A 249,012-nucleotide genomic window follows, 5' to 3' on the forward strand; every position below is an offset into this window, starting at 1 on the left:
GATGCGGGACTCGATCCCAGGACCCTGAGATCATGACCTGAGCTGAAGGCAGCGGCTTAACCCACTGAGCCACCCAGGCGCCCCTCGTTTTTGAGTCTTAAAGGGGCTTAGGGACTCCCGTGGGACCCTCCATTCAACATGTGCTCCCATCCCGGAAGGTGAGAACTTGCTGGTGGTTGCCATGGTGGCAGTCCCAGCAGGATCAGCTCCCGATTTCCGCCCCCCGCCACCCCCTTTGTCTTTGACTTTCCCTCTTAGGGTCTTGGCCCCTTGTGGCTGGCCCTCCCCTGAGAAGCTCCTATTGGAGGGTCCCCACATGAATGTCCCCCAAGGAGATGCTTACTTGGCTCTTTCCTTTGAGGCATTAGCCCCTGACACACGTCCTCAGCCTGCCTCCTGGCCCTCACAGGGGGACACTCTGGCCCACCTGACACCCGGGTGCCCTCAGGCAAAGCCAGGACAGCTCTGTTCTTGTACAGTGGGAAGGCCTTTGGGGGGCGGGTGTGGTGGGGTCCAGCGGCGAGGCTCCCTTCCCTGCTCCCCGCCTCCCTGACCCCTGTGTCTCTGCTCCCCTCTGCAGTGAGAGTGAGTCATGGAGCTGCGTGTGGGGAACAAGTACCGCCTTGGAAGGAAGATCGGGAGTGGGTCCTTCGGAGACATCTACCTGGGTAAGTGTCCCTGACTCCAGCCTGGTGTCTCTGGGGCCCCTGGGACAGTGCCAGAGACAAGTAGGAAGAAACCTGTCGGGACTTCAGGCTGTCCAGCCAGAACTTGGCTCCGGCCTCCAGTGGCACATTTTTGGTCATTTTGTCCCCAGGGCCATGCCAGGTAGGGAGAGAAGCAGCAGGTTGGGGGTGAGGCTGACCAGGGGAGTGGGGTCACACAGTCAGGGTGGGGCGGGGTTCCCGCTTGCTGCAGGCTGGACGCAGGAGGGTATTTTTAGCTCTGGTTTCCAGCTGCAGATGACCTGGGTCTCCAGCTGGGCGTGGGAAGGCCCAGGCTGGGGTAGCACCCCTGTTTCTTGCCTCCTGGGGGAAGGATGCTGGTAGACAGAAGAGGCCTGGGCTATCGCTCAGCTCCCAGCTGGGCCCCCTCCTTCTGCTCTGGCCCCTGGAATTCAGCCCAGGCTGGCTTCGGAATGACAGTGACGCAGGCTCTCCCAGTAACCTCTGGGTAGGGGTGGGGGTAGGGGTCTGGTCAGAGTTTTCAGGATCATTCTCTCCGGATGGGCTTCCTGTTGAAAGTCTGAGTTTGCGCTCCTGTTGTCATTTTTTTTTTTTTTTTTTTTTTTTTTTAAAGATTTTATTTATTTATTTGTAAGAGAGAGAGAGTGAGAGCGAGCACAGGCAGACAGAGTGGAAGGCAGAGTCAGAGGGAGAAGCAGGCTCCCTGCGGAGCAAGGAGCCCGATGTGGGACTCGATCCCAGGACGCTGGGATCATGACCTGAGCCGAAGGCAGCTGCTTAACCAACTGAGCCACCCAGGCGTCCCTCCTGTTGTCATTTTAAACAAACCGCTGACATCTCAACCCCGTTCCTCAGCCTGGCAGAGGAGAGGCGCCTGCCTTCACATGCTACCTTCTCAGCTGCTCGAGCGCATGCGTGGTCGGGAGCCACGGCCCTTCCCCTGCAGTTGCTGGTCTGGAGGGGAGAGCCTGTGGCGGTAGTTGCGAGTGGGAATTGATAGCGCAGGGTGTCGAGCCCCTAGGGTTTGGCCTCATTCCTGTCTCTTGGCCGCTCTTTCCCTCCTTGGAAAAGCAAAGTAAATCATTTCTGTCCTGGGCAGAGAAAAACAACAAGGCCTTGTGCTGTGCTTGCTGGTTCTGAACCCGGGAGGCAGGGGGCGTTCTCTTACCCAGCGGTCTGGGTCTCTGCTCTCTTGGGGTATGAACTCTGCTTCTCTGTGAGCTGCCCTCTGCCCCATCAGAGAGGACAGGGAGGGGACACTGTCTGAGCACGTAGTTGGTGCTGGGCAGGCTCCTCTTTGTGGTTGCCCCACACAGCAGCAGGTCGAGCTGGAGCCCTTCTGTTCTGCAACCAGCCAGAAGCAGGTGCGGCGCAGTCCGGCTGGCCTCCCGCTGCTTCTCTTGCCCGCTAGAAAAGGCAGCCCTTGCACCCGTGTGAGTGCCAGAGTGTGACAGAACATGGGAGGGAGACATCAGACAGACCCGAGTTCCAGACCTGGCTTTGTGCAGCCGTTGGGAACGTCAGGTAGCTGCTCTGTGCCTCAGTGTCCCCATATGGAAAGTTCATGGGATAATGAGGCCTGACTGACCAAGGGCAAAAAGAGGGAGCAGTGGCTTTTGGCACAGATGCACATCTGCTCCCAGGAAACATCTAGTCCAGGGCCTTCTTCCTGTAGAAGGGAACAGAAGCCCTGAGAGGGGAGGGGCAGGCCAAGGTCATTTGGAAAGCTAGTCCCTGGTCCCTGTGGAGAAACCTCCCTGGGGGCAGGACTTCCTGTTTATCTAGTTCATTTTGAAAACCCGGTCTAGCTTTACTCCTCTTTGTATAGGCTCCGGAGTAAATTCTACCAGGGCTTGGGGGCTGGCTTTTCTTGCATAGCTGTATGCCCTTGAATGGATGGTGACCTCCGCTGGTTTTGGCTTCCCCATCGGTAGAATGGGGTCAGGAGGCCTGCGAGGTGGTGAGCGGTGATGAGACCCCAGTGTGCACACCTGCGCATGCTCGGCCCAGCTGTGGCGCTCTTCTGTTGTGTCCTCCGCCAGCCCGAGGTCTTTTTTGGAGATTTGCTACTGTCAGAGGATTTGGGTCCACTTGGGCCTGAGTGGGGGTGGGGCAACAGTTCTGCCTGGAGAGCAGTTCACCTGTCCAGCCTCTGCTGGGTGCTCAGGCCCAGGGGACCCTGGCCTGATGCTGTGTCCTGCCTCCTCCTTCCTGGGCTCCTGTCGCGTTGCTGCGGGGACAGTGGTGATTGTAGGGCCTCCCCGGCTGGCCTCGCTGGCTCCCTTTGTTCAAAGCCCTGGCCACATTCTTGTCACTGGTGCCAGTGCCAGGGCCCGACTCCAGATGGCCTCTGCAGGTGGGGCTGGGCGCGGCCTCCAGGCCCTGCTTTCCAGGATCAGCCACAGGCAAGTACTGGGTGGATGTGGCTGCAAGGCCCGTGGCCTCTCATGACGGTCTCGGGGCAGCTGCACAGGGTCCAGAAGTAGCCGAGACTGTGTCCCCTCTGCCACCACTGGCTGTGCGCCCTCAAGAGCTCCCTGTGCTTTACTCGTGGTCTCTGTTTCTCAGCTCTAATCGGCGGGGCATCGGTCTCCCCGGGGTCCTGTCTTGTTTGTCCGTGTTGGTATCTGAATGAGCCCTGGTGTGCGCTTGGTCACCCCCTCTACCTACCCAGGGCTTCCCCAGGCCCCCGATCCTAGGGCTGGCCAGCTCCAGGCCCTTCTCTGTGTCCGCGTGTGTTTTCCAGACTGGCCCATCCTCCCATGGGGCCACTGTCCCTAATTGCTGGGTCACCTCTGTTGTCTCCCTCCCCCTGTTCCGGCATTTCCCGCTTAGAGTTCTCCTTTGCTGCCTCCATAGAGGATGAGTTGAGAGCTCGTCTGGGCAGGGCTGCCTCCGCTGGTCTGGGCCTCAGTGTGTCTGTTGATGGAATGAATGAGATGCTAGACAGTTGGGAGAGAGAAAAAAGCAGGGACTTTGGGGACTCACATTCAAAGCCCAGCTCTGCCCCAACAAGTCCTGTGACCTTGGGCCAGTTACTTAACCTTTCTGAGCCTCAGCAGTGGGAATTCAGGGAGACCAGAGAGAAGGCTGGTCGTCTCCAGACCGATCGGAAGCAGCTTGAGGGGCCCCTGCCGTGGTGGGAACCTGGGGGGTGCCATCCACTGTGGGTGTTTTCCAACACTCTCTAGGGACCCAGAAGCTTCACCTGAGAGCGAGCTCCCTGTCCTGGGGAAGTTAGTGTGGTGTTTGATCTCTTGGCCTTAAGTGTTTCAGTTTCTGTATGTGTCAGCTAGAGATACAAACAGTAATCCTTGCAGGATGGCGGGGGAGTTGGGGCAGGGTGGGGGGGGGGGTAAAAGGGCTCCTCCCACCTGCCCCTCCCCATCTCGGGGAAGGGTGTTCTCCGCAGCACCTCTCTTCCCTGCATCTGTCTGCTGAACCATAGTCCTGGGGGCCCTACGTTCAGAGTGTCTTGGTCTCTGCCCCCTGCTGGGTCTGGGGTCACCATCAGCTCTCATCTAGGTTTCCCTTGCCCCTCATGTTCTCTCCAGTCCTTTCTAACATGCCCGTGGGTCTGAACAGGGGTGGGGGTGGGGGGCGGGTTCGTCCCCCAGTCTGGGGACGTTTCTGATCGTTGGAACTGAGGGAAGAGGGGGTGCTGCTGGCAGCTGGTGTTAGGGACGCTGCAAGCCATCCTACAACGCACAGCACAGGTCCCACGACAAAGAATTGCGGGGCCCTAGATGTCAGTAGGGCGGAGGCTGTGAATCCCTCTAAAAAGGCATCCTTGCCTGGCCCGTGAAGTCTCAGGCTCAAGGCCAAGATCTTCACTTGGCATTTGAGACCCTTCTGATCACCTCTTCCACAGTCTCCCACAGTTGCCTCAAGCTCAGGCTGCAGCAAACCACTCAACTCACTATACCCCACTCCCAGCGGACCTTTGCATGTGCTGTGACCTCTGTCTGGCACAGTCCCGCTCACGCCTCCTAGAGCCTGTGCCACCTTTCTCCTCCCACTGGCCTGTCCGTGGTTAGGACACTGGGCTCATGTCTGAAACCCAGGGGCCTGTACTTACCAAGCCCAACTTCTGCTGAACACTTACTAGGGGCCAGGCACTCTTTTTTTTTTTTTTAAGATTTTATTTATTTATTTGTGAGAGAGAGAGAGAGCGTGCGCATGCGCACAAGTGGGCAGAGTGGCAGGCAGAGGCAGAGAGAGAAGCAGGCTCCCTGCCGAGCAAGGAGCCCGAGGCGGGAGGACCCTGGGATCATGACCTGAGCCAAAGGCAGTGGCTTAAGGGACTGAGTCCCCAAAGCGCCCTTGGGCCAGGCACTCTTGGCAGCCTGTTGATACCTCAGAACAGCCTCCCATGCCATGCCCTCCCTGCCTTTCAGAAACGTGCAGGGCCCTCCCCGGTGATGCATGCTGATGTGCCAGAAGCAGTTTACCATTTGCAAAGTACCTTTTCTCCACTTGCTCCCTGGATTTGGTGATCTGTTTTCTTACTAATTTTATTTTATGGGGTTCACAAATCAAAACACACAAAACCAAAAACCGAAACGCAAAAACACGCCGAGTGAAAGAAGCCAGTCACGAGGGATCACATATTGTATGCTTCCATTTAAAAGAAACGTCCAGAACAGGCAAACCCACAGATACAGAAAGTAGATGAGTGGTGGCCTGGAGCTGGGGTTTGGGGGAGATGCGGAGCGAAAACTGAAGGGGTCTGGGCTTTGGAGATGGTGAAAATGTTCTGAAGTTGCTTGAGGTGTGAATTGCACAGCCTTGCGAGTACACTAAAAACCACTGAATTGTACACTTTAAAGAAATAATCGTGTAGTACGTGAATTGTATCCCAACAGAGGTGTCGGGAAAGATGGCAGCCCATAATCTAGAATCCAGTAAAATGTTGTCCCCTCCTGGGCTAGGGGTCAGCGTAGCCCTGCCCGGCCCTCACTGGTTTCTCCTGCTTCTTTCCAGTGTTTTCTTATGTAGATACAACCAAACACAGATCAGTATGATTTCCCCCATCTTTTCATGTTTTTAAACTGGAGAGAGCATAGAATGCACACTGTTCTGTGCTTTGCTTTCTCACTTCCTGTATCTTTGAGATCTTTCCACTTCTGCACAGAGAGAGCTTCCTCATTCTTTTTCCATTGTATTCCGTGTTATTGATGGGCCATTCTTCATTTAACTAGGCCCTGGAATGATGGCCATCTGGGCTGTGTCCAAGTTCTGCTGTTGCAAACACCCCACAGCGGACCGCCTCATCCAGGCCCTTTCTGTACTCACTAGGGTGTTGAGTGCACCCCTAAACTGGGAGCCGGCTTATTCAGTTAACACATGGGCTCCTCGAGCCATGGTCCCCACCGCCCCACAGCCCTGTGTGGGACAGCGCAGGCGTCTCACCGCCAGACCTCCGCCAGGCACTGGTGGGGGAGCTCTTTGGGGACCATTTGCGTTACTCTCACAAGGAGGTTGAGCATCTCGCCATTTTTATATTAATGATTTCTTTCTCTTGAAGCATCTCTGTAGGTCCTTTACCCTGTTTGCTTTGAGCCTTTGGTCTTTTTCCTACTGGGGCATAGGAGCTGGTTAACATGTTAGTGCCATCATCCCCTTGCCACTGGTAAGTTACAGGGATATTTCATAGGACTTTGTGGCTGGTGTTTTGTTTGTTTTTTTTTTTTTAAGATTTTACTTATTTATTTGATAGACAGAGATCACAAGTCGGCAGAGAGGCAGGCAGAGAGAGAGGAAGGGAAACAGGCTCCCTGCTGAGCAGAGAGCCCGACTCGGGACTCGATCCCAGGACCCTGAGATCATGACCTGAGCCTGACCCAAGCCGAAGGCAGAGGCTTAACCCACTGAGCCACCCAGGGGCCCCTGTTGCTGTAGTTTTTGCCACAGAGAAGGGATTCCCATTTTAGATGGGATGGAGCCATTTTTATTTTATTTTTTTTCTTTTTCCTAAATGGCCTTTGGGTTTTAAATCAGGGATAAAAAGCTTTGCCTGCCCCAGAGTTGTAAGGCAATTCTCCCTTCTCTTCTTCTCAGATCTCATTGTTTTCTTTTTATTAAATGTGAGTAGATACAAAAGAAGGCATAGAGCCAGTACGCATGCTGTCAGGCCCCTTCCTCCCCTTCCCCTCAGAGGAGGACGTGCCTGTCACCGTGTAGGCCCCCCGCCGCCCCATGCTGTCCCCTCCTCTCCTTTCCCCTCAAAGGGAACCACCTTCTCCCTGTTGAAATTGTTCCCTTGTGTTAAAGAGTTTTGTTACGTTTGTATCCCTAGACCTAACCCCGTTCAGCATCGTATCTTTTCAACTGTGCCTGCCTTCTCCTGTCTCTTCCTCTCCTTCAACGGAGGTAAAATTTGCATAACACAATTAACCGTTTTTAAAATACACAATTCAGTGGTATTTAATACATTCCCAGTGTTGTGCAACCACCGTTCCTATCTAGTTCCCGCAAACATTTTCTTTTTCTTTTTTTGAAAGATTTTATTTATTCATCTGAGAGAGAATGAGGGAGCGCATGAGAGGGGGGAGGGTCAGAAGGAGAAGCAGACTCTGCTGAGCAGAGATGTGGGACTCGATCCCGGGACTCCAGGATCATGACCTGAGCCAGAGGCAGTCACTTAACCAACTGAGCCACCCAGGCACTCTCCCCACAAACATTTTCATCACCCCAAAAGAAAACCCCATACCCGTTAGGTAGACACACCCTCTTTCCTCCTCCCCACCCCTGGCAATCACCAGTCAACTTCTGGGCTCTGCCGATTTACCTATTCTAGACAGTTCCTATAATAAATCCTACATCTCTGTTTTGGTGTCTGGCTTGTTCACATAGCACGTTTGCAGGGTTCATCGACGCTGTAGCACGTATCAGTCCTTCATTCCTTCCTGTGGCTGAATAACATCCCGCTGCGTGGAGAGGAGCATTCAGTTTGTCCACACTGCCCGTTGCTGGGCACTGGCTTGTCTTCACCTTGGGTTCTCGTGAATGGTGTGGCTCCTTGCTCTCTCGGACAGCATGTTAAGATGCTGGGAGCCAAGATGCCTGGGTGGCTCAGTTGGTTAAGCGTCTGCTCTCTGCTTGAGTCAGGATCCTGGGGTCCTGGGATTGAGCCTGCCGAAGCAGGCTCCTTGTTAGCGGAGAGCCTGCTTCTCCCTCTGCCTGCTGCTTCCCCGCTTGTGAGTGCGCTTTCTCTCTCTCTGACAAATAAATAAATCAAATCTTAAAAAAAAAATTGCTGGGAGCTGCCCACCAGCTGCCCGGAGCCAGTATCCGTTCCTTTGCCCTGCCCTGTGGTCTTCTCTCCGACTGCTTGGCAACTTAGCTGTTCTGATGTCAGACTTCAGGAGTCATGACATTTTTGTCTTCCTGGAGCTCCCGTGTTTCTGAAGGACAGATGCTCGGGAGTGGGCTTGTTTGGGAGAGGGTTTGTGTGTATTCAACTCTACTGGGTAAATGCCAGCTTGGTTTTCAAAGTGACTGTGCAGGGGTGCCTGGCGGCTCAGTGCCTGGCAGCGTGTGACTCTTGATCTCGGGGTTGTGAGTTCGAGCCCCATGTTGGGTGTAGAGCTTACTTAACAACAGCAAAAAGGCAAAGTGGCTATGCTCACTTATACCCCACCTTTTTCTTTTTTCCACACAAACTTTGGCTTCACTTGGGATTTCTGGTGTGTGTGGGGTGAACTATAGTATCTTTTCTCAGATGGCCAGCCAGTGGTTCTGGGGCTGCTTATGGCAGAGCCTCATCTTGTCCCCTGACTTGAGACGCAGGCTTTCTCCTGTCCTGCAGTCTTCTGGGCTGGTGTCCTCCCCTGGCTCTTCTGCTCTGTGTGTGTGTGTGCTAAGGCTCCACAGTTTCAGTCACCCCTGCTGCAGTGACACTTGGCCTCTCTGTCCCTCAGTTTGGCCCCTGGCCTCTAACTCAGCCCACTCAGTATTAGAGCTGGGGAAACTGAGGCAAGGCACAGTTTGGGTTTGGGTCTTTCTTGGAACTTCTTGAGACAGAAGCTTGCCCCACTCCCTTCTCTCCTCCTTAGCCCTGACATCCCACTGACCTCACTCCTCTCCAGCTCAGGGGCTCCCACTCTCCAGGGTAAAATTCCTCTCCCGTGATCTGTGAGCCGTCTGCAGCCCATCTCGCCTCCCTTCACATCTGACATTCTGGCTGCACCAGCCTGTGGCTCTGTGACGTGTCCGCAGTTCCTCCTGGCCTTCCCCTTGCACATGTGCTCTTCCCACCCTGCCCTCCCGCCCCAACTGGCCCAGGGGTCCGCTCTGTGCCCACAGTCCCTCCACTTCCCTTGGATGCAGTGCAGGGCCCTCTGCCGCTCTTCTGTCGTCCCCCAAGGGGTGCTGAGCTGCTCAGGCACAGACGTCTGACTTGGCCCTGACGTGAGGCCAGCTGCCTGGCCGAGCGTGACCCAGGTCCCCTGTGCCCTCCCCCGCCCCTGGCAGGTGCCAATATTGCCTCTGGTGAAGAAGTTGCCATCAAGCTCGAGTGTGTGAAAACGAAGCACCCGCAGCTGCACATCGAGAGCAAGTTCTACAAGATGATGCAGGGAGGAGGTGAGGGCTGGGCGGGACCTGGGGGCGGGGCCTGAGGCGCTCTGGGGGCGTGCATATATGCGCATGTGTGCAGGGGGCGGTCCCACGCTGACAGCCACTATTCTGGCCCTCAGTGGGAATCCCGTCCATCAAGTGGTGTGGAGCGGAGGGGGACTACAATGTGATGGTCATGGAGCTGCTAGGGCCCAGCCTCGAGGACCTCTTCAACTTCTGCTCCCGCAAGTTCAGCCTCAAGACGGTGCTGCTCCTGGCGGACCAGATGGTGAGTCCCCCCCCCCCCCCCCCCATCAGTCCTCCGCAGCCAGGGACTGTGGGCCCTGCTGGGCTTGTGGCTTCCCTTCCAGCTTCTGTTTCCCCACCGGGCACAGGGTACTAGCCCTGCCTTCTGCCTCTGAAGGATGCCACAGCAGGAGGTAGTGACAGGGATATAGGACAGCCTTGCTGCCTGGACCAGGACCAGGGGACATTGACCATTGACTGTAGAATGGTGGTGTGGGGGGCGTGAAATGCAGATCTGTAGGCCTCCTGGGTTGGGGTCCTGGAGTAGACCTAGTACTCTGCCCTGGGATGATTTTTTTTTTTTTAATTTTTAAAGATTTTATTTATTTATTTGGTAGAGATCACAAGTGGGCAGAGAGGCAGGCAGAGAGAGGGGGAAACAGGTTCCCTGCTGAGCAGAGAGCCCGATGAGGGCCCCATCCCAGGACCCTGAGATCATGACCTGAGCCGAAGGCAGAGGCTCAACCCACTGAGCCACCCAGGCGTCCCTGGGATGATTCTAAAGCTAGTGATCACACAGACCTGGCTTGCACCCCGGTGTGCTGACTCTGGGTGATCACTAAGCCTCTGTGTCTCCCCTTTGCTGGGCTGTTGCGGGATCAAGGGGGACACCACACAGTGCCTGGACCAGAGCAGATGCATGCCTACTGATAAGCAGCTCTTCGATCCTAGCATCCTTTATAAACTCAGGATAGGAAACCTTTTTAAAAAGAAAAAAGCATAGGATTTGGGACCCGGAATGATACACGGACGGGGCTCCCGTTAGGCAGGGTCTGGGTCTGCGGCCTGCGCACCAAAAGTCTGTAGACCCTGCAGTTTCAGGCTACATGTGTGTGTGTGGGGGGGGAGGAGCGTTGTCAGATTCCCCCAGGATTGGACACAGTAGGTAATACTCAGCCAAGCCAGATGTTTGTTCTCAGAAGCCTGAGACCGACCCAGAGAAGGAATGGACTTGCCAGAGAACGTACCATGTACTTATATGTTAATTTTAGTTTCTGACATAGTGGTGAAAGACAGGGTCTGTGTGTCTGCTTGACTTTGGTGACCTTGGCAAGCTAGGGCACAGAGCCTGTCTTTTGTCCTCCATCTCTGTCACCCCAGCTGATTTGAGGCTTCACTGGTACTCCTCCCTCTCCTCACTTCCCCCACAATCTGATTGCTAGAACAACCTTCGACATGCCCCTCTACCTTCGGCTCCTCTAGTCCGATGCGGACGTACAGCTGGGCAGCAGAGGCTTCCTTGTGGGCCCAGATGCCTTTCCAGGCTTTGTTTCTAGATCTTACCATTAGCTTTCCTACCTTGCTCTCTCCCCACTCCGTCTCACAGTAACCTTGGTGAACTCCTCTTTCACAATTCCTGTCTGTGTCACTTCCTCCAGGAAGCTCTCTCTGACCTCCCCCTTGAAGTCATCCCACACAGCTGCAGAGACAGATCTTTCTCTCCTACCCAAGGCAGGGATCACGGATGTGTGTCTTCTGTCCTCACCGCCCCAGCCCTCAGGCCCCACTGCAGGGTCTGGCCCTGACTGCTCGGTAGAAGCACACACCCAGACAGCTCGCTGAATGCCTCGCTGTCCCCTCCCCCAGATCAGCCGCATCGAGTACATCCACTCCAAGAACTTCATACACCGGGACGTCAAACCTGACAACTTCCTCATGGGCTTGGGGAAGAAGGGCAACCTGGTGTACATCATCGACTTCGGCCTGGCCAAGAAGTACCGGGACGCCCGCACGCACCAGCACATCCCCTACCGGGAAAACAAGAACTTGACCGGCACTGCCCGCTACGCCTCCATCAACACCCACCTGGGCATTGGTGAGTGCGGGGCCCTGCCTCTCTGCGGCTGGAGGTATTCCCCCCATTGTTGCCACAAAGTCAGGTTTTCCCCTTCAGGACAGCTGTAGCATGGCCACAACCTTAAGATGCCTGATTTCAGCCCTATAGCAACCCAGGCAGGTGTCCGCTTTCCATTGTGGGGGGACACGGGTTCACGGGTGCTTGAGGTACTGGAGTCACATTTGACCCTGGCCTTGTCTGAGGCTGCACTTGTGCCCTGTCCCCAGAGGGGGCTGGCAAGGAGGCCCCGGGCTGCCTGCTCTCTAGCTGCTGAATGCGGAGGCGCCTGAGCTGGAGAAACTAGGCCCTGATTGAGTAGGAGAAGCTGGGCCCCACATCTTTTTCTGTAGAAGGGTGACTGTAACCTGTGTCTCTGCCAGAGTCACAGCTAGCTGGTGGGCCAGGCGGTGGGGTGAGGAGGTGTGGGCGATGCCCCTCAGTTGAGGAGCATGTCCTGGAGGAGGGGGGCCTGGTCCCTGTTGGCTAGGAGCCCCCGCAAACCCCCCCCTCACCCTGTCCTTGATTCCGTGCAGAGCAAAGCCGTCGAGATGACCTGGAGAGTCTGGGCTACGTGCTCATGTACTTCAACCTGGGCTCCCTGCCCTGGCAGGGCCTCAAAGCGGCCACTAAGCGCCAAAAGTACGAGCGCATCAGTGAGAAGAAGATGTCGACACCCATCGAGGTCCTCTGCAAAGGCTACCCCTGTGAGTAGCCCCGTGGGGATGGCGGCTGGCCGGGGAACCCTTCAAGGCCTCCCTGAGGGGAAGACAGGGCCACCCAGCCCTCACTGGACCCCCGCTGCCCCAGCTTCAGAGCATTGGTCACAGGCTGGCTGTCACTGCTCGGGCCCCTGCTCCCGCCTCATCTCATGAAGGCTTTGAGTAAGAAAAGCTCGTTCTTCCTCGCCCTGTGAGGCCCCTTCACCACCCATGCAGAGGCCCCTTCTGACACGTGGGCGCACCACACGTGTGGGGGTTCCCCGCATCAAGCAGTTCTCTGGGACACTGTTGGGTGCCCTCTAGCTTGACTCCATTTGACACGGTCTGCCTAGAGACAGTGGGAGATCCCACAGTTCGGGGCTCCGTCCCACGAGAGCCTCCCCCCTGCCCCCCGCCCCAGCCCCAGAGGTCGGTCACAAGTCCAGCTTTCTACCTGCTGGTGGTCTGACCGGCCGGCTGCGAGTCTGAGGTTCCCACGTTCCCCCCTCCCCCAGCACGGGTGAATTTGCTAGAGCAGCTGCAGGACTCAGGGAAACTCCTCTGTGTGGCAGCTTATGAAAGGCCACGATAAAGAATGTAGATGAACGGCCAGATGAAAAGATAACAGAGCGTGAGGGCTGCAAAGGGCCTGAGCACAGAGACTTCTGTCCCCATGGAGTTGGGGCATGTCACCCTCCTGTATGGGGATGTGTTCACCAACCTGGAAGCTGTCCAAACCCCATGCTGTTGGGATGTTTATGGAGGCTTCCTCGTGTAGACAGAAGTGAGTACTAACTCTGTTTCCAGGCCCTCTCCCTTCTAAAGAAGTGTTTGGGGATGGACGCTGGAAATTCTAAGCTTCTAAACGTGGTCTTCGGCTTGGTCTTTCTGGTGACCGGCTCCCACCCATCCAGGAGCCATTTAGGAGGCCACCCAGAGTCACCTCATTGGAACAAAAGATGCGCCCAGTGCTGTTAGCATTTAAGGGTTTGTGAGGGTTTGAGGAACTCCCCGTGCCAGGGACGGGCCAGAGGCCAGTGTGCATTTTCTGTTCATCCCGGGGGCTGCCCCGGCCCTGCTTTTCGGAGGAGGAGGTGGAGGTTTGCCTCCTGTGGCTTCAGTCATGTTGGGAGCTCCCCCTGGGCCCTTGACTGTCCTTTGGATTTTAGGACAGCTCTTGACCTGCCATCTGCATGCTGCTCCCCAGAGTGACTGGCAAGAGCAGGTAGAGCCGTGGCCTGTGGCCCTGGGATGCCCTTGCTGCGAGGGGGCGCGCGCTCCTAACTCCCGGCCCTCCACGTCGAGTCTTCAAGGCTCTGCTCCCTGGCATGCAAGGGTTTTAGCGCCGTAAGGAGGACCATCGTTCTGCTCTGTCGTCCTCTTGTCCCCTCTGAGACTGAGAGCCTTTGGAGGGACCTCGGGTGGGTAGGACAATGCGGGCTGTGGGGGTGGGGGCCCCGGGAGCCTGGGCCTCATGGCGGTCTTTTCTGCGCCCCCTGCCAGCCGAGTTCTCCACATACCTCAACTTCTGCCGCTCCCTGCGGTTCGACGACAAGCCCGACTACTCGTACCTGCGCCAGCTCTTCCGCAACCTCTTCCACCGGCAGGGCTTCTCCTACGACTACGTCTTCGACTGGAACATGCTCAAATTCGTGAGTCACCTGGAGGCCAAGGCGGGCTTGGGGGACTGGACAGGGAAGGCCCCGACTCCTAAGGCCAAAGTGACCCTGTGGCGGGTGGGGCTCCCGACAAGTGGGGGCTCTGAGCCGGACAGTGCACGTGACCTCGCTGGGCTCCCGGAGTCCCCGTGGTCTTCCCACTCTAGCCTCATCTGTGCTGAGCGCGTGTGCCGCCGCGGGCAGTGGGGCCCAGGCAGGGCACCGCCTCCCTCCAGGCCCAAGAGGACCTGGCCGGGCCTTGAGTCCCTCCTAGGTGCCCTCGGGAGGGCGTGGATGGCGCTGGCGGGCCCTCCGGCTGTCCTGATTGTCGCCTACACCACCCTGCTCTTGCTGTCCTGCACGCCCCAGGCAGCTGCCTTCACCGTGGCCCCTCTGGCCAGCCTGGACCCATTCATTGTGGTTTCTTTCTTCCTGGTCATGGGACCCTGGGTCTTGCTAGGCGGTTGCTCTGTCTCCCTTTTTTAAGGGTTTTGGGGGTCGGGGGCGGTGGGGAGAAGCGTCAGCCCGTCAGCAGTGCCCAGAGCTCCGGAATCTGTGAAATCGTGTGTCTTGTTTCACGTTTCTTCTGGAAAAGGGGGCTTCCTCGAGCCAGGCTCAGCCCCGTGACAACGAAGCCATTGCGCTGCCCTGTCCCTGTCCCTGTCCCTGTGCCGGGCCCACGTACTCACCCTCATACTGGTAAGGACCCTCAGAGGCCCGGCCTTTCCAAGATTTACCGCGTGGCTGGGCAAGCACAAGAGGCTGAGCCTCTGCTGTGCTCTCTGTCCCTTCCAGGTGCCCGGCGTCCCTGGGCACCCAGGGCCCTCCAGATAGGCCCGTGGAGGAGGTGGAGGAGCTGCCCCCCCAAAACTACTGGCCTGTGGTCTGGACTCCGGGGCCCCAGTTCTGACGTCACCAGATGTGTCTGAGCCCATCGGGGCCAGGCCTGAGGAGGTGTCCCTTGGCATGGTGGGGTGCAGTGGAGAGGGAGTGGTGAAGGCCCTGCCGTGAGATTCTTGGGGATCAATCAGCTGCCTCATGAACGGAGCCTGAAGAAGGGATGATGTTCACTGCCCTGGAGGGCCTGGTGGGAATGGGCACCAAGAATGGCCTCAGCAAGACCCCGATGGTGGCCTCTGTATTGAACCTGAACTCGTTAAGCGCCCCCACCTGTACTGCACCTCATGCTGTTGTGCTTCTCCTTTCGTGGCGGACACCAGATGCCCAGGACCTGAGGGTGGCTTCTGGATGCAGGGCTCAGCACCTGGGCTCGCGGCCCTCTTCTCTTTGGGGCTTGGGTGGGGACTTGGTACTGTACCCTAAGGAGTCTGACAGAGATCGGGCGGAGAGCTACGGTCCCACAGGCCAGGGGACTCGGGTGGGGGTGGGCGATGGGCAGTGGGGCACCTTCTGGCCCAGACCTCCTAGCTGGGAGTGTGGCCGAGGGCCAGGGGCCGGCTCTTCTCGCCCAAAGGGTGTTCATTGCTCAAGGCATCTGGACGCTGGGCACTGCCCCCATCTGTGTGGAAAGTCATCCCTGGGTCGGCTTCAGGGATGGGCTTGGCCCTTCCTCGCAGTATAGCTCCGAGAACGGGTTTTACGTTGTCTTGAGGCTTGCGCCATGCAATATGGTAGCTGGTGGCTACGTGTGGCTAATTTTTAATTAACTAAAATTAACCAAAACTGAAAACGTAGCTCCTCAGTCAAATTTGCTGCGTTTCAAGTTGTCTGGAGCCGCAGGTGGCTGGTGAGTGGCTATCAGATCCAACAAGGCAGACGTGAACATTTCCGTCATCACAGAAAGTTCTGTGGGGCAGTGCTGCTCTAGATGGCTCCTTACAGAACCTCTCATGGGACCATCCAACTGACAAGATCTCCTCTCAAGCCCGGCCAGGAGCACCCTCCCTGCCCACTGCTGGCACTTCGACCCCTCCCCGGGGTCCCCTTCGAGGCAGGCTCTGGAGTCAGGAGCCGAACAGAGGTGCCCACAGCCTATTCTGCACCAGTCTCTGACTTGGGGGGCCTGGATTTGATCGCTGGGCACCTTTGAGCCCATCACCCCATGGTGAACTCCACTTGATCTCCAGGGGCCCGTTGGCAGAAGCATCTGCAGACACGCAGTGGGGACCTTCCATGCCATCATCCCAAGGCCAGGCCCCGGTGCACTTACCAGCACCTACCTACAGACCAGACACCATGCTGGGCACCCAGGCCTACGGACTCCTGGGGGAAGGATCCCACCCCTGACTGCGAGCGGCTCTCCCTGAAGTAGCCACCCCATTCAGCATCACGGCCCTGGGACCTCTGGCCCCCTGGAGCCTGGGCCGTTGCAGTCAGCACACGGAGGCACTGTTTTCCGAGGTCCAACCAGCAAGCCCAGAGGATACTCAGTGTAGCCAAGGACAGGGGTCTGCACTACAGGGCTGGGTGATTGTGTGACTTTGATGTTGACTTTCTGTGTTTCCTGTGGGCAAATAAAAGCCAAGAAACCTCTCCGGTGTGCATTTCTTGAGGCGTCACTGGTTGGATGGAAACGTGGAAAGTAGCTCCTCCTGCTCCGGGGCTGGCCTTGACCTGAGCCTGCTGGGGTCAGGGTGTAGCCCTCTGCGCAGTCACTCACCCCTGGCCTGTACCCCTCTGAGTGGACCCCTTGTCTTCACTAGCCTCAGTTGGCCCAGGCCAGGGGTGGGCTTGTCCCCCACCAGGCCCACAGGTTTCCTGAATGGGGCTGCAGCTCTTACACAGGCCTGCTCTGTTTCTGGGGCTCGGGTGCTCTCTGCCTGTCGCTCTCTCTGTCACTGACGGGGGAGCCCGGGGTCCGGGGTGGGGCTGGGTGGAGACCGGAGTCAGGAGCTAGAGCCTCGGGAGTTCCAGGCCTGCCCTGTCAGGCTTGTGGGTGGAAGGACTGGGGATGTATGTCCCTCCTAAGCATTCTGGGGGTGCAGAGTAGGATCGGGGGGACAGAGGCCTGGATTTAAATCCTGGCTCTGCCCTGAGCTGTGTGAGCCCACACAGGTCACGAGGGCTCCTTGGGCCTCGACGCCTCACTAGGGTTCAGGGATCATTCTGCTCCCCAGCCCCTATCTCTTGGAGTTGCTTAAAGGCAAGGGCCGCCCCCAGCCCTCGTTTCCAAGGACAGCAGGGCCTTCCCGGCCAGGTGCCCGGGAGAGACGGGGTTGCAGGAGCCTGCGCCCCGTGGCCCATGACCAGCGCCCCCCCACTCAGCCTGCAGCTCTCTCCTCCACAGATGCGGCCCCCCTCATGCCAGCCCCCTGCCCTTCCCTGTGGACGACCCCAGGACCAACTAGGTAATGCGGCCAGACGCCGCTCCCATGCCGTGCTGCTCTCTCTGAGGCTGTCTCCTTTCCTCCTGCACTGGGGTGGCAGCGGCCGGAGGGCAGGTCCTGAGGGCTTCTGGAACCCTTGCGCCCCATCCTGCCTGTTGGGCCTCTTTTTCCTCCCGTGGGGGCGCCTAGCCCATTCTTTCTCGAGCTCCCCCTGAGCTCCTGTCTTGTCCCAGGGCCAGCGGCATCCGTGAGAGTCCCGGGGCCTCCCGGACCCCGCCTGCCGGAAGTCATTGCCGGCTCCAGGGATGGGGCAGGAACAGCCTTTGAAGGGATCCCCTGGCTGGTTCCCTGGTTCAGACGCTGGCCCTGCTTTTAGCTAGCCTTGTTCCTCTTTCTCTGGGTCTCTGAACACCTGCCCTGCTTGTTTGGAAACTTGGAGGGGCTGAGGGCTTTGGAACACAGCAGGGACCTGGGTTGGGAGGGCCAAGGAGTGCGCTTCGTCCTCTGGGGCATTAGCCCTCCCAGCTCCGCCTCCGCTCCTTGAGACCAGGGCAGAGTGCCCTCGGCCCGTCCCTCGGACCCAGCTTCCTCCTTCCTCCGGGTGTTTGTGCGGCCTTGTTTCTCTGTACTGTGTGTTTGGGAGTCGTTTTCAGGTCTCCCGCCTGGTGGGGAGGAGGTTGGACCAGAGCGTTTCCGAGCTGCCTCTTCCCCAGGGGCTCACCCGGCCTCTTTGCCGTACTCAGCCCCGTGGGAGGGCTGGACCTCACAGGCCTGACTGGGTCTCCTCTCTTCCCCGCAGGGCGCAGCCCGGAACCCCGAGGACGTGGACCGGGAGCGGCGAGAGCACGAGCGCGAGGAGAGGATGGGACAGCTCCGTGGCTCGGCGACCCGGGCCCTACCCCCTGGCCCGCCCACGGGGGCTGCCGCCAACCGGCTCCGCAGTGCCGCAGAGCCTGTGGCTTCCACCCCGGCCTCCCGCATCCAGCAAGCTGGTGAGCGGCGTGGGGGGCCCCTTGCACTGTGGGCTGGGCCCAAGGGGGGCCCGGGTAATGGGGGCCTGGACACTGATGGGGGGCCTCCCCCTGCCTCTCCCCCTCTAGGCAATACTTCTCCCAGAGCGATCTCACGGGTCGACAGAGAGAGGAAGGTGAGCATGAGGCTACACAGGGGGGCGCCTGCCAACGTCTCCTCCTCCGACCTCACTGGGCGGCAAGAGGTCTCCCGGATTTCAGCCTCACAGGTGAGCTGCCCTGGCTGCCGGCCTCCTCTGCCTCGCCACTGGGCCTGAGGGCCATGGCCTGGGGGAGTCTGGGCTCCAGCTTCCATTCTTGCCTCTCCAATGACTTGGAGCAGCCCCTTTTGTTGAGCAAGGGACCTGGCTTCATTTAATTTCCTGAGGTTGGCTTAGCCCCAGGGAGCAGAGTCGGAGCAGGCTCAGAGCAAGTGGTGGAGCTGGGATCCTGGCTTCATGGCCCGGGCCCCGCCCCTGTGGGCCACAGGGAGCTCATGGAGGAGGTGTCGTGGTCCCAGCCCTCAGGAAGTCCCCCTCAGGTCCCTCTCAGCACAGGGTGGAGGGATGGGCAGATTCTGCTGGTGGCCTCACTTGGGACCATGTTTGGACTCCGAAAGTTGGGAAGGGGGAGTCTGTAGTTGCCCAGGGATCTCCTGCAGAGGCGGCAGGAGACCTACCTTGGTCCTTTTGCTGTGGTGGGTGAGCCCCAGGACAGGCATGAGCTGGGAGTGTGGTGGCCCCAACTTGATGTCCATGTGACCCGGAGCAGCTGCTTTGTCTCTGAAGCAGCTCTGTCCTAGGGTCATTGAGGTCACACTCCCCTTCCCTTGGTTCCAGGGGCGGTGGGGGTGGGCAGGGAGCTCCGCAGTGGGGAGAGACTTGCCAGACCGCTGTCAGCAGCAGCCTATTCCCCCCCGACCACCCCATCTCTTGTGTTTCTCCTCCCAAAGACAAGCGTGCCATTTGACCATCTCGGAAAGTGAGGAAGAGCCACCATTGGACCAGTATTTGCTTAGGTGAGTCAGTATCTGCAGCAGAAGGAGCCCAGCCAGCTCTAGAAGCACCCATGGCCTCAGGGGGGGGAGTGGCAGGGCCCTCTCCCACCCGCACCCCAATCAACAGCTCTTGAATTGGCTCAGCCCAGCCCACACCAGCTAATTTCAGCTGGAAAAAGCCTCCCTCGGCCCTCAGGCCAGTCCTCCTTTCGCTGTCCTTCTGTTGGCTGTCCCTGCCCCCCTTCCAGTAGTCCCGCAGAGGAGTTAATCCTTAGGCTGATGCTCTCCCCCAGGCCTTTAGTCCTGCCTTAGCCCCCGGGCTGTTAAACAAGTCACTCCCATAAAGCACGTAGAACAGGGTTATGTACTTGGGGGTTTATCTGATGTAAAACAAGGCCCTTGGTGGCTTCCCAGAGCCCTTTGGCCAGTGTGAATCTCCGTGGGTCGCCTGAGGCCACGTGGGGGCCTGAGGAGCTGAAAGCAGGTCTCTGGAGCCTGGCTTGGGGAAGCGCAGGGCGCAGAGGGGAGGTTCTGGGAGGGGAGGGCTGTAGGGGGAAACGGCTGAGCTCCCTGGGGAATAGGTATGTGGCAGGGGGCTTCGCCAGCGTGGCCTCACACCAGGACTCCCTGAGCGTGAGGTGCTTTGCAGAAATTCATTCCAGGGCTAGAGCTGGGACGTGAAACAGGACTTGCCTTCGCTGGCTCTCAGGTCCGAGAACCAGTCCTTCCGTGCAGGGTGGGGCGGGTGTGTGGCTGCTCACCGAGAGGACAGAGGAGGGAGAGCGAGCTTGTTCTTCCCGTGAAAATGGAGCACCCACTGTGTCCCTGGAGAGCCTCGGGACAGGAGCATGGGGACTGCAGGTTATCTGGCGGATGGTGGCCAGAGGCAGACGTGCACCTGATCTGTCTTCTCTCCCCCTTCCAGTGTCTTCACTGTATTTTCTTTTAAAAACAACAACAACAAAAAGATGGGGGAAAAAACCACTCAAAAGAACAAAAAGAAAAAAACCCAGCATAAAACCGACGATGGATTTTCTGTTCTTTTTCTTTTTTTCTTTTTCTTTTTTTCCTTTTTTCTTTTTTCCTTTTTTTTTTTTTTTTTTTTGCCATTGGCAAGAAGATGGGATGCCTTCAGCACAGAGGATTCTTGTCCCTACGCATTTCCCATTGTCCACAACCTTCAGGCAGCCAAATGCCCCCCAGACATGGGGCTCCACACGCCAGGTGCCACGGCCGCGCCCCAGCCAGCACAGACACCGGCCGAGAGGGGCTGACTCCATGTTGGAGATGCCACTGGTCCTCGTGTGCCATCAAGAGGTGGCCTGAGGAGCCGGGGGAGGGGGGGAAACGGTGTGGTTGGTCGGGTCGGGGTAGATCCCACTGGGTGCTCTTGAGCCTTGGGACCCCAGGAGACAGGCACAGCTCCTACTGCCTTGAAATGACTGTGGCCGAATTTCTGGGTTGGGCTTTTTCCAGTGTCCCCTGAACGTCTGGGTCTCTTTGCTTCTCCAAGAAGACTTTGAGGAATGGGTGGCGAGGTGGTGGGGACTGGGATTCCTTGTGTGTGTGTGTCTGTCTGTCTGTGTAGCTCCCTGGACAGCAGGTGCCCTGCCCCACCTGCCTGGCGGACTTTCGGTTCTCACCCTCCTAACAAGGACACAGGGGTAGGCGGTGACTTTCCGTGGCCCCCAAGAAGGGCACAGAGGGTCCTTGTCACTACCGATCCCTGAGTCTGTCAGCAGCTTGTGGCAGCCCCATTCCCTTTCCGTGGTCTTAGGGCAGATCTGTGACTACTTCCAGAAAGCATCTGGCTCCTGGGTTATGAATGAATTCTCCGGGCAGGCCACACTCACCTGGCGCCCCACCCTTCCTCCCGTGTTCTGCCTCTCTCTCCAGGAGGAGCCTGGGGTCAGGGCTGGGCACCGGATTCATCCACCCCTCCTAGTTAACGCCCCCTTTTACTTTATTTTTGTTTGTTTTCTCCGTGTGTGTATTTCCTAATTTATTTACCTCTTTTGCCCCTTTTTTTTCTTCTCCTTTTTTTTTTTTTTTTTTTAAGAGCAAAGCTTTTTATTACTTTGTAATTTAAAAAACTGAAAAAAAAATACTGAAGAACTTTGGGGGGAATTTTGTACTTTTTTCCTGTGTAAATATTGGACTTTTTTGAGCTTTATTGTGGTTGTTAATTTGAAGTAATAAAGTAGAAAAGGATAAAGTGAAACGGACAGCCCTTGGTCCACATTTTTGCTCTGGGGGTTTCTCCCCAAGCAGGCCTGGGAGCAGGTGTGGCCGTTGGGGATGACTAGGCCAGTGATGGGTACCTCCCTGGGGTTACTTTACACCAGTGTTTCAAAAACTGTAGCCATGCTAGCTGAGGCCTCATTCAAGTGCAGACTGGTGTGGAGACTGAGTCTGCATCCTCCCAAGGTCCAGGGGATCCCACATGCCCAGGACCACACTACATAGGAAGGTTCAAAGCGCTCTTCACAACACGATCTTATACACACGAGAATTCTGAGTTCGGTCCTATTAATCTCCCTGCCTTCAGAGGGGGAAACAAGGCACAAGTAAAATGACTTGCCCGAGGTCCCACAGCCAGCTCTTTGGCAGCAGAACCAGGATTCGAACCCCGCCGTTGACCAGGGAGCCCTGTGAGAGAGGGTCCTGGCGTACGGTTCCGCGCTCACAGTTCCTCCTGCCAGGCCTTGAAAAAAGCGGCCCTCAGCCTTTGTCTCGGCAGCGTAAGGAAGAATTGATCAGTTTACCTTTATCCAACGCAGTTTACTTTCCAACCTCTCATTAACCCAAGAGCCACTGTTTGCCACCATCAACCCGTATGAGGAGCAAAGCCACTTGACTCATCTGTCAACCTGGAGAGAGGGCGAGGTCCCTGAGAGGTTCTCCAGGGGGCATATTGGAAGTCCTGGGCATAGCTCAAACCCCCAGAATGCACGTCTGTTCCCTGCTGGTATATGAAGACCCAGCGACCCCCATGGCCTGGCTCAGGCCTGGGGGAGGGTCTCCTGCTGGCCCTCCACATAAGTCCGTATTCACAACCATCAAGGAACACCAGAAGGCCCAGAAGTCTGGGCAATACACCAGAGCCGACCACAGGAGAGCCTGTCTGGGAGAGTTAGTGTCCCCCCAGCTCTCCCTGCCCTCCCCTCAGCACCTTTAGGCAACGTAGCTGACATCAGTGAGTGTGGCCTTACCGCCGACGGGCCCCTAGGGAAAATACAAGGAGAGCGAATCTTTGAAAATCTTTATATATAATCTTTTGCAGCAAAGACCTTAATACCTAGTAACACTAATGTGTTGTTTGCTGTATTAAAATTCCAATTTTAGTAATACTACTAAATGTATACCTATGGAGTAGATTTGTGTTTTTACCATTTGGGGGGATTTTACTGTCTTTAGAATGTACCTGACTTAGGGGGTGCTGTCAGAGGCCAGTGCCCAGAAGTACCTTGAAATTGTTCTTTTCTCTGTGTGGTTATTGTATTGATTTTGATAATGAGTTAGTGCTCTCTCCTCCTCCCCAGCCCCTTGTTTTCATTTTATTTTTTGGAGATATCACGTATATGACACTCAAGCTATATGAAAAGTTATAATCAGAGAATCACTCCTGTTCCTGGCCCCTCCCCTGCCTGCACCCCCCCCCCCCCCACACACACACATACCTACCATCTTCACTGGTTTCTGGTTCATTCTTCCTGTTTCTTATCTGGCAAACTAATGTATATGGGAGTGGGTGGTGGCTGACAGTCTCTGAGGAAATGACATTTAGCCGAGGCCAGAAGTGACCAAGATGTGTCAACCATGCAAACAGTTTATTTTTATTAAGTATGCCAAATAATCGCCCAGAAATTTTGCCCAGACTGGATGGGGCAAACATGCCACTTGGTGAATCATTTTCATTCATGCAACAAACAGTGACTGGGCTCGTGCCGGTGCCTGGGATGCCAGGTGCTGGGTCAAGGCCGTGGGAGGGGGTGCAGGGAGGTCAGGGCTGGAGTCCGGAGGGCCAGCTTGGCTCCTCTGTGACCTTGGGCATTGTCTGGGTCCTGGTTTTCTCTGTAAAATGGGGGTGATAATAACTGCTTCCCAAGGTGGTGGAATTATAAGACCACAGAGCAATGTAAGGGTTGAGGTCACTGAGGGCTTTCCATGCCACACCTTGCTCCCCCAACCCTCTGCTCAGAGCGATCCTATGAGGTTGGTATATTATGATGGCTGTTTTCTAGATGAGGACATTGAGGTACAGAGAAAACCTGCCTGGCTTCATGGCCAATGCCTTTAACCTTCGCTTAGCCAGGCACTTCATAGATGGTCAGTAACGGTAACTATACGTTTCAAACAAGAGGAGTGATCTTGGCTTCCAGAGGCTCATAGCCTAGTCTGGGGAAAGAGACAGACTAGCAAATCATTCATCCCAATCCAGAATCCGGTGTAAGATGTTCAGTGTGAACTAGAAACAACGCAGAGGGTGGGAATGTATTTGGTGTCACCAAGGAAGGTGTCTGAAATATTTGACCTGAGCCTTGAAATGTGAGTAGCACTTTGCCAGGGGACAGGCTGGGGGAAAGTCATTCCTAGCTGAGGAAATAGTATGTGCAAAGGCCCACAGGTATGTACTAGCTTGATACTCTTAGAAAATTCCACCAGGACCACCGACAAGGCTAGAAAGCAGGGGGCAGGGAGGCGCATTCCGAATTCCAAAGCAAGGAAAAGCGGCCAGAGTGGGAGGGGCAGTGCTTGGGGCGGAGCATCAGGCCGGAGGGCGTGGCCAGCGGACTCGAAAGGGCAAGTGGCAGGGATGAGGCTGCCAAGAAAAGAGGTTCTGGCTGACTATTTTACCCTAGCTTCTTTTTAAAAATGCAGGAACGCCTGGGTGGCTCCGTCGGTTATGCCCTGCGTTCGGCTCAGGTCATGATCCCAGGATCTTGGGATCGAGTCCCACATGGGGCTTCTTGCTCAGCGGGGAGCCTGCTTCTCTCTCAGCTTTTGCCTGCCATTCTGCCCGCTTGTGCGCTCTCTTTCTCTCTCTCTGACAAATAAATAAGTACAATCTTTTAAAAAATTGTAATTTAGGAAAATGCACATATATTAAGTGTACAGCTCGGTTGCTCATCACCACCTGATGAAGAGGTAGGGACTGAAGATACTCCAGCAAGCTCCCTCAAGCCCTTTCCCATCCAGTATCCCCCCTCCAGCCCCCCACCCATACATACACTGGACACCACTCTTCTAGATTCTCTCAGCAGGTGACCTTCTGACTCTGGGAGACAAGAGTCAGAGCAGCGGCGGGAGGAGGCAGTGCGCCCGGGAGCCTGACAGGAAGAGGAAGGCCTGGGCCCTCTCTACTAGGGTGGGCAGGTGGGAGGCAGTGGTTTTGAGGGTCCAAGAGGTGTGCAAATATTTGGAGGCTAAAGAAGCCTTGAGGAGGGGGCCCGGTGACTGGTGACTGGCCGCGGGTGGTTGGGAGGAGCAGAAAGGGGAGGAGACACCGGGAGAACCTGGTCTGGGACAAAAGGAGGGGCAGGGCTTCCAGCTCACTCCCCCCTGCAAAGGGTACAAGCCCCTTGTGTCCCCGAGCAACTGGCTCCTGGCTGGTGGCATCCTGGCCCCATTCCTACCTGCTGTCAGCGGGGGGGCCCCCCAACCCAGGGCCCTCCAGTGGGAATGGACCAGGGACCCCTGCAGCCTGCTCCATGGGGGGCCATCCCAGCAGAGCTTCAGTGAAAGGAAAAACCTTCTACTCCACCATCCCCTTTCCCTCTGCCGCTCCCCCATCCATGCTCTGGTTGGGAAACAGCTCAGGGCATAGTTAGAGCTCAGAACTCCAAGCCCTGCGTCACATCCTCCTTCCCAAAGTCTGCCACACGGGGCGCCCACAGAACCACGTCCCGTCAGTCCAAGGGCTAAACGTGTTCCAAGCTCCGGCCTCCCACAGCGATGGGGGCACCTATGACTCCGGCTCAAGCCACACTTCCCTGGGTCCTGTTGACCATGGGGGGAGAAGGCATCTGGTGTGCTGGGTCCACGTTGCCGTGGTGACAGCAGTCCCCTCTCCTCCTCCTCCCTGCCACCTCTTTTACCCTAGCCTCCTACCAATAGCATCTTTCCGCCTCCCGACTGTGTGAGGTCATGTTCCACAGCCTGCTGAGGGCCAGGAAGCTGCCAGCAGGGCTTGTCTTCCCCGAAGCTGGGCTGCCCCATCTACCCCCACCACCGTAAGAGGCTGGGGGTTGGCGGGGGCGGGGCAGCCCAGACAGCTGCAGGGGTGAGCAGTGCCCAGGGACCAGCCCTGGGGCTCAGGGAGGCTGCCCAGGGACCCCTGCAGGCCCCTGGGAGAATGGCATTGAAGGTAATTACACAACCGGAGACTTTTCATCCCAGCATCTTCAAAGCCCCTATGATTAAGGTGTGGCCCCTTTGAAGTTGTCCCATCCGGGGTTTTCCACTCACTGTAGCTCCCACCTGGCCCAGCCAGGCCTCTTGCTTCCTCCTCTCCTCCCTCTCATTAAAGCCTCTCTGAGAAAACCCTGAACCCCACTTCCCTAGATCCCTGCCTGCGCCCTACACCACCACCCTGTGCGATGGACCTCCCTTTCCCCACAGCAGCACTCCGGGTTAGCTGGCTGCAACCTGGGATTTTGTAGGGAATCTGAAACACGTTCCTAGGAACTCCAAGGAAACTGGCAGTAAAGCCTTCGCTTTGGCCTGTTTTCACTTGCTTGTTTGTTCGTTTGGGCTAGATAAATTAGAACTGGGACTTGGCCTCCCCTACATTAGAGGGACAGGTGTGTGTGTGTGCGTATGTGCGCGTGACTGAGAGACAGAAAAAGAAGCTTCTCTCCTGAGACTCCAACTCAGGCTTTTTTCAAAGAAACCTGGAAATCATCCCCAGCCACATCCCCAGTTCATACACATACCTCCCAGGTGGCATCTCCAAAAAATGGCCTTGTTCTGCTGATGGCCATAGATGCCGCACCGCCCGTTCCCCCCCTTCCAACCAAGGTCACCATTACAAGCAAGGCTCTGTGAAGTCAGAAGTATTTTCTTTTGCTGCCTGATTTTCCTAGTCCCTGTGGGTGCTGGTATGGATCCTGGGTTCCCATCACAGACATCTCATCTGCCAAATGACAGTCACCGCTGGTTGCTGAGATAATAAAGAGCTTAGTACTTTGTCTGCACGAAGTAAATGCTCAGTAAACAGTAGTTGTGCTCCAGGTGATTACGAGCGAGGACACAGTGCCAGCCCCTGTGTGTTGGTTTCTGGGAATGCAAAGATGATTAAGACCTAGTCCTTTTTTGTCCTCCATTTATGGAAGCAGTATTCTGACTTCCAGAAATTTTCTATGCATTTTAAATGATACACATTCATGCATGCATAACTCCCCCCCCCCCAGGGAAATACACAGACACATAAATATTTGCATAAACGAGACATCCAGTACTTAGATATTCACCCCCACCCCCACCCCTCTTAATGACAGGTCCACGGGAACTGATGTTTTATCAGGGACCCGAAAGGAGGGGCGGAATGGAAACGGGGTGGGGGTGGAGGGACGAGCATGTTCCCCGCGATGTGAATGGTGTCACCAACGCCCTGACGCCGGTCGAAAGGTGGCTGGCTGCTGGAAATGGAATCGCTGACGGTGTTTGAAACAGGTTTGCTTAATCAAAATCCGACCATTTGAGCCCACTTATGTTTTCAGCTCCAAACAAGAATCTCACAAAGGGCCTTCTTATGGTTGTGTTTGAAAATAACCCACACCGAGGGCTCTCAACGTGCCTGGCCCTGTGCTTACAGCCTTCCATGTGTTAAGCTCATTTCATCCTCACATCAGCCCGGAAAGGAAGGTACCATTATCACTCCCATTTTACAGATGAAGAAGCCGAAGCTCGAAGAAACTAAGTGATTTGCCCAAAGCCTCACAGCCTGTCCGTGGTGGAGTGAGAAATTTGAACCTAGTGCTTTGGCCACGGCCCCGGCTAAAGGTCTCAGAAGAGCCACCGGCTCCTGATGGTTCTGCCCCAGTTCCCTTCCTGTCTGCTGTTGAAGTCACACTTCAGCCCCTGTCCTTCCTGGGTGGCTTTGGAACAGCCACTTCCACGTTCTGAGCTGCTGAACATCTGAGGGTTCTTCCTTCCTTCCTGGCACTCTCTCCTGGTTCTTCTGGACATTGCATTTTCCTTAAAAGGCTCACCCCAATTTCCTGTCCATATTTTTGGTTCGGAAGGGGCTGACTCCACCCCCTAGTTCCAGCGGAGGGCCCTGATCTAGGCCTGGCCAATTGGAGCACTGCATTTCCTGGCCACAATGATTGGCTCAGAGATGGGAACGTGACCCAGATGGGCCAATCAGAGGCAGTCCAGAAACAAAACTTTGAGAATTCTTGAGAAAGAGGTACTCTGCCGTTGTCGCTAGGAGGAAAGACCACCTGAGAATGAGGTCAAGCACAGGCGCGCGTGCGCGGACACACACACATACACACACACACACGCACACACGCACACCCGCACGCCAGAGATCCAGTGTCCCAATGACCGTGTGGGAGGCCTCAAATCCAGCTCTGCTGTTCACTATTACTTGAGCCCGTAAATTCATGTTCTTTGTTTAGCTTGAATTGGGCTTCAATCTGTTTACAACCAAAAGGGTCTCATTCAGGTAAAAAGTTAGCTGGGTCTTCAGCGGTCATGTTCCATAGACGGGACGCAGTCATCAGCCCTGTGTACTGTACTGTGCTGACATTTTCGTGTATATTTCTCAGGCCTGTCCTGCGGGTGTGTTGTTCTTAATTTTCCACCTACTTACTGAGACAAAGACGCATGCCTAAGGTACAGTGCTAGGAAGTAATGGAGCTGGGTCTGTGCTCTGCCTGCCCCACCATGCTGTCTCTCCAGGGTTCCAAGCCAGGTCTCCCATGACATCCTTGGGGACAAGTAGGAGACACAGAGGCTGCAGGTAAATGGATCCGGAGTGCTCTGAGCTCTGGGCCACTCAACAGCTTGCACTGCTGAGGTCTTGGCTATTCCCTTCGCTCTCCCCTACCAAGTGCTAGGAGTGGATTTTGGATGCAGGAATAACCCAACCTAGTGTCTACCTTTAAGAGGTTTTCAGTCTGATGGGGGAGACAGATGCATTCAAATGAATTTATGATGCAGTGAGAAGAAGATAAAAGGGAACAATAAATAATTTCTTTAACCTTTTTTCTTCTTCTGAAAATATGACGTGCTTTTTGCTGACAAATTTGGGAAATACAGAGAAGCAAGGTGGTGGGGAAGGGGGAAGGTAACGAAACCAAGATGCATAATCCTGCCACTTAGAAGTGTTGTTGACACTGTTGACATTTTGTCATACTTCCTTCCAATCTTTCTTCTAACTTTTTTTTTTTTTAACAGAGCTCAGACCAGGTTGTCATGCAAATTTATTACTTCCTTTTTACTCAGTATTGTTCCTGCTCATTTCCCCATTTGTTATCAGAAATGTATAAAGAGGCTATTTTAATAGCTATACAAGAGACTATTGTAGGGGCGCCTGGGTGGCTCAGTGGGTTAAGCCTCTGCCTTCAGCTCAGGTGATGATTTTTGGGGTCCTGGGATGGGGCCCCCGTTGGGCTCCCAGCTCAGCAGGGAACCTGCTTCCCTCCACCCCCTGCCTCTGCCTCCCTACTTGTGACTTCTCTCTGTCAAATAAATAAATAAATAAAATCTTTTTTTAAAAAAAAATAGGCTATTGTATGGCTATACCAGAGTTTACTTAACTCTTCTCCAGTGACTTTCAGATTATTTCCAACTTTTTGTTGAGGAGAAACTAATTCAAACATCATGGGGGAAATGGGAGAGGTGGGGATCAAGAAGATGGATGGCCTCTGATTTGGTCTTTGAGGAAAGAGTAGCTATTTGCTGGAGGTGAAGAAAGGCATTTCGCCTTCTGGAGCCACTGGTGGGCTGAGGAACAGTTATAATTATCCAGAGGTAAGGGGACCTGAATAGGGCAGTGGACCCAAGTGGGGACGGACTAATATGAACAGCATCTTTGAGCCTTGATGGGTGGGGAATGGAATGCAGCAGAGAGAGGACAAAGAGGATCCACGTCGATCGGCAAGCGCGGGGGGGTGGGGGGGGGGGGGGGGGGTGGTGAGGAAAGGCAGGGAGCAAACAACCAAGTCTCCTAGTGCCCCCTGCTGACCTGCCCTGTCACTCAGGCCAGGTGACTTTCTGTCTTGAAGCCCTTTTTGGCAATCCAAGCCTAAAAATACCCACCGCTGTCTCTGCCCCCGCCAGACTAGGGCCTCTGTAAGTTGAGATCTAAGAGTTAGTACCCTTGATGAGCAGGGGCTGAAAACGCGAACTTGGGTGTGGTTTGGCTTGAACACTCAGTAGATGTTGGATTGTGTCTATTTTGTAAACTTTCCATGCTAGGCATAAAAAATAGTGAAGCTGGGACAAGGACTTTGCCCAGAGAGCTGGAAAGTTGTAAACAGATGATCCTAATGCAACTGGCAGACTTGTTCTGTGTGTTGGGACTGCCCTGAGGATTTCTTGTCTGAGGCTGGGAAAGAAGTTTTCCACAGGACTCTTTCTAGAAGATATTCATAATGTGACAAATACTCCGAGCGTGTTCTCTGTGCCAGCCCCCGTATTAAGTACTGGACGTACGTCAGGAAACAGAATAAACATCTTTGTCCTCATAGGTCTTGTGTTCTACTGATGGAAGACGGAAAAACAGGCAAACTATGTATTATAGTAGAGCTTAAGTGATACAGGGGAAAAATAGAGCACGGGAAGAGGGGACTCGGGAGTGCATGTGAGGGGCTTGGCAATTTTACTAAGGGTGGCCAGGGAAGGCCTCACTGAGTGAGAATATTTGAACAAATCCTTGAAGAACATGAGGGAGGGACCATTGAGTTATCCAAGGGAACAATGATCCTAGCAAATGGGACAGCCAGTGCAAAGGATTTGAGGCAGAGGGTGCTTGGCTTGTTCTAGGAACAGCAAGAGGTCAGGGTAGAGGGAAAGGAGAGGTGGGGATGAGGTCAGACATCCTGGGTGTGTAGAATGCCAAATCAAGCAAGACTTGGGTTTTTGTTTTTGTTGCTTTTTATTTTATTTTTAAAAAGATTTTATTTATTTATTTGACAGAGAGAGATCACAAGTAGGCAGAGAGGCAGGCAGAGAGAGGAGGAAGCAGGCTCCCCGCTGAGCAGAGAGCCCAATGCGGGACTCAGTTCCAGGACCCTGAGATCATGACCTGAGCAGTAGGCAGAGCCTTAACCCACTGAGCCACCCAGGCACCCTAAAGATTTTATTTTTATTTATTTTTCAGAGAAAGAGAGAGAGAGAGAGAGAGCACGTGTGCGCATAAAAGCTGGAGGAGGGGTAGGCAGAGGGAGAAGCAGACTCCCAGCTGAGCGAGGAGCCCAGTGTGTGACTCCATCCTAGAACCCTGGGATCATGATCTGAGCCGAAGGCAGATGCTTAACCCACTGAGCCACCTAGGTGCCCCAATAAATAAAATGTTTTCTTTAAAAAATTTTAAAATAAAATAAAAGACTTTCTGTGGCTCCAATCCTGACATAGCCCAGGGCAAGTTTGGAAAAAGGAAATGGGTTAGGCCAACAGTTGTGATACTTTTGGTCAGTTTGGGATGCTATAACAGATTATCATAGACCGGCTGGTTTATCAACAACAGAAATTTATTTCTCACAATTCTGGAGGTTGTAAGTCTGAGATCAGGTTGCCCGACAGCATGATTGGGATCTACAAGAAGCCTCTCCTGAGTTACAGATTGCCAACCACTTCTATTCTCACGTGGCAGAAAGGCTAGGCAGCTTTCTGGGATCCTTTTTATAAGAGAGCTAATCCCATTCATGAGGGCTGCACCCTCATGACCGGATGACATCCCAAAGTCCCCACCTCCAATACCATCACCTTGGGCTAGGATTTCAACAAATGCATTTGAGGAGGACGCATTCAGTGTACAAAAAGAATACTGCAGTGATCCTTGGCAGAAGCTGGATGAGGGTGTTAGCAGTGGAGATGGGGTGGAAAAGATTAGAGTCTAGGTACATTTTGCAGGTAGAGCCAGGGATTTTCTGCTTCCGTGGGTAAGGAGGTGGCGGGATGAGGGATTCGGGGATGACTCCAGGAGTTCTGACCTGGACACTGGAAAGACCAGAGTTGCCAACCGCTGTTGGGGGAGGCTGTGAAGGTGTAGTTTTGTATGTGTTTGGATGGCACATTGACTTTGGATGCCTACTGGACCTCAAGTATTTGGTGACAATTCAGGGGAGGAGTCTGGGCAGGAGATATAAATAAATTTGGGGATCTGGAACACACCAATGCCGGAACTTGATCGGATTCTTTTAACCTGGGTAAGGTGTGGACCTGGCAAACAGCAGTGGAGTAGGCAGCTTGAATGACATCCGAAAACTTTTTGCTCATTAGGCTGCCTAAAGAAAGGCGGGGCAAGAATGAAGCGCCCCTAAGTGGAATGGGAAGGAAGTCTCCTCTGCCCTGCAATTTTACCTCGCGTGATTGCATACAGCACTTCGGTACACATTAATTTCCCAACTCCACATGCATCCTTCACTCGATAAGTAGCCATGATGTATTGTTCCATCTTCAAAACAGGCCCAAATGGAGGAAATTAGGATTAAGAAAAGTGAAGTGCCAGAGATCTAGCGAGTGTCGGGGACAGACGTTGGAGCCCAGGACTCGATCCGTGCATCCCCAGAAGCTCCGTGGTGGGTAGGGTTGGGGAGTCGAATTGAGGCGAGAGCGACGACGACTCCCGGCGGGTTTGATAGCGAGCGCGGGAGAACCGAGGTGGCTCCCACCACCTCGCGGCGGGCTGCGGATTTCGGGTGCGGCCCCTTTAAGGCCAGGCGGGTGATCTCAGCCGCGCGCTCGCCGCCCCGCCCTCCCCGGAGGCGTGCTCAGTGCGCAGGCGCGCCGCGGCGGCACTCCGCTGGGCCCGGGACCCGCCGGCGGCGGCGAAACACCGGGGCTGCGGCGCCGCCCGCCCGCCCCGCCCGCAGAGTCCGGCCGCCGCGCGCTGTCCGCACACGCCACCGCCGCCGCCGCCGCCGCCGCTATGGGCTCTTGAGGTACCCGGCCCGGCCGGCCTCGCGCTGGAGGCCCTGAGGGGGGCAGCTGCGGGTTTCCGGGGGCGGGGGGCTGCTCCGTTTTGGGGAGGCCCCCGCGGGGGTGGGGTTGCCCCACGGGTCGCGTTGGCCGCAGGTCCCCGGGCGGGGAAGGCACGAAGGTGGCGGGCCTGGTGGAGGAGGGAGGGGGCGTCCGCCTCCCAGCCGGTCCCGCCCTGTGCCCCTTCTTTGCCCTGCGGGGTCGCGGGGCTGCCCGTGGGTGTGCCTTGGCCCCCTCCTGGCCAACGTGGCAGGCCCTCGCTTAGAGTGTAATTGGACCTGCCTGTGGGGGTGGCCGGGGGAGAGGGAAGGCGGGTGGACAGGCCCTTTGCAAGGGGGGTTGTGTGAGCCCGGTGGGTGTGCTGGCGCCTGGCACCACCGAGTGGGGGAGGCATCCGTGCCCTGTGCCGGTGGCTGGGATCTGGGAGGATGGTTGGCCTGGCCAGGCCTTTGGGGATGCAAGCGTGCAGAGTGCACAGGCCTTGCATACAAGTCAGCCGCTTGGAGGGGCACGGAGACTAAAGTGGGGCTCCAAAGGACATTTGTTTGGAAAGGGACCACAGAGGATGGTTTAGGATTTGTGTATCCATCCTGGGAGTTGTACATTTTCTCTCTGGGCACATTGCTTGGTTCTGGTGCTAGCTGACTCCCCGCCATGGCAAGGCAGGCTTGGGGAGTGGGCCGGGGTGTCTGTTCCCAAATCATAGCCTCTCTGGGTCACGCAAGGCCAGGTATCATATACACATACGCTTGGGTGTGCCCGCACGCCCAGGGGCACCATGGTGCAAAGCAAGTGTTTGCACGCCTGCTACCTGTGTTTGAGGTGAAGGCCATGTATTATTTATCTGGCTGCTGGGTGCTTTATGTAAGGAAAGCCTCAGCAATCTGTGCCCTGGAGGCCTGTGTGCTGCGCAGTCAGCCCAGCAAACAAGCTCTCGGAGCTCACCTGCGCCTGCAGAGGAGCCCCGGGTCTCAGAGGCGTGACTTCCTTCCCAGATTGTGTCTGCAGCATCCCTGTTCCTTTTCAGCAAGCTTGGGCCCCCTCGGCTCCGCACTGTGGGACATTCCATCAGAGGGTGTTGTGTGTATCCGTGCTGTGACCATGGGGTGGGAGGGCCCCAGCAGCCCGACCTGTGTGCTTGTTTTGTCACTTGGACACAAACTCACAGGGCCCCTGGCTTCCGGGAATTCTCAGGTCTGGGATGGTGGGGGGATCACACGCAGAAACTAGTAATCACAATGATGTGAAAAATATAAAGCAGTAGAGGGAGCGCAGTGTGGGTTCACTGCTGGGAGAGGGGGGGACCACAGCCAGCAGCGGAGACTCTGACACGTGGGGACAGCTGAGCTGAAGCTTGAAGGATGACGAGCATTTGTCTTTGGTGCTTACCACACGTGTTTTCGCAGTTAATTTTCTCAGTGGCTATGTGAGTACAGAGCTGTTGTCATCCCTGTGTGCAGTTGAGGAAACTGAGACCAGAGGGAGTACATGACTCACTTGTCTGTGGCACATGGCGGGCCGGGATAGAGTCTTCCCCGAGCAGGGACCTCTCTTGCTGCCAGATCTTGCTGCCTTGTAACTGAACAATCCACATGCCAGGTGCCATGCTAGGGGCACAGGTGTCTGAAGATGAATGGGAACTGGTACCTGGTCTAGGGCCTCCCAGTCTGCGGGGGAGTAGGGTATGGATGGCTGAGAACAGTGACCAGGACAGGAGGGCCCAATAGCCGGTGTGGTTAGAGAAGGCACTGTGAATTCCCACCTTTCCAACCCTTTGCCACATTCCCCTCCCCACCACCACCACCGTAGGCAACCTGGGCTGCCTTTCTGTAGCCCTTGGAATTCAGGATGTGTTCTCAGTTGATCCTCCATGGGGGTGGGGTAAGGAGCCCCTTCAGAGCTCTCCAGATGGGCGGGAAGGAGACGCAAGGCAGGATGGGTGCGAGTGGTCTTACCTCACTCCTGTTGGCCCAGTTCTGTGGAGCTTGGGCTTCCGTGGGGAGGCTCTTTGCTCCCCCTCTGCTTTTGAGGTTTCCCTCCTGGTTTCTGGCGAGCCAGCCCAGCGCTCTCCCTGAGAGGGGCTGAGCGCTATTTCCAGTCCCTGCTGTGCTCATTTCGCCCCATAGATTCCCCAGAGTGGAAACAGCCTCAGTAGGGCAGAGAGCGCAGCCCTTCATTGTTTTGAAACCCAGTAACAGCCAATGCCCTTCTCACTCTGCAGGGCCGTTAGCCTGGGGAATTGGTGTGCAAGTTGTGGAAGGCCAGCAGCTGGGCCCTGGGAGAGCTCTGTGTGACTTGCTGAAGTCCTACTGTGTGCCAGGCTCCATGCTAGGCCTCGGGACCGGGTCCTGAGCGGTGGGTGGTGCTGCCTTCTAAAAGGCCGTGGTTGGCTGGGGGAGTCCAGTGTGTACCGACTATGGGCAAGACAGTACTCTACTTGTGGTTGGAACAGAGGCCCTACAGGGGTGCAGAGGACAATAGGAACAACAGCTTGTTTATTAAGCACTTACTGTGTGCCAGGCACAGCTCACAGTGCTCTGATGAATGACTGTGTTTCATCCCGCACCACCTGGTGAGGTGGGAATCCTTACCTTCCTGCTTTGCAGTCAGCCTAGCAGGTTCAAGTGGAGGCAGTTGGTGGAGTTGAGCTCTGAATCAGAGGTTCTGACCCCAGAGCCCGTGACCCCCCCTCCCCACTCATCCCAGGTGGGCCTTAAGTCTTCCTAGGAGCGAGTGCCCTATGCTGGGAAGGATGAGAAACCCTGGGCAGGGCTGGGGAGGCCTGGGATACCTCTCCTTCCAGACCTGGCTGCAGTGGGCCCCGGGCGTGAAGATCTTTGAAGGCCTCGCTAAGGACTTTGAACTTGACCCCAGCGTGGTCAACAGGGAGCCCCTGAAGGTTTCAAAATGGAATTGAGGTCGTCAGCCGTGTCACAGGCATATGGGACAGCATTACCATCTCCTCTCCTTTGCGTATTGGTGCAGAGGCCTCTCTCCTCCCTCTCCTTTTTGCTCTCCAAGACGCTTTTCCCACAGCCATATTTTTAGGCCCTGTTGCCTTTCCCTTTTCTTCTTCCAGCAGCTTCTGGTTTTGACCACCCCGTGTGACCCAGTACCCGCCTCTGGAGCCCACCGTGGTTGTCACGGGTTCTGCCCTTGAACTGGCTTCTGGGGCTGGCTGTGAAGTTGGCTCCACTGAATGGGACCCCCCTCTTCCTGGCCCTCCTGCGTCCTGTGGGACCTCACCGACTTCCAGTGGATCGTAGCACTACGATCACTACGTAGCACTATGGCACTACGATCCAGTGCCGTGGCTCGTAGATTGGGCATGAGCGTGGGCTGCCTTTCCCTGTTGAGAGCTGTGGTGGCTCTGCGTCCCCCACAGGCCCCCACACTCAGCAGCGCTGTAAATACAAGCAGAGGGGAGTAGGGACAGAGCGGGAGCTGGAGCCTGGGAATCAGGTTTAACCACAGATCCCACATATGAGTTCCCTGGGGAGCTGCCTGCTTTGCCGGTGTCCGCGGGTGTCCTTTTGCGCAGCTGCTCCAGGCGCTGGGCCCCAGGGCGGAAAGACGAGGGGTCCTTGCTTGTGACATCCAGATCAGGTGTGGGAGCTCTGGGTGCAGGACAGGAGGGGAGTCGGAAGATTGCTGAATCGGGAGAGGAAATGAGAATTCAGGAAGGGGACAAAGGGTCACTGGCAGCACGAGAAAGAAACGCGCCTTCGCGCCCTGGGGAGAGCGGAAGATAAGGGGTCAGTCAACCAAGGATAAGGGGTCCACCCGTCCTGGTGGCCTGGAGAGAGAGAGAATCGGGAAATGTTTAAATCCTCACTCTCTTTTTAGCCCTGTGACCTTGGGCAAGTTGCTTGCTGGGTTCTAGTTTCCATTCTTTAAAAAGAGGGGGGAAATGATGCAATTTCCTACATCTGTAAAATGGGAATAATAATAGTGTGGCCATCACTCAGCCATCCTGACCTCACATCCTTGTGGAGCTCAGCACAGCAGTCGGCCACGCTGGGAGAACGCTGCCTTTTACTGGTCCACTGCAGGCCTTTCAGTGTATTTAAGACAGAAGTGTGCCTGCGGTGCGCGGCTGGCTCAGTTGGTAGAGCATATATATGCTTCTTGATCTTGGGGTCTTGAGTTCAAACCCTACATTTGGTGTGGAGTCTACTTAAGGAAAAAATCTATCTGAAAAAAAAAAAAGAAGAGATGTCAGCCTTGTCTGTATGTTGGACAGTGCGGGGAGCAGCCCTTGCAGAGCTGAGTCCTGCTGGGGAGAGAGACCACAGACGCAGGAGCAATGACACTTGTCGTGGGCCCCCTGAGGGAATATCAGGACATTCCTGCCCAGATAGGCAGTTTTCTGAGGAGACAACATTGAAGCTGTTACCATGTAGAAGGAGAGGAAGCAGGTTCCAGGCAGAGGGAACAGCATGTGCAAAGCCAATGTCCTGGTTCTTGTCTATAAAATTATGTGGCATCTAGTCTTCACCCTGTGGACTCTTGGTGAATGTTAATCGAATATGATCTTCTCAGCCTCAAAGAGGACACAGGAAGGGGAAGAAGTAGAGTGGGAGGGAGCTGTTGAGAGAACTGGACGGTCTCACACTTTGGGGTTTTCTTACGTTCCTGCCCCTTCTTCTCTAAGCTCTTTCCCAGTGGGATCCAGCGCAGGGCCCTGAGGGCATTGTGGCTTAGACACCAGCGTTCTCTGCAGGGACTCATTCTTTGCCTCGGACCCTGTGGGGAGGGGCGGGGGAGCACCAGAGCAGTGGGGGCGGGAGGTGGGGTGCGGGAATCAGGCTGCACACCCAGGCAGCCTTTGTTCACATTTCTGCTGCTGCCCTTGGAGCAGACATGCTGTGCTGGGACAGAACTTGGAAGGATGACATGTGGCCTCTGGTTGGTGGTTTCCAGTCTTGGGTTACCGGTGGCTCCCTGTCTGGCACAACACCTTGCGCAGCGTAGGTGCTGAAATAGTTTTCGATGACACAAATGAACGGCTAGGTGAATGTCATTGCCACTCGGGATAAAGCTGGAGTTATTCTTGAGAAGTGACGGATAGTACGGACAGGATTAATCAGAACAGGACAGTGGAGGAGAGCTGAGCTTCCACCAGGAGGCCATGGGGCATCTAGGACAGCCTGGGGTCTGGGAGGTCTTGGGCCTGTTCTGAGAGGCAGGAAGCCCCACAGTCACTCCTTTTCCTTCCCTGCTGGGACGGAAGCCAGAGGGGGAAGATCCCACCCAGAAAACCTTTGTGCCTGACCCACGTCACTTCCAACTCTGCTGTGTTTTAGAAAGTCACATACGAGTAATTGAGTGTTTAATGGAAAGTTTGCAGGGTTGATGGGTCTTTGAAAAACAATAGGCTTTTCTACTTTGGAAAATAGGACACGTTGATTGTAGTGAACTTGGAACATAGAAGGTTGGTGGGTAAGACTAAAAATCACCCCCAATTTCATAACCAAGAAATAATGTGGTTGACGTGGGCGTATTTTCTTTCTAGGTACGATCCTGCAGTATCTCATTGTTCACGTAACACCAGGTCATAAGCATTTCCCGTGACATTATTAAGTTAGCCACGAAAGAGTCACACAAGTTAAAAACCAGGACCCCTGGTGTCGTATTTCCACTCTCTGTGGGAAAGATGACGTCCCCAACCATTTTGCTAGATGGCATCATGGCCTTGAGCAGCCGCAGAGAACTGTGTGCAAGTCGAAGAACCAGGGTGATAACCTTGGGCAAGGGGTTTGCCACTGCTGGGGCTACCTGTAGCACCTCTGCTCACCCCCCTGGGTGCTGCAAGGCTCAAGTGAGGCCCCTGGTTCTAGAGCCTTGAGCTCCCCAAGTCGGGGGGCCTAGTGTAGAGTCAGGGCAGGTCACATAAAGATGGATGAAGGGGTATGTGTGTGTGTGTGTATGTGTGTGTGTGTGTCTTTTCTTTTCCAACCTGAAGTTTGTTTGGCGATCCTCCTGAAGACCCAGGTCTCCTGGCCGGGGACCCGTGATCTGTGGACTCTTGTGCCTGCGACGGTGGGTGGTCCCAGGATAGCTGTCCCTGCCACCCCCACTCAACAGAGCGCTGGGGTGAGACCCCCAGAAGGTGCTGCATCTGTCACGCTGCAGGATTTTCACACCAGACAGCGGACCCACTCTGGAGGACGTTGTGGGGTTGCCTACCTTTATTTTTCTCCTGCGCAACTGTGGATAGCCTGTCCCCAGGGGGGCCCGGTCCTGCTGGCAGGTGGCCGAGAACCTCCGCTCTGCTGGGTGGTGCTGTGCCCCAAAGCCCTCTGGGTCACCATTCACAGGAAGGCTCTGAGGTAGAAGGAGCTCACCCCATGGCTGCTGCTGTGGTGGCCGCTGCAGAGCCTCCTTGCCTTTGCCTGTGGTGCCTCTGTTTTCTCATTCCATCTAGAACACGCAGAATCTGGGATTCCATTGATGATCATTTTGGGTGCCTGCAAGGCACAACCGATGAGTGCTGGTGAAGGGATATGTGGGATATGTGTGAGGATATTAGCGTCAGCTGAGATTAATATATTAATTAATACCAGTATTACTGATTCTCACCAGAATTTGTGTAGGGCTTTACAGTTTGCAAATTACATTTCACTTAAACTGCTTCATTTAATCCTCCCAGTAGCCCTGGAACCTTGGGATTATCTTGCCTGTACTGTCGCTGGATAGACTGAGGCTCAGAACGGTGAACTGGCCCGAGAGCCTATGGAAGGAAGCTCGTGGGTTTTTTATTTTGAATCCTGCACCTTTGCTGCTCTGAGCGGCCCCCCACCCTCGCAGCCTGCAGTCCCACCTCCCCGCACCCAGCAGGCGGAATTGCTGCCGGACTTGGACAGCCGTGCTTGTAGAGGGTCAGGTGGAAGCTGCCGGGGTGGGGTGGGGGGCTCCCTGAGGGAGGCGCGGGCTGAGCCGGGGGCTCTGATGGTCAGTGGAGGTTGGCAAGTAGAGCGGTAAGGAGAATGCTTCCCAAGCAGTGGGCCTGCCTTGAGCGCACACGCAGGTCGGTGCTTCAAGGCAGGGAGGCATTTGTGGATGTTAAACAAATAATACACGTGAGAATTTAGTCTCACCAAAACAAAGAAAAGTTTTTTTTTTAAGATTTTATTTATTTATTTTTTAGAGAGAGAGCAAGCAAGCAGGGGGAGGGACAGAGGCAGAGGGAGAGAAGCACACTCCCGCTGAGCAGGGAGCCCAACTTGGGGCTCCATCCCAAGACCCTGGTATTGTGACCTGAGCCAAAAGCAGGCACCGAACCGACTGAGCCACCGAGGCGGCCGGCCCTGTGCTTTTGTCAGAAAAATTTGAATATCGATAACCTCAATGCATTCAAGTGTGATTTGGTTGGTAGGAGTTCCTAGCCCTCCAGTCCACTGGCGCAAAACCTGGGCTGGCAATAGGAAGGTTGGTGAAGGTTCTTCCTCTCAAAAGCTGTCTTTGGTTGGCCGAGAGGCATGTCCTCTTTGGGGGCCGAAGACCATTGCATTCCCAGTTCTCTGTTGTTGAGCTGGGTCTGTGGAGGTGGGAGGAAGCCCTGCCCCGCCCGCTGTGTTTATGCAGCTGTCCTTGCAGAGAGGACACTAGGCATCCAGAGGCCTGGCTCCATCCTCCGCCGGCTGCCCACTTGAAGAGCGAGATGTGGGTGGCCACCGCGGTCAGGCGCGTACGTTATGTAATGGGTCCGCAGTAGACGTGGCCATGAATGTCCTAGAGCATGAGTGCGTCTTGTGTGGCTCTGGTGTCCCAGCAGCCTGTGCAGGGAAAACAGCAGGAGGTGCCTCTCACTCGTTTGGGATGGCCAAGCTGGAAACGCTGGATCCTCTGGGGCTCTGCTCTCCTGCGCTTCCCCACCCCCCACCGCATCAGGCCTGCCTCTGGTGTGTGTGTACTTTGTAGCCTGCCCCTCCCCTGGACCCTGGCTCCCATGCCCAGGGAGACCAATTATGGCTGGGTGTTGTGGTGACTCTGGTCACAGTCCATCCTTCCACGTGTCCTGGGACCAAGGGCATCAGGGCCTGTCTGCTCTGGGAAGGGCTGAGGGGCTGAGCAGGTCTGGCCCTTCGCTCAGGGATGAGGAAGTCCATTCTGGGTGAGAGGGGGCTGACACAGGTCCCGAACCAACTCCGGACCCCGTGCTCTCTGCTGAACGGGCTTTGCTCTACCGTTTCTTCATCTGGGCACTCTTAAAAACTACATGTTGTCAGTATTCCTAATAATTAAGCTTATTTCTTGGATGAGGATTTTTTTTTTAAGATTCTATTTATTTGAGAGAGAGCCCGTGTCCCGAGAGAGAACACGAGCACGGGGGAGGACAGAGAAGGAGAAGCAGACCTCCCCACTGAGCAGGGAGCCTGATGTGGGGCTCGAACCCAGGACTCCGGGATCGTGACCCAAGCCGAAGGCATAGGCTCAATGGACTGAGCCGCCCAGGTGCCCCTTGGATGAGGATTTAAATGTGTCCTGTCTGTCTGGCAACATTTTCCAAAATTAGAGACGCTTGTCCACTTTGACCCAATGGTTGGACTTCTAGGATTTCATCCTACAGATGTTTTAATCTGTGTGTAAAATAATTTATTTGAAGGTTAGTCATTGCTGCCTTATTTGTGCTAGGAAAAAGGTTGGGAAGAATGTCATGTCCATCTGCTGGGACCCAGGAACAAGTTATGCTCCGTGTGGACCATAGAGTACTGCGCAGCTCTGGGAAATAAGGGAGAAGCTCCGTGCCCAGATACGGAGCAGTCGCCCAGATGGATTGCTGTGAGAGAGGGGGGTGCGGGGGGCGCCTGGGTGGCTCCGCCGGGTGAGTGTATGCCATCAGCTTAGGTCCTCTTCCCTGTGTTCTGGGATAAGTCCCATGTCAGGCTCCCTGCTCAGCAAGGACTCTGCTTCTCCCTCTGCCTGCTGCTCCGCCCTCTGGCTTGTGTTCTCTCATGCGATCTCTCTCTCAAGATGAATAAATAAAATCTTAAAAAAAAAAAAAAAGAAGAAGAAGAAGAAGAAGCAGGTGCAGGATAGTGTGTCTCGTGTGCCTCCGTGGGTGTAAAAGGAAAGTGCGTGTGCTCACGTGTGCACACAGGGTCTTGGGGGCCTGTGGGAAGTCAGCTGTTGTGGTGCCTCTGGGATGGGGCTGGTGCTGGGAGGCTCTTTACTAGAGACACTTTGAACCGTCTGAGTGCCAAATCGTGGGGCTATCTGATCTTTTCAAAATAGAAATAAAGAGGTGCCTTGGTGGCTCAGTAGATTAAGCAACTGCCTTCAGCTCAGGTCATGATCGTGGAGTCCTGGGATCGAGTCCTGCATTGAGCTCACTGCTCAGAAGGGAGTCTGCTTCTCCCTCTGACCCACTCCCCTCTCATGCTCTCTCTCTCAAATAAATAAATAAAATCTTTAAAAAATAAATACATAAATACATAAACAAAATTAAGTAAAAAAGAACCATAAGAATGTATCCTTTTATCTCACCCAGTGCAAGAAGGTCAAGTCTCCGGCCATTCCCTCAAGGACCTGCCAGCATCACTCAAGCCCCTGCCACCATCTAATCAAAAATGTGTGCTTGGGGGCACCTGGCTGACTCAGTGCAGAAAGCATGTGACTGACTCCTGGTCTCAGGGTCCTGAGTCCGAGCTCCACGCTGAATGTAGTATTTACCTAAAAAACAGACAAAATGCATGCTGGGGTCTCACAGAGGGGACCAAGTGTGAAAGTTTGGGTGTTTCTTGGTAAAAAGACCTGCTCTATCTGTCCCACTGGCCGCAGGCAGCCTTGTCATGTTTGAGTGTTTTCTTCCCCATCATCCTATAAGCTCTAATGGGATCAGCGTCTTTTCAGAGAGATACCCTTGGGACTTAGCATACAGAGGGTGCTCAAGGGTAAACATTTATACTTTTTTTTTTAAATTTTATTTATTTATTTGACAGACAGAGATTACAAGTAGGGAGAGAGGCAGTCAGAGGAGGAGGAAGCAGGCTCCCTGCTGAGCAGAGAGCCCGATGCGGGGCTCGATCCCAGGACCCTGGGATCATGACCTGAGCCGGAGGCAGAGGCTTCAACCCACTGAGCACCCAGGCACCCCTACTTTTTAAAGTTTTTAAGGTTAGCTTACGTAGGGTAAAGTACACTGGTCTTAGCCCTACAGCACAGTGGGTTTTGACATCTGCCAGTACCCATAAAAATTATGTCCGGGTCAAGCTGCAGAACACGCCCAGCGCCCAGAAGGCTCCCGTGGCCCCCCACGGTAACTGGTAACCACTGCTCACTCCTCATCCCTGCTGACTCGTCCCGCCTTTTGCCAAGTACACAGGGGTGCTGTGAAGGTTCTTATTCTTGTCTGTGGGACTTGTGGACTCTGGGGGCTCCCGATGCCTAGGGAGGAAGGCTGGCTCGCCCCACTTGGTGCGTGTTTTCGTGAGTGACATTCCGGTTGGAATTTCTGTCGCAGGCACCCGGGCCGGAGCCGGGTTCCTTGCTCGAGGGGTCCCAGGGGTTGGAGCAGGTTCAGGGGTCTTGCTTAGACAGCCTTCCCCCACTCCTGGGGCAGTAGGACTGTTGAGGTTCAGAGTTCTGAGTCCTAAGGGAACCCTTTTATGCAGTGCTGAATAGGGTTTAGGTGGCTGGAAAGGTCACATTTAGGGGGACACAGAAACTGCCTGAAGAGGCAGAGCATTGGCCCATCTGTTTGCACTTTGGGAGAAAACTGGGGTGAGCAAGATTTGGCCTGTATGCATTAAGGCAAAACAGAACTTAATTACAAGGCTGATTAAGTCAGCCTTTGCTGAAGAATTTTGGATGACTTGGTTGTTCCTTTAGATTTCTGCTCCCCCCCACCCAAGTGAAGGAGAGCTACACGATTGGGAGATTCTTCCTTTTGTGGTTGGGAGGTTCGTGGGAACTTGGTCCCGGGAGAAGGAGGAGAGACAAGAGAGGCGCTGGAGTGGCCTGGCCTGTGGGTGTTGACTGAGGCGGGGGGGCGCTACCCCTCGTGAGGGCACGTGATCATCCTCCCAGAGGCTGCCCAGAGAGAACTGCCCGGCCTCCGGCATTCTGTTCCTTTAATCCCCTCTGGAGAAGGGCCAGGCTGTGGGCTGCTGACCTGCTCGGATGCGGGTCAGCCTCCCCAAGAAGGCAGCACCCCCCAGCCCCCCACCGCCCCGGAAAGTTCACAGAACCTGACAGCCCCTGGGGAGGGAGGAGGCTATTGTCACAGGTGCCAGAGTGGGGCCAGAGTGGGCTGTTCAGACGAGCAATTCCTAAGTCAGATTCGACCTAGGGAGCTATGTTAAGATGGAAAGTTTTTCATATATATTTTTCTTTCTTTCTTCTTTTTTTTTTTTTTAATGGTTTTATTTATTTATTAGAGAGATCAAGTGAACATGAGCAGGGTGAGGGGCAGAGGGAGAAGCAGACTCCCCCTGAGCAGGGAACTCAGCGCGGGGCTCGATCCCAGGACCCTGGGATCATGACCTGAGCCAAAGGCAGACGCTTAACCAACAAAGCCACCCACGTGCCCCTTCCATATATATATTTTTTAAATAACATCTGTTCAACAAAAATCCCTCCCAGGCTGCGTTAATATTCTGGAGACGTGCGTGTGAACAGGTTGCCAGCTTCGCTCGGCCTGTGGGAGTGTGGCAGCCGCCCGAGTGAGCGCTTCATGGCCGCAGCTCAAAGGGGCTTGGATCTGAAACTAATGAATGAAAATATGACCTCAGAAGGTTTAAAAAAGAGCAGACGAGCAGAGATAGGCCAGGCCTGGGGCTCAGACTGCCGGGCCTGTGAACCGCCAGCCTGACCGAGGCTCCGAGGTGGGAGAGGAGTTGGGCCAGATCGGCGCACACGGGTCGTGCCTGGCCCCCCACCCTGTTGGCCCCTTGCAGCTCCGTCCCAGGCTCAAGTGACTGCGGCCCCATTTCACAGCTGGGGAAGCCGGAGCGAGGAGCACTTACGTAACTTGGCCGTGGACGCAGAGCTGGTCAGTGGCGGGACCAGGACTTGAGTCTAGGCGGTCCACCTGCAGAGCCCACAGGGAGCGAGGGTGGTGTCCGGAGCCAGTTACAGGAGCTGTGGACCAGCCGCGGGAGCCCCCAAGCCTCTGTTTCCTCATCTGGAAACTGCGGGCGTTGCTTTCCTATGGATTCTGCAACAAAATTGCTGGCAATGTAGTGACTTAGTGACACAGATTTACCATCCTACAGTTTTGAAGTTTTGAGGTCACAAGGTCAGAATGTATTTCATTGAGCCAAAATCAGGATGTTGGCAGGGCTGCGCTCCTTCCGGAGGATGTTTCCTTGTCTCTTCAAGCTTCCAGAGGCCACTTGCATTCTTTGGCTCAGGGCCCCCTCCTTCATCCTCAGAGCCAGCGGCCTGGCACCCTCCAGCCTCTCCTGCCTGCTCCCGTTGTCACACTGTCCCCTTCACACCCACAGTCCCCTGCCCCCTCTCATTCGGGCCCCTTTGATTACATCCGGCCTACCCAGATCATCTGGGACCCTCGATGGCCTTAATGTAGTCACACCTGCAAAGCCCCTTTTGCCACGTCAGGCAGAATAGTCCAGCGTTCAGGGTTTGGGATGTGACGTCTTTGTGTGTGGGGGGATGCATTACTCAGTCTTAGACACAGGAACTTATGGAGGGGTAACAGCATGGTATCCCCCCAACATGGAATGAAACGGACTCTGAGATGTGAGGTTCTCTGAAACCCCTAATTCCAAGGAGGGGCCTGAGCCTGCACACAGCTTTGCAGCTCTTCTGGAAGACGTGAGTGTCTTCAGGCGGGAGTTAGCCAGATGCTGTCCTGTTTGGGGAAGGATGGGGGTAGGCACGATCTTAGGCAAAGTGACCATTCACGGCACTCTGGGTGCTTTTCTAGGGCTTGGCTTAATTCGTTAGGCCTTGCCGGGCCTGCCTGGATGTTCCTCAAGACCCCCCACTTCTCTGTGCTCTGGTTCTGTGCCCTCAGGCACCCTCTGGCCATGGGTTCTCCCGGTTTCCTAAGCCTGGCTTTCTAACCCGCAAGAGGAGTTCTGTCCGGCCTTGTGCCTTGGTGATCCAGCGGGGCTCTGTGTTCTGGTGCTCCCTGTGGGACCGTACCCAGGGGACCGTATCCTGGCCTGGATGCTCCAGCCGCAACAGGACACACCTCACAGGGCGGGCAGGAGGGCCTTGTCCCTCTGAAGAGCCGCAGGTGGTTTGTCAGTCAGGCTGCCCGCCGCACCCGCATCTTCTGCAGGGTCCGGAGTCATTAATTCTGCTCTGCATTCCTGGCCGGGTGTCTGCCCATGTACTGTCTCCATGCCTCTGCTCAGGTTTTTCCCTCTGTCCCCTAAGCAGTCAGTCAGTAAATACTTTTCCCACATGGCGACTGATCCCTGCGCTCGCAGAACCCAGCTTGCGGGGCTTTAAGGGACCAGATGAAGTCACAGAGGGGTGAATGTCTGGCAGACCAGGGGAGACATGCAGAGAGCAAACTGTGAGAGGTCACAGAAGGCCATATCTGTCGAGGCTGATGGGGGTCAAAAATCCTTGGGTGGGAGCAAGAGAACCTTCCACTCGCTGGGGCTGGCACGGTGGCGATGGAGGGCATCACAGACCGTCAGAGTTGGAAGATCTCAGGTCAGGAGGAGGGACATGGTCACATCTGAAAATAAGGTGAGAAGTAGACGCCACCAGATTCCTGCATCTTCAAGCATCAGCCTCCCTGCAGCGCTGGGGGGCAGCCCAGGCCCCCACCTTTCTGGAATCCGGAACGCTCGAAATCCCAAAGGTTCTTCCAAGCCTGCAGCAAACTAATTTCGTGGCAAAAATCTGACCTGAATTGATGTGAGACTAATTATATTCTTTAAAAATATCTCATGTTTCTCTGCGGAAATACTGTGTATTTGACTTTCGGGTGCTGCCTGCACCGCTCTGGGGGACTCACTCTGCATACCTCCTCCAGCTCTGGAATCCTTTCTAACTCGGAAAAACTCTGAAGTCCTAAGCTCACCGGCCCAAGGTGGGCTTGGCGTACCTGGGAAACAAGTTCAGAGACGCTCAGGCCCCGGCCCAGTCACAGCTGGGTGGCAGCACCAGGATTCCAGCTGTTTTCCTGACTTGGAGCCTGGGACAAAGTGTGGCCTGTGGCCTGGCTTCTTCGCAGCCTGCAGGTTGTCCCGAAAGTGAGGACACAGGTGTGGGGCCACCTGGCGGGCAGGTGGCCGCTGGGAGAGAGGCGGGATCGGGTCTTGACTGTGCTTTGTGTCTGCCTCAGCCTCAGGCCTGACACCAGGGGCTGCGGAAGGACAGAGGGACAGGAGCCTCGGGGGGAACAGGGAGCCCTGTCAGCGACTGGCTGCATCCCTATCAGTAAGAAAACTTTTGGGGTCTGTTCCCCCATACTTGCATATTGTTACATGTAGCTCATAAAGCGTACACCAAGCTGTGATGATGCTAAAGATGTAATATTTAAATTTTTTATTTTATTTTATTTTCTTGGTGGTGCAAAAACCTTCTGGCTTCATAGGCGTGATTTATTTTTGGAAAGCATGCTTTCGTGGTCTGTGAGCGAGCAGTTAGAAGCTCTGGCTCTGTGTTCAGTCTGCTTGGCTGTCTGGTTTTAATGGCTGCCCTCTCCTAAAAAGATCCCCGAGACATGTAGCTGTACACGGAGGAAACGCATCACTGGCTTGCTTTCTAAATCAGGTTACTCATTTCTCCATCCTGTCCACTGCGTATGCAGGGAATTTGTTGAAATTTGGCTAGTACATTTCCATCCTTCCTGATGCCAATCAGATGTTTTTGTCGACTAAATGGAAGGTACTTTTTATTTTAAAGTTCTTAACACATGAATCCAAAACCCACTCAGATGCTTTGGAAATTTTTGAGCAGATTAGAAAATTCTGTTACGTAGGTTTTTAGGAGTTCAGACACGAGAGTTTTTGTGAGTTACAGACTTAACATTGTTTTTGGTAACAAGATCCTATGACAGTAGAAACATTTCCAACATTTCCAAATATACTTTTCCAGAAGGCTCTGCCGGCCTCGGTGTCTTCTGAAAGAGCAGTTATTTTCTCATTTGTTGTGATAACATGCCTTTCCCATGAAGGGACATACTAAACATGCTTAAAGATGTTTCAAAAGCTTAACTGGGAAGCATATCCCTGACAGCCAGTATTGAAGAAAAACATGGACAAATGTGGAACTTTTTTTTGAAAGAAAGATGTGTTGAACTAAGTTGTTACATTTGACAGGTCTTTCTGATTGCTTTTCTACAAGATAACCGGTAAATCTCTGAAACAGACGGTTTCCTGAGTCACTGGCCATCTCATTACAAATTTGGTGGAAAATTCTGTTCTACTGTCTAAAGCTTTTTACTCTGGAAAATTTCAGACACGTAGAAGTAGAGCAAATAATAGAACAGGTTTCTGCCCATAGTCCCTCACCTTCCAACAGCAAGGAAATGTCCTACAGTCTTGCTGCCTCTATCCCTCTCCCCCTTTTAAAGGACAAATCCCAGAAGTCATGTTATTTTTTACCCTTAAATAATTCAGTATGCATCTCCATCTGATAAGGACTTCAGACAACTTGTTTTGGGGCACCTGTGTGATTCAGTCAGTTCAACGTCTGACTTCGGCTCAGGTCATGATCTTCAGGGTCTTGGTGGGATCAAGCCCTGCGGTGGCACCATGCTCAGCAGGGAGTCTGCGTGTCCCTCTCCTTCTGCCCTCCCCCACCCTCACTCGTGCTCGCTCTTAAATAAATAAAATCTTTAAAAAAAAAAAAATAAAAGAACTTGGGGCGCGACTGGGTGGCTCAGTGGGGTAAAGCTTCTGCCTTCGACTCAGGTTGTGATCCCAGGATCCTGGGATTGAGCCCTGTATCCGGCTCTCTGCTCAGTAGGGAGCCTGCTTCCCGCCCCCCCCCCCCCCCCCCCTATGATCTCTGTCTCCCTAACAATGAAATAAAAACTAAAAAATAAAAATAAAAAAACAAACTTGTTTTATTTTGAAATAATTGTAGGTTCACAGGAAGTTGCAAAAATAGCGCTCCAAGTCCCATGTGCCCTGCTCTCAATGGTGACGTTCCAATTGCTCTAGGACCATGATCAAAACCAGAAGTGGACATGAGTGCAGTACTACTAACCAGACTACAGACCTTGCTCAGTTTTCACTGTTCTTGTGGCGGGGGGAGGGGCTCTGTACAGTTTTTCACCCACAGACTTGTAGCCACTGTCTTCAAGATACATGGGCTCCCTTCACTGGAGGGAAGTCCCTGTGCGGCCCTCTCTCTGTGCACACACCTTCCTTGCTGTGCTCTGCCAGTCTCCAGTCTGTTCCGCATCTTTATAGATTTGCCGTTCTGAGGATGTTCTAGATCAACAGACTCAGTGTGTGACCTTTTGCGATTGGCTGTTCTGTTTAGAATGCCCTTGAGCTCCATCCAGATTTCTGCCTGTATCAGTAGTTTTGTTGCTTTTTTCTTGCTGAGTAGTAATCCATGATCTGGACATAGTGGAGTTTGATCTTTGGCCTGTTGAAGGATGTGTCAATCATTTTGGGTTTGGCAGTTAAAATACAGCTGCTGTGAACATAAGCACATAGGGTTCTGTGTGAGCATGCGCTTTCCTTTCTGTAGCATAAACATCTAAGTGACTACTGGGTTGTATGGCAAATGGCGTGCTAGTTTTGTAAGAAACGACCAAACTGTTTTCCAGAGTAGCTCTACTGTTTCCTGTTCCTACCAGGAATGTACATAAGAGCCAGTTTCCCTGCACCCTTGCCATCTTTGGATGTCTTTGTTCTGTACTGATATGTGTACAGTGATGTCTTTGTGGTTTTAGTTTGCATTTCCCTAATGACTAACGGTGTTGAACAGCTGTTCCTGTGTTTATTGTCCATGTATCCTTCTTGAGTGGAATGTCTGTTCATGTCTTTTGCCCATTTTTTTTTTTAAGATTTTATTTATTCATTTGACACAGAGAGAGACAGTGAGAGAGGAAACAAACACAGGGAGTGGGGGAGGGAGAAGCAGCCTCCCTCCTGAGCAGGGAGCCCGATGTGGGGCTTGATCCCAGGACCCTGGGACCACGACCTGAGCCACCCAGTTGCCCCTTTTGCCCATTTTCTAATTGTATTATTTTTTCTACTGCTGAGTTTGAGAATTCTAAGTTTATTGTCTTGCATTTTGCCTTTAAATCTGTGATCCATTTAAAATTAATTTTTGTATATGGTGTAAAGGTTTAGGTTAACCATGCATTCTCTCTCTGGATGTCTAGCTGTTCCAGTGCTGTTTATTGAAGACACGATTCTCCCTCCATTGATAAGGACTTTTTGTACCGCCATGCCGGGATCACGCCTAATGAAACTGACAGAATTCCTGTGTGTTACCCGTTTCAAAGAGGTCTTTCCATCCTTGGTTTGTTAGCATCAGGACCCAACAAAGTCCACTTGTCGCATTTAGTTAGGTCTCTCGAGTTTTTATTCTTTTTTTTTTTTTTTTTAAGATTTTATTTATTTATTTGACAGAGAGAGATCACAAGTAGGCAGAGAGGCAGGCAGAGAGAGAGGAGGAAGCAGGCTCCCTGCTGAGCAGAGAGCCCGATGCGGGACTCGATCCCAGGACCCTGAGATCATGACCTGAGCCGAAGGCAGCGGCTTAACTCACTGAGCCACCCAGGCGCCCTCGAGTTTTTATTCTGTAAGAGCCCCTCAAGCACCTTTGTTTATAAGCCTCTGATTTGTTGGTGAAACTGCGTCATTTGTCCTGTAGATTGTCCCGTGGTCTAGACTCGGCTGCTGCGTCCTCATGATATCATTTAGTCTGTCCCAGTACCCTCTGCATTTCCTGGCTACTGGTAGTAGCTCTGGAGGCTTGTTTTGATCCCATTTCACTTTTGGGAAAAGGGTCCTCCTTAGATGGTGGTGGCGTGTGCTCCCTATGTATCCCATTAGGAGGCTGGAGACTTCTCGTAGCTCCGTGTTGGTAAGGTTGATCTTGACTGTGGGTTCAGAGTTGCACTTGCCCAGACTGTTAGCTGGGGGTTTTATCATCCACTGATGATCCGTATCTATATCCAGAATTTTATTAGGAGTTGCAAAATGGTCATTTTTGTTCTCTTCTATTATTCTGCCTCTATTCATTAACAGGACTTCTCTTTTTATTTATTTATTTATTTATAAGATTTCATTTATTCATTTAGCAGAGAGGGAGAGCACAAGCAGGGAGAGCGGCAGGGAGAGTGGGAGGAAGAAGCAGGCTCTTTGCTGAACCAGGAGCCAGACGTGGCACTCGATCCCAGGACCTTGGGATTACCACCTGGGCCGAAGGCAGCCGCTTAGCCAACTGAGCCACCCAGGCATCCTGGGACTTCTGTGAAGTAGAACACGCCCTCATCCATTCTGTAGTTACCCTGAAGTGTTACAGATGGGGGAAACTCGGGTTCTTAGAGATGAAGTCACGTAAGTGTTACAGATGGGGAAACTCAGGTTCTTAGAGATGAAGTCACTTGTCCACACTCGCAGATGGTGAGGTCTGACAGGAATCTCGTTGGGTGGCCCCAGTGCTGAAGCTTGGTTTTGCTCCTTAAACACTCTGCCCCAAAGTCCCTGCCGCTTTGAAGCCTTCCCTGACCCTCCCCCCAGCCTTGGCCAAGGCCGTTGATGCCGCCCGAGTGTGAGAGGACGGGACCCCAGTGTCCATCCCCCTGTCCCAGCACACACACTGTGAACAGTCTGCAGGGTCCAGCATTGTGTGCTGCCCTGGGCCCTGGGAGCAAGGCGAGCCCCTGGGATCTACAGCCTTGGAGGAGCCGGCCTCACCTGCTGGTCTTTCGTGCCAGGGACCATGCGTCTGTGAGTCAGAATGTTGCTTCATGTATTTTGTGGGGGGAGGATATTATGAAAACCCTCGAATCATGTGCAAGTAATAGTACTTAGTTCAAAGTTGAGCAAAAAAAATGAGATGGTGCTTGGGAAAACAGTGTGTAAACGAGCACTGCACAGAGTTCGGTAAAGAGCTTATGGTAAACCCAGAAGGCTGGCGAGAGCGATCAGGCTTAGCATCCGCTGCCCCTCCCTGCAGAGGACCTCTCTCCCTTTTTGGCAAGGAGGGTCTCGGTCCTGCTAGGAAGGACCGGCCCTTGGAAGGAGGCTCTGGCGTGGGAGTGGCTGCTCACACAGGGCCCCCATGCTGTAGGATGGGCCTGACAATGTGTTTATAGGACCTGAGTTCGAGTCCTATCCCTGATTTCAGGGCAAGTCACCCACCCTATCTGAGCAGCTCTCTTGCCCGTAAGCTAAGCGACCTACATGGGGTAAGGGCGAGAGAGCTCTGCATGCCAGTGTCTCTCTGGGCTTGGGGTAGGGGGACACTCAAGTGGCAGTGAGCAGAGCTCCAGGTAGAAGCTGGGCCTGGAGCCTTCACTCCGCTTCCACAGCCAAGGCAGGTCCCTGGCGCAGGTCTTCTCCCTGTGGACAGGGTCAGCTCAGCAGTGCCCCTGTGCCCGGCCTCCCCATGCCGCCTTCAGCGGGAACAAAACAGCCTTTGATGCACCGGCCTGCCTGTGCTTGGAAGCTGGAGATTTAGGAATATTTGTACTTCCTCTAAGCACCCCCCCCCCCAATTCCCTGTGTTTATTCATTTAATTTGGGATGATAGACAAAGATGATGATTTACAACCCAAATCTTCTTTTTTAAAGAAGTATTTCTGGCTCTGGTTTCCAATTTTGCAACCATCTTTGCAGGAGCTATTCTTAGACTTGTCACTGTTTCTCTCTCAGAGCTCGCCACCAGTCTTTATATAGACACCTTCAACAGTTTTGAGTTTCTTTATATAGATGCCTTCTCCAGTTTGGATTTTAAATCTAGATTCAGCTCTTGGTCAGTGTGTTAGAGATCACTTATTTTCACAGGAAAATAGAAACGCAAAGGGCTCTCCTAGGGTAAAAACTTAGAGCTAAGAGCAGATGCACACGTGAGGGCCGGTGGTGCTGGAGATGTTGAGGGGGCCGGGGGCAAAGCCAGGAGCGTGGGGACACATAGGCAAAGAACTTCTTCATCCAAAGTCAGGCCGTGGGCCTGGGTGCACCCCGGAAGCCTCTGTCGATGCCAGTATATTCTGGCCGAGAGTGTCAGCTGGGACTTGTAAGGGACCATGAGGGGTCATCTGGGCTGACCTTGGGGCTCAGGCTGAGATGGTCAGGTTTGGGGGCTTGGTTGTGTCTTGCACCAGACTGCGGAGACCTTCCAGGGTCCCTGGAGGAGACCCTCCAGGCCCAGCAAAGCTGTGTGGGGACCCAGGACTGATTGCTGGTGGAGCTGCAGCCAGGGTGCCCTCCCTGGTGTCCACGCTATCTGCTTCACGGTCAGCAGAGCCTCTGGCCACTCTGCAGCTTAGTCTCCCAGAGCCTCTGCTGCAGGGACACTGAGCGGCTCTGGGGATGCTGACCAGCCCATTGGCAGCTGGCAGAACTGAAAGGGTCGCCTGTTGGGCGGTGTGGCTCGGATGGCCTTGGGTCCAGCAGTGACCAGCCTCTCTGGAGTCGCTTTATTCTTGGACAGCAGCTCTTCCCTGGGGGCATCTGGGTTCATTTTTAATGTGAAATTGTTCGTTTGTTACCATGGTTCTTGAAGTCGCCATTGGGAAGAGCAGCGGACGGAGAGCCTGTGTGGGGGGACTGGGTGGGCCCACAGGACCCTAGAAGGCCAGCCTGTGTCCCACCCACACCCATCTTTATTTTCCTACCCAGAATTTCCCGGTATGCCAATTTGCTCATCTCTGTGTGCTTTTCTAGGAAATACCTGAATTTTTTAAAATAAGGACTGAAAATCAGTAGGTAACAAAGTAAATGTTATTAATGGCTTTGGTGCTGAGCTTGGTGCTGGGGATCAAAAGACAGAAATGCTGTTCTTGCTGCAGAGAGCGCATGGCCGCTGGGGGATACACACGAGCAAGGGACAGAGCCATTGTTATGAGGAGTATGACGGCAGGTGACGTGGAGAGGAGTCTGACTGGGGGACGCATAGGGGGCAGCCTTTTAGGAAGAGCGATGCAGAAAACTGAATTAAGACAGAGCAGTTTGAAAGCACGCGAGGTGGCCACAGAGTCTCCCGAAACAGCTCAGGTGGATGATGAACGGGGGGCGGCCATCCAGGAAGTTGGGGAGAAATGTCAAAGAGAAGGCACAGCCCCTCCTCGAAGAGAGAAAGCCACCAAGTGACCTTGCGAGATGGGGAGGTGTGGCGATGCACAGACCCAGCAGATGTTTGCTGTGTGACAGGTGCTGGGAGCCAGATGGGGCCTCCCCGGCCCAGCCCTCGGGGAGCTTGTGTTCTAAACCTGCGAGTGTGGCTTTGTCAGAGGGAGTCGGGGCGGGGCGGGGGGTGGTGGTGGGGGGGTCGGAAGGAGAGTTCTGGAGAAAAAGAAAGCGAAGGGGTCAGGAGTGCCTGGAGCAGGGAAGCGTCGTCAGCATGCATGGGTGGTCAGGGCAGGCACCCAAGGGAAGTGCCCATGGGAGCTGTGTGGCAGCCCAAGCAGAGGTCTGGGGGCCAGAGGCCAGCGTGGTTGCAGGGGAGCATCTCTGCAGCAGGTAGCAGAGAGATGAGAACCACAGGGAGCCACTGGCCAGTCTTGGGAGCTGTTGTACAGACAGCAGGTTATACTTTAAAGGAGTTAGGAGCTGCTGGGGAGGTTTAAGCAAAGGTGGGCCCAGGGTAGTGAACGTCTTAGAAGCCTCCTGTAGCTTCTTTATGGGGATGGGACAGTAGGGGCCAAGGCAGAAGCCTAGTGACTGCTCAGGTGAGGTGCCTGTTGCACGAATCCGGGGCTGGGCCAGGACACACGTGGTCAGAGTCTAGTTATAGTCTGAAGGTGGACGTGGAGGCCTGGAAGGTTGTTGGCCATGCCGCTCCCCGGGAAGGAGGCTAACGCTGTGGTGTCCTCTCTTTAGGCCAGCTCGTCGCCTCCTGCAAGGGTTTGTCTCAGGGACCCCCGGCTGCCAGGCACCATGACGGTGAGGGGGGTCGCGCTGGCCCCAGATCCAGCGTCTCCCACGACCATGGCAGCATCGCCCAGTGTGTCTGTGATCCCCGAGGGCAGCCCCACGGCCATGGAGCAGCCTGTGTTCCTGATGACAACAGCCGCGCAGGCCATCTCCGGGTTCTTCGTTTGGACGGCCCTGCTCATCACCTGCCACCAGGTACCCAGGCCAGCCCAGGGCTCTTGAGCCGGAGAGCCGCAGGAGGCCCTGCAGAGGGGTCCTCAGAGGTGTTCTAGTCCCCACGGGGTATGAGGCCAGGCTTCTGCTCACGTCCATGGGATAGGACAGGTCACATGGGCTGCCTCGGCTGCAGGGGCCCTGCAGAGGCACACGGATGTCAGTGACCCGTTTGCAGAGGAAAAGATTGAGACATAGAGGTGGTGGGGTGCATAGGCTGCTGGCAGAGCCAGGATGGAGGGCAGGTCTCCTGTCCCCCTGTACTCACGGTCCCAGAGGAGGCCTGCCTGGGCTGCCCGAGGAAGAACGTTTGAAGAAGGGTGGCTGAGCCCGTTTGGGTCCCCTGTCAGCTCCTCTCCTGCTGCTCAGTGTCCCTGTCCCTCCTTGAACCCAATTGCTTCCAAGGCAGTTGGCTCCTAGCAGCTGGGGGAGATTTTGTTCTCCCCCAACCCCTGCCCCTGCCCCCCGAGCCCAGGACGCGGCGGGGCTGGGTATGCAGTTGTGAGAGCTGGGCCTGCACCCTGGCTGCTGGGACTGAGAAGCGTGGCTGGAGCAGTTGCTGGCCTTCGTGTGTGGCTGCTAGTTCCTGCTTTCTAAAAACTGCACCACATTCTCCCCGCTTCCCCGTGGGGCCGGCAGTGCGGCTCTGTCTGACACATGGGAAAGGGAGATGCCGGGGGACAGTGACATCACTGTAGCCACTCACTGGGGAAGCGCTTCTGCCTTCTGGGGAAGCAAGGGTCCCTTCTGTCCCTCACACGGGGTGGATGCTGCTGCCCTAAAACTCCGGGGACAAGGCGTCAGGAAGGCTAGGGTGGTGGCAAGGAGATCTGCCTTTCCATCGAGGGCCTCCTCTGTGCCGCTCGCCCCAGGTTCCCCAACTGGCTGGGCGCACAGGCCCTGGGGTGCTTGTTGCATTCCCAACCATGCTTTCCTCGGATCTGAAGAGTCCTGGGCCTGGTCTCATGGCCCCCATGTCTGTGACGCTGGCCTGGGCCCCCTGAATGCACCCCCGGGTTTGTGGTGGGAGCTCCGTCGCCGAGGAGGGGTTGGGGCTCAGGGCCGAGGACTGGTCACGGCACCAGGTAGCAGCAGAGGCGAATAGCAGAGTGCGACTGTCCCCTTGGCCGTGGAGTACAGGGGTGGCGGGTGGCAGATAGGCTGCCGTGGGGGGCTCCCTGGCTGAGCCCACCCCTATCTGCCCGCAGATCTACATGCACCTGCGCTGCTACAGCTGCCCCAACGAGCAGCGCTACATCGTCCGCATCCTCTTCATCGTGCCCATCTACGCCTTCGACTCCTGGCTCAGCCTTCTCTTCTTCACCAACGACCAGTACTATGTCTACTTCGGCACCGTGCGGGACTGCTATGAGGGTAAGGAGGGTGTGCGGGCTGGGCTGGGGTGCTGGGGAGCTCCGGGTGGGCCTGGGAGCCAGGAGCCCCTCAGCCCGGGCTGTGCCTCGCTTCTCTGTCCACTTCAGGGTTCCCGTCTGGACCCCCGCATGCAGGGGACGGCCCATGTGTAGCACTTGACCACCAGGGCTCCCATGACACTTTTAGGGACGCTGGCAAACAGGGAGCCTCCCCCTGTGCCTCTTTTCTCAGTTTGGTGTTTCTGATGGGGATGAGCAGCAAAGACTTTGTATGTAGACAGAAACCCCCGGTTCCATTGTGTAATGGTTAGCACTCTGGACTCTGTAGACAGGAACCCCCAGGTACAGAGGGGTCAGAGGCTCATCCGGGGGCCTAGGGCAAGGCAGTGGCAGGGGTGAGAGCAGAACAGGCCGGGAGCCCACATCAGCAGAGCCAGGCACTGGGTAGGTGCTCCCTCAGTCCAGGATTTCTGAAAGAATAAGGGCCTTGATCACACGCCGCCTGCGCCCCTGCCAGTGCGGGTGGCCGCCTCGAATTCCCAGCTTGGCTCTGCCGGGTGAGAATGCTGAGGCCAGATGGGGCCCGGCTCTGGGCATAAGGGGGGGCTCTGATGCCTGATGTCCCTGGAAGCAGTCAACAGAAACCTGGGTTCCTGAGGAGCTGCTCACGCTACTGTTGAGAATCCTTTTCTAATCATGTGCCAATTGCAAGTGGGGGCCCAGAAGCGGCCTCTGCCCACTGGTTCCCTCAGAAGCGCAGAGCTGTTCCCTGCCAGGGGGAATCCTCTCCTGTGTGGTCTAGGGGCAGGTGTGGTCTCCCTTCGCTGCGGGGCCCCACACATCAGAGTGCCTGCCAGAAGTGGGGTGCAGCCGGGGGAGTGTCTGTACCGTCCCCACTCTGCCCCAGAGGCAGCAGCAGACGTTTGGCTGGGTACCCCCTCCCCACCCTGGCTCCAGAAGCCTCTTTGTTCAGGCTCCGCCTGTCCCAACCTTCCTCTTGGTCCACTTAGAGGTCCTGGTAAGAAGTCTGCCTCCCTGCTAAGCATGTGTCCTAGCAACACTGTTATTCCCCCCCCCCCCCGCCCTGCCTCTCCGCAGCAACCAGGCAGTTCACAAATGGCACCAGCACCAGCACCGCAGCTGCGGGAATGGGAGTTCAGGCTGCCCCGCAGTTCACCAGCTTTTCGTGTCCCAGTTGGTGGGCTTGGCCCTTGCCTTGCCCCTTCCTGCAGCTCCGCTCAGCATTTGGGACCCCCTCCCCTTGCCCTTCCATCTACAGGGCAGAGTAGGGGATGGAGGGCTTCCCTTAAAATTCAGGAAGAGGACCCCCCTTCATTCCCCTCTCACCGCCCCCTTCTTGGTGTCTGAAGACCCAGGAAGGGGCAGAAGGGGGATCAGGGGTCAGGTTGTGCCGGAGGACCCCAGTTTCAGAGCCAGGCAGCCGGGCTTTCACTGGGCACTGAGCAGACATTTGTTTTTCTCTTTAACAAAATTATAGCTAACATTTTACTCTCATGCAGACACTAGTGCATGCAGTTGAAACACAAAATCACTGTGACTCCTCCTCACTCCCAAGTTCACTGCATTTTCAACCCTTTAAACTTTTTTTTTTTTTATTCTTAGAATAACCTAAAAATATGCTTATACTATTGGTTCTCAATTTTTCAATTTCAGATAGGGCTCCATAGTGACCTTTGATTGTAGAAAGCTTTGACTGGGTATCTTACCCCAATCTCTCACTCACACACACACACACACACACACACACACAAATTCTCTTCATCTTTTCATCGTGACTAGACCACAGTTTTTTCTCAGTCTGCCTTCAGTGTTTACACTGTCACCTATCTGTAGATACTGATCAGAGCTGAGCCCTGTAGTGTCCCAGGCTAACATTCCCCTGCATCACTTTTTCTTTTCCTCTGGCTATTGCTTGCCTTGCTTTTTGGTTTGCTCTGCTTTCTGTGGATCTATCATTAATTTCTTCCCAAATGCTTCCATTGACTCCATGAGAGAAACCTTCCTCCGTGCCGTCAGACACACGGGCGTATCTGCTGGCTCCGGGTCTCCCCCAAGCCCTGCTCTTCCCGCTCTGGTCTTGACTGGCTGCTTTCTGGCCTCTTTTACTGCTCGGCTCTTGTCACCACCACTCTGGGATGCCTGCCTGCCTCTCCTGTGCTCAATCACCTGTTCCCTGGATGCCTTTTTTTCCTTGTCTGTGGTTTGCTCTCCCTCTTATGGTCAGTCGTATCTTCCAGGAGCTTCCTGGCAAGAAGCGTGCGTGAGAGTTCTGGTTTTTCATTTTGCAATCTGAAAATTATCTGCAGATATTTCTACTCTATTATCCTGTTTGGAGTTTCATGGGAATCCATTTCCAAGTTGGAAGTCACCCCTGCCCCTGAATTTTGAAGGCAAGTTTTCCCCCGTCTTTTAGCTTCCAGTGTCATTTTAGGAAAGTCAGCTGGATTCTGATCCTTAATGCTGGTATGTGACCTGCTCTTTGAGGATCTTGCCTTTACCCCCAGTGTTGTAGAATCCCCCAAGTGGTGGGTTCTTTATTCCTCATGTGGAGCACCCCGTGGGCCCTCTCCATGTGGAAGCTCCCGCCCTGAGGTTCTGGGAAGTTTTCTTGTGTGTTTCTTTCATAATCTCTTCCCCTCCACTTCATCCTGCCATTCGGGAATTCCTGTTGTAGGTCGTTGCACTTCTGAATGGAGCTGAATTTTCCACCTCCTTTTTTGTTCTGCTTCTCAGGAGGGTTTTTTGTTTGTTTGTCTGTTTTGAGCCCCAGTTGTTGGTACTGGGCGGAGTATCTCCTCTCTCTGGGGATGCTGAGTACAGTTTTCTTCTGCTCAGCCTTATCTCAGCCTCCTGAGTTCCTTTGGTCTGCTGGCTTTGGTCTTTGACCTTTGTGTCAGAAATTCTCCTCAAATGTCTAGTGTCCTTGGCTATTTTTGTGTTTAAGAATGGGGCTCAAAATGGCTGAGCCTCCCATTCGGGTGATGGGGCACGTGATATGACCCCGCCAGTTTCGTGCAGCGGTAAGGGTAGGTACGCAGCGAGGATGTTTTGACTCTGAGTCTGTTTCCCCGGAGAACAGTGTTCTCATCTGCAGGCTGAGTGGAGGGAGCGGTTCGGCCATGGGACCCAGCATCTACCCTTTCGCATCTGGGCCTCATGCACTCGTGCATATGACCTCATTGCGCTCCGCTGAGCCATGTTCTCCCAGGACAGAACCGTCTACACCTGTTTTAGGAGTGGAAACCCGATAGCTCCACATGGAGACTTGGAGCTAAGGTTCCCATTTGCACCCTTAGCCTTCTGGATGTCCAGTATGTCCGGTTTGGGGCTTTCCTGGGGATCTCATTGGCTCCCTCCCTTCCTGAGTCCATGACCACGTTGCATCTTCTGGAGTGTGGTCAGCATCTCTGGTCTGCTGCCCCTGGTGCTGGCTCCTTGTGCGCGAAGGTTTGTACCTCCCCCATTTGTTTGCCTTCCAGCAGGGCAGTGGGGGAGCAAGTAACACTAAACCCTGCAATTTGGTGGCAGGATTGCTGTCTTCTAAGGAGGGGCTGAGTCTCAGAGAAGTTTCTACCATCTGGCAAGGTCTGTAATCCGTGTGGTGCGAGGACGGGCCATCGGGGCAGGTCAACAGGAGGGCGGACCGAGCCCCTGCATGCAGGTGTCGCGTATGATCATGCTCAGGGCGAGGGTTAGCCCCTAGAGCTGTCTCTGGGACAGCCCCAGGGAGCTCTGTGATCAGAGGGGTGCATAGGGCTGGAGTTCGGAGGAGGGAGACTGACTGCACTGTCGCCTCACGCAGGAACTGTGTTGTGAATGCTTTTTTTGTGGTGTTCGTTTTCCCGCATGTTTTTCCTTACTCTTAGCTCATTCTCGCCTCCCAGTTACTGGTGGATGTATTACCATCCTCACTTGTACTCGTGAAGAAAAGACCGAGTTGGCTAAGAAACAGGATTACCTAGAGAGTTGCTGCCAGAGGCCAGACGCAGCCCTGGGTCTCTGGGTCCCCAGAATGGCTCGCATCAGGCCGGGTGGAAGAGGGCAGGCCTGCGTCGTCCCGTGGAGGAGCACGGGCTCTGTTAGGAGGGGGAGTTTCCATGAAACAGGTAAAAGAAGGGGGCTGCCTTCACCTTGCTTCAGATTTTGGACAAACCTCACTGCCTGGAATCTGGCCCAATGTGAAGCACCGTCTGAGGCAGAGAGACAGGACAGCGGGGGTAAACGGAACCCAGCCGAGTGCCGCAGACGCAGGGCCGCACGGGCCCCGAAGGCCCGGGTGCTGCTGTGGGCCCCGGCTCTGACCGCGCAGTTGGTCGGAACGAAGGAAGGTATTGAAAGGAAAACAATCAGAAAAGGCATCAGAGGGACGCCTGGGTGGCTCAGTTGGTTAAGCAGCTGCCTTCGGCTCAGGTCATGATCCCAGCGTCCTGGGATCGAGTCCCACATCGGGCTCCTTGCTCCGCAGGGAGCCTGCTTCTCCCTCTGACTCTGCCTTCCACTCTGTCTGCCTGTGCTCGCTCTCGCTCGCTCTCTCTCTGACAAATAAATAAATAAAATCTTTAAAAAAAAAAAAAAAAAAAAGAAAAGGCATCAGAACAGTGATCTGGGTGACAGGGAACAGCAATAGGTAGGATCAGTGAGGGCAGACAGGCCACGAGGGAGGAGGGATTGAAGCAGTTTGGGGCAGAGCCTGGCCCACCAGGGCTGTGGCCCACTGTGTCCATTGCTGTCCCTGGTGATCCCAGAAAAAGAGAAGGAAGCTTGTTCTGAGGCTCCTATTCACTGAGTACAGAAGATCTCTGTCCAAAGTAGTCAAAATTAAGTTTTCTGAGCTCATCCTCGAGTTACCTGCCACATAGAATGCCCCCACGTCTTCTGAGATAACCGAAGTATTTGTGGGCAGCCGAGAAGGCCAGGGCTAGGGGCCAGCTGTAGGTGCAGAAGGTGTGTGGGGGGAGCGAGCTTGGAATGGCTAGTGGCCCCCAGGGGCCAGGCCACTGAGGTTCTACACCCGGAGTGTGGCACTTGGCCAGGGTCCAGGGAGGGGTTATTGAATGAACAGACAGGTGTCCTTGATGACCTGCTTGTGAGGACTTCTGACTCCGGGAGCTGCGGGCAGGGACAGCTGGAGTGCACTTCTTGGTGGATCCTCTCTGAAGCCCTTGGGGCTCCCCGGGGCTGTGCTATTGCGGGTGCCTGTTGTGGGGGAGGCTGACAGTCGCTTTGGACTGTCCGGGAAGTCCGGGCAGCTGTGGGTTAGAGATGTTGCCAGTGAGGAAAGAAGTCCTCAAGTGTCAGGGTCAGAAGGGACCTGTAAAGACTCAGCCTCTCTGCTAAGAGGTCCCCCTGGCCTCTGATGGCATGCTCCCCCTGGCACAGAGCTCACTAGCTTTCATCTCTGAAGACGGCCTGTTGGCAGTTGTTTTTTATATTAGGCTGAAGGCCTAGGGTCTACCTCCAGGACCAGATGGGTCCTGTCTGATGCTCTGGACAAGGTCGTGCCCCTTCTGTGAAGACAGTAACCCTGATGTCTTTTCTCCGGGCCTCAAGGCTCTAGTTCGATGCTCATTTCATCTCCCATTTTGGTCAGTTGCTCCTGATTTTGTGCATTTGTTTCTAGTCCATTTAAGATTTGGTATCTAGGGGGTGCCTGGGTGGCTCCGTTGGCTAAGCGTCTGGCTCTTGGCTTTGGCTCAGATCATGATCTCAGGGTCATGGGATTGAGCCCGAGTTGGGCTTGGTGCTCAGTGGGGAGTCTGCTTGAGATTCTCTCTCTCCCTTTGTCCCTCCTCCTCTCCCCTCTAAAATAAACAATTTAAGGTTTAGTATCTAGAATGGAACAGAAAATTCCATTGTCCAGAGCAGGAGAGAGAGACAGAAGGATCATCCCTTCCCTTCTGGATGCTCCCCTCTAAACGGGAGGGCCTGGTCGGTGGGTCCCTTGGACACTCATATATCCCTAGGGCCTAGCACAGAGCCTGGCACACAGGCTGTGGTTAGTACTTAGGGAGGCAAAGAGTCATTCCATGTCTCTGGGGCCTCTCGGGGGAGTAGCGCAGAGCTGTGGTCCGAGGGGCAGTCAGGCACCAAGCTGCTAACCAAGAACCGCACTCCACCGCTGTCCACCGCTGGCCTCCAACCCAGCGGGTGCCGTCTTCTCATGCCCGGGCCGCATGTCTTCGTGTTTCTTCCGAGGGTGTGCGTTGAGTTGTCTGTTGTAAACAGCCTTGTTGGGGCGGGGGTCGTGTTTTGCTTGGCTCAGTAATTTCCTGCGAGGGGATCGATTTGTCCAGATGGTCAGTGGGTGCTGGTGTGGGCTGTTGGAGTCATCTCCAGGAGACTCGTACTTTGTCTCCCTTCTCTGAGAACATGTTACTGACTCACCGATGATTCTTTAAAGGAAGCCGTCAGCCAATCGATATCTTATCGACGGGCTGGGCCGGGAGAGCTGGGAAAAGTCCAGAACCTTGAGCTGAGAGATACGGATGCCATGGGATGATTCTGGCCAGTTGAGTGCAGAGCACGACAGGGACAGACTGCTCAGCCCTGTAACTCAGGAGGGTGCTGACGTGTGTTGTGACGCAGGAGAGGATGTGAGCTCAGGAGTCAAGCTGCTCACGGCAGTGGCTTGCAAGATGGCCTGGCTTGGGAGAATGGCTCTGGACAAGGGGAATGATGAACCTTGGCCCCTGGGGCTTCTCTTGAGAGGTCCGTATTTCGGGACTTGTGTCTGGTCCGCGCAGCCTGCGGAAGGATGGGCTCTGCGGGCGAGAAAGGAGTGTGGGCCTCTCCAAGCCACACCCCGAGTTAAGGCCCTCCAGGAGTCCGAGGCAGGCTGGCAAAGAGTTGGCAATCTGGAAAGAACACTGGGTACTGCGGCGTGGGTACTCCGTGTGAGCTCAGCCTTAGCGAAGGAGTCGCACTTCGCCCTTGTCCTCAAGGAAGGAGCTGCTGTTACCCCGGCCTGCAGGTAGGAAACCGTGGCACAGCACACTTAGGAAGCAACGGAGCCACCATCCACACCCGCTGGCAGTCTGGCTCCAGGGTCTGGGGCTTCCCTGCTTGGTGACGCTGCCCCCTTCATACGGGAAGGCTCGGCCGGATCCACGGCGGGGTCGTGGAGTGTGGAGTGTGGAGTGTGGAGTGTGGAGTGAGCCTGGCTCTGGACAGGGGAGAGGGGGTGTCTCAGCAGGGCCTGCCCCTGAGCCTCAGCAGAGGCCCCAGAACATGCTAGCATGGGAGGTGTGAGAGCTCCCGGCGCATCCTGGGAACTTCCAGAGTGGTGTTATATCATGCGGATGTATGTGCATATACATAGAGATGTTATGTAGACACGCAGACACACACATGTGTACGTATGCATTTATTCTGGCTGTGTAATCACCCAGACTAGTGTAAAACGGCCATTCCTTTTGTTCACGGACAGTGTAGTCCAGGAACGTGGATGGGGCACCGTGTGGGTAGTCTGTCCCTGTGCCCTGCTGTCTGGGCCTCCACAGGGGGACCCTTGGCTGGGGGACCCCCAACTGGGGGCGTGGCGTCCGCAGTCTGGTGCGCTTGTGGGTCTGGCACTTGTCGCTGGCATCATCAGCTGGGGCCTCCGGTCCTCCCACCCGAACCGCTCTGGGTATTGTCTCCACGTGGACTGGCTTGGGCTCCCTCGGAGCAGGGGGGCTACAGCCGAGGGCAGGCGTCTCAAGAGAAAGCAGCAGAGGAAAGAGGCCTTCTCGAAGCCCAGTGTCAGAGGTCTTGGAGCAGCACCTGTGCTGTAGTCACCCCGGGCTCCCCGGGGGGGGAGGGAGGGAGGAAGACCCTATGTCCCCCGCAAAGGGGAGCCAGCATCCCAGGGTGTGGCCGTCTTTGGAAGGTACCACTGGCCACCCTGTAGCTGGAGCCAGCTTGGGACGGGCATGTCCATCCTACTTGGCCTCGTGTGGTTTCCAACAAAGGTGGTCAGCAGGCTGACATCAGATTTGGTTTGATGCCTCCTCCCCGGCCCCAATGCCCCATAGTTCTGGGCACTGAAGAGTGCTTTGGAGCTCAGTGGAGACTGCCGCAGTCCCCACGTTTCCCGAGCTGCTTCCGGGCCAGGCAGGCAGCGTCCACAGGCCCCAATGGGGGACCCTGGCCCCTGAGGAAGACCAGCAGATAAACAGTAGTAGCCCCCTAGTGGGCGCGACTAAGGCCAGCCACTCTTCTGAGTACTTTGGGTACTCAAACCTCATACCCCCTGACAGGGTAGATGCCTCTGTTGTCTCCATCTAACAGATGAGGAGACTGAGGCACAGAAAGGCTCCCAGCTAATGGGGGGCAAACCCTCTACTACATCCGTAGACAGTCAGTCACAGCACCGTGTGGTAGGTGCCGTGGGTCATGCTGAGATGGAGTGCTACCTGGAATCCCCGACCTTAGCTGGCAGGTGAGCCCCTGATAGGTTAGGTATACCACACTGCATACATACATACTCCTTCCCAAACCGCTGAAGGCCCGCTTTCACCCATAGATCTGTCGCCGGGATCGAGTGCTCTCCAGCTCAAGGTAGCCCCGTGGTCGTGGTGTGCCAGGTGTGTGCCGAGTGCTGTGGCCATGCTCTGGGGAGGAGGTGGGCTGCCTTCTAGGGGCTGCAGTCCCGTGGGAGCAGTCAGGGATCATGCTAGCCAGGCCCCGGGGCAGGAAACACGGCCCAGCATCTGTAGGTCAGCTGTTCCCTGGGTGAGAACATGCCAGCCTCCATGAAAGGGGCCAGAGACTCTCACGAGGTCTCATGGGTTTCAAGGACGCCAGCAACTCAGAGGGAGGGGCCCCCCAGGCCGTGGGACTCAGCAAAGGGAAGCACATGGAGGATGTCATGACCTACGGGGAAAGAGGGGCATCTAGTTCCCCGGGAAGGCCATGTGGGGAGTGGGCCGGGGCCAAGTCACTGTGGAAAAGTCTCGAGAGCCAAGGTCAGGGCTGTACCTGGAGCAGTAAGGGCCTCTGTGCGACAGGGGGGACAGCAGGGACAGATGAGGAGTCCTCCGTCCGCAGGGTCGCAGGTACTCCCCTTGCCCTTCCTGTCCTCTGACCCCACTTGGACCCTCATGCCTTTGCTGCACACTCGAGTTCCCACGCTCTCGGCCTGACCATCCTCCGGTGCCCTTGCCTCCTGGTGGTCTCTGCGGTACTCCTCCTGCTCTCCAGTCTCCCCGTCCTTGCTCCTGGCGTGTCCCCGTGTTCTTGGCACCCTGGAGGCCTCAGCCTTTATCTTGCTGACCCCACAGAAGTCCTCTCGGCATGCTGTGGTTCTAGCGTTGACAACGCACCTCAGTGCTGCCTGTCGCTGCTGCAGAGCTGCGTCTCTGTGGTGCCCTCGAGCCACATCCGGACAGAGCTGGCCCAGCTGCCCCACACATTTGTGCTTGATTTTTTGACCTTCGTCGCCACCCGAGAGCCTCTGCTGGCGTGCGCACTAACCTCCCCCTCTGGGTGGTTGTCCTGTCTCGTTCCTGCTGAACATTTCTCCTGAGATTTTCTCCAGAGAATGTTTTATTGTTTTGTTGTAAAACTCTGATCCGTAAGACACACACGTACACACGCATGCACACGCACACAGTAACAAAGCCAGTAGGTACCGGCTTTGAGCCTCAGAATCTGCCTCCCAGCCCCCAGCAAGCCCAGCTCCGTCTCCCCCTGCAATCTGGAACTTCGTGCTTATCACCATGTGTCGCTTTACGGGGTGACCAGCAGCGTACGTGCACGTACCGCACACAGTGTGACTCAGCTTTGCCTGGTTTGGTAACCATTGGAATATTCTCTTGCGTCCCCGCGGCCCTGTGACCGTGGTGCCTCCACTCTTGTGGCTGTTTAGAATCCCACCATCTGTTTGCCCAGCCTGCTGGTCTGAGTGGTTTTCTCTGGACATCTCTCACAGCCCTGGTCATCTATAATTTCCTGAGCCTGTGCTACGAATACCTTGGGGGAGAAAGTTCCATCATGTCGGAGATCAGAGGGAAGCCCATCGAGTGAGTAGACGGTCTCCCTGGAGCCCCCACAGCACCCTGTTTCCTGGGCCTGAGGGTCTTTGAGCTGTCCTGGTATCAGCCGGACACACAGACTGACCCTGCCCAGGACCTGGCCCTGTCGTGCCTCTCCTCCCTTCCCGAGCGACCCTGTACAGCGCGACCGTGGGGATGGCCTCACCGGCTCTTACTCCTTTTTTCTCCTCCTGTCCCCTCCTGTCTGCCTATTTTTCCCTCTTGTAGTCTTTCCATTCAGCACTTGGCAGGTTGGTTGGTTGTGTCCAGGCTGGTGCAGCCCTGCTCCCTGATGCGCCCCACCCCGGACCTCCCACCACCGCCAGTGCAGACTCTCCCCGAGTGCGTGGCCTCCGGGCAAAGGCTGCCTGAACTCTGTGCCTCGTTCCCAGGCCCGGTCTGCTCTCCCTGGGCTCGTGTGGATGTGCGGGAAGGCAGCCTCCCCCAGCCCCACCTTCCCCGAATCCTGGCTGGCTGCCTTCTAGCCTCTCCTCTGCTTGCTTCTTCCAGGTCCAGCTGTATGTATGGCACGTGCTGCCTCTGGGGAAAGACTTACTCCATTGGATTCCTGCGCTTCTGCAAGCAGGTGCGTGTCCCTTGCACCAGCCCCGGTTGAGGGGCCCAGGCCAGGGTCCCGGAGCCTGGGGGCCGCCCCTGCTCGTCCAGCGGCAGAGGTGGACGTAGGGCCCGAGGAGCCCACCTGTGGAGTTCCCATACCTCGTGAAGTACACGAAGGCCCGGCACCCACGCCCCACGCGTGCATGAGCCAGGCATGCTCCGAGGGGCAGCAACAGGGTCCTGAGGGGGTCTGTGGCGGCCCAGGGCGGGAGGTGGTCCCATTCCTGCTCACTTCCACCAAGCGGGTCTTGGTGTGTGTGTGTGAGAATGAGGAAGTGCAGGGATTCTAGAGTCTCAGCTTGAAACCCCTCCTCGGCTGCAGCTAGAGGTCAGGAGTTCTTCTGCGTGAAAGCTCCACGGGCCTGCCGAGTCTCTGGTCTGTTCCCTATTTCCACCAGCTTCCGGTTTCCTCCGCTGCCTCCCCTGTGGTCTCCGGGAGCTGGGTGGAGGCCGCGCGGGGTTTGTGGTGAAGCACATGGGCCCGGGTGTCCGACCATCTGAGTTTGATTTTCAGCTTTTCCTCTTGACTGAGTGACCCTGGCGAGGTTATGTAATAACTTCCCCGAGCGTGACTTGGTTTCCTTCTTCTGTAAAGCAGGCAGAACCATACTTACCTGGGGGGATGGCACGAGGCCCAGGTGGGGGATGGATGGGAAGCAGTCAGCACAGACGGGCACCGAGCCCACTCTGGTCGGGGGAGGGAGAGCCTGCCCCTGCTGGGACCTCTGGGTCACCAAGAGTAGTCACTGCAGCTGATGACCCTGGCCACCAGAGGGCTGGCCTTTCCACTCCCTTCTGTGCAGGGACACTGCCCGCAGTGCGGGCACACCCACATAGCACCTACCTGGATGGATCAGACCGGTCTATGCCACAGGCCAGCTTCCAGCTCTGCCTTCCCTTGGGCGTTCCTCCATTCACAATCTCCCTACTGGGCCTGGAGGCAAAGAGTTAAAAGTGTCCCCGGGTCACGGTGGGTGGGGCCTTCCAGAGCCTTTGTTTACCAGCCTTTCAGCCGCCCTGGGCCCAGCTGTGACTCACCACCGCCTTCTTTGATGGGTATGTTGTGTACAGAGTTTTGATCCCATGATCACTAGCTTGCTAGTCTGGTTATAAATGATTCCCCAGGCCCTGTGAGTTCGGATGTCCTGCTGCTGTTCTGGAAGCGGCAGGGGGAGGTAGTAAGAGGACAGGATTAAAGCAGCCTCTGCATCCCTTTCCCTTGGGAGAGCACTGCTTCCTCTCTGCTGTTTCTCCTGAGAAAGCCTAGGCCAGGGGCCCCCAGGATCCCACTCCCCCGGAGAGCTGGTGCACAGCCATCCTCTGGTCAGCCAGCCCCCTCTCCGCAGCCCCCAGGCTGATGAAGAAGGTCTGGCCTGGAGCTCTGGGCCCCGGGGCTGGGTTTATAGCTCCGCAGGTGGTTCTGAACCCCCTCCTGGCTGGGGAACCGCTGCCTGGTTCCCTGCCCAGTGTAGGGCTGTGGTTGGGTGCGGGCTGTGGGGCCTGCTGACGCCACCTCTTCTGTCCCTCCGTGCCTCGGTTTCCTCAGCTGTAACAGTGCTTTGTTGGGGGGCCCTTGTGCGCCCAGCTGACCAGGACGGCAGCGGCCTGTGGGCAGGCCTTTAATGCCCCCGCCTCCTCCCTTTGCCCCAGACACTGGTCCCGCTCCCTCAAGGTGGGTGGTGGGGCTGGGGAATTTGGGGGGCTTTCTTGGTGGCAGCATTGCACCTCTGTGCTCCATCACACGTGCTTCCATGCACATCCCAGGGCCCGTGGGGACACCCCACAGACTGCACTCGGGTCCCCAGTGGGGCAGAAACATTGGGGTCAACGGCTTACTTCCTCTGCCCCAGGGTCCTTGCCTGACTTGGAGCCACAGTGGCTCAGCCTTTTCAAGCTGCTCCCCAACCACAGAAAGGGCGTTATGGCTTAGACATGATTTTCAAGAACCTGGTGTTTTTACTGGCTTTCTGGGCACTGTGGGTTGTCCTTGACTTTACTGGAGCCTCTGGAGTGCACTGTAAGAACCTGGTTTAGGAATTCTTCCAGTGGCTGAGCTGAGCTGGCCAGTGGAGGCCTTCATTGAACAACAGACGCTGCTGTGGTCTTCAGCCCTGCGATGTGGGGCTGGTTACATCTATTTGTTAGTGAGGTGACCGCTCAGAGGCTACGTGACCGCTCACTTGACCTTCTCCAGATGGTAGCCGGTGAGGCCAGGATTCAGATTCAGATTCAGGATCCCAGACCTTGTGCTTTGAGCTGCCTCCTTTCCTGTGCTCCTGGAGGTCCCTTCCAGCCCCAGTGGGACCCCACGGGTGGACACAGGAGGACAGGAGGCGGCTTTGAGTAGGGCCCTGGCCCCTTCCTGCTGCCCTCCATCACCAGCATCTACCCCCTCGCCCGTGTCTGCCCTCGGCCTCTCGGTCTCGGTAGGAGCGCCTCCCTCTGCTTGTCCCTGGCGTGTCTCTGGCACGTTCCTCCCGACCCCTTCTGTGAGAAGCTCCCCAGCGGGCTCCCCCGCCCTGCGCTCGGCCGTGCCCCCAGCGGCCATCCTTTGCCTTCCTCCTCCCGTCTGCTCGCACGGCCGCTCTGCACAGCTGTCCCTTCACAGCTTCTGCCTCCCCTCCACACGCAGTCCCCTCGGGACAGGACATCAGAACACCCCCCACCCCAGCATCCAGCACAGGCTCTCCTGGCCAGAGGAGGGGCTTGCCACACAGTTTCTTTGTTCGTCCCCGACTCTTGACCTTCTCCCCCGACAGGCCACCCTGCAGTTCTGCGTGGTGAAGCCACTCATGGCTGTCAGCACCGTGGTCCTCCAGGCCTTCGGCAAGTACCGGGACGGCGACTTTGAGTAAGCAGCGGGGGGCCCCCTGAGAGGTGGGGGTGGGTGGTCCTGCCCCGAGGCTATGACGCCCTGCTTTAGGGAAGGAGGTGCCTGCAGACTGGCCCCACGCCCCTGACCTTCCTCTGAGGGGAGGCCGAGGGTGGCCCGTGGCTCCTCATGCCCCCGCGCATCCCTAAGCTGCAGGGCCCAAGCCTGGAGGTGATTATCGTCCTGCTTGGCCCCACCTCTGGCACAGGAGCCAGCCCTCAGCCCTCATCACCCTCACAGACAGCCCACAGGCTGGTGCCTGAGGGTAGTGACCACTCCCAAGGCAGGGAGCTAGAAGGTCAGAGCCCTGAGAGGCCTGGCTTGAGTCCCCGGGAGAAGGCTTCTCCCGTGTGGACTTCTTTCGTTTCGGGGGGCTAGTGAACAGGACCATGCACCCCAGCCTGGTGCAACCTGTACCCCACGGGACAGCCCCGCCAGGGCAGGTGAGCATCTGAAGCCTGGAGGGCGACAGAACTTGGTTCAAGAGAAAAGCAGAGCCAGGCTCTACATCATTCTCATCCCTGTTGCTGGACCATTGGGCTGAGCCCCCTGGTGCTGGTGGCTTCCATGTCTGGGTTCCTACCAGGAGCCCGGGCACCGGAGCAGAAGCACAGGGCTGGCCTTCACCGTGGGCACACGCTCGCACACCTTCCCTCCGCCCCCTGCTTCTTAGCCACTTAGGTCCCTTCTTCAGTGGCTCATGGAGCACCGATTGGGGAGCCTTGGTGAGAGCCATGGGGGTTGGCATACTGTCTGGGCAGAGGCGGGAGGGAGGCCTTTTGTCCCTCCAAAGGCTCTGTCCAAGCCAGAGAACACTCCCCGTTCCCCCAGTGTCACCAGCGGCTACCTCTACGTGACCATCATCTACAACATCTCTGTCAGCCTGGCCCTCTACGCCCTCTTCCTCTTCTACTTTGCCACCCGGGACCTGCTTAGTCCCTACAGCCCCGTCCTCAAGTTCTTCATGGTCAAGTCTGTCATTTTTCTCTCCTTCTGGCAAGGTGAGCCTCTTCCCAGCCTCTGTAAGGCCTGTGTTGTCCACTGGGGCCTCCTGAGGGGAACGTCTAGGCCCTCACGAGCCTTTCACAGGAGCCATGGGGAACCTTCCGTGGGGCTGCCTCATGGATAGGGATCCAAGGGACCCCCGGTGTTGGTGGCCAGCAAGGAGCTGGCGGGGTGGGGTTTCCCAGACGCCTCAGCTTGGTGCCAGCATCTCAGCCCCCCGGGGTGACCGTGGGCCCCGCTGCCGTCCTTGTTGGTGGGTGTGGCATTGGCGGGGTGGGGGTTGCATGTAGAAGGGGCAACAGGCCAGGGGTCGGCTCCAGGGCCACATGCCCGTGCCTCCTCTTCCAGGCATGCTCCTGGCCATCCTGGAGAAGTGTGGGGCCATTCCCAAGATCCACTCAGCCCGCGTGTCCGTGGGCGAGGGCACCGTGGCCGCCGGCTACCAGGACTTCATCATCTGCGTGGAGATGTTCTTCGCAGCCCTGGCCCTGCGGCACGCCTTCACCTACAAGGTCTACGCTGACAAGAGGCTGGATGCGCAAGGTATGAGCCTGCGTGGAGGTGACCGCCCCCCACACAGCGGGAGAAGCCCTCCCAGGCCCCGCCCTAGGGCCCTCCTGCCACAGTGTCCGACAGGCCGTTTTTAACAGTTTGCTTTTTACACCTGCTCCTTTGCCTCCTTGTTCGAAGACATTGGCGACCCCGGTTGTACGTTAGGATGCCCGGAGAGGCCTTGCCTGTCCCTCCTGTGCACCCCCCCATCTCCAAGATTCGGCATTAAGTGGTCTGGGCTGGAACAGTGGCAGGGACCTTCCCAGCTCCCCCCAGTGGAGGGAACGGCCTCTGGGTTGCTCCTGGGCAGAGAGCAGATGGTCACGGCGGGCGGAAGAGGAGGCCAGCAATGCCTGCACTGACTTCTCCGGTGGGGAGGTGGGTGGGCCTTGGAGGGTCCTGCTCTGACACACCCACCCAAGAGCTGGGCTGCTGCTGGCTGCCTGCCTTGTGGCCAGAGACGAGAACCCCTCTTCCCAGGCCTTGCGCCGAAGCCCGCCACAGGCCCCAGGGATGGGGTGCTGCAGGGGGACCCCTCGGCCCTCTCCGTGGCTGGAAAGAGACCTGGTGGCCACTAGTGGATGGGCCGGCACTGCGGGCCGCTCAGTTCTTGGGCGCCCAGCTGTGTTCTCCCGACACACTTGGCGGAGGGCTGGCGGTACCCCTTCTTCCGTCTGTGATCGCACACCTACCCGGTTCCAGCCGCCTTGCTGCTGCCAGCTGCTGTCCCCTGCGCTTCCCACTAGGTCCTCAGATCTGCAAACACCCACCCAGTGCTGAGCACGATGTCCCGTGAACCTGGTCCCAACAGAGCCTGCATCCTTAGGAAAGTCACCCTTGTGCCTGGAGCCTGGGGCCATAGCAGAGAACCCTTTCTGGGCCCTCGGGGTTTAAAATGTTGCGTGTGGGGGCTCTGCAGAGGCCCAGCAGACACCTAGGCTATATCTTCCCACCCGCTGCTCCCGGACCACCAGCCCAGAAAAGAACAGCGTGGCCAGAAACCCACCTCTGGCGGAGACCCCAGCCCAGCCCTCCTGGGGAAAAGCTTGGGGGAATCTATACAGGGCGCCACGCCCCCTCACTCCCCAGCCTTGATTTCCTGTGAAGTGTCACGAGGTTTGTAAAGCGCAGGGCACTGGCTTAGCCATTCCAGCCAAGCCTGAAGAGAAGTGGGGGTGCTGGGCCACGACTTGGGTGTAGAAATGGGACCGCGATCAGTGTCCTGTGCGTCTGCTGGTGGCTCTCCCGTCCCCCTTGATGAGAGCGTGAGCCCTGTGGGAGGGGTCATCCCTGAGTGGACGTGCCGTCCCCCACCCCCATCGCCCACTGGGTGCCGGGCTCTGAGGGGGCCGCTGGGGCTGCTGGGTGCTGGGTTGGGTGGGAAGCGTGTCTGGTGCGGTGTGCAGGCCTTGGTGGTGGGCAGATGGTGTCACTCAGCTGTCTCTTGTCTTCTCTATTTCTCTGGCTTCTCTCTCCCTCCCCTTACCCCCTCCGCCCTGCTTTTGCCCCGGGTTTGGCCGCGGGCAGTGCCAACATACGGCCCTTACGGTAGGTTCTGCTCCTGGTCTACACGTCTGTCCTGCACGTCAGTCGTGGTCACCGTCACCGGCATGTCTCTCTCCCTAGTCCCTTCTCCGTGTTCTTGTCTCTCCCCCGCAAGGCACCCCCAGGCAGCAGAGCTCAGAGGCCCTGCCTGCCAAGGGCTGCCCCCCACCCGTAGAGTTTGCCTGCTTCCGTCCTGGTCTCTCAGTGTCCTGGAATACGCCCGCTGGGTTCCAGGGGCACAGTGCGTGTTAATGGGAAATCCATGGCGGAGAACACAAAAGTGGAAAAGGCCCGCCAGATTGGAATTGGAAGACCTGGGCTTGTCCCCACCTTGGCTTTGGATCTGGGTCACTTCTCCCTACTGAACCCATGGAGGGAGAGATCCTTAGAGGAGGAGTTAGCAAGAAGCACATGAGGGCTTCTGCCCTCTCAGAGGGGAGCCAGTGAGGATTTGCAGGGCATCCCACTGTGGGTGCTGGAGGCGTGGGGGGGGGGGGGGGTTGGCTACCTGTACTGCCAGAGCAAAGGGGGTCCCCCGGGGTAGGGGGCAGGGCTAGCTCTATAGGTGGACCCCTCCCCGACACTCCAGCCTCCCTGAGGCATGCCATTCTCCACCCGGGTCCCTTCCCACCAGCCACACTTACCAGCCCCCCCACGGCTGCTCTCCTGTCCTCTGCGCCCCAGCCAGAGAGCCATTTCTTTGCCTGTGCCTCCTGATGCCCGGGACCCTGTTCTCTGTCGGGTGACACGGCCTTGGGGTGGCGCTTGGTCCCGGGACTGGGGCCTCCCTGCCCCTCACCCCCTCTTCTGGGCTCCTACCCTGCAGGCCGTTGTGCCCCCATGAAGAGCATCTCCAGCAGCCTCAAGGAGACCATGAACCCACACGACATTGTGCAGGACGCCATCCACAACTTCTCGCCCGCCTACCAGCAGTACACACAGCAGTCCACCCTGGAGCCTGGGCCCGCATGGCGCGGTAGCGCCCACAGCCTCTCGCGCTCCCACAGCCTCAGCGGCGCCCGCGACAACGAGAAGACTCTGCTGCTTAGCTCCGATGACGAGTTCTAGGTGCGGCTGCTGGTGGGGAGGACTGGCCCCGCGGCCCAGGGCAGGGCGTGCCCCCCTCCAGTCCCACGCGCGGGCGAGGAGGCAGGCTGGCACAGCTTTGGCATTGCCCGTTAATTTATTGGACCAGAAACACTCACCTGTCGCTCCCAGAGGAATAGCCAGAAGCTGTCGGCCCAGGGAACAGCCCGGGCTCACCACGGGGGCCTTCCAGACTGTTCACGCGTGGCCAGCCCTGCTGCCGGGCGAGGGACGGAGGATGCTGGGGCGACTCCTGTGCCCCTATGGCTTGTCCTGTGGCAGCGGCCTGGTGGGACCAGCTGTGGCCGTGGTGGACCCGCAGCCATGGCCCTCTCAGCCCCCACGTGGGTCCCTCTTTTCCCCCCTGAGACTGACAGCCCCGCCCCCAGCACCGTGCAATACTCTGACCTGGGCTCTTTCCTGCCTGCTCCCTCCCTTGTGTCCCCTGTCCGCGCTAGATTAGCCTCAGCCTTGGCCAGAGGGGCGGGAGGGAACCCAGACGCTCCCCGCGCCCCCTGCTGACCCAGGCTTGCCTGGCATGCTGCAAGGACCAGAGGGACACCCAGAGCCATGTGTCCCATGTTGGAAGGGAGCTCGGGTGCATCTGGGCCCCTGGTTGTCTTCTCCGTGGCTGCCCTCCCTGCCTGCCTCATGCCCCCTCCTCCTGACCTGCTGAGGGCAGCCAGCAGCCCGCACTGCCCTGTCCCTCGGGGTCTTTCTTCTTGAGAGCACTTTGGGCAGAGCCCTTGTTGCTTCCTGGCTGCTGAAGGGGTTGGAGGCTCCCAGCCCCTTTCCCAGGCTAAGCAGTGAGAACCTCCGCAGGGTCCTGGTCTTGCCCTAGGGCTGCTGCTTCCCGTTTCAGGGGAAGGGTCTGAGTCTCCACTTTTCAGACCAGCTTTTGGAGGAGCAGCCCTACGGGAGGGAGGCGAAAGGAGGGGGCGTACAGCCGGGAGCTGAGAAGTAGGTGGAGTGACCCCAACCTCCTCTCCCCTGGCGCCGTATCCACACACGGCCTGGAGTCCTGCCTCGGCTGGCCCTTCGGCCCATCTCTTCTGTGCCTTAGTCACATACGAAAGCTCCCCCGTCCCAGGACACTCCCTGGGGGCTCCCTCTCAAGCTGCTGGCACTCAGGGGACCCTGCTGCACTGGGCCAAGCACCCTGGACAGGCCTTAGGGGATGGCCAGGATGGCGAGTCCCCTCCCCTCGCTCACCTCCACACCTAAACTCCCGGAGCCTCTGTGGCCAGAGCCCCCAGTCAGGCTGGGCTTAGACTGGCCACTGTCTTAGGAGGAGCCTCCTGACAGTCACAGTGTGTGTTCTGTCTTTCGGAAACCAGAGGGCACTTGGGTTGGGGCCGGGACAGCCTGGGGAAGGTTGTAGGGTAAGGAGGGCCCCACCCTATGGCACCAGAACTTCTCTTCCTTTCCGTTCATTCGTGGAATGAAGTGTGCCAAGGGTCCAGTGGGGGATTACACCCCTGCCGTCTTCCCAGGCTGCCTTTGGCCCTTGTGACCAAGCTGGCCCCCCCCCCCCCCCGCCCCGTCCCTGCCCGGGGTCACAGAGGCCTGAGAGGGCGAGCTGGAGGCTGGCTCTTGGGGCCGATCTGGTGGGCCTGGCCAGCTGGTACCAAGCTGCCCAGGAAGGTGGCAGGTGGGAGCAGGCTGTCCCCACTCCCCACTTCGCTTTCATAGATCGCTGTGATTCTCCTTCCAGGCCAAAGTGTGCTGCCGGTTCCCTGCCCCCTTGTCTTGGCTGCCCTGGCACTTGCTGGCTAGCATGGTTCGTGGGGGGACACAGAGGAGGGGCTCTGGGGCAGGGAGCTAGTGGCCCCCGGGGAGTCGAGGGGCCGGGAATGGGTGCCCGCCCACTCCACCCTTCCTTCCTAGGATGCATAACCTTTTTTTTTTAATCCCTTCCCCCGATAGAGTAGCTCTTTGTACATAAAAAATACTTGAAAACTGAACTGTATGATGTATGAGAGGACAGAGTCCCCTAGTTTTGTATCTCGTGTATGACTGCCATGAATTCCACCAGAAAGCCGCTCTATTTTGGTCTCTGTGACATTTTAAATGCGTGACAGAAGTGAGCAAATAAAGTAAGAAATATATATATGAGATAATATAGATTGTATTGAAATCTGCTGCCTGTGGGTGAGGTTTTTTTGCCCTTCCTCTTCCCCGTCTCCCGTGTATGTGTTTGGGGGTGGGTTTGGTGATTGTGGGCAGGGGTCTCCTAGGAAACCGGCTTCCTTCCAGGGCACGATGTGTAGGTGACAGGGGAGTGGGGGAATTCACGGAGCCAGAGACTGACACTGGGCTCCGGGCTCGCACTGGACGAACCGTCTCCCTCTCCTCCAGCTGGTGGGAGCCAGGGGCAGCTGTGGCCACAGGGGCCCGCCTTCCCAACCCCAGTGGGTGGATGCCCCGTTCCCCCTTCTGTCCTCCAGCCAGAGGGCCCCCTGCACCTCGAACACCAGCAGCCGCATTCCCACAGGGGTCTCCCATGGGCTTGAAGGGATTTCCAGGCCTTCTTGCTCCTTGCGGCCTATCTTTATGCCTCCCTGAGCCCACCCTCCACTGTCCGACCCTCTGTCCCTGCCCCAAGGGTTAAGGCGGCCAGGTGCCCGGCCTTGGCCACCCACTTTCGGGGAGGAGGGGCTGGCGGGCTGACAGGAGTGCTCAGGAATGCGGCGTGGGCGGGGGGAACTTCCCAGCTGACCTTGAAACTCCACTTGTCCCGCCCAAGGCTTCCTGCTGCCCTTTTGCAGGCCTGAGCTCAGCATCCCCGGATCAGGGATCAGGATGACGTGGGCCTCAACATGAGAGGGGGGAAAAGGCCAGTGGGTGCTGCCAACCCATGCGGTTTGACCCTTCCCCAACTTTCAAAGCCAGCAGCTGCCACAGACAGGGCCTTTTCCCTCAGCCTGTGTGTGTGAGTGTGTGTGTGTGTGTTGTGTGTGTGAGCGCTCGCCTCCGCGTGCTGTGTGTTAAAGCTTGCAGCCCCTCGGGTTTCCTGGTGCTTGTCACATCTATGCCCTTCGAGTGCCTTCTCTGCAGGGAGGCTGTAAGAAGCTAAAGAAACCATAAGAAGTCTCATGGCTAGAAACAGGCACACCCTGATTTAAACCCTGATTTCCCTGCCCCCCCCCAGACTGCTGTACCCTCCACTCCTCTTCAGGGTGTCCCCAAAGGGCTGGCAGATGGGGAGGAAATTATAGTGAGTTTGGAGCGAAAGAGGAGATACAGTCTTGCCTTTTAGGCCTGCAGAAGCCACTTCTGTCTCGGCCTCCCTGTGCCTTCCGGACCATGGGGAAAATATTTTTTACTTGGCTGTAGAAAGTCAGGCCTCGGTGGGAAAGTGCTGGAAAGATTACTCTTAAATCCGGGAATTTTCCTCTGGGCGGGACTGTTTATTCAGTGAAGGGATGCCAGGGATTTAACCCTACATTTCATCTTCCCCCTGGCTTTGTCTTCCCCTGGGAGGCTCCAGGGAACCAGAAGGAAGAACCGTAGTTTTAGCAAGTCCCCCCAAGCCCCCGCCTCCAGCAAGAGCTAGGGGGAGCCAATGGCCCGGTTTCTTCATTGGCAACCCAGGGCTAGCCCCACCCCTCTCCAGCAGGGGGGCCTGTCTGGGGTTATAAGCGGAACTCCAGCTTCAGCCCCTCATTCAGAACCCATCCTGCCCCCCACCCCCTCCAGAAACCATAGCCCAGACACTGGACTGACACTTGGTCACTGTGGAAAAAGAGAATTTGACTTTTATTCAGAAAGTCTACAAAATACAGAAGGCGGATAACTCGCTTACTGTAAGTCAGAAAATAAATAAATTCTGGGGGCCGGGTCAATTTTTTTTTTTTTTAAGCATTTTTTGGGTGGTTGTCATCCGGCTTTCCCTAAATATAAGATAAAATGTGATTTATTTGCACATATAAAATATAAAGTCCAGCACAGGGCCACACACCACTTTTCCCAGGCAGTGGGTGCTAGGTTTCCGGCTGGGGAGAATAACTTAAAATTCGTGCAATAAATAAACAGCTGTATACAGGGCAGGAGGGTTGGGGCTGGACTCCCCAGGAGAATGGCAATCAGTGGCAGTGGCCACCCCTCAAGCCACAATGGTCCTTCTCAGGACTGCGAGACCTCAGCATCTGTCTTATCTTCCCGCCTGCCACAGTCAATGGTGGCCTCCTTGGTCCTCTTTCTCTCTGGCTGGCCAGCTCCTTCTACCTCTTCCATCCTTATCACCTTCTCCGGCCCTCTACTTCTCTTCCCCTAACTCACAGAGGCAGCTCCCAGGCCAGGGAGGCCCTTCCATCATCCCTTCCAGTCTGTGTCCACAATGCCCCTGACAAACCCGGATGGAACCTCAGGGCAGCTTGGCTTTTCCAGCTCAGCCACGAAACACAGATGGCCTTGAGCACTGGCCTGTCCGCTGGAGGCCTGTTTCCCTATCTCTTAACTGGCCCTCACTAGTGATGTCTGACGATTCTCCCAGCTTTGGAAGGCCAGGCACTGCTGGGCCCAGCGCAGAGGCGGGGCACATTAGCCTCCAGTCCCAGGAGACACATATGGGAGCCAAACCTAGTCCCGAATCCTGGGAGGGTTCGGAGGGGCTAGGACACGATCTGAGCAGACACTTTACAAAATGAGGGGTGGCCCTCTCCTCCCGGACAGCCCTTCTCTCTAATCCACTCTGTATCCCACCATCCCAGTCTAAGACGGCTGGACTGTTCAGCCAAAAGAGACCCCAGACTTCAAGACCACCCCACCGTTCCCACCCAAGTTGTCTCACCCCAAGGCCACCTATTAGGACCCAGTTACAGGGGCCACAACAGGAAGACAACAGGCTCGGGAGGAATCATGTGCTCACCACGGGGCTGGTGGCTACAGAGAAATGGCACCTGGGGACGAGACCACGCTTAGGCACTTTGGGAAGGAAGCGGCGGGGTGGGGTGGGGGGTGTGGCTTGGAAGTGCGGCGTGGCCGGGCGGGGCGAGGCGGACACTAGGAGCAGGCTGCGGGGGAGGGGCCGGGGGTGGGGGCGGGGGCGGAGGCGGGGCCTGGCCCCGGCCCGGGCCCGGGGGCCGGGGCTGACTTAACGATGGTGATGACGCTGGCTGGCGCCACGCGCGCGGCGGGCCCGCGAGCGGCCACAGAGCGCGCGAAGCCCTGCAGCGCCTCGCACTTGCCGCGCAGCGCGTCGAGCTCCAGGCGCATGGCTGCGTTCTCGCGCGCCAGCTTGTCCACCTCGCGCTCCAGCTCCGACTTCTGCTTCTGCAGCTCCTCCTTCTGGCACACGCGCTTCACGCGGCAGCTGGCCGCGTAGCCACGGTTCTTGAGCGTGCGACGTCGCTGCTTGAGCCGCGTCACCTCCTCGGCGGAGAGCCCGCGCAGGTGCCGGTTCAGCTCACGCACCGACAGCCCCATCAGCGCCTCGTCAGACAGATGCGGCGTGTTCTCGCTCAGCTCACGCTTGATCTAGGGGTAGAATGTTGGGCGCATGGGGAAACTGAGGCCCAGGGTCGCGCCCTGCCTGTGGACGCTGGCCCTGGTCTGGTGCGCAGCAGGTGCTGGAGACGGCTCCCCCGCCCCACCCCCAGTGCTCCCCCTTTACCACCACAGGCCCCAACGAGGAGACTGGACTTGCTTGCTCCAAGGCCCCAAAGCGTTGGGGCGGGCGGGCGAAGAAAGGGGAAGCTGGGCCAAACCAGGATTTGAACACAAAAGGGACCACCACACCAGGGCTTGGCCCAAATTCTAACCCAGTGCATCAGCCTGGACTCAGCCAGAGAAACCCGGCCCAGAAAGCACCTTTTAAGTCCTCTCTAGCCCAGTAAGCACTGTGCTGATGTGGAAGCCAGCCCAGAGATGGAAGTGACCTGCCGGGGTGGGGTGGGGGCTGCGAGGGGTCACTCAACCTATGACCAGAGCCCAGGCCTCTTGGTTTCCAGGCTGGGGCCCTTCCTAGGGCCCCATGAATACCTGAACCCTGCTGAACCACCCTTGAGGATTCCAGGAACTGAAGGGGAAGTTGGGATGGGACAGTCAGCCTAGGCAAGGAGGGAGAGGGGGAGGACAGGGACCACGGGGGCTGCCTCCTCACCTTCAGGGCTTTGCTGGATAAGGGATCCACAGACATGTTTGCAAAAGGTGCCCTCCGGGCTGAGACCTAGGAGAAAGAAGAGACCAAGGTCACTTTCCTTCCTACTTTGAATAAAACCCAGACTCACTACCTTGGCATTCAAGGCCTTGGCATTCAAGGCCTCTGCTGCTCTGGAATTCCTGTCATACCACGTTTCTCTGCCCCAGCGGTCCAGCCACACGGACGCTGCTGAATGGTTCATTCCAGCCTCAGGGCCTTTGCACCTGCTTCTCTCTTTATGGCTGTCTTCCTTTTCATCTCCCCACAGCGACTCTTCACTGAGAGCTTTGCCAAATGTCACCTCTTAAAACTGGTTTAACCATCCTGGCTAAATACCTCCTATATTATCACATCACCTCATTTTATAACCCTCATGGTCACCTCTTCTGCAGTAATTTTGTTTGGTTACTTGGTTATCTGTCTCTGTCCCACCTCTCCTCCACCAAAATGCACACTCAGGAAGACTGTGGTCTTGCCATGGTATCAATGTGCCTAAGTCAGTGCCTGGTACATAGCACGTGCTCAAGCAAAATGCATCAACCGAATGGACACCCCCCTCCAGCCATTCGCCCATATGAGGTCCAGAGATGCCTATATACAGCAAATTACACAAACCGTATTTGGAGCAACCTGGCTGGCTCAATTGGTAGGATATGCAATTCCCGATCACAGGGTCATGAGTGAGCCCTGTGCTGGGAGTGAAGTTACTTTAAATTATATATAAAATATATAATAAAAATAAAATAATTTATAATTTATAAAAAATATATAAAATACTATATATATACATATGTGTTTGTGGAAAGTCATTGACTATCATATATATTATATACATATATAATTATAATTATATAAATTATAATATATAAAATACATATAAAATATATATATATATGATAGTCAATGACTTTCCAGAGTCCAACCTGCACCCCATCAAAATAAAACATTACCAATCCCTTCCCCTCCACCCCAGCCCACACCCTCCTCACCCAAATCGGTCTTGGGAAAGCTTTTCCTGCTCGGTACCCAGCACTAATGCAGCCCTGCCCTGGGCAGTCAGGGCAGACATACCCTAAACTGATGAGGTGGCCCTCAGTGTCTCTCCCCCACAGGCCTGAAAACTCCATGTCCCTTCAACAAGTATTTTTTGAGCATCTACTCTATGCCAGACATCAGCTCTGGGGAGACATGGAGGGGACCTTCTGGAGGCCAGTGGCCACTGCTCGGGGCCAGGAAGGGGACTGTCTCCCAAAACCCCCCTGAAATTAGCAGTCCTCTGTATCCCCAGCAGATCTGATCTTCTCCCCCAATTCATTGTGAGCGTCCGTGTCCTCATCCGATAATCCCGACGGGGAGGGGTGGTGGTGAGGAACAGAGGGGACAAGGCAGGAAGATGCCCTGTGGCCTGAGATGCGGTCCTAGCGATCTCATTAGCAATACCCGGGATGCTAGGGAACAGCAGAGGCAAATGGGGGTCCAAGCCCTGGCTTCTTGAACTTTCTATGGGGTCCACCTCACAGCTTCAGATCGGCCTCTGACACATTCCCGCAGGTTCCCCGTGTCTCTGAGACACGCTGTTGAAACGCAAAGTGCATGGACCTCGGTGCCAGACACCCGTGGGACCTTTCCATGGTGGTTTCCCCACTAGTTCTGATCCTGGCCCATTAGGTAACAGCTCTGTCCCTCGGTTTCCCCAGGGGTGACCCAGAGTTAGGTCACTCATGTTACTTCTCTCTCAGGACCCTCCCACGGTTCCCATCTCACTTGGAGTACAAGGTCAAGTCATCACAATGGCCCATAAGCCCCTGCAGGATGCCGCCCCAGCATAGACCTCTGACTTCACCTGCTGTGTGGTTCCCCTTCCCTCACTCTGCTCCAGCCACGCCCTCCTCCTTGTGGTTCCTCACACACACCACTCATGCTCCTCCCCAGGGCCTTTGCACTGGCTGTTCTCTGGGCCTGGGTTTCTCTGCTCCCAGATGGCCCCCAAGCTTGCTTCCTCACCTTTGGGTCTCTTCCCCAATCTTCAGTTGTCACTCAATTTGGAAATTCCAGCCCCTGGCATGTGTGCGCGCACGCACACATGCACTCTCTCTCTCTCTCTCCCCACCTCCCTTCCTTACCTCATGTTCCTCCATGGTACTTTCCAATGTATGCATTCTTACTCATCTACTGTACATATCTGTTCAGTGTCTGCCCCTGCCCCATTAGAGGGCCAGCTCCCCGGCAGCCCAGAGTCTGCTCGTCCCCTGCTGCATCTCCTGTGCCCAGAGCCTGGCACACTGCAGAGGCTCGAGGAATGTTGACTTCTCAGTGTGACTCGGGCCGAGGTGCAGAAAGCCCAAGGCTTCTCTGGAGTCGCCCAGCTCCTCCGGGCCCATACAGCCGGAGGGTGTGACACCCCAGAGGGAACAAGGAGTGGGACAGAAGGGGGAATGTGGCATCTGAAGAGACCCCCTCACAGAGGCCGCCACCACAGCCCTTAGCCTGGGAAGGTCTTCAGGGCCACCCAGGCTTCCTATGATGTCGCAGAGGCCCAGAGAGCCCCAAGTCAGGACCCTGGCCTTTCACAGATGCCACCTGGAGACCCTCATACACCACACCCACCAATCCTGCCCTTCACTGCAGTCCTCTTAACACACCTAGAAGGGCCTAGAATGCTCTCCTGCTCAGTCCTCCACACAGCTGCACAAGGATCTTTCCAGCATGTGCCTCTGACCATGTTACCACCCAGAGGAAAACCTTCCGTGGCTCCTTATCCCTGGGACAGAGTCCAGGCCCACCTGCGTGGCATCCCAGGCTTGCTTGCCATCAAGGACCACCTCTGCCTGGCACCTCCGCACCCAGAATTTCTTTCACTTCCTCTCTCCCACAGTCTATGGCCTCTGGGCAACTCCACGCCCTCTGACACTTCTCCCCTTATCTGGCAGATTCCTGCTCTTTCTTCTGCCTTCGCACAAATAAGACCTCCTCCAGGAAGCCCTCCTGGACCCACAGGACTCTTCCGACACCACCCACCCTAGCACTTCTCTCTTATCTTGTCCTGTTCTGTGTCCTTGTCTCCCCACCAGACAGGGACCTCTGCGGCAGCAACCAGCAGTTCCTGGTACCGAGGCCCCTAGCACAGGGCCTGGCAGGGAGCAGGCACTGGTGAGATGTGGGTGGGTGGTCTCTGACACCTTGACCCAGTCTATCAGTCTCTGAACCCAGTGCCAAGCCCAAGCCTAGCTGGACACTGTCCAGGAGAAAAACCTCCTACCCTGTCTCCAACTCTTCCTCCTTTCCATCTGCTTCCTTGCTTCCACTTGGCAAGGACGGTACCCAGACTCCAGGAAGATGGGAAAGGAGCAGAAGGGGTTCTACCTTCATGATGCTTGGCCCCCCGCTGGGATATGGGAAGCAAGGAAGGAGCAGTGGACCGAGGCAAGCCTGGGTTTGAGTCCTGTACCTGTCTTCTCCGGGTTGTGAGACCTGGGGCAAGGCCCGCCTCTCCGGGCCTCCACTCTTCCTACAACCGTAGGAATCAGAATCAGATCTGATTCGGAATCAGATCCTACAACTGTAGGATCAGAACAATACCTGCCAAGCGGTACAAACTGCAGAGCCCTGAGAGCAGCTGGGGGTTATCAGAATGGCTGAGTCCTTCCAGGAGGGGGGATCAGGCCAGTAGCAGGCACCGGGACCTTGTGTGGACTCAGCCTCCTCTGGCTCCCTGGAGGGCACCTGGCCCTGCCTCCTCACTTAGCCCAAGAGGAAGGGGCATCTCTTGCCTGAAGTCACGTAGCAGGTATTAAATGGTCCTGACCCCCAGCTCAGGGCCTTTTCTTCACTGCCAGCTACCGGATCGCTACCTCCGCCAACCATTTTTTTTCTCTTCTTCCCTTGGAGGCCAGCAGAGCCAACCTCCAAGGTCTGCAGGTTCCCAACACTCCTTTGGAGGCACAGAGAATGAACTGATTCTCAGGGATTGACAGTGGCCTGGCCCAGCCAGCAGCCACCAGCTCTCCTGCACTCCCCTCCCTGGCCCCTGGTCCACTCCAGAGACATCCTGTAGACGGCCCACCCACTGGCATGGGCTCCTTGCTGGCTGCTGAGCCATTCTGCTTCCTCTGAGGACAGAGGGAAAAAATGTGTTTTCCTGGGCCTTGGCAGCCAGCACTGGTGCAGCCTCCTCCCTGCTGGAAGGGGAGCAAAGCTGAGAGAACCCAGCACCGCAGGGAAGCAGGGGCCTTGCATTCTAGCTCTGGGACTCTGCCACCCACTCACATTCACTGCGCATGGCTTCAGATCTGCCACTCACCTCTTGTGGCCTCAGTTTCCCACCATGCCCAAACTTCACCGAGCCTAGAGGACTTTCCCGCACTGATTACTTTGGAGTTTTGAGTGGCAGATTCTGGTCCAGAATGGAACTCCAAGACCACCAACAGACTGGAGGCCCTGGAGGAAGGGGAAGGCAATCAGGGAAGGCTTCCTGGAGGCAGAGGCATGAGAACACAAACTTTGGGACTGTCAGCCTTGACTGTCCCTCCATTCCACCTACACAGCTGGGGACCACTTCCCCTTTCAGTGGAGTGGAGCTATGACCACAGCCACCTCCTCACTGGCCTCTGGTCTCGCTTGCCTCCAGTGCCGGCCCTCTCACTGCAGACAGCTGACACAAACCTACAAACCAGTCCAGGCTCAGCCCATTTCAAAACCTTCTTTCCAGCCCGCACAGCAGAGCCCCCGTGTCTCTATTGGATTCCCTCTCCACTCTCTCCCAGGATCCTCACGGTCACAACGAATGAAAAAAAGGACAGTAACCTACCATCCTTGTACAATTCCCACAGGGAGTGTGTCTGCGTGTATCTGTGTGTGCCTGTGTGTGTATATGTGCAAGTGAAGGAGGATGGCACCTGGGTCCTGAACGATCTGCTCACTTTTGAGAGACCGCTTCAAGAATCCCGTAGCTCCCTCAGGCTTCCTGCTTCCCTGGGATTCCCAGGCCTTTTACTCCAAGTGCTATGTTGTTCTTCCAGGACATGGATCTAGGCTCATTCATTCATTTCATCAGCAAACCTCCAAGAAGCACCTATTCTGTGCCAGACTTGTTGCTGGGTCCCAAAGGCCCAAAGATGAATCACAACCCCAGCCCTTAAGGGCTTCACAGGTGACCATCCCTCCATCTGACAACCCAGGTCACTGGTCACCTCCTCAGGGAAGCCTCCCTTGATTACCCAGGCTAAGTCAAAGTCCTGTTATATACTTGCAAATTACAGAGCCTTCTGCCTCATACTACCCATCTCAGCTGTGGTTTTGCACGGAGTTTGGTCGCTCTTTCAACTTTGTCTCCCCTTCCTCGACCGTAAGGTCCCAGAGGGCAGGCTCTAGATCTTGTGTGTTCACCATCTTATTCCCAGCATCTAGCCCATGACAGGGTCCACTGCAACTCAGGCTAAAAGTGTCAGGAAGGAGGGAGCCACAGGAGCCCATGTTCAGTCTCAGGCTCTAGGGAAGGCCCAGAGGTAATTCAATGGGAGTCAAAACCCTCCATCTGTTATCCAACCAGCCACTTCCCCTTGTCCCTTGAATCTCCACCCTACTGGGGGATGTTTCCTGTCCAGCTCTGAAGGATGGGCCTGTGCAGTTCCTGTGCTCCTGGCCACCACCTCCCTCACTCAAGTCCTATACTATACTCCTGGACATCCCTGGCTCCAGACTGGGGCTGTGGACTCTCCTTTCTCTCCTACAGGTCCGTCCCTCCCCATTCTACACCCATCCTGCCACCCCACATAGCCTAGTTCCTGTTGCAGTTGGAGTCACTCAAACTCCCAGCCGTGGAAGCAGAGCTCACCAGGGCTCAAAGATTCAAGGTTAAAAGATCATCTGGTTTCTCGCCCCAGCAAGTTCAATTACCAACACACACCCCCACACACAACATTCTAAGCTTTGTAGATGGGAGGGGTGCAGAATAGGAGGAAGGCATCCCTAACCCCCATCTCATCCCACAGGGCTGATGAGGAGAGAAGGCTAGGTCAGGGTCCCACCCCTCACATATTAATCCTTCATGGACCAAGACCACCTGTGCCACTGCCTGCTGACCATGACCTGGGCTAGCCCAGGGTGAGGACTCTGGGTCCCAGGACTGGCCCAGGCCTTCAACTAGCTCCTCAGGTCCAACCATCAGTAGGTTTGTCTGACTAATCCCACCTGGGAACTGAAACCACCAGGAGGACAGAAACCAGCTCCACCCCACCCTCCCGGTCTCACCCTCCCCAACCCAGCACGTACAACCTCCAGAACCAGGACCAGCCAGAGAAGCCACGAAAGAGAGGGGGCCAGGGACTCCTTCCCACCTCCCACCTTTGCGGTGGGTTTTCTGGCCCTTCTTCCTCCCAAGAGGCAGGAGATGGGCAACCCTGGGGATGAAGGAGAGTCCCCAAGGACTGCCTTCCCCAGGCAGCTGGACAACCTGTGGACAAGGACAGAGGCACCAGCCCACTTTGTTGCCAGACCCATCGGTGGGTGCTCAGGCCAGGGGTGGCTCTCTCATCTCACCACCGCCCCCCCCTGCCCAGCTGGGTGGGGCCTTTGATACTTTGCCCCACCCTGTGGCTGCAGGCGCCAGCTCTGGGCGGGGGACAAACACCGCAGTCACATGGCCGTGTCCCTGGGAAACTCCAGGGACAGCAAGGGCCTGGCTGCAGGCTGGTAGGAAGGGGACAGCCCCAGGGAGAATTCCCGGACCCCCGTGTGACCATGGAACGGGCCACTTCCCTCGACCGAATCCTCATTCCGCGTTTATTCCTGTGGGCACACTCTCTGAGGTACACACCACTGGCCACAGGCCCAGGGTCTTCACTGCCCAGGGAGCGCGCGGGTCGACACAAACACCACACACACACACACACACACACACACACTCACTCACTCTCTCTCCCCCTCTCCCTCACGCACGCACCAGGCAAGATAAGAGGGACACTGGCCCGGGAACACACACACACACACACACACACGCCCGCCTTCGGACGTAAACAAACCGCGCACGTAGGGCCCGCGGGCAGCGGTCCAAGGACTGTCCTCACCGAGTCACGTACGTGCACACACCGCCCCCGGCCCCGCCTGGGCGGACGCTGACGCTCGCCCGCCTGTGCTGTCCCTTCCTGCCCGGCTCCGCTGCCTCCCCGCGCGCGCCCCCAGAAGAGGCCCGTCTCCACACCCCGCCAAGCCTGCCTGGACCCCGTCTCCGCCCCCCGCCAGGACCTCTGGTCCCCGCCCCCCGCCCCCCCAGCCACCCAGCCCCGCCAGCCGTCCGGGCGAGGGATACACCGGAGCGCCGACGGAGCGGGCCTTGGTGCCCCGCCCCAGGCACGTTCCCGGGCGCGGAGACCCTGTAGCCTCCGCTTTCGCGCTCCCGTCCCCGTCTCGGACCCGCGTCCCTCACCCGCCTCTCGGCCCGCTTCGCCTGGCGCCCCTGGCACGCGCGGCTGCTGCTGCCGTCCGGGCTTGCTGTCCCGGCCCGCGCCCCGGTCCGTCTCGCCTCCGGTCCCGACCGCGGGTCGCTCCCAGCCGGGCTCCCGAGAGCGCCGCGCCGAGTTTTGTTGTGGGGCGGGCAGCCGGGGGGGGGGGGGGCGGCGCGGAGTTGTAAGGCGAGCTTCCCGGAATTACTCACTCACAGGATTCCTTTCATTCATAAAAACCCAGTCATGCGGTGACGTCACCGCCCGGCCGTCCCTCCGGCCCCGGAGCGGCCTCCCGGCTCTCGGCCCCGCCCCCATGTGGCCCCGCCCCGGTCATGCCCCGCCCGCAAGGGCCCCATTCCCCGCCCCTCCCCCCGCTCAGCCTCAGCGCGGTCGGGATTCTCAACCCCGGTAAGAACATGGGCTGGGTGCGTGCATTCACGTGATACCTCGCGAGAGCCGCGTGGGCGGAGGTGTCATTTGTCTCATTTTGCAGTCAACAGCCCCGTGTCTCTTCTCCTTTCAACCTACACCCTCTGCCATGATGATCTCATCCAGTCCCGTGGTTTTAAATGCCAACCATATGCCCATGATCTCCGGAGGGCTTCTCTGAATTCTAGACTGCCCCTCTGCACCTCTAGCTGAGTGCCAGATGAGGATGGCAAAAATCCAGTTCCCAACCACTAACCCTACCTCAACTCCTTGTACCCCCAGACTTCCCAGTTTCAGTTGTTCCCATTCCTCTTTCTCCATTCTTCCCCACCAGTGAGGCTGGCTCTACCTCCAACACGGTCCAGCATCTGACCACTCTTCCCCACCCTCATGGCTCTACCTCCAGCCTAGGCACCATCAACTTATCTGGACCATGACAGCAAGCCTCCTGATAGCCTCCCCACTTTGCCCCTAAAGGCTTTCTTCACACACTAAAGATCTTCCTTTTTTTTTTTTTTTTAAGATTTTATTTATTTATTTGACAGAACGATCACAAGTAGGCAGAGGCAGGCAGAGAGAGAGGAGGAAGCAGGCTCCCCGCTGAGCAGAGAGCCCGACGCAGAACTCGATCCCAGGACCCTGGGATCATGACCCGAGCCGAAGGTAGAGGCTTTAACCCACTGAGCCACTCAGGCGCCCCTAAAGATCTTCTTGAAATAAGGATCAGATTCCTTAGCACACTTCCACCCTCTGGTTTAACACCCTCAATGGCTTCCCTTTGCATTTGGAATATAAACTATATTCCTCCTTTCAGTCTATAGAGCCCTAAGCCATCTGGCCTCTGCCCAGCTCTGCAGCCTCACCTTCCATTCTCATCTCACCCACTGCTCTTCAGCCACACTGCCCACACTGTCTTTCAAACACACCTAGCTTATTCCTACCACAGGTCCTTTGCACTAGCTATGTCCTTTTCTGTTCACTGCCAGGCTTTCTCATTTCTCACGTCAGCTTAGATGTCACTGCCTCAGAGAGGTCTTTCCTGACTGCCCTGCCTAAAAGAGCCCCCACTTCTGAAATTTGTTCTTATATTAACTTTCATATCTCCATAAGGTATTACCTTGCTTATTATATCTGTTTACTATTTAATGTCTGTTTTCCCTAAACAGAATGGAAGGGTTTTTTAAGATTTTATTTATTTATTTGACAGACAGAGATCACAAGTCAGCAGAGAGGCAGGCAGAGAGAGGAGAAGCAGGCTCCCCGCTGAGCAGGGAGCCCGATGTGGGGCTTGATCCCAGGACCCTGAGATCATGACCTGAGCCGAAGGCAGAGGCTTTAACTCACTGAGCCACCCAGATGCCCCCAGAATGGAAGTTTCTTGTCTGCCTTGTTCACCACAGCATGTCACAAGCCTGAAACAGTGCTCAGCACATAGTGAGCCCTCCATAAATACTTGCCGAGGAAATATATTAGTGGAGGCTCAGAGAGGTCAAGTGACTTTCCAAAGCCACCCAGCTCGGAAGTACAAGAACTGGAATTTAAATCTGGACCGGATAGATTCCGGGTCCAGATATTTAGGGCTGTGCCCAACTGAGTGGGTTCCAGTATAAATGCAAGACTTATATTCAGTGCCTGGAGCTCCACTCAAAAGGGGCAGCTTTGGGGGCGCCTGGGTGGCTCAGTGGGTTAAAGCCTCTGCCTTCGGCTCAGGTCATGATCTCAGGGTCCTGGGATTGAGCCCTGCATTGGGCTCTCTGCTCCTCAGAGAGCCTGCTTCCTCCTCTCTCTCTGCCTACTTGTAGTCTCTGTCTGCCAAATAAATAAATAAATAAATAAGGGGCAGCTTTGGTGGGGATGCAAAATGGGGGAGCATTGCCGTTCACCCCCCTTGTCCTTGCTCATGCTGTTTTCATTGTCTGAAGTGCCTGTCACTGCAACAGCCACAACTTCTGTGAAACTGACATCATAGCACCTACCTTATCTGGCAGTGGAAGGCATGGGACCCATCGACAAGATGGTCTTTGTGTGGAGCCTTGGTCACCGGCCAGGCTCCTCTTTCCCTTAATTTAGTAGAGTTTAATTTCAGAGGCCTCATTATAGGTGCTCAACTATTGAATGAGTCCCCAGCAACCTGCACAACACCCAAGGACCCCATGCTGCCTAAATCCTTTGCTCCCATGCCCTGCCTGCCCATGTCAGGGGGTCAGCCCTTCAGTACCCACGCAGCAGAGACTGCTTGCCCACAGACATGGCTCCCTTTCTGGTCAAGGCCAAGGGATGTAGTGCAATGTCATATTTAAAAGTGGTGGCTCCATGGGGCGCCTGGGTGGCTCAGTGGGTTAAAGCCTCTGCCTTCAGCTCAGGTCATGATCCCAGGGTCTTGGGATCAAGCCCCGCATCAGGCTCTCTGCTCGGCAGGGGGCCTGCTTCTCTTCCTCTCTCTCTGCCTGCCTCTCTGCCTACTTGTGATCTCTCTGTCGAATAAATAAATAAAATATTTAAAAAAAAATAGTGGTGGCTCCGTGGTTTGCAACAGAGGTTCCTACTGGACATATCTAGGACAATTCAAATATTAAAAAAATAATAATAGTAATGATGGATCATAACCCATTAAATAAGAGAAGAATCAATGAGTCCATACTAATATGCATGAATGAATGAATGAATGAATGAATGAATGAATAGAAGAAGACAAAGCTCCTTCTTCCAGTAGAAGGAATGATGGAATTAGAAAATGACCATTAGAGAAGCATTCTAGTAATAATGGATCCAAGAAGAATCATCAATGGATATGAAAATTTGATGAGAAACATATATAGTGTTATAGTTTCAAAGCATGACCCTAAATATAGCTTTTTTAAAGACTCTGAGAGAGAGAGAGAGAGAGTGCCCAAGCAAGGGGGAGGATCAGAGAGAGGGGCAAGCAGACTCCCCACTGAGCAGGGAGCCGAACAAGGGGCTCATCCCAGGACCAGGAGATGACCTGAGCCACCCAGTCATCCCCTAAATGTAATTATTAATTGGAAGTAGAAGGATAGTCTTTCTACAGTGGAGAAACCTGGCAGATAACACTTTGGCTAAATGATCAAGGTTACTTTCAGCAGTAACGGGACAAACTGACTCGTGTGTCCCCTGAACGATGCCCGGAGGAGGACACAGCATCAGTTCTGTGGAGCAGCTGACAGAAACTCTCACCATGAATGTGATCGTGAGGAAATGGGAGACACACCCAGACTGAGAACAGCTCTATAAAATAACTGCACTGCATGCTTTAAAAAAATGACAAGATCGGGGCATGTGGGTGGCTCAGTCTGTTAAGCGTCTGCCTTCTGCTCCAGGTTGTGATCTCAGGATCCTGGGATGAAGCCCTGCGTCTCAGCACAGAATCTGCTTTTCCCTCTCCCTCTGCCCTTCCCCCAGCTCATGCTTTTTCTCTCTATATATCAAATAAATGAATGCAATCTTGGGGAAAAAGACAAAGACAGGATTGTTCCAGATTAGAGGAGACAGGATAACCGAAGCTGTGTGGGATCCAGGATTTCCCATTGGTATGAAGGACATCGTGAAGGTAGCTGGTCAAGTCCCAGTAAGGTCGGTCGACTAGCTAATAGAGTCTCATGGGTGTTAATTTCCCGATTTGGGTAGTTGTCCTGTGGTCAGGTAAGAGATTGTCCTTGATTTTAGGAAACACATGTTGGAATATTTAGAGGTAAAAGCTCACGGTGTCTGCAATTTACTCGCAAACAGTTGAGAACAAGATAGGTGGGGAATGATAAAGTTACTGTGACTAAGTCTTAGCATTCTGGGAATCTGGATGAAATTCTGCAGAAATTCTGTCATTCCTGCAATTTCTATTTAAATACAAGTTCTTTTCCTATGTTTTGTTTTTTTAAGTAGGGGCCCTCAGGGTAGTCCGAGGGCTCAAATCCTGGCCTCCACCCCCACCAGCTGGGTGACTGAACCTCTCCAGTCTCTCTCCTCCTCTGTAAACCGGGCTTACTAACAGAGTGCCAATTTCATGGATTGTGAAACAATTTAATGTGTTCACACTTAAAAGCATGTGGCACAGGGCCTAGTGTGGGAGAAGGGATCAATATGTACTGGGTGAGAGAGAGATGAGTTCTCCGGAGTCCCTTAGAGAAACCTGCCTCTTCCCTGAGCAGGTGACAAAGCCAGTGCTGACCACGCCCCCGCCCCCAGAGACCCGACCTCCTGCCCACAGGGCGGGGCCTCCATGTCAGTTTCTAGGGAAGGCGTGCCTTTGCCTGCTAAGTAACGCACAACTCTGATGGGTCCGACTCATCCCCTGCTCATCTGGCCAGGGATCCAAAACCCCAAATAGCCCCCAGGCATATCCCCGTGGGACCCCAGTCCTTAGTAGGTGCCCACGAACAGCGACAGGCTGGACCCAAGCCTGGATCCGCCGCTCATTCACACCCCTGGCTGATCCGCGTGTGGGGCATTCTTCCATCCCAGCCTCGGTTTCCCCAAGTGCAGTGAAAGTCTAGGATTAGACCAGTGATTTCCAAACCATCTCAAACCACAGTAAACTTTCTTAAAAGAAATCTGACTTGGCCGTGTGTCCTGCGTTGTAAAGGTAGCTAGAGGTGGGCTGCTATGGAGGGGACCACTGCTGGCTTGGAGATTTCCCAGCCGGGTGTTCTCTGGAAGCCGTTCCTGCCCTGAGATGTGATTTTCAGGCACACAAGAGCTCCCGTCCCTAGACGCTGGGGCCTTCCTAGCCCCCACTCTTAGCAGGGCAGCCCTCTGTCACTGAGCCAGATCCCACTTTTGGGATGGGTTTTTCTGCTGGGTGGGGTGATGTCATAGGATACTTTCTGGCATCTTGTTCTGTTCCCACTTCTTCAGCTCTCACATGCCTTGCAGCAGCTTAGTATTGCGTCGTACTTACTCCCATCACTGTGCTTCTGAGATGCCTCGTGTATGCCAGGCACCACCCTAAGTGCCTATGACCTATCTGGGCTTGTTTGTTCCTCCAGCTCTTTCCTCCCCCTGCTAAATAAACCAACCATCCCCCCAAATTACCTGTACTTTCATCACATTTCCGTGTCTTCATAACTTTTCCTTCCCACAAAAGCCCTCCCTGTTGTAGGTGGGCAGTGGGGGCACAAATGATCAGCCTCCTTCTAGAGCAGAGGAAACGGGCCCAAATATGGATTCCCCAGTTCCCCAGGGAGCACCCGGTTGCTGGACTGCCGGAAGGGCTGTGCCCCATCCTGCTAATCGTTGCCACCTTCTGGGGAGCTAGGTGTTACCATCACCTGCGGGGGAGACATCGGAACTCTGAGAGGTGAGATAACCAGCCCAATATCACGGTCAGTCCCGGGCAGAGGAGGATTTGAACTTAGGTTGGTCTGATGCGAGGGTCAAGCTATTTCCCCTACTCCTGGTGGGTATCATCCCTGGGCTTTGCTGGGGAGTCATCTGAGCCACTGGGTATTGAAGGACACTCCGGCTCGTGCTAGGGGCAGCTCTGGCCAGATCTTGTACAGAATCTCGCCCCTCTTCTTCCCTCCTACTTTGAGATCCCAAGGCACCCCAGAGGGCAGTGGGGGCGGGCGACCTGCACTGGGCCACTGTCTGCAATGGTCTTGGTTCCAGTAGGGAGAAAAAAACGCACTGCTTTGTCCTCATTTCCACTTGAGGAAAGAGAGGCCCACTGAGAGGCCTCTGGCCTCGACCTCCTGCACTTGTCCTTCCCCCTTCCCCTGTCCCTGCAGAAGCTGTCCCAAAGCCACCTCTCCTCTTCCCAGACCCTCATGCCTACCCTCCAGCTCCCTGCTTCTCTCTCAACATCGACATTTCCCCAAGTGACTGTCATCCCCAACCCGCACCCCACCTGCCCCTTTCCTGCCTCACCATTCCGCCCCCAGGCTCTCCTGTTCTTCCCTTTCACAACCCAATCTGCCTCACCCCCTCTGAGCTCTCCTGCCCCCTCTTCTTCCCCACCCTGCAGTCTGGCTCGGCCCCACTGTCCTTTGATGGGACCTCATTATTGCTGAAACCCCGGTCCATTTCCCCTCGGGATCTGTTCTGTCCTTTGACAGCACTTGACCTTGTGGTTCTCTCTCCCTCGGGCTTCTAAGGCTGGGCTTCCCTCCTACCTTTGCAGTCTCCTGCCCCTCGGTCCCCTGGAGCTCCGTGATTAGGGATGCTCCCGGAGGCATTGGACTTTGCCCCCTCTTCCTCTCCCTGGGGGGACGGATCTCCGTGCCAGCCGGTGCTAACCACTCCCTTAACTCTCACCAGCTCTTGTCTGTCTGGCAAAACTTCTAATGCAGCCTCTCATCCAAAATCGAAATTTGACAAGACGCTTCCCGCGGGACTCTGAGAAACAGAACCCCCAACCCCTCCCCACGCTGGACATACATTGTGAACAAAAACATAAGCCTGGGGACGCCTGGGTGGCTCAGTTGGTTAAGCAGCTGCCTTCGGCTCAGGTCATGATCCCAACGTCCTGGGATAGAGTCCCACATCGTGCTCCTTGCTCGGCAGGGAGCCTGCTTCTCCCTCTGCCTCTGCCTGCCATTCTGTCTGCCTGTGCTCGCTCTCTCTCCCTCTCTCTGACAAATAAATAAAATCTTAAAAAAAAAAAAAAAAGAGACAGATTTAAAAACAAAAAAACATAAGCCTGTGTTAAGCCAGGGCGATCGTGGGGTGGTTCATCACTATAACACTCACTAGGCTATCCTGCCCGGTAATCCGGAACACGATCCCGTGTAATTTTGTGATTTCTCTGGAAAAACCATGCTTGCCTCTAGTCCCCTGCTTCTTCACCATAAACAATTATCTGTGGATCTGGGGCACGTCTGTATTCAATTGTGGACCCTAAGGGCAGGAACAGATGTATCTTTCGAGCCCTCACCCTGCCAAGAGGGAAGCCGTGCGCGTAGTAGGTGCTTCGTCAGCCCTGGCTGGAGAAACTGAAGTGACGGTGAGAAGCACCAGAGAAAGAAGAAAGGGATGAAGACCTTATGCACTGTGACCCCCAGAACCCTGGGTTAGACCCCATCCCGAGAGGCTAGACTGCGCCATCCCTGGAACAGGTCCCCCATCCTTGACTGAAATGCCCTCCACTCAGCCTTGACAAGCCCTCCCCACCCTTCAGGACCCAGGTTCAGGCTAGCTTCTTGGCAAAGCTTCCCTGACCCTGTGGCCCTGAGATCCAGCCTTTCCTCCAGACAGTCTGTCCTGGGAGCCCTTGAGCTAGGCGGAGGGGCCCCCAGGGTAGGCAAGTCCTGCTTATGCTGGCCAGGACTGGCTTTCCTCCTTGGGATGGGGACACACGTGGCAGCTGCCTCTCAGCCCAAGGTCACCTGCTCTCATTTTTTTCCAGAGGGCACAAGCCTTGATGGCTGCTCCCCCTCCAAATCGGAAGCCATATAATTAGTATAATCATTACACAGCTGCCTCATGGCCTCTGTGCCTTTCACTCACCTCTCTACAGCAGCAAGATTTCCCCCCACATCATTGACCTGTCACCCTACAGGGGCTCCCACTGGCTGCAGGGGGCAAGGTCCACATCCTCAGTCTGGCACTCTAGAACCTTCCTGCTTGGCCTCTGTGGCTCACTGCGCACTCACCTGCTCACACACTGGATTCCAGCAACGTTCGGCCTTCGTAGTTCCCCAAAGAATCCATATAGTCTTGTGATGTGGACTTTTGCCCATAAGGTTCTTTCCACCTGGAATGTTTTTACTTTCCCAATCCAGTTGGCGAACTCCTGTGCAACCTTGGAAACTCAACTTATGAACAGGGGTTGGTACATTTTTTTCTGTAGAGGGCCAGATAGAAATATTTTAGGCATTGTGAGCCATATGGTTTCTGTCGTAATTCTTTGATTCTGCCATTGTAGACAGCACAGGCGTGTGAACGAATGATGTGGCTGTGTTCCACAAAAGCTTTGTTCACAGGAACTGGTGGTGGGGGGGTTAGGGTGCCCACCCCTGTTCAGGAGTCATCTCACACAGCATCCCACAGACAGAGTTTTGGCAATGCCTTCTTGCAATGCCTTCTGTACCTTGCACGTTTTACGGTGACACAAAGCCCAGCTGTAATGATTCTACAGTCTATTTCTACCAAACAGATAGGATCTGTTAACCTGTAAATCCAGCCAGCTCACTCTGCTCAAAAACCTCCCATGACTTCCCATTCCCCTCAGAATGAAAACCAATGTTTTAGAATGAGCCACCATGTGCGTCAGGCCCTGAGAGTCCTTTGAACTCATCGCCTTCCCTGCTACTGCTCTCTCGTGCTACGCCAGGCACGACAGCCTCCTTGCTTGTCCTGACACTAGCCATGGGGACTCCTGCCTCAGGGCCTTTGCCTCTACCATCCCTTCACTGAGGAACCCTCTTTCCCACGCTCACTGCCTGGCCTCCCTCAGGCCCTTATTTAAACACCTCCCTTTTCAGTGCGCCCTTCCCTGGCCACTCTGTTTAAAACTGCACCCCACTCCCAACTTTCCCCCTTGCTTTTATTCCATGTTTTTTTTTTTTTTTAATCACCCTCTACCATACTCTACTTCCCCTCCAACTTTTCAATGATAAAAATGCTCAAATATACAAAACGCAAGACCAGTGCAAAGGCACTTGTACAGGTAACCCCAGATTCCACACTCAAGGTTCTTTGAAAGAAGGATGCTAACATCATGACACTTTGCCCAAAGACTTTAGCAAAACACACTCTATGTTTGACTTGATCTTGTTTATCATCTGTCTTTCCCCCACAAGACAGCGAACACCAGGAGGGCAAGGATTTTTGTCTGTTTTGTTCACTGTGGTTTCCTCAGCAGCAAGAATATTGCTTGGCACATAGTGGGGACTTTTTTGGAGCAGGGAAAGAAAGGATGAGGCAAGTCCCGATTCTGATTCTGCCTTTTATTATTACTACTTTTTAAAGATTTATTTGAGAGAGAGAGAGCACCAGTGGGAGGAGGGGGGAAGGACAGAGGGAGAAGGAGAAGCAGGCTTGCCGCTGAGCAAGGAGCCCAACGTGGGGCTTGATCCCGGGACCCCCGGACCATGCCCGGAGCTGAAAGCTGATGCTTACCGACTGAGGCACCCAAGTCCCCCCTGGTCCTGCCTGTGATTGACATGTGACTCCGGAGATCATTTCCCATTGCAGAATCTGTAGGTGTCTTCCACAATAAAGTGGGGGGCAAGAGTCTTACTTCTCAGCATTGTGGTGAGGATCCAACAAGGTAAGAATGTAAACTGCACCATTAGTGTGTCAGCTAGTTAAATTTTATTTTTTAAAGATTTATTTATATGAGAGAGAGAGAGAGCGAGCACATGCACATGTGAGCGTGGGGGAGGGGTAGAGGGAGAGGGAGAGAGAGCAAGAGAATCTGAAGCAGACTCCCAGTAGGTTGAGCACGGGGCCAATGCGGGGCTGGATCTCACAACCCTGGGGTCATGACCTGAGTCAAAACCAAGAGTCGGACGCTTAACCGACTGAGTCACCCAGACACCCCAGTTAGTTAAATTTCTATCCAACTATGAGGGAGGGGGCTTGGTCTAGTCTGACTCTCCAGATTCTGGCCTCCTAGAAAGCAGACATTTTGCTCTGAGATGTTTGTAGCTGCAGGTAAGCCCCTCTTGAGATGTTTCTGGCACAACCCCTCCAGAGAAGCTCTTGGACTTGGAACTGCTCCAATGCAAACATCCAACAGAAAGCCAACAGCGTGCATCCCATCATGCTTATTTGTCCACTCCCTTCCCATTGCTTGCTCAGTCAGTGCTTCCTAATAATCCCCTAACCCTCATTTCTTGCTTTATCCACTCATTTCACACTTAGAGGAGGGACACTCAACTTCATGAGGACCCGAGATTAAATTTCTTTTGTGGATCTTTGAAGGTTTTTAATGGTTGATCCAACCTCCCTCAGCCTTTTCTCCATTTCAGATTCAGTTGTGTGTCTGTGTTGCCAAACTTGTCCTGCAGATCCACTGTGAATACCGGGGTGTTTGCTGAAGACTTGGGTCAGATTACTCGTAAGAGGGTGAAATGCCCCGCCTTTTGCAAGCAAGCTCCCTGATAACCATCGCCCTAACTTCATGTGTTTGGGGTGTGGAGGGCAAAATATTTTCAGCGAGAAGTGGGAGTCTTCACCCAGTTCTCTCAACTCAAAGCTCAAACTCGTGAGCAAAATTCAAATCTTAGTTTAAGGAACAGCCTCCTCATATGTGAAGTGCAGACAAGACTGACTACACTTCAGGGGTGATGGATGTGAAATCAGACTACTCTGTAACAGGTGAAGCTCTGTACGGGTATTAGTGGATAGGATCTGCTCCACAGAAACAAAGCTGTCACAACAACCCCCTCGCCGGTGCGCCCTTCTCTGCATTGCTAATGATAATAGCGACCATTTGTTGAAATCCCACTACGTGCAGGTACAGAGATGAATTTATCGCTAGGTCACAACGTCTTTATTAAGGATGAGATCGCAGAGACCAAGTCATTTGCCCACGTTTCTCCTAAAAGTGCGAGGATACTTCCCGAGATCAGCTTGCTGTAGAGCTAAGTAACGCCGAACACTTCCTTAGCACAACCGTCCTTCGTGTTTTTGGTTCAAACTAAAAAATTATTGGCCGTTGAGCCAAAATTCAAATCTAACTGGGCATCCCATATTCTTAATTACTCAATCTGGGGGGTCCCTGGAAAAAAAAAAATCTAAGCAGGTTCCTCCCTGCCACGCCCTGCGTCTTTGCTAGTTTCACTTTTATCTTTACGAGCCGAGCCGTCGCGAACGGTAGTGTCAGACTCCAGGCCTCCAGACCGTTTCGGGAGGTGTAAGGCGGAGGAGACTCCCGCCCCTCATCAACATGTCCGCCAACGAGCCGGCACGAGGCCCTTCCGCCCCGCACAGACGTGGCCGCGCCCCGCCGCAGAGGATTGGCTCCAGACGGAAGCCCGGCCTCCCTCGGCGCTGGAAACCCCTTCCATTGGGCAGTTAGAAAACATGGCGGAGCCCCGCCCCCGCCTTCCTCGAGCGTCCCAACCGGAGCACGGACTTCGCTGATTGGCGGAGGGCAGTGGCTAGGCCGTCACGTGGGACCGGCCTAGTTTGTTTGCAGAAGTAGAAGGAAGTAGAAGTGCTGAGTAAGCTGAGGTGAGTGACGGCGCAGGGGAGGCGGGGCCTGGGGGGGCCCTTCCCCAAACCTCCTGCTCGCCCCAGTTTCCGTGGTCTCCACCCTGACTCTCCTTCGGACCTCGCTTGTGCTCCCCAGTTGTTAGCCGTGTCCTCCATTGACCCTTGTGTGACCCTCTGAGTGCTCGCAGCTTCCGCCCTTTGATTTCCCCAGTGCCCCAACTTCCACCTGTGACAGGTCTTGTCTCATTTCGAACTTGTGACCTCCCCAGGGACGCCCGCTTCGGCCCTGGGTCCCTCCTTAGTACCCCGGTCTCCCTTGTGTGTCTCCCCTCTATACCCAGCTTCCTTGGTCAGCCCTTTCCCGTCTCCTTCCAACTCTCAGTGCCTCTCAGGGCCCCCAGTTTCCACTCTGGGCTGCACTGATTGTCCCATTGTCCTTCCTGTGCCCTTCTTACCTGCTCCCTACTTTTCTGCCTCTGTATTCCCACCTAATCCCCCACTTTATCTGTTTTCTGCATTTTTCTATTTGTGTCTCCCCTCTTGTCTATTTTACTCTACCCCCTTTCTTTTTTTCTTTTTCTTTTTTTTTTTTTTTTTTTTTTTTTCCCCCTTTTTTTTTTTTTTTTTTTTTTTTTTTTTTTTTTTTTTTTTTTTTCTTCCCCCGTTTTCTGATTTCCATCTTTCTGCTTCTCTCTGAGGCTTATTGTCTCTCACATGCCTCAGATTTCATCTGTGCCTGCGCCCCACCGTGCTCCCTCCTTACCCAAAGCCTCTTCACCCCGGCGTCTCCCAACCCACCAATTCTATGCCCAGAGATGGCTTGGAAGCTGGTGACCAGGAAGGCATAACCTGTTTGACCATGTGACTGGGATGGGCAGGTCCGTGGGTGTGGGACAAGGAGGGCAGGGGCTCAGGGATCTGTGCCCATTTTTTTTTTTAATGGACTACTCATGTGACCCCAAACAAATACCTTCCCTTCCCCTGAGCTTCTGGGTCTTTCCCTCACCTGCCCTTTTACCCACCCAACAGGATGTTAGGCAGGTTTGGTTTGGCAACACAGGTGCCCCACCCTTGGGCTGTATGCCAGTGTTTTTGTTATTGTCTCTGCCCTAAAATGTTCCTGGAGTTTGGAGGTTGTTTTTTGTCCCAAGTTGCAGGTTTTTTTGTCCGTGGAAGGGGGATTATGTTTCCTGCCCTCATAAGGCTGCTGTGAGGTTGAAAATTTGAAAGAAATGCAGAAGGCAGAGCTTTGAAACCAGCATGGTCCCATACAAATGTGTGGTTTCACTGTTGTGTCGGAGCCAGGAAAGGGAAAGGGATAAAATGACAAAAGAGGGAAAGACAGGTGGAAGGACCGCTGTCTGCACTTAGCATTTGACAGTATTTATCAATCATCTGCTCTGAGTCAGGTTCTTTTGTAGGTATGTAGCTTTTACCATTCATTCACTCATTCTTCATTTGTTTAACAAATATACCCATGATGTAGCGAATGTTATTCCTATTTAACATGAGAAAGAGTGAATGAGTTTCCTGAGGTCACCTACAAACAGTAGAGCCCATGTGATTGCTTAGACTCTGTGAGGCTCACTGCTGCCCTTTCTCTCCCTTCCACGGATTCCTTTCTCATTAGGAACGTATCCTCGATGAGAACTTAACTTCTCGCTCAGCAGAATGACATCACCAAGAGACAGAGGAAGGGCTGTGTGTGTGCGTGTTTGCAGATGGGTGTGTGTGCGGAAGGGGTGAGGAGGTTGTAGTGGAGACGAGGCCTCGTTAGAGCTTCTCCTTGTAGAGGGTGGCCCCTGGGAGAACATTTTTAATAGGTCCATGGCTGACATGGCTCTTCTCTCTCTCTCTCTCTTGTTTTAGTCCATCCTCCTTTCTTGGGTGACCTCATCCAATGTCATAGCTTTAAGTACCATCTCTGACAACTCCCAAATTTATATCTCCAGTCCAGTCTAGATCTTTCCCCCGAATGGTAGGCTCACTTATAGAATTGCTTGTTCAACACCTCAAAAAGGGCATTTCAAAGTTAAAGGTATTTAGAATTAAGTTCCTGATATATATCCCCTTTATCCCCCTGCCCCTTCCACCAGTGTCTGTCCCTCCCACTTACTTTCCCCGTCTGGAGTAGGAAATGGCAGTAGTCTTTCAGTTGCTCTGGCTAAAGCTGTCGGATTACCCTTGCAGGCTCTCTACACTCCTCATCTGGCCAGTGATGTGTTAATGTGGCAGCTTTGCTCCAGGCCCTGCAATGGCTTCTCTCATTTATACGCAGCTGGCCCTCTGTTACCTCTCTGACCTCCCCAGCGTCCAGCGGTGTCCAGCATCCTTGCCTTTCCTGGAACTCATCAGTCATGCTGCAGCCCAAGGGCCTTTGCACTTGGTCTTCCCTTTACCTGGACATTTCTTCACCTAGATATCCATATGGGTTTTGGCCTCATTTCCTTTCAGTCTTTACTCAAGGTCAAGTTCTTGTCAGGATTTCCCGGGTCACACTGTCTGAAATTTGAGTCTCTACCTCAGCATTTCTGATCCCCCTTCTTCGGTTCCCTTTTCTTCTCAGCATCTACCCGGCACCTAAAACCTATGGATATGCTTTGCCTTTTTTTTTTTTTTTTTTAAAGATTTTATTTATTTATTTGACAGAGAGAAATCACAAGTAGGCAGAGAGCCAGGCAGAGAGAGAGAGAGAGGAGGAAGCAGGCTCCCTGCCGAGCAGAGAGCCCGATGCGGGACTCGATCCCAGGACCCTGAGATCATGACCTGAGCCTAAGGCAGCGGCTTAACCCACTGAGCCACCCAGGCGCCCCTATGCTTTGCCTTTTGATCTTCTTTATTATTTAGAGCCCTCGGTAAAGTAGGAGATCTAGGAGGGCAGGGATTTTTTTTTTTTTTTTTAAGATTTTATTTATTTATTTGACAGAGAGAGAGAGATCACAAGGGGGCAGAGAGAGAGCGGGGAAGCAGGCTCCCTGCCTAGCAGAGAGCCTGATGTGGGGCTCGATTCCAGGACCCTAAGACCATGACCCAAGCCGAAGGCAGATGCTTTAATCCACTGAGCCACCCAGGCACCCCAAGGGCTGGGATTTTTGTCTGTTTAGTTGATTAGTGGAGTCTAAGCAGTTAGAACAATGCTTGCCCCTGAGTAGGTCCTTGATAAATATTTATAGAGTGAATCATAAATTGATTCATAAAATGGGCCACCCTGTCCCTTAGGCACGAGCCCAACGATCTGTTCAAGTTATTGGTGTCTCCCGTCCTTGGAAGCTTCAGCAACATGTCTGGGACGATGTGCCACCAGCTATGATCCCGCTAAGCAGGGCAAATGAAAAAGACACCTTTTCCTTTCCTGAAGGACACTTTGCTCCAGCTCGTATGAATGGCAGTGCATTTTTAGACAGGCGCCTCAGCTTTTGGAGGACAAGAGGCTGAAAATCAAGGCACTCAGCCACTTGCCATTCAGGCTTTCTCCTGAAGGCAGTTTGAGGATGTTGAGGTGGTGCTCCCGAAGGCTAACTAATAGGGTTCAGACCCTGGCAAGTCACATAAGCTCCTGTACCTCAGTTTCCTGCGTGTCATGTGGGTGGAAGTCCCCTTCTCGTAGGAGTGTTTTGAGGATTAAATGTGGTAATTACCTCAGATACTTGGTGAGGTGCCATGTGCTCAGTGGGTGCTGGATGAATGCAGCCGCGTTGTCTTGTGTGTAAAGTGATGGGGGCCCTTCCCCTTTCCTCGCTCACATTAGGCACGTGTTTGTGATGAGCTGGGGTCAGAGAGAACACTTGAAGGCACATTTTGTTCTAGAGGGTAGCTTTGTAGGCCCCAGAGGCTTGGGTGGGGGATGGAAAGGACATTTGACCTAAGCCCTACTTCCAAATCCAGTCTTATCTTATGCACTAATTGAGCACCTACTGTTTGCAGGCCCTCTTCCTAGTGCAGTTCAGGAGTGGGAAGAAGCCATGAGTCCAGCAGCCAGGCAATACCTCCCACATCCTTTCTCTGGGCCTCAGTTTCCCTTTGTGCCAGACAGGGATAGCACCCACACCTTCCTTCCTTCACGGGCCCTTGTGAGCTTCAGGACAGCTAACAGATGGGGGAACCCTGGGCCAACCATAGAGCGGGGTGGTCTTGTGAGAGGGCAGAGGCCACCGTGTGGTGAGGTGCTTCCGTGCTGAGAGGCGCGGCTGGTGGGGATGAAGGAAGGAAGGCCGTGGTGCTCGGGGCCGGCCTGGGTGCCCTTGGTGATCCTGCCAGGGCAGTGGATGGGGGTGACCTGAGCTACACAGGAGGGGATTGCTGGCCTGTGCCAATTGTTCCAGTCATGGGACATCCTGTCGTAAGCAGCCGGGGCTCGGGAAGCCTGCTGCGGTTCTGGGTGTGCTCCCAGGATCCCCCAGGAGGCCAGTCGCGTGAGGTCAGCTTCCTGGCCCGGCTGCCGGAGGGATCCTGTCACGCACCGCCAGGGGCAGCTGGTCTGTTCCTGCAGCCAGGCTTTGTCAGGAGTGAGGCACAGGGCTTGTAGGGTGTCCCTGCTTAGAGCCCAAATGAGCTTCAGTGTGTAAAGCCAGACTTTCCAGATCATAGCTCAGTGCCACTCAGAAAGCACAGCAGGTGCCCCATAAATGTTCTGAGCCTTTCCACGGTGGTGGTGGTGGTGTGCTGGGCAGCCTAGAGTGAGTGGGGAATACGGTGCTCGGCCTGTTACCACCCGCCAGGGAGTAAGAGAGGAGGGGAGGGGCCTCGACCGTGACGGCCCATGGGCTTCTCGGGCTTACTCATTTGTCCTCACTCATTCAGCAAACATTTCTTAAATATTCACTATTCATCAGGAGCAGCAGGCCATGTGCTGGCGTTAAGAAATAAATAAAGAGGGGACCGACTCAAACCAACAGATGCACCATGATTATCACAGGACAAATGCTTCTCTGGGGGACCCGCTGGGCAGGGTGAGGGGTGCCTCCAGGGCTGAGAGGAGGGGAGGCACAAGATAGGATTTTTTTTTTTTAGGATTTTATTTATTCATGAGAGACAGGCAGAGAGAGAGAGAGGCAGAGGGAGAACAGGCTCCCCACTGAGCAGGGAGCCTGACATGTGACTCAATCCCTGGACCCTGGGGATCATGACCTGAGCAAAGGCAGACATTTAATGACTGAGCCACCCAGGAGGCCCACAGGGTAGGATTCTTAGGTGAGGTGGCCTGTGAGCCAGTTCTTGAAGGACAGGAAGGGTTTATTCGTTTGTCTGACATGAGACTGCTGAGCGAAGTGGGGAGCACAGTGTAGGCGGGAGGGTGGGCGGGTACGTGGAGGTGTGACAGTGGGATGTTCTGGAACATCTCCGGGGCAGCATGGCTCGAGTAGGCGAGCAGGAGGTGGGCTGGCCCGGTCATGTGGATGCTTGCCTCCCTGCCCTTGAGCTTGGGCTCTCTCTGGAAGGTGATGCAGAGCCGCGGGGCAAGTGGAAGCCTCCGATTTGCATCCAGAGGTAGGCACAGAGGGCTTGTAGGGGTGGATGGTGGACTTGGCCCTCAAGGGGTGCTTGTGGGCCAGAGGGGTCTAATGCAAGCTGGGAGCATTGTGGGAGGGACCAGTCTGGGGCTCTGAGCCTCCATCGGGGGGCGCCGCTGGGCCTTGAAGGCCAAGCAGAGGCTCTGATGGAGATGGGAGTGAAGGGAGGCAGGGGAGGATGGTCCAGGGAGGACCGCCCAGAGGTTTGACAATTCAGGGCTTCTCTCTCTTTCTCTGAAAGAGAGAACTGGCCAGATTAGGAGCTGGGGGGGTAGGGCCTAGCACCTGGCGGCTTTGGGCTTTCTCTCTTGCTTGAGACCTGCTTGGGGTCAGGGAGTTCATGGCCGAGGTGGAAGCAGACATCTGAGGACGAGGTTCTCCCCCACCGCCCCGGTAACCAGACACATACTTCTCAGCTCCGTTGTACTGCTGCTGCTGCTGCTGCTTTTTTTTTTTTTTTTTTTTTAAGATTTTATTTAGTTATTTTGACAGAGATCACAAGTAGGCAGAGAGGCAGGCAGAGAGAGAGGGGGAAGCAGGCTTCTCACTGAGCAGAGAGCCCGATGTAGGGCTTGATCCCAGCACCCTGAGATCACGACCTGAGCCGAAGGCAGAGGCTTAAGCCTCTGAGCCACCCAGGCGCCCCCTCTTTCGCGCTTCTTGAGCTTGTAACTACATCGGCAAACTCCTCGTAACACGCCCAGGTCATAGGCTGGCCGGGGGCATGGCTCTAAAGTAAATGTGGCAGGGTGGCTCCGTGGTGACTAGTATTCACGTGGGTCACGACGGTGCCCGCAAGTCCCCGTGGGCTGCCAGAACCGAGGAGAAGGCTCACTCCCGGCAGGTCCCGCAGGCTCCCGGCTCCGTGCCCTCCCTTACCTTCTCTTTCGCTCCATCTGTGGGGCTCCGTCTGTGGCGCGGGTCCCCACTGCAATGTTCGGCTCAAGAGTCACCCCGCACAGCCATCCTTGCCTGACTCTTTCCCGCAAGGGGACGGGGAACTGGGCTTGGGGTCCCCTGGCACTACTCATTTTATGAACCCAACCAGTCGCTTTTGGGGACTCACCAAAGATGCCACCTGTGGGTGCCCATCTCCCTCTGGTCCCAGTACTGCTTTTTTTCTGTTTAGTTTTTTTGGTGGCCATCATCATGTCCCACTAAAGCTTGCCCTTCCAACACCCACAATCTGAGGCCTTTCTGGGCCTCAGTTATTTTGTCTCTAAAATGGGGACATTAATGCTTGTCCTTCCTGCCTGACCGCTCCTCTCCTTGAGGGCTGCCTTCCCCAGCAGCCTAAGCCTTCCTGAAGGAGTCAAGCAGGCAGGCAGCGGCCTTTGACAGGGGACGGGGGAGCAGAAGTAAAGAGAACAGGCCAGAAGTCTCCAGCCTCCCTGTAGGGCAGACACAATGAACACCTGGAAACTGCAGGAGTAGACAGGCACAGTTGTCAGCGTCCCCCTCACTGCAGAGCTCTTGGGTTTGTGGCTTTCCTGCGTGAGGCATCTGAGAGCTGCTCAAAGCCTCTGGTGCCCAGGAGCGGACAGCCCCTGTCACGTGACCTTGGGGTCACCTGCGTCATCTCCGCGCAGACAGCAAGCCCAGGTGAGGAGCCACAGAGGACAGTTGTCAGCAGGTAAAAGCAAATGTTGGCCCTGTGGGGAGGTCAAGGGCAAGGGGCTGTGAGAAGCGAGAGGAGGAGGAAGCCAGGAGGGAGGGGGCTACTCCCCAGCTGAGCATCCCCCACCCCACCCCCCAAAGCTGTGCTGGAAAGAACCCGAGCTCTGAGGTTGGAAGTGTGAGGGGAGGAAGAGCACAGGGGCGAGAAGGAAGCATGGGCATGCGCTCTGTCTGCTTCTCACTTGCTGCTTTCCGGGCTGCTCTGTTACGATTGTTCCAGGATGTGGCCCCGGGGGGTCTGTTTCCTTTCTTCCACCTTGTGATAACAATGGCCACTGTTTGTGCGCCCACATTTGGGCAGCGAGCGTCCTGGACACTTTCCCTCCATTGTGTCATTTCACCCTCACGTCCACCCTGGAAGGCTGGGAGGGAGCCGGACCCGGTGGCCAGGCTGCCATCCAGGTGTGGGATGGGCCCCTGGGGAGGGTGTCTGTCTCCTGGGGCGGAATGTCTTCCTTCCATCCAGCTGGAACCCCACGGTGACTCTCCCCTTAACCCCACGTGGGCTCGTGGGTGCTGGTTCTCCTGACTGCCCGCAGGAGGTGCCCGGGAGCTCCTCGCCTCTCCCAGTGCCTCCCACCCACTCTCTGGGCAGCGTCTGTGCTCTTTCCTAAGCTGGTCCTCACCCCTGGGCCTCCATCTCCCCAACTGTGGGCCCCAGGGGCTCAGCTACCCTCTTACATTCTTTAACAAATAGAATTATAAAAAAAAAAAAAAAAAAAAGAAGAAGAAGAAACATTTTCCATACCATTTAGTAAATAGGAAAAAAAAAAACGGCCCATAAACCCAATATCCTCATAGTACTTTGGTATTTGTTTGTCACCCTTATTTTTTTGCTCTGTAATTTTTACTCAGTTAAATTATGTTTAAACAGACTTTCTGTGGGCCAAGCCTGAGCCAGGGGTGAGCGTACAGAGGGGCAAAGACCATGTACCAGTCCTTAAAAGGATCTAGAACCTGCTGTCTGGCTCTGAATTTTGCTCTTTCCTCCACTGGCTGTGTGACGTAGGGCCTGTTTACCTCTCTCTTCCTTGATTTTCTCATATGTCAAAACAGGATAATGTGACAATTTCATAGGATGGTGGTGCAGATTTTAAAAAATATTTATTTATTTGAGAGAGAGAGCATGCAAGCAGGAGGAGGTGCAGAGAGAGAGAATCAAGCAGACTCCCCACTGAGCTCGGAGCCCAGGGTGGGGTCCATCTCATGACCTTGAGATCACAACCTGAGTCAAAATCAAGAGTCCGGCACCTAACCAGCCGAGCCACCCACGCACCCCAGGGTGGTGGTCCGGATGGAACATTGTGTATGTGGGGACGCCTGGGTGGCTCAGTGGGTTAAGCCTCTACGTTTGGCTCAGGTTATGATCTCAGGTCCTGGGATTGAGCCCCGCATTGGGCTCTCTGTTCAGCGGGGAGCCTGCTTCCCCTCTTCTCCCCCTACCTGCCTTTCTGCCTCCTTGTGATCTCTGTCTGTCAAATAAATAAATAAAATCTTTAAAAAAAAATTATGTATGTGAAGTCCCTGGACCAGGACCAGAGCACAGAGAGGCACATGAGTGTTTGGTGTGAAGGGTCCAGTAGGAGGATAGAGGAGAGGAAGGAGGAATCAGACAGATCCATGTGGAGGGGGCGGGGGTCGGGGACAGCAGTGCTTTTTGCAGTTGTGCATGACAGGACAGCAGGGAGAGGCTGCAGGGGGTGGTCTGGGCCTCCCAGGCCTACCCCGCAGCCCACAACCAGCACAGGGAGTTCCGTGGACTCGATGCCCCAGGGTCTATTACACCCCCTCATGCTTCCTGAGCTGTAAGCTTCACAGTCACAGCTCTTAGTGACCACGTGCTATCTGGAGTGAACATGTCCCAGTTTACAATTTCTATAATGTTGGGTGCCAAAGTTCCTTCTGTCTCTGTGACAAACGAAAGTCGCTACAGGGCACACGGATGTGCGTGCCATGCCTTCCATCTCTGGGGTTTCTTTTTCAGGGATCAGTTCCCATACCTTTGCTTGGGTCCCTCCCTTCTCCCCGGCTCTGGGGAGGGGCGCAGGCACTCCAGCCTGTGTCCTCTCAGTTCCCGAGTGCAGAAGGAAGAAGAAACTTGACACAGGTCTAAACATTCTTCTTTTTTTTTTTTTTTTTAATTTTTTAAAGAGATTTTATTTATTTGAAAGAGAGAATATAAGGTGGGGGAGGAGCAGAGGAAGAGGGAGAAGCAGGCTCTCCGCTAAACAGGGAGCCCAATGTGGGCTAGATCCTGGGACCCCGGGATCGTGACCTGAGCCGAAGGCAGATGCTTAACCGATGGAGCCACCCAGGCGCCCCTGGTCTAAACATTCTTAAGAACATTCTCGTTTAATCCTCACAGTGCCAAAGAGGGGAGTTGTCCTCATTTTTAAAAATTTATTTTAGAGCAAGTGAAAGAGTGAGAACAGGGCGAGGGGCAGAGGGAGAGAGAGAATCCCAAGCAGACTCCTCACTGAGTGCAGAGCCTGGTGTGGGACTCGATCTTGCGACCCTGAGATGACCTGAGCTGAAATCAAGAGTCCGACACTCAACCGACTGAGCCACTCAGGTGCCCTGAGCACTGTCCCCATTGTAAAGGGGACACTGAGGCTCATGGTCTGCTCATACCACATCTTAAGAGGAAGGACATTACAAAGCTTCAGGATGCTTCTAGAGCTCTTTAAGTCGCCATCTTCGTTTCTTTGTGCATTAAAGGGAGGGTGAAGGAAGTGATGAGGCCTGATGCCTATGGAGCAGTTACTGTCTGCCAGATTCTACTGTTGGGCACTGTCGTGGTTCTCATGTTACAGATAAGGAAACTGAGACACAGAGGGGTTAAGTGACTTGCCCAAGGACACACAGCAGGCGAGGATGGGAAGACCGTTTTGTTCTAGCCCCTGCCTTTGCGGAGACCGAAAGGGGACAGTCGCATAAGTAAAGCTTAGGGCCCATGCCCAGGAAGTACTCGGTCTCCTGGTCTAATTATCATTACTGGCCCTTCCTCCCTTTATCCGTGGTTTTATGGGGCTTCTTGTTCTTCCTTTTATCCCTAAGTTTGATCATCTCAACAGCTGAGCCAGAGTGTGACCAGTGTCCACTGATGCGTCTTCTCCCCTCTGGAGTGCCCACACTTCCATGCTCTGTCCTCAGTGTCTGGGCTGCACTTTTGGTGGGTAACTTCCTGGAGTGGAGCCAGAGGGCAACCTCCAGCTAAATGTCACCCGGCTTTGGTGGCACGGCCTTAGGAATGCAGTATGCTTTCTGGGAACCTAGGCAAATATGCGACATCTCATTCCATCCCCCAAACTGGGGACAGTTTCCACAGCAGAAGCTGGGACCCTTGGAATCTACAAGTGTAACGTTTCCATCACATACACGTTCACTGCTGCTGAGTCTTCATGTTCACGTTCATTTCTGGGGCACCTGGTTTTGTGTTCTCTCAGAGCTCCTTGGGAAAGAGCAGTAGGTAGCAGGCACCAAAAATTGGGAGACCCATGCCCACGGTCCCCCTGCCCCCGATGGAGTGTGGGCAGATCCCGCTCCCCTGGCTGTATCTGGTCGAGAGGGGACCCTGGTTTTGTTGGCTGAATTGGAATGACTCACGCCAAGCTTTCTGAGCTCTGACAAGAGCCCCTCCCTTTGGACAGGGCAGGATCGTCTGTGACCCCATTCTCCTGTCTGTCGTCTCCTTGAGCAATAAGGTCCGTACCGTAGATGAGAAAGCTGAGGCTCTGGGGGGACCCTGGCCCGGAAGCGGGACGATTCTGGTCCTCCGTGGATGGTGGCCACTCTGAAGCTGCCCATCAGGACTTCTCACCCCTGACTCAGCCCCGTCTTTCTTTCTCTTCCCCCCTCTTTCCAGGTTACTCCTGGCCGGAAGCAGAGGACAAGCACTGGTGGGGAGCCATCTGGGAGCCTGAGCAGGGAACTGCTGTCCTTGGTGAGGTGGGCATGGGAGACCGAGCCCAGCTGACCAGAGACCCCGTTTTCTTCCAGACTGAGGGGGCAGGCGGTGGGGCCCAGCCCCCCGCCCCACGGAAGATGCAGTTCTTTGGGCGCCTGGTCAATACCCTGAGTAGCGTCACCAACTTGTTCTCGAACCCGTTCCGGGTGAAGGAGGTGGCTGTGGCGGACTACACCTCGAGTAGCCGGGTTCAGGAGGAAGGGCAGCTGATTCTGTTCCAGAACATTCCCAATCGCACCTGGGACTGCATCCTGGTCAACCCCAGAAACTCACAGAGTGGATTCCGGTGGGTGACGATTGACAGCTGCCACACACACACACACACACACACACACACACACACACACTTCTTTCCTTGGGCTCCTGGGACTGGCGGTCCCTGGCCTGAAGAGCAGCTTCTTGGGGCCTAGCATCTGAGGACTCTGGAGAAGGGTGGGAGGCGGTGGGGAGAGGGACCTCCTAGATCCTACCTTCTGGCCCAGCAGGGTCCCCGCAGCCGGGGCGTGAGGGTAGAAGGCCAGGCTTTTCCCTGCCTCTGGCTGGACCCCTGCAGAGGGAGGGAAGGAGGAAAGACAGGAGAGCTCGCAGGGTCAAACTGGGTAAAGTCCTGGCTTCACCTGCAACCCTGGGTCTTTAAAGGCGTGACTGCCCTTGTAGGGGCTGGCCAAGTTTTGTTCAAGAAAGTGTGTTGGGTGGACAGTGGTCACTTTACTGGGCATGCTGGGTCTCCTGTGGGCTTGAAGGGAAGGGTAGGAAGCCAGGGGCAGGGCTGGTTGGCATAAAGGGAGAGGAGTGGCTGGGCACCCAAAATACAGGGTCCCGAGGAGCTTGGCAGACTGGTCCTGAGCTAGGCGAGTGCTAATGGGCCTTTTTCCGTTCGTTCATCCATCTGGCCAGCCCACCGTCCATCTCTTCACCAGGCACCGGGCATCTGCGGTGGCTCAGGAGTCCCAGGCCCTGGGCTGGGCCCAGCTGGCACTGTGAGATGACAAGATATGCTCAGTGCCTTTATGTGCAGTCTTGGGTGGAGGCCACATGCCAAGCAGGCATTGTACCAACCACGTGAGGAGAGCTGTGGGTAGAAGCGGACGGTGGGGACACAAGCAGGCGATCCCTTCCTGGCGGGCTCCTCGGAGCGTAGAATGAGGAGGAATGTGTCTGGCAGAGGAGAGTGGATAAGGTCATTTTAGGCAGGCAGAGGCGTGGGGGGGGGGGGCGCCCACAGGCCAATAGCCCCGGGCCGGATCCCTGGTGCGCTTAGGGCTCTGGCGAGCATTTGAGGCCTGAGGGAACCTCTGGGTTTATTCCCCTTGAGGCATGGCAGGAGTCTCAGAAAGTGGCAAGCTGGGAATCAGGGTCCAGCCAACAGGAGGAGAGCCAAAGAGGCCAATGGGGGGGGAGAATTTGAGTCTGGTTGCATGGGGAAACTGAGGCAGAGACCCCTACAGCAGGCGGTAGGGCAAGGAACGTGGTGGGGCTCCACCATCCTCCACCATCACCAAGTCCTGTCAGCCGCAAATGTCCCTGACAGGACTCCAGATCCGTTCCAGCAAGCTCGAGCCCCCCTGTGGGCAGACTACCGTCCCAGGGGGTTAAACTCTTCGCCAGCAGTGTATTACCTGCATGTTTATTTACTGCTCTTAATTGGGGGGCACTTTATAGTACTTTCCCATATGGTGTGAGTTACAGAAATGGCAATGCCATTCTCCAATGACCTGTTGAGGGAAGCAAGGAAGGCAGTATCCCTTTTTACAGATAAGAACACCGAGGCTCAGGATGATAAGTGTGAGTCATTCAAGGTTGCGTGGAAAGCAGTGAAGGAACAGAATCTGTGTCTTCCGGCTCCTAAGCCATTTCTCCTTTCTGTGCTGCTGTGTGTTTCTGTGTGTTTGGACAGAATAGGGAGCATTGGGTGGGGTTTCAAGCCAAGCACGGGTCTCCTCTCGGAATTCCTCACGTCCCTCACTTGGCTCTAGACTCTTTTGTCTCTTTCCTGAACTGCTCTCGCTCAAGCATTTCTGTTTCAGCAGATGGCATCGCTGTCCCTGCATGAGGTTGTGCAGCCCAGAAGCCCAGGAGCAATCTTGATTCCTTGGGCTCCCTCCCCTACAAGATCTGGGCCATTACTGAGTTCTGTTGGGCTCCCCTGCCAAGCATATCTTGAGTCTGCTGCTGCTTCTCCATCAATTATGCTTAAGTTTGGCTCGAAGGGTAGGAAGCCCAACATGATAGTTGCCAGACAGGATGGAATTTTAGTTTTCTACTAAGTGACAACCACAGCAGAGAGTGGTCCTCTGGGACCCCCCACTCCCCAGTCCCTAAGGGCCCAGCTCTTGCTGTCTTGTTGCTCTACCACGTGTGGGCTTCATTCTCTAGGCCGCCACATGGTCCCAGATGGCCATGCCGGATCCAGCCATCACAGCCACCTTCCTGGTTAGCAGAAAGGTAGACAGACAGGGTGAACAAGGGCACTCTCCTGACTAGGGGCTTCTGGGAAGTGGCACACCCCTCCACCTGAATCCCATTGGCAAAACTTAGTCACGTGGCCACAGCTAACTGCAGGGGAGGCTGGGAAGTGCAGCTCGTATCCCGGCCCCATGCCAGTCCAAAATCCAGGCTTCTGTTGTTCTCCATTTTGTCGCCGGCTCTCTTTCAAGGCCATGGTCCTTGCACACGCAACTCCAGCCGCACTCCGTCTCCCAGCCTGTCGCTCTTCCTATATTTGTTTGCCTCGTCCAAGCTGCTGCCAGAGAGATCTTCCCAAAGGACAAATCTGATTGCTCACTCCCCTGCTTCGTTCTTCAAGAAGTCCCTGTTTCCTTAACACATCAGCTGCTTAGCCTGTCTTGAAAGGGCCGGTGTGATCAAGCCTGGCTTCTCCCTCCGGTCTTGGCACTTGTCACCTTGTGCCCCTGGCTTTAGCCTGGACTCTAATGCCGCCGGCCGTGGACATTCTCCCCGCTCTTTGCCTGCCTCCCTTCTGCTCGCCCTTCCCTGACCTTCCGGCTAGAGGAGCTGCCGCTGCGCTGTGTGTCCCGTAGCACTCCATCCCCATGCTTAGTAGACCGGCTTCCTGGGAGACCACCGACCCCACGAGGGTTGTGGCTGCGTCTGTCTTGTTCGCCCCAGTGCAGCACCCAGCACCCAGCACCCAGCAAGGAGCCTGGCACACCTAGGTTTGTGCGACCCATGGGATATACTCGCGCAGCTTCGGCAGTGTCAGCAGAGGGCCGCTGCATGCCGTGCCCTCTGTTGGGACTGGGGCTGATGGCTTCAGGGCAGTTGAGGGGGTGAGCTGGGAAGCAGGAGGGGAGGTGATGAAGACTTGCAGAAATGGCAATGCCAACGCCTGGGGTGTGACCCTGGAGTAAGGGCCGGAGCCCTGGGCTTCTCTTAGGCTTCTCCTAGCTGTCGTGGGGTCTCCCTGCAGCCCCTGGCATCCTGCAGTTTCTAGAAGGAAGGTACAGTTTACTAGACTTCCTCTTCAGGCTGCTTAAGATTTTATTTATTTGAGAGAGAGAGAGACTGTGAGAGGCCAAGTGAGCGAGCACAAACTGGGAGAGAGGGAGAAGGAGAAGCAGACTCCCCACTGAACAGGGAGCCCGATGCGGGACTCGATCCCAGGACCCCAGGATCATGACCTGAGCTGAAAGCAGATACTTATCCAACTTATTCAGGTGCCCCCTACCTTTAAAAAAAAAAAAAAAGAATTATTTATTTATTAGAGAGAGAAATAGCGTGAGAGGGAGGAAGGGGCAGCGGGAGAGCAGGGCCCCGGCCTGACATGTGGTCCAGAGCCCTGGCTCCTCTGTATGAGCCCCAGGGTGGTCACCGGTAGCCTTGTGTGGACATTATGATAACATCCATACTTGTGTTCCTGCTACAAATTAATCATTTACTACTGACATTTGCTGGTGACATGTGATATTTGATGAAACCCGCCAGCTCTTCACTGGTATCTTAGCAGAAACAAGACTCCTCTTTCCAGGAATCCTCGAAAGAATGAGCAGAGCAGGGGGCGCCTGGGCGGCTCAGCTGGTTCAGCATCTGCCTTTAGCTCAGGTCATGATCCCGGGGTCCTGGGACCGAGCCCTGCTCTGCGTCAGGCTCCCTGCTCAGTGGGGAGCCTGCTTCTCCCTCTTCCAATGCCCCTCCCCTCTGCTTGTGTTTTCTCTCTCTCTCTCTCTCTCTCTCTGTCTCAAATAAATAAATAAATAAAATCTTCCCCCCAAAATGATCGAAGCATGTATGCCATGTGATCTTTGCTTCTCGAAAGGGGGCTGATTTTTTAAAAAATGTTTTATTTATTTATTTGACAGACAGAGATCACAAGTAGGCAGAGAGGGAGGCAGAGAGAGAGGACGAAGCAGGCTCCCTGCTGAGCAGAGAGCCCAACGCAGGGCTCGATCCCAAGACCCCGAGACCATGACCCGAGTTGAAGGCAGAGGCTTGACCCACTAAGCCACTGAGGCGTGGGGGCTGATTTTTGAGGCCCTCAGAAAGGGAACTGCCGGTCAGCACCTCAGACAAGCTGAGGGGGCTACATACCCCTTCCCAATCTGTCCAGCCCATAGCCTGTCCTCTCCCGGCAGAGGTGAATCCAGCAGCTCTGTCCTCCAGGAGCTCAGGCCATAGCCAGAAAACGTAGGTCCATACACAGCACGCAGGGGGATAAAAGAACGTGAACAAAATAAAGCTCTTCGGCTCCCCAGACAGACCTCACCTTTTTACACTTCTCTGTCCTCTCCACACCCCGCTGCCTGCTCTGTGGGCCGGTCCTCGCCCGCTCTCTTATCTTTGAGCACGGACCCTACTTCGGTCAGCCCCTCCTGCCCGGGATCGGCCTGTGTCTGCTTGCACTTCTGTGTCCCCTCTAGAACCCCGAGCTCCTGCGGGACGGCGTCTGGGGCTGAGTCCTTTCTGCTAATGGCCACTGTGATGCTTAGTATTTGTTGAGTGGGTGATTGAGCCCGTGGCTCCTGGAGGTAGATGTGTGTTTGATAGGAGGGGTTGGAAAAGGGGTATGGGGGGAGCTGGGTAAGATCTGGACCTACAAGAGAGGGAGGGAGGGCTCTGCAGGGAGAGGCACGTGGAGAGCAAAGGCACAAAGGGATGGGGATGGAGGAGGAGCCCTTTGGGGGACCTGTGGGAGGGGCTGGTGCTCGGCTCTGAAACTGGAGACTTAGTTATGGCTCTAGCCTAATGGTTCTTGGGGCCATTTTTTGGGCCCAGGACCCCAGGACCTCTCCATCCACCCCCCAAATGTGTAGACGCACATTTTCATGTGATTTCTTGAAGTTCACGGATCCCCTGGGGCTCATCCACAGGCCACTCCCAGCCAAAGCAAAGGCTCCCCAGAGATTATGCCAGGTGGCTTTTGTCTGGGGGCTCCGTTCTAGAAGAGAGGGAGAAGACAACCTTATGAGTCCTCCACGTCCTCAACATTTTGTGGGAATCTTTCACCTGTGGCTCTAACCCAAACCTGGCTCTCCCCTGGGGGCCTTGAGAGAATTTTCTCCTGGTCTTTTCCCCATTGGGCCTGGAAGTGGGACTGGGTGCCCCTTTGCTCCCCAGACTATAACTTCACATCGACCTGTACAACCCACGCTCTGTCCTGGAGTTTCCCCCACACCCTGCGGCTGGGAGCTTGTGGCCCGGAGCTCCCTCTCTCCATCACTACCTGTCCTGACTCGGTGACTGAAATTCACAGAGTGCCCCTCCACACACCCACGGCTCTTGGGGCCAGACCTCTCCCAGCCCACATGGCCATTTCCCTGGACCTTGTCATCACCAGTAACAGGGGCTCTTGAACAAATATAAATGGCAAGCACCCCACTTTCCACCCTCTACCTCCTGTCTTTCCATCTCCTCCCTTGTCCTCTGAATGCCAAGTTCCCCGCCCCCTGTAGATATGAACCCAGCCATCCCCCTGCCATGTCCTGTTCATGGACTTGACTTTTTTTTTTTTTTTAAGATTTTATTTATTTATTTGACAGAGAGAGATCACAAGTAGGCAGAGAGGCACACAGAGAGAGAGGAAGGGAAGCAGGTTCCCTGCTGAGCAGAGAGCCCGATGTGAGACTCGATCCCAGGACTCTGAGATCATGACCTGAGCCGAAGGCAGCGGCTTAACCCACTGAGCCACCCAGGCGCCCCTCATGGACTTCACTTCTTGCCCTGCAGAAACTCGTGGCCTGTCGTGATGAACACACCCTTGTATACTCTGTCTGCTTTCTTACATCTCTCTTTGTCATCTTGGCTTGGCAGAATGCCAACAGTAGTTAATTCCAGGTCTCCAGCATGGCTGGCGGGGCTCCCCTCCATGCTGCTTCTCCCACTTCAAGTGAGCCCTGCCCTTTGGCAGCCCTGGGCTCGGGGCCAGCAGGCCGCCCTGACCATGTCCTTCCCTACCTGCCCTCCCCTCCGTGCTTACCTGCAGCTGGTGAGCACCCCCACCCGGGTGCCCACACCTGCACCCACATACTGGGGCTTCCCTGTTGTCACTGTACAGGCCAGTCCCCGTCAAGGTCAACGTCCCCTCATCCCCTGCAGGACATCAGTTCAGCAATTCTTTCCTCTCTTCTCCGTGACTTCGCCCTCTTGACTCCCTCCCTCTTTCCACTGCTATACAAATGTGCTGGGATTTTGGGGTTTTTTTCCCCTCTTTTTAGAAAATTTCATTCTTGACTTCACTTTTGTCTCCAGGCACTGCCTCTGTTCAGCTGTCCCCATTTCCCTCCTCCTGTTCTCTCTCTAAACTAGTTAAAAATAGGGAAATATGCCGCCCAGAGAGACGTATACGCAGCTCGATGACGGATCACATACCTCTAACCAGCCCCCACGTCAAAAGGTGGAGCCCCGCCCCTTCTGCTCCCTTGCCCCCCAAAGGCAGCCATGAACCTGGCTTGTAAGGCAGTTGCTTCTGTGCCTGGCTTGTCTGCTCAGCATTCTGTCTGTGAGATTCTGTATATATTTTTACATGAAACTGGGTCCAGCTTCTTCCACGCAGGACAATTCCACTGTGTTAACTATCCTCAGCTTCACTCATAGAATGCTTCTGGTTTTCTTGGCGCGTGTTTGCACACTTTCCTGCCAGGCGTCTGTACCAGGGAGTGGAATGGGTGAGCTGAGACTGTACACAGCCTCAGCTCCCTCAGATAATGCCTTTCCGGTCTCCTCCTGATGGTGAAGATTTCTGTTCTCTATTCAAATACGCACTTGTTGTTGGTTACGTGTCTTGTGGCCATCTCCCCTCAGTGGCTTGCCGTTGGATTTCCAACACGATCTGTTAACAAACGAGAGTCTTAGTCTCAAGGAAGTTAGTGTTTCTCATCTTTACCATTTGCTTTCTGGTATTGTTTAACAAAGTCCTTCTCTACCAGGAGGAGTTGAGAATATTTTTCTATAGCATCTTCCAGAAGCTTTATTTTTTTTGCCTTCCATCACTGGATTGGTTATCTACCTGGAATTGACTCCTCCGTCATCACGTTTACTCTCAGGGGGATAGAAGTTCTCAAGCCTCAGCGGAAGGCCTTGGTTTACCAGGGTCCTTCCACATGGTGGGCCTTGAACTTGAATCTCTGTTTTGCGAGGACTGAAAACCGGCCACACTTTCTGCTCAGCTCTGGGTCCTGTCTGCTGCCGTTTTCCGTTTGGTTTCTTGACATCTTGCTCTGCCTAGCTTACGAGAGAAGATCCTGTGTAGAACTTTGGGCTTGCTTCCCTGTGATTTCCCTCAAGTTCTAGTCTTCTGTGCAACTCTGGATGCCGGCTTCTGTCCGCGCAGCCTGGAGGGGGGATGCCAGCAGCATCTGGCTGCCTCCGGCCTTTCTGACCTTCATATCCTGCGTCACAGATCCCAGAATGCCCGGAGTGAAGATGCAGGGCCTCCCTCTTCTCTACAGTCTTGGCCCTGTATCCTTGCCTGCCTCAGTTTCCCTCCAGCGCTTCCAGGTCCTCATCTGCATTCGATCCTTCCTTTCTGTTCATTTTCAGCAGGCAAGCTAGTTTGGTATAAGCTCCTTTGTCCTATCCAGAGGTGGAGGTTCCCCCCAGCAAGACTGATAACGGAATATTTACATTACCACTGAGTCAGGACATTTCCCGAGTTTCTCTATGACCTCTTCCTTGAACCATTGCTAGTTTGTATGTATCTTGCTTAATTTTCAAATATATGGAAAACTTTTCATTCTCTTTTTGTTATTGATCTCTTGCTTAGTTTCATCATGGTCAGAGAACATAGTCTCAGTATTATCAGGTCTTTGAAATTTGTTCAGATTTACTTTACAGCCCAGTTTATGTCCAGTATTTCTAACTTTGGTTTGTGTGGCTCGAAAAGAACATGTATTCTTTAGCTGGTGGGAATAGTGTTTCATATATGTCTGCCAGGTCAGGTTTACTAATGGGATTTTTTTTTTTTTTTTTGGTTTCATTGTTTATGAGTAGTAAACGTTATTAAAATTTCCAGTGTGATGGCAGATTTGTTTAGTTGGGTTTTTTCTTTTTTGCTGGAATTATGGATAATTTAATTGCTTTAAAAATTTTTTAAAAATTGCTTAAAAAATTTAATTGCTTTAAAAAAAAACATTTTTTTAGGACCCCGAGATTCTAAGCTACCTAAAGGTTAGGTAGCTTTACTGAGATGCAACTTATAAGAAAATGAAATATACCAGTTTGACATGTAGCACTTGATGAGTTTCAGGAAAGATGCCGGCCCGTGCCATCACAGCAGTCAAGATGCAGAACATTTCTGTAGTCTCCAAAATTCACTCCCTGTTCCTTTGCAGTAAGTCCCTTGCACTCACCACAGCCCCCAGCAAACAGGGATCTGCTATCACTGTGGTTTTGCCTTCCAATCATACAGCGTGTCATCGTATGACTTTTTTTTTTTTTCACTTAGCGTAATGGTTTTATAATTCATGCTCGAATGTTCTCTTATTATGCCTTGTGTCCCCTCTCTGTCAGATTGGAAGTTATGCATTCTGTCATTCTCTTTTAGTGATAGCTATTGGGGGACAGTTCTCCATAGGTTTCTCATGGGTCTCCAAGTCTTACAAGCAGAGACATGGACTTCCTTTGTTCCAGGCCGTCTTTACAAGGATTTTATATAGCAAGCAGTCTTAGAAGATAGAGATCAGGTCTTTCCCTAGAGCAGAGGGGAGGTTTGCTTACTCTCTTATATAATAAGGATCACATCATTTTCCAAAGCAAAGTTTTGGCAGATTTGCTTGTTGACGGTGGTAGAAGATTCTAGTTCCCGACACACTAGGCATCTCTCTCTTCTAGTGCAATGGGAGCAGGTGTCACCTGGCCCTCTTCATGTCACCCTCTGGGAACTGGATCCCAGGGAATTGGCACGAACATGGAAACTAGCCACTGCATTGCTGTGAGCAGTACATTGCCCTTTGTCTTTGATCCGGGAATCTTGTTTCTTCTGCCAGTGTCTATGCAACTGTGTCAGGCTAACTTGTTAGTTTGCAAGTAGGGCAAAATCTGAAACCCTTCCCAGTTCTTGAGAGAACCCAAGAGATTGTAACACAACATCCTCGGCCTTATTGAAGAATAATTGGCACTTTAGTGTCTTCCAGAACAATAAATGGGTCTTAGAACTTTTAAACCCCATTTATTCCCGGGCTTCTATGCCATATATAGACACATACCTACACACACACATATATAGTCTGTCTGTATTTTAAACCCAGCAGGATATTTTGCCACCAATCCTTATTTAGATTCACATACCTATTTGCCATTTTTCACGATATTTTATTTTTTTCCTGTATCTTAGACCATCCCTATGGGATCAGTTCCTTCTACCCAAAGAAAATCCTTTCATATTTTCCATTATGTAGGTCTACTAATGACAAAGGCTTTCTCTCTTTCTCTTTGTTTGTGTGTCTAGTGAAAAAAGTCTTTAACAATTTTACTTATTTAAGTAATCTCTACACCCAGCATGGGGCTCGAACTCCTGACTCCTAGATCAAGAATTGCTAACTCTCCCAACTGAGCCAGCCAGGCACCCCTGATTAGTGAAATGTTTTACTTTCAATTCCATACTTAAAGGGAAGCGTGCTGCGTACAGAATTCCCACTGGCATTTATTTTCTTTTAGCTCTTTAAGTAAGAATGTCATTCCATTATCTCTGGTTTCCACTGCTGGGTAGATGGCTGTCAACCTTTGAAGATCACTTTCTCGAAACTCTGCTGTTTTTTTAGTGTATTTCTTCGTATTTTGTTTATAGCCTTTGTAATATGGTACATGTGTCCATTATAGTTGTATTTCAGTATGTTCACATATGTTCACGTATGTTTCATATGTGTCATCCTCAGTTTCTGCTGCTTAAGAAAAGACCCTAAAACTCTGCAGCTTAAAATGACGATCAATTACTTAGCCCGAAAATCTGCAATTTGAGCAGAACTCAACACACTTCTAAGATGACTCACTTGCAACTGGCAAGTTGCTGCCGGCTGTTGGCTGGGAGTTCGTCTGGCTGAGGGTCCAGGACCAGGAGACCTCCCTGTGGGTTGTGTTAGTTTCCCTAGGGGGTGACACTTGGGTCCCAAGAGAAAATTTGAGGTAGAAAATTCCAGTCTCTTAAGACCTTGGTCCAGAAACTAGGGCAGCATCACCTCTGCCCTATTCTTTTGGTCAAGCAGTTGCAGAGCCAGACGAAAGGGTTGAAAGACATCATGGGATAATGATAAGAGACATGTGTCAATGAAGCAGTGTCAAAGAATTTGGGGGCCATGTTTTAAAACCTACAGAGTCCCTAAGTGTGGATTTCTATTTGTGTGTGTGTGTGTGTGTGTGTGTGTGTGTGTGTGTAGGAGGGCTCAGAGATATTTTCAATCACTGTGACATTTTTTTTCCATCAATTTTGAAGAGTTCGTAGACATGAACTCTTCAAATATGGCTTTTCTTCCGTTCTTTTTCTGGTCTGCTTTTTTGGCTCTACTTAAATATATGGTAGATCTTTTCGTTATATATCCTATGTCTTTTTTCTGCTTTCCTCCAATTTCCATCCTTTGGTTCCCACGTTCTGTTCTGTTTCCTCTTTTCTGGCCTATCTTCCCATTTACTAGTTTTCTCTTCAACATTGTCCCATCTGCTTTTATACCTGGCCACGTTCTCACTTCAGCACTTGTTTTTTAATGCTAAAAAAAACTTCCATTTTTTAAAATAGATTCAAGTTCTTTGCCCCAATTCTGAATCTTCTGTTTTATCCTCTTAAATATGATCACAGCTATCTATTTATTTATTTTTATTTTTTAAAAGATTTTTATTTATTTATTTGACAGACAGAGGTCACAAGTAGGCAGAGAGTCAGGCAGAGAGAGAGGAAGCAGGCTCCTTGCGGAGCAGAGAGCCCGATGTGAGGCTCCATCCTAGGACCCTGGCATCACAACCTGACCTGAAGGCAGAGGCTTTAACCCACTGAGCGAGCCATCCAGGCGCCCCATCACAGTTATTTATTTTTTTAAAGTAAGCTCTATGCCCAATGTGGGACTTGAACTCATGACCCTGAGAGCAAGTGTTGCATGCTCTACCAACTGAGCCAGCCAGGTGCCTCTTATCACTTTTATTTTATTTGTTTATTTATTTAAATATTTTATTTATGTATTTGAGAGAGGGGAGAGAGCATGAATGGAGGGAGAGGGGGAGCCCAAAGTAGGGCTCGATCCCTGGATCCTGGGATCATGACCTGAGCCAAAGGCAGATGCTTAACCGACTGAGCCACCCAGATGCACCATCACAGTCATTTTAAAGTCTGTATCAGATGATGTCAGTATTTGCAGCCCCCTACTTACAGATCTGTTCCCCTCATGCATTATTTCCGTTGATTTTCTTTCGTCTCATGTAGTGTCTCCTCCTGTGCTTGGTGAGTTTTGATGATGTCCTGGACTTCGGATTTGCAACGACACTTGTAGAAATGATTAAGCCTGGCTTAACGTTTCTTTTATATTGGCTTCTCCCAGGTATCTGGGAACATTACCAGTGAGGGTAATTTCAGTCCATTTTCTGGAATGGAAATTATCTGGAGCTGAGCCACAGTCTCCGGAAGGGTCTGTCTCCTTGTGGCTCATCTTATGCCTTAGTCCTTGAGGACCCCCGCCCACAATAAGAGTCTTCATCAGGGCCCTCCCATCCCTGTCCCCGGAGCCTGCGAGGTTGCTGATGCTGTGGTGTATCCCTCCAGCTGCTCAAGTGACAGCAACCCTAAACACCAGGATCACTTCCTGGGTTTCCATAACCCCCACCAGCCTGATAGTTCATCCCTGTCTGCTTCAATGTCCAGCATCTTAAGCAGATGCCTTTCACATTTTGTCGTCCCTAGGACAGCAGTCTGGTTCCCAGTACCTGGTCTGTCGTTGTGGAGGTGGGAGTCCTCAGACAGTTCCCATTTTTTGGGGGGTTAGTCTCACCAGCATTCAGATGCCTGATTCCACTTTCCCCATTAGCTACCTCTGTTTGCTCCCCTCTGCAGCGAAACCCTTGACAAATACGGTCTGTGCTTGCCTCTCCAGTTTCGTACATCCCAGTCCCCCTCTGCCCCTCTCCAATCGGGCTCCGGTTCCCATCATTCCACCAGAAGTACTTTGTCAAGGTCATTGATGTTTTATTGATGCTAAATCCAGTGATCAGTTTTTAGTGTCCTTTTTAGTGTCATTTGGTGTCACAATGTCGTTGTCATTTAGTGTCATCGTGACTGACATAGCAACAACGTTTAACACGGAGCGCTCCGACGTGAGGAGGTGGGCGAGATGAAGCAAAACCAGGCGAGGAGAACAAGGAAGAGCTTCCTTCCATCTCCTCCTTTCTTTCTTTCTTTGTTCCTTAGCACTTACTACCAGCTGGTTTGTTTATTATACTCTCCTATTTTGATTTGTCGCTTACGCATTATGTAGGTCTCTCCCCTAAGAACACAGGCTCCAGGAAGGTGGGGCGTGTCATCTGTTCTGTTCATTAATTTACTCCTTCCATCTAGAACAATGGCAGGTGCAGAACATGCACTCAGTAGGTATTTGCTAAACAGTCGCACTCTCTCTCGAAAAGAGCAGGTGAGCCTTGCTGAGCCCACACTCCTTGGGCACCACCTCTTTTAGACCTTGGCTAGCCATGGGTCTTACATGTTGAGAGCCCTGGTCAACACTTCAAGTATCTTCAGTGTCAACCGTCATTATGATTTTTCATTTTTAAAGTGCCATTACTTGGCTGGCCCATCTGACCCTCATAGTACCTCTGTGAGGTAGGTGGGACAGGTACAGGTAGTCTAATGTTTCATATGGGGCTCAGAGAGGGAAGGAATTTTTCAAGGGTCACACAGCAGCTTAATAGCAAATCTTGGATTTAAACACAACTTTTTAAAAATGAGCAAAGCTTCTAATGATTGTTCTCTTCCTTTGGGGGGGAGCTAGGGAGAAGGGGCACCATCTGAGTGGTTAAAAAAAATTTTCTTTTCTGATTATAAAAATTATAGGGGCAACTGGGTGGCTCAGTCAGTTGAGCATCTAACTCTTGATCTCAGCTCAGGTCTTGTTCTCGGGGTCATGAGTCCAAGCCCCATACTGAGAGTGGAGCCTACTTAAAAAAACATAAAATAGGGACACCTGAGTGGCTCAGTCTGTTTTCAGGGGTGCCTGGGTGGCTCAGTCGGTTAAGCTGCTGCCTTCGGCTCAGGTCATGATCCCAGAGTCCTGGGATTGAGTCCCACATTGGGCTTGTTGCTCAGCAGGGAGCCTGCTTCTCTCTCTGCCTCTGCCTGTTGCTCTGCCTGCTTGTGTGTGTGCACGCTCTCTCTCTCTCTCTCTCTCTGACAAATAAATAAATAAATAAAATCTTTTAAAAAAATAACAATTATATAAACGCACAAGTAGAAATTTAGAAGCTTCAGAAATGGTTAAAGAATATTTCAATTACTATCCTACCAGATATATTTTGACATTTTTTAAAAAGATTTTTATTTGAGAGAGAGAGAGAAAGAAAGAAGGAGCAGTGGGGAGGGGCAGAGGAGGACAGAGAGAGAGAGAGAGAGAGAGAAGCAGACTCCCTGCTGAGCAGGGAGCCTAATACAGGGCTTGATCCCAGGACCCCAAGACCAGGACCTGAGCCAAAGATAGACGCCTAACCGACTAAGCCACCTGGGCACCCCCATTTGAAATATTTTTTTTTTAAAGATTTTATTTATTTATTTGACAGAGAGAGAGAGATCACAAGTAGGCAGAGAGTCAGGCAGAGAGAGAAGGGGAAGCAGGCTCCCTGCTGAGCAGAGAGCCCGATGCGGGGCTTGATCCCAGGACACTGAGATCATGACCTGAGCCGAAGGCAGCCGCTTAATCCACTGAGCCACCCAGGCACCCCTGAAATATTTTTAAAATACAATTTAGATTACATTGTATCACTTAAAATTTGTTTTTTTACTGGACATTATAAAAAATTACATTTTGCTGTTCTTTCAAAATCACGTCTTAATGGTTGTATAATAATCCATCACTTAGCTGGGCCACCATTTATATCCTATTCTACTGCTGGACATTTAAGTTACACACTTATTTACCTCCTACGGTGTGCGATGGCCAGGGACTTGAGGTCAGGGCTCTCAGATATCAGCGTCCAAATAATAGAAAGTGGATACAACAAGGATTTGTTTAAAAAAAATTTTTTTTAAAGCACCATAACATGATATCAAAAAAACTGGAAACGAAAATCTTTTTAAATAAAAATAAAATCCTGACTCCATTTGGAGGTGGGTATTTGAGCGCGTGCATGCAATGGGAAGGGGAAGTCTGGCTGGAGTGGGTCCCTGTGTGGCCAGAGGCAGGCAGTGACTCATGTAGGGGGCAGGGGACCCAAGGCATCTGCCTCCAACAAGGGTGTGGGCAGAAGCTGGCTCATTTCTGTGTCGTCCTCCTGTGTCCTGGCTCCACAGACTCTTCCAACTGGAGACGGAGGTGGACGCCCTTGTGAACTTCCAGCACTACTCTTTGCAGCTGCCGCCCTTCTACGAGAGCTCCGGCCACGTCCTTCACGTGGAGGTCCTGCAGCAGCTGACCGACCTCATCCGCAACCACCCCAGCTGGTCGGTGGCCCACTTGGCGGTGGAGTTGGGGATCCGGGAGTGTTTCCACCACAGCCGCATCATCAGGTGGGCCAGGAGGGACAGTGCGAGTGCAGGTGTGTGTGGGTGGATGGGCGGGACCCAGGGCGGTCGCTCCGTCCTGATTCAGTTTCCTTTTGTAAAGCCAAAAGTTACCTGGCTCCTTGGATGTGATCCGTGCTAGGTTGCTTCGCTGGAGAGAGCAAAAGAGGCCTTAGCTCCTCGTGTCTCCTTCCAAAGACCAGGTGCCCTCTCTCCTGTGGCCCTTTACCCAATACTTCCGTCAATAAATGTGCCCCCTAGAGGGGACCGTGTGGGCCCTGCCTCAGGACTCCAGCTCCTCTGCTTGCCCTGAGGTGGCCGCAGCTTGTGTCAGCCCCCAGGGCCCCAGGCTCAGAATTTCTTACGCCCTTGATAGCTTCCAGGCCTGTTCTTGGACATCGTGAGGATTAACCTCCCCGTGGCCCTGTCCCTTTCCTAGGGTGGGCATTATTGTTATTATTATTATTTTTTTGTAGATAAGGATATTAAAACCCAGAAAGGTTACATGAACTGCCCGGGGTTAATGAGTTTTCTGCCTTTCAATCTGTTCTCTGCCACCCTACCACCCACCTCCAGCTGGCGGGGGCCTAGAACCCGTCCCTTGTACGGGCGTGCAAGTAAACAACTGATAAAATCACATCAGTACCAAGCGAACTGTGAGCCAGCCCTCTGTTGGAACCAGCCAGCCCGAGCATGGCAGGAAGGCTCTCTGGCCGCTAGCCTGCTACCCTCCACTGCCCCTGAGTTTCTCAGCACCCCTCCCTCCATGTACCCCCCTACCCCCACCCCCGCAGCTGTGCCAATAACAGGGAGAATGAGGAGGGCTGCACCCCCCTGCACCTGGCCTGCCGCAAGGGTGACGGGGAGATCCTGGTGGAGCTGGTGCAGTACTGCCACGCCCAGATGGACGTCACGGACAACAACGGGGAGACGGCCTTTCATTACGCCGTCCAGGGTGACAATGCCCAGGTGCTGCAGGTGAGCAGGGGGAGGGGCGGCGGGGTGACGGGAACTGGCAACACCTTGTTGTCCCCACTTATCCCGAGCTCCTTCCCGGACACCGTCCCCTCCTCTCCCTCCTCGTGCCTGTCAGGAAGACACACCCTCGGCCACCAGGTTCTGACAACCCTAGGGAGGTTCCCCCAACTCTGTGAACTAAACTGGAGGCCCAGCCCAGCCAGGCACTCTGGTTCGGCTCGTCCCAAGCACTTACTGAGCCCAACCCTGGGCTGGGTTCATTTCAGCCCTGCCTGGAGGGGCCGACCGTCCAGTGGGACCTGAGCTTAGCTTTTTCCAGGAACTGCAAACTCCATCCGGCTCCTGTAGACGTTTGCACCAGACATACCCCTCCTGTTAAATGTTTGATTATCAGGCTGAGAAATGAAAATAAAAATCGTAGACTGGAGATGGAATGATGTTCCTAAAAGCCACTTCATGTTTTAGATGGAAGCGTTAGAATGCCAGACAGGATTTCATTGCCCCGAGTTAGAAGATTTTCTTTTAATTTATTTATATATTTATTTGAAGACTTCCTTTTATTTTTTTAAAGATTTCATTTATTTATTTGACACAGAGAGAAGGATTACAAGTAGGCAGAGAGGCAGTCAGAGAGAGAGGGGGAAGCAGGCTACCTGCGAGCAGAGAGGCCAAGACGGGCCTTGATCCCAGGACCCTGAGATCATGACCTGAGCCGAAGGCAGAGGTTTAACCCACTGAGCCACCCAGGCACCCCTGAAGACTTTCTTTTAAAGGTGATGTCTGGGATGCCTGGGTGGCTCAGTTGGTTAAGCAGCTGCCTTCAGCTCAGGTCATGATCTCAGCGTCCTGGGATCGAGTCCCACATCGGGCTCCTTGCTTGGCAGGGAGTCTGCTTCTCCCTCTGCCTCTGCCTGCCACTCTGCCTATGCTCGCTCGCTGACAAATAAATAAATAACATCTTTAAAAAAAAAAAAAGGTGATGTCCTTCTCTGCCCTGGCATCAGAAAGGAACGACACCGTTCCAGAAAATATGCGTTCATGTCGTATGGTTGGTGCACTGGGAAGGGACTTCCACGTGCCCTGGTGAACTCCATCCTTCCTGAGAGCCGGCTCTGCGCCCGGCTCCACGGCTCACAGGGGCTGCCTCTGTGCAGACGGCAGACACACACTCAGCTGTCCTTTGTCGTGGGCTGCTCTCGTGTCTGGCCCTGTGCTGAGTGCTGTGTGTTCCAGTTAATTCTCCAAATAGTCTCTTGGGTGTGGGGGGAGGTCAGGATCCTCCTCTCATTGCCAAAGAAACTGAGGTTCCATGAGGTTAAAGAAATGGGCCCGGAGAGGGGCAGAGCTGTGAGCCGTGGGGCTGGCCCTCGATCAGGACTCTGCTGTGTTCTCAGCCTGTCGACAGGCCCAGCAAGGTCCCCTGGGGGACACAGGACTTGTAGCTAACCTATAGAGATGGCACGTGACCACAAGTGAGGAAGTGAAACCTCTTGGCTTTCTTTGTAAAAGTGGCTTGTCTGTCTGTCTGAGTGCAAAAAGGTGTTTTTATTTTTCAAAAGATTTATTTATGTATTTGACAGAGACAGAGACAGCGAGAGAGGGAGCACAAGCAGGGAGAGTGGGAGAGGGAGAAGCAGGCTTCTCGCCGAGCAGGGAGCCCCACGCAGGGCTCGATCCCAGGACCCTGGGATCATGACCTGAGCTGAAGGCAGATGCTTAACAACTGAGCAACCCAGGCACCCCAAAGGTGTTTTTATTAAAGCATAGGACAGGACCTATGGGCAGAAAGAGCTGCCTAGTTTGTTTTTTTCAATTAAAAAATTTTTATGCGAACCTAGCAAAAAGAAATTCAAGCCAGAGAGATGAAAGTAGGATGAGAGTCTACAATGAAAAGCAGGAATTTCTCCCCTCCAGACCCCCAGGGCCCATCCACACGAACAGCCTCCATTCAGGTTTCCTGGTTGAGAAGTTTTTCCCACGAGCCCCGGCCGTGCCGGACCAGCCCCCCGCCAAGCCTGTCACAGCTGGTGTCCTGTCTTCCTGCAGACCCCGTCTCTGTGCTTCCCCTAATGTCCCTCCCATGTTCTCACAGAGTCCGACTTCTCTTGCCCTCACGTGGGCGCAGGAGACGGGCACGGAGGGTGTCGTGGAGGGTCGTGGAGGGCTTGTGTTCATGGGGCCCCAGCCCACCCCGGTGTCCCGCTGTCAGCTCCTAGGGAAGAATGCATCGGCTGGCCTGAACCGGGTGAACAACCAGGGACAGACCCCGCTGCACCTGGCCTGCCAGATGGGGAAGCAGGAGATGGTCCGCTTGCTGCTGCTTTGCAATGCTCGGTGCAATGTCATGGGCTCCACTGGCTATCCCATCCACACGGCCATGAAGTTCTCCCATAAGGGGTAAGTCCTCATTCCCCTGCCCCACTGGTGGGGCCTGCGGCTCGCGCAGCACTTCTTCTGGAGCACGGGTGAGCCCTGGCTTCTGTGGGCTCATTCCATGCATTTCCGACATTTGGGCCAGAGGCCAGCTTGGCCCGAACAAGGTACTTGAACCTGTAGTGGATGTGAGCCTCAGTCCAGAAAGTCAGCTGTACAAAGAGTAGAATTTTGAAATGTTTTCTGTAATACACCTTCATTTCTGGCCACGAACCTCCCTTTACCGATGAGAGAAGAACCATCCAAATCTTCCCCGGAGTCCTCCTTTTCCACCTCCTCCAGGTGGTCCGCCGGCACTTGACTCCTTGTCAGTTACGTGCCACCCTGAGAGGGCTGGGTCCTAGAGATGGGTCCTCTTATGTCTAAGCCCACCAGCCCGATCTGAACACCTTTGTGGCTATAGTGCTACCCTATGGCTTCTGCAGATTCCTGGCTGGAAGCCCAGGATCTCTTGGTGGGGTAGCCCCGAGCCCCTTCTGCCTCGATGTGTCCATGGTTCCTGGCTAGTGGCGCTGCTGGGCGAAGGCTCCAGGCCCAGGCCTTGGGGAGCTCTGGACCACTCTCGCATTTCTTCCCTCTCTTCAGACCTGCGAAACCCTGGTCTCAGGAAAACTCTCCATATGAAGTGTGTGTGTGGCGGGGGGGGGGATAAAAGATGAGGGGGGCGCCTGGGTGGTGCAGTCGATTGGGTATTTGACACTTGGTGTCAGCTGGGGTCATGATCTCGGGGTGGTGAGAGCCCTGAGCCCACCTGAGATTCTGTCTCTCTCCTTTTCCCTGCCCCTCCTGCTTATGCTCTTTCTCTCTCTCTCTCAAATAAATAAACCTTTTTTTAAAAAGATGAATATCTCAAAACAGTGCCCAGTGGGAACAGTGTCTAGGATGACTGACTGACAGAATGAACGGGTCCGTTGGTCCCTCCATCTGGGCGCTATGCTAAGCGCTGGCCTTAAAGAGACAGGAAAGAGAGTAGCTCCAGGACAGGTGACACGGAAGTCACCGGGTCCTTCTAGGCTGTGTGCTGGACAGGCAGGGGGATGAGCACAGAGGGTGGCAGGTGCGTGGGGGTGGGGCAGGCCTTGCCCTCCCTCGGGTTTTCCCTTTTCCTGGAGTCTCCGAGAGTCTGCGCCCACCTTGCCGGCCCCGCTGGCATGGCCATCCCCTCAAAGGTCTAGTTCAAGTGTGGGCCAGCCCACCTTTCCCTGATCCTCCGCAGCACAGCCAAGGTGGGCTAGAACTTTCAGGAAGACTTGACCAGAGATGGTACCAACACCCAGTAGTCACATTCCCAGTAGTCACATGCCCTGATTGCAGGTTGCAGCCTGAATGGGCATACATGATGGCTGATGCTCTTTTCTCCCCGGAGGTAGCGTGTCAGTCCCATGCTGGCTCACCTCCGGCCGCCTCAGGCTTTCTTGTCCAGGGTCCTGGTATTGCCTGGCTTGCTCCCTGCTCAGACACCTCCAGCCGCATTCCTCTCTGCCCCTGCAAGGCCCCCCACCGTGGGGCTGGTACACATCACAAGGGATCATGCACAGAACATGATGCGAGTGGCCTCACACCAATGGGTGTGCCCTACACAGCCCCGCATGGCCACGTCCTCCCAGGGCCCCGATGGGGACATCCCTCTGCCAGCACGCAGTAGCCAGCACCGCTGTGCCCTAGAAAATCTCAAGCATCAGAGTTATGGAGAGAGGTCCTGTCCCAGCTCCAGTTTGGGAGCCCCTCTGCTATGTATGTCAACCCAGTTGACCTTTACAGAGCTGGGTTTGCACCTGGGAGTCGACTTTGACTTTGCAAAATGTTTTCAAGGTTCATTCGTGTTGTAGCATGTATTCCTTTTTTTAAAAGATTTTATTTATATGACCTACAATAAATGAATTTTGTTTATTTTTTGTAAACAATACAAAAGAGTGAGGGAGGGCGCACACAGAAGCACGGGGAGCAGCAGAGGGAGAGGGAGAAGCAGGCTCCCCGCTGAGCAGGCTCAATGTGGGGATGCGGGGCTCAATCCCAGGACCCCGAGATCATGACCTGAGCCAAAGGCAGATGCTTAGCCAATGGAGCCACCCTGGTGCCCTGAATTCCCTGCCTTTTAAAGGTAGAATAATAGTCCATGGACCACATTTTGCTCTTCCCTCCACCTGCTAGTGGACACTTGGGTGTTCCTCTTTCGGCTAATGCTGCTAGGAATATGGATGTACGGGCATCTCTTTGTGTTTTGGTCACAGACCTGGGAGTGGAAAGCAACTGTAGTCTTCACTCCTCTGCCTGGAGCACCCAGGTGGCTCAGCCAGCTAAGCATCCAACTCTTGATTCAGCTCAGCTTGTGATCTCAGGGTCATGAGATCGAGCCCCAGGTCGGGCTCTGCACTCAGCATGGAGTCTGCTTAAGATTCTCTCCCTCTCCCTCTGCCCCTCCCCCTGCTCTCTTTCAGGTAAATAAATAAATCTGTAACTCATCTGCCTGGACTTCCTGCAGGATGCCGGTCATTTCATGAAACACCAGCAGTGGATGGCGGGGGATGGAGGGCAGCCATGTGCCAGGCACAGAAGTGAAATGTCTTCTCTCCTTTAATTGCCGCCAGTCCAGTTAGGACTGGGCCCGTGTTGCAGATGGGCTCAGCCACTTCCCAGACATCAGCCAGTGAGGAAGCTGGGGCTGGACCTCAGGCCTACCTGACCTTAAGGCCAACACCAGTGAGAGCGATCATTGCTAACTGGAGTTATCAGGGAAGGCTTCCTGGAGGTGGGCGCTTGAGCTTTGACATACCATATACTGGTTTACATGTTGGTTGGTTCTGTTGCAAAACCAACAGAAATTTTGCAGAAACTTTCCTTCACCAGGAGATGAAGCCCCAGGTCTTGGCCTTTTCCAGCCCCAGGCCAACTCCCTCCACCTCCACGACCTTCTGTACTGCCCCATGGCTCCTTTCTCCCTAGGTGTGCTGAAATGATCATCAGCATGGACAGCAACCAGATCCACAGCAAAGACCCTCGCTACGGAGCCAGCCCCCTCCACTGGGCCAAGACCGCTGAGGTAGGCGGGGTCTGAGGGGGAATGGTAGGCGGGCAGGGGGCAGAGTCTGACGGGGAGTGGCAGACAGGCAGGGGTGGAGTCCCAGAGCCCCAAGTTCCTCAGTTGCCCACAGGAGGGCAGTTCCTAAGATGACTCTGGGGATGGCACTGTGGGGGTTGGTCTCTTAGTGGCCCCACTGGGGGAAAGGACAGTCTGGTGTTGCTCTGCCGCTCACTGGCACAGTGACGATGTCCCCTCCGTGGTTTCTTTGCGTATGAATTAAGGTGAAGTCAGCGAGGTAATGTGTGAGAAAATTCTTTGTAACTCAGACAGAAGGTGGTGTGAGGACTTGGCTGGGCAGCTCCCCAGAGGCCTTCCCTAAGCCAGGCTTCACCCCCTGGGGAGGATGGAGGTCTCTGGAAGCTGAGCTTGGCAGAGCACTGGGTGCCCCCGAGACTGTGGCTTGTTCTTAAACAAGGGAGGGAGGAGATTGCCGACCTCTGTAGGGCACCTTCTGCCTGCCAGTGGCTAGACACCAAGTCAGGCCCTTCCGTGTACGTTTTGTCGTGCATTGTCACTGCTCTGTGAAGTAGACACATTTCTATTTTCACAGAAGAGAAAAACTGGGTGCAGGGGGCGTGGTGACCCCCCCCCCCCCACCAAGTTCAGAGGACGGGGATGAAATGGGGTTGAGCTTTGGGCTCTGGACTGTTTGGGCTCCAAAGACCAGGCTCCCCGGGGCTGCTTCGTGTAGGGCTGTGTATTGCCCAGACCCAGGGAGTGGTCAGACCTTTGCAGGACGGTCGCAGGGAGTGGGGCCATTCTGGGAGTTTGCAGAGATGCATGGGGTCCTGTTACCTCCAGGAAAGAACCCAGAAGCCCCTTAAATCAGCATATCTTTAGCCTTTTGTCCTCTACTTCTGGGGTGCTGACAGCATGGGCCAAGGTCTAGGGCCACCCCCAGAACTGGGGCTCACCCCCTGAGTTGTTATTGCGGCTAGAGCCTTCCAGAAGTCCAGTTCCTGAAGGAGTCTCAGGGAGGAGGTGGCAGTGCCCGGGTGTCACCATGCACTCCGGCACGGACCCTGTCTCCCGCAGATGGCCCGCATGCTGCTAAAGCGGGGCTGCGACGTGAACAGCACCAGCAGCACAGGGAACACGGCCCTGCACGTGGCTGTGATGCGCAACCGCTTCGACTGCGTCATGGCGTTGCTGACCTACGGGGCCAATGCGGACGCCCGCGGGGAACATGGCAACACTCCGCTGCACTTGGCCATGTCGGTGAGCCTGCGTCTGCCCCCACCTGCCTGTGGCTGCCCTCCCGCGGTGCCCCCTCCAACCCCCGCTGGGAATCTTTCCTCAAGACCCCACTGAATGATCCCTTAGAATTATCTAGCTCATCGGTTCTCAAAATTTTGGGTCCATGTGGTTCCATTGTATGCTTAAAAAGTGATATTGACGATTCCAAAGACTTTTCATTGATATGGATTTTATCTATATTTACCAAATTAAAGATTAAAAATAAGAAGTTTCCAAAATATTCAGTTAAAAATGACAATTCACCAGTCACAGTCTAACCTCAATAAGTAACATTTTCATGAAAAACAACTTTTTTTCCCTCAAACCAAAAATAATCGAAAAGAGTTGACATCATTTTATATGTTTTTTAAAAGATTTTATTTATTTATTTGATAGAGATCTCAAGTAGGCAGAGAGGCAGGCAAAGAGAAAGGAAGGGAAGCAGGCTCCCCGCTGAGCAGAGAGCCCAATGTGGGGCTCGATCCCAGGACTCTGGGATCACAATCTGAGCCGAAGGCAGAGACTTTAACCCACTGAGCCACCTAGCTGCCCCTTGTTCTACATTTTTGCGAATCTTTTTAATGCTTGGCATGGGGGAAGACTGTTGATTCTCCTGTCTTCTGCTACATATATTCTGTTGCAGTGTGTTGTTGAATGTAAGTTGGGTTTGAAGACAGTCTGGGCTCACATAGACAGGTTGTTGAAAAAGATACACAGTAGCGCCTTCTCAGAGAATCATGAATATTCTTCACTGTTGCACCTAAACTGGAGGAGGGTTAGTTTCTGCCAAGTCAGTTGCAAGTGGGATCCACAATGATCTCGGTATTATACTTCATTCCCTTGGTATCTCTTGCACTCCCCTTGCATCTTTTACCCCTGTGTGATTTCAGGTCATCCTTGGAAAATACTGGTTCACTGTGCATGCGTAGGACTGTTGAACCATTTCATTATACGGGATCGAAACCCCATGTTTATAAATATCCCCACTGATCTCATCAGAAGAGTCTTACAGTTCTGGGAGACTGTCAAGCCCGTCATGGCATATACAAGTGTTCTGGAATTCCCATTTTTGTTTGCGAGCTTGAATTTTATCATCGGCACAAAACGCGGTGGGCGTTTTTCTTGAAGTGCCAGGCTCACTGCATTCATTTTGAGAACGTGTCTTCTGCATACCCAAGGCTGACCCGTCACATGTAGCTCTTCAGTCATAATCCCAAGTAAAAATGGCGTTCCAAGAAAAAAAAGCTGGTTCTGCTCACAACCCAAACAATTGCATCCATGCTTTTCCTCAAGATGATGGTTGGGCTTTAGTATGCCCCAGAAATGCCTATGCTTTCCCTCCATCTTTTTTTTTTTTTTTTTTAAGATTTTATTTGTCAGAAAGCGATTGAGAGTACATAAGCAGGGGGAGCGTCAGGGAGAGGGAGAAGCAGACTCCCCGCTGAGCAAGGAGCCCCATGCGGGACTTGATCTCAAGACCCTAGCATCATGACCTGAGCCGAAGGCAGACACTTAACTGACTGAGCTACCCAGGTGTCCCGATTTCTCTCCATCTAATGACACAGAGTAGACAGTGTCAAAATTTAATAAAATTAATTCTTACTGAATGAAGGACATTTCCTAAGGGAAACTGGCTATTTAATTAACTGGGTGATTTCTTTCTGTGAACGGGTGGCAGAAAAGAAAACCAGGGCAGGTATTAGTTTGATGCCCCAGTCTTGTGGAGGCCTGGGCAGTTTTATCCATCACTGTTTTTACACCATTGGTGCAAAAGCCAACGCAACACAAAAAGGGAACATCTTGGTTTTTTTTTTTTATAAAGCAGGGTTTCTTTCTTTCTTTTTTTTTTTAAGTTTACTTATCTTTTTTAGTAATCTTTACCACCCAATACGGGGCTCAAACTCAAGACCCCGAGATTAAGAGCAGCACCCCTATGAAAACAGTGGGATGCTCATGAACCTTCCAGAGGGTCTCCCATATTCACGGAGGGGCCACAGATCGCTCTTCGAGAACTGCCAATGTCCCTTGTTTCCCATACCGTAGGCACTTGCAGACGAGCCTCGCGGGCTTTGGCACATTCATGAACCACATTTACAGTTATGACCTTAATCATTTAAGTTGGTTGGTTTGCTTCTAAACTTAAATTTATTTAGAAGGAAGTGTTCGATCGCTACCGAAAGGGGTAAACCAGTGACGCAATAGAAGGTAAACGAAAACAGAAATGCTTAACTAACCATTCAAGCACACATACTTAGCTGTGACTGTGTAAATCCTAATGTACGTGGACCACCATTTGGAAAGCTGTATTCTAGACACGACTCTTCATTTTCTTGGCAAGGAAATTGATCCCAGGAAGAGGGAGGTGATGAGACCAGAGCTCTGGTCTCCAGGCGGCCAGCTTATTAGGTTTGTTTTGGGAAACCATGTCCCGCGCTCCCCTGCCCAGCCTCCTGATGTTGAAGCTGCACTTGAAGACGGCCATCAGGGAGGACGTGTACTCCGTTACCCCTCATAAAAGACACCCTTGACATGATGGGCAGGACAGCCTTCCCTTTCCCTGCCTGCCCTTTGCTGCTGCTCCTGAAAGTGATCAGCAGCTGACCCTTCAGTGTCCCCATGGCTCCCGGGGTGGGGGTCATAAAGGCCTTGCTTCCAGAAGTTTCTGGGGGGGGGCTAGGGACTGGGAGTGAGTCACTTCCAGCTTCTGCCTAGGTTATTAAGTGGGTGGGGGCTCCGAACGTTCCAGCATCTTCTCCCGTGCCCATGAGAAGCCCACCGAGTTGATGAGCAAGGTGAAAAAGGCTGGCGTCCTTTCCCTCTTCTTTCCCTGAGCTGTTGCATTTTCCCCTTACTCCATTCCCCAACAGAAAGACAATGTGGAGATGATCAAGGCCCTCATTGTGTTTGGGGCAGAGGTGGACACCCCCAATGACTCTGGGGAGACTCCTGCATTCATAGCTTCCAAGATCAGCAAACGTAAGTGCCCTGCACTCTGGACCAGAGTTGGGCGTGGGTGGGTGGGTTCATGCCCAGGGGAAGAGGGTGGTCCCAGCCATCAGGCACCAGCATCCTATCCCTACTCACCCCCTCCCCACCTTGCTCCCTGCGTGGAGTTTCCAGGAGCACCTGGGAGGCTGAGAGGGGAAGCTTTCTTTGCACAAGAACAAGGGCCATCACCAGTAGATGGATCCCAACAGGGGGCTTGCCATACAGTGTCCTCTTCTGTATGGCCCCCATCCTTCCTCAGGATGCCTGGACTCCTGGGGAGGTGGTTGGGACGTACAGCAGTCTTTAGCCAATTGCTCTTTGGGAATTCACCACGGGACCGCTTGTAGGAACAACCGTGGGTTGACGCATGCGTGGCACCGGGGCCGGGGGTTGGGGGGGTTGGGGGGTTGGTATGCGCATGCCCAGTGCACACAGGCTTGCTGCACGCCCCGCATGTTCACTTGGGGAGCCTTGGCATCAGAGCTGGAAAAAGCAGATCATTCTCCACAGAAGTCTGGGTCTCCTCCAGGGGCTTATGGGGAGTTGGGGATGTTGCTGTGGGTGTGTAGCTGCTAGGGTGCCAGTGCGCATGTGCGTGCTAGGAGGAGGGTAAATGCCTCCAGGCTGCGCGGTCTGTTTTGAGTTCTGGAAGGGACCCTTCGTTCAGCGGTTTTGAGACCTGCTGAACATAGAGGCAGGAGTCCTGTTTCCTTTCTTTTTAAATTAGGTTTATAAGATAATTTTTATTAGATATAATTAAGCCCAATCTTGTTTTCTTTTTTTTTTGTTTTGTTTTTTAAGATTTTTTTTATTTATTTGAAAAAGAGCGAGCAAGTGGGAGCCAGGGAGAGGGGTCGAGGGAGAGGGAGAAACAGAGTCCCTGCTGAACAGGGACTCCAGCATGGCAGGGCATGGGGCTCGATCCCAGAACCCTGGGATCATGACCTGAGCCAAAGGCAGATGCTTCACCCACTGAGCCACCTAGACACCCCTGGAGTCCTGGTTTCTTGACTGAAAGTGAAGGGTAAGGGGGGCCCCAGATACTCAAACTGGGCATATTCTGTGGCCCGAAGTACTCGGACTGGACTTCCATATTCTGTGGTTGACCTCCGTGCCTTCCCAGACCCCAGGAAGCTCTTTATAACAGACTGGAGTCAGCCCCCGCCACACCTCCTGCCCACACCCAGTTCCCCCACATACCCAGGCCACCTGGTAGATGAGAGAGGGGGCCTGGTGTGGAAAAGAAGGGCCTCTCACTTGCGTATTGACATCATTTGTGATCCTGTGCAATTCCCCCCTCCCCAAACCCTGACTAGTTGTCACCAGGAAGACGCTCTTAACTCTGCTGAGAACCATAGGGGCCAACTACAGTCTCCCACTCACCCAAGAGGCCCCCTCGGAGCAGAGCTCCACTACAACACATCACTCCTTCTCCCTGGAAAGATCTCAGCCCCCACCGATCAGCTTAAACAACCTAGGTAGGCCTCCCCTGACCCCCACCCCCCAACCTGGCCCCACTCTGCCACACTCCGGTCCTCTCCAGCTGGTCCACAGGTGCTGGGATCAGAGCAGTCTTGATCTCAAGGAAATAGGGTCTAGGGTAGAAGTGGTTTAAGGGAGCAAGGAACGATGGGGCAGGATCTGTCAGCCTCTGGAGGCAACCAGCGACCGATGGAGCCCAGGGCCCTGGGTGGGAGGTGGTGGTGGCGTCCCTGGCTGTTGGCCCACAGTCCATGTCTCCTGAGAGAGTGCCCTGGACACCGTCTCAGGTCTGGGCATCCCCAGGGCACCCACAAGGGAGATTGCTTTCATGGTTCCAGTGAGGAGTGTTTCTGCCACACTGTGCATTCTGTCAGGCCTGGGGCCTGTGTGTCCCCTGCTGGCCCCTTTGGTGACCTACAGGCCTTTGAACATGGCCAGGCAACCTGCCTTTGCCCCTTTGTGTCCTTGGTGCCCATGGAGATGGCTCCCAAGGAGATGGGGTCCATCCTCTGGGCTTTCTGTGGGCTGGCCCAACCAGGGCCCAAGATCATTTGAGAGTAGTGTCCCCTGAACAGGGCAGTCAGAAACAAATCCTTGGCAAGCCAGCTTTCTTCTTCCCACCTTGCTGTGGAAGCAGACACCAGCACCGTTAGCCAGTATAGCCCAGCCTACCCTGGAGTCAGGCGAGGCAGAGCCCACAGCCACAGTCGGTGCGTGTGGCCTGGCCCCTCTCCTCCCCTGCCCATCCCCACCCAGGCCCTTCTCCCCCACCCCCACACCATCTTTACCTCTCACTTTTACAGGCAGGCCGTCACCCAAGCCAGGCGGGATGGTGGGCCTGGGGCGCGGCATCAGATGGGTAATGCTCCGGGCCTCTAGGGGCTGGTGAGCCTGCCGAGCCCCGGGCTCACTGTAGCTCTAGTTCCCTCTCTTTCCCAGCTGCAGGCCAGATGCATGCAGCCAGCCTTTCTGCCCTCTCCCTGGCACTCTGTCCACTGCCTCTCCTGGCCAGTCTGTCCTGCTCATCTCGCCCACCCTCTGGCCACAGGCCCTGGTGAAGGGGGGGCATCCTGCCTTGCAGCCTGCATTCCTACTTTGCTGCTTCTAGACTCTGCACAGGGATGGGGAGGGCCTGTTGGAAGCCAGATGGCATGGCAGTGCCGGGCCAGGCAGGAGGGCAGGCAATCCGTCTGGGGGTGGGGGTGGGGGATTGGGGCGCAGAGCAGAACAGAGGGAGTGGTGGGTGTGGCTGATCTGAGAGGCTGCTGAAGTTTCTAGACCTGGGATCAGGATGAGCAGCATCTGGAGAGCGGTTGGTTATCTCCCTTCACCGTGGACTCATCCTCAAGGAATGTCCAGACTCAGCCCTTTCGGCTACATGAACTTTGGACGAGTCAGTCCCATTAAGCTCCTTGAGCCTCCTCTGGAAATTGGGGATAAGGATTCTGGTGATGATGGATGTCTGCACTTGCCCAATGCATGAGAAAATGCTTCGGGAACTGAGAAGCATGGGGCATGGCGGGGTGCTTGGGCTTCGGGGCTTTGGGAGGATGGCGTCAAGGAGAGTCTGGAGCTGGCCGGGTGGGCTGGGGCCCTTCCCAGAGCCGTGGGCTCCCCTCCACGTTCTAGCCCAGTTCACCCCAAGGGGCTGGTGGCCTCTGGCTTACCTGGGTCCTGGGACACAGACCCCTTCCCAGTGGCTGGAGGCAGGTGCTCCTGCTGGGGGCAATTGGGGGAGGGCATAGCCCCAGAGCTGCTCTCTGCACCCATGGGATGGTGGGAGCCTGGCCCTGTGGGGCTCTGGCCCACCCTACCCTGTGCTTCCCAGAACTGCAAGACATCGTACACATCTCCCGGTCCCGGAAGCCGGCCTTCATCCTCAGCTCCATGAGGGATGAGAAGCGAACGTAAGTGGAGGGGGGGGAGACCGTGCGTTCACCGCTCTGCCTGGTGCCCTCCAGCGGGCTGGGGCTTTCTGCTGCTCCCCACCAGGTTCCCTGTGACGTAGTGTGCATCCTCTGTAGTTCACAGAGAAGGGACCAGCTCTTCAGAGAGCCTGGGTCTGCTCTTTCGTCAGTGACCATGCGGGCGCAGGGGTCACACGACGGAGGTGGCAGCACTCCTGTCCGTTCCCTCTTGCCCTTGTCCCAATTTGTTGGGGAAGGTCTCCCAGATCCCCTCTGTGATGCTGAGCCTGTTTCCCCTGGTTCCACCATGTCCCTTGGCCTGTTTCCCCTGGTTCCACCGTGTCCCTTAGCCTGCTTCCCCCCATGGAGCTCGTGGACGGGCCGGCTTCTCCCACCTGCTGTACACAGGCCCATTCTTGGAGGCAGGCCTGGGAAATGGGCACAAGGAGCAGAGGCCTTGGTCCTTGAGGATAGTCCCTGGGGCTCAGAAATTGTCTGCCACGCGCGGCAAGTTTCTGGCACGGACGTGCTTGGGATCAACTGTGCTCGCTCGCTCTCTCTTCTCCTTTCCATAATAGAGTTGCTTTCTTGTTCTCTGGCTCTTACTGTTCCATGCTCCCAACAGCCTGCCTGGGGAGGGATTGGGACCCTTGTTCTGCACGTGAGGGACCTGAGTCCTGAGAGGTGAAGCGACCTCTGGCTCACACAGTGAGCATCAGAGCAGACTCGAGCCTGGGTCTTTGGAGCTCACGCCCTTCCTGCCGTGGCAGACAGGTGACTCTACCTCTCCTTGCCTGAAGGGTTGGCTCACCCTTGGTAGGTCCCACTCCTTTCCAAGGCTGCCCTGTGACATGTGCCCTGGAGGCGCCCCTGCCCCATCCACACTCTAGAGGTTCCTGCCACCGCGCCTCCCGGCGGCACATGTACATGCATACACATGTGCACACACCTGCGTGGGGGCCAAGGAAGGTACCAGCAGGAGGACCGACCTGTTCTGGCCCATAAGAGGAGAGAAGGCAGATTCTCTGGCAGGACCAGGGTAGTTAGCCCCAGCCGGAGCACCCTCCTTGCGGGCGGGACTGAGGAGAGAATCAGGACGCCCCTGGAGGAACCTCCCCATGCAGAGCTATGGGTCACGTCGCTCCGCCGTGCTCCATCTGGGCCGATGTCTCTGATGTAAGCCCTACATCCTTAGAAGGGTCCCTCACATGTCTGCTTGGGCCTCCAGTGACAGCCCAGCCTCCCCTGCCACCCTCTGGGCTTGCTGTAGGGCCGGGCAGCTGGTCCAGGAAGACGGGACCCTAGAGTTAGGCCAGCCTGGTCCCCATCTCCCAGCTGTCTACTGGGTGGCTCCTGAGTTCCCTAGACATGCAGCCTTGCGTGGAGGGAGCTTCCAGCCCATCTTAGGGGGGCAGTGCAGAAGAAACTGGAAATGCTTATGGAAGCCAGGAGTGCTCCCCACAGAGAGAGTGGTTGAAGAGGAACAGGCTGAGCTGGGGGAACTGAGGGCCTCAGAGCAGGCTTCTCTCGGCAGGGACTTTTAAGCCGAGACAGAAGGATGAGGAGACCAGAAGGAAGCTTCCTGGTCTGAGCATAGACCGTGACAGCCTTCCTCAGGGCCGGGAACTGGGCACGGCTGGGCCATGGGAGACGTGTCAGGGCATGTGACCGAGCACTCTGGAGTCAGCAGACCCCAGTTGGGGACCCGGCCGTAGCAGTTCCCAATCTTGGGACTCCGGAGGGTCACCTCACCTCTGAGCTTCGTTCCTTCACAGATGTGCACTGGGGGAGCAGGGAGTGCATGCCTCAAAGGGGTTTGGGATGTTTCTGTGAATTCACGCTGGGAAAAGGACCTCACAGCTCCTGGTGTACAGACAGACGGTCCCTCTTCCTGTCCCCCTCCTCCCCTGCCCCGCCCACTGGGAGGACGGCCCTCACCCTCTCCATCAGCATTCCTGGCCGCTGCTGGGTACCAGCCCTCTCCCCTAGACTTGTCTGATTCAAACAGACTTTACTTAGGCACCTGCTGCAGGGCAGGCCTGGAAATCCAGACCTGACCAAAACCAAGTGGGAAGGACAGACCCAGCGTCTGCTGAGGTGGCACCTGGCCCCTTTCCTTATTGCTAGTTGCACTTTTTCCCCTCCTGAGATACTGTATGTTTACTCCTTTACTGATTGTGCCCCTGCTTCTCCACCCCAAAAGGCCCCAGTAGTGAGCGAGCTCTATGGAGCCTTATCTTTCCGCGCTCACAGATGCTCAGGGACGCAGGCCCATAGAGTGCTGGGCGGTAACGGGACCCTCTTCTCTCCCACTGCTGTCCCCTCCACAGCCACGACCACCTGCTCTGCCTGGACGGAGGGGGCGTGAAGGGCCTCGTCATCATCCAGCTCCTCATCGCCATTGAGAAGGCCTCGGGCGTCGCCACCAAGGATCTCTTTGACTGGGTGGCAGGGACCAGCACGGGGGGCATCCTGGCCCTGGCCATTCTGCACAGTGAGGGCAGGCCCCTGGCGGCAGGGGCAGGGCTGGGGGTGGTGGTTGGGATCTGCCCTCAAATGGTGCTCAGTTTCGTTTCAGAGCCTTGCAAAGAGGGTTGCTGGGGAGGGGAGGCCCTGAAAGCCCTTTGTGGGGGAGGCTGAGGGCATTGGGTGCAAGGCTGGAAAGAGAAGGGCTGGGGCCGGGGCTGGGCCTGGGTGCCCTGCCCTCCATGGGGGATAGAACGAGCCTTTCCATGTACGAAGCAGTTTCACATCCGTCTCCTCTACCATTCTCCCTGATAACCTGGTGAGGCAGGCCCCACAGGGCCTGGGAAGTGCTGGGAGTAAGGAAAACCAGTCTGAGGGCGGAGGCAGTGGGTGGTCTCGGGAAGGATGAGCCACGGAGTCCAAGAAAGCCAGAGTCCCAGTCAGCATGCTGCCTTCACCCACAGGGAAATCCAGGCCGTGGGGGGAGAGGGGTGCCTCAGAGTCACGTAACCAGCCCTGTGGGGTTGCGGGGGCTAGGACAGCTCCCTAGACACCCAGCCCAGCACTTTCCAGGGCCACAGGGCCCCCACGCATCACAACTTTGCAGAGGTGACAGAGGGGCCTTGCTTTCCTGACCGTCTTCTAGGTAGTTCCCTTTGTGGAGCTCTCTAGGCTGCTTGAGGCTGCCAGAGAAGGGTCCTCCCAGAGCCAGCTACTGCCCAGGCAAGAACGGTCCTCTGCCTCAGCCTCCCTGACCTGCTATCCCTGCCCTAGACTCTCCAGTGCAACCCCTGCCCAGGTCTGAAGGCGCAGGGAGAGGACCCTCCTGCCCCCAGGCCAGGCCTGTGCTGGGCAATGGCGTCGAGGGGCTGAGACAAGAGCTTGCCCCACCCCCCCGCTGCTAGGGAGCCCCCGTCCCATGGGGGAGCCGCAGGCATCTGGGTGTTCACTGTGTGAGGAGCCCATGGCCCCGCAGTTCAGGGTGTTGGGGGCATGAGGCAGCCAGGTCGGGAGGCGGCTGGGAGCAGAGTCCCGTGGGGCTCTGGGATGGTCCAGTCTGCAGTCTGTCCGTCGGCAATGTGCTGAGACCCCCGTCCCCGGGCCTCCGGGGCCCCACATCCCCTCTCTGGTTTCCAGTTCCTGCCTTCCACGAGAGAAAAGCTCTCTTGGATCTGTCTGCCCAGTGGGATGTGAGGTCTGGGGGCGGAGGTCCTAGCCTCCTCCAGAAAGGGTCATTCCTTCTTCAGACTCCGGGGGGACTGTGGATAGGATTTGAGAAGTCACCTAGTTCATCCTCTCGCAAGAGCAGACACCCAGCTCTCCTCAGCCCCGGCCCCAGAGAGGAGCAGCCTGTCCCCTTTGACCCTGCCTGTCCTCAGAGGCCCGCAGGACAGGGTTGGTCCTTCTCTTCTGAGCCAGCTGGGGTTGGTCTAGATTAGATTTATAAACGCTTACACTTTCAGGGCTCTTCTTTAAGCAAAATACAAAATCGTGGCTACAGAATTAAGTGCAGAGCCTCGGGGCTCTGAAGGGGATTTCGGCCTCTGTGGGAAGTGGCTGAGGAGAGGCCCAGGAGCCCTGACTGGCCTCCCTCCCTGCGGCTGTCGGAGCAGGACCCTCGTGTCTCCCCCTCCTTGTTCTAGGCAAGTCCATGGCCTACATGCGGGGTGTGTACTTTCGCATGAAGGATGAGGTGTTCCGGGGCTCGCGGCCCTACGAGTCGGGGCCCCTGGAGGAGTTCCTGAAGCGCGAGTTTGGGGAGCACACCAAGATGACCGACGTCAAGAAACCCAAGTAAGCCTCAGGAGGAAGGCTGTGGCTGTGGCCCCAGCTGGGCAGCCCTCCCGCTGTTCTGGGGGAGCAGAGGGTTCCCTGCCCCGGTCTGGTGAAAGTGGCAGGGGGCTGGGGGGGCCTGATAACTCCTTCCCAAGTGGGCCGCGGGCTTCTGGAGAATTCTGTTGTAGGACACCCCCGACCCGGGGCTGCTGTTTTCCCACCGTGATGGCACATCCCTGGGTCAGAGGGGTTCGCTTCTTGTCCATCACACACCTGGGACCTTTTGCCGAGTGAGGCTGTGCCCCAGGCATTGTGTGTGTGTGTACATATGCGCACGTGTGTGTACATGTGTGTGTGTGTGGGGGGCGGTTGAAGGGGGTCACCGCCAGGTAGAAAGGCCGGTGAGCCATTTGCAGTCTGGTTGGGAAATAAATGACCTGGAAAATGACAGCCATGCATGGCTGCAGGTGTTTGAGAAGTTCCAGAAGAGCCTACAGTAATGCTACGTCTTTGTCATGCTGCCCAGCCTGGGAGGGCTCTCTTGTCTGTCTCGTGCCTGTGTCTGTCACTGGCCAGACTCTTGAGCTCCCTGAGGCAGGAATGTGGCTGCCTTGTTTCTCTGCAGCCCCAGCATCTGCCCCAGAGCAGGGCACTGAGAAGTGTTCATGAGCTGACAGGGGCCTGAGGACTGAGGGCGAGGTGGTCCGGGGGGGCTCCCTGGAGGTGGTGATGTGTGAGCGAGGGAGTATTTCTTTTCATAATAAAGCTTTTTCCGTTTTTCTTTTTTCCCTTCCTTCCTTCCTTTTCTTCTTCTTCTTCTTTTTTTCATTTAAGAATAATGCATAGTCTTTGAAGAAAAATTGGAAAAATACACAAAAAAGTAAAAATAAAAAGGAAGAACATATTATTCATGTGGTAGAAACCAAAAGATAATGTTTTTAAAACATTTTTATGTATTTTATCCTGGACATTTTGTCTCTCTTAAATGGTGAAATAGAACATACATTTAGAACAGCACATAAAAAAATAATTACACATAACAGTGAATAATTACAAAGCAAACACCCACATAACCACCAGCCAAGTCCCAAAGCCTATTGAGCACGTCCCCAGCCCCTTAGCTCCTGTCCTGCCCCCCGGGGGTGCTGCTGTCCCAATTGGTGTGAACTGGATTTCCTAAATTTTCTTCCTTCCTTTTCTTTTCTTTTTCTACTCTGTGGGTTTCCTAAATTTCCTTTTTCCCTCCCTTCCTTCTTCCCTTTTCTGCTTTACTTTTTCCTCTCCCCTCTTCCCCTCTCTTCTCTCTGTTCTTTCTTTCTTGAGGTGGGGAGGGGCAGAGGGAGAGAGACTCTCAAGCAGACTTTACCCCCAGAGTAAGCCGGAGGCAGGATTCAATTTAACGACCCTGAGATCGTGACTTGACCTGAAATCAAGAGTCGATGCTTAACTGACTGAGCCACCCAGGCGCCCCTACCTTTCTATATGTGGTTTTTTTTTTTAAGATTTTATTTATTTATTTGACAGAGATCACAAGTAGGCAGAGAGGCAGGCACAAAGAGAGAGGAGGAAGCAGGCTCCCTGCTGAGCAGAGAGCCCAATACGGGGCTCAATCCCAGGACCCTGGCATCATGACCTGAGCCGAAGGCAGAGGCTTTAACCCACTGAGCCACCCAGTCGCCCCTTTTTAAAATTTTTTAAAGGTATTATTTATTTATTTGACAGAGAGACACAGCCAGAGAGGGAACACAAGTAGGGGGAGTGAGGAGGGAGAAACGGGCTTTCCACCAAGCAGAGGGAGCCCGATGTGGGGCTCGATCCCGGGACTCTGGGATCATGACCCGAGCCAAAGGTAGACGCTTAACAATTGAGCCACCCAGACACCCCCTTTCTATATGTTTTAAAGGTGGTTTGCATTTCTTCTTTTGTAAAGTTACTATTCAAGTGTTTTGTCTATTTTTCATAAAATTAGATTGTGGGATTTGGGGGTTAAAAGCATTTATTTTTGTACGTATTAGATTTTAAAGTAATCTCTACACCCAACGTGCAGTTCGAACCCACAACCCCCCCCGAGGGGTTGAGCCTCCTTTTTGGGGGGGATTCACTTATTTAGAGAGAGAGCAAGGGTGAGGGGCAGAGGGAGGAGAGAATCTCAAGCAAACTCTCCACTGAGCACAGAGCCCCACTCAGGGCTCAATCACAGGACCCCACGATCATGACCTGAGCGGAAGTCAAGAGTCGGAGGCTTAACCCACTGAGCCTCCCAGGCACCCCAAGAGGCTTATTAATGATCTTTTTATATCCTGAAAACAAGTCCTTTGATGGATATACAGATTTTAAAACCTTCCTACTATTCCATGGCTTGTCTTGTCTTTTTTTTTTTTTTTTTAAAGATTTTATTTATTTATTTGACAGAGAGAAATTACAAGTACACAGAGGGAGGGACAGAGAGAGAGAGAGAGAGAGAGAGAGAGAGAGAAGGAAGCAGGCTCCCTGCTGAGCAGAGAGCCCGATGCGGGACTCGATCCCAGGACCCTGAGATCATGACCTGAGCCGAAGGCAGCGGCTTAACCCACTGAGCCACCCAGGCGCCCCCATGGCTTGTCTTTTCATTCTCTTTACAGTGTTTTGTTGATGAATGGATGTTCTTAATGTAGCAGAATTTATAAATGTTTTTCTTTTTCCTTTTTTGTTTTTTCTTTTTGTTTTGTTTGTTTGTTTGTTTGTATGGTTTGCGCTTTTTATGTTTGTTCAAGAACCCTCCCTTATCTTGGGGCAGGAAGTGATCTTCCCATCAGACCAGCAATCTCTCTGGATCTGCCTTTCACAGTTTAGGTCTTCATCAGCCTAGAATTGGTTTTCGGATCGGGGAACCCCAATTTCATGTTTTCCACATGTGTAACAGTTTCCCCAGCCTCCTCCGTGAAGAGGTCTCTCTTTCTCTGCAGGTCTGCTCAGCAGTTTCTGTGTTCTGTTCTATGGGCTGGCTCTGTCCCTCCGCTTTATGGCGAGTCCCAATATCTGGGACAGCAGAGCCTCCCACCTGGTCCGTCTTCAAGGGTCTTCTTGGACGCGTCCTAGAGAAGTGATTAAGACTGAGTGCCCTGAAGTTTCCTCTTCTCAAAAATGAGAATAGCACACTACCTGCCTCCTAGGGTTTTCATGAGGCGGAGAAAAGTTAATATTTATTTATTTATTTATTTATTTATTTTTAAAGATTTTATTGGTCAGAGAGGGAGAGAGCCCAGGCAGAAGAAGCGGCACACAGAGGGAGAAGCAGCCTCCCTGCTGAGCAAGGAGCCGGATGCGGGACTCGATCCTAGGACCTTGGAATCAGCCGCTTAACTGACAGAGCCACCCAGGCACCCCAAAAAGTTAATATTTAGAAAGCACCTGGTGGAGCACCTGAAGCTGGCTCGGTCAGAGAAGTGTGTGACTCTTCATCTTGGGGTCGTGTGTGTGAGTCCCACATTGGGTGTAGAGATATCTTAAATTGTTTTTTTATTAATTTTTTATTTTTAAAATTTAAAATTTTTTTTAAATTTAAAATTTTATTTTTAATAAATTTTTAAAATTTTAAAAAAAATTTTAAAAAGCAGAAAGAATATTTTTAAAATATTTAAAAAATGTTTAATATTATTTTTTAAATAATATTTTGAAAATATTTTTTAAGAAAGCAGAAAGCAAGCAAGCACCTGGCACGCATGGTGCTGTACAAAGATTACTTGCAGCTGTTTGTGCTTCCAGGTAAATGGTAGCATCAGATCACCCAGTTCTATAGAAAATCAAATCCTACTGGTGCTTTGGTAAAGATTACACTGAATCTGTACACTTACGTAGGGGGGCGGGGGAAGTGGCCTCTGAAAACGCTGAGCTTCCCAATGAGAGAATATAGTAAAACACTCCACTGGTTTAAAAAGTTTCTCAGTACAGGGCTGGTGGCTCAGTCGTTAAGTCCTGGGATCAAGCCTGCCTCTGGCTCCCTGCTCAGTGGGAAGTCCGCTTCTCCTCTCCCACACCCCCTGCTGTGTTCCCTCTCTCACTGTCTCTCTCTCTCTCTCAAACAAAAAAATAAAATCTTAAAAAAAAAAATTCTCAGTGCAGATTTATGCTTCTTTCTATAGAGGTCTTACACAGTGGTAGTTTTTATTTATTTGATGGAGAGAGAGATCACAAGTAGGCAAAGAGGCAGGCAGAGAGAGGGGGGAAACAGGCTCCCTGCTGAGCAGAGAGCCCTATGCGGGGCTCGATCCCAGGACCCTGGGATCATAACCTGAGCTGTAGGCAGAGGCTTAACCCACTGAGCCACCCAGGCACCCCACAGTGGTAGTTTTTATCTCTTCATGTTCTTCATGGGTTTTGGGCTACTGTAAATTATACATTTTTAGAGATAGCATTTATTTATTTCTTTGACCATGTTTAATTGTAAAATAGATGTAACATAAAAATTAACCATCGAAACCGTCTTAGGTACAGTTGAGGAAGTGGTAAGTACCTTCACACTGGTACGCAGCTGACTTCCCAAACGTTTTTTGCCCCCGCAAACTTTTCATCCTGCAAATCTAGAACTCTGTTCCATGAAACACCTCTCCATTACCAGCATCCCCAGGCCCTGGCAACTGCCATTCTACTTTCTCTCTCTAGAATTTTGACTACTCTAGGGACACCCTGGAAGGGGACCATATAATATCTGTCCTTTTGCGGCCGGTCCCTCTCACTGAACATAGTGTCCTTGACGTTCGTCCATGTTGGAACACGTGTCAAGAGTTTCCTTCCTGGTCAAGGCTGAACAACACACCATTGTATGGATACACCACATTGCCTGTTCATCCACGGGTGGACGTTTTGGTTGTTTCCATCTTTTGACTTGTTGATGACACTGCTGTTCACAGGGGTGCACAGGTCCCTTTCCTGGTTCCTGCTTTCAATTCCCGGTGCCTTTTACAGAGAGAATTCTGAGGGGCCCCACCAAGCTAATAATTTTGTTTAGATTTTTGCATCCACATTCTTGGGTGAGTTGGACCCATTTTTTTCCCTGTTTGAGGGTTGCTGGGTTTTGGTTTTGAGGGAGTGTTTCCTCTTTCTATTTTTTTGGAAGAGTTAGTAAAATAAACACTTTGCTTCTTCCTTGAATACTTGGTAGAATTTGCCTGTGGAGTGATCAAGGCCTGGGATTTGCTTGAAGGAAGATTTTTGATGGTGGAGTTAACTTCTTTAATGATCATATGAGACTATTTAGAATTTCTAAATGTCTTTTTGAGTTGGTTTGGGGGTTTTTCTAGGGACATGTCAAGTTTCTCAGCTCTTCAAGTGGATTGGCATAGAGTGTTCAAAATGTTCTCTTTATTATCTTTTTAATGTCTGCAGGATCTGTTGTGATGCCTCCTTCAACCCAAATTATGCACACCTTCTTTACCAGTCCTGCTACAGGCTTTTCTGTTGGATTAATCTTCTAGAAAACCAGCTCTTAGCTATTTATTGGCTCTCTGTTGTGTGTTTGTTTTCTGTTTCACTTACTTCTTTTGTTTTTATCCTTCTTGTACTTTTTTGGGGTTTATTTAGCTGTTTTTTTCTTAACTTCTTAAAATCAATGATGCTCATTGATTTTTAACCTTCTGTTGTATAATATATGTGTATATAGGGTTGTATGTATAAGTTTAAACACTTTTCCCTAAGAACTAGGTTTTTTTTTTTAAGTTTCTTTATTTTTAGTAAACTCTACACCCAATGTGGAGCTTAGACTCACAACCCCAAGATCAAGAATTGCACAATCTCTGACTGAGCCAGCCAGGCACCCCTCTAAGAATTGTTTTAACGATACCCCATAAGCATGTGTATGATTGCTTTGTTCATAATGCTTCCTAATTTTCATTATATATTTTTAAAATTTTATTTTATTTAAAACTTTAAAAGATATTTATTTTAAAAGTTTATTTACTTGACAGAGAGAGAGCGAGAGCACAAGCAGGGGGAGTGGCAGGCACAGGCAGAGGGAGAAACAGGCTCCCTGCTGAGCAGGGAGCTGGATGTGGGGCTTGATCCCAAGGCCTGGGGATCATGACCTGAGCTGAAGGTAGACACTTAACCGAATGAGTGTCGCGGCCAGCGCGACAACACAACTAGGGTCGAGAGGGTAAGAGGATGGTGAGACGAAGACAAGATGTAAAGAGATGGGGACAGGAGGGACACGGTGGATGATGTCCAAGCAGTGCCAACTTTATTACAAAGTGTGCATGATTATATAGAAAGCAGAAACACTTAGGGGAGACTAACTGCCCACACATACCAAAAATAGTTTCTCCAGGTTCTTGTTTACCAGTTCCCTTAGGTTAAACACACAGACATCCTGACGCCAGCATGTTGCTTGCTTATAGATAAGTTCCCTATTGATGAAGGGACTGAAGAAGGGTGCCAGGTGCATTTTATGGCCCATGCAAGAACAGCAAGGTCCAGGCATGGATTGATGACTTAGGCCTGCATTGTCCTCTTCCTGATAAACCCCAATGGGTAGTCACATAGGCGATCATGAGACTCATAGCACAGACCCTTTCTCAGTGCTACTCAACCTTTCCATTGCTGAGGTTGCTTAATCCCTTAATGTCAGGAAGGCGCAAGTCAGGGCCTGGTTTGGCTCATATCTCAAGCTTCTGCGTGGCTTCCCACAACTGAGTTGCCTGGATGCCCCATCATTATAATTTCTTAACCATAGTTTCTTAAAAATACATTTCTCAATTTCTAAATCTAGGGAATTCTCTAGTTATATTTTTCTTATTAATTGCTTTGTGGCTAGAGGACATGCCTGTATGATTTTAGTCCTTCAAAATGTGTTGAGACTTGGTTTGTGGACTTCTCTACAATCAATTCTTATAAATGTCCCACATCTAATTTAAAAGAATATATTTTGCATTGAGTGCAAGTTCTCCACAGTGGATTAAGTCATATTGGCTAGGAATATTGTTTAAGATTTCCAGTTCTGCCATACCCTTAAGAAGTCTTTGCTCACTACTTTTACCAATTATTGAGAAGCCATGTTGAAATCTTCTACTCTGGGAACTTGCCCTTTTGCCCTATAGTGCTGTCAATTTTTGTTTTAATATTTTGACACTATGTTATTAAGTGCATATATATTTAACTTGTTATATATTTTTCTTTTCTTTAAAGGACTGCGATCCTTTATTATTATGATATAGCTGTTTTTATCTCTAGGAATGCTTTTTGCTTTAAAGCCCATTTTATCATGATACCAACACACAGAGACACTAGCTTTCTTTGGTTGTATTTGTATGGTGTATCTGTATTCACCCTTTAATTCAGCCTTCTTGAGTCCTTATGTTTTATTTGTTTATTTATTATTTATTTTCTTAAGATTTTTAAATTTATGTTATTATTTATTTATTTATGTGACACAAAGAGAGCGAGCACAAGTGGGGAAATGGCAGGTGGAGAGGAAGAAGCAGGCTCCCTGCTGAGCAAGGAGCCCAACATGGGGCTCTATCCCAGGACCCCAGGATCATAGCCTGAGCTGAAGGCAGACACTTAATGACTGAGCCACTCAGGTGCCTTAGAATTACTGAATAATTTTGATCATTATATTTTCCCCCATGGTTTGAAATTTGTGCACTCATTTCTTTTTCCTGTAGTGCATGCTTAACTTATGAAAGCCTAAATTTAATTGATACCATTAGCCTTCCCTCAGATAATCAAGCCTTTTAAAATAATTTAATTCCATCATATCTATAGGTGTTTTCCTGATTTTAAGTCTGTCTTGTTTTTTTAAGCTCATAAGACATTATTATTATCTTTCAAAGTTTGTTTTCATTTAGATTTGTCCATTAGTATGCTGGGGAGACAGATCTCTGGGGGAAGAAGCCCTGATTTATAGTGTTCACTAAGTCCCATGGTTTAAATACTCCCACCATGGCCAATTTCAAGTTACCAGCACTTTAACAACCACCTTATGGGATTTAGCAATAGGTTCTTACAAGCCAGTATGAGCTGCCTCCAGCATACAGTTGGCTGTGTGTGTCTATGCATGTGTATATGTGTGCGGGTAGATGTCTCTTACTTCTTTGTTCTGCCATCTTCCTTGCATCTCAGATTTCCACTTTTCTTCTGCCTGAAATATAGTCTTTTGACTTTTCCTTAGAGAGGGACTACTGGTGGTGAATTCTCTGCCAGCAGAATTGTTTGAAAATGGTTTTATTTTCTTCTGATTCTTGCTGGGTATAGAATTCTAGACTGATGATTTTCTTCGGGAACATGCAAGGTATCATTCTATCATCTTTTAGCTTTGGAAAGTCAGTTTCAGTCTGTTACTCCTTTGAAAGTAATTGATCTTTTTTTCTCTGGATGTTTTTATTGATGTGTTTGCTTTTAGTGTTCTACCATTATACTATGATATATCTAGATAGCAGGTGTTTCCAGTTTATCCTGCATGGGATTTTTTAGTTTTGAATCTTTGGATTTTGCCTTTCTTAAGTTCTGGAAACCTGAGTTGTTATCCCTTCAACCTTTGCCTCTTCTGAGTTTTCTCTCTCCTCTCCTTTTGGAACTCTAGTTAAACATATGCTAGACCTTTTCTGTCTTCCATGTCTTGTAACTTCTCTTGTATATTCTAACATTTTATCTCTCTCTGTTGCCTTGTAGACAAATTTCTTCTTACCTATTTTCCAATTCATAAATTCTCTCTTTAGCCTTATCTAATTTTCCACTTAACCCATCCATTGATTTTTAAAATTCATTGCTTTTTACTTTTTAATTTCTAGCAATACTCTGGTTCTTCTTCAAATCTTCTAGGTCATTAGTTATAGTTTCCTATTCCCTGAAGATACTATCACACTGGCCTTTGATGTCTTAATATTGTAAACATAGCTTGTTTTATAATCTTAGCTTTGATGTCTTAATATTGTAAGCATCGCTTGTTTTATAATCTTTGTTTAAGGACTCAAATATCTGCAGTGTTTGTTTTGCTGTTTTATGTTGGTTTATACTGGTTTTCATTTATGATTTTATTTCATCATGTACTACACCTCCTCTCCCACTGCCTTTGAACTGTGTGGTGTTCTTTAGTATTGAAAAATAATATGTGCAGATTCTTTGAGGTCTAGGATGAGAGTATCTTCCTCCAGAGTGTTTTGTGTTGTCTCTTCCAGGTACCTAGGTACCCTGCCATCTAGGGCCCCTATACCTGAATTCTTGGCATGAAGGTTTGGGGACGTCCCCACAGGTGATACAAATTTAGATTACCAAAGGTTAGCTTATGGTTATACATTTTCAGGGTTTTTTTTTTTTTTCTGCTCTCTCTCCTTTATCCAATGCCAAAGTAACTTTCCTCATAGCCTCGGGGTGAGGGAGGGGCATGTTTATTTCTGGTTTACTCTTATTCCAAGAGTGTAGTCCTTTGGGATCCCACCCTAATGTGGGATCCTGGGCTTTTGACTTTTGTCCCCCTGGCTCCATGAGAGCATCAATACTGAAGCTCAGGTTTACTGTGTTTGCAACTGCCTCAGGTCAAGCCTGGGTCTGGGCCCCACTTACCTCTCTGGGTTCTTGCTCATCCGCCGAGCTTCCCTGGGTTACTTTCTTTCTATCTTGTTAGGTCTTCTGTGTTTGTGTGTGTGTGTGTGTGTGTGTGTGTATGTTTTGCTTTGTTTAGATTTTATTTATTTATGTATTTAGAGGGAGAGAGAAAATCCCAAGTAGACCCCACACTGAGCATGGAGTCTGATGCGGGGCTCGGTCTCATAACCCCAAGATCATGAGCTGAACTGAAATCAAGAGTTGGACACTTAACTGACTGAGCCACCCAGGCATCCCCCCTTTTTAAAAGATTTTATTTATTCATTTGAGAGAGTGAAAGAGTGCAGGGGGTAGGAGCTGAGGGAGAGGGAGAGAGAGAATCTCAAACAGACCTCCACTGAGCATAGAGCCCAATGTGGAGCTTGATCTCATGAGCCCGAAATCATGACCTAAGCTGAAATCAAGAGTCAGACACCTAACCAACTGAGCCACCCCAGCACCCCCGGTCTTCTGTATTTTGAGGAGAGATTTTTCAAAATATTTTTTCCAGCATTTTATTTTTTGTTCAGTGGGGAAGTTGTTCAGATAAGCTTTCCACAGTGTTCCCAGAAATGGAAAGCTATTTTTTTTTCCTATGCAGAAGTAGATTTTGTCCCCTTTCATGTATATTTTTCTTTACAATTTAACAAATATATTTTTCTTTATTAGTCAGCTAGTATAATTTGGAATAGGTGCAAAACATTTTACTTACCCATTCTATTGGTACCATTTATTTATTTTGTGAAGTTTATTTATTTATTTTTTAGTAATCACTGTAAGCAATGTGGGGCTCAAACTCACAACCCTGAGATCAAGAGTCACATGCTCTTCAGACTGAGCCAGCTGGGCACCCCTCTATTGTTACCATTTAGATCGGTTCATTTTTTACTGTAATAAATTACGTTGTACTGAATAGCTTATACAAGAAGCTCTTATTGTAGGGGTGCCTGGGTGGCTCAGTCATTGAGCATCTACCTTCGGCTCAGGTCATGATCCTGGGGTCCTGGGATCGAGCCCCACATTGGGCTCCTTGCTTGGCAGGAAGCCTGCTTCTCCCTCCCCTACTCCCCCTGCCTGTGTTCCCTCTCTCGTGTCTTTCTCTGTCAAATAAATAAATAAAATCTTTAAAAAAACAAAACAAAAGGAGCTCTTACTATAGCTCAGATTCTTCCTTAGGGATAGATTTTCCAAAATGGAATTCTCAGATGAAATTCTCAGAGATTTGTAAGATCTTAGTAGATATTAGCTTCCAAGGGGGCTGTGCCAGTCCCCATTTCTTGCAGTATTTAAGGATTTTTTGTCTTTTGAGATAAGAGGGAGTCTTCTCTAATAGGTTACAGGCTCATATTGTGAAACACTGATGAGGAATCAAAGGTGCCCTGGTGAAAAGCCTCCTCCCACTGCTGTCTGGGGGCTGCAGCCACCAAGCTGTCCCGTGCCCCAGAGGCCCCTCACTGTTTCCTAGGTTCCGCTCATGGGTCCTTCTGACCAAGCAAATAGGTACCTCAGTATGGTGATACCTATTTTGTTTTTAAATAATATTATTTTGTTTTTAAATAATACTACACATACTATCCTAAACTTTACTTTTTGCACTTGACCATAAACCTCGGGGCTCACTGCCCATCTGTACATAAACTGCTTCCTCGGTCATCCCGCAGTGACACAGACCCCCTGGGGTAGAGGAGCCATTGAAACATCCCGCTGATGGACATTTCTGCTGTTTCCAGCAGTTTGCTTGAACAGACCTGTTAATAACTTCGCGTGTGCCCATCTTCTGCGCGCACAAGCATGTCTTAGGATGAACTCCCAGGGGCAGGATCGCTGGGTTTAAGGATGATGCCTTCGGTGATGTGGATGAAACTTGCCAGCGTGGATTTTCAGGGGTGGCCAAGTTGGTGACCAGCTGTCCTTCTCCCTGTTCCTACCCAGGGTGATGCTGACAGGGACGCTGTCTGATCGGCAACCTGCTGAACTCCACCTCTTTCGGAATTATGATGCTCCAGAGTCTGTACGGGAGCCTCGATTCAGCCAGAATATTAACCTCAAGCCTCCAACTCAGCCCTCAGGTTAAAACCATGTCTGATGTATCTGCAGGAAACAAGCCTAAGGGGCTGCCGGGTGGAGGGTTGGAGTCGTAAGCTTGCTCCCGGGGTCCCCCTGGCCCAAGCATCCCAGCCACTGCCCTGAGTCTGTCGCTGAGGGCAGGCAGAACTGGGGGGCTCTCCTGCCTCGGGCAGGCTAAAGGAGTCCCCGGGAGGTCCCACCTTGTACCCTGCCTTCCAACGGACAGCAGGGCTAGAGGGCACGAACTGTGGGTCGTGCTTCTGAAGAGTTCCCCGCCTCTCCCTCTCCCTGCAGACCCACAGACCCACACGCACACGGAGCTCTGCAGCGCGTGGGTTTCGTACCAGTCCCCTGGTGCCACTGGGCCACCGTCTTCCCTCACCCCACCCCCCAGAGCAGCTGGTGTGGCGGGCTGCCCGGAGCAGTGGGGCAGCCCCCACCTACTTCCGGCCCAATGGGCGCTTCCTGGACGGCGGACTGCTGGCCAACAACCCCACGCTGGATGCCATGACCGAGATCCATGAGTACAACCAGGACATGATCCGCAAGGTGAGAGCCTCCAGCTCGAGGGGGCTGGACATGACCGGCTGCGGGAGCTGATCTCTTTGAGCAAATCTTGCAAAGGATTGCCAGCTAGGAGAGCACGTGGCTTTGATTCTTACGCCCGTTGATTTGGTGCGTGGGACGACAGCTCTGTCTCACACTTGAACCCGCACAATGGGTGATGGCCCGGAGCTCTGAGCTAATCAGAGGGACTCTGAGGCCCAATCTGGTATGAGTGGTGAGGGGCGCCTAGGAGGGAGGGCGGCGGGCACACCAGGACATGCCAACATCAGTGCTGGCCACTCTGCGAGCCTGGGGACACATGCTTGCCCTTGGGGAGCTCGTGTGGGGAGACTGTGAATGCCACCCCAGGGGTTTCGGGTGCTGTGGTGGAGGGCTGTGCGGGAGTCCTGGAGCAGGACCGCCTCTGCTAAGAGACCAGGGCGCTCAGAAAGGGCCCCTGCAAGAGGCCTCCAGGGGCGGACAGTGCTGAGTCGGTGATCCCAAGGAACAGAAGTAGCCCTTGGCCGGAGGAGCTTTTAGCGCAGAGGTGGGGCAAGGCCCATGCGTGTTAGCATCAGCGCCGGGATGTAGGCTTAGGGCTCTGGCTGCAGGGTTAGGGTCCTGCCTCTGCCTGTGTTTCACTCCAGCCACTGTGTGGGGTATGATGGTACCAGCGTGGGGACCGGCATGAGGTACCTGCGTGCTTTTCTGTAAAATGTATAGGACGCTGCCTACCCCTAGGGTGCCAGAGCCTTGCTGGCTGCGGTTCTCACCATGGTCATCAGGGAGCCCCAGATGCAGCCGCTGGGTGACACAGCAGGAGCAGCGGTCACAGAGGCAGGCACCCTCTAGGGGCCAGACAGGGCAGGGCAGGCTTCCTGGAGGAGGAGGGACTCCAAGATTCGGACTGGGAAGGGTCTTCATCACCTGAGTGGCCTCCTATGGTGGATGAGCCCCACCGGGAGGGGGAACTTGCCGAGGTGCCCAGCATGTTGGAGCTTGTTGTGGAGCAAAGGAGGGGACAGGACAGACTCTGCCCCTGCCACCTGGGGAAGGGTCTGCCGGCGGGAAGATCGCCTCCAACTACCCCTGTCCTGTCCCCAACAGGGTCAGCGCAACAAGGTGAAGAAGCTCTCCATCGTGGTCTCTCTGGGGACTGGGAAGTCCCCACAGGTGCCCGTGACCTGTGTGGATGTATTCCGTCCCAGCAATCCCTGGGAACTGGCCAAGACTGTTTTTGGGGCCAAGGAACTGGGCAAGATGGTGGTGGACTGTGTGAGTACGGGCTGCTCCCCAGCTCCACTGGCCTCTGGGTCTCAGTCTCTGGGACCCTGGGTGTCAGGAAGGCTCTGTTGAAGGTCTTCAGCCCGCTGAGGTGAGGGGGTCCCCGATTCCATCTCAGTGTTGGCCCGTAGTGACCACCTACCCCTGGGGCTTTCGGCGTTTTTTTTAAGATTTTATTTATTTATTTGACAGAGATCACAAGAAGGCAGAGACGCAGGCAGAGGGGGGGGGGGAAGCAGGCTCCCTGATGAGCATAGAGCCTGACGCGGGGCTCGATCCTAGGACCCTGAGATCATGACCTGAGCCGAAGGCAGAGGCTGTAACCCACTGAGCCACCCAGGCGCCCCCTTTTTTTTTTTTTTAATATTTTATTTATTTGTTCGACAGACAGAGACCACAAGTAGGCAGAGAGGCAAGCATAGAGAGAGGAGGAAGCAGACTCCCTGCAGAGCAGAGAGCCCGATGCGGGGCTTGATCCCAGAACCCTGGGATCATGACCTGAGCCGAAGGCAGAGGCTTTAACCCAATGAGCCACCCAGGCGTCCTGCTTTCGGCGTTTTTTAACCATGAAGCCCTTTCTTTGAACACGGCCCCATGTGGAAGCCCAGAATATGCCATGGGACACAAGCCGCAGGGGGCGGGATGCAGAGGCCTGTCCACTCAGCCCCTGCTCCTCTCCCCCTGCAGTCAGGGGCTGCTGAGCCGCCCGCGCCCCTCTGTTCCACAGCTGGGACAGTCACCGCAGCCCAGGCAGGGGGACTCTGCTGGGGGTGGGGTGGCTAAGCCAGACTAGAGCCTGGGGATCCCCAGGCAGTGATTTGGGGTATAGTGTGTGCTGAACGCTCACAGAGACCCCTTCTTGCCAGTGCACGGATCCGGATGGGCGGGCTGTGGACCGGGCCCGGGCCTGGTGCGAGATGGTTGACATCCAGTACTTCAGGTGAGGACTCCGCCGGCAGCAGCCCCCGCCTCCTGCCCCAGCCTGGCCAGACCCAGCCCTCTGTGCCCACTTCCCCTTTCCCCACGCGGCTGCTCTGCACCCCGAGCCCACCCCGGTCCTCACTCCTGTCCCCCACCCAAGCCAAGCCTCCGGGGGTCAGCCCTCCTCCTTGACCCAGACAGATTGAACCCCCAGCTGGGGACAGACATCATGCTGGACGAGGTCAGCGACGCAGTGCTGGTCAACGCTTTGTGGGAGACTGAGGTTTATATCCACGAGCATCGGGAAGAGTTTCAGAAGCTCGTGCAGCTGCTGCTCTCACCGTGAGGCTGGGCTCCCAGCTACCCCCACGTCATCACAGCCACCCAGCCCCTGATGAAGAGGCCGGGCGATGCCCACCCGGTGTGCCACTGGGCAGAACAGGGCCAGGGTGGCTCCGCGTCTGCAGACCAGACCAGGTCTCAGAGGGCGCTGGGCTTCTTGCCTGAGGCTGGTCCCGAGGGCCTGACCCCACTATCCCCACCTTCTGGCACCTGTTGTCATTCTAGGCTTAGAAATCCTCGAGCCTCACTCTGGGCCCTCTCCCTGCCAGCCAAGGACAACTGACCCTTGAGCCCCGAGCCCTGCTGATTTAGACACTAAGGGGATCTTACCCATCCCCCATCAAGACCCCTTCCGCCCTCCGCCCTCTGCCCTCTTCCCTGGAGGGGACTGCGGTCAGAGAAACAGGCTGTGACCCACTCATCAGCAGGGGAATCCTGGGCTCCAGGAGCGGGATTCCGCATCTGACTTTGCCCCTCAGCACACACCCAGCCACCTGCACCCCTCCAAGCTGCCCCACCCCGGAGCTCTCCTCGGCTCTCAAAGGTCACTCCTGTAACCTCAGCCATTCCTTCCAACCCGAAGTGGTGCATAAGGGGGCGGGGCTCCAGGGCGTCTCCACTGGAAATAAACGGTTTGATTCCGGTTCACCTGTGTTATGTGTGCCGTGCCATGAGTGCTCCCATCCGCCCCCTGTCCCCCCCACCCCACCCTCCAGCTCCCTTCAGCCTGACTGCCATGGTCCTCTGCCCCCTTGGATGAGTGCTCTGTTTCTGTGACTCCCCCAGTAGGTGGGGGGGGGCACCACTTTTCTTCCCCAGGCCTCCCCGAATCCGGTCAGGCCAAAAGTGAAGCTGTTCAGAGGCAGCTGCCAAGCCCACTTGCCCACGATGGTAGGTGAGGGCGAGCTCTGTTTGCTGGAGCAGGAGATGAGACCCAGAGAGGGTAGGGGGCTTGGGCATAGTCACACAGCCTGTGAGCGAGGCCAGGCTTTGTCCCAGGTCTGTGTGGCTCTAGGGCTCCTGCTGCCAGCATGAGCGGAGGTGGGCAGGCAGCGGCTGATGGTGGAGCCCCGGCCCTCGAGGTGCGACGTGAGGGGCTTAGGCAGACAGAAGACCAGAGAGCCATGATGCCCAGTGGTACATTCAGCCTCCAGCGCTGGACCTGTCAGGGAGGGTCCCAGGGGAGGGCCCCCAGCAGCTCTGGCCCTATAATTTGGGCAATGCCCAATGTGGGCAGATGGGAGGGCAGGGGTCCTGCTGGCCCAGGGGAAGCTAGACCCGGAGGTAGGAGGTGACCTGAGACAGTGGCCTGCATCCACGCGTGCCCACCGTCCCACGGTTCCGAGGGGTAAATAATTGAAGGACAGGTCACACGAACCTGCCCGCGTCACAGGATGCCTTCCCCCGGGTCTGGTTACGCCCCAGATCGCATTCTGACATCCCTGGCTGGTGAATAATTAAGCTGCCACCTCCTCCCCAGCCGCCACCACCTGCGGCAGGGCCTCGGTCTTCAGGTCCCACTGCGCAGCTTTCTTCGCTCCCCCAAAGCAGTGGGCACTGGAGGGGACCGACCCCTCACCCCGCTCCCGGCCCTGCCAACGCCTCCAGTCTCCTGCCGGGCACCTGACTTGCAGCCCACTCTATGGCCCCAGAGATGGACCAGTTCTACAGGTCCACCATGGCTATCTACAAGGTGAGCATGTGGCCCGGGCCCCAGGTCCGAGCACCCCTTCCTGGGGCTCGAAGGTTGGACCGGCTTTGGAGGACAGAGGGTTAACACAACTGCAACATGTTCTGGAAAGGAAGGCCCAGGCCAGGCGGGGTTGTGGGCTCAAGGGTGGGGATCCCTGGGGGGCAGTGAGCCACCTAGCCCGGACGTGGCTTGTCCACAGTCACCCAGTGAGCGACAGGCCCACTGAGACAGCCTGCCTAGATGCTAGACCAAGGCAGGATGAGGCCCAGGGTGACTAGCAGGGGGAGCGATGGGGGAGCCCAGCAAGCCACCTGGCCTAGGACTGGGGCGTCCTCTCTCTCTCTCTTTTCCTGTCTCTGTCTTTCTCTCCCTTCTGAGCCCCTTATTCAAATTTTCTACCTCACTCCTGAGGGGTTGCCGCTGTCCCTATAGACTTTTATTGAGCACCTCCTGTGTGCAGGACCCTTTCCCATGTAAGCCTCACGCACCCTGCCTGTAGGATAGAAAATAATCACCCCAAAGTGTAGATGAGAAGGCCAAGGCCAGCACGGTTAAAGAATCTGTTCAAGGTCTCTGAACTTCCCAGAGAGGCTTCCAGCGGTTTGAACAAAGATCCCAGTCTAAGTCATTGCCCCAGGCCCTCTGTACCCTGAGGGTACTCTCCAACTGGTTGTAGCCTGAGGTGGCCTGTGACCCTGCCACAGCCTTGCCGCCAACGGGCTCTTCTTTGATGAGGGCAAGATCTGTCCTTGCCCCCTGAGGTGACCGTCGGATGCCCATGTGTCCAGCCTGGTAAGGCCTGGACCCAATGCCGGGTTGGGGCACATCCAGCCAGGGGCAGCCACAGTCCACAAGTTTCCTCCCGGTGGGAGGAGGAGAGCCTTCTAGATGCATGGTCTTGGGAGCAGGTTCCCGCCTGGGCAAGCATGTGAGCAGGAGCTGGCATGGAACAGGGATTCGGAGAAATGACCTTGAGGACCCTGTTGCAGAGTCAGGATCTGGGCTGACTCCACGCTTCTGTGCAGACGCCCCTAGGGTCAGGCTCCTCTCTGGGGCTGGGTGGGGAGGCTCCCTGCTCCTGAGGCCCGGTGACTTGCCTCCGCCCATCCACCTTTCTCCCTCTCCCTCTCCCCATCCTCCCCCTCCTTCCCGGTGGCCTGGGGCTCCAGAGCATCACGGACCAGTTTAACCCTGCCCTGGAGAACCTGGTGTACCTCGGGAACAACTACCTGCGGGCCTTCCATGGTAAGTGTCCGGCCCCGGGCCCCCAGCCCCTACGCTTGCGCTGTCCCTGCGCACCTGGTCCCTCCACGTTCCTACCCACACCTTCACCCATACACACCCCACGCCCACCTCTGCCTGCTGCCCAGAATCCCCCTAGGTGCTCCCAGAGACGCAGTGCCTGGTCCTGGCAGCCTCCACAGCGCCAACTGCACACACCTCTGTACGCCACCCTGATGTGCCCTGTGAGCCCACTGCTGCACCCAGGTCCACCTCGGCGAACCTGGCTTTACGCCGCAGCTCTGTGTCCTCACTCTGTCTGGTGCCCGCACCCACACGCCGACAGCCGCCCCTCCCCCATCTCCCAGCAACCCCGGCTCCACCAAGGCTAATCACCCTGCCAGGGCTTGCAACCCTCTGTGCCAAGGATAAGCCAGGGACACACCCAGAGCCGAGGGCCACCCAAGCCCTCCCTGCCTTTCAGGACTTTGGAGTCAAAGCCTGTTTCCCCCCCCCCCCGCCCCCCCCGCCCGCCCCCCCCCCCCCGCCCCCACCCCCGCGCACCCCCCCCCCCCTCCCCACACCCTTCCGTGGGTACACACGGACGCCTGCGCCCCCCCACCCGTGATGGACACACACTGCCCTGGGCCCCACTCCACGCCTGCTTCCTCCCCTGGCCAACACCTAGCATCCACACACCCCACCCAGGACACCCCCCTTCCCAGATGCCTCTGCACCCCCCTGTCCCCTCCACACACCCTCGCCTGCCAGGAGGGGTCTCCAGAGGGCAGGGGCAGATGGAGGAGGGGCCGGGGCTACAGGCACCGCTTGTCCCCACGCAGCTCTGTCCCAGGCGGCTGAGGTGTACTTCAACGCCATCCAGAAGATCGGGGAGCAGGCCCTGCAGAGCTCTACCTCGCAGATTCTGGGTAAGGCGCTCCCCCTTCCACTAGAGCCCCCACTGTTGCTTGGGCCTGGAGGGGCTCTCCTCACAGCCCTGGGGCCGCCCGGGGCCGCCTCCTACTGCCCAGGTCCTTCATCTCCCTGGTGCTCCCCCTCAGGCCCGGGGCCAGCCGGGCCCCCCAGCTGGGGATCCCAGACAGGGTTCCTTTTGGGTTCTTACCCGTCGCGGAAATCCCCCCAAACCACAGGCCTGGTGGCCCAGGGCGAGCCCAGGGCCTGGACTCCTGTTCTGGAGCCCAAGCCCCTCCACGCCACTCCCTGGGGGGCTGTTCCAGTGCGGGGACAAGCATGGCCATCCTCCCAGAGCCATATGGGAAATCCTTGGACTTCGGCCTCCAAATGCCATCTCAGGGAGCCCCTGCGGCAGCTTCTGTCAGGGGAGGGGGGGTGGCAAGGGCCGCCCCCACTGAAGGCTGCTCTCCGTGCCTCCAGGGGAGATCCTGGTGCAGATGTCGGACACGCAGCGGCACTTGAACTCCGACCTGGAGGTGGTGGTGAGTAGCACGGCCCTGAGGCATCATCATACAGGGGAGTGGGCCTGTTCCAAGGAAGACGCGGGCCCAGCCCCCCACAGCCTTTCTCAGGGAGGGCTCCCTGCGGCCCCTAGTGACACACAGGCACAAGTGTCCCAGGCACCTGCCAGGCCCAGGCTGTGCGGGGCATGTACACCTGCCACAGCTTGTTCCCGCCTCCAACAACCCCACGAGGCAGCCGCCACTTCTATCTCCATTCTACAGACTGGGAAACTGAGACTCAGATGGAGTCCCTGCACAGTTCCGGAATGAGTGCAGGAGCTAGAGAGAGAAAGGGCCCAGGTGCACACAGCCAGGCCCTGCTCCTCCCTGGCCCTCCAGCCCCTCCCTCCACGCTCCCAGGGAGCAGCACCTGACCTTGTCACACCCATAAGAAAACCCCACAGAACTAAACCCAGTCTCCTCAGTGAGGGATGCCAGGCTCTGCCGACCCAGCAGCCTCCCCGTGACACCCCCAGTCTGCAAAGAGCGGCCCTGTGCAGACACAGCCTGGTGTTCCCACCGCTGGGCAGGCTTCATGCTCAGCCTAGAAGCAGCCCCAGTCTTGCCGGCCAGCGCTTTACGGGCCTCCCTTGACCCCTGGACAAGCTTGTAGCTTCTTCCAGACCCTAACGGATGCCTCTGTGCATTCTTTGCGTGCGGTGGTTAAGAACCCAAGCTCTGCAGTCCCAGCACCTGGCTTCTCAGCCCAGCCCCACCTGCCCCTGACCTGTGACCTTGAACAAGCCTCTCTGTACTTGGACTTATCGGTCTGTACAACGGAGACGATCATAACTACCGGCAGGACTCTTGCGAGGGGATTCACAAAACTAGTCGCCCTCCGCCCATCTTCACGGTGACGGCTGGCAGCAGGACCTGTTAGCCTGTCTCTATCCCTCCCAAGACTGGGAGCCTTGCAAGGGCTGGGGCAGGGCCTGGCCCCGAGCAGGGCTTCACCCGCTCTGGATGGAAAGAACAAGCTTTGAAAAGAGAGTGGGGGCTGGCCACGCGGGGAGGAGAAGAGAGGGCGTCCCCAGGGCGCGTGGGGCTCAGGAGGGAGCCAAGGATGGCAAGCTGGGATGGAGCCGGTGAGGGCCTGGTGGTGACAGGCCTTGGAAAGCTCGGGAAGAAATGTCAGCTCACTGTGACAGCACGCGGCTCTCAACCATGTGTGTGGGGAACCCTTGGGAGTCAAGGTGCGCTTTGGGGGACACCAGAAAATACTCAGCAGTTTGGCTACCCTGTCAAAATGGGGAACAGTTGCAGGAGCAGAAAAACGTGTATCCATCTGCCCAGGATAAAAGCCTGGTTCGGGGCCCATCTCTGGGACACCTGCAGGCTTCGGGCTCAGCTATGCCCCGGCCCAGGGCTCAGGAGGGGAATCAGGAGCACAGCTCGTGCTGGCCGCCTGTGGCTTCCCATCCTTGGATTTGATGGCTCTCTGTGTCTCTCGTGGGACACCTGGGCTGGATGAGGACAAGTGTCACCCAGGCTGTCTCTGTAAGGAGAGCTGCCCTCTCTGGGCACCTGCGTCTTGGCTGAGACACCTGGGCAGGTCCCTCGGCCAGAGCCGGATGGGACCCAGCACCACCGACGCTGCCAGGCCCGTGGGCTCATTCATTCGACAGCTCTGCACCGCCAGGTGCTGGGCGCTATGGCAGGCACGGGGGACACAGCAGACAAAACCCTCGCCCTCCCCAAGAGAGGGGCCAGACAAAACCCAAGACTAACAACTGAGTATATACATGACAAATTAGACATGAAACGTGCTCCGGAGGACAACAAAGCAGGGAAGGCTCCTAGCAAGTGTTGGAGGGCTGCAGTTTTTGACCAATATTCCAGGAAACTGCCCTAGGAAGGGGACACTGAGAGAGGCCTGGAGGAGGGGAGGGTGTTAGCCAGGGAGACGCGTGTGGGACGGGCGTTCTGGGCGGAGGTAACAGCTCGGAAAGGCTAGCAGACGTGTGTGTGAGGGGACACTCGGCTATGACGAGAGCCCTGTGGTGTGGCCTTGACCTGCCTCTGGCCATTCTGAGTGTGCACAGCCGAAGAGCGACAGGATCTGACTTTTCTTAATTGTAAATGAAAACACAGACAGAGAACATCTCGTTGAGCAAATTAGAGCTTAAAGAATCATTTTAAGGCAAACCGCCATCCAGGTCAGGAACTGTGCCCGCCTCCCTGGGAGCCCCTCCCTGTGCCTCTGTCAAAATCACAGCCCCTCCTCCCCACCTCCCTCCAAAAGTGACCACAGATCCGACCCTCCCTCGTGCTCCTTTGTAGCCGACCACTCGGGCATACATCCCTAGACGCTGGAGTTTGGTTGTGTGCCGTCTCTTTTTTCCAAATATGCCTTTGAGTTTCCTAATCAATAGATCCCCTTCTTTCCCTTATGACTTGTCTGTTGAAGATCCTGGGGCCCTAGGACTGGTTTTCCTGCCATCTGGAAACTCCCAGTCTCGCATTCCCGGGGTAGTTCATCTTGTCCCTCTGTCCTCTGGACGCAGGGGCTGGGTCAGACCCAGGCTCTTCCATCCCTCTAGCAAGACCGCAGAGGGCTCTGGGCTCTTCCATTGGGAGCCACGTCGCGTCTGCAGCCATGTGATATTAACGACCCTGGAGGCTCAGTGTGTCCAGACCCATCTGCACGGCGGGAGCTCATGGCTCTTCTGATGCTCTTACCCATTAACCGGGATATTTCTATACGGAGGCGCTCCTCCTTGTGTACTCTTTGCTGCCAGTGGCACGTTTTGTGTGGGAGAAGCAGAATCAAGGTTTAGTCCCTCTCCTCACTCATTAGCTTTTAAGGTCATGAACACGCTCCCTGTCGTCCTCTGAAGGTGACCCATTGGCTGTAGTGTTTTCCTCGCACTTACTGTAAGTGGCTCAGCAGGGGGTCTCCTTCTGCCTCTGCCTCTCCCCCTGCTCATGCTCTCTCTCTCTCTATGTCTATGTCTCAAATAAGTAAATCCTTTAAAAATTTAAAAAAAAAAAAAAAAAGGAACCCTGATTCTCGAGGATACAGAGAATTAAAGCATGTGGACAATCCGGTCAGCTTCTGACATAGCATGTTGAACGTTGCTAACGAAAAGTCTGATGATCTATTTTTCCCATCATAAATCTACTTGCTTTCTCAGCCTAGATGCCCAGGATTTTTTCTTCTTTTCTTTTTCTTCAGTCCAGTAATTTTTCTAGACATGTCTTGGTGTAGACATGTCTGTCCATATTACCATCTGGGTCCATATTACCAGTCCCATGGTGTACTTTAGCAATAAGTAGTTTTAAATATTTTTTTCTTTTAAATTTCAGGAATATTATCTTGAATCACAGTTTTTAGAATGTTTTTGTTCTCTGTCTTTGCATTTCTTCTTCAGCAATTCCTATTATCTGTATGTTAGATCTCCGCAACTTATCTTCAACATCTGTCCCTTCCTCTTGGCTATGTTTACTTTTTTCCTCATTTCTTCCCCCCAAACACTTCCAGATGTTATTATTTATTTATTTATTTTAAAAAAGATTTTATTTATTTATTTGACAGACAGAGATCACAAGTAGGCAGAGAGGCAGGCAGAGATAGAGAGAGAGAGAGAGAGGGAAGCAGGCTTCCCGTGGAGCAGGGAGCCCGATGCGGGGCTCGATCCCAGGACCCTGAGATCATGACCCGAGCCGAAGGCAGCAGCCCAAACCACTGAGCCACCCAGGCGCCCCCAGATGTTATGATTTAATACCTGGACCAAGAATAGAGCCCATAATAGAACTCCTATCATGGGTATATCTCTATATAAAATAATATATAAAAATATAATCTCATATATATTTATTATATATTAAATATATAATATCAACCTGAAATTCACCCCCTTTAAGTATACAATTCAGAAGTTTTTAATGTAGTCACAGAGCTTTGAACCCATTCCCACTAACTAATGTTAGACGATTTTCATCACCCCCTCCCCCCAAACACTCTCCCCATTAACGTTCACTCTCGCGTCTTTCTTTTTTTTTTTTTTTTTTAAAGATTCCATTCATCTATTTGACAGACAGAATTCACAAATAGGCAGAGAGGCAGAGAGAGGAGGAAGCAGGCTCCCCGCTGAGCAGAGAGCCCGATGTGGGACTCGATCCCAGGACCTTGAGATCATGACCTGAGCCAAAGGCAGAGGCTTAATCCACTGAGCCACCCAGGTGCCCCCTCTCGCGTCTTTCTTTTCATTAAAAATGAGTTTTCCTCCTCTTTGGCAACCCACTGTCGGATTTCTGTCAAAATGGAGATTCATGTTTCCTGTTCTAGGACTTCACGTGACAGGAATTGTACATATGTTTTCTTCCACAACCTCCTCCTTCACCCGGCGTGATGTCTGTAAGATGGCTTCGTGCTGTCACGGATAGTGGCGCGTTGTCCTGTTTGATTGCTTTCTATGCCACCGAAGGAAGCTACCACAATTTATCTCTTTTTCTGCTAGTGGTCATTTGGGTTCTTTCCAGTTTGGGATTACTATGACTAGGGCGGCTGTGAACATTCTTATACAAGTCTTTTGTGGGTGTTTGTCTTCATTCCTCTTGGGTAAATACTCGGGAGCGGAATTTGTGGGACATGGGGTGACATATATTGGCTTTATAGGAAACCACAAAGGGCTCTCCAAAGTCGTCGTGCTAGCCGCAGCCCCGCTAGCGATCTGTGCAAGCTGCTGCTGCTTGACACACTTGCCGACGTTCTATGTTGTCCATCTTTGTTGTTTTAGCCGTTCTCTGAGGTGCAGAAAGTACCTCATTGTGGTTTCATTTTGCGTATGGCAATGATCAAAGACTTTTAATGGGCTTATTGGACATTAGCACTTTGCCCATTCATATTTATTGCCCATTATATTTATTGTTGACTTATAGGAGTTTCTTATACTGTCAAGATATGAGTCCTTTATCAGATATATGCACGGTGCAGGATTTTTTTCCCCCAACCTATTGCTTATCTGTTCATTTTCTAAATAGTGTCTTTGATGAGCAGAACTTTTACATTTTTAGGAAGCCCAATTTGTCTATTTTATTGTTTTCATTTTACAAAAGGCAGAATCTGTTTTAACTCTGTAAACTACCTTACAATTCATGGGACTAATGCTATACAACAGCAAACACTGCCTCTGCTAATTTGGCGTTTTTATTTTATTTTCTTTTAAGATTTTATTTATTTATTTGGCAGAGAGAGAGAGAGAGAATGCACAAGCAGGGGAAAGCAGCAGGCAAAGAAGAGGCAAGCAAAGAGGGAAGCAGCCTCCCAACTAAGCAAGGAGCCCGAAGCGGAACTCGATCCCAGGACCCTGGGATCATGATCTGAGTGGAAGGCAGACCCCCAACCGATTGAGCGACCAGGCGTCCCTACTTTGACAATTTTAAAAAGTGTTTGTATCCTAGTTAAGAAATCTTTGCCCACTACCACGGCAAAGATACTCTAAATTTTCTTATAGAAGCTCTAAGTTCTGGAGTTCACATTTATTTCTATGATCTATCTTAAATTTGCTTTTGTGTATGAAGTGAGATAGAATTGGGGGTTCTTTCCCCCTGTATAGATATTCAGTTGTTCCAGCACCACTTCAAAAAGACTTCACTTTCCCCATTGAACTAACTTGATGTCTTTGTCAAAATTTGATTTGTTGTTTTATGTGTGGATCTATTTCTGAGCTCTCTACCCTGTTCCACTGATATATTTGTCTATTCTTACACCAATACCACAACTGTATTAATTGCTATTGCTTTATAGTGAGTCTTAAAATCAAACAGTCTAGGGGTGTTTGACTAGGGGTTGAGCATTTGCCTTCTGCTCAGGTCATGATCCCAGGGTCCTGGGTTCAAGTCCCCCATTGGGCTCCTTGCTCAGCAGGAAGACTGTTTCTCCCTCTGCCTGTTTTTCTCCTTGCTTGTGCACTCACTCTCTCACTCTCTGATAATTAAATAAATAAAATCTTTTAAAACAATCAGCTAGTCTAAGAATTTTGTTCATCTTTCTCAAAATTGTTTTGCATAGTCAAGATCCTTTGCATTTCCATATTTAGAATCAGTTTGCCAATCCCTTTAAGAAAACCTGCTGGAATTTTGACAGGGATTGCATTAATCTATGATTTAATGGCCATGATAGGGGCACCTGGCTGAGTGTAGAGCATGCATCTCTCGATCTCAGGGTTATGAGTTTAAGCCCCACATTAGGAGTGGAGCCTACTTCAAAAAAAAAAATTATAAATTCATGGTCATCTTAATAATATTGAGTCTTCTGATCCATGAACATGGTATACCTCTCCATTTATTTGTTTCTCATTTTCAGGGTAGCAGTCTTGCACATCTTTTGATGGATTTGTACCTAGATAATATGGCTTTTTTAGCTATTATAATTGGAAATTTTACATTTCATCCTCCAGTTGTTCATTGTTTGACCTGTCGCTCTGGCTCCTTTACTAATAATATAATATCAGCAGTGGAGGGCAAAAGCAGAAGCAGGAAGACTAATTTAGAGGGAGAGTTGAGATGGCTTGGGAAAGTGGCAGAAGTGGTGGTGTTGAGAAGAAATCAGACTTAATGTAAAGCCAGTAAGATTTTCTGATGGAGTGGATGTCAGTTGCAAAAGATAAGGGAAAGTCAAACTAACTCCAGCATATTGTCCTGATCAACTGGAAAGGTGTAGTTGCTTTTATCTGAGGTGGGAACTACTAAGTGTGGAACGGTTCGGGTGGAGGGGAGAGATCAGGGATTTCGTTTTAGACATGGTCAGTTTGAGAGGCTTATTAGAAAACCATCTGGAAAGGTGAGTATCAGTTGTATGTACATGAGGCTGGAGTTTGGGGTCAAGGTCTAGGCTGGGTTGTTTGTCTGGGAGTCCTGAGCATATGGACGGATGAGCTCATAGAGGGAGTGGGTGTAGGAGGGGAAAGAAAGAGGCCGTGGGGGATCAAGAGATGAGGGAGGGATTGCATTAATCTATGATCAGAGATGAGATTAATCTATAATCAAGAGATGAGGGAGAATCGGCAAATGACAGAGAAGAGGTGGGGTGGATGGGGGAGGGGGAGTGCAAGGAAAACCGGGAGAGGGTGGTAGGCTGGAAGCCAAGGGAGGAAGGTGTTTCAGGGGGAGGAAATGTTCAACTGTGCCAAATGATGACCACAGGACTTGTCAGAGGAGTCCTGTGAGTTGACTTTGTGATGTGGAGTGTCAGTGATTTTCAACTAGAACTTTCTAATTGGAGTGGTGGGGCACAGCCTGACCGGAAGGGGTTCAAGAGTAAACTGGAAGACAGGAGTGGATCAGCTCACAGGGACAATTCTTCTGGGTTGGGGGTTGGGGGGAAGTTTCCTGTATAGATGGCAAAAGGATTTCTTGCGAATTACTGGAATAACTCAAAACATAGAGCTCACAGTGTGTGTTTTCCACAGTGGGTCTGGGTCTGCTCTCAGCTTCTGTACTGAGGGGCTCACAGGACCTGCTAATGAAGTATATGCTGGGAGAGGGGGTGCAGGGGAGAGCAGTCTCTGTTCTGACCTGCTGGGAATTCCTCAGTCTGCCTGGGGTTGGTGACTTCCTTGTTTCAGAAGCCACCTGTTAATAGATAGTCCTATGGTTCCCCCAAAGCAAGAGCTCAAGTTCACATCAATTATCAACCCCTTAATAGATATTCTTCTGGAAGTTAATGAATACTTTCCATTGACCCGCTATTGCCTGGGTCTCATCTAATTGGTGATCGTAACCAAGCCATAGCAATGGGAAGAATTATAGCCCAGCAGCCTCATTCTAACACACACATCTACGGGGTGACTCCGTTTATACCCAGCTGGAAGCAGAAGGAGTGACATCTGAGACATGGAAGGTGGCTTGCTCATAAGCCAGGTCTCCTAGGCAAGAGTGGGATGAATAGGGCAACCAGAATTAGGAAGAAGGGAAAAGTCCCCAGCCTGTCTGCTGCACTGATAGCATGAGCCCTTTAATCTGTATTTTAAGAACCTTTTAAAAAAGAGATTTTATTTATTTATTTGGCAGGAGAGAAAGAGAGAGTGAGAGAGGGAATATAAGCAGGAGTGGGAGATGGAGAAGCAGGCTCCCCGCTGAACAGGAAGCCCAGTGTGGGGCTGGATCCCAGGACCGCTGGATCACGACCCAAGCCAAAGGCAGATGCTTAAGAACTGAGCCAGCCAGGCACCCCTTAAGAACATTTTAAAAGAGCTCGTGCTCCCAGGCCTCTCTGGGAAGAACGCTCCCAGCCGCCCAGGGCTCTCAGCTGGGGTCAGGCTGTACTACCTCCCTTGCCCACCTTTGTGGCAGCCCCATGTCCCCCCAGCATTGTCTCCGCACACCAGCTCTCCAGGAATCCAGATGGAGTTGGTGCATCCGTTCTGTGGGTTTTGTGCATTTTAGATATTTTCCGTAGCCTTCAGTGTGGTTCAAGTTCGTCTCCAGGTACCACTCAGCATCTTTATGAGTGCTCTGGTTACAAAGTTGCCTGACTTCTGCGGGTCAGCTCCAACCCTGTATCTCCCATAAGCCCTGTTGTTCATTTTGGGCAATTTTGCAGGCTATGGGGATTTTCAGGAACACATGTTTGGTGTCTAAGCAGAAACCTTGGACTGCCTTTTCAGTGGGAAGCAGGGCCAGAGGAGGAGCAAGTGAGGTGCCCTGGGGGCTGCCCTGGGAGGTCCTGCAGGTGTGGGACCCAGTAGACAAGGACAGATATGGGGTCTTGGCACCATTCCTAACACCAATCCCCTTACACACACACACACACACACACACCCTAGCAGCCATGGCTCAGGGTTCAAGGCATGGCCAGTCCTGAGGGGGCCACAAGCAAGCTCCCCTACAGACCAGTGGTAACCAGGGTTTCTGAAACAATTACGGGAGAAAAATGTAAAATTGGCAACTTTTATAATTGATTGGTTTTCCCTGAATACCAGAAGATTACCAGCATTCTGCTGGACAACGCTGTACCCCAAGGCACAGAACCCCTGCCTCCAGCACAGTGGGGACCCCTGCGGCAGCAAACCTGGCAGCATCCCCCGCTGGTTCTGTGGGGAGGGCAAAGAGGGTACAGACAAAGGAGGTGAGGTCCCCTGCAGGATGGGGGACACTCCTTTCTGCTCCCTGTGAACCCAAGGGCAAAGTGTGTAGCTGAAGGGTTTAGATCTGATGTCCCCACAACACACAGTGACCCAAGGAATGCTGATGGGGGGCGTCCAGAGGAAGGTGCCAGGGGAGCACCAAGGCTCACAGAATCAAAGCTCTTTGGGCTTAAAAAGCTGGACCTTCAAGAGCATCTAGCCAAGACCTTCCTGTTAGAGATGGGGAAACTGAGGCCCAGACGGGGGCAGCAACTTGTCCAAAGTTTAGAGCAAATTGGAGGCAGAACCAGAATTCTGAGGCCATAACTCTTCTGAACCTGAGTCCAGCAGCCTTCCCCGGCTTTCCGGTCACCCAAATGGTCAGCCTCCTCCGTCTCACCTATCGTGGAAACCAGCCAACCCTCAGCTAAGACCTCAACAGCTGTGAGCACTTTCACTGGGTCAGGGCCCTGCCCATGGTGCTGGGGACACAAAGGGTCAGATGAAGTTCATGTCCATAGCAGCTTGAGAGGCTATGACCGGGGGCCCAGCAAGAGATTCTGTCCTGTGGCCTATGACCAGGCGCCTAGCAAGAGATTCTGTCCTGTGGCTAGAGGAACGAAAAGTAAACAAACAAATATATATACATTCCAGAATCAAAATGGGAGCACAGTGGATTCTGCTGGTGAAGTCAGGGAGAGTTCCTGTAGAGGGGGCACGGAAGCTGGTATTTGAGGTCTGGTAGGAAATTCTAGGTGGCAGGAATGGCATCATCAAAGCACAGACTGGGACTAAGACCCAGAAGACTCTGATACCTTTATGGAGGGTGTGTGGCCAGCCGTCTACTGCACGACCTGTTTGCATATCAAACCATTTAATCTTGCCTCCAACCACGTCCTTGACTCATGTCCATTTTCTCCGACAATTGGGCAGGTGCCTGGTGTGTTAGGAACACAGTGGGCTGTATTAGACTCGGCCGAGGCCGAGGCCTGGGAATGATTAGGACCACCCTGATCACCCCCACCCTGCACTCCACACAGGTGCAGACATTCCACGGAGATCTGCTACAGCACATGGAGAAGAATACCAAGCTGGACATGCAGTTCATCAAAGTAAGTATGGCCACCACCTTGACCCCCCCCCCCCAGCCCAGCACAGGCAAGACAGCCTCTCCCCATTTGGTGGATGAGCACACCAAGCCCCGTGCTGGGCACTGACTGGCGCCAGGCTGTTTGTGTTTCCAGCTGAGCTCCCCGGGACCCTGTCCAGTGTTCTGACCAGTGGACCCGGAGTCTTGAGCTCTTTGACATGGGGGTCTCCCTCCTCTCTCCACCCTCCCCAAGGACAGCCGCCAGCACTACGAGAGGGAGTACCACCACCGAGCCACCAACCTGGAGAAGTACATGTCTGAGCTGTGGCGCATGGAACGCAAGAGGGACAAGAATGTGCGGGAGATGAAGGTGCAAGGGCTGGGGGGGGGGGAGCCAGGCTCTGGGGGGACCCCTTGACAATGTCCTGAGCTCCCTCGCCCAGCGCCGGCCCAATTCCAGGAGGGCCTCCTACCCCATGCTCTGTGGTGAGCATAGCGAGGGAGGTCAGCCGGCCCCGGGTGGGGGGGCACCCCCGGCCCTCAGGCCCACCTCAGCGCTGATCCTCGCACGGTCACTGCCCGGCTCTCCTACTTCTCGGAGAAAACCTAAGGCGGTCAGCCATGCTGCTCCTGATCTCCATAGCTAGTTCCCCAGCAGCCACGCCCTCCTCTGCTCCCTCCTGCCCCCGCCGCGCTCCCCTACCCCTGACGAGGGCCAGTCCTCCTCCCAAGCTCAGGACCCCATCCCCAGCCTTGGTCTCCAAGACTTCCATCTCCTTTACTAAGCTCTTGTCCCTCCTGTTCAGAACCTCCTCTCCCAAGTAGGGACTTCGATCAACTTGTCCACATTTCCTTAAACTAACCCCCCTGGGCCCCTCTCCGCGCTTGTGGGCTGGGGGCAGAGGGACGGCTCAGACACCAGCCCTGCCTGTGAGAAGGGCCCGGCTGGGCAGACACAGAGCTCAGGGTCCGGAGGATGACGATGCCCGTGAGAGGTGGGCCTGGGAGCTCCGAGGAGCTGGGTGCTGCCGGGAGGGCCTCCAGGAGGAGACTCGGCTGGTTCAGGAAGGACAGGAGGCTTCAGACGGCGGGTACTCTTGGACGGTGGGATGAAGCATCCACTCGCTGCCCCCAGCCCGAACCCGCTTCTCCCACAGGAGAGTGTGAACCGGCTACACGCACAGATGCAAGCCTTCGTGTCTGAGAGTCAGCGGGCAGCTGAACTGGAAGAGAAGCGGCGCTATCGTTTCCTGGCCGAGAAGCACCTGCTGCTTTCCAACACCTTCTTGCAGTTTTTTGGCCGGGTGAGCTGGGGCTGGGGGACAGCTGGTGGAGCCGTCCTAGGGCCTGGGCGCTCTGGGAGCTGACTGCCCACGGGGACTTCCCTAGCTTCACCAGTTTCCTTCTGTGTTTCCTCTCTGTGGGTATTCATTGTTTACTCTCCCTATCTCTTTGGCTGTTTCTGTGTTTATCTGTATCATCAGATACAAATTTCTTCATTTATTCCTTCATGATTTTTATTTTATTTTTATTCTCACATTCACTAATTCATGCCTTTATTCACTCATGTGCGAACCGTTTCTTTTTTCATTCCTGCTTGCATAGACTCGCCATTTGCAAATTCATCAATTCATAGATCTAGTTATGGCCTTTTTGCTTTTATCTTATTGTTTAAATCCTCTGTGCTATTGCTCTGTTCCATCTGCTAGACCAATCAGATTCACTCATTTCCTGTTGGCTTTCCAGTGCATTTTGCTTTCTGTATTTAACTACCATGTTGTTTGGTGCTGTTGGGTTTACAGCTATCATACCTTCTCTGTAAATGTCGCCATTAATGTATTTAACATCTCATAACCCGGCCTGATGCCTTTCATTTCACTTTGTCTGAGATTAAAATCACCCTCCTTTCTCTTCTGTGAACACTTTTTTTATTATTTTTTTCTAATTTGATTTATTTATTTGACAGACAGAGATCACAAGTAGGCAGAGAGGCAGGCAGAGAGAGAGAGGGGAGGAAGCAGGCTCCCTGCAGAGCAGAGAGCCCGACGTGGGGCTGGATCCCAGGACCCTGGGATCATGACCTGAGCCGAAGGCAGAGGCTTTAACCCACTGAGCCACCCAGGCGCCCCTCCTACTGTCTTTTAATCACTCTTCATGATGACCTCACCTCCTGACCCTCATGATAACATCGAGTCATCTCTTGTGTTTTCTAAAATATATTGACACCCCCCAGTGCTACTCTGTCCATGGTGGTTCCCCCACCTCTTAAGATGAGGCCTGGGGAAGGATTTTCCTGCCCTCCGTGGCACTCTAATACGTGGCCTTACTCCTCCCCTTATCCTTCCTGACCCCCAGCTCTTGATTTTGCCAAAAAACTTCAGGACTTTCAGGTCTAGACTCTCATGAGTCCTTTCTTTGCAGCATGATCCTTCTATCTTGAGAAACTGCACTTAGACCATGTATAGTCCCAATGCCCGGTGCACGGCCACTCGTACTGATGGTTCACTAAACACGTGCTGATACTACCGTTTTCACTCTTCCTTTCCCGCTGTTTTGAGGTTTCTGTCTTGATGAACTGAATGTTTTCTGCAGACGTGCCCCCCGAACCCACACTTACATGCAAGTCTCACTTTGACCCCGAGTGCTGAGCGGCATGTCGGTGGGTTGAAGAGCTCCAGAGCTGTGGGCTTTTTTCCCTGGGATCCAAGAGGACGTTTCCCGTTTTCTGGTGCTCTATGTTGTGTGTGTGAAATCGGGTGCTGGTCTGTCTTGTTTCCGTCTTAAGTTACTGCCTCTTTCTCTGGATGCTTGGAGATTTTCTTAGAGTCCTGGGGACTCAGCAATCTGTCTGGGTGTCCCCTACATGAGGGCCTTCGGGTGTTCCCCACTCTGTGGGCTCAGGTCTTTCTTCAGGCCGGGGAGCTGTTTCCTCTTCTGTTTCTTTAACTATTCTCTCTGCCATCATTCCTTCTCCTTCTAGAACTCCGCATCTATGACCTCCTCCCTCGCCACGTCTGCTTCATTTGTCCTTGTTCTGCAGTTTGAGCTCTTTCCACACCCCCCCAACACACACTGTATGATTCCATTCATATGATCTCAGCTCGGCTGACATCCTCCCGCGGTCCCCACCACAGCCAGCCCCCGGCTCAGGGCTCAGCCTTCTCCTCCAGCCCCTCCTCTCTCCCAGGGACTGATGCTCCAGGGAGAACTGCCTGTTCTTCTTTGAAACAGTTCTGCTGCTGTGTAATTCACAGGGCGTCCAGTCCCTCCGTGTAAAGCGTACAACTGAGTGGAGCCTCGTGTATTCACAGACTTGGGCACCCATCACTACAATCAAGTTTAGAACACTTGCATTCCCCCTAAACACCCCAGACCCCTTAATGATCATTCCCCAACCCTCCCCTGTCCCCCCACAACCCCCACTCCAGTCCAGGCCACCACGATCTACATTCTGTCTCTGGAGATGTCCCTCTTCTGGGCATTTCATATGAATGGAATCATACAATGTGTGGTCCTTTGTGACGGGCTTCTCCCACGATGCATTGCCGGGAGCAAGATTCTTCGTGTTGGGGCACATATCCATCCTTCATTCCTTGTTGCTGCCAGATGCTATTCCGTTGTCTGGAGACATCTCATTTTATTCATCCATTCATTGGTGGATGGACATCTGGGTTGTTTCTACTTTGTGCCTGTTATAAATAATGCTACAGTGGATAGATGCAGAAGTTTCTGTGTGGACATGTTTTCATTCCTCATGGCTATAGGGGAATTGGCTTGCTGAGAATCGGGTAGCTCTGTGTTTAAATATTTAAGGAACTTCCAGACTGTTTTCCAAAGTGGCTGCACCATTTCACGGCCCCACTGGCAGCCTATGAGCTTTCCAGTGGCTCCGCATCCTTGCCAAAACTTGTTATTGTCGGTCATCTTGATTCTAGTCATGCTAGTGGATGTCAAGTGGTATCTTATTTTGGTTTTGATTTGCATTTCCCTGATGGCTCGTGATGCTGAATATATTTTCTGGTACTTCCTGGCTATTTAAGTACCTTCTTTGGGGGGAAGCTCCTTTCTACTTGTGTCCTGGACAGTTAACTCTAATATTAAGGGGAGTGTTGACTCCTCCCCTGGCTGCCTCCTGCTAAGTGATCCCCCCCTCTGGAGAGGGCTGTGGACTGAATGATCCATGCTTCCCCTAGGTATGAGGCGGTGGGGGGAACAGGTATTGTGTTGACCCAGCTGGACTTTAGGACACGCAAGATCAAACTCCTAAGACAGTCAAGCATAAATATTTACCCATCACTTTATCTATAAACAGAATGCACAAGATTTGGAGCAAGATTTAAAGAAGGATGAGGGCTGGGCTCAGCAAGGGGTCGCTCTCTCATACCCAGTCCCGGCTGAGTCCGCGTCTTGTCAATAACATACCTCCGCCCACCTCACCCTCAGCTTCTCCAGGTTTATTGGACTTGTGCAAGCCTAGCTTCAGGATAAATTCCTAGGAACAGAATTGGCAACTCCAAGAATTTAGGCATTGGTTGTCCCAGTTTACCCTTCTGCCAGCCATGTAAGAGATTCCCTTCTCCTTGACAACAGTGTGAAAGCAAACTTTTCAATCTTTGCTAGTCAGCAAGGTAAAACTGGCATCTCCTTGTGGTTTTATTTTATACTTTTCTTATAAGCGAGACAGATCTTTTCATGGTTCCAAGCCATTGGATGTCCTTTACTAGGACATGTCATCTTATTTTCCTCCATTTTTTCTTATTCATTTCTAGGAGCTCTTTATATATTACTGAAATTACCCCTTTCTTGGTGATGAGTTGCAAATATTTCCCGTTTGTCATTTATCAATTGACATTGCTTACTGTAGGTTTTGCCATGTTGAAAAAAATTTTTATTTGGTCAAATTTATTAGTCTTTTCTAGACTATGGGGTGTGTAGCATACTTAGAATGACTCTTCCGCTCCATAAATGTTTTTAAAACTTCTCCCGTGGTCTCCTTGTGGTTTTGAAAGCCTGCACAGTGTTTCTTCCCAATGACAGGTGAAACCTCCTGGAGGCAGGGCCAAGGGAAGACAGGGAAGTTGGATGCTGTCCAGGCTGGGGCTTGGTGCTGTGGCCTTTACCCCCAGAACACCCTAGAACCCTGGCAGGCGCTTTCCACTGAATGTTCTCAAACTGGACAAAAACACTTTTAAAAAAATATGGTATGCAAAACCTAATGTTGTCTTGCATACTGCTTTTGTGGTCAGCACACAAAGACCTTCGGAGTTTTGGCTTTGTGCTGTTTTGTTCTTTAGTTAAGCAAGGCAACCAAGGGGGTGTCTTACTAATGACCAATGGGACTAGTTGCTCCTGTGATGTGAGTGGCTTCTGTTTTGCTGCCTGAGATCCCTGTGAGATTTTTACCAGCTGGGCCAGACAGAAGGGAGGAATCATGGAAAGGTGCTGTCACAGGAACGACTCACTTACTATCTCTAGGAATTATCTAGCCCTGGGAGGGACAATGCCTGCAGGATTGGTAAAGGCCCAGGATGTCAAAACATCATCAAATACAGAAACTTAAACACATGATTCATGTATGTAGCTGGTCTGCCATTTAAAGCCCTCCCAGCCCCAAGTTGTTATGGACTGTGTGGTCAACAGCTGAGTTTCCCATCCTTGAAAGTACTCAAACAGAGTTAGATGCCCATGTACCAGGGACACTAGGGACGCTTATGTAGGCTAAAAGGAATAGGCTTGGAAAACTGTATTTGAAAGGCCTCTTCCAGGAAATGACTCAAACCGGCTTTTGCAGCAAAGGTACTTAACACTTGAGTTACTACAAAGTTCAAGGGTTTCAGGTATAGCTGGATCCAGGAGCTCAGGTCTTTGGAAATTTGCCATCCTCTCTTAGTTGTAGCTTCCTGTGTTGGCTTCACTCTATTTTTAGCAAAACCCATGAGGTCCAAGAAAATGTTTTTCCTAATTGTCCCAGGATAAGTACTGGAATTGGATTCCTTGGTCACAGTTTCTGGGCAAGTGCCATCCCTGAGTCCATCACAGTGGCCAGGCCTGGGTTCTAAGCCTACCGATGTACCAGGCAGTGGTAGAGGCTGGCCAAAGCACACAGACAGAAGGGGCTGGAGAAGCACCTCAAGGAACACCTCAAGGAAAACTGAGGGGCCTTCGACAAAAGAGGGAGAGGGTTAGACAGTTGGCGAATCCCAAGTGACACCAAAGCTATCTCTAGCTCCTTCCAGCTGGAAAATCCAGTTATCCTCCGCTTGCGGGGGCGCCCGAGTTCCCAGGTCTAGGATGCCGCTTCTGGGGCCCCAGGACTCTGGGGGCTGCTGGGAGCCGGCTGACGCCTGTGTCCCCACGCGGCCAGGCCCGGGGCGTGCTCCAGAACCGCGTGCTGCTGTGGAAGGAGCAGTCGGAGGCCAGTCGCAGCCCGTCGCGCGCCCACTCCCCGGGCCTACTGGGCCCCGTGCTGGGGCCGCCCTACCCCTCGGGCCGCCTGACGCCCACCCGCCTGGACATGGTGAGGCCCTGGGCGCCCCCGCCGCCGCCGTTCGCGCCCCCGCCGGTCCCCGCACCCTCCGCGGCGCCCTGGGGCCTGCGACCCTCCGCCTGGAGCCTCCTGCCCCCCAGGCTCCCTGTCTATGCGGCGCCCCCGGGCCCGGCTTTCAGTCCCGGCGCGATCTGGCCGCCCCCGTGGTGGTTGAGCCGCCGGCCGGTGAACCCCTACGCCACAGACGTCCGGGACTGGGGGTGGGGGCTGGACTAGGGCGCAGCCGCGGCGCCCCCCTCCCTGCCCCACCCTCCCCTGCCCGTCTCCCCTCGCAGCCCCCGAGGCCCCTGGCGGAGTTCAGCTCCCCCCGCAGCCGGCACGGCTCGGGCTCCTACGGCCCCGAGCCCATCGAGGCGAGGTCCGCGTCGCAGCTGGAGCCCGATCGCCGGTCGCTGCCCCGGACGCCGTCCGCCTGTGAGTGGCCCCGGAGCGCAGAGGGAGGGCCGGGGACCCGGGGCCTGGGAGGAGGCACGGAGGTGGCGCTGCAGCAAGAGGGACGGAGGGTGGCCGCGCCCCCCCCCCCCCGGAGCGCCCACCCACTGCGCTCCCCCTCCCCGCCCCGCAGCTTCGCTCTACGCCAGCGGCAACCAGCGCTCCCGCTCCAACTCCTTTGGCGAGCGCCCGGGCGGCGGGGGCGGGGGCGGGGGCGCCCGGAGGGTCCGCGCCCTCGTCTCGCACTCGGAGGGCGCCAACCACACGCTGCTGCGCTTCTCTGCTGGAGACGTCGTGGAGGTGCTTGTGCCAGAGGCCCAGAACGGCTGGCTGTACGGCAAGCTGGAGGGCTCTTCCGCGTGAGTGGGAGCCCCGGGGGGTAGGGGCGGGGGTGTGTGTGTGGAAGGAAGCCCCCCCCCCCCCCGCCCACGGAGGTCTGGCAGGCTCCCCTGCCCCGACGGTGACTTGTCGCCCTCGGTCCTCCACCTCCACTCCCGGGACCCAGACAATTCTCCCCTTTCCCGCACCCACCCCGGCCGCCCTCCGGTGTCCTCATCCAGCCAGCCCGGATAGGAAGAGGACAGGCCCTTGGGAGGAATGGGAAGGTTCTCTCACTTGGAGGAACACTGCGGGAGCCCCACCGCTTGGGCGCTTACTGTGTGCCCCACATGGAGGGAGAAGCAGCTTCCTGCCTGGGCCCTGAGAGTCCCTGGAGGGACGGTGGACTTGGAAGCAGGCTCCCCCAGGCCAGAGCCAGAGGCCAGGCTGGGAGCTCACAGGCTGAGTTTCAGTCAGGGGCAGGGAAAAGCCTTCAAGATTGCAAACTGGGCTTGGTTTTGACACCAGGAGGGGAGGCTGGAGGCGGGGAAGTACGCTGTGGTCACTGCAAGGTTGGCGGAAGGCAGGGGTTGAAAGCCAAAAAAGAGTGTGCAAGGGTAACTCTTCTGCCAAAGAGAAAGGGGGCGGTGGGAGCTTGCTGGAGCCCGCAGTGACCCCCACGGGCCTTATGGGCAGGAGACTGCGTGGTGCCGGCTGCCATTCCTGCGGCAGCGTATGATATGATACGGGTGAATGAGGGCTTAGAAGGAGGAGTCAGCAGGTGCCCATGAAGGTGATCGCAAGGATGGCGGCGGGGGTCAGTGGGCGGGGCACAGGTAGAGGGTTGGGAGCCTGGTGCGGGGCTGTGGGCAGCGGGCAGGTGGAAGGGGCCCGGGAGTTGGTTCTGTGGGCAGGTGGACGCAGGTCGGTAGGCGGGGATGAGCCGAGTGGTTGCGGCTGGGCAGGTGCATGGAGGTGGGGTGCACCAAGGGGTGACTAGAAAGGTGTGTGAGCGAATTGGTAGAGGGCAGCCAGGTGGACAAGAGCTGATGGGTGGGTTTGGGGACCAGTGGTCCGTGAGTGGTTGGCCACAGGGTCGTGGATGGGTGAGGCGTGGACAGAGGGAGGATGGCAGGGGACTACTGGACCAATACGGAAGCATGGGCTGGCGGGGAGAGATGGCTACAAACAGCAGGGCTCAAAACCCCTGCTTTGTGGACCCACAAAGGTAGAGGCTGCCCTGAAATTCCCCACAAGTGGCGTGGAGTGGACTTCCCCGGACCCGAGTGTAAAACCACCCAGACCCGCGCCCTCCCCGGTCACATGGCTGTTCTGTCCGTGCCTCACCGGGCGGAGAAGGAGACGGCAGATTTTGTCAGTAGGCCCTTTCTAGTGAGAGCAGAGGTAAAACATAAGGAAATGGTTTTATTCCGTCAGTTTGAGTGGAAATTGCTTCCAGTTACCTTTAGGTGAGAACGTTGTTGATTGCGTTTTGGGGTCTCTGGGGGCTTTTTGGAGAACACTTTCCCAAGGGCTCTGCAAGAACCTGAGGGGTCCCAGGGGTCTGAAAAAGCTGAGCAACATGGGGCGCCTGGGTGGCTCAGTGGGTTAAAGCCTCTGCCTTCGGCTCAGGTCATGATCTCAGGGTCCGGGGATTGAGCCCCACATCGGGCTCTCTGCTCGGAAGGGAGCCTGCTTCCTCCTCTCTCCCTCTCTGCCTACTTGTGATCTCTGTCAAATAAATAAACAAAATCTTTAAAAAAAAAAAAAAAAAAGCTGAGCAACATTGATCAAAGTGCCTCTCCCACAGCCCCAGGCTCTCTAGAGGTGCAGTAGTGAGCCTCCAGCCACACAAAGACTCCAAGAGCAGCTGTGGGGGCAGAGCACGGAAGGGCACGGGGCTGGCAGTCAGGCGCCTCAGGCTCAGGCGCCCCTTCCTCTGGGCTCGTACATTCTCCTGTGGTCCTCAGCCCCTGCCCTGTCCCCTTCCCAGTCACCCTTGTGGTCATCCGTTTGCACATCTGTCCGTCCACTGGGCTGGGTGCCTCTGGGGCGGAGGAGCTGTGCCTGGCTGTCTGTGGGCCTCACGGGGTGGGTGCTCCACGAGCAGGGAATGAAGCGCGTTGCCGCGATCCAGCCCCTGGCAGGAGAGGAGGCTGGGTGGATGGGCTTGCATGTCGAGAAAGATCTCAAGGGATTAAATGAGTTAGTCAGGGCAAAGCCCTCCAAGCCAGGCCTGGCACACAGCACGGCTCCGGAGCTGCTCTCGGGAGTGCGGCTGTGACCACTGTCTCTGGGCCTTTTGTTTATGGGCCCCTCTGCCTGCACCCCCTCAGGAGCGGCTGGTTCCCCGAGGCCTATGTGAAGCCCCTGGAGGAGGTGCCCGTGAGCCCCATTAACCCCTTGAACCCGGTGACCTCCATGAACCCGATGAGCCCTATGAATGAGCTTCCTTCCAGGTACCTGGCAGGGGTGGTGGTCCCACTCGCCAAGGGGATATCCGTGAGTGGCTGTCCTCAGTGGGCGCAGCCTCCTTTGTACCCTGGAAGAGGAGGTCCCCCCCACCAGGAGAAAGTCATTGCATCCTTCCCTCTGCCTCCTCTTGGGACTGACTTCAAGCATGTGTGGCCTCCTTTTCCCCGGGTACAATGGAGAAGGCTGCGGGAGGCCAGCAGCATGGGTTGGGGTGCAGCAGGGGCCTAACGTCTGACCCCCTTCACCTGCTTCCCTCCTCTGGACTCAGATCCTACCCGCTCCGGGGCAGCCACAGCCTTGATGACCTCCTGGACCGGCCGGGCAACTCTACAGCCCCCTCGGAGTACTGGGACGGCCAGTCCCGCTCCCGGACCCCGACCCGCATCCCCAGCCGCGCCCCCAGCCCTGCACCCACACCCCTGCCTGACAGCCGCCGGAGCAGCATGGGCAGCCCAGGGGTAGCCAGTGATGTCAAGGTGAGCCCCCCCCCCCTGCCCCGGACACACCTAGCCTGTCCCCCCAGTCCTGGGCTCATCCAATGGGCAGGGAGACTGGAGACCAGGTAACCCTCCCTGCTTGGCCACTCGTTGGCTGGCTGGCAGGGGGCCTTCCCACCCCAGCCTCAGTTTACCCATCTGCAGGGAAGGTGTGGGACGGACTTCTGAGTCTAGGGAGGGGGACAGGGACTGGAGCCCCCGTCATCCAGCTGGGAGCCCTGGGACAGGGAAAGTCCTGCCCTTCCTGCCTCCCAGGAGAGGCAAGACCAGGATCCTGGGTCATAGCTGGGACCAGAGCTGACTGGGCAGGACCGGGGTGAGGAGTGGGGTGTGGGGAAAGCAGCTGGAGCCTGGGGGGTGGTCCTCTGGCCCAGGCTTCTCACGTCTGGAACCCACAGAATTCTGGGCTTCAGGACACCCAGTCTTGTTTCCCAGAAGCCTGGCGCTGCCCGGGGCCACGGGTCTAGTCCTCGGCCTTCCTGGAGTGGAGAACGGCAGAGGCAGGGGCTCCCCGGCCCCCTTCTCCCCTAAACCTGGCCCTTCCTCCACCCCCCACTGCAGAAACTTATGTCCTGGGAGCAGCAGCCTCCAGAGCTCTTCCCTCGGTGAGTTCTAGGACGGGAGCTGGGGGGGACGAGACTCAGAGGAGGGCTGTGGGGAGAGACGACGCAGGGGTGAGTGGATGTGGCCACTGGGGGCAGGAGGCACGGGTGGGCAGCTGAAGACCTGGGCCTCTTTCACCTTGACCTCTCCCCTCACAGGGGCACGAACCCCTTCGCCACGGTAAAGCTGCGTCCCACGGTCACCAACGACCGCTCGGCGCCCCTCATCCGCTGAGACGCCTTCCTCCGGCAGGGGGCTGAGGTCGTCCCCCCACACCCGCCCGGGAGCTGCCCAGAGCTGGCGGCAGCAGCAGCAGCAGCAGTGGACCCGAGAAGCCGGGGTCCTGATCCCAGGGGTGGCTACCCCGCCCCAAACCGTGCCCGCAGCTTGAGCAGCTCCAAGAGGGCTGGCCTGGGGTCCGGGGCCTTCAAAATAAAGCAGGCAGGGGCGCCTGGGTGGCTCAGTGGGCTAAAGCCTCTGCCTTTGGCTCGGGTCATGATCCCAGGGTCCTGAGATCGAGCCCCGCATCTGCTCCCTGCTCAGCGGGGAGCCTGCTTCCTCCTCTCTCTCTCTCTCTCTCTGCCTGCCTCTCTGCCTACTTGTGATCTCTGTCTGTCAAATAAATAAATGAAAATCTTTAAAATAAATAAATAAATCAGGCAGAACTGGGGGACAGGACCATTTCTTCCCCTCCAAGGGCCCCAGGACTGTCCCTGGGGGCCTGCCGCGTGCACCCCAACCCCCTCCCCCTTCTCTGCCCCAGTAGGGAGGATCCCCTGTACACCTGCTTCCCCACCCCGCATATGTCGTCCTGTTTAACTTTTGTAAACGTGAGAAATAAAGCAAGAGGACAGTGCGCAGGACTGGTGGTGTCTGATTTGGGGCACAGGGGTGGGAGATGGGGCTGGAGGCTTCCCGCTGGAGAATGGGGTCCAGGAGGTCCTGAAGGTCACTGCCTCGCTCCGCCTCGCTCACGCACAGCCCCTCACATAGCGCCCATTTGAAGCAAATCTTGAGGTCTGCCCTGAAGCCCTTAGGCTGTGTCCACCCACCTCTGGCCCAGACTGTGACACTCCAGGTTTCCCAGGAAGTGGGGGGTGGGGGCTCTCCAGAGGGGGAGGGGTGGCAGTGGCCAAGGTCTGGGACCACCAGCAAGTCACCCTCGAGCAGCCAGGGACACAGCATCCTTTGTTCTGGCCCCTCCTGCCCTCTCAGTCCCAGATTAGCCTGATCCAGCCAAAGCCTCAGAAGCCCCTCCTGGAATGTGGCCTGGGGGTGGGGGCAGGCGAGGCACTGAGGTGAGTAGGCGGGTGGGGTCTCTCCAGGGCAGGGTGATGCCCCCAGGACCACTAGGAGCCCCCTGTCCCCCAGAGTAGGGCTCTGTGTGTCCTCTGCCCAGGAAAGGGCTCCTTATCTAGCTCTGCTGGGAGGGCCCGAGACAGGGACCCCCCTGTGAGGTCCAGCGTGGCCCTGCGCTGCGGTCAGCGCCCTGCCCCTTCTCCCTTTCCAAGCAAAAGCCTCTTAGAGGGCTGGGGGTGGCACCCTAGGCCCGAGGCCTGAGGGAGGGAGCTAGAGCTGAGAGGCCAGTGGCTGATCTCCAGGTAACTTGGGGCCTTCGGCTGCCGTGCCCCCAGAAGGCCAGGCTTCCCAGGGGGAGCCAGCAGGGCAGCCCCTCCAGGGAGGCCTCAGGAGATGTGAGGCTGGACATTCAAACCCACCGGAAGGCTCAGGTGAGTGCAGGGGAGAGCTGCCCGACCGCCTCCTTGTCCTAGTTCAAGTGGTTGCAGCTGTGGTGAGGGGCCAACAGGCAGGGAAAGCCAGAACCTGGTCCTGGTGAGAGAGGGTCAGAGTCTCCGATCCCCACTGGGCACCTGGCACTGCCCAGGGCCAGGAGGGAGACCTAGGAGCGGAGGGGCAGCAGGAGGGAAGGACGCTCCTTCCCCGGCTGTGGGCTGGCCCACCCTGCCCGTGAGCCCCCCCCCTCTGTTGGTGGGGGGATGCACAGGAGGCTGCTGTGTGAACCCCTGGCTGGAGCTCCAGGAATGTGAGAGACTTCGGACCTGTTTTCTGCTTTTGGAGGGGTTTGGGGGGGCTTCTAGGGGTTTGGAGATCAGAAGGTCCCTTTAGTGCTGCCTCAAAGGTCTCAGTGGAACCAGAGATCTGCGCACCCCCTGCCAAGGCTCCTGGTTGGCCCCGGGGGTAACCGATCACCGATCTTACAGGTGGCAAAACAGGCTCAGCGAGGGAAGGGGATCTGCCCAAGTCCCGGAGAGAACCCATGGCTAAGCGGGGATGAACGGGAGCTCAGCCCCCTCGGCTCCTGAAGCGAGGCTAATGTTATTACGGCAGGTCTTGGGTTTTTTGTTTTTTCCGTAATGCTCTGATGACAATAGTCATTTCTGATCATTGAGAAAAATGAACATATGGCAAGGCTCAGGAGCCAAATAAAGCCACCCACTTCCTAGCAGGTGCGAGGCTGCCCCTGCTTGCCCCACACCCCCTGTAAGTTCCTGCGCTGAGACCCTCACACGGGCACCCTGGGAATCCTGATGGTTCCCACGCACAGGGGGGCCCACAGTGCCCCCCCCCACTCACCAGCACCCCCTCTCCGGCCACCATTAGGTCCCTAGACAAGGAGTGTCCTCCGGGGGCGTCTTCTTGAAGTTCAGACTCAGGTGGGAGCCCTTCTATTATCTCCCCTCCTCTTTCACAGGCCCCCTGAAGGAGGGGGAGATGGGGGGGGGCGGTTCTACCTCGGTTTCCCTCCTGGCTCGCTCCCAGAGCAGGGCTCACGTCGGTAGCCCCCATGCCTCAGTCTTCCCATGCTGGGTCTCCTTCCCCTTTCCCATCGGGGCTACAGAACTTCGCTGCTCCTTCTTGTCCCCTTCCACCAGCAGAGGCAGCAGCGATGGGCGCTGGCGGCCCCCGGCGGGGCGCGGGACCCCCAGACGGTGGCTGGGGCTGGGCCGTGCTGGGCGCCTGCTTCGTGGTCACCGGTTTCGCCTACGGCTTCCCCAAGGCCGTGAGCGTCTTCTTCCGCGCGCTTATGCGCGACTTCGGCGCGGGCTACAGCGACACGGCCTGGGTGTCCTCCATCATGCTCGCCATGCTCTACGGCACCGGTCAGCGCCCCCTCGCGGGTCCCTGCTCCTCCTCCCCCAGCCCAGGATTGGGAGACGGGATCCGGGTCCAGGAGACGCGGACCCCCTGGGCACCCCCTAGACCCCTCGGGAAGAGCACGGAGACCACTTTCTTCCCGTGGAAGCACTGGTCCCGGAGACAGGGGAGGAGGGGGACAGGAAGGGGGCGGTGGCTGAATGGGGGTCGGTTTGGCCAGCCGGCAGGGCCCCTCCATTCCTGCCAAAGACCTACAGCCGCTTCTGTCACAGGTGGGGAAACAGATGTAAATAAAATTCCCCGCTATCCCTGCTCCCCGGCGCCCTCACCGCCTGTGGGGTGCGCGGGGATGGGGTGAATCCTGTCACCCCAACCGAGCCGCATGGGGGATGGAAGGGGTGGAAAGAGGCTGAGCAGTCCAAGGGACGAGCCCAGCTGGGCAGATCAAAAGCAAGGGGCGTCAGCCTCTTCTACTCTGGGTCCCCTGTTCTCAGGAGAGTTGGGGATGGGCCTCCCCGGAACAAGACAGGTCCCTCCCCTACCTCCCCGCAGGGTGCTGCCTCCTTGGTCTGTCCCAGCCAGGCCGGGTGACCTTGGGCAGACACTGTCCTCTCTGACCCGCGGGTGCCCTCATCCCCTCATGTCATCTTCTGGGGGCTGGGACGTGCCAAGCCTGGGGTGCGCCCCGGAGAGAGATTAGTCCAGCCTAAGCGGTGACCGTGCCCTGCCCACAGGTCCGGTCTCCAGCATCCTCGTGACCCGCTTTGGCTGTCGTCCCGTGATGCTGGTGGGTGGGCTGCTGGCCTCGGCGGGCATGGTCCTGGCATCCTTCGCCACGCGCCTCTTGGAGCTGTACCTGACCGCCGGGGTGCTCACAGGTGAGGACGGCCACGACTCCCTCCCCTACGGGGAAGGGGCTGGTCTCGCGGGTTGGGGAGCCGGGCGGAGTCCTTGCTGCAAGGTCTCCTGTCCTCAGTTTCCCCTCCAGAGGTGGTGGGCCCACCCCGTCGGGGCCTGGCCCCCTCCCTCTCGCTGGGGGCTGGGGCCGGGGCGCCCTCAGGGAGCCCGGCACAGCGCCGCCCTCGCCCGCAGGCCTGGGCCTGGCCCTCAACTTCCAGCCGTCGCTCATCATGCTGGGGCTGTACTTCGAGCGGCGGCGGCCCCTGGCCAACGGGCTGGCGGCTGCGGGCAGCCCCGTGTTCCTGTCCGCGCTGTCGCCGCTGGGCCAGCAGCTGCTCGAGCACTTCGGCTGGCGCGGCGGCTTCCTGCTGCTCGGCGGTCTCCTGCTGCACTGCTGCGCGTGCGGCGCCGTCATGCGCCCGCCGCCGCCGGGGCCCGGCCCGCGACCTCGCCGGGACAGCGCGGACGACGCTCCGGGGGACGCGGAGGCGGAGCGCGGGGGGCTGCGGCTGCGCGAGGCGCCCCCTGGCGGCCGCCCCCGCCGGCGCCTGCTGGACGTGGCCGTGTGCGCCGACCGCGCCTTCGGGGTGTACGCCGTCACCAAGTTTCTGATGGCGCTCGGGCTCTTCGTGCCCGCCATCCTGCTGGTGAACTACGCCAAGGACGCGGGCGTGCCGGACGCCGACGCCGCCTTCCTGCTGTCCATCGTGGGCTTCGTCGACATCGTGGCTCGGCCGGCGTGCGGGGCCCTAGCGGGGCTGGCGCGCCTACGACCCCATGTCGCCTACCTCTTCAGCCTGGCACTGATGGCCAACGGCCTCACGGACCTGAGCAGCGCGCGCGCGCGCTCCTACGGCGCCCTCGTCGCCTTCTGCGTCGCCTTCGGCCTCTCGTACGGCATGGTGGGCGCGCTGCAGTTCGAGGTGCTCATGGCAGCCGTGGGTTCGCACCGCTTCCCCAGTGCGCTGGGCCTGGTGCTGCTGGTCGAGGCCGTGGCTGTGCTCATTGGACCGCCCTCTGCTGGTGCGCCCCTTGAGAGGAGGGGGTGCGGGGCTAGTTCCCTAGACCGGGGGTTGGGGGGGGGGGGCGGGGATTACCAGCCCTGTCCCAGGTGGAGCTTCCAGGGATGAGGGCAAGGGACCCATCGGCGGAGACAGCCTGGTGGGGTCTTCCCATGGCTAATGAGCCCCTCCTCCAAGCCGGGTCCTGCTAGCTCTGGGTGGGGCCGGAAGCACAGGGAAAGATGCCAGGAAGAACCCAGCACTGACAGCTGCTGACCCATTGGGCCATCTCAAATGCTGGCACAAAGTCCTTGTGAAGGGCAAATTCTTATTCTCGTTTTGTGGGTGGTAGAACTGAGGCACAGGTGTCTAGTACAGGGTGCTCCCAGAGTGAGCAGAGCCCTGCCCAGGGCTAAATGCCCCTACCTTTGGAACACGGCCACTTAGTGTCCTCAGGCTCTAAGGGGGACCAGGACAGGGACAGTGTCGTGGAGGAACCGGCCGTGAGCCGAGTGGGGGTGCTTACAAGTGGTCTCCCTGGGGCCCAGGGGAGAGCTTCCTCCCTCATCTGTCCACTGGGCCATGGCCAGGCCCTGCCCTCACTTGGTGAAGCTGCTGTGCAGGGACAGAGGCTGGGCCTTCTGCTGTGTGGATGGCCCACAGGGCATTCTCCCGTCACTGGCCTTAGGAAGTCACCATGACGACAGGCCAGGGAAGGAGCTGCAGGGGCCGGCATGCAGGCAGCCTCACAGGGCAGTGCAGACCCCGCAGGAGAGGACATGGGACAGTGGGCCACATTAGGGGTTCAGGGTTCCTATGCAAGTGAGGCAGGAACTGAGCTTGGAAAGGGGGGATGTCAGGGTCCTCCTGGGTTGGCCGGTTGTCCCTGTCCCAGCATAGCCTGCCCGTGGTCAGGCTGGGGATGAGCAATGAGGGGCGGCTGCCTTTGCTGAGGCCCAGGCTGCCCCTGAGATGGGGTGAACTGCCCCTCCTTCCAGGGCTGGTCTAGCTCAATGTCCTCATCAGGCTTTGTCATCTGATCGCAGTGGGAGGGCGGCCAAGCCCACCACCAAAAGCCATCGAACCAGCTCCCCAGAGGCTCAGGGATTCTTCTATTTTCTCCTGCGACCTGGGTGGGTGGATCTAATAGGGGGTGAGAAGGTAGAGAACACTGCAGGGCTGAGTGTGGGAGGGACAGGACTGGTTGGCTGGGCGGGGACCAGGGAGGCAAGTTTGGGTGCAGTGCTCAGAGGGGCTCAGGCAGGCAGCCAGCTTGGGGGACACCGGGAAGCCTCCCTGAAGCCACAGAGCTATAGACCAAGGGGTCACAGCCTGGATGGTCAGCGACAAAAATGCCAGGAGAGGATGGAGCCCACAGAGCTCCCCCACACTTGGCGGGGGGAGGGGAATATTGCAATTACAAGATTTTCCTGTGTATGAAAGTAATATGCGCCTGGATAGAACATTTGGAAAATATAGAGGGGAAAAGACGGGTTGTGACCCATGAGTCCTACCCCGCCAGCTCGCAGTAGTGGAAGCTCAGTCTAGGGTATCAGGGCCCCGAGAAGGGACAGGAGGAGGCTGGGGAGGGAGACAGAGAAAGCTGAGCCAGGCCCCTGAGGACCAGGGGGGTTAGCTGCAAAGAGCAGGTGTTAGGGGCCCCCAGGAGAGTGAGGCTGAGCCCAGTGCCCCCTCCCCACCCGCTCGCTGGGCAAATCACACGGCACATGTGGGGTCTCGGTCTGGGAGTGGAGGGGGTGCCTTGTAACCTGAAAAGTGCTGCCTCACCAAAGGCCCTGTATCACTTAAGAGACTGAGGTTCAAGGTAGTGACATTTTTAACGTCTCAAATGGCAGAACGTGCGTGGGGTTTCGCCGCTGTCAAACGGGCATAAAGATGGGGGCGTGTCTGTGTCACCCAAATGTAAACCCCACCAAGCTGAGGGTGCACACGGCCCTTTATCTGAGGTTGTGGGAAAGGGGGGAGAGTGGGGTCCCCCCCCCACCCCCCTGCAGGCCCTCACCTCCCGCCTCCCTCCGTCCCAGGCCGCCTGGTGGACGCCCTGAAGAACTACGAGATCATCTTCTACCTGGCTGGCTCTGAGGTGGTCCTGGCCGGGGTCTTCATGGCTGTCGCCACCAGCTGTTGCCTGCGCCGCTCTCGGAACCCCCAGCCCAGCCAAGGCACCGAGGGTGAGGCCAGCGACACCGAAGATGCTGAGGCCGAAGGGGACTCTGGGGCTCTGCCCACGGGGGCTGAGGAGCCTGGCAGCCTCAAAACCTGGGAGGTGCCCACCCCCAGTGCTGGGCCCACGGAACCAGAGGCAGAGGCAGAGCCAGGGCTGGACCCCAAGTCTGTATAGCCCCAGGGGCAGCAGGCGAGGTGGCTGGTGAATTTGGGAATAGGGCTTACCCTCCAAGAGCCCCAGCTGTACCAAAAGGGCCTGGCACACTGGAAGCTGCTTTGCCATGGTCCCCCCTGGGGTCGGGGCGGGGGGACTCCCACCCTTGTCTGCCCAGTGGGGCATGGCCAGGCCCCGCCCTGGCTAAGTGATGCTGCTGCGCGTGGCCTGGGCTTGACCTTGTGAAACTGAACTTCATAAAACTCAGCTCGAGACGGCGGGTCCATTCCTGTGCCTCCCAGCTCTGGTGGCTGGTGGGGGGTTGGAGGGTGGGAGGGAGTCTGAGGCTCTCCCCAGGGCCCTCTGACTGGGAAGGTGTTGGGGGAACAAGTGGCAGGGGGAAGAGGGGGCGTGGAGGGGGCGGTGTTCTGACTTGGAGGCACTGAGTCTCTCTCTCGCAGTTCTGCCCTCTTACACTTGGATCCAAGGGCAGGGCGCCCTGGTCTCACCCTGGCTGGGAAGCCTCTGGGATCTAGTCCCTCTCCGCATTTATTCTCTTCCCACAGATCTGACAGCCCTTCCTTTGCCGCCTCCCCTCCAAGTCTCGAGTGTGGAAACCGGGCCCAAGAGTAGGAAGGAGCTTCCCCCCGCAGACCCCTGCTATCGAGCCGAGGGCTCGGGAGAGCCCATCCCACCAGCGCCCGCCCACCCCCCACTGTTGGTCTCATCCTATGAAGGTGTGGGAGCCCTGGGAAATGCCGGGCTGACACGCGGGTTTGCATCCCTGAGTCACCACAGCAGTGACGACTTTTTATTAAACACTCAGGGCAGGGACTGTGTACCACGCACGGTTAGGCCCTTTACAAGTGTGAATTCATCAAATGCTCGTAAGAGCCCAAGGAGCTCAGGACCATTACTGGCCACAAGCACGGATAGGGAAACTGGGGGCACAGAGAGGTTAGGGAGTAGCCCAGGGTCACACAGGCTGTGACTAGAACCCAGCAGCAGGGTGCAGTCTGTGCCCTGGCAGTTCCTTCAGAGAAGTGGTCTGGACTGGCTGCTCCAGGGGACCTAGTGACAGCCTGTTCCTCCCTCCAAACTCCCAGTCCCGCTGACCCATCCGGGTTGCTGCCCAGGCCCCCTGTCCTCAAAGCCGACAAGTTGAAAGCCATTCCCCCTCCCCCCATTTTAGACCCTGCCCACCCCACAGCTTCCTGCTGCCTCCCCTTCTCAGGATGCGCATGGAAGTCATTGTTCAGAGACACTTTGGAAGTGAAAAGGGGCCACCATTACGTGGGGACCACAGGTGTGAACAGGGACCGCACAGCTGGCGGGAGGCACAGCCAGCCTATTTCGCCCATGTTGCGAACACTCAGAGCACGGGGGCTACGTTCTCCGCTGGCCTTCCCTCGCCGCGGCGGAATGGGTGTGCCTCGACTGGTGGGGGCGCCCCTGACATTCTCCCCTCAATGGGCCTCGGTGTCTGTCCTGCCCTTCCCAAATACGGCAGAGCCACTGGCCACAAGCCCAGGCAGACCAAAGGTGGAGGAGGAGGGCAGAGGCTCCACGAAGGAGTGAACCTGGGGTCTCTGGGACCTGCCAGATTCAAGTGCAGATCCCTCCCTGTCCTTGGATGCCGGGTGGCCCTGAGCCAGAGCCTCGGTCATCTGTCTGTACATGGGGACAGTAGCACCAGTTCACAAAGCTGTGGCAAGGGAACGTCGATCCCGCCCTCGCTCAGGACCAGGGAGGGGCAGACGGGGCGTCGAGAGCACGAGGAGGGGGTGAGGCCAGCGCAAGGAGCCGCTCCGTCTGGGCTGCTGTTTATTCAGTACAGGCCCAGGGCCCGGCCCTGCCCCAGGAAGCGGCTGAGCTGGGAGAAGCGAATGAACAAAGGCCACCGGGGAGTGAGAGTGGGCAGGGCTGGGGCCAGCCTGGGGTGAGCTGAGGGGGCACATGGCCACTGCCCCCAACCTCAGTGGCCTGCCCCCGGCCCCCCACGCCGGCAGGCTCCAGGAGGGGCCAGTGCTGGTGCCCACAGGGAATGGGTCCTGGACTGCCTGCCACCTGCTCCCGCCCCTCCTCCTCTCTGCGCCCCCACTCTCCTTCCTAAGGCAGTTCCGGGGGCCAAGCTCTCCATCCGGCTGGGGAGGCGGGGAGGGGAGGGGCACCCAGGGACTTTCCTGAGCAGGAGCCTGGGGTCGCTGTGCTAGGACAGAGGAGCAGGGAGGCAGGCGCCCCAAGCCAGCAGGCCTTTATGCGGGCGGCGGCCCCGCCCCCGCTCCCGTGCTCCGTCCTCCCACTCCCCCTACCCCCCAGATCCGCACCCCGTGGGGGCACTCAGGAGTCACACCAGCTCCCACCCTTGTCCAGGGGCCCGGCAGCCCCTCGCGCGTCCCTGGACGGCTCCCCGGCTGCCGTGTCCTCGTCGTCTTCGTCCTCCTCCTCCTCCCCGTCGGTGAACTCATCCTGGCCGAGGCCGTAGGCCAGCGTGGTGTGCGCCAGGTCCACCTCGATGGGGAAGACGTCGGCGTCGCGCAGCACCGCGTAGCAATCGTTGTAGTACTTGGACATGGTGGACACGAGGCGCTGCAGCTGGAACACGATGTCCTGGACTGGGGCAGACGGGCACACGGCGCCGGTGGAGAAGCCCCACCCCGAGGCCTGCCCGGGCCTGCCCTCTGTCCCTGGGCTGCCCAGCTCACCCTCAGAGACCCCCACGCAGCTGGAGTGTGCAAGGCCAGGGCGGCCCAGCCCAGCGCAGAGCTTGTGGACGGCACCCCGCTGCGCCCCCAGGGCACAGGCCAGTCCCACCCAGGCCAGACCCCAGGCGGGGATTGAGGGGGTGGGGGCGCTCCTGCCAGAGCCTTCCATCTTGGGTCAGACTCAAAGCTCTCCCATGGCGAGGCCTTGGAAGCGCACGTAGGTTCATCACCTCTCGGGCCACCGTTTCCCCAGCTCTGAAAGGCGGAGAAGGCGGTACCCAGCCACCCCAGCCCAAGGGTGGCAGAGGCCGGAGGCTGGGCACACGTGTCTGGCCCCCAGTGCCCACCTAGTCCCCTCACCGTGCTTCTGGTCTAGCAACTCCATCTTCTCCAGCACGTCCTTGCGCATCTGGGAGAAGCGGGCGCGGGCCTCCTGGCGACAGCGCAGGATCAGGCGGTACTCGTAGTTGCCAGTGCTCACGCGGTACAGGGGCTCCCCCAGGGCCTGGGGCGGGGGAGGGGGGGTGGGGAACACATCAGGACCCCGGCTGGTGGGAAGGCGGGAGGGGGAGCCCGCTCTGGGACAGACACCGGCTCCCAGCTCCCACCGCCACACCACAACCCTGGCCCCCCACTTCTGATTGCCAGAAGCACTTATTCTTTGTGAAGAAAACAAAAGACCACACCTGTGTACGTTAAATAGTGAACATTTAGTGCTAAGGGGAACCATCTTGCCATCAAAAATATTAAAAATGTAGAGGATTAGAAATGCCTCTTAGGAGTGAGGGAAGTCAGCCTCGCCAAGCCTGGGGGAACGGCCCTGCAGCAAGATGGCTGCACTCGGAGGCCCAGGGGGGCCGGGGGGGGGGGACGGATAGCCCCACACATCCAGAAACAAGAGCTCAGCCAGATGCCCGGGCCTCTCCAAGGTTGGCCTGAGCCCCTGGCAGCCCCCGGACATGTGTGGGTCTCTGTGAGACAAGCTGGGGAAGGTGTGTACACGCCGAGACTTTCCAGCACCAGGGCCACCCCCCTCAGTCGCCCCGGGAAACTCACGATGCAGCTGTACTCCTCGTCGTCCATCTCCTTCACCTTCAGGCAGTAGGACTGTGTGGGACAGCGAGGCCACGAGGTCAGAGGAGCTGCGCCTCCTGGGTGTCCCCTGATGCCTCACTTCTTTCCACGCCCCACAGGACCCCTGAGCCCTGCCGGGGGGCGGCCATGCGAGGCCTGGGCCCTGCATGCCCTCAGCTGGGATAGGCTGACACCCGGCAGCCCGGGGTTTACCAAACTCAAGTCCCAAGTAATGCTCTGGGTTGAGATGGACTCCGCAGTCAAAAGAACATGGGAAGGCCCTTGAAGAGTCACGTGGCACACAAGCCTGTCAAAGGCTCTGAGAAGTCCTGCAGCAAAGGAGCCTTGGCTGGCTTCTTGGGGCATTTCCCCTCAACTCCTTTAACCATCAGAATTTTTATTTCAGCATAAAACTCAAAAATGTCCAGGGACACCTGGGTGGCTCAGTGGGTTGGCTGAATGTCTGACTCTTGATTTCGGCTCAGGTCATGATCTCAGGGTCATGAGACCGAGCCTTCCATCAGGCTCCACACTTAGTACAGAGTCTGCTTGAGATTCTCTCCCTCTGCCCCTCTTCCCACTCATGCGCTCTCTCAAAAAATAAATAAATAAAGTAAAATCTTCCAGAAAAAAAACTCAGTAATGTCCCTTGGCACCCACTTTATAACCTGACCCATTGTAAAAGTGACCCCCAAGGGGTTAGAGGGGTCCAGAGTGAGCACTCTGCCTACCCCAGGCTCCCAGAGACTCCTCTGAGCAGTCGGGTAAGGGTCTTGGCTGCTGCTCAACTGCCCAGGTCTTACAGGTCCCTGGTCCCACATCTTCAATCAGACAAGACAGCCCCGTCCTGCTTGCCAGCCTGTGGCCAACTGAGGGGAAAATCCCTAGGTCTGTTCTCTCGGCAGCATGCCAGACTCATCCCTCCCCAGGGGCTGGAGACCACTCACTAGGTACTCAAACTTCACATCCAGGTACTTCTTGATGGTGAGGCGAGTGTCTGGGATGGCTTTGTTGAGGTACGTGTTCAGATCTGTCAGCATCTGGAAGGGAAGGGTGGGGGCAGGTGCTTGGTCCGCGCGGGGCAAGAGTTAGGCGGACCAGTGTGACGAAGATAGCACTGACCCAGCGATCCTTCTATGGGACCCAGGCGTCAGAGCCAAGGGGCACCCTCGGACAAGTCTGTCCCCTCCATGGTGAGAGGGCAGGCTGGGCCCAGGTGCAGCCAGGGCCAGAAACCAGCCTGGAGGTCAATGCCGAGTGAGGTCAGGGAGGCAGAGTGACTGACCCACAGTCAGCCGTGCAGGGGACCAAGCCAGAATCTTCGCCCACTGACTCCAGTCCAGGCCCCTTCTGCATGCCACATTGTCCCCTCTCTACCCTCACATGCGGACACACACACATGCCCGCCATGACCTACCGGCTTGATGGTTTTCAGCAGCCGGATGCCGAACTTCTCGATGCTGCGGTGGGCGTCGGCAAACTTCACGAAAGCCTCACTCGCTGCTGGCTGGGGCTCCCGCACCCCGATGACGGAGAACACGTCCCCAAAGGCTGCAGGACAAGTCTGCCCTGAAGGCTGTCCCTACCTGACCCCTTCATGGGGAAGCCAGGGATTTGCTGGGGAGAAGCAGGGCAGGGGGCGTGGCAGCCTGAAGGTCAAGGTCTGCATGAAGTCTATGTCCCAAGGGAGATGGGTCTGCACCTGAAGACAGCTGGGTCTGTACCCCAGGGGAGCTGGGTCTATACCCAAGACAGTAGCCCTCATTCCCCAGAGTGACCAGGCCATGTGGGAAGAAGGCTCAGTCAAGGTTGGAGAGGCTGGGGTTGCCTGACAGCAGAGCATTGGTCTGGGAATCTGGATGCCGGGGTCTAAGGCCAGCTCTGCCCGCAGGAGCTGGGTGACCACTTCGTCGACCTGGGGCTTCCTTTTCCCGACTGTAAATTGGTACTAACTGTAGCTGCGCTGCCCAGCAAGCAGACTTGTAAGACACGAGGGCACAAGTAAGGAAGGTTCTCTACACGGTCAAGGGCAGTAGATGTGAGACGGGGCAGGGCCAGACAAGGGACTGGACCCCACCGATGACCAGCTGGTCCAGATGTTCCCTACTGGCCCCCGTTACTGCTAGCTCCTGGCATCCAGACCAGGCTTGGCCTGAACTCGGCCTGACGTCAGATGCTGTGGCATCTGCCTGAGTGTGGGGGTGAGGAAGGGCCCGGGGAGGGGACCAGCCACACTCTCACTGTATGGGAAGCACCGGGCTCAGAGGGGAGCGAGGGTCTTCCCAGGAAGACCCACAGCACGTCTGGGGGTGCCCTTACCCCGGTGTGTCTGTGACAGCTCATAAAAGGCCCGGAGGAGGTTCTTGGTGTGTTCCGTCATTCCTGTGGGAGAGACCCAACCAAAAGGGGATGGGGGCACATGGCGGGACCACAGCGGCCCCCCGGACACGGCCTCCAGCCCCACCCCAAGGCCGTCACCATTCCTGAGCTCACCGGCTTCCCCCACAGCCCCACTAGGGCCCAGGGTGGAAGGCTTAGCCCCAGGCCCAGCGCCGACCAGGAGGAGCCGCCGTCCGACAGGAGAGCCAAGGCTCGGTAGGGGCAGACGGTGAACAAGGCCTCCCACGGGCCATCTCTCAGGGAGAGAGTCGGGCTCAGACAGACCCCCCCAACTGCATTTACATGGGCTCTTATTGGCATTTTTTATGGATGTGTATTAGTTTCATAATCAGAAAAAGTATGTCTTAAGAGGCTTTTTCTTAAGAACTCCTAGTGGCCGCCGTCCTAGAATGTCACGGGCTGGTGTTCCCGTCTCTGCTGCCACCATCTCAGAGCTGGGCTGTGGCAGTCGACCCCGGGCAGAGCCCATGCCCAGTTCGCTTCTCACCTTTATACAGCTCGGCGGTCCGCTCCAGCTCCTCCAGCCTCTTCACAAGCCCGTCTGGGGGGGATCGGAGAAAGGGGGGGCCAGTGAGTCCCCACGAGCGTGGGGGAAGGAGAGAGCCAGGGGCGGCCCGAGCCAGACTCGGGAGGAACGAGGCAGCCCCCAGAAGAGAACCAGGCCTGGCAGGGGACGGGGTCCCAGGGAGGGGGAGCTGTCACCTCAGCTGGGCTTGGGAGAGTTTGGGGGCAGCCCAGGGTACCCAAACCACAGGCATGCCAGGGCCACCCCCGGGACACCCCCAAGGTAAGTCCCCACCCCAGCGGGCTGGGACCCATCTGAGGGGCAAAAAGGGGACGATCATTATACATTATACAAAGTCACGAGTGAAAAATGGCTGGGAGGGATGACCAGGTCGGGAAAGGCCCTGAAGCCGAGCTCGCGCTGGACCCGGCCTTGGCCATCAACCTCACTCGCTCCACAGAGGTTTCTCAAGCACCTTCTGCCTGCCAGGCCCGCGGCAGGCCCAGAGAACAGCCTTGGTGAATGAGCCCACGTCATGCCCTCGAGGCTCGCGGTCCAACAGAGGAGACAGTGGCCAAGCAACAAGTGGGGTGACCCCAAAGGGCGAGGTGGGGGCAGCTGCTTCCCCTCAAGGGCTCAAAATGGGAGCAAGGGGACCGCAGTGGCCGGGGCCAGCTTCTCGGATCATGGGAGGGAGGGCCCCTCCAGCAGTGAGGGGACAGGGGACCTCCCACCTCCCCACCAGGAGCCCCGGCGGCCACCTCAGGGCAGGGTCAGGGCAGGTGTTGGCGCCCTTGGCTTCCTCACATGGTGGCCCCTCAGGGCAAGGCCTGGCCTCACCGAGCCCAGCCACTGTGAGCCAGGACTCAGGGCTCAAGGCTCCTTGTACACAGCTCAGTCCTCCCTCCCTGCGCGCCTGTGGGGCAGGGACTACCTCCCTCATGGTCTGACAAGCTGAGACACAACCTGCCCGATGGCACACAGCGGGGCACTATTCCAGCTGGGGGGGGGGGGCCCCCTGCCCCCCCGCCCCCGTGTTGACCTGAGCCCTGGTTTTCTGAGCGGGAGGCAGGGGGGGGGTGTAGAAGGCGAGCTTGGCCGAGGTGGCTGGGCGTCAGGCGGCGGCCGTGTGGGCTCTGCGGGACAGGAGGGGGCGGCGATGGGCGGGGGGTGTCTTTGGGAGCTGGGCCCCTGGCTGGCCCCCAGGCGCTGGCTCCCCAGAGCCCTGGCCCCCGGCCAGCCTGGCAGGAAAGGAGCCACGTAAGCGCCCGCTGTTGTTTTTAGCTGGGTCATGGGACATCATGACAGCTTCAATTTTAGAAACCCTATTTAAGGCTGGGGAAATTGCAAGGTTTGGGGGGGAAAAACACAACAACCAGTTCTAATTTCATCGCAACGCATGGTAACTACAGTAACAGGGATTTATAGACACCAAGAAGCTGAAAATAGCAGCCGCCACTTCTGTACCCCCCTACGCCCCCCCGCAGTGAAGCCCAGTGCGCCCAGATGAGCCCACAATATATATAGGCATTGAAATCCAGCCCCCACACAGGCACAGCAGAACTGCTATTTATAAACTCGGGCTGGGGAGGGTGGGAGCAGGACCAAGTGTTTCACTGGCCACACACATGCGTGGGTGTGAACGTGCGTGTCCCGTGGCTTCTCCCCACCCCCACCCCAGTCCTGGCCAGGAACCTCTGCGACAAGGGCAGCAGCGCCACCTCCTGGAGAAAGGCAGGGAGCTGGGGATGCACTTGAGGGCCCGTGGTGGCTGCTGGCCCTGTGACAGCAGCTGGGGACAGTGGCGAAGGAAAGCGCAGGCGCAGGGAGCTGGACATCTGTCTCATCTGTGCCCAGGGCCTGAGGGCCGCTGGCTGCAGGAGGCCTTGGCTGACTGCCGTGGACGCTCTGGGGGTGCAGAGGGTGACCATCGGCCCCCCCGGGCAGCAGGACCCACATCAGCAACACGGGTGGCCATGGTGCCCCTCGATCTGGAAGCCTGGGCCTGCGATCCTGTCCCCGGGGCGCTGGGCAGGAGAGGACTCACCGTTGCACAGGATGGCCCGGCTCAGGCCCAGGGCGTCTGCGGTCCCCGAACTCATGTTCTCCACCAGGCGATGCTTTACCTTCTTCAGCACTGGGAGCAGGGCAGAAAGGGCCTCAGTGACGGAGCCTGTGCAGCTGGGCTGTTGGCCTGCCCCTGCCCCAGCTCATCTCCTCGTGATCAGCGACCTCAGGCAGGGACCGAGGGGGCTGCACTGAGCTCTGGTGACTCTGAGGACAGCCCCAGGGCAGAGGTCGCGCTGGACCCCCTGCCCTAGTCGCTCTCCGTGAGGGCGGTGCTGGGAGCCGGAAGGAGGCGAATGTGTAAAGTGCCAACAGGCCAACCAGGGAGAGCCTTGAGTGGAGGTGCCATCAGCGACAAGCGACCTTGGACCCAGACTCAGTTACTGTATACTTGGCCACATATGGAGTCCTGGAAGGGGCCCAGGATGGGACCAAAGGGGAGGTGCTTCTACAGAGCACCTCCATCCAGGACACACTTGATCTTAGCCTCTCTCCCTAAAAACCAGAACGCGGCTATGGCCCTAAGGTGGAGGGAAAGTGTGTTGGGTTCCAGAGCCAAGGGACCTGGGTGTGCATCACGCAGGGGACACAGCCTTCTCTGGGCCTCAAGCCTTGATGCGGAAAGAGGCAGCTGGTCCAGAGGACCTCAAAGCTGCAATGTCTAAGCTCTGGACCCTGAAGCTTCTACAGATCCAAAGCCCAGTCCCCCCCTAGCAGGAGGCCACTTGTCCCGGGGAATGCCGTGGGGGCATGGGCTGGCCAGTGACGTCCAGCTCAGACGAGCCTTCCTGGGAGCAGGTGGGCGGGAAAGGCGGCCAGGGCCACGTAAGGGAGTGTTGGGAGGGCAGGAGGCACCATGCCTCACTGTAGAGGCTGCCCTCCCTTTCAGAAGGGGGAGGGGCTGCCCTATAAGGGACAACCGCAGGGCAGTCAGAGGAGGTGGCCCTGGGAGAGGACTGCAACATGGGACAGATTTCTTGAAGCAGCTGCAGGAGAGCACCCCGGGTACTCCCCTAGGCCCCTAACTTGGTCAAAAGTCACATAAATCTTGACACACTGTCACAGAAACACAAAATAGGGGCCGGGGCCTGGGGGGCCACGGGGCACCATTGTTCTGTCCCCACTTACCAATGTCCAGGGACATGCCCTGCTTAGGGTCTGCCTGCAGCTTGTTGTAGTGGATCGTCACTTCCCCCTGGAAAAGAGGAGGGTTGAGAAGGAGTCTCCTGGGTCCCCAGCCCCTCCCCTGGGGAAGCCTGTGTGCCCCACAATCTGTGGTCATAACGGAATCTTGAGCCCAGGGAGGGGCCCCAAATTCTGCCACACTGGGCCAAGGGCTGTGACCAGGCCCTGCCTTGTAACCTGTTTGTTCCCAGGTCCTTCCTTGGCCCACTACGCGCCAGGCCCTGCGGAACCAGCAGGGACAAGGGCAGACACGGTCCCTTGCTGTCACGGAGCTCAGAGCCCGCTGTGCTCCAGCGAGATCAGGTGCCCTGCATTCCCCCACCCCACGCCCCACTCCAAGCCGTCGCTGTGCTACCCCAGGCTTAGTAGCCCCCTACTAACACCTCCCCGCGCCTCCTCTGTGCCTGGGGCTGGGATGCCCGGGAGGTGGGGGACAGCCCACAGCCCCTAGGGCCCAAGCCAGAGAGAGGCTGATGCAAATCACTTTCTACAATAGGAAGGGAAGTGCTGGCCTTCTCCTGAGAAGTGTTTCCCCACCAAGAGGGACAGGCAGGGACACTGGTGCCAAGTCCCTGAGACACGGAGGAGGAACAGGGGTGAGGAGAGCTCTGGATGGATGGGGTGAGGGAGCCAGGACACTTGGCCTAGCTACGGCTGGGACCCCTGACTTGAAAAGCTCGAAATAATCCAATGGCTTTGCAGGTCCTTCGCCGCTTTGGTTTCCCAAGTCACTAGCAGCAAAACCTCTAAAAAATGGCTGAAGGGCCACACGCTTGCTTGTGAGTGGTCAGAACGCTGCCTGCCACTGGTGGGGGAGGGGATCTGTGGGGCGAGACCTCGGCCCGTGGCAGCAGGGGTGGAGCGTGGGGAGCGGGGACCGGCCGCGCGTGATTGTGGTCTGTAGAACAGAAGACCGGCAGCTGGCCTGCGAGCTGCCGCAGAGCCCAGAACTTTCCCTGGGGGTCTGTGAGCCCAGGAGGACCCAGTGAGCAGAAAAGCTCCTACAGGGATGAGGAAAGGGGGCTCCTCTTTCCCTCCTACCCCTCCGAGGCCCGGCATGGCCCGACTGACATTTACCGGGTGTCTGCGGACCCCGGCAGGTTCACCTTGGACTTCTAGCTTCAGCTCCAGCCCTGAGCGGGGACATACCGGCTTGCCCTGAGGCACGGTTCCCAATCCGACAGCAACCCTGGGAGCTAAAGGACAGGGGACCAGAAGGTACCCACTCTCCTGCCAAGACACTACAAGTCCTGGAGCGTGAGTGGTATTGACCGGATGTGGGAGACGCTGCAGAAGGCCGGACTGTGGCCCGGACCCGGGTGTACCAAGGGGGCAGCTGAGAAAGGGCCCATCCCCTTCCAGGCCTGCGGGGGCTTCTGACAGGCTGGGGGTCATCAAAGCGGCGTGGCTGTCTGTGTCCCCCCTCCCCGCCCCCGCCCGCGGCAGCCTTACCTTCACCTCCTGAATCATCTTTGCCACTTCCACCTTGGTTTTGCCCTTGATTGACCTGCCATTGACCCCGGTGATCTCGTCACCGGCTGCCACAGTGCCGTCCAGGGCCGCTGGGGTGTTGTCAAACACCTGGGGGTGCAAAGGAGGGCGGGGTGGAGACAGTGGTCCCCTGCGCCCCGACGGAGGCCCGGTTCGGGCCAGCCCACACGCACCCCAGCTGAGTGTGTGCTCCTCCAAACGCAGTTCGTTCACAGATTTTCCCCACAATGCTTGAAGCCCCAAAGGCCCTCTGGTCAGTTCCTGCGCCTCATCTCAGTCCCCAAAGAGCAAGGACTCCACGACGCATGTGAGCCTCCCTCCCGGGGTCCGGGGTGGGTCTGCACTTCCTGTGCCGTGAGGCAGGGCGGGCCTGTCCAAGCACGGGTGTGCAAGCGCTGCTCTGGGCAAGGCGGGGGCGGGGGGGTGCAGTTAGGCCACGAACGTGTGTGCAGAGATGGACAAGAAGACGAAAGGCATAGCCAGACAACAGCCACTAGGACAGACACCTAATTATTAGCAGTGGTCGTCTGGTACGTCTTTCCTCTCCTTGATCTTCAGTCGCTAAATTTCCTACACAAAGTGTATAGAAAGAATACTTGATACTGTTTCACATATATGTTACTTATATGTAACATTATATGGGCAATATAAAAACAGAAAAACCGGAGATGAGAGTTTCTTTCCATTACCTTCCAGGGTCACACTAAAAACACAATCATTATTATTATTTTTTAAATTTATCTCAGAGAGAGTGTGCACACGTGGACGCATGGGAGCACGAGCAGGGGGAGGGGCGGAGAGGGAGAGGGACTCTCCAGCCAAGTCCCCACTCGGCCCTGATGCAGGGCTCGATTCTAGGACCCCGAGATCACAACCTGAGTCAAAATCAAGAGCTGGATGCTCAACTGACTGGGCCACCCAGGCACCCCAATATTTTTTTTTCACTGGTAGAGAAGACAATGAGAGGGTCTACCTGTCCTTGGAAGATGGACAGCAGGAATCCAAAGGCCTAATGGAGGGGCTTTAGGAAGAAAGATCCAGTCTTTGCTGGAAACTGCCAGTGGGTCAGGAAGTGGACCTCTGGAAACAGCCACAGGTGGGCGGAAGGCAAGGTGTAGAAAGTAAGAAAAGGACTCAACTCCGGGTTCCCTCCCCATCCACAGAGTCGTCCATCACCACCCCGTCTCCACGGAAGATGGAGGTGGTTTCCCCGGGTTTCCCCTTTCCAAGGCCCGGGGACCGAGGGAGGCAGGACAGAGGCACCAGACTGGAAGGATTTGGGTTTAGTGAATCCCCAGCCCCTACCCCCAGTAGGGACCCAGAATGCCAGCAGCCAGGCCTACTGCCCTTCCCCACGGGAGACTGGAGGCCACTGCCCTGAATGGCTCCACTGCAAAGGCCCGTCTATGTAGACACTGGGAGGTTCCCCTCACAGCTTCCCTGATGCCTGACCGCCCCACAGGGAAGCCCCCAGACACGACCCGCACACAGATTCTCGACTACTTAGCACATGGCGGTGATGGCTCACTTGCCCTGGAAAGACAGGTGAGGATTACTGGGCACTTGGGAAAAGGTTTCATATGAGAAACACTTACACAGAGAAAAGGAACCACAGGAAGCAGAAACAAAGTAGGGACGATATAAAAACAGAAAGAAAAGCACCATTAATGTCTTCAAAGTGATTAGAAAAAGAACAGAGTGATATAAAAGGATCAATTCAAAAACAGGGGGGCACCTGCCTGGCTCACTCCATTAAGCACCTGACTTCAGCTCAGGTCATGATCTCGGGGTCCTGGATTCGAGTTCTGCGTTGTGCTCCTTGCTCAGTGGAGAGTCTGCTTCTCCCTCGCCCTCTGTCCCTACCCCCACTTGTGCTTGAGCACTCTCTCTCTCAAATAAACAAATAAAATCTTTTTTTAATAAACAAATAAAATCTTTAAAAAATTTAAAAAAGGAAAAATCTTAGAAATGCAAATTATAACTGAAATTTACAATGTCAAAGAAATTAGGCAGCCAAGCAGAGGAAAATGAAAAAGACATAGGAAATCAGAAAAAAAAAAGAGAAAGAAAAATATTAGAAGATCATTTCAGGAAGCCCGGCACTAATGAACAGGAGTCCCACAAGAGGGAACAGAAACCAGAGCAAGATCCCCCTCAAAGAGCTAACACTAGAAACTTCCAGCGGGGAGAGAGCCATGAGGGTCCCTGACGGACACACCCACTTAGGACCAACACAAGACAAAGACCTGTGCCAAGAGCCATCATCGTGACCCTTCAGAATGCCGGGGACACAAGGAAATTCCCAAGGGTCTTGAGAGATCAAGGATAAAAGAAATTACAGATAAAGGGTCACACATAAGAAGAGCAGCCTGAGACGTAACAATGCTGACAGCACAGATAATGAAAGGACGCCACTGAATTTCTAATTTCTAGGTGAAAATTATTTTCAAACTTGGCATCCTTTTTTTTTTTTTTTTTGATAGTCTTTCTTGATCTGTCCAAGTGTCAAGTAGAAGGACTAGAATAACAACAAGGACAGGATAACAGCACCTTCAGAGATACAAGCTCTCAGAAAATGTACCTCCCATGCAGCCTCTCTCAGAAAGCTGCAGGAGGGAGGGCCGGGGTGGCTCAGTGGGTTAAGCCTCTGCCTTTGGCTCAGGTCATGATCCCAGGGTCCTGGAATCGAAGCCCAAATTAGGCTCTCTGCTCAGTGGGGAGCCTGCTTCCACCAATCTCTCTCTCTCTCTCTGCCTACTTGTGATCTCTGTCAAATAAATAAATAAAAATCTTAAAAAAAAAAAAGAAAGCTGCATGGGGTGCACTCCACCTTGATGGGGAAGTCAGCCGAGAAAGAGGGCTCCTGGCCTGCACAGCGAAGGAAACAGTCAACAAAGCTAAAAGGCAACCTACAGAATGAGTGAAGATATTTGCAAAGGACACAGCTGATAAAGGGCTAGTATCCCAGATCTATAAAGAACTTAGACCAGTCAAAAACCAAATAATCCAATTAAAAAACTGGCAGAAGACGTGAACAGACGTTTCTCTGAAGAAGACATCCAGGGGGCCAACAGACCTATGAAAAGATGTTCAACATCACTCAGCGTCAGGGAAATGCAAATCAAAACTACACTGAGATACCATCTCACACCCGTCAGAATGGCTAAAGTCAATGCCACAAGAAACAAGTGTTGGGAAGGATGTGGAGAAAATGGAACCTTCTCGCACTGTTGGTGGGAACGCAAACTGGGGCAGCCGTGCTGGAAAACAGCATGGAGGTTCCCCAAAAAATTAAAAATAGAGCTACCCTATGACCCAGCAATTGCATTACTGGTTATTCAGAATACAAAGCATATAAAAATGCTAATTCAAAGGGATATGTGGGGGCACCTGGGTGGCTCAGTGGGTTAAAGCCTTTGCCTTCAGCTCAGGTCATGATCCCAGGGTCCTAGGATCAAGCCCCACATGAGGCTCTCTGCTCAGCAGGGAGCCTGCTTCCCCCCCAACCCCTGTGCCTGCCTCTCTGCCTACTTGTGATCTGTCTGTAAAATAAATTTCTAAAAAATCTTAAAAAACAAAAACAAAAAAAGGGATATGTGGACCCCTACGTTTACAGCAGCATTATTTACAAGAGCCAAGATATGCACACAGCCCAGTGTCCATCGACTGATGAATGCATAAAGATGTGGTGTGTGTATATATAATGAAATATTACTCAGCCATAAAAAAGAACGAAACCTTGCCATTTGCAAAGACATGGATGGATCTAGACAGCATAATGCTGAGCAAAAGGAGTCTGTCACACAAAGACCACACGATGTCACTCATAATGTGGAATTTAAGAAACAACACAAATGAGCAAAGGGGGAAAAATCAGAGACAAAGCAAGAAACAGACTCTTAACTATCAACAACAGGGGCGTCTGGGCGGCTCGGTCGGTTAAGCGTCTGACTCTTGTCAGGTCCTGATCTCAAGGTTCTGAGGTCGAACGCCCCACCACCCTGGTCAGGCTCTGCCCTCGGCAGGGAGCCTGCTTGAGATTCTCTTTCTCCCTTTCCCTGTCACTGCCCCCTGACACCCGTGTGCGCACGCGCACTCTCTCAATTAAATAAATCTTAAAAAAGAAATAAACAAAACTAGAGAGGACAAACTGCTGGTCACCAGAGGGGGGACGGGAGGGGGGATGGGGAAACAGGTGCTGGAGATTAAGGCGGGCACTTGTGACGAGCACCAGGGGATGTGCACAGGTGCTAAATCATTATGTCGAAGACATGACACTGATTATTACACCATACATGAAGTCACTGGAATCAAAACGAAAACTTCAAAAAAAAAAAAAAAAAAAAAAGGAGGAGGGAAAGAGGACTCCTGGAAGTGGGGGAGTCCCACAGAGGAGAGGGAAGGGGAGGCCCAGTGAGGACAGACTACAGCCATCAGGGAAACAGAAAGATCAGCTGCCCACGAGGAAAGATGCTGAGTGTACACAATGGAAGAACCCCAAGAAATGACATTAAAAAAGAAGAAAAGATTGAGTTAAGAAAAGAGGCAGAGGTTCCTCAAAAAGTTAACCACGGCAGTACGGTGGGAGCCAGCGGTGCCACTGGTGTGTGCACCTGCTCCCAGGTACGTGCTCCATGCCCACGAGCACGCGTGTCCGCCCAGCAAGCGCCCGCGCGGGCTCACAGCAGCACCATCACAGCAGCTGAGAAGGGTGAACAACCCATACATCCCTCAAAGGAATGGATGAACACACTGTGGTGCACCCACAAAAAGGAATCTTCATCAGCCGTAGAAAGAATGAATTACTGAAATACACCACCGCCTGAATGAAGTTCAAAAACATTATGCTAAGTGAAAGAAGCCAGACGCCAAAGGTGACGTGTTAGAGTCTGTTTATATTAAAAATATCCAAAAGAACAACCTATGTAATAAGCAGATTACTGACTGATCTGAAATAACCAGCATGGACACTGGTCGCAGAGAGGGGTGGTGGCCGGGGGAGGGGAGGGGTGAACACTTAGGGGTGACGAGTGAACACTTAAGAGGACGCGGGCTGTTCTGGGGGATGAAAATGTTCTGAAATTAGAGAGGGCTGATGGCTGAATTTATGCAAATGCACCACAAATGCCACTGAACTTCAAAACTACTAACTGTACGTTGTATGGATTTCACAATAAAGTAATTTTTAAAAAAGCATGACCGCGGACGATCGTGAAGCTCAAGACACAGACCCGGATGTCATCCTGCTCCTACAGCACCAGCAGCTCGGGAGGACGGGCTCCTCATTCCCCTCACTGCCTCACCCCTAGTGCCCACAGCACAGCCTGGCCCGCGGTGCTGACACGGACCGCAGGTTAGCCTGAACTGCGCGAGCACCATGCTGGAAGGACGGGGGGGAGAGAGAGAGCAAGGAGGCTCTGGAAGAGAGCTAACGTTCCCACCTAACGGGAACCGACTGGGAGAAACTGACAGATATTTACAAGCAACAGATCCAGAAATAACAGGGTAAGTATCTAAGTGAGGAAAGTGGAGGCTCACACCTAAGACACAGCTCTAAGGGTAGAAAGCAGCATTGCTATGGGGGTAGGGGTGGGGGCAGGGGAGAGGAGGGTTGTAAGAAGGGGTGGAACAGGGGTACCTGAGTGGCTCAGTAGACTAAGCGTCCGCCTCTTGGTTTCAGCTCAGGTCATGCTCCCAGGGTCATAAGATCGAGCCCCACAACAGGCTCTGTGCTCAGTGGGGAGCCTGCTTGGGATTCTCTCTCTCTCTCTCCCTCTTCCCCTCCCCACCTCTCCCTGCCTAAAATAAATAAATCTTAAAAAAAAAAAAAAAAAAAAGGAGTGCTATTATTTGACCAAATTCCATTATTTTATAATTACGGGTTGTTCTAAGCAGATGTGGTCCCCAGTGGGTGAGGAGGGGGAGGTGGCAGGAGTCAAGCAGGCACAAAGCAAAAGGGCCAGGCCAGGGCGAGGCCTCCCTAGCACCCCCTGGATCAGAGGAGGCCAAACTGCTTATGAAGGCAGCACCCAGAGGAGGCCGACCACAGCCCGGGAATCTCTGTCTTCGAGGCCCAGAAGTGACTCTTTTCCAAGATCCTCGGCAGATGGCAGTTTCCCATCTGCCACCAATGGCTACTGAGCTGAGAAAGTCAGAACAGGGTAGAAGCCGGGTCAAGTTTATGTCCGAGGTGGAGAGCTTCCTTCTGAGCCTACAGAAAAACCAGGGACTCTGACCAGCTGCCAAGTCAATGGTCCCCATGGCTCAGAGTCACAGCTGACTGGAAGTCACCAGGGCAGCTTCTACAAGAACCACAGAATTGTTCTGCACCATCTGGGGAAGTGAGCAACAGCCAGAAAAATAACAGCATCTTCTACTCAGTGTTTATTATGCCGGGCACTGCTTGGGGTGTTCTGTTTAATCCTCACGGTGACCAAATATTTCACACCCTCATTTTCCAGGGGAGGGAGCTGAGGCCCAGAGAGGCTGGGTAACTCGCTCCTGACCAGGGAGATTTACACTGAACTCAGACCATTATCACTTCATAGACTGGGAGACTTCCTACGACACTCCACTTGCCCCAGCGCCCCCGGCCAAGAGTTATGTGGTTCAACCCTACGCCAAGCACTGTACTCAGTGCTGATGCAGTGGAAAAGCAGACTGAGAGCCTGTCGTCCAAGAGCGGAGACAGGTAAGTGGCGAGATACAGACTCACGAATGGGCAAGCCCATGATTGTAATCATGGGTGACGGGGGCTGAGAAGGGAGGGAACACAGTGATGTGATGGAGAAGACGGGGGCACCTCCGGAGGGGGCAGTCGGGAAGGCCTCTCTGCGGGGGTCAGACCTCAAGAAGAAAAGGCACCAGCTCTGCAGAGAGGAAAACGATGCTACCCAAGCAGGGAGATGACTCCCCCTCTCTGGGACCTCACCCCCACCTCCAAAGCACCCGCTACCTGAACGATATAGAGGCAGGGGCAATACTGAGCGCCTCCTCCAATGCTGATCCCGATCAGGTTCTGGGCGTCCTTCTGCAGGGTCACCTTCCCGGGCACAGTCGGGATCCCGCTGGAAAGAGAAGCACGTGAGGCTGAAGCTCCTGGCAGAAGGGCGACTGGAGGGGACAGTGAAGGAACAGGCCCTTCAAAACCCGAGAGGCTCCAAGTGCTGCTCAGCTTTTTCTCTTCTCATTTGGCCAAAAGAGACAGCATCTTGTGCTGGCACGGGTGCGGCTCTCGGGAGTCCTGAGGATGCGGGATCAGATCCCAGCTCTGCCATCGACCATCTACAGGACTTGGGTAAGTCAGTCACCTCTGTGCATCTCAGTTCCCGCATCCGGAAGGCAGCGGTATGGATAGAATGGCTTGCTACTTGATGAAAACCTAAGAAAGCCCATGGAAGGCACTTAACACCAACCCAGCCCAGAGCAGGCACTCTGGACCTGTGAAAACAGGTCCCCCTTCTCTCTCCTTCTTCCTACCTCTGAGACCTGAGTCAAACTCTGTCCTCGTCACCTTCTCAGGCGCCCGGGGAACATTATGGCCACGTTCTCCAGGAAGCCTTCTCCTGTTAAACCATCCATCACCCATCTCTCAGTTGCTCTGTTCAGTTAACCCCCAGTTTTCACTATAAACCAGCACTTACTTATGTTTTGTGGTAGATATTTGCCTGTATTCACTTATTCATTCAACAAACATTTGCTAACAGCCTACTGATGGGGAGCACCATACTAAATGCCAAAGACACGGGCAGCGGACCGATGGAGGACAGATGTTAGGAAGGAGACTAACAATTTTTGAAAATATGCCCCACTGATTGTCTACACTGGGAAGGAAGGTGGGCTTACAATATTCCTACTCACCTTCAAAACTTGGCTCAGTTGCCACCTCCTTTGTGAAACCTTTCCTGAACACCTAGTCAAGGCACTGCTCCATCTGCCCTCTCCTTGTAGCCAGGCCATCCTCCATTAGTACCCATGTGGCCCTGATCTGTTATCTGCTAATGCGTCCACAGCCCAGCTACAGATGGTGAGCTCCTGGAAGGGCAGGGTCTGTTACTGCTACAAGTACAAGACCTGATCCCCCCGCTGAGAAGCAAGGGTCTGCAGAACTGGGAAGTCTGGGGATCTGGAGGCCCTGGAGCTCGTGCGTTCCTGGGACTTGCAGGGAACAAAATACTCACAGTTTATCCTCCTCGATGTCATAATCCAAGTCCGCGAACATGGTTCCGAGAGTTGAGGTGGGCTGGCGAACCGCCCAGCTCGGCAGGGGAATGGGGAACTGGATCAGGGAGAGAAGAGAGTGTAGGGTTTGGGGACCCGAAGTGCCTAGGTGTCAACCTCCGCCCCGACGATACGGGAGAGCCGGACCTTCCCCCTTCCCTCTGGACAGCGGGGAGAGTCCCCGTGGCTCGGGGGCGGGAAGGTACGGGAGTCTTACTGGGTACAGGGAGGGATTCCAGGCCAGGACGGTGGGCTCAGACCCCAGAGCCCGCCCCCACGGGTCTCCAGGCCTTTGGGAGCTACCTCTGTCGCTCACCGGAAGCGTCGGTCCCACAGCCGGGTCCAGGCCAGGCTGGCACCTGAACCCACCTGCCGTTCCACCTGTCTGCGGCCGCGACTGTCGCGTCACTTCCTGTGAGACACGGAAGTCCCGCCTTCCCCACCACCGGGGTACTTGCCCCAGTCCCTGCAGACAGCCCTTCCTCCCGGGCTCCCGGCGCTTCCAGAACCAGAAGAGAAAACAAGTATTGACGGAAACTCGCTTTTAGCACGAAAAAGCGGAAACAGAGGAAAGGTCTGGACAGGCTGACAACTCAACCCCGCCCCTGCCCTGTGGCTGCCGCCATCTTGGTAAGGGCAGGGTTCTTCCCAGCGTCCTCCGCGGGACTCCGGGGACCACGCCGGCCGGGCGGTTGCCATGGCAACGGAAGCATCCTTGGGCGCGGAGGTTCCCGGCGAAGTTCCGTGGAATACAAACACTTTCACATTTTCTGCGCCCCGGCCTAGGCGCCGGTCACCGAGCTGGAAGGACCCTTCGAGCCTAATCCCAGTTCTGCGACCAGGAAACTAAGTGCCAGAGAAGGGAAGGGATTTTGTCCGGAGCCCCGCACCGTTGGTATAAGATCTAGATCTCGACCCTGAGACTCCTGCCATCTAGTGCAGCGCCCTTTTAACGCTTGCACACTTGTATTCAACGGCTCTGTTATTAACGACAGACTGGACAAGTTACCTTTATGTGCCCCCTTTCGCCATATGCAAACTAAGAGCGTTGAGCCAGATGCTTTCTCTGGTATGTGGTAAAAGACTCCCCACACCTCATCTCTTTCTTTAGTCCTGAGGCGCACCCCCCCCCGGGGCCCCACGGAGGGTCACAGCTTCCTTCCGGGGCAGAAGAGGAAGGAGAGACACAGAAGGATGATTATCTGCGCATCCCACCATCCCATGGGATCCCCACCCCACACCCTCTTTAGGAAGGTCCCCGCAAATGTGCAGAATGCCACAGTAGCAGCGACCTTCCCATGTACCTGCTGCTCTGCAGTTCGGGTTAGCCACAGGATTGCAAAACTCACCACCACCCTGTGAGAGGGGAACAGGGATGGTCAGCCACATTGTGGAGGTGAGGAAACTGAGGCACAGAGAAGCAACTCCCCCCTTGTCTCATGGATAGAGGGTCAGTCGCAGAACTAGGGCTAGAACTTCCAAGCCCTGTTCAGGCCAGGATTTTAGGTTTCAAATGCAGCAGCTGGGGAGCCTGCGTATCTCAGTCAGTTAAGCATCTGATTCTTGATTTTCGCTCAGGTCACGATCTGAGGGTCATGGAATGCAGCACCCCCCCCCCCCCCCCCCCAGGGCTCCGTGCCCAGCACGAGGTCTGCTTGATATTCTCTGGCTCCCTCTGCCCCACCCTCTCCCATGTGTGTGCATGCTCGAGCGAGCGTGCTCTCTCTCAAAATAAATAAATAAATCTTTAAAAAGAAGAAGAAGAGGAAGAGGAGGAGGAGGAAGAAGAAGAAGAAGGCATCCTCCAAAGTTAGATACTTTAACACAGACTGTGACTTCTCCGCCCCACAACAGTCTGAGCCCAAGCCCATGTTCTGTCATTTTTATAACTGGGTGATCTTGGGCAAGTCACTGCCCACCTCTGAGCCTCAGGTATCCCTAGACCAGGGGAAAATAATCCAACAGGTACTTGTGAAGGTCAAGACAAAGAGGAGAACCAGGTGTGAGTGTTTTGTAAACAATTCTCATGGCAAAGATGCCACTCCAGCCTCCTGACTCCCCACCAGCTCTGGTCCCCTCTTTTCTGCCTCACCCTCCCCATCTTCCAGACCCCATCCCGACCCACCTTTTCCAGGTAGACTTACCAGACAATCGCTGCTCACAAGCCCTGCCACTTTAACTTAGTTCCAGAAACATTCATTTGGATCATTCATTTGGAATTATGTCCGGCCTTCTGGAATCCGTTCTGGGCTTCCCTGAGCTAATTCTGAGTTGCTTAACTTATACATGCTTGTACTTTGTCTGAGAAGGTTTTTTTTCTCCTTTAAAATTGGGGCTAAGAGGGGCGCCTGGGTGGCTCAGTGGGTTAAAGCCTCTGCCTTCGGCTCAGGTCATGATCCCAAGGTCCTGGGATCGAGCCCCACATCGGGCTCTCTGCTCAGCGGGGGGCCTGCTCCCCTCCTCTCTCTCTGCCTGCCTCTCTGCCTACTTGTGATTTATGTCTGTCAAATAAATAAATAAAATCTTTTTTAAAAATTGGGGCTTAGAACTCCTATCTCAATAAACTGTAAACTGCTTCTCCCTGAATTCCCTTTTTGTACCAACTTTATCATCCCTGGTACCTTCCAGAGGACCCCAGGAACACCCCAATGGGTTATGTCACTGTGACAAACAATAAAAAGAAAATTGGATCGCTTTTGAATGCCTATTAGTGTGAAAATATTATGAACCACTTTATCAGTGGAAAATACTATGTGTGAAAATATTTTTTTAGAGATTTTATTTATTCATTTGACAGAGAGTGACACACACAGTGAGAAAAAGAGAGCACAAGCATGGGGAGTGGGAGAGGGATAAGCAGGCTTTCTGCTGAGCGGGGAGCCCGATGTGGGGCTCGATCCCAGGACCCTGGGATCATGACCTGAGCCGAAGGCAGCCTCCCAACAACTGAGCCACCCAGGTGTCCCTATGTGTGAAACTATTATGAACAACTTTATCAGTCAGCCCATGCTGCAGGGAAACGTGTTCCAGCCAATTAAGGGGGCGAGGCTGGGACCATGAATTTGAGGGAAAAGAAAGTTCAAGTGACTTGGTCCATCACCAAAGTAAGCGCTTCCTGGGGCTCCTGGGGTGACTCAGTCAGTTAAGCATTTGCCTTTGGCTCAGGTCATGATCCTGGAGTCCCGGAATTGAGCCCCATGTCAGGCTTCCTGCTCTGTCTGCGTCTTCCTCTGACCATTCCCCTTCCTCAAATAAATAAACAAAATCTTAAAACAAACAAACAAACAAACAGGGGCACCTGGGTGGCTCAGTCCGTTAAGCGTCAGCCTTCGGCTCAGGTCCTGATCCCAGGGTCCTGGGATCGAGTCCCACATTGGGCTCTCTGCTCAGCGGAAAGCCTGCTTTTCTCTCTCTCTCTCTCTGTCTGCCACTTTTCCTACTTGTGCTCTCTATCTCCCTGTCAAAATAAATAAATAAATCTTAAAACAAACAAACAAACAAACCCAGGCACCTGGGTGGTTCAGGGGGTTAAGCCTCTGTATTTGGCTCAGGTCTTGGTCTCAGAGTCGTGGAATCAAGCCCGATGTTGGGAGCAGGGAGCCTGCTTCCCCCGCTCTCTCCCTCTGTCTGCCTCTCTTCCTACTTGTGATCTCTCTCTCTCTCTGTCAAATAAATAAATAAATAATCTTAAAAACAACAACAACAACAACAACAAAGTAAGCACTTCTTGTCTTCCCAGCCAGAAAGCCCCTGGGGACAGATCTGGCTCTTCTCTGTACTGGCACCTCGGAGACCTCGTAGGTTCGGTTCCAGACCAGTACATTAAAGCCAACATCACAATAAGGCAATAAAACAGGTCAAGTGACCGTGCTGATTTCCTACTGCAGAGAAAAGTTATGTTTACACTATATTGTAGTCTATTAAGTCTGCAAGAGCATGCATCTCAAAAAGCAATGTGTATACCTTTTTTTTTTAAAGATTTTATTTATTTATTTGACAGAGAGAGATCACAAGTAGGTAGAGAGGCAGGCAGAGAGAGGGAAGCAGGCTCCCTGCTGAGCAAAGAACCCGATGTGGGACTCGATCCCAGGACCCTGAGATCATGACCCGAGCGGAAGGCAGCGGCTTAACCCACTGAGCCACCCAGGCGCCCCGCAATGTGTATACCTTAATTAATTAATTTTTTTAACTGATTTTTTAAAAGATTATTTATTTATTTATTTGACAGACAGAGATCACGAGTAGGCAGAGAGGCAAGCAGAGAGAGAGAGGAGGAAGCAGGCTCCCTGCTGAGCAGAGAGCCCAATGCAGGGCTCGATCCCAGGACCTTAGGATCATGACCTGAGCCGAAGGCAGAGGCTTTAACCCACTGAGCCACCCAGGTGCCCCTGTATACCTTAATTTAAAAAGATTTTATCACTAATAAAAAAAGCTAACTATTATCTGGGCTTTTATCAAGTCCTAACCATTGATCACAGATCACCGTAACAAACATAACCATCAAAAATTTGGAAATATCATGAGAGCAACCAAAATGTGACCGAGACACAAACTGAGCAAATGCTGTTGGAAAAATAGCACCACAGGCTTAATGCCACAGACTGTCAATTTGTAAAAACAAAAACAAAACAAACCACAGCATTTACAAAATGCAATCAAGGGAGGTTGCCTGCATCTCCCACAGAGCCCCGAACAGTCCCCAGCTGTGGGTGAAAATGCCCTAGAAATGGTGTAGCTTTCTATGAGACGGGACATTCTCTGGGCCCTGGAGGAGAGGACGTGGGTGGACAGAGAGAAGGGACGATAAGGGCCTGAACTTGAACCATGACCGGAGCTTCCTCCATGGGGCTGGAATCACCACACACTAAGGGGCGGGGGAGTCCTGGATTTTGGAATTTTGGTTTTCAACAAAGAGCAACCTCCAAACCCAGAGGCTTTATCGTAGACGGACGGCTCCAGGATGGCCTCAGCTCCTTTCTGAGCTCTGCTGTATTGTAGCTGGGGAATCTTGGACAAGTCACCCTTTGTCTCTGAGCCTCAGGGGTCTGGAGAACTGGGGACGATGATCCCTCCCAAGACAGTAGTTACAACAGATGAAGACTAAAAGAAGCAGCAGGTGGGGAGTACCTCGTGAGCGATTCACTCAGCGCAGACGACAGAGGTTTTTATTGTTTTATTATTTCGCCCACTGCTTCTGAAGGCAAACATGGAAGGGCCTTAGGAGGCCCAGGCCCCTGCATCAGACTCCAGCGGGAGGTGTCTTCCACGGAGATTCTGGAGCTCTGTCTCAGACCTCTTAGATCAGAGTCTCCACCTCGATCTACGGGCAAACATGTTCCTACGCATCTGAGTGAATCCAACAATTCCATCTGGGCATGATGGCTCAAAAGGGATTCTAGCACATTCCGTCGGAGGGTCTCCTCCCCCAAGCCCCATGGCCGTGACCACCAAGGACTTTGACTCAAATCACCCATCAGCCCGTTAATCTAATACCATGCTCTGGTCTGTAACTGCCAGAGCAACAGGTTTAGGAGGGGACATCTCTGTGCCCCTCACTCAGTCCGAAGGCCAGACCTATGTCCAAATGCCTAAGATTTGTCATTGTCGATCTGCCAGGCGGGGGGGGTGAGGGGTAGTAGGGCACGCAGAGGGGATGTAGAGGCCGCTTTTAGGCAAACAGTCTTGAGCGATGGAATGTAGAAAGGGGCCCCAGCAACCCCCTGGCTGTATCCAGACAGCCCCATCATGTCTCAAATATCCACAGGCCCCAACTGACCAATGGGCTACCTACCACCATTCAGAGTAAGAATCTGAAGCAGACTTCGCACTGAGCATAGAGCCCGACTTGGGGCTTGATCCCACCATCACGAAATCATGACCTCAGCCGAAACCAAAAGTCGGATGCTTAACAGACAGAGCCACCCAGCCAGCCCCCACTTCCACTTTAACTACAGCCCCTACCCACTGCCTCCTTGCAGAGCCTCTGCTCAGCTGGCCTGTTGGCTGCTTCCTTCCGGTGTATTCAGTAACTTCTATCTCCCTTTTAAAAGAAAGAAAGAAAGAAACAAACAAACAAACAAATAAAAAGAGATCAGCGTCTCCAAGGAAGGGCAGTTCTTGGAGGTCACATTTCCACAAAACATGCCTTCAGTGCCTCCAGCAGGACCACTGCATCACAGGCTCAGAATGGGCGGGGTCTGGCACATTCGGGGTGTCCACCAGCAATCCCTGCCCCAACAGTCTCACCAGCCAGGAGGAGCCCAGTGTATTATGTGGGCCCAGAGAAGGGGCTTCTCGGAAGGCTGAGCCCAGAGAAGGCTTCCCGGAGGGAGCGACAGCTCAGCTGAGTCCTGTAGGAGCGGGTGTTACCCAGGCTGAGAGGGGCCGCGTGGCACAGGTAGAGGGCATAGCTGGGGTCCAGGCACAGTCCAGTGTTGTGGGGGAGAGAGTTGGTGGGGGCGGTGACAGCCCTCCAAGTCCAGCAGGAGTACCACCAGTCTGCAGAGGCACAGGTGACAGGCGTCAGCAGGGGGAAGCTTTAAGCACCGACTCTAGGATGGACTGGGGTAAGGACGTCCACCCCCCTCCCAGGGGCTGAGTCAGGGCTGGCCCTCCGGCTCACCCTCTGAGCTCGCTCCTCCTCCTCCTCCCTCTCTCTGCTCCCGAGTCTCTCCAGGCAGGCAGATGACCTCTTACCTGGCCAATCCCTGTCACTGTGTGACCCTGGGAAAGTCTCAACTCCTCTCCCACAATCCCAAGATTGCCACCTCTGTTCCCAGGCTCCCGCTGGAAAAGCTGGGCTGCACTGCCCCCATTCCTGGAGGAGTGCTGCCACCCAGTGGCCATTAGGAGAAACACCTCCTGGGGCACCAGGGCCCTAGGAGGGTCCCTATCTTTCCACTCCAGTCCATGCCACCATCCCCTCCCCCTGCCACCCTACCACCCGCTCAGCTCTGGGCTGGCTGGGGAGACCACGAGTCTCTGTACCCCGTGGGCAGTGGGTGAGGCTGGTCATATGCCGCACTGTGCCCCAGGTGCCCGCCCTTCAGCCCTGCTGGGGCCCCAGCCCGGGTCCTGGCTCCTCACTGATTGACCGCTGGCTTCCAAGGCCACGGTGAAGGTCAGTAAACCAGGGGTGGGGGCTGAAATTCGGTTCAGTTCATCAGCAGCATAGAGATCTGGATCATGGGTTTGAGAATCAAGCGAAATGACAGCAGTTCCCGTACATGAGCTCGTGTAAGATCACCACGCCCTGCTCTCCGTGCGCGCACTTACTCACTCAGTAAACACCCAGTCAGCACCTCTGAGCCCAGGCCTCGGGACACCTCAGGGAGTAGAAAGAGCAAGGTCCCGCCTGGACAGAGCTCACATGAGCAGGAGAGGCAGGCAGTGAACCCAGACACCAAGAAATGGGCTCAGGCCAGCTGGTGGTGGGCGTTACGGATACTGCAAAATGGGGGAGGTGGGGGAGGGTGGAAAAGGTGGTGAGACCGGGTTGTTTTGGTTTTTTTTGCTACGATGGTTGGGAGGGTCTCTGAGGAGGTGACCGGAGAGGCCCCAGAGGAGCCCAGAGGCAGAATGTTCCCGTGGCAGACGTGAGCTGACATCTCGGAGAAGCAGGGAGGCCAGGGTGGCTGGAAGCGGTAGGATGCATAGAGGCAGGGGGTGGGGGTCAGATCATGTGTTATCACCACCCTTGTTTCCCAGACGAGGCTCTGAAGGGTTAGACACACCTCCCAGCTCATCGCTGGTAAGGCCAGGGTTCGAAGCCTGGTGTGCCCGGCCTGGAGCCACTCTGATCCCCGAGCTTGCCGTGCTGTGTGGGTGTGGACGGGTGACCCAGCGTCTCTGAACTCCAGCTTGCTCGGCTGCACAGGGAGGTAACACCTCCCACTTCCAAGCAGAGGGCCCCCAGATCAAGAGGGGAGCCCCGTGGCAAGGGGCAGGATTGTAGATTTGTGGGGAGCTGGTATGGGGGCCGACAGAGCATTGGCTCAGTGGCGGCTATGTGACCCTGGAAACATCACTTGACTTCTTTGAGCCCTGGTCTCCGTGGGCAAAATGGGTATCCCAAGAGCCTGTGTGCTGGTTTTAAGTCAGACCATGACGCTCCCCTGCTCCAACCCCTCTACCCTCTTTCCATCACACACAGAATAAACCTCAGGTCTTGTCTCAGACCTGAGCCTGGCTTCTCCTCAGGCACGTGGCCTGCTCTTCTTCTCTGTTCATATTCTGTTCCAGGGCCTCTTGCCGTTCCTGGCACTTGTTGGATGGTTTACCCTTCCAGCTTCCTCTGCCTGAAATGCTCTTCTGCAGGAATGCTCCTTCCCTCACTCCATCCGTGTCTCTACTCACAGGCTACATCCTCAGGGAACCCTCCCTGCGGACCAGCTCAAGGACAGCCCTGGGCTGGTATCTCCGAACACCCAGAACTCCTGTCTGCCTGATACACGGCAGCCACCGGAGACCAGTCAGATCGTAGTTGGCAGGACCCCTCCGGCCGCCGCAGCAGGTCAGCGGACTTGGGGGGAGTCTCCCCTCCCCCCAGTCTGAAACCAGGTTGGGGAACAGGGCTCAGGGATTGCAGGACCCGGGAAGCTGGGCTTCGAGGCGGAAGGGGGCGCTGGTTCAGTGGATCAGCCTGGGGGTCATGGGACTATAGGGACCAGATCGTCCAAGGGACAGGAACGTCCCTCCCACTCGGGCAGCAGTGGCTGAGGAAGAGGATTAGCATCGGTCAGAGCCTCCTTCCAGAAGCCCCTTCCCAGCTTGATGAGGCTGTGGACCCCATTGCCCTTGGGGCGCAGGACAGCTCTCTCCTCTCTCCTCAATGGCTTCCAAGTCCCTCCAGCCACCTCCGAATCAACTCTATTCCTGGCAGTGCTTAGCACGCGGGGGGCTGACCCCTGACCTTCCCCCCTCACTCCCACCCACCCTTAATGTTCTGCCCCAGAGTTAGGTCAGTGATGAAAGCCTAGGGGGGCGGAGGGAGAGGGACAGTGCCTGATTGTTCCCCGCCCCCGGCGGTGAGGCCCCGCTGGCCTCGGTGTGACTGGCTCTTTGCTATCTCGTGCCTCCCCCCGCCGCCGCCCCTCTGCCGCCACCACTGTGTCATTCGCTCTTTCCCTCTCTCTAGTTCATGAGTTCGCAGGCTCAAGTGGGATGTTAGTAGTCATGTGGAGGCCAGGACATCCCCAGAGATTAGGAATCAACAGGTCCAGATCGGGGTCCATGGTTCAGACACAAGGCAGGGAGGACCCCACTTAGGAAAGAGCCCAGGACCAAAGCCAGAAGACGTTGGGCACCACTGGCCTTCCATGAGCCTCTGCCGAGTGTGAAATGGGGTTTGGGGCACTTATGAGCGAAGCCGGCCCCACAGGAAGGCTGTGAGGATGACATGTGACAGACATGAATGGGTCCGTTCCCCCCTTACCCTCTGATTTGCCACATGCCCACCTCCGTGTCCTGTCTGTCCGTCTCTCTGCCTTGTCCCATCTGTCGAGCGGCCTGTCTTTGCTCCAGGATACACCACACTGGCCTCCTCACTACCGCTTTGTAATAAGCCTTGAGGTGTGGCAGGACAAGCGCCCAACTTCTGGGGGAGCGTCTCAACTGGTATTTGTGCTTTGCTCTTTCTTACCTTGCTTTATGAGCTCTGTGGAAACCCTGTGGGGGTTTGATCAGGACTGAACTCAGTCCAGATGGGAATTTGGGAAGAAGTCAATGACACCGTCTCTTCACATTTCCTTAGGTTTCTTTTATTTTTTATTAAGAAAGTGTCAAGTGGGGGCGCCTGGGTGGCTCAGTAGGAGAAGCCTCTGCCTTTGTCTCGGGTCATGATCCCAGGGTCCTGGGGTCGAGCCCCGCAACAGGTTCTCTGCTCAGCGGGGAGCCTGCTTCTCCCTCTCCCTCTGCCTGCTGCTCTGCCTGCTTGTGCTCTCTCTCTGTGTCAAATAAATAAATACAATCTTCCCCCAAAAAAGTACCTGAATTAAAAAAAAGAAAAAAAGAAAAGAAAGAAAGACAGACAATGTCAAGTGTACAGAAAGAGAGAGAAAAGGATAACAAAACACTCTTTATGCATTACCCCTCGTGGTCTCTCTCTATTCAGCCATAACCCTGCCCCTCCCTACCCCTTCACCTTCCCCAGAATTCCTTATTTTCAAGCTAACCTCTGGGGTCTTCTTTAATGTCTTCTAGTAATGTTTTTAAATTTTTGGTCTTCCTTTCTGTTTTCAAATAGTTACAAATGGAAGGAAGTTGCAAAAACAGAGAGTTCCTGTGTGTCCTTCACCCAGCTCTCCCCAGGGGTGACAGCTCGCCGTCACCAGGGCACTTTACCCAAACCCGGAAACTGACATGGGCCCATCCACCGACCTCATTCAGATTGCGCTCGGTTTATACGCACTCACGCATGCGTGCACGTAAGTGTGTGTGTGTGCGCGCGCGTGTGTGTGCGCGCGCCTGTGTGTTGCCGTGCAGGTCCCTCCCCTGCGTGGATTCGTGCAATCACCACCACAAGCCGGACACCACGTAGCCCGTCGCGCTGCTCATTTGGAGCCCCCTTCCCTCTCTCCTCCCCACCTTTCCAGCCACGAATCGGTTCTCCGTCTGTCTCTATACTTGTGTCAGTTTGGGAACGTCCCATGAACGTCCCACGAATGAACCACACAGCATGTAGCCTTTCGAGACAGGCTTCTTTGACTTAGCATCATTCCCTCGAGCTCCATCCAGCTAATCGCGTGTATCGATAGTTCTATTTTATTGATGAGTGGTATTCTGAGATTTTTAACCCATCACTCAGTGAGGGGCATTTAGATGCATTTAGGGTTGTTTGGTTTTGTTTTAGTGAGCTCTATGCCCAATGTGGGGCTCGAACTCACAACCCCGGGATCAAGAGTCACACGCTCTCCTGACTGAGCCCGCCGGGCACCCCTGTTTCTTATTTTTGACTATTACAGATGCAGTTGCCCTGCATAATCATGGATGTACTTTGTGTGGATATTTTCTCTAACAAATGCTTAGAAGTGCAGCCTCTGAGTCATATGGTAAGTGTGTGTTTCCGGGTTTTTTGTTTGTTTGTTTGTTTAAAAGATTTTATTTATTTATTTGACAGAGAGAGATCACAAGTAGAGAGGCAGACAGAGAGAGGAGACAGCAGGCTCCCCGCTGAGCAGAGAGCCCAATGCGGAGCTCGATCCCAGGACCCTGAGATCATAACCCAAGCCGAAGGCAGAGGCTTTAACCCACTGAGCCACCCAGGCACCCCGCGTTTCATTTTTTTAAGAAACCGCCAAACTATTTTCCAGAGTGGCTGCACCTCAGAGACGTTTCATGTTTTTCTCTGTAGATATTTTTTCTAGATTGAATTTTTGTTATTATTATAAGTGGAAGGTTTTTTAAAATGATGCTTTGCTTGCTCTGATGTTTATAAATGATGGTCGCTTTTTATTGAGATAGAATTTACACAATATGAATCACTGGTAAGCATAATTAATCACTGGTAAGCGTACGATTCAGTAGATTTTTAGTATGTGCATGAGATGTGCAATTGTCCCCACTAATTCCAGAACATTTTCATCACCCCAAAAAGAAACCTTTGCCCATTAGCCATCTCTCCCCATTCCTCCCAAAATCTACTTTCAGTAGATTTGCCTGTTTGGGAAATATCGTGTGAATGGGATCATACACCATGTGTCCTTTTGTGTCTGGCTTCCTTCACTTAGGATAAGGTTTTCAAGGTTCATCCACAGGTTGTAGCCGCAGTTAGTTTTTTGTTTTTGTTTTGAAGATTTTATTTATTTATTTGATAGAGAGAGACACAGCGAGAGCAGGAACACAAGCAGGGGAAGTGGGAGAGGGAGAAGGAGGCTCCCTGCTCAGCAGAGAGCCAGATCGGGGGCTCCATCCCAGGACCCTGGGATCATGACCTGAGCCAAAGGCAGACGCTCAGTGACTGAGCCACCCAGGCACCCCCATAATTACTTTTTGATATTGATTTGAAATAAGAATATCCCGTATCTCTGTTAGATTTTACTCATGGTTAATTTCATGGTGAATTTGGGTTTTCTATGTAGATAATCACATCATCTGCAAATAATACAAGTTTTGCTTTTTCCCGTCCAGTCCTCATACCTTGTCTTTGTTTGGTTTTTTCTCGCTTACTGCCCCATCTCGGACCTCAGGTGAGATATTAAATAGAAATACGGATGCGGGCAAACTTGTCTTGCCCTGGATTTTAAGGAATTTTGTCTGCTGTCCCTTTAAGAACCACGCTGGTGCTGGGTTTTGTAGATAATCCTTTGAAGGAAGTTCCTTTCGATCCAATGTTTGCTAAAGCATTTTTATCATCAGGGGATGTTGAAATTTATTGCCAGTTCCAGGAGGATCATGTGACTTTTCTCCCTCAATTTATTAATGTGATAGATGGCATTAATTGACTCCCAGATGTTAAACTCCCCTTGCATTTCTAGAGTAAACCCAATTGGTCGTGAGGGATGTATCCTTTTTCTTCGTTGCCGGATTCGTTTTGCTACCATTTTATTTAGGATTCCTGCATTCAACTTCACAAGTAGGACTGGTCTGTAAGGTCCTTTGAAGGAACTATTAAATGAAAAAGCGTCATCTCTGAGCTGAAGTGTCTCTCTCAGAAGACCTCCATCTCATCTCTGTCTCTCTCGGGTCCCTGTCTGTCCTTCCCCAGACACACTGCTCTGGCAGTTGGCAGAGGGGCCACCAACCGATCCCCCAAGGCAGCCACAGAGGGTGGGAGCTAGAGATAGGGACCTTGAGCTTTGGAAGGGTCCACAAGGCTGTGACTCCCCCGACCAGCCCAGGGGGTCCTGGCCTTCTCATTGAAGACCGGAGGCTTAAGAGAAATCTTCCCCACCCTTCTTCTTCTGCTGGGGAGAGCCCTCCAGAGGAAGTGGCTAAGAAGGCCCAGGTCAGGGGTTAATGACCCCATTGTGCTCAGGGCTGACGGATGGCCCCGCTTGACAGTGAAAGCGGCAGCCCCAGGGAGCTCCCCTTTCCCCCCTCCCCCAGCCACCATCTGAGGGAGGCTTCCCTGCTGGCCTTTGATAACTGCTGAGGGCCGCCCTCTCTGCCATGGGGCCTGCCAGGCCAGCCTCTTTGGCGGGAGCTGGTGTGCTGAGGCCCCAGCACGTAGACCTCTACCATTCTGAGGCTCTCCTCAGGGCCAGCAGCTGGGGACAGCCAGGTCCCAAGACTTCCTGCTCCAACGTGCCCCTTCTGAGGCCAGGGCTGGGTGCTGAGGTGAGTCAGACACATCCCCCCTCCAGGGGCTCAGAGGCTGGCAGGGAAGCGGGTCAGAACTCGAAGAGAAAGGAGGCAGTGTGGTAAAATCAGTGAGCACAGAGTCCGGTGGGTGTCGAAGAGGAGTCAGGAGGTCAGGCAGACCTCTAGGAAAAGATGACGCTGGGCCGATTCTAAAAGAGCGAGCAGAAGTTAGACCAAATGGGGTGGGTGCAGCAAGGAAAGGCATTCCAGGCAGAGGGAACAGCATAAGCGAAGGCTCAGAGTAAAACCAGGGTGGGGTATGTGTGAACCACAGCAGTTCAGGGGTGAGACGTGAGGCTAAGTGGGTCAGCAGGGCCAGGTCCTGCGGGGACTGACTCGGCAGTGTGTCACTCGGGTGGGGAAGAGAGCTGAGGGACGGGTTCTGATTGTGCCCCTATCCCTTCATCTGTTTCTCATTCATCCAGTGACCTGAGCAGCGGTGTGACCCAGGGCACAGTGTGACCTCACGACCAGTCTCCCACAAGCTGGTCCCCACTGGGCTGCCTGGTCCTGGCCCCCAGGTGGCCCCAGATGAGCACAGACACGGCTCCAGTAAGGCTGGCACGGGACGGGGCAAGCTCGCAGTCCCAGATGGAAAGTGGGTGTGGGGAACAGAGCTTGAAAGAGCGGGGTGCAGAGTGAATAACAGGTCTGCTTCCATGAGAGCATCACGGAGCCACCCCAGCCCTGGGTGGCCGAACGGGGACTTCCTGTGACCGGTGGGGGAGGGGCAGGAGAAGTAACCCTCTCAGTGTTATGGGGTTTTCCATCATTTGCAGTCAACACGCCTTCCTAACGGATCCACGCTCTACCTCCAGCTGAAATATATATAAATACACTCCAAGATCTTACACGTTCACGCAAGAAGATTTTCCAGAGACGTGGACTCCTTCTCAAAGCCGGGATCCGTGCCGCACCTTCATCTCAAACTACTTTAACATTTGAACGTGTTTATTGTACAAACTTGGAAATAACGATAAAGGACAAAGCACTGAAAACGTCTCCGCCACTCCCAGTCCCAATAACAGGGTTAGCATTTTTGAGTTTTCTTTCAGGTTTTTTCCTGTAATTATTCAATGAAGTCAAGCTCACAGCACATGGTTTTTTTTTTTTTTTTCATTTTATTAAATCATACATATGCCTATAGCTTTTCATATCTTGGTTTTCACTTAAAACTGAAAACATTTCCTATGTCATTATAATTCCCCATAAACATTATTTTAAAAAAATATTTACTTATTAATTTATTTACTTACTTATTTAGAGAGCACGTGAGCCGGGGGAGAGGCCAAGGGAGAGAGAACCTCAAGCAGACTCCCGGCCGAGTACAGAGCCCAAGGCGGGGCTCGATCTCAGGACCCTGAGATCATGACCTGAGCCAAAGCCAGAGGCTTAACCCATTGAGCCACCCAGGTGCCCCCCATACACATCATTTTTAATGGCAGCATCAGACTCTGTCACAGGATTGTGACAGTCCCTGACCACTGAGCCTTAAGGGGGTGGCCAGTGGGTCAGAGTCTACATCTTTCCATGGAACAATTTGTACCGAGTTGGCTTTAACAAAGCGCCATGGAACTCAGCCTCCCCTCGTTCCTGGTCCTGACCACAGTGACAGAGCCCAGACAGCAGCCCCAGTCCTGCAACCCAGAGGGGGCACAGGGAGTTACGGGGGGTGCTTGGAAATGTGGGAGAGCATGGAAGCACACAGGCCGGTGGTGTCCAGGCCCTGCTGTGTGCCGAGCTGGGGACTGGCAGCCAGTGGGGCAGGAGGGAAGCATCTGGAGGCCGTGGGAAGCCTCTGGGAGCGGCTCTGCCTTCTGGGGATGACGGGCTGCCCTGGACCAGGACAGGAACACCTCCAGGAAGGTGCCAATAAGCTCTGGACAGGCCCACGGCCCCTTGGGCATGAGCACATGGCGTGAGCTCAGAACAGCCTGGTCGTCCCCCTGCACACCGCCCTTCTCTGATCGTCAAGGCTTCCTTCTTCCAGGGCCTTCTGTCGAGACCCCAACCTCAGGACCCCCGGCAGCGCCTTGGCTCTCCACTCCCCTCCTCCGTCACAGAGAAGAGGCCCCTGGGCAGCCGTCCCCGGACCTCCCCTTCAGCCTACAAATGACTCTGCAGCTCCCAGCCCTATCCCTTCCCTCCCCCCAGCCAGAGGCCCCCCCAGCCAGCTCAGGACCCCCCACCTCCACTCCAGGAGCCCCTCCCCCACGGAGCCCACCTCCGCGATGCACCGCCAGTGTCTCTTCTAAGAACAACCCGTGATCCTCGAGGCCCCCTTCAGTGCCTGCCCTGTATCTCCCCTTCCTGGCCGAGCTTCCCCAAAGACCTGTCTACACCTGCTGTCCACACGCCCTGGCTGAAGGCCCCTCCATTCTCCCCCAGCCCCTGAGCCCGCTCTGGGAAAGGCTCCATAGCAGGGGACCGCCACCCCAAACTCTCTCCCTGTCTCTCTGAGCTACTTTGCTGACCCTCCGCCCTATGGGACAATGCAACGTGTCTTCTCTGACGCCCTCTGCCTGCTCCCAGCTCGGTGCCTCCTCTCATAACAGAACCAGCCGCTCTTCCAGCCCCCGTGTCTTCCCTGGCTCTCACTGCCTACAGAAGGGAGCCCCCTCTCCCCGCGTCTAGCCCCCTTCGTCTCCTGGACCCCCTAAGCTAGCTACGCCAGATCACCCACCATTTCCCAAAACTCCAACACTTCTAACCACTGCTCCTGCCGGCACCCTGCCTGCTACCTGTCCCGAGAAACTGAAGCCTGGCCCGGGGTCACCACTCCCTGTGCCACATACCTTGCAAAGCCGGCAGTGGCAAGCCCCTTCCTGGAAGCCCTTTTCTCGGGGGTCTGTCATCAGGCAAAACACCAGTCCTCCATAGTGGGCTGGGAGCTCCCCAGGGCTTTCAGCTCTGACTCTGCGCCTCGCCCAGCAGTGATGGAGGCACAACTGTCCCGCCACCAAGCTCTCGCGCTCCACTCCCTGAGCTCACAGCTGGGAGCCAGGCTTGGGGACCAGGCAGTTTGGGCCAGCATGTCCCGGCCCCTGTCCCTAATGCGCAGCTGGACAATTACTGTTCTCTGCCTGCCAGCCCCCCAGGCCCTGATACCCAGAACTTTCCTGCCCCCCTGCTGCTCACCCCAACCAGCCCTCCAGCTCTGCACCCTTTGACCAGAACGCGTGCCCCTCACCCACCACCGGGCCCCACAGAGCAGAGCAGAGCTGGCCCCCGCTCCCTGCTGGCTTCCTCCGTCACAGGGACAGGCCTGGGCCCATGGGGGTGGCGGAGGCATGGGGAGGGGAGGTGACCAGACCAAGTACTGAAGGAGATAATGAGGCAGGCCTGGGCCCCCCACCTCGGCTCACACCCAGGCAGCCCTCAGAGCCTCTCCACGCATCCCCAACCCGGGCTTGGGCCCTGGGTCAATCCCAGCCCTGGCCGCTGGGGCAGCTGGGACCTCTCACTGTCTGCTGGGTTGGGAAGTGAGGATGGTCATGGCGCCCCTCGAAGGGTCTGTTGGGAGGATTTTAATAAGGTAACACAAGGGTTCAGGGTGATGCCTGGCACAGAGCAAACGCGACCTGATCTCTGCTCCACCAGCTCCAGGGGGTGGGGCCCTCCCCCCCCCCGACCCCACATGCCTCCCACTTGCCCCAGGAGCCCGTTTCGCCCTCATCCACATCCCCAGCCCAGACCTCTCCCCCAGACGCCGGACCTCCCGGGCCCCTCCACCCAGACTCCGTGTGTTCTTCCTCCCCTAGCCTGCCCGTCCCACAGTGTCCCTCACCCAGGAAATGGAATGAACTTCTGCTGGGCCACCCAGGCCGGAAAACGAGGGGCAGGCTTGATGCTTCCCTCCCCGCCCCTTGCCTGCCCCCACCTTCTGGTCCAACCGTTCAGACTGGGCCGCCTCCCCCCGTGGCTGCCCAGACCATTGCCACTGTCACCAGCTCAGGGGTCACTGGGCCCTGGCGTCCAGAGCCCTTCCATCCCATTCACCCCCCCCCCCCCCCCAGCCTTGGGCAAATCACTTCACTTCTCTGTGCCAGGCTTCCTGGACAATAAAACAGGGGTGACCATAATGCCCTCTTCGTTAGCTTGTTTTGAGGGTTTTAAGAGTAAAATTCTCGAAGAGCTTAAGCCCTTGATCAGCGTTGGTGTTAGCCCCCACGCCAGGGTGACCCTGCCCCTCTCCACCTGCTCCTGGCCTCGGGCTCGCCCCCCCGGCGTACCCTGTGCACAAGGCAGAAAGCTACCAGCTATGGAGCGTGGGCCCCATGCGGGACACTGAACAAAGCCCGTCACAAGCCTCAACCCTTCACCATTTCGGCACCCCCAGGAGACAGGTGTCCTTACCCCCATTTCACAAATGAGGGAGCTGAAGCCCAGGGTCCTACAACTAGTGTGAACCATGACCTCGAAGTACACTGTTGGTGTTCATGTATTGATTCAAAACATTTATTGAGCACCTACTATATGTGAGGCACTGAGCTGGGTGCTGGGAAAAGAGTAATAAACCAAACTGGCACAGACCCAGCCCATATGATCTTTCTAGAACACAAACCTGACCCCTTGAAAATCCTTCAGTGACCACCCTGCTGCCCTCAGGATCTAGTTCATGTAACTTCTCGGGGTCTTCTAGTCCTCAGGAGCCCCCCTGACTACCCTTGGCAGCCCACACAGTTCCTCCCCTGGCCACCTCTCCTACCTTCCCTGCCCCCACTCTGCTCTGGCACGCGGGTATGGCCCGTTCCCCCATCACACACCACTCACCTTCTCCTTATGCCAGCCCCTTGCCACCTTCTGTCTCAATTTCTTTGCCTAGTTCACTCATCCTCATCTTTTCAGGTTCCATCCTTGGTCACCTGCTCCAGGAAGCCTTCCTTCCCCAACCTCCCAGCCAGTGGTGAGCTCGCAGGTGCCCTGTCTTACAGCACGCTGGCTCTTGGCTGAGCTGTCTCTCCTCCTAGAGTGTGGCTCCTTGAGGGCAGGCCCAGGGATGCATTTAACTCTGAATAAATCTCCCTTCTCTGTCTGTTTCCCAAGCCACCCACCCATCCATCCATCCCCAATCTACCCATTTTACCTCTTCTTGCTTCTTCTTGCCCCACTCAATGGTTATAGGTGAGTGCCCCCTGCTGGCACGGTGCAGGTGGTCTGTTTCAGGGCTCTGGAGACGTGGCGACAGAGTGAGATGGCTGAATCGGTGGGTGTTGGAAGCACCTGAGCACAGCCTCCTCAGGGTCTGGCTCCTGTGATTGCAGACCGGGTGGCTGGGGCTGCCACAATCGACCTACATCTCCTCCCCAAGTCCCCGGGCCTCTACAAGGGTGGGCTGCAGCCCTGGGAAGGGACAGGCAGAGCTGGAGCCGGCTGGGTGAGTGCCAAGTCCTGGCAGTGTGTCTCCCCCATGCCTGTTTCCTCATCTGAACACGGTTGCCATCAGCCTGTTGCTGCCCGCTGTGCAGGACCCTGTGAGGGGGACAATGGATAGAGACTGAATTCCCTGACAGCAGACACTTCAACCTCTGACCGGCTTCCTGACACTCCCATCTTGGGCACCATCAACTCCATTTCCAAAAAAATTCCAGTAAATCTGGTTTTAAGCTTCCATCTGTGTTTCCCGTGGGTCAGGGCACATTCTGAGGGCTCTTTCCTGGGGGGTTCTGGTGGGGGGGGGGAGCACATGGCTTGGTCCGGCGGCAGCACCTGCTCACTGAGCCCCTGGTCGGAACAGACACTTACCCCCACGGAGCCTCAATCTCCACCTGCCGAGGGCGGGGGTCACTCCCGCCTCGGGGGCTGCTGTGCGGGTCCAGCAAGATGGTGGAAAGGGGGAAGGTGTCTTGTCTCCGTGCAAGGAGGCGGCCCAGGTGGGGGCGGCCGGTGGGAGGGTCCCCCTTCTCCCTAGAGAATAGGAGGTGCACCACAAGACCTCCTGTTGAGCCGCAGCCACCCCGCTATGGCTTCCCCAACCCCGCAAGCTCTCAGAAGCCAGGGGCCGCCCGGAATGGCCGCTCTCAAAATGGCCGCCGCGGCCACAAGGCCCCTTCTCTCCCTGGGCGCCTCGGGAGAGGGAGGGCGCCGCGGCCAGACCACGGTCACTCCTCGCAGCCCAGGGGTGCACTGTGGGGCGGGAGGCGGGGAGGAGGGAGTCGGGGTGGGTGGGGGGCCGGGGAAGAGCCAGAGAGAGGGGCAGGGAGAGGAACAAAAGGTCCCTTTGTGGAGTGGAGCAGGGAGAAGAGGCAGCGCATTACCCAATGCCCAGAAGCCATGTTGGTAACAAGAGAACCATTCTCTGCTTCACTTGGAAAACAACTTGGAGCAGAGAGAGACAGGGAGAGATTTAACCCCATGGGCGCGGGGCGCAGGGGCCTGAGGCCACTGTGGGAGGTGGGGAGGGAGTGAGGGTATGCTAGGGGGCTTTCGGGCCCTGAGCGGGGCGATTTCCTGTCTCCCAGGCCTGGTCTGCGGTTCCCAGGTCCAGAGGCCCAATATGGCTGCTTGGCCAAGTCCCAGCAGCCTTCGGACCCGGGGACTGGAGCCATGGCTTCTGCTGCCTCGGTCTGGTCAGACCAGTGACCCATGCTTGCTCCAACTCCAGAGCCTGGCCCACCCCAGCCTCGGGGAGGACTCCCCTGAATCCTTACATCTTATGGCTTCAGGTCCTCAGGCTGGCTGGACCGGGTTCCAGGGCCACCAGACCCCACTTGCCTCCTTCTGCGGACAGGAAGCACATTTCCTACCAAGGACGTCCCTTCCTTGTTGCAGTGTGGCCTGTTTGAAAATTTTGTTCTCAAATTTAATTAAATCTCTCTCATCCCTACCCAGCTTTCTCCCCTTCCCCCACTCTCCACCCACTAACCCTGGTTCTAGCTCCTAGAGACCACATCCAGTAATACCGCAAATAAGGCAAAACGAAGCTACAGCACTCTGGGCCCCTCACCTATACCCACTTAATGACCATTGCTACCTTGGGGTCAGCGGGGCTCAAGTGAGCTGCTGTCTGCCCTGCTGATGGTACTTGTTCTAGAAGCACCTCACACAGGGCCACACAGGGGAGGCAGTCCATGGATAAGCAGAAGAAAGGTTTTTCCCTCCCCCTCTTCCTCCCTCCTTCTACAAGTAAGAGTTGGCCACTAGTCATGTGCCCAGCACTGTTCCGCTCTGGGGTTCCAGCAGTGGACAAAACAGAGAAAATGTTCTTGTCAGGATGGACAATAAACCAGCAAATATACAAGCTAATGTCCGGTGGCCACAGGCTCTGTGACGGAAAACAAAGCAGGGTCAGGGAGGGACCAACAGGAAGGGTGTGCATCAGAAACAGTGATCGGGGAAGCCCCTGGAAGGGTGCGCTCTTTGACAAAGGTCTGAATGAAGAGAAGAAGAATGTCTGGGGCAGAATGTTCCAGACAGTAGGAGGAGCACGTGCAAAGACCTTGAGAGGGAATGTGCCAGGGGGGTCTAGGGGCAGCCAGGAGGCCAGAGTGGCAAAAACAGAGGGAGCAAGGGGGACACGGGGAGGCCACAGAACAGGGTTCAGAGCAGGGGGGATGCTGGAGGAACCCAGGTGGGAGGGGCCTGCAGGAGCTTGGAGCAGGGAGTGGTGGGGTCCGAGTTCTATTTTAACAAGGACATCGTGGTTCCCATGCAAGGGATAAACTGTAGAAGGCCAAGGGTGAGGACTAGAGACCCACCAGCCCCCCATACCCTATGTGCTCCCATCCCCGGTGGCTACTCCCCCATGTCGCCCACCCCCTCATAAGTAGAGTCCAATCATTCTTTGAATTAGCGATGGCCCAGCACCAGCCATGGTGAGGATGGAAACAGGCAGTTTCCTAAAGAGAACAAGGTTGTCCCCCACCGCCGGGAGCAGTTCATAATCATGGGGTTCAGGGACCCTGACCCCCGCTCGAAGAACAGAGCCTCTTCTTTGGGGAGTTTTTACAGCCTAACGAAGAGCTCTCAGGACATTGCCCCCCACCCTGCCCCCGAGTCCCACGGTGCTGAAATGTTACAAATGGTCCAGCAAAGCAGAGGCTCGGTGGCCCACCGGCCAGCCCCCAGCTCAGGCCTGTCCCTGGTTTCCCAGGGCCTCAGCTTCCTCCACTGTAAAAGCAGACACACTTTGCAGGTTTGTTGCAAGCATAAAAAGGCAGCACTTCATTCTTGGGGGGCACGGGTGGTGGAGACTAAGCCTCCAAGAGGCAAGCGATGGCTCAAGGTCACCAGCTGGAAAGGGGCAGCGCCTCCCCAACCCTAGTGACGGCTTTCCCTGCACCCTCTGTGTGCTCTCAGGGCAACTGTGGGCTCCTCAGCTCAGCTCAGGTCAAGGCCTGCAGTGGTGGGTAGCGTGGGGCAGTGGCTACAGAGAATGGTGACAGTGTCAGGGGACCCTCCAAAAGCAGACAGGCTGGCGGGGAGGGAAGGAAGGCTGCATGGCCCAGATGGACAGAGACAGGACAGACTCTGGAGTTCCAGCTGAACAGAAAGGAAACATGCCCTTACTAGGCCCCAGCCCGGAGCTCTGTGCTGGGGGGCAGGTGACTGAGAGAGGCAGAGACGGAGATGGAGAGACACAGAGAGAAAGTGCAAGTGAGTGCTGTGTTCCTGTCTGCTCCCCACCTTGCTGTGGGCCCTGGGCAGCCCCCTGGACCTCCCCGGCCACTGTATCAACTGTCGATGGTCCCTTAGCCCTCCTGACCGCGTAGGACGGTAGCAAGGGTTGGGCACAGAGATGCCTGTGAAGCCATCATGGAGACTGCTTCTGGGAGGGGTAGCAGGTCCTGGGCTCCTGCTAGGTTTCTGGCTGTGCGCCATTTACAAGATAATCCAACACAGCACCTGGGTGGTGCTGACAGGAGAGGGAGGGAGATGGCCATGGCAGGGAAATCTTCCTGGAGAGTCAAGCTGTAGTTGTGCATATTAGGGAGGTGGGAGGGCCTGGACACAGAAGGACCTGTACAAGCAAAGTCACAGAGAAGGGAGCCAGCTTGCAGAACAGGAAGTGACGTCAGCCCCTGGTGGAGAGGCAGGGTGGGGACACTGGGGTGAGGTCCTGGAAAGCCCCTGTTCCCCCCGGGACCAGAGCCCCAGGTCTCACCTTCCCCCACTCCCAGTCTCAGCTTAAAGCTCCTGCTTTCCACCTCCCTGGAGCTCTGTCCATGCGTGTCCAGAGCCATGAGGGCGGCCTCTCTAGGAAGCCCTCCCTCACCCCAGGCCAGGTGGAGAAGCCCTCCCCCGGGAGCATGTCATTCAGTACTAAGGGAAGGCACTATTATTATACCCAATTTACAGAGGATGAAATTGAGGCTCAGGGAAATGTCAGTTTCACCCAGGGTTGTAGAGCTGGTGTGAGGCTGGCTCCTTTGAGAGCTTCCATTACCTCCCCGCCTCCCCCCAACCCTGTGCCAGGCCCCTGTCTCCTCAGATCTAGTGCTGGGAGGCTGCTGGCTCTGTACCCCTCAGCCCTGCTTCACTGCGGAGGAAGCTGAGTTCCAGACAAGGGCCAGGAGCAGAATGCCAAAGCTAGGAGTAGCTGCCCCTGCTCCTCCTGCCACCATCTGAGAAGGGCAGACAGGACCAGGACACACAGGTGACTGCAAGCAGAGAGGCCAGGCCTGGGGCCCAGGGACCAGGGTGTGGGCACTTGTGGAAGGCAGGAAACTCAACCAGCAGGGACAGCGAGCCCAGCGTGGCCAGGCCTGGGGAAGTCGAGAGACAGATGGCCTGATGGCAAGGCAGCAGGCCTGAAATGCGGCTGGGAGGCAGCAGGAGGAAGGGGTCCTGGCTGTGGACAACAGACCGAGCTGAGAAGGGGTCACCGGACAGGCTGGAGGGGAACTGGGAGAGCAAAATCCCAGGGTTCAGGGCACCACCACCTCCCCGGCCCTGCCCACGTTTGGCCCTAGGTACCTGCCCCTTGGGCTTGTGCTGGACATGGGGGTCAGGTGACGGTCACGGGCCTCTCCCACCCCACAGTCGGAGGGGTTGGCCTCCAATGGAAAGAGCATTGAGACAGTGCAGGTCACGCGGGAAGTCACCCAGTATGGGCCCAGCGCCCTGGCCCACGTCACACACTCGACCTGCCAGCGCAGGACGGAAGCCTCGAGGCCCTTCCATGTGGCACTGTCGTCAGTCAGAGGAGTCACATGGGGGGCGGGCGGTGGGGGCGCCCCCCCCCCCCCCCCGCCTTCCTGCCTTCCTGAGGTCTCCCCGCCTCCGCCCCACCCCTCGGGATCCTGCCACAGCTCTGGAAAAACAACTGAGGGAATCAAGTGGAAACACAAATCCGCCAGCCAGTCCCTCCTGCTCCCCCCGGCAGACTCCCGCCCCAGGGCGCCCAGGCAGGGGGCGCGCCAGCCCTGCGGGGTTTGCTTTGCTGAGGACCCATGGGAGCAATCCTCCCTCCCAGCCTCCCAGCCGCTGGCCTGTCCCCCGTCTGGGTCCCACGGAGCCAGCCCCTCCCCAGGAGGACAGGGGCCCTGGAGCTTGAGCCTCTCTCTCCCTCCCTTCAACCCCTAGAGCTGGCATCCGGGGCCAGGGAAATGCCAGCCTCCCGCGGGCGAGGACTGCTGGGGACCCCGGCCAAGCCCCTTCCCCTCTCTGAGCCTCAGCTGCCTCATCTGTCAAACAGGAGTGACAGACGAGCTGCCGGTGCCACCTCGCGGGGCTGGTAAAGCAGGACCAGGAGCCGGAGAAGGCCAGCACTGTGCGAACCGTAGAGTGCGGGGCCACAGGCTATCACTTTGATTGTCACAGAGAGGACCCTGCCAGGGACGTCAGCTCTATGCAGGAGACTTGAATTACAGATGGCAGGAAAGGGTCGCTGAGGTTACAGCCAGGGCCCTTCCCCAGCCCACCCAGCCCTACTCAGCCTCACCTCACCGCCTCCCACCCTGCCAGCCTCACCCCTCCCAGCACCCGCCACCCCAAGCACCTCCCCGGCCCTCTGACTGCTCCACGGACAGGCTGTCTCCAGGCCGGAATCCGCATTCTGAAGAACCAACTTCCCCCGTGAAGCTTCCTGATTCAGGGCCGAGGCCCCTGATTCAGTACCCACAGCCCCTTGTACACCCCACAGTATGGGGCCTGTCGGGTGTGACAGAGTCCCTGCCTCGCACGCAGCGCTGGGTCCCCCGACCAGATGAGTGTATGAGCGCTTAGAGACAAGCCACAGCGACCTGGGGCGTGCACCCCATTCTCCTCTCAAGACCTCCCTTCCGGCCGGTCTCTCCTGCGCACACCCAGGAGCTCATCCCCTGCCAGGGGACAGGTGTGCTTTTCCCGGGGTGGGGGGTACACAGGGGTGGCATTTCCAGAGCTCTGCTGGGGAGACGGCCGTGACGGGAGGAGAGAGGATGTTGGCCGGTCAGGAAGTGGGCGCCATCATCCCAGCGGCAGACCGAGGGGACCAGAATACCAGAGGGGACAACGGATATGAGCAACATTTCGAAGGAAAAACTGTCGTGGCTAGTGATTAGCCGTGAGGGGACAGAAAGGCGGATGAGTCAAAAATGACTCTGAAGTTTCACGCCTGGGTCACTGGAGAACAGCGGAGCCATTGATGGAGCAGGGAAGCGGAGGGGGCGGGGTGCTGGTCCAGGGGGCAGGATGGTGACTCGGGTTTGGGACAGGGACTCACAGCCTTTGGGGGCTGGAAGAAGTAACCTCAGAGGTCATCCAGGTCACACACGAGGAAACCCAGTCTCTGTGGGGAGCAGCCACTGAGCCAGGACCCTGAGCGGGTCGGTGTCGGAGCCAAGGCCAGGGACCTGGCTGGGGTCGGAGCCAAGGCCAGGGACCTAAAAACAGGGCAAGGCTGGTGCCCGGGCTGGGCTCGGGTTGTGCCCTGGAGCCCCCCCAAGGCAACTCAGACCCAATCCCCACCTTCAGGGGTTCACTGTCCGGCGGTAGAGACAGACATGGCCATGATTACCACCTGATTGAAGGTGTGTCCGCTAGGCACGGTGGGGACTCAGAGGCCAAGCTTGCCTAGGAAGGGACATGGGGGAAGAGGCAGTAACTAAGGAGTAACGTGACGCTCGGAGCCGTCCCACAGGCTCCACGGTACCATTGTTCCCATTTTACAGATGAGCTGGAGAAAGACTAAGGTTATCCATGGCCTCACAGGTCCTGGGCTCTTAGGCCCTGCTTCCTGGAAGAGATGTGTTGAAGCTGAGGCCTGGGATTGAGCAGGAATTTGCCAAAAGACAGGGAGGGAGAGGGTGGCCCCGGGCAAAGGAACCAACTTGTATCAAGGCCCAGAAACCCGCTTTGCCCTGGCAGACTTTGAGGCATTGGTGGTCTATAGCCTGGAGCCCACGTGGCTCTCAGTGCCCCCACCCTGTCCCCTGTCCTCTCTCCCCGAAGGTCCCCTCCTGCCCCAGCATCAGCTGGTGAGCTGATGGATCTTCAGGCGAATGAGCTGGGGGTGGGTGGGGCTGGTCCCTACCCCCAGAGAGCGGTGACTCAAGCCCCCTGAGGCCTTCCCGGCTCTGTTCTCTGCCACCCACACTTCCCCTCTGTGTCATCATGTCAGCCCAGAGGAGTGAGGGGTGGGCTGCGGTCATCCAGCATGGGACTGGGTGAGCCAAGGCTCAAACCCACAGGGCCTGGGGGCTCAGTCAGAACCCCACTGAGCATGGACAAACCTCTCAGGTAGGTCTCCATCCCTGGGCTCCCACATGAAGGGCACACCGGAAGTAAACCTGGAGAGAAGGGGGCTGAGCACTGGACGTGACAGCTGATCATCCCGGGGGACGTGGTGTGCAGGAGTCAGCTCATACCGGTATGGGAGAGCCAACTGTTAAATTTTCTGGAACATTCTAAGCCTGTTGATGTCAGCTGGGAAGCTTGAAATTAGCCCTGGTGGGAGCATTTACATTGTGGAAATCCATCCTTAGAGGGCCACCCTCTGCCCCAACAGAGCTGGTTGTCAAGCATTTCCCAGCATACCGTGTCTAGCGGGGCCATCTCCTGGCTCCCCGGGAGGCTTCTGGGTTCTCTCAAGTTCCCAGCATGGTCTTGGGCTCTTGACGGAGTTGCTCGTGCTCACAATCAATTAGCATCTCCCGCTTTGCCACCGATTAAAGCCCAGACTCCTCGCTAGAGCCTTCCAGCTCCAGCAGTGGAAGATCTTTCCAGATGAATCTAGAACTGCTCCCTTCATGGCCCCTGTTCCAGCCACACAAAACAAAAGATAGTCATGAAATAAACCTCTGTGTTCCAGCAAACATACCTCTGCTCGTGCTATTCCCTTCTCCTGGAATGCCTTTCTTTCCTCTTTGCCTCTCGCAATCCTCCCCAGTGGGTAAGGTTTAGTCATAACGGGTGCCCAGGCAATGTTCTCTGACTGAGTGGAAGGGGGACAAATCAAGGCCCTGCAGCCAGGCTAAACCCGGAGCCCTGGGAAACCCCGAATCCATTCCCCCGCCTCAGGACAGAAACACCCCAAAACCCCCCTGCTGTCCCAGCCTGCTTCGGGTCTCCAAGAGAATGGGGTGCCCATGCAGGACGCACTGGTGGCCGCCTTCAGGGGTGGCAAAAACAGAAACTGACTCAAACCACCTGGTCACCTGGAAACTAATGCCTTCCTTCCCTGCTCGGCCTTTTGAACTCTTCATCCTTCAAAACCCAGCCCAGATGCTACCTCTGCCAAGAAGTCTTGCCTAGGTAATGGTCCTCCGTTCCCCCTCACCCAGCTGCTTTGTACACCCTGTGATGGTCACACTCATGGCACTGGACGGTCCTTATCTGTCTGTGTGTCCACTGCCCCACCAGCCCACAGCCCCCTGAGGCAAGATGGGCCCTTATTTAAGGCTGAGTCCTCTGCCTGGTGCCCCATAGGCTTAGGAAATCCCTGTTGAATGGACTCAAATGGACTCCGCTGTCTTGGGCAAGGCATCCCTTGTCCCTGGGCCTGAGTTTCCCTCTGCATAAACTGGTCTCAAATTAGGTCATCTTCAAAGGACTTACATTCTAGGATTCTATGAATAGGGGCCCTCCCTCTCCCTATCAGTCTCTAACCTTCAAATCTCCCTCCCTAACCTCCCAAACTCCCTCAGCAGCCTTCACTCCCCCCCCCCAAATACACACCCAAGAGACCACACCGCTCACCCCTCAGATCCTCGAACAGATCTCTCAGACTACAGGTTCCTCTGCAAGGGCAGAGGCCGGGCCCACCCACCCCCAGCCCTGCCCCCAGGCACGCAGTCAGCCCCCACGACTGCCCATCAAGGACTGTGATGGAGCTCGCAGCCAAGGCCTGCAAAGCCTTTGGTGAGTCTCAGAGCCCCTGTTCAGACAGGCCCAGAGCCGCCTGCCCCTCGCAGCGGGGCTCCCCCTCAACCCCCCGGGGCAAACAGCCACATCTCGCTTTCTGCCTGCGTTGCTCCAGCTTTCGGAGGATCTGTACACTCGGAAGCATGTGAGGGGTAGAGGGCTGCCCCTTCCTCTCGATCCCGCTCCGAGACTTCCGGGTGACGATGCAGCCACTCTCCTCCCTCAAGTCTCAGCCTCTCCATCTCTGATCACCCCGAGGTAGACATGCCCTGGCCAACCCACACCTGGGCACACCCGGGCACGGATGCATGTACGTGCAGAGGTGTGCACATATACACGCTCACAGAGGGTTGCGAAGCCCGTGTCCGTCGCCCTGTGCTGACCCGTGGAGCCCTGGGAGGTGTCGCTCGTGCCCTCGGGTGTGCTGACTTCGAGGAAACCAAGTGAGATTGCTGGAAAGGGGCTCTGAAGCCCTCGCTGGTCCTGAAGTCCAAGGACCAAAGGTCACGCCTGCCCCTGTGGCAGCGGGAGAGCAGCAGCCCTGGCCTCCTGCCCTGGCTGGCCTTGCCTTACATGGCTCCACTGTGGGGCGACACGCTGCCATTCAGCCTCGGTGTCTCGCCCTCTCTCAGGCACACGCGGGGCAGAGGCAGCGCCCAGGGATGGAAGGAGAGGCCAGCGTCTGCCAGTCTACCCCAGGGAGCAGAGGCTCTTATGGGATCCAGATACAGCGGTTTAGAGCAAGGACTCTCACGCCTCCTCCCCTGCGAGCCAGACAGTCTTTAGCAAAGTCTCAAGCCCTCTGGATCTGTTTCCCCACCTGCAGAGCAGTGGTAGGTAGCAGCGCCCGCCTCCCACAGGGGTTACGACTTCGTGAGTGAGCCAATGTCACCCGCAGGGTCTGGCGCCGTAAGTGCTCAGCAAACAGCGGCCGCTGCCGTTCTGAGTATAGACGAGGGCTGTCCAGCCCTGCACGCTCGTTTCCTGAGCACAGAGGGCTGTGCTCTCCCGCTGCGCTGCCTGCTGGGAAGACACCCAAGGCCCCTGCCCTCAGTGAGCCCACAAACATGGGGGGAAAGTGCAGACAGGGGGAGAGCAGGGCCCTGTGTGGATGTGTGCGCGCCCACGGGGCTCTCTCAATGTGTTGGGGGAGACAGACAGGACTGCTGAGGGGGCCATCCCTGACAGAGGAGGATGGGGAGCTAGGAGACGGCTCCAGAAGAGGAGAGGTGTGGCCTCCAAACAGCCAAGAGTGAGAGCAAGGCATTCCAGAGGAAGGAACGGCTTGAGCAAGGGATGATGGTGAACCATGACCTGGGAGGGCGTGATGCTGAATCTGCCGCGTTCAGGACCTTCACCGCCAGCAAGGGGAGCTGCTACGGAGCTCCGTGGCCCTCCATTATGCAGCAGGCAGCACGAAGCACCTGCTTCCCACACCTCTGCACCCACAGCCTTGTCCCCGAGCAACGGCCCCCCTAGGTGCCGCTGCCCCTTGGAAATACGGAACCCCACGTGCTTTGCTGGAATCATTAGCGCCTCACTGCTGCTCCGGGATGCAGGTGCCCTGAGACCCGCACACGGTGGGAGCACAGCAGAGACTAGCTGAAGGAAGAAATGGACAAATGAACGTAGGAATGAGTGGATGGAGAGACCGCCACATCCCCCCCACGACACTGGTGATTCACCTGATGACTGACACCATCCCACACCCCGTGACTGCCCCCCGCAACCCGCAGGAGCTCTGGCACGCACCCAGCCAGGCCCTGGCCGCCCTGGCGAGCCTCGTAGAAAGCTGCTCTCCCCGGGCATGCCCCCTCCCCATCCATCCATCCATCCATCCATCCATCCATCCCCTCACCCACGCAGGCTTTCCCTCTCGCCTGGGGCAGCTGGTGGGAGGGTGGGGGCTGGGGTGGGGCAGGACCAGAGGGGCCTCAGAGGCAGCAGGGCAGGGGGCTGGGGGAGGCTGGGAAAGTCCAGGCTGTCTCTCCTGGGGGGGGCGGTGGGCGGCGTGGTGGGGCGCTCACAGGGATGAGGGAGGGAGGAGGGTCGCCGGCCCGGTACAGCTGCGGTCCCCTCCCCAGCAGCCTGCCCGGGTGCAGAAAGGCCTCTTTGTTCTCCGCCTTTAAAGGGTAAGAGAAACACTTATGCATGGCAAATTAGCCCAAAAATGTATTTCTCTAAAACACCCAATTGTCTCACCAGGCCTGCAGCTGCAGGGAAGTTCCAGGGAGTCAGGGGAGGGGGAGGCTTTGGGGTGACCCTGGGGGACAGGGAGAGGCGGCGGGGAAAGAGGGGCCATCTCTCCTTCCCGCCTCTGCTCTCAGAATTTCACAGGTGCAGGAGGGCACAGCTGGGGAGGGCCCTGGGCTCAGGGAGACAAGCCCTGGTGTTACAGACAGGGAAACTGAGGCCCGGGAGGTGGCAGGATGATGGCAGAGTGAGTGCTGGCTGGCTACAGAGAAAGGGGCAGTCCCAGCTCTTGGGGTACCTGCACCCCACCTTGTCCTTGCTGAAGGGGAAGGGGCCCTGGTGCCCCAAGATCATCTAAGCCAGCTGCCCTGGGCATAAAGGAGAGAGAAGGAAGCGGGGTGGCCCACTGAGAGCTTCAGTGCCCAGGAGGATGGACAAGGGCACCGACTAAACCCCACTTCCTCCCCAGCTTGGTACCCCTGAAGGCCGACATGCCTGGGGACAACAGGGGGATACAGGCAGAGGCACCCGAAAAATTCCTCCACAAAAGCCTTCTCCCAGGAGCAGCGGGAGGACCCTTAGTGGGGAACTGGACCAAACATGCATGCAAAGCACTTCCTTTCCAGAGTGCAGCCTCTGGAGAATCTCTGGGCTCCCAAAGGTGAACCAGAGACAGCCCTATCCCACAGAGCTCCTATCCCACAGGGAAGACAGAAGAGTAAATAACAATTACCATGACCGTCCCGTCCCGAGGAGAGGTGACTCCAAAGAGAGTGACGCCAACATGGAGGACAGAGGACAGGTAGGGGGCTCCAAGAAGAGCCCCCAGACTGGGCCCTGAAAGGGAGGGGGAGCATTCCAGGCAGCGGAACAGCATAAGGGGCTTCTGAGACCACCCCTCGACATCAGGATTCAGAGTCACTGGTTTACAAGAATTCATTGAGCATCTCCAGAATTCCAGCTCACGTAGGAGACACAGAAGGAGCAGATGTGGTCCTGGCCCTGGGGTGGGGGGGTTTGCCAACTTGACTCGGGGAGTTTATGACACAGAAAAAACACGGAGCTGCCACGAAAAGAGACCCAGTGGCTCCTGTGGGACCACCCGCTCCCGAGGCTCAGTGTGTGCATCTGTACAATGGTGTGATGCTCTCCACCCCGGAAGGCTGTCACGAGGAGTGGAAAGAGCCGACACCCACTGTCTGACGCCTTGGGGATTCTCAGTGAAAGTTGGTTCTGGCCCACAGAAAAGTCTGGCAATGACGCAGACGGGAGAGCAGGGGAGAAGGGAGGCTACACAGTGGTGGGAGCTGTGATTGCACACATAGGTGTGTGTGAGTGTGGGCGTTGTGAGTGTGCGCATGCGTGAGGGCGTGTGTGTGAGTGCGCATGTGGGGGGTGCTGTGAATGAGTGTGTGCGTGCATGGGAACGGGTGTGTTGTGCATGTGTGCAAGTACCTGTGCACATGCACGTGTGTGCGAACACACGAGTGTGGGAACAGGTGTGCGTGTGTGTGTGTCTGCAGCAAAGGGATCACTTATGGAATCTTTTTTTGGGGAAAGGGGATTGAGCTAAACCTCAGAATGTCCAATGCATGAAGAGGTCAAGCACCCCAGAGAAGGTGCTCACATGTGGCCGGAGGGACCGGGAAGAGACCGGGGACCTCCAAGGGGCCAGGAGACCCCGAGAAGAGACAAAGGTGCTGTGGGGTGGAGGCCTCCGCTCGGGCTGGTCCAAGAAGGCACCTGCAGCGGAACCAGACCCCGGGGAGAAGTCCTACCTAGTGCTCCTCCACACTTGTCGGAGGGTCTTGGAGTCGTCCTCCTCCCTCCAGGAGAAACCCACATTCTGGAGCTGGGTCAGCCACGCCCTCCAGGGGCTGCTCCTTGCCCCGCTCTCTCTGCTTCTCTCCCGCAGCCCCTCAACCCATGCCCGCTCCTCAGCCAGACCCAATCACCTGCTCAGCTGCGCCGCCCCTCCTCCGCCCTTCATGCTTTGCCCTCCACGACGACGAGTCTGTCTGGGGAACTCTGAGACAGTCACCAAGTCGCCCCCCGTCTGTCCCTCCCTGCAGGCTCCTCTCCCCGCAGCCCCATAACGTCTTGCGCTCTCGCACACGGTTCTGACAGTCCTCGTGACCCACTGACATTTACAAAACCGGGATCAACTAGACGCCAAGCCATGGGAGAAGTTGTCAAAAACTTCTGTCTATAAAAGTCACCAGGAATGGAAAGCAGGGACTGGGAGAGATCACTGTACACCTGTGTTCATGGCAGCATCGCTGCCAACAGCTAACAGGTGCCAAGGACCCAAGCGCCCATCGACAGGTGAACGGACAAACCAAATGTGGTCCATACCGACAACGGGATATCACTCAGCCGTAAAATGGAAAGGAATTCGGACGCCTGCCACACCACGGACGAACCCCAGGGACCTGACGCTCAGCAAAGGGAGCCAGACACAAAAACACAAACTCCATGTGACTCCACTGAGATGTGGTGTCCAGAGGGGTTAAACTCAGAGAGACAAAAGAGGACAGTAGTTGCCATGGGCTGCAGGTGGGGGGCAGAACAGGCAGTTTCAATTTGGGAAGATGAGAAAGTTCTAGAGTCAGACGGCGATGCTGGCTGTGCAACGCTGTGAACGTGCTTGACGCCGCTGAACGGCGCGCTTGAAAATGGTCAAAATGGTAAATGTCATCTTGTGCCGATTTTACTGCTGGGGGGAGGAAAGCACCAGGCAGAGTTTTTTGAGGACGTTTTCGTTAGATTTTAAGTAAGTTTGTTCTTTTGTGGACCCGGTTGTGAATAAGAGAAACAGCCGCACAGACATCACCGACTTCCTTCAGGCAGATGTCAACACGAATGTCCAGCCCCAGTGCTGGGGTGAGTCGGACAGAGGCACATGGTGTTTCTCTGACTAGGCTCCCCCAGGGTCCTCCTGCCCTCTAGGGGAACCCATCAGCACCTCCAGCCTCAGACCAAGAATGTTCTGGAAAGGTGGGGCATCGGGGGAGAAACACAGAAGGACCCAGTGAGTGCGAAAAGAAAATGTCAGCATTGCTTTCCATGTTTATTCTTACTCTTGTGATTTTGAAACTTCTACTTAACTTATATTTAATATCACAGTACTTGTATGTAACTTGTAAACAAACAGATATGCCTCGAGGTCTGATTTAGGAACTAACTAGACTCTGAGAAATCTTTTTTATATCTTTCACCATCCAAAACTCAGGAACCACACAGATTTCACTGATGGCTCAGGAGCTGAACCCTGGCATCTGATTCTTGCCATCCAGATTCAGAACCCAAACGAACTCTGATGTGAAGAGTATCTCTGTGTCGTTTGGGACTTTTGTGCCCATGTGTCCAAGTTAGCTGCTTAGACCACGAGAGGAGTACAGTCGTATGACCCCACTTAACAGATGGGACAAGTGAGGCAATCATGTGCACGTGGCTCCAGGAGACAGCGGCCGGCACCCTGCTTTTATAGGGGATAAAACAAGGCTCAGAGGGGTCCGTGAGCTTCTCCGGGTTACGGGGCTAGAAAGCATCAGAGCCAAGACTCGCCACCCCTGGTCTAACCCGACAACTGTGCTGTTCCTACTGGAGAGCCTCTTGCCAAACCATGAGGAAGAGCTTGGCAAAGGTGGCCCCACAGCCAAGTTCCCTCTTTGTCGGCAAGGTCGGGGCCACCCCAATCACACACACACACACACACCGCACCTAGTCCATTCCTCCTAGTTACAGACCTAGTTCGAGGTCCCTTTCTGCAGCCGGGGCTCCCCTAGCCTGGCCTCCCCCCCGCCCCGGGTGACAGAGGGTTCCCTGAGGTCTCTCCTCTGTGGCCTGGTACACAGTGGGGCTCAGTGCACAGTCGTGAGTGCAGGGCAGGCCCGGACACACCCCAAGGAGCCCTCACTTGGTTGCGCGCGTGCCAGTGTGGGACTCGGGCCCCTTCTGGCCTTGACACCCTATAATGACCCTGACTCCCGGCTTTGTGAATATGCAGCCAATCTGCAGACCAGAAAGAATGCCCAGGGGTGGGGGATGCTGGGAGGAGGAGGAGGACACAGAGCGACACAGAGGATGGTGGCAGAGACTTCCAAGGGGCGTCCTCCCCCTCTTAAGCCGGGGCAAGGGGCCTGCAGAGAGGGGTAGCAGGAATCCTGTAGATCTGGCCCCAACCTTCTTAAAAGGCCGCTGGAGACCGAGGTGACTGCCCCCCACTTCCCACAAGAGGGGTGCCACTTCCTCCCTGACAGTGGCCTGACTTTAGCTGGAGTCCCCGCTGTTTGCCCACCATGGTCCTCCCCTGGGCTCCCTCTCTGCTCGCCTGCGGCTGCTCTCCGTCCCGGGGGCAGATTCCCGCAGGGAGTGTCAGTATTAGCTGTATTTGAACCATCTGGGAGGGAAGGTGTGCGGTTATGACCCTGACTGGAGCCGAGAGTCTCCCTGCCCCTCGCCTCCTGAACAAGTCCCTGGTGAGGAACAGTTCCAGAAAGGGCTGGCCCTGCGTGTCTCCTGCTGGGTCCCAGGCTCTCAGCTGATGGCTGATCCAGGGCTCGGATGCCAGTCATGTGGGATGGCCTGGACCCTCACGGGATGCGGAGGCTGGGGGCTGAAGAAGGGGCGCCAGCAGCTCGGGGGACGGAGGGATGGAGAGGAGGAAGCCTGGCGTCAGCCTGCCCCCATCCTGGCCCTGACCCCAACCAAACACGTGCCCTTGAATGCACGTGCAATCACCAGCTCACCCCCAGACCTAAGTCCTTCCATACAGCCACGCCCACAGTCACCTTCCCAGCACGCATGGCACACACGCGTGTCCACACGCACAGTCACCTGTCACCCTACAAAGCATGTCTGCACGGGAGGAAGGGCCAGACACCCCCAAGATCGCTCTTTCTCTCCTGTTCTACCCTCCTCCACCTCATCCCACCCCCAGAAGTCTGTTGGCAATCCCCTGACCAGTGGCCTGGTTCTCACGCCCCTGGAAAGTCAGGATTTCACCTGCCCAGGCCAGCCTGGTCCCCCAGAGGCCAACCTGTCCCCTGTGGCCAACCTCCAGTCCCTCTCACACACAGCACTCCCTGGCCTCCTCTTTGGGCTAGCCAGAGAGAGGGCCCCCTCCTCTTCATGCTCTCCCTGCTATGCTCTCCTGGCACACGCCGATGTTGCCAGGTCCACGGCAGACTTCCAGAGACTGGAGTCAGCCAGGAAAACCTCGATGGACTGAGCTACTAGGGAGCAAGATGCAAAAACCAGCCCGGATCAAGAACAGTCTAAGACAGAGTCTCAAACCGAGTCCTGATCCACATCACTGCTGAGCCTCGACCCCAGCCCAGCCGCAGAGGGAGCCTTGACCCTAGCTTCACATTGTCCATCAAACCTGGGCCTAAGGCCTGTCCCTGACCCTGACCCCAGCCAGCAGCCTGATCCTAAACCCAAAATGATCTTGGCCACAGACTGGACCCTGATCTTGACCCCAAAAATACACACCCTGGTTGTAGCCTGAGCCCTGACCCCAGACTGAGCCATTACCCTAATTCCAAAATAAACAATCTTTGACACTGTCTATAAACTGAGCCCTGTTCCAAACCTAGACAACCCTAATCCTGATCCCAGACTGAACATTTATCCTGGCCTGAGTTTGACCCTTGATCTTGACCCCTGATCTTGACCCCAAACTAAGCCCTTACCCTCTTCCTGAATAAACTTCTACCATGGCTATAGCTTGAGCCCAGACACTGGCCCCAGTCTGAGCCCTGGTCTTGCCCCCAGACTGAGTGTCCTGATCCTAGCCCGAGCCCTAAGCCAATCTCAAAACACTCTGCCTTTATTCACATGAGGAATGGTCCTCACTCCTTTCTAAAGCACAGAAAGCCCTAGCTGAAGTCTGAGAAGATCTGGAGAACTCTCCACACAATCCACATGATGGCCTTTGCTACGTGGCAGGAAGGGACCTATGATTCCCTTTTTATAGGTGAGGAAACTGGTTCCCAGGGAGGCTTCCCTTGTTCCACGGGGTTCCAATGACTAGCGCCGGGACCAAAGTATAGAAGCTACAGGGAGGCAGGTTTTAGGAAGAACTTCCCCAAAGTCAGGGCTGGGCAAGGACAGAAGGAGCCATGTGTGAAGTGTGCCCGTGGGGGGTGGGGCGGAGGTGACTCTCTGCCTGGTGCCACAGGGAGGCCTACAGGAAGTGGCAGGGAGAGGCCCACGAGCTCTGAGGGCTCTGCCTGCTCCGAGATGTCCAGGGCGCACCGTGCCTCCTTCAGGTCCCTGCGCTCTCCCCCCTCAACCCAGCAGCCACTGGAAGGGCCCCTGAGTCCTGCCCCCGGGCAAGGGAGAGACCCGCCTCGGCCAGGTGGGACCGGAGCTCCAATCCTCCCTGGCTCAGTCCTCTCACAGCACCCCCCTCGCTGTCCAGACTAGACCGAAATGGGAGAGGAGACCCGCCTTGCCGAGCTGGTCCTGGGCACTGTCTTTCTGGGAGCAGTGCTGGGCCCTGCGTCTGGTGTGAGTGTGTCTCCACTCTGCCCCGGGCTCAGAAGTATAGACCCAGAACTGGGGAGGACAGGGCACCATCGCCAGAATGCCAGCAGAGCCTTTCTCGCCCAATACCCCCATTTGGCAGACCTTGGACACCAAGACCCAGAGAGGCTAAGCGGCCTGCCTTGGGTGGCACAGCCAGGCAGGGGCACATCGGGAGGAGGGCCCCAGATCCCAGCACCTGTCCCACTCTGGCACAGCCCGCAGATGCCCAAGGAGGGCTGGAGGGTGGTGGGGGGACCTGGTGCCAGGCAGCAGAGGCTGGGGGGGAGGGCTGATGGCCCCTCACGCGGCCACCCCCCCCCCCACCGCCTGCACCCCGGCCTGGCTCCGCGCACCCAACGGACTCCCCAGCTGCCGGCACATCCGCCCAGGCCCAGACATCAATCCACACCAGGGCCCGCTCCCTCTTTCTTTTCTGCCCTCCTCTTCCCTCCCCAACTCACGTCTTTTTTTTCTCCTCTCTCTCTTCCAACATGTCATTACAGTAGAAACAAAAAGCGCGGGAACAATGCGGGCATTGACGGCGGCCCCCTCCCGGCCCCCTCCCGGCCCCCTCCCCCCGCGGTGCGTGCCAGCACTCTTTCCACCCGCCCAGGGCTGGAACCGCGGCCAAAGGAGCCCAGCTAATAAACAAGAGGAACCAGATAAACCAGGAACACAATAGAGGGATTTGTTGCACTTAGAATGGTGGGAACAATGTCAACGTCGCGCGCAGCTGCTTCGAAGCCCCCGCCCCACCAAGTCCTGCCAAGCAGCCCCCTCGCCCCCAGCCCCTCTGATTTATGAAAGGTCAGAGGGCATCATGGCTAAAGGGCCCCTGCCTCGCATCCCTCATCCCTTGTTAACCCTTCGGACACAATGGTCCCTTCTCTGGGAGGTGGCGGCGGGGGCGGGTGTCGCGCACAACACTTCCTGGAGCGTCCTGGGGCCGGCTGGTGGCGGCGCGGAGGGAGGAGCCGCGGAGGGACGAGCGGGCTCCGGGATGCCTTCAGGCCCGGGGCTTCGTCGGAGGGCAGGTCTCGGACCTCGTGGCAGGAGGCCTTCTTGGCGACCCCCAAGGGTGTGGCCAGCGCCCACAATTACCTCTATAATCTGGAACCCCCGTGGCTGCTGAGACCCTTGCTAGATGCTGGGCTGAGGGGATGAGGGAGACATGGTCCCTAATTTGGGAGAGCGTGGGGGATGGGATGGGGGAGCCCAGGCAGTGGGCTTGATGTCGCTGGTGCTGTGCAGGTGGTGGGAAGGGTGGTGGGGACAGTTCTGGGGGCAGGTAGCACAAGCAGAAAAACAGGACAGGCCGTTGGGGCAGAGGTGGGGGTCGGACCCCCTCCCCCATCTCACCACGACTAAGTCTTCATCACTAAAATGAGAATAATGGTGATGCCTACCTCACAGGTACTGGGGAAGACAAGATGCGACAAATAAGGTACTTAGAACAGAGCCTGGCACACGGTTTTGTTAGGTTTGAGAGCTATGGCCGTTTTTATTATAATGGTGGTGGTGGTGGTGGTGGTGGCAATCATTGTGGTGCTAGAGCTTCAGGCCCACCTGGGGTCTCCCCTCTGATCACACAGCATTTCCAGAGCCAGGATTCCAACCCGGGCTCCATACTCCAAATCCAGGACTCTTTCTTGTCTACTCCACTGCTCCGGGATAGACACTAGAAACTAGGACTCTAGCTCTGAGCGACAGAGGTGTGCTAACCCCCCTTTTTGGGGGCTGGTCTGCAAATCGCCATTAGACTGTCTCCCCTCCTCAAAAAAGAAAATCACATGAAATCCTGAGTCTTTTCACGTTTAAGCCCAAATGGAAGAAGGAAGATGCAGAGCAAAGTCTCCTTGTCCCCACCCCCCACCTCTCCCCTCTGCTGAGCAAGGGCCTCCTGACAACATTCTGACTCCCACCACCTACAGACCATCCCCACTGTCCCTGCTGAAGCCCCAGGCCCCTTCTGTGGCCACCAACTCTCTCTCCAGCTAAGGAAAGTCAGCATTCATGATAATCACTAAACTCCAATCCCTTTAGAAAGTCCTATTAACTTTATCTTTAAAACACATCCAGAATGTCCCATCTGACTTTTTCTCTACTTTGTACTGGAAATCCTTGCCAGTGCAATAAGGCAAGAAAACAAAATAAAAGCCATAAAGATTGGAAAGGAAGAAGCAACCCTATCTTTATAGCACAGGCAACATAGTCATCTATATAGAAAATCCTCCTTAATCTACACACACACACACACACACACACAATATATATATATATATATATATATATATATATATAT

The 249,012-nt window shown here is 55.0% G+C and overlaps 7 protein-coding genes across 28 annotated transcripts in view; 5 read left to right on the top strand and 2 right to left on the bottom strand.

Annotated features, from left to right (window-relative positions):
- CSNK1E (casein kinase 1 epsilon) overlaps nucleotides 1–21,263 on the top strand; it is a 31,278-nt gene extending 10,015 nt beyond the window's left edge. For 3 of the 6 annotated variants that reach the window (XM_059402004.1, XM_059402003.1, XM_059402005.1), the window contains exons 2-11: nucleotides 581–668; nucleotides 9,162–9,272; nucleotides 9,386–9,534; nucleotides 11,139–11,367; nucleotides 11,922–12,092; nucleotides 13,590–13,738; nucleotides 17,831–18,023; nucleotides 18,132–18,271; nucleotides 18,994–19,059; nucleotides 19,964–21,263. In XM_059402004.1, coding sequence (XP_059257987.1) covers nucleotides 593–668; nucleotides 9,162–9,272; nucleotides 9,386–9,534; nucleotides 11,139–11,367; nucleotides 11,922–12,092; nucleotides 13,590–13,738; nucleotides 17,831–18,023; nucleotides 18,132–18,271; nucleotides 18,994–19,026 — 1,251 coding nt within the window. In that variant the 5' untranslated portion in view covers nucleotides 581–592 and the 3' untranslated portion in view covers nucleotides 19,027–19,059; nucleotides 19,964–21,263. Of the gene's footprint in view, nucleotides 1–580; nucleotides 669–9,161; nucleotides 9,273–9,385; nucleotides 9,535–11,138; nucleotides 11,368–11,921; nucleotides 12,093–13,589; nucleotides 13,739–14,339; nucleotides 14,444–14,539; nucleotides 16,452–17,830; nucleotides 18,024–18,131; nucleotides 18,272–18,993; nucleotides 19,060–19,963 lie in introns of those variants that run through there. The other 3 variants (XM_059402007.1, XM_059402006.1, XM_059402008.1) reach the window with 3 other exon arrangements.
- A 10,787-nt stretch (nucleotides 21,264–32,050) lies between these two features.
- On the top strand, nucleotides 32,051–75,634 carry TMEM184B (transmembrane protein 184B). 4 transcript variants are annotated; one of them, XM_059402009.1, is made up of 10 exons: nucleotides 32,051–32,156; nucleotides 54,141–54,389; nucleotides 55,616–55,781; nucleotides 65,649–65,802; nucleotides 66,325–66,400; nucleotides 69,192–69,283; nucleotides 70,136–70,305; nucleotides 70,658–70,852; nucleotides 72,389–72,409; nucleotides 73,233–75,634. In XM_059402009.1, the coding sequence occupies exons 2-10, from the start codon at nucleotides 54,198–54,200 to the stop codon at nucleotides 73,472–73,474; spliced, it is 1,308 nt and encodes a 435-aa protein (XP_059257992.1). In that variant the 5' UTR covers nucleotides 32,051–32,156; nucleotides 54,141–54,197; the 3' UTR covers nucleotides 73,475–75,634. The 4 variants fall into 4 exon arrangements, with proteins under 4 accessions (XP_059257992.1, XP_059257994.1, XP_059257993.1 ...); XM_059402011.1 differs by having other exon boundaries at nucleotides 32,052–32,156; nucleotides 65,712–65,802; XM_059402010.1 differs by lacking the exon at nucleotides 72,389–72,409 and having other exon boundaries at nucleotides 32,052–32,156.
- Nucleotides 75,635–77,224: 1,590 nt separating this feature from the next.
- Nucleotides 77,225–87,278, bottom strand: MAFF (MAF bZIP transcription factor F). 3 transcript variants are annotated; one of them, XM_059402014.1, is made up of 3 exons: nucleotides 87,058–87,278; nucleotides 79,596–79,661; nucleotides 77,225–78,970 (listed from the first exon to the last, which is right to left on the bottom strand). In XM_059402014.1, exons 2-3 carry the CDS (start codon nucleotides 79,629–79,631, stop codon nucleotides 78,497–78,499), a joined length of 510 nt encoding a protein of 169 aa, XP_059257997.1. In that variant the 5' UTR covers nucleotides 79,632–79,661; nucleotides 87,058–87,278; the 3' UTR covers nucleotides 77,225–78,496. The 3 variants fall into 3 exon arrangements, with proteins under 3 accessions (XP_059257997.1, XP_059257998.1, XP_059257999.1); XM_059402015.1 differs by lacking the exon at nucleotides 87,058–87,278 and adding an exon at nucleotides 86,699–86,831; XM_059402016.1 differs by lacking the exon at nucleotides 87,058–87,278 and adding an exon at nucleotides 83,935–84,059.
- An 11,280-nt stretch (nucleotides 87,279–98,558) lies between these two features.
- PLA2G6 (phospholipase A2 group VI) lies at nucleotides 98,559–158,621 on the top strand. 8 transcript variants are annotated; one of them, XM_059402019.1, is made up of 18 exons: nucleotides 98,566–98,638; nucleotides 109,673–109,706; nucleotides 109,807–110,060; nucleotides 124,701–124,916; nucleotides 125,705–125,888; nucleotides 128,098–128,285; nucleotides 131,265–131,361; nucleotides 132,439–132,621; nucleotides 135,507–135,615; nucleotides 136,944–137,105; nucleotides 138,938–139,016; nucleotides 141,347–141,510; nucleotides 143,126–143,276; nucleotides 154,746–154,882; nucleotides 155,275–155,429; nucleotides 156,534–156,701; nucleotides 157,577–157,650; nucleotides 157,833–158,621. In XM_059402019.1, exons 3-18 carry the CDS (start codon nucleotides 109,852–109,854, stop codon nucleotides 157,975–157,977), a joined length of 2,421 nt encoding a protein of 806 aa, XP_059258002.1. In that variant the 5' UTR covers nucleotides 98,566–98,638; nucleotides 109,673–109,706; nucleotides 109,807–109,851; the 3' UTR covers nucleotides 157,978–158,621. The 8 variants fall into 8 exon arrangements, with proteins under 8 accessions (XP_059258003.1, XP_059258002.1, XP_059258001.1 ...); XM_059402020.1 differs by lacking the exon at nucleotides 109,673–109,706 and having other exon boundaries at nucleotides 98,559–98,638; XM_059402018.1 differs by having other exon boundaries at nucleotides 109,673–110,060; nucleotides 157,829–158,621.
- Nucleotides 158,622–159,575: 954 nt separating this feature from the next.
- On the top strand, nucleotides 159,576–184,183 carry BAIAP2L2 (BAR/IMD domain containing adaptor protein 2 like 2). Its single transcript, XM_059404603.1, has 14 exons — nucleotides 159,576–159,666; nucleotides 160,836–160,911; nucleotides 161,730–161,816; nucleotides 162,283–162,344; nucleotides 172,474–172,545; nucleotides 172,777–172,893; nucleotides 173,681–173,827; nucleotides 178,888–179,040; nucleotides 179,346–179,484; nucleotides 179,636–179,861; nucleotides 182,157–182,279; nucleotides 182,564–182,771; nucleotides 183,354–183,397; nucleotides 183,554–184,183. The coding sequence occupies exons 1-14, from the start codon at nucleotides 159,616–159,618 to the stop codon at nucleotides 183,627–183,629; spliced, it is 1,581 nt and encodes a 526-aa protein (XP_059260586.1). The 5' UTR covers nucleotides 159,576–159,615; the 3' UTR covers nucleotides 183,630–184,183.
- Nucleotides 184,184–186,303: 2,120 nt separating this feature from the next.
- SLC16A8 (solute carrier family 16 member 8) lies at nucleotides 186,304–191,001 on the top strand. Of its 2 annotated transcripts, XM_059404604.1 has the most exons (4): nucleotides 186,304–186,517; nucleotides 187,247–187,390; nucleotides 187,605–188,435; nucleotides 190,459–191,001. In XM_059404604.1, the coding sequence occupies exons 1-4, from the start codon at nucleotides 186,304–186,306 to the stop codon at nucleotides 190,773–190,775; spliced, it is 1,506 nt and encodes a 501-aa protein (XP_059260587.1). In that variant the 3' UTR covers nucleotides 190,776–191,001. The 2 variants fall into 2 exon arrangements, with proteins under 2 accessions (XP_059260587.1, XP_059260588.1); XM_059404605.1 differs by lacking the exon at nucleotides 187,605–188,435 and having other exon boundaries at nucleotides 186,362–186,517.
- A 549-nt stretch (nucleotides 191,002–191,550) lies between these two features.
- On the bottom strand, nucleotides 191,551–211,009 carry PICK1 (protein interacting with PRKCA 1). 4 transcript variants are annotated; one of them, XM_059402029.1, is made up of 13 exons: nucleotides 210,771–211,009; nucleotides 210,362–210,459; nucleotides 209,137–209,248; nucleotides 202,143–202,271; nucleotides 200,634–200,700; nucleotides 199,486–199,575; nucleotides 197,421–197,474; nucleotides 196,853–196,915; nucleotides 195,951–196,084; nucleotides 195,481–195,573; nucleotides 194,516–194,566; nucleotides 193,820–193,964; nucleotides 191,551–193,369 (listed from the first exon to the last, which is right to left on the bottom strand). In XM_059402029.1, exons 2-13 carry the CDS (start codon nucleotides 210,400–210,402, stop codon nucleotides 193,095–193,097), a joined length of 1,254 nt encoding a protein of 417 aa, XP_059258012.1. In that variant the 5' UTR covers nucleotides 210,403–210,459; nucleotides 210,771–211,009; the 3' UTR covers nucleotides 191,551–193,094. The 4 variants fall into 4 exon arrangements, with proteins under 4 accessions (XP_059258012.1, XP_059258008.1, XP_059258009.1 ...); XM_059402025.1 differs by having other exon boundaries at nucleotides 210,718–211,009; XM_059402026.1 differs by having other exon boundaries at nucleotides 210,705–211,009.
- Nucleotides 211,010–249,012: the final 38,003 nt, after the last annotated feature.

The sequence above is a fragment of the Mustela nigripes genome, chromosome 6 (genome assembly GCF_022355385.1).
Source record: "Mustela nigripes isolate SB6536 chromosome 6, MUSNIG.SB6536, whole genome shotgun sequence".
Taxonomy (NCBI): Eukaryota; Metazoa; Chordata; class Mammalia; order Carnivora; family Mustelidae; genus Mustela; species Mustela nigripes.

Bases quoted from the DNA above. Each gene is read 5' to 3' on its own strand.
- MAFF (XM_059402014.1), bottom strand. From the start codon at position 79,631: ATGTCTGTGGATCCCTTATCCAGCAAAGCCCTGAAG. The intron at 78,971-79,595 runs GTGAGGAGGCAG...TTCTACCCCTAG, and splicing joins TATCCAGCAAAGCCCTGAAG to ATCAAGCGTGAGCTGAGCGA.
- SLC16A8 (XM_059404604.1), top strand. From the start codon at position 186,304: ATGGGCGCTGGCGGCCCCCGGCGGGGCGCGGGACCCCCAGACGGTGGC. The intron at 187,391-187,604 runs GTGAGGACGGCC...CCTCGCCCGCAG, and splicing joins GACCGCCGGGGTGCTCACAG to GCCTGGGCCTGGCCCTCAAC. The intron at 188,436-190,458 runs GTGCGCCCCTTG...CCTCCGTCCCAG, and splicing joins CATTGGACCGCCCTCTGCTG to GCCGCCTGGTGGACGCCCTG.
- TMEM184B (XM_059402009.1), top strand. From the start codon at position 54,198: ATGACGGTGAGGGGGGTCGCGCTGGCCCCAGATCCAGCGTCTCCCACG. The intron at 55,782-65,648 runs GTAAGGAGGGTG...GTGGCTGTTTAG, and splicing joins CGTGCGGGACTGCTATGAGG to AATCCCACCATCTGTTTGCC. The intron at 65,803-66,324 runs GTGAGTAGACGG...TGCTTCTTCCAG, and splicing joins ATCAGAGGGAAGCCCATCGA to GTCCAGCTGTATGTATGGCA.
- BAIAP2L2 (XM_059404603.1), top strand. From the start codon at position 159,616: ATGGCCCCAGAGATGGACCAGTTCTACAGGTCCACCATGGCTATCTAC. The intron at 159,667-160,835 runs GTGAGCATGTGG...CTGGGGCTCCAG, and splicing joins CCACCATGGCTATCTACAAG to AGCATCACGGACCAGTTTAA. The intron at 179,041-179,345 runs GTGAGGCCCTGG...CTCCCCTCGCAG, and splicing joins CGCCCACCCGCCTGGACATG to CCCCCGAGGCCCCTGGCGGA.
- PLA2G6 (XM_059402017.1), top strand. From the start codon at position 109,762: ATGGGAGACCGAGCCCAGCTGACCAGAGACCCCGTTTTCTTCCAGACT. The intron at 124,917-125,704 runs GTGGGCCAGGAG...CCACCCCCGCAG, and splicing joins CACCACAGCCGCATCATCAG to CTGTGCCAATAACAGGGAGA. The intron at 143,277-154,745 runs GTAAGCCTCAGG...GTTCCTACCCAG, and splicing joins ACCGACGTCAAGAAACCCAA to GGTGATGCTGACAGGGACGC.
- PICK1 (XM_059402029.1), bottom strand. From the start codon at position 210,402: ATGTTCGCGGACTTGGATTATGACATCGAGGAGGATAAACT. The intron at 209,249-210,361 runs GTGAGTATTTTG...TTCTCTTTCCAG, and splicing joins GACATCGAGGAGGATAAACT to CGGGATCCCGACTGTGCCCG. The intron at 193,965-194,515 runs GTGAGTTTCCCG...CCCCCGCCCCAG, and splicing joins ACGAGGAGTACAGCTGCATC to GCCCTGGGGGAGCCCCTGTA.